General features: G+C 44.0%; 3 protein-coding genes and 1 pseudogene across 9 annotated transcripts; 2 read left to right on the top strand and 2 right to left on the bottom strand.

Annotated features, from left to right (window-relative positions):
* Positions 1 to 273: 273 nt before the first annotated feature.
* Positions 274 to 17,076, bottom strand: KCTD21 (potassium channel tetramerization domain containing 21). Of its 5 annotated transcripts, XM_074335710.2 has the most exons (3): positions 16,086 to 16,155; positions 14,983 to 15,134; positions 274 to 3,266 (listed from the first exon to the last, which is right to left on the bottom strand). In XM_074335710.2, exon 3 carries the CDS (start codon positions 3,234 to 3,236, stop codon positions 2,454 to 2,456), a length of 783 nt encoding a protein of 260 aa, XP_074191811.1. In that variant the 5' UTR covers positions 3,237 to 3,266; positions 14,983 to 15,134; positions 16,086 to 16,155; the 3' UTR covers positions 274 to 2,453. The 5 variants fall into 5 exon arrangements, with proteins under 5 accessions (XP_074191811.1, XP_019581945.1, XP_019581943.1 ...); XM_019726386.3 differs by lacking the exons at positions 14,983 to 15,134; positions 16,086 to 16,155 and adding an exon at positions 16,917 to 17,076; XM_019726384.3 differs by lacking the exon at positions 14,983 to 15,134 and having other exon boundaries at positions 16,086 to 16,218.
* Positions 16,419 to 44,883, top strand: USP35 (ubiquitin specific peptidase 35). Of its 3 annotated transcripts, XM_074335706.2 has the most exons (12): positions 16,419 to 16,643; positions 19,258 to 19,361; positions 22,996 to 23,678; positions 24,767 to 24,899; positions 26,428 to 26,557; positions 26,949 to 27,050; positions 28,590 to 28,748; positions 32,946 to 33,139; positions 39,878 to 39,971; positions 40,910 to 41,016; positions 41,480 to 42,746; positions 43,709 to 44,883. In XM_074335706.2, exons 3-12 carry the CDS (start codon positions 23,006 to 23,008, stop codon positions 43,874 to 43,876), a joined length of 3,027 nt encoding a protein of 1,008 aa, XP_074191807.2. In that variant the 5' UTR covers positions 16,419 to 16,643; positions 19,258 to 19,361; positions 22,996 to 23,005; the 3' UTR covers positions 43,877 to 44,883. The 3 variants fall into 3 exon arrangements, with proteins under 3 accessions (XP_074191807.2, XP_019581940.3, XP_074191809.2); XM_019726381.3 differs by lacking the exon at positions 19,258 to 19,361 and having other exon boundaries at positions 16,420 to 16,643; XM_074335708.2 differs by lacking the exons at positions 16,419 to 16,643; positions 19,258 to 19,361 and adding an exon at positions 20,581 to 21,776.
* A 999-nt stretch (positions 44,884 to 45,882) lies between these two features.
* GAB2 (GRB2 associated binding protein 2) lies at positions 45,883 to 229,091 on the bottom strand. Its single transcript, XM_019726383.3, has 10 exons — positions 228,629 to 229,091; positions 96,617 to 96,917; positions 69,181 to 69,424; positions 56,991 to 57,583; positions 55,665 to 55,759; positions 54,400 to 54,664; positions 53,032 to 53,122; positions 52,629 to 52,731; positions 50,892 to 51,017; positions 45,883 to 50,024 (listed from the first exon to the last, which is right to left on the bottom strand). Exons 1-10 carry the CDS (start codon positions 228,701 to 228,703, stop codon positions 49,881 to 49,883), a joined length of 2,037 nt encoding a protein of 678 aa, XP_019581942.3. The 5' UTR covers positions 228,704 to 229,091; the 3' UTR covers positions 45,883 to 49,880.
* LOC109444803 (large ribosomal subunit protein eL15 pseudogene) lies at positions 134,464 to 135,160 on the top strand (annotated as a pseudogene).
* Positions 229,092 to 238,662: the final 9,571 nt, after the last annotated feature.

The raw sequence follows: 238,662 nt of genomic DNA, 5'->3' as shown, positions 1-238,662 counted from the left end.
ATTCCCATCCCCGGGGCCCACCAAGTACTCTGCAGGGTTTGTGAAAGGGGACTTGTGGTGACCCCTGCATGACAGTCCGTCATTATCACCTCCTGTGTCCCAGGCCCAGTCAGGCATTTTCACACACACTTCATTTAAGTTGCGTAACACTGGGAGGTGGGCTTGTTTTCTGATGAGGAAACAAATCAGAGAGGTCTGTTATACACAGCAAGTGATGAAGCCAGAATTCAAACCCAGGCCAGGGTTTTTTTCCTTTATAAAGCAGACACAAAGTAGTAACAACTGTGTATCATGTATATGGTATTCTCACATACATTATTTCATTTGATCCTCACAACAGCCCTGTGAGGTAGGTAGGGTTATGTATTACTGTTATGCCCATTTCACAGATGAAGAAATGGAGGTGGCTCAGTGAGGTGAGTGACTTGCCTAAAGTCATACAGCACATTAGTGGCTTCATAGGTCCTGTAGTTTCTCTAAAGTCAAGCTGCTTGAATTAAGAAGCACCGAAAAGATGGAGAAAGGGAATTTTATGGAGAAGAAAGGGCAGTGGTAATTTACAAGATTTCTTCCTTAAACTGTTTGGTTGTGGTCACAGCTTCGAGTACCATTGGCCTGGTGGCCTGGGACAGCTGTCAGAGACTCCGGGGTCCCACTGTAGGCAGAACAGGCCTTTATTACCTAAGGGATGTGGCCTTGCCCACGGCCCAGCGTACAAGCTCCGTACTCACAGGGCACAACTATGGGGAGCCCCATCCTTGGCCCGTGTCCCATGGCGCCTGTGTCACCAGGCTTTCCTGGCTCTGTCTGAGGGTTCCTGCCCAGTGGGGAGGACCTGGAGACTCCCAAGACCGTTCCCACTCTAGGGATGAATCATACTGTACAAGTGTGTGGCCTGCACTGCTCATCACACCCTGGGAAGGAAGTGGTGGCTTGGGGTGTCTTGCCCTAGATCTCACCCCACATAGGTCCATGGTCTGCTTATGAGCAGAAACAGCACTCCAGGGGAAGGGCACCTCCTTCAGAGCAGTGTCTTAGCGTCTGGACACCTACGCCAAGGGCAGCGTTATGGTTTAGACCACTCCTGAGCTCCTTGCTGCATCTTGCCCTTTGAGACACTCGTCTGCTTCCTCTGGCAGCACTTCCTCGGGGGTGGCAAATCTTCATCCTCCAAAAGATGGTCATAGAGTTGTGACTGTTGAAGAAGGTGGGGGTCACAAAGGAGGTGAAGCCATAATAAAATGGGGTTGGAAGAGGGCCAACCTTGGTTCTGAAGACAGATCCCAAGGGGGAATCCTAATATTATTTTCAGGATGAGTGTGGTCTCTCAAGGTGACTATTTTGAAAGAGAAAATACACATTGGAGTGAGAAGAACCAGACCAGAAAATGGGAATGGAAGGACAGATTTTGGCTCAATATAAGAAAGAACTTTCTAACAGCTAACACCGGCCAACCACGGCAAGGGCTGCCTTGGGGGTGATGAGCTTCCCATCACTGGAGGTATGCAGGCAGGGATAGGTGATGCCCAGGAGGTACTGGGGACAGGCACTCATCCCCAGATGCACTGGGGTATGCTGGGGTGGGGGAGGACTAAGTGACCATTGAATTATTTTCCAACCCTGAGAATCCATAATGTTTAAAATGACTTGTTTCATGATACCTTAAATTCCTGGGGAAAGGATTATAAAAGTCAGGTAACAGGCCACCATATGAAGTGCCTTTCATTGCACTGGCTCCAGATTTTCAAACCTTCACAGGCACAGCAGCCATTTCTGAAGCCGGAAATTCCCAAATGCTTAAATTTGACCTACTCAAGAGGGATAGCCCCATCTTCTGAACCCTGCCTGGATGCTCACTCCCCTAGGCCATGCCGCAAGTCAAATCTGTCCCCCAAAGGGGGCCAGTAACACAGCTCTAGGACATACTCATTTCCAAGGCAGTCAAACATGGTCGCCCTCAGGCAAACAAGTCCAAGGTGCTGGCCACATCCTCTGGACAGAAGAGCAGGCGTGATGGAAATCTCTGGGTACCTTCTGTCCTGGGAAACTGAAGGGAGCATCTTGTTCTCACTCCATCCCCTCCACCAGTGCATCTTATTACAGATGGCTGAGTGAGGCACTGCCGAGTGGCACAGAGAGAGAAGGAGCCCACGACAAAACCGCTGCTCCTCTGTCCAGCCAGAAAAGTCCTCCTGTGGCCTCTTTTAGGACACAATGGCAGACTCTTCACTTGCCATACAGACTGCCCGTCTCTAGCTCAAAATGGCAAGAAAAAAGGTGGCTCTGTTGAGAGGACACATGGATTCCTACAGGTGGGCTGCATTGTGGGGGGTGGGGGTCAAGTCCTGCTGCGGTTCCTACAGGTTAGTCTCGTGCCCTGCCTGAGGCCACCGGTGAGACACGCTGACTTGGAGCTTCTTGGGAGCCCCCCTCCAATGTGGCGGGGGTTCTTTTTACCTGTACCGTATTAATCGAATAATCTTATTGTTCATAAAATCCAGAGCGTGGGGGTGAGAAGAATCAATGCAGAAGCCGTCGCTCAGCGCGATTTTCAGCACCTCCTCCACGAAGACCTGGAAGCTGTTGATCTGCTTGTTGGCTGGCACCACCCAGAGCCTCTTGAGGTTCTGCTTGGTGTACTCCTCCTCTGGGAGGCCCTCCACATTGGCCACCCAGTCCAGAGTCAGGTGGTTGGGGTCCTGCAAGTGGCTGGTGATGGAGGAGAGATTGCCGTTGGAGCAGTAGAAGAGCTTGGAGCCGAGGAGCTTGAGGAAGAGGCAGGAGGTGCTGAAGATATTGGCGTTGAAGACCTCCATGCTGGAGGAGGAGAGGCTGTAGATCTGCGGGGCCTCCCGCACGGTGAAGTGCACCGTCTGCACGCGCTGGTTCAGCGTGATGTTGAGCATGGCATTCTTCTCGGCCTTGGAGAGCTCCACCTCCTTCTCCTGCAGCGCCTCAATCAGGGGCTGCACCTGGTAGAAGTCGGCCTCCCTGCGGAGCAGGCCCATCTCCTGGAAGTCCTCGGGCAAGTCCAGGTGGGAGGTCCGCAGGAAGTTGAGGATGTAGCGAAACACTTTGCCGTCACGGTCGATGAAGCAGTTGCCCTGGCTGTCCCTCTTGGTGGGCATCTTCCCGCTGAACATGGCACCCAGCATGGAGTCGGGGAAGCTGGTCAGGGTTGCCAGTGAGGTAGTGTAGAGCTTTCCCCCGACATTCAGTGTGATGGGGTCGGACATGGCAGGGGGCTGGGGTGCTGGGCAGTAGTCCTACAGAGGGAGACAAATGAGAAACGACCGTCACTCAGCCATAGCCGGTGTTGGAGCTGCTAGAGCAGAATACCACAGACTGGACGGCTCAGTAACAAACGTGTTCTGGAGGCTGCGAAGTCCAAGATCACAGTGTGGGCAGATCTGGTGTCTGGCAGGGGCTGTCTTCCTGCTGTGTCCTGATACACTGTGATTCCCCGAAAATAAGACCTAGCTGGGCCATTAGCTCTAATGCGTCTTTTGGAGCAAAAATTAGTATAAGACTGGGTATAATATAATAAATACCAGGTCTTATATAAGACCGGGTCTTATATTAATTTTTGCTCCAAAAGACGCACTAGAGCTGATGGTTGGGCTAGGTCTTATTTTCGGGGAAACACGGTAGGAGGAGGCAAGAGAGCTCTGTGCAGTCTCTTTTATAAGGTCACTAATCCTGTTCATGACGGCTGTACACTAATGACCTACTCACCCCCCAAAGGCCCCACTTCCTTATACCATCACATTGGAGGTTAGGATTTCATCATGAATTCTGGGGGACAGACATTCAGTCCATACCATCTAGGTTGTCACAGTTCTTAACTTCTTATTGTGGGTAGGTCAAATCTATAGTCCTCGGGGTCAAAATGAATTAATATTTGATGAACAAATGGATGGGTGATAATTGCTACACTGTCTAACGTGTATTAGGTTCACTAGGGAGTTAAAAGAGAAAAGAAAAAGAAAACAAAGCCTGGGTCCCACCCTCCAGAAATTGTTTTAATTGGTCTGGAAGGTGGCCCCAGCATTGGTATTTTTAAAATGTGCTGTCAGTGATTCTAAATGTTCACTTGGGACAGAGAACCACTGGTCTAAGGAAAGAGAGGAAATGTGCCTGGATTGAATACTGTGTTACCTGCTGTTCCATAATGGTCATGTATCTTTTGACACAGACAATACCACCACCCATCTATCGTGTTCAGATGAGGAAAATTGTGCCTGGCTTCATTCCCCATGCTCAGAGAGGGGACGGGCCATGCCCGGATTCAAACCCAGGTCCCTTTATATGAGAGGGAAAAATGGGCACACTCTGGTACACTCAAAGGACCCAACAAATGCTCTGAGATTGCTCCAAGCCCAGTGTTACCTTCTTATTCATTTTTCCATCCCAAAGAATTTACAACAGTTGGCTGTGGTCAGTGCCATTTCCGTCTACGTGCCAGGCCCACAGTGGGTTCCTTAGTCCTCTGGATTTGAAAGGACACCTTTTCTGAACTCTCCTCCTCCTGTAACAACTTGCTTTGCCATGAAGATGCTCTTGGCTCCTGGTGGCCTTCCCGTTCCCACGCGATGGCAGCACGCCTCCTCTGGAACTTGCTTCAAGGTCAGTGCCAATGTGGAGTCTGCCACCGAGCACCCTTCACCCTCTCCTTAACAGAGCCTCTCCACCCCTCACCCCCCCTCCCCCCACAGACCTCACAGCCTCGTGTCTAGGGCTGGTGTGTCTCCTTTAATCTGAAGTCTTGCGTTCTAACTTCTCTTTAACATTCTAGAAAGCAGGAGATGTACCATCTCCGCTTCCAACATGGTACTTTCCCAACAGGCCACCTGTGGGATGGACTCAGCAGTCTTTCCTTGATGCTGGGTGTGGGTGGCACAAAGAACTGACCTCAGAGCTGCCCTTAAGAGCTCAGCTCAGCGCTTAGGGGGGACCAAGACAAGGGGAGTGGCGGGAGATGTCCCAGGCGCTGGGGTGGGGGGGGGAAGGACTGGGAGTGAGTCCTTGGCATGCTTACTGTCCATATGGGAAAACAGAGGTCCCAGGGGGGACACCCCCAAAACCACCCAGCAAGGGTGGCGAGCCAGCCAGAGTACTCTCAGCGCGTCTGCCTTCTGAGGAGGCTGCTGCACCGAGACCCTCTTCCTCCAGAGGCTGGAGGCCATGCTCAGCTGCCCCACCCCACTGTCTGGTGGGGGGGGGTCCCCTCGTGATTGCGTCCCTGTCTAATGGAGCACTTTGATACTGCAGAAGGGCATTAACCATCTGGAGTGTCTGAAGAGAAACAAGCTGATGATGAAGGTACAAAATCAGCAGCAGCCTGAAGCAGATGGGCTGCGAGACAGTGGGGAGGCCCAGCAGAGAAGGGGGGGAGGGGCCCACGGCAGGGGCAGCTGCCGGGTGGAGACCTGCGGCTGGGGGGGTGCGAGGCCTCGGGGCTCAGTCTGGCCAGATCTCTCTTTGGAGTAGGCCACACCTCCCTCACTTTAGAACCTTCTTTTCTGTCTAGATAGTATTGTGCCTATTCTAGTTTTCAGTCTCTCCCTCTCCATGATTTAAGGCCCAGGCTCAGATGTGGCTCAGCTCCATGGAAAGAGCGGGCTCAGGCGTCAGAGAGGCTGGGCTGTCTTTCCTGACAGTTCTGTGGGCTGCAGACCCTGTATCTCCTCTGTGCATTCGTGCTGAAGAGCTCAACACTGGGGCTCGAGGAGACAGGAGCCACAGGGCATACCTGGAGGCCCTTGAGTGGGCACCCCAATTATTTCTCTGCTTGTAAAAGCAGCAGAGCACCTGCCTTCCTGTCCCCAGACACCCCAGCTTGTGGCTCCTGGTCATCTGTCCGGGGAGAGCAGCAGAGAGAGCTGCACAGTCAGTAGGGGCAGAGGCAGGTCTCCTAGGGCGCCCTCCGTGGTAGTCTCCCCACACCCATGAGTCACAGAGCCCAGTCCTTCCAGCCCGTTTTCTAGTGGCAGCAGCATGGCGCCACCATCACAGATGCACAGGCCTTATTGTAAAAAGCACGATGACAGAAGGGGGCAGGAACTGGCACTTCTGGGGGGCTGAGGAGCTTTATGAATGTGGCAGAGGGTTTGTGGTCGGGGGGGATGAACTAACATCACTGAGCCCGTGGTGTACCCAGCTGCCTCTAGACACCTCCCCCTGGATATCCCGTGCGTACCAGGATCCCAACACAGAATTCCTCCTCCCCCAAACCTGCTGTGGACTCTTCTCAGCCGCCCAGCTGTCTGAGCCCGAGACCCAGGAGGCAGTCCTGACTCATCCCTAAGTTTTTTCTCAACTCCATCTCCCTGAAACCATCGCTTAGCTACTCCTGGCGCTCAGGCCTCAGCCACACTCCCCTTACATCCTCACTTGGCTCCTACCGTCTTTCTCTCTCCCTTCCATTGCAGCCTGCGGCTGTTCTTCCTGAAGCACTACTGCCAGCCCAAACCACCTTGCGTTTCCAATCTCACCTCCAACCTCTCCCCTCCCCACACTTTACACGCTGGCACTCTAGATGCACTGCACACACCCTCACAGTCACCTGTCCTGCCTCTGCTCTCCTTCTACCACATTCTCTACCTTTCCTGCCATCAGTCAGCCTTTCAGGCCCTGCCTCGGAGGCACTGCCTCTCCGTAAGGCTACCCCAAATCACTAGGTTAACAGCTCTTCTCCTGGGGCTTCCAGGTCCCTTGCACAGCCTTCTCCAGCCGTGTCCACCATTCCCTCATGTTATGACCTGCTTTGCACATGGCCCTCCTCTTGGATTTATCAACATGCAGATCACTGGACATCCATATGCAAAAAAAGAACCTTGACCCATACTTTGCACCATATGTCAACAGTTAAAACAGATCATGGACCTAAATGTAAAATCTTTTTAAAACTATAAAACTTCTAGGAGAAAATCTTTGTGACTTTGGGTTAGGCAGAGAGTTCTTGGACAGGTACAAACCATAAAAAATTTGACAGGGCCGGCCTGGTAGCTCAGGTGGTTGGAGGTCTGTTCTCCTAACTCCAAAGGCTGCCGGTTCAATTCCCACATCCAGTGGGCTCTCAACCACAAGGTTGCTGGTTTGACTCCCGCAAGGGATGGTGCCCCCTGCAACTAGCGATGGCAACTGGACCTGGGGCTGAGCTGCACCCTCCACAACTAAGACTGAAAGGACAACAACTTGAAGCTGAAGGGCACCCTCCACAACTAAGATTGAAAGGACAACAACTTGACTTGGAAAAAAGTCCTGGAAATACACACTGTTCCCCAATAAAGTCCTATTCCCCTTCCCCTAAAAAAAAAAAAAAAATTGACAAACTGGACTTCATCCAAACAAAAAAACCTCTTTGAAAGACACTTAAGAAAATGAAAATAAGACAAAGACTAGGAGAAAATACTTGCAAAACATATATCCAATAAAGGATGATTAACCAGAATATATAAAGAACTCTTAAAACTCAGTAAGAAGAAAATGCAACCCAATTAAAAAATCGGCAAAAGATCTGTCTGTTCACCAAAAAAGAGATGTGGATGACAATACATGAAAAGATACCTGACATCATTAGTCATTAGGGACATGAAAATGAAAACCACGATTAGATACCATTACACACCTATTAAAATGGCTCAAGTAAGAAATCTGATAACACCAAATGCTGATGAGGACACAGACCAACAGAAACTCTCTCATACATTGCCGGTGAGAATGCAAAATGGTACAACCGCTGTGGAAAACAGTTCGGCATGCAGCTTCCAAGTGACCCAGCAATCCCACTCGTTCTTTATCCCAGACAAATGAAAACATATGTCCTTGCAAAAACCTGTATGTGAATGATTACAGCAACTTTATTCATAATTGCCCAAACTTGGAGACAACTACGATACAAGTGGATAAACAAATGGTGGTACATCCATACAATGGAGTAAGACTCAGCAATATAAAGGAACTACTGACACATACTACGACATCGAAGAATCTCAAAAGCATTATGTTAAGTGTAAAAAGCCAGCCTCAAAAGGTTACATGGTGTGTGATTCTACTTATATGACATCCTGGAAAGGGCAAAACTAGAGAGACAGAAATCAGATCAGTGATTTCTAGGGGATGGGTTGGGGAGAAGACTGACTTTGTAAAGGCACTGTTACCGAACTCAAAGGGTTTGCCCCTTAGCTGCTTGGGGTGCTCTAGTCAACAACTAGACGGGGTTGTTGTGAGATAGTTTTATTTACTTGCAGCAAGTAAAGGAGATAGGATTCACATACAAAGCTCTGTCTCCCTGGAGGGAGGCGTAGCCATTACATATGTAGTGGTACCTCGGTTTTCAAACATCTCCGTTGACGAACATTTTGGTTTATGAATGCCATAAATTTTATGGTTCTATGATATTATTAGATAGTAAAATTCATACTAACTTTGCAGTTGTAAGGGTTGATTTTAAAGGTCTGGAATGGATTAATCCATTTTGCATTACTTTCTATGGGGAAACCATGCCTCGGGTTTCGAACGTTTCAGAACTTGAATGGTCTTCTGGAACGGATTAAGTTTGAAAACCAAAAACCGAGGTACCACTGTGTACACTACTTGGTTAATTACATGTTGATTTCTTCTTTGCAGTTAGCTAAACTTATCTGATTGGGTTCCCCTTCAAGCTCATCTGGTTACAGCTGCTTCTGCAAAATAGTGTGTTACATTTTAACGCTTAGCACGAATAGCATTTATCAATAGTAAGAACTGCCCATACCTTTTGATCCTTGCCCTAACAGCACAAGGGAATATCTTGGAGTGATAGAAATAGTCTGTCTTGATGTGGTGGTGGTCAAATGACTATATAAAGATTATAAAAAGCCATAACTGCAAACCTGAAAAAGGTGAATTTTACTGTATATAAATTATGCCTTCCTCAACTTGAAAAAAAATCAAGATTGTGATTGTGTCATGATATCCATACAGTGGTTTATGCACCAGTTATATACATATTATATTGTTGTGAAACTTTTGTTTCAGTGGTGTATGTGTGTACTGAATTGTGATACAAAGTGTATCTTCAGACTTTGGGCTGTGATAAAATTGTTTTTGCAAACCACTGCCTAGTTTGTGATCTCCTTGAGGGCAATGACACCATCTCCTGTCCCTGCATATTCACTGCCTAGCACACGCTGGGTGCTGGTGGCAGTGTGGTGGCAGAGGTGGGCAGCAGACCCTGGGAGGGAAGGGATGAACATTTCCTGAGGGTATTCCTGCATCCAAGGCCTTTCCACTTACCAGCCCTTTTAATTCTCACAGCACTCCTACAAAACAGGCACCATTCTCCCTGGTAGCAGATAGGAAGCTGAGACTCAGACAGACTGGTGACTTGCTCAGGACACACAGCCAGCGAGCCGAGAGCCAATTCTCTTCCTACTGCACAGGCCGCTAAGAGTGCTAATGGTGACAAAAGGCTGTGTCATAGCTTCGACCAGTTTGAGAATGCCCAAAGCAGCCTTTGGAAAACACTGCTCTACAGCCTGCTTGGCAAGGCAACAGCCACCACTTGCTGAATACACAACTCCTGTTTTTACAATGTGAGGAGGCTCACATAATAGTTGGTAGCATTTGATTTATTTTTAATAAAAATACACAGAAAAGTACAGAGCATGATACTGTTGTGCTAACTGCGTTACATACATCCCCTCATTCGATGTCTTTCTAAGCACCCGGTGAGATGGATACTGTCATTATCTCATTTTTACAGATGAGGAAACTGAGCTCAGAAAGCGGAAGAGCTGGGCTTTGAACGCAGTCCCACACCGCTGGTCATTTCCCCTCCCACCGCAAGGTCCCAGTGGAGTGAGATGCACAGTCCCACGCTCTGTCTAGACCAGACGAGGGTACAGTCCTGTGGCGGCTAGTCCACTGCCAGCTGTGGCTCTGCCCACTCACATCTGAGGACATGGGGACAGGATGGCGGATGGCTCCGAGCCCCTCCACAGCGGACACAGGAAAAGTCCACTGACGGATCTAAACCCTTCTGTTTCAATAGCAACTCGACGCCTAGTGATAAAGCAGCGAAACACAAAAAGCCATGTTTCTGAAAGCCAGATTAAAGACGATGAATGGAAACTCAAACTGAACCAGGAAGTAGGAGATGAAGCCACCTCACCACTGTGTCTGAAGGAGTAATTTTCTTAAGCAGGATTCTTTCCAAATCCGCCTCTCGACTTGAAAAGGACCAAAAAAAGACCAGCCGTGTCTCCCTCTCTGAGAAAACCACTGGTGTCAAACCAGGAAATCATGGCTATGCTGATCACCGGACCATCTGACGGGGCAGGAAAGGCCAGGGACCTGAGAACTTGGAGTTGCAGTGGGAATTCTGAGGTGGGTCTGCGGCCCAAATGAGAAGAGGTCTTAAGGCCCAGCCTTGCACACATAAAGGGCAATTCCAGCCTGAAAATCATCTGATTACAACCTCTAATTGTGACACAGGAAATAGAATTCTTTGAGAGATGTCCCATGAGGAAAGACAGCCAAGACATCGCTCTAGAGAGTCCTACTTCAGAACTCTGTCCTGGCACCCAGGTCCCCACAGGCCTCTCGCGGGACATAGCTTATGCTTGGTGAGTGCTCATCATGTACCATACCGGTGCTAAGTGCATTATACACGTTGACTCATTTAAGCCCCAAATGAGGAAAGTACTATCTCTACTTGACAAATGGGAACCTGTGGGTAACTTGCCCAAAGCAGTGGCAGAGCTTGGATTCATGCCTAGGGCTGCCTGACCGCAAAGTCTGTGCTCCGAGAGATAACACTTCTCCTTGGGCATTCGGCAGCCAAGACCCATGCAGAGGTCTGTCACTTGTCCCCCTACCACCTCTTACCAGGTCTTCTCACACTTGCCATCTCAATTTGATTCTGACCTACACAAAGACCAGGGCACAGAGAATCAACCTTTCCTGAGTACCTAGGACATAACCGGAGCTAAGTGAGACATTTTCCTCTAGGTTATTTCATTAAAGTATCACACTGATGCTGAGGTAGGTACAATTATCCCAATTGTTAGGATTTTAAAACTGAAGCATAGAGTAGTGAAGACAGCTGCTTACGATCACACAGCTACAGCCTGCAGAGCTAGAATTCTAAGTGAGGTCTCCCTCCAAAGCCTGTGCTACTTTAAGTACATAGGCTGGATGACATTTTACTAAGAAGCATAAATAGGATTTGAAGAAAGACCTGTAATGTTCCTGAGAGGGAGACAAAATATCTTAAAATTGTTCTTCTAAAATTAGTTATAGTTGTTATGCTATCCTAATCCAAATCCTAATAGTATTTTTTCAAAAGATTTAAAAAAGAAGATTAAAATCTTAGTTTGGAAAAATTGACGCATGATAAACTGAAAGAATATTTGAAAAAGGGTAGTGATGTTAGTCTAATGTATTAAAGTAGATTATAAAGCAACAGCATTTCTAACTGGTATTAAAACAAGGAAAAAGAGAAGGAATTTTGTAATACATGTGTCAAAAAGACTGGAGAGCAATCAAAACACACACGCGCGCGCGCACGATTCTGGGACCCTGGCAGGACAGGTCACATTATCTTTATTTCACAAACTTAGGATGAATTCTTGGCCCAGGGCGTTGTGTGCATTCTTGACCTCTGAGTCATGGCTTCTGGGAGATTCTGGGTTTGGACACTGCTCAGAGAGCAGTCCTTCGGAGACTGCCCGGGTGGGGGTCTTCTCTAATTCAGGTCTTGAGCAAGAGATTAACCCAGCCACAGAGATCCCAGCCAATAGCCTGTACACTCATGGCGCCCTAGAATAGGACCTGGAACAGGATTGGGTGCTTTCTGTGCAATTTCCTGCATTACTGCCCACTGAATTTCCATAATGAAACTACCTTCCATGAAATCTACTCTTTTTACACAGAGGACCAATTGTGACAACAATGACTCTGCTAAGCAATGTATCCATCCATCCATCCATTTCCATCATTTATTAGCTGTGTGGACTCAAAGAGCCTAGAAATGATATCCTAGTAATAATGAGCACACCTAACCGCAGATCTCAGTTTCTAAAAATGTTACCTCCTACGAAAAGAAGCCAGGGCTTTCGGGAGAGATTGATGATTCCAGAACTTTGACAGGAAAAGTTCAAGGTGAGCTTGGAACATCTTTTGCCAGGTTGCAAAGAGGCAATCAAAGATTAATGAATGAGCTCATGTCAAAAAAACAGACGAGATCTTAAAAGTTCCCATCAAAAGAAAAAAAATCTGGTAACTACCTTAGTGTGTTGATGGATGTTAATTAAATGTATTGTGGTAATCATTAGTCAAAACATACATATGTCAAATCATTATGTTGTACACCTAAAACTAATACAGCATTATATGGCCCAAAGGGACTCTTCACTGGCCAAATTTGGGATAGTTTGAGTATCAAAAATATTAATGATGATAATGGGTTATAACACATTGCATTCTTAAAAAATCATGAGTCTATGTTACTCCAAAAAGGAAAAAAGAGGAAAGGAGAGGGTGTGAGAAAGACACAGAGGAAAAAGTTTTTCTATAACAAAGAATACCAACTAATATAGAAAAAGAATGGCATAATTAGAAAATCACCATTTTGCGACCCCCAATGTTGCAATTCAGGCAAGGATCATCAACGGATATGGAATGAAAGGTTATTGCAAACACATAATTCCAACTGTCTTACAGAATCACTCCTCAAACTACTTATTAATTACAAAAAGGAGAAATTTACCCTTGTATGGCAAGATCAGGCTGTCATAACCTTAACCAATAACCGGATTTAGCAGTCATGGATAGTAGGACCCTGATAGCATATGCTTCCTCATGGGATGCAGTAAATACTGCATACAACATTATCAGAAAAAAACCTAATCATTGATAAAATAATCAAATTAAATAGGTAGAAGGGCTCTATCTAGATCAAGTGAGTTGCTTAAAAATATAACTAAATGCAGTGCATGAATCTTCACTGCATCTGATTAAAAAACTAAGGTTTGTTTTGGCAATTGGAGATATCTGAATATCAACAATATTGACTTCTTGCTAATTATCTTATGTCTGGTAATGGTATTATGGTTATGTAGGAAAATGATATAATTAGATACATGCTGAAGAATTTAGGGGTCAAGTGTCAAGAGGTCTATAACTTTTTAACAGTTTAGTGAAAAGTGTGTGTGAAAGCAAAACCATCAAAGTGAGTTAGTACATGTAGGTGAAAGGCTATTCTTTAAACCTTTCTGTAGGCTTGACAATTGTAAAAATATTTTGATTTTGGAAGAAGAGGGAATAAAAAACACTTCCCTCACAGAACAATAGATGTCAAGTTCCAGTCAGAGTGCCCTTTTGACCCCAATAAATAGGACATTTGTTATTACTAATACTAAGAAGCACTGATATCCTAATTTTCCTCTCCAGATGTGATTGTGGTTTGGAGGATGAGGAAGCCAACCAGGGCAAAGCTAAAATAGCCCACAGTTGGTGGAGGAGTTAGAATTTAAACCTGAGTGTTCTCCCTACATGGACCCACTACCCACAGAAACTGTAACACTAGCCCTGCCTGCCTCTCTGCTGGGATCCAGGCTGGGAGAAGATGGCTATTCAGGCCTTACTTCCCGTGTCCTGAACCCAGAGACTGCTACTACAGGAGGAAAGAAACTGCTGTCATGGCTCATGGAAAATGTTCACAAACGGGGGCCACTTCTGGGCATCACAAGTGTTGTGGATGGGCAGAAAGAACTGGAGGGGCTTTGTGGGGGAGACAAAAGTGCATGAGCTTGGCCATCACCTGGGTCTGCCTGTGAATCAAGACTCTGCCACTGAACTGGCTGTGTGGGCCGAGGCCAATTCCTGGACAGATGATGTCACCACCATCATAACAATAGCAGCAATAATAATGGGAGCTGACGTTTATTGGGCAGCTATTTCTGTGCTAGGCACTTTATGCACGTTGATATTGTAAATGAAGTAGATATAGACGTACGTTTTATGGAGCTTCATAGGTGTTGAGTTTTTTACAAAGGGAAGGCAAGACCCTCCACCTGCAAAAAGATGACTTACTTTACTGTGATACTCGCTTTACTGTGGTGGCCTGGAAGGGAACCTGCACTATGTCTGAGGCACGCTTGTACTATTATTATCCCTACTTTTATGCCAGGCCCTCTCCTACCTCTGTAATTTGGTACCTGCTATCCCCTCTGCTGGCACTCTGAAGGCAAATCCCATTCATCTGCTGGAATTCATTCCTTCCTCTGCCTCTCCAGGGGGTTGTACTCTCACCCCCTACCCAGGCCCATTTTACTTAAGTAGGTGGGTGCCTGGCCACCCTGTTGGCGCGGGGATCTCCCCTCTCTGTACCCACAGAAGCGGGTAGGGGGAGGGGAAGAAATTTCTTCCCCGGTTTAGTCAGATCCATTTTCCTCATCCCAGACTGATTGTCATGTACCAATAGGGAAGTTTATCACCCTCTCCTGAATTTTCAATTTGGAATCTAAGACAACAGGGCAAGGCCCAGGTGACCACCTGGAAATAAATGCAAGAACTCCCGTGGTGTAGAAGATGGACAGAACATGGTTGGGTAAATCTCAAGGATGACAGTGCTCAGAGTGAGCCGTGTCTCCCAGTAAAGCAGATGCGACTTCCCCACCTACTCAGCCCACCAGGATAAAGACTGGCTCACAGCCCTGGGGACTGGATGGGGGCACCACCCTTCACCTCCCCTTCCTGGCCTCCCTATACCCAACAGCTGCCTATCTTTAGCCATTTTGCCCAGTTTATCTCTAAGAAGTTCACAGGCTGCTCCACTGTCCCCACAGCCCACTCAGTAGGGGCAAAAGGTGTCACACATGGGCCCTGGAGTCAGCTGCCCAATAGTCCAAAGGACAGGGAAAGGTGGGCTGGAGGAGGGAAGCCACTGACCTGGCAACCTGACTTCCCCATTTGCACAGCAAAGTATTCGCTCACCTGTTACAGAGTCCCAACAACCATTTTCATCCCCCATCCTGTTCCAGAATGTTCTTTCATTCTCTCAGCTCACTCTCAGGCTTCATCTTGGAATTTTCCTCAGGCAGAAGCACCCTATTTCAACCACTCTCTTCCTTATGGTTTTCCTGCTCCTAACAATTATAATTATAAACAAAGGTCTTTTAAATCCATCTCATTTCATCCTTACAACAACCACAGAAGCACTGCCTTACAGGTTGGCATTCAGAAGGGCTGAGGAAGCTGGTCCAGTCACACAAACTGAGAAGGGCAGGGCATCAACTTCTTTTTCTTTCCTGCCACCCATTCCAGACTAAACCTCTGCCTCCCTGCAGTGCAGGAGAAAAAGCAGGGTCTTCGGAGCAAGGAGGCCTGGGTGGCTTTGGGCAAGTCACTTCACTTCTCTGAGCATTTTCCTCACCTGTAAACAGGTATGGTGCCGCCTTTACAGGGTGTAAGAGTTAAATGAGATCAACTCAGTGTGTGACGCATGGAGTTCAAGGGTTGGGCTCTTTATTTCTAGCCGGAAGGACAGGAAGGTGTTGTGCATCCCAAGGTATTTGCCCACTGTGGCACCCCCTTGCCCACATTATACCAGCGCGGCCGGCACTGGGCTTTCCAGGGCTGGGAGGCGTCCTTTTCATATTTTTGTCTCCGCCCCTCCGTCCTCAATGCTTTTCGGCCCATTCCACCCAGTCCAATCCAGGCCTGCCGCATCGGCTTTCTCAGCACCCACTCCCCACTCCGGGAGCGCCCCTCCGACCTCACGCACAGTCTCCCGTATTCACCTAGAGACTCCGCCTCTCCTTGCCCCACCTACCAAAGACTCCTCCCAACAGTTTCGACCCTCGTTATCCGGGCTTTTCCCTATCATCACCATCCATTTCAGCTCCTTCCACCAGCTCCGCCCTCTCTCCTCGATAAGCGCGCCCTCCCCTGCTGCTCACCATCCCCATCGCACAGATGAGAATGGCGAGGCTAGGGTAGGCTAGGTGACCTCTCATGGTAGGACAGGTACCCGGGTGGGCGCGCGCCCCCTCATCGGCTGTCCCTAAGCCCCGCGACCCCGGCCACGCCGCACCCACCTCCTGCCCTGGCTCTGCAGCCTCCCCTCCGCGGGCGGCCAGCGCAGCTTTAGCGAGGGGGGCGGAGGGCTGGAGCCCAGCTTAGGGGCGTGGCGGCGCGGGACCCGCGCGGGGCGCTCCCGGACTTGTAGTTCTCTCTGGGTTCTTTGTGGCTAGGTTCCCCGAGCGCGAACTCCATCTCCCAGGAGGCGTTGCGGTGGGCCGTCCAGCTCCCCACCCCGCCCTCGCCAGCGCTCACGCCGGCTGGCCTTAAAGTGGACGCGGCTTGAGTGGCGGTTCGCGGGGTGGCCCCCGCTCGGGCTCCGCCCTGTTTCCCGCAACTCGCCCCTCCCCCCCCGCTTCGTCCCGCAGCCCCGCGGCTGCGCCTGTGATACAGACTTGTGCAGAGAGGGGTGGGGAGGTTGGACTTCGCAGTGGAAGGAGCATCCCTGCGGTCTGGGACCTGGCGGAGGGCGTCCTCACTCCGGGGGGAGCTGAGGACCCGCCCTGACCTGGCCTGGCCTATTCCTGCCCTGCCCAGGAGCCGGGTCTGAGGCAGGGGCCACTGGGGTCCCAGAGGTAAGCGATCTGGGAGGCATGTGTGCGGATTGGGGGAAGGAGTATCTGCACCCTGGATGTTCGAGAGCTCCGGACACCGGCATAGGGCTCTGAGGGCTCGGGGTTGGGAAGCGAAAGGTCTGGGTGCATCCTGGGCCTCGCTGTGTGACCTTGGGTGAGTAGCTGCCCCTCTCTGGGCCTCAAACATCTTCATCAAGTGTGTATGGAGGTGATCCTGCCCCCGCTCCCCTCACGGCTGAGGGCACCAATGCCCAGTAATACCAAGAAGCTCACCTGCCTTTCTCGGGTCCCACAGCCTCAGCCTGGGTTAGGAGCAGGTGCACTGGTAAAACTGGAGGGAGGGGTGGCTTGGAGCCTGGACACAAACTGGGGGCCCAAGAGTCCTCCTCCGCTGGGAATGGGCTTCTGCTATTCTCAGCCTCCGGCTCAGGCGTACTCCTATCTATGAGAGCTTAGTGAACAGGAGACCCTGATGTGTCAGCCCGGTGCCCGCCCTTCCAGAAAATCAGGGGTGTGGGTGGGGACTCAGCCATCAGAAGTATGTGAGGGTGGCTCCCAGCGGAGATGCGTGAGTGGTGGGTTCCTGAAAAGGGCATATATGCTCCCATCCTCTTCCCCTCTCGCACCCCCCCCCCCCATACCTCTTCATTAAAAGAGCAGTTTTTTTGTTGTTGTTGTTTTTTAACCAGTAAAACCCCTTTTTACCTTTCTTTCCAGGAGATAGTTTGGTGGCTCAGATGAGGGCCTCACAGTAGTAGGGCAAGGGGCTCCTTCCCAGGGCTGCCTTGGGTAGAAGTTTGGTTAAAAAATACACAGAGAGATGCTGCTGCTCAGAGACTTGGGGGATCAGAGATGGAGGGACTTCTGGTTGTGGGGAGAGACAGCGTGGTGACCCACAGGGAGTCAAAGGAGGGAAAGTGGGTATGAGAGTCAGAGAGGGCTGAAATGGGCTACATGACTCCTAGGTGCTGAGCTGGGCTTGGAGGGGCTGCTGTGCTCTGGGGGAGGGAGAGGGTGAGTGAGACCTTGAAGCCCCCTTACCCGTCCCTTGAAATTCTGTGAGTTTCTGACCTGAGGGTTAACAGGGAAGTTTTTCTTTTCCTTTAGCTTTGGTTTGAGTCATTTCTAGAATGGCTAGAGCCTCACTCAGCCCCTCCCAGTGACCTCTGGAGGGGCGTTCTTGGCCCGTGTTTAGAAGTCTCAGAGTTGTGGATATACGAAATCAGACCTGGGCAGATGTGGGGGCGGTGACTGGACAAAGGGTTAGGCCAGTCCCTAGAAGGTGCTTTTTTGGTCATATTCTTGGTTTTATCTCATTTTACTATCACATGTCTCTTGTTGGTCATTTGGCACTCCTCTGCCTGTGCCTGGTCCTGTGTTGGGCACTGGGCACAGATAGGGCGATTGGACCTGTTTCCTACCAAAGGAAGGTGGGGGAGGTAGACATACAGTCCAATGACACTGCTGAGGGATGAGAGAAGAAGGCTTTGGGAAGCCAGAACTCAGAGACTTGGACTGCAAGGAGATTAAGCTAGGCTTCCCAGAGGAGGGGGCATGTGACCTGAGCATTGAAGGAGTCGGAATTAACCAGGAGAGAGGAGGGGGAAGCCCTCTCTCAGCAGAGAGGACATCACTAAAGTTGGCCAGCAGGAAAAGCCCAAATTCCTGTAGATTCATCACTGAACGGTGTTTGTCAAGTTCCTCTCCACCCCTGCCCCACATCAGCTAAGTGTCCCAGAAAGGGCTTGAATGCCAAGCTCCGGAGTTTGGACCTTTACCTGAAGGTGCTGGGAGCCTTGAGAGTTCCCAGCAGGGGCATGGCAAGATGAAGCTTACAGTCTAATGAGATTAGTCTGATGATATTTGCAGGGTGGGCCAGAGAGACCAGGAAAGGATGAGGAAGCTTAGGGCATGGGGGCAGGGCCAGGCGTTGTGTACACACACACACACACACACACACACACACACACACACACGATGCTTTGGGGGTGATGGAAATGAGTCATGCTCCACCACACAGAACAGAGACCAATCAATACTCAGCAGAAATGCAGAGGGTCATCTGAGAGGGACAGATAACGGGATCTGGGTGTCCAGGGGCGGGAGCGTAATTTTGCTGTGTGCGTACTGTGTGCCCTGTGGAGAACTGGGTGCTGCTGGGACTCGGAGGCCGTCACGCCAGCAGTGAGAGGTGTAAGCCTAGGGTTTGGGAAGGAGCAGCAACATTGGCTGGGAAAGGCTGGGGTGGGGGGTCATCTTCTGTTTTGGGGTTCAGAGGCTCAGAGAGGTGAAAGAGTACCAACCTTGTGTCTGGGGCCACCGTGGAGGGTAGTGGCTGGGCTCGAGGCAAAGCCTGGACTGTTCTCTTGCAGGAAACGTGCCTCTATTGGAGGAAGGATTATGGGAGGGAATGAGGAGACTGGTGTGGAGACTACTGCACTAGTCCAGGAAAGAAGTAAAGAGCAGCTGACCTTGGGTGGGACTGGGGCTCGGGGAGACGGTGGAAATGAAAATTGGCAATGAGGGCTAGTGGGTGAAATTCCTTATGGAACCAGCAAGATCAGGAGTGTGTCTCCTTGTCTTCTTCCCTGACAGTGTCTGTTTCACCCCTCAGTGCCAGATGACCCAGGAATAGCTTTGTGACTGCCCCAGCCTTCATCTTCTTTCTACCTTGTCCCAGCCCCATCAGTGGCAGGTGGAATGGTCCCCATTTTCCAGGTGAGAAGGCTGAGGAGCCTGGCAGGGACTCGCCCAAGGTCACCTGGTGATTCTGAAGCAGAGAACCTGGGTCTCATGCTTTTAAGTCAGGCTCAGCCGAGGGAGGACATGGCTGCCATTTGTTGCTGTGTTTGGCGTGGGGCAGCTGTCTCTTGGGTCAGAGCCAGCATCCACAGGCCACGTCTCCTGGTCCAGCGCCTAGAGGGGTAATCCAACCTCCCCTGAAGAACGCTGGGTGCCTGCTTCTCCTGCCCCAGGGAGGCCAAGTGCAGGTTCTAACCCCACTCTGCTGAGGCTGTGTTCTTCTCCCTCGGGGATGCTTGGCTTCCCCATTCATGCCACAGGGATAACAGGCCTAGTCCTGCCTCACTTCTGTGGCCCCTGATGACGTCAGGTGAGCTTTGGGCCTCTAAAACCCTTTTGCATGAATGCATGGAAGATATTATTGAGTGGGTTTGTTGGTAACTATGGTGACCGCTGACCTCAGACAGTCTGTGTGGGAGTGGGGGCAGGGAGGCAGGGCTTGCCTGGAGTGGCCAGGCCATGGACCCAGAGGCTGCAGGGGTGGCCTCGGAGATCAGAGCTTCACGGAATGGCTCTCCTGACTGAGCCCCCAGAGGCTGGCACAAGGCATCTTATATGATAGGAATCAGGTAGAACGATATGAAATCTGATCCTTCACTTTCATGTGGTTCAACCTGGGATCATTTATCCCCATTTTACAGAAAAGATTTGCTCAAGGACACACAATGAGCTACAGGACTAGAGTAAGATTTGCTCAAGGTCACAGTGAAATGCAGGATTCCTCGTTCTTCATCTTTCTTTCCACTTCCAGGATCTGCCCTCATCCCAGACCTCCGCTTCTACCTGCCCCATGTTTTCTTCCTCCAAATCTCTCTGATCAGGGTTTCTCCTTAGCTCCCTGAGTACAGACATACCTTGGAGATATTGTGGGTTTGGTTCCAGACTACCACAATAAAGCCAGTATTGCAGTAAAGCAAGTTGTAATCTTTTTGCTGGTGGAGGGTTTTGCCTTCAATTTGTAAAATACACAACATCTATGAAGTGCGATAAAGCAAAGTGCAACAAAACGGGTATGCCTGTACCTGGGTCACTTGGTTGAAAGCATATGAAATCCACTAGTACAGAGGGCAGGGGTAGGGGATTGGGCAGATGGTCTGCAGGGGAGGTTGAGCACTGCCTAGGAAAGAGAGGACCAGGGCTGAAGGGAGACGTTTTTAAAGGCACGTTGAAAGGCCTTCTGAGATTACGCGTTGCCTTGGCACTCTTTGCCAACACCTCTGCCTCCATGGTCAGACCGGAAGCTGCCTAGAGCAAGGGCTTTGCTTCTGATGTGAAGGACACTCATGTTTTCTGAGCACTTCCTGTGCCCAGCAGCATGGCAAGGACTTTGTATTTGTCTTCACAACAATCCTGCAGCGGGGAAACAGGCTCAGAAAACATAAGTAACCTGGATGGGAAGCAGAATGCATCCCAGGTGAATCTCATTCAGAGTAAAAAAGCAGAATCGAACACACGACTTCAGGAGGCTTGGAGTGGGCCCTGGGCCCATGAACTTGTGCTGAGTACCCAGGTGATTATCAGGCCAGTGCTGGGGCACCACTGACCTGTACCCTGGCTACACCTACAGTAATCTCTTCAGAGGCATTCAGGCTACAGTGATTGGCATAGGAGATGCCAGCCGCTGAGAAATAAGCCTCAATCCCCGCCCAGCGGAGCTCACAGCCTGTTAGGACAGAGACTGAAACCAATGGGCCCGTTGCATTGTAACACAGGCAGTGGTGGAAGGCTGGTCTTGGCCAAGAGCTAGGACAGAGGAGAGTGTCTGCATAGGGCACACAGCTGGGGTCCCACAGTATATCTGTGGTTCTGAATGAAAGTTTCTGGCCCCTCCTCTAGGAAAGTTCTTGTTTATGTTCCCACCAACTCCAGGTCTCAATCATAGTTCTTATTTTACTGAGTCAATAAGTTTAAATGCCTACTGTGTGTTGAGCCTTATATCTGGGCCTTGCCTAGAGTGGCATTGTACAGAGAAGCAAAGAAATGGCCCGGCCTTTTCGGAGCTGAAAGTTGGCTATTATGAGAGCAAGCTGTAGCCATGTGAACTAGCATGAGAATCAGGATTCAAGTGGGTCAGTGGAGGAAGGCTTCCAGCCCACAGGGAGGGGAGGGCGGAGGGAAAGCTGTTATGGCTCAGGAATAAGATGGCAGTAACTCACGCTGTAGTCTGCATTGGCTCATTTAACAAATGCCTACTGTGTGCCAGGCACTGGGCTAGGTGACGGGGACACCGTGGTGAGCAACACCTGATGTGGTGCCCGCCCTCAGGGATCTGGAGGCGTACCTCGGAGATACCTGCAGACTCGGCTCCAGACCACTGCAATAAAGCGAGTCGTAAGCTTTTTGCTGGTGGAGGGCTTCTTGCCTTCCGTTTGCAAAAGCCAGATCTGTGGAGCGCACTTAAGTGAAGCACAATGCAGGCACGCCTGCATACTCGTCTAGTAGAGGAGGAGGCCGACTCCAGTCAAGTCGTCATGATAAATGCTAGGAAGGGGGATGGGATGCTTTGAAGTTGTTAACAGGCATTGGACCCAGGCAGGAAGGTCAGGCCAGGCTTCCTGGAGGAAGTGAGTTTGAGCTGAGGTCTGCAGGGTGAGCCAAGCTAGGAGGGGATGGTAGAACACATGCAAAGGGTCCAGTGGCAGGGAGAACACAGTGAACGAAGCTAGAGGGGCTGGTGTGGGTTGAGGCTGGGGAGGCAGGCGGGGCCCTGCGTCTACGGAGCAGAGACCGGCTGCTGCTCCAAGGAGGGGATTTGGACCCATACGTCCCCGGCACTATGTGAGTCCAGCTATGAGGGAGGAAGAGACTGCAGGCGGCTCTAGGAATCCAGGGTGATGGATGAAGTGGTGCCTGCAGGTCCAAGGCTGTTCTCACTGAGGACAGCGTGTTTGGGGTGGGCTTTGAAGGAAAACAGTTTGCCTGGTTGTGTGTGTGGTGGTGGTGGAGGTCTTGGGAGAGAGGACGTTTCAGGCAAAGGCACAGCGTACGCACAGAAGGGCAGTCTTGGAAAGCTGTAGGTCATTTGAGAAAGAGCAAGAAGCCGATTGGGGGCAGAATAAAGTATGCAAGGGATCTTGGGAAAACCTGTTGGCCCTCCCTTGGCGCCCTAAGTCCTTCCCTGGAGGTGTGGGGGGTGTGTGTGTGTGTGTGTGTCCTATTTCATCTGTACCACAGGACATGACTTGGCCAAAACTCTGGACAGCAGCTTCTAGATCTAGCTCTTACCTGCCCCAAAAGTGGGTGAGGTCAGCAGGGAAGCCTGGGGAGAGAAGGGCAAAGGGGTGGGAGGTGGAGGAGAGCTCAAGTGTTGCCTTTGGGAGATTAAAGACGCACATCAGGCATAACTAAAACACACTAGGGCTTTTTATATGCCAGGCATTGTACTTTACCTCATTATGACACTTCCCAGCGAGGTAGGTATCCTTGCCACATCTCACAGATGAGGAAACGGAGGCCCAGAAAGGTTGAGTTGCTTGCCCAGCACGCAGGGGAACACATGGGGTATTGGAGCTGCCAGGCAGAGTGTGAACCTGCGCCCTGTTTCCCACAGCACGGCCGCCATGGACAAGATTCTGGAGGCGGTGGTGACGTCGTCATACCCGGCAAGCGTGAAGCAAGGGCTGGTACGGCGCGTGCTGGAGGCGGCGCGGCAGCCGCTGGAGCGGGAGCAGTGCCTGGCGCTCCTGGCCCTGGGCACGCGCCTCTACGTGGGCGGCGCCGACGAGCTGCCGCGCCGCGTGGGCTGCCAGCTGCTGCACGTGGCCGGACGGCACCATCCAGATGTCTTCGCTGAGTTCTTCAGTGCGCGCCGCGTGCTGCGCCTGCTGCAGAGTGGCGCCGGCCCGCCGGGGCCCCGCGCGCTCGCCTGCGTGCAGCTGGGTCTGCAGCTGTTGCCGGCGGGGCCCGCGGCGGAAGAGGTGTTCGCGCTGCTGCGGCGCGAGGTGCTGCGCACCGTCTGCGAGCGCCCGGGGCCCGCGGTCTGCGCGCAGGTGGCCCGGCTGCTGGCGCGGCACCCGCGCTGCGTGCCCGATGGCCCGCACCGCCTGCTCTTCTGCCAGCAGCTGGTGCGTTGCCTCGGCCGCTTCCGCTGTCCCGCCGAGGGCGAGGAGGGTGCAGTGGAGTTCCTGGAGCAGGCCCAGCAAGTGAGCGCGCTCCTGGCGCAGCTGTGGCGTGCGCAGCCTGCAGCCATCCTGCCCTGCCTCAAGGAGCTGTTCGCTGTCATCTCCTGCACAGGTGCGTGTGCTCTGGGGCTGGGGCGGGAGCTCGCGCGCGCCGAGGTCCTGGATGCACGCCTGGGCAGGTGGCTGCTCCTGCACATTCTTCTGCTTGGTGTGCTCGCGTAGGTGTGGTATGTGTGAGCCAGGGGCAAATGCACAGGTGGGAGAAGCTATGTTCCAACTTTTAGTTAGCAAGCCTGTGCGGAGCGCCTGCTGGGGGGCCTGTCCGGTGGCGGGTGCCGGGTATGTAGGGAGGAGCGGACTGCTTGATGTGGGATAAAGGACAAACCCGATTAATCTGGCCAGAAGGAGGACCTGGAGGCTGAGCGAGGCAACGGGAGGCGGGCCCGGGCGGTCATCATGCTCTGAGGCAGGTGGGTTTCTTAGCAGTGGTGACTTTTGAGCCAGATCTTGGAGAGCTGGGCAGCAGCGGGGGCAAGGTGCTCTGGGCAGGCAGACGGAAGGTCTGGAGACACAGTGGAGCCTGTCCTGTAGGTGTCACCTCTGCCGTGTAACATTTTGGTCCTCCATTGACAGCTGGAACTTGGACGATAGTATAAATAACTGAAGATAGTTCTGTGCCTTCCCTCATATGGGAAAGGAAGGTAATGGACCTGGTGGCAGGAAGAACCAAGGCCGAGTGTGTAAGGACCCGGGTCCTTAGACAAATGGACAACCAATTTTTATAACTAAATGCTCTTTCTCACCTTTAGGCCTTTGTCTTTGTGGTTGCACCTGGAATGTCCTCCCTCCCCCAAAGTCCACACGGGCCTCCTACCTGCTCATGTCAGCTCCAGTGTTACCCCTTCTAAAGGCCTTGCCTGTTCACCCGCAGTTGGGGGTCAGTGCATGGGTTTGTGTGTGTGTGTGTGTGTGTGTGCGCCTAGCACACGGCTAGGCCCAAAGCAGTGTCAGTGGAGGTTTGAAGAGTGAATGCGTTAGTTAAGATGGACTCAGAGGCTGTGATGCTGAGGGGGTGAGGACGTGGTCCTGATGTGCTCTTTGCAGAGGCCCAGCCGAGTTCGCTCCCATCAGGAGGAATGGGATGATGGGAGGTGGGGGGCACATGTGCCTTGCAAAGCTCAGCCCAGCCCTCTGTTCCAGAGGAGGAGCCCCCGTCCAGTGCGCTGGCCAGCATGGTCCAGCACCTCCCGCTGGAGCTCATGGATGGCGTCGTCCGGAACCTCAGCAATGATGACAGTGTGACGGACTCCCAGATGCTGACTGCCATCGGCAGGTGGGCTGAGGGCGGGGCGTTGGTCAGGTCCCTATCCCTTCTAGAAGCCCCGTCCTCTGGGTCGGTGCTGGGTTAGATTTAATGTCAGAGGGCCCAGGCCCTCATGCTTCTTCATTCATCCGTCCTTTCTTGAGCCTTGCTTTGTGCCTGGCCCAGGGCTGGATGTGGGAGACATAGAGCGCCCTGCCTTAGGATGCTGTCAGGCGGGGTATCAGCTGTGAGGCCCTGGACAGGTCAGTGAACTCTCTGAGCCTCAGTTTCCCATTCTGTAATAGCAAATGTGGGTGGTGGTGAAAGAAGTTGTCAGGCTGCCATGGGGTTATATTAGAAGGTGAAGGTACTTAGTAATTGCTTTCTGAGTTCGACAAGTATGACAAACAGTTTGGCTGCCTTTTAGCTCACAGAGCTCTCGCGCGTCCCCCATCTCATTTGGACATCATTGAGCCTGTGATCGAGCCACACTCGCCCATTCAGTGATCCCGGAATCTGCTGCCTCCCCTCCTGCCTGTCAGGCTTTTGGCTCTGCACACCCCCTTCACCTGGCATGCCTCCCCTTGCCATTTATTTCATACCCACGTGCAGATCCACTGTCTCTATTGGGCCGTCCTAGAGTCTTTGTCTAGTGGGTAACAGGGTGGCCTCTAGAGGTAAGCTGCCTGGGTTCAAATCCTGGCTCGACCACTTCTTGTCTGTGTGACTTTTGGGCAAGTTATTCAATTTCTGTAAGTTTCAGCTTCCTTACCTATAAGTTGTACTATGATCGAATCCATCTTATAAGATTGTTTTGAGGATTAAATTAGATAAAATCGGATAATACATGTAAAATGCCTAGAAGCTATTATATTATAGTTACTGTCACTTTGCTCTCCATTGTTTTGCCTCGTTAATAGCATGGTTTACCGAGTATAAAAATAATCGTGACATTTTCGTGAGCACCGACTAGGTGGCAGCTTCAAGCTCTGTGCATACCGATATTACGTGGTGGGGTCGGATGGGTTAATACGTGTAAGACAGTGCCTGGCACAGAGTGAATACTACAGAAGTGTTAGCTCTCGGTATCTCTTTTAATCCATACAACAACCCTGCTGTTGGTAGGCATTGTTCCCATGTTACACAGGAAGAAACGGGGGCTCAGAGAGTAAGCGACTTGTTCCAGGTCACAAGCCATGGTTTGGGGAGCCAGAGCTTTTGGCCCAGGGACAATGCTCCTCCTGCTATTGGGGTCTAGGCAGAGGCACCCCCCAAACCCCGTTCTTCTACTGCAGCCAGTGTATATGGGGGTGAGGTTTGGGGTGCTGAGAGGGCCTGGCTCCCCTCCTGCTGGACTTGGAGCGCTCGTCTCTGCCAGGTGCCTTACTGGGCTCAGTAAATATTCCGGAGGTGTCTTGTTCATTCCAGGGACCCCGGGCTGCCCTGTGCAGGTGTGAACAGTGTAGGGCCTCGGGACGTGGTGGCCAGTCCCCGGGCTGCCCCCTCCCAGGCATCGGGGCCTCGATGGCCCCTGTGTCACTGTCACTCGCTTCACCAGGATGATCGACTGGGTGTCCTGGCCCCTGGGGAGGAACATTGACCAGTGGATCATTGCACTGCTGAAGGGTCTGGCTGCTGTTAAGAAGTTCAGCATCTTGATCGAGGTTTCACTCGCCAAAATTGAGAAGGTTGGTGGGCCCCTGTCCTGGCCCCTGCTATGGCTTTGCCCACTAGCCTCTTGCCAGGGGCAGTGCAGGTCTGAGGGCAGCGCACTGGCACCCCCACCCAAGCGCACTGTGACCTGGGACAATTCACTGTCTCTCTTTGGGCCTCAGGTTCCCCCATTCATTCCTCTGACTACTCATTCAGGCATGTGTATGTTACTTTTGGTGTGTCTGTCCATCCCTTAGATATCTAAGTATAGTTGTCCATTTCACCATCTGTCTGTCCACCCAGGCCTCTGAGCACTTCTATTCTTGCTCAGGCCTGGGTCTGCTGCGTCAGCTCTAGCTGGTGGGGCTGCACGCGGCCTTGGGTGGGCCAGGCCTGGGGCACTCCTGACCAGGGATTCTCTTTCAGGTGTTTTCCAAGCTTCTGTACCCCATTGTCCGGGGATCTGCTTTGTCTGTCCTCAAGTACATGCTCCTGACTTTCCAGCACTCCCACGAGGCCTTCCACCTGGTAAGGGCCCATCCCGCTGCATCCCCACTGGTCTGGCTGGAGGCCAGACATGCTGTTTCTGTTGGGGGTTAAGGGGTTGGGGCTTGAAGGCCAAGCCTTCGAAGCCCTGGATGTTAGGACTGTAGGATACCTGGGACCCCGATTTACAGATAGGAAGCTGAGGCCAGAGAATTTGTATGGCCTCACCATGGGCTGGTAGTGGAGCGACAGGCCTCGAATGATGGCAGTGTATGGTTCCTGGGTGCTAGCTGTGTGCCAGTCACAATGCTAAAGGCAGTACATAGGTTCATTCATTCAACTCCTAGAGCAACTCCTCCCAAGGAGGTTCTGTCATTTTCTCCATTTTTCACTTGAGGAAACTGCAGGACGTTAAGTCACTTGTCCCGGACACATAGCTGGAGAGAAGTACAGGGAGGATTCTACCCATGTTGATCTAACTTCTGACCCAGTGCCCTTCCTGTACCCTGCTGCTTGCCAGCTCCCAGGTGGCCTGGCCTCCAGCTCAGGCCCCTTTCTGCTGGCTTCCGGGCCCTCCCTTGGGAAGGACAGACTGTGGCCCTGGGGGACTGCCTTCTGAGGACCTGAGATGGGGCCCTTGATTCTGATGGCCCCTGGTCAGGGCAGAAATCCCTGCTTCCCTTTTTGCTGCAGTGGGAGAAGCACAGACCCAGAGATTGAGGTACTTAGGGTTGAGTCCCAGCTCTGCTGTTTGCCAGATGTGGTGACCTTGGGCTGAGCCCTTATCTTTCAGAGCCCGAACAGGGGTGTAATCCATAGGATGGTGGGTGGGGGTCAGATGAAGTAATATTTGTCAAGAGCCTGCCACGTCCTAGGGACTTGACAGATAGGGGTTTCTTTCCATCCGTCTCCTGGGCACCCCTGCTCCCAGTTCCTGTGGCCTCTGTCCATCCCTGGGACGTTGTGGTGTGGCACCCCCATGGGTTTGAAACTTAACTCTCCATAGCTCAGAGGAAAGAAACAGGCTTTGGATTCAGACAGACCTCATTCATACCCCAGCTTCTCCCATAACCCACGGTGAACTTCTTGGCAGGTTACGGATCCTCACGAACTTTAACATCTTCATCTAGAAAATGGGGATAATAATCACTGCCCTGTAAAGTCGCTGTGAGGGTGACATGCTTGACATGCATGTTTGCTGAGAGAATGATGGTGTTTGCCCCCCGGGCGGCCACCCGTGCTCTATCAGGCTGCCCGCTGGCTGGCCACACTGCGACCCCAGCATGACTCCTGGGTGGGCAGGGGAGCCCTGCTCATTCAGGCCTTCGGGCAGGGCTGGTTGTGAAGCTTAGGCTTGGGCTCAGGCCTTCCCTGTGGTGAGGAGGGAATTATAGATCCCATTTTATGGGTGAAGAGACTGAGGCAGGGCATCCAAGATCACAGATCTTGTAAGGAGAGTCACCTGCCTGCAGAGCTCAGAGCCCCATGTGGTCAAGGGAGCAGACGTCTCAGGGAGCTCTGGGTGTCTTCAGCAGTGACCACCTTCCCATGTCTCAGCCTAACCCCACTCTGCTCTCACAGCTTCTCCCTCACATCCCCCCCATGGTGGCCTCTCTGCTCAAGGAGGACTCCAACTCTGGGACCAGCTGCCTGGAGCAGCTGGCAGAGCTGGTCCACTGCATGGTGTTCCGGTTCCCGGGCTTCCCGGACCTGTATGAGCCTGTCATGGAGGCCATCAAGGTGAGTGACAGCCCTCTACGGCTCCCTCGCCCCACTCTGACGAGAGAGAGTGTCTATTGGGGCCTTGCTCAGGGCCATGCCACAGGTTGGGGAGCCCCCATCATTTGGTCCCTGGCTATCTCTATCACTTCCCCTGGTCCATCCTGTGCTTCAGACACACTGAGCCATCTGCCGTTCCCTGCACGGCTCATCCTCTCTCATGACTGCTCTGAGCTTTTGCATATGCCATTCTCTCTAACTAAACCCTTGTTTTGCCTGGATCGTTCCTACAAATCCTTTAAGGCTCTGTTCAAGTGTTACCTCCCTCAGGAAGCCTTCCCGGGTAACTCTCAATACCTTCCTCCCACCAGCAGGCTGGGTCAAGGTCTCTCTGGGTTCCCACAGCCCTGGGGCCTTCCTCTGCCACATGTTGTCACTCACTGTGTGTCTGTCTCTCCCACCACGATGAGCACGCCACAGCAGGGATTGTTTATAATTAATTGTTCATGTGATTTTACTGATTCTGCTATGTGCCAGGCCCAGGCTAGGAACTGGGGACACAGGCATGAGTCACCTCCATTGAGGAGCTTTCAGCCGGGGGGGTGGGGGTGGGGTTAAACACTTGTATAAAAGTAACTGATCTAAGCAGTGTATGAATTGCCTGAGAGGGTTAGCCACAAGCAGTGAGGAACCAGAAGAGGGAAAGCTCGTCTCCAGTAAGAGGAGGAGGCTACAGGGAGAAAGGCTTCTGAATTAGGCGGCTGGGTTGCTAGGACAGTAACCAACCCGTCGATAGCGCCACATTTGGCAGCGTTTTCCCGTATATTTTCTCTTCTCATGCTCACAAGAAGCCTGTCGAGCAGATACTATGGTTACTTCAGTTTCATAGATGAGGAAAATGAGATTTGGAGAGATTTGGTGACTTGTACAAAATCATGGAGCTAGTGAGAGAGAGCAGGACGGGATTGCTTGATGCAGAGGGCAGGGCCAAGCGTGTGTGGAAGATGTGTGGGTAGGTAGAGGCCCTTTCAGAGTCTCTCCTGTGACTTCCATTTTTGTAGCAGGGCAGACAGGTCACCTGAAAAGTGTCCCACTTACAAAATACCAGAAATGGTTGTTAAGATATAACAAACATCTTTTTAAGTACATAGCTGAACTTGCAAGACAGTAAGGGGGAATCCCCAGGGGCCAAAAAGGAAAACTGAGTTCCAGAATGGTAAGTGAGAGGTGATGCTTTCGTCCTGGGATGTGGAGGGAGGGTGGGTACGACAGCCGACCTCAGTCACGGAGTGGCTTGAGCTGATGGGCACATGTGGTGAGGCTTAGGGCCCGCCCCTAGAAGGGGGTTAGCACTATGAGGCCACATAAGCCACGACCCAAGAAAGGCTTGCCCGTTCGCAGGAGTTGATCTAGAAAAAATATACACATGGTCCTCAATAGACATCAAGGAAACTTTTCTGGCTTGGTCTGGGCTCTGAATTGGAAAAAAAGAAATTTGCAATCAGTGGCCTGCTCTCATGTTGGTTTAAGGGTTCAAATTCATACCATCTTTGGGGTTGTGGGACCCCTAAGCTCAGAAACTAACATTAAAAGTGATCCTAAGCTTGTAATACCCAGGGTTGCCTAGTAGAAATGGAAATGAAACTGCTTTCAAGCCACAAAGATAAGATTCTACTGAAGATGAGTTTTCAATACAAAAATTACAAAACATACAAGGGAACAATCTACTGTGAGTGAAAGTTGGTGACAACACACAATACCTCTGGCATTGACTTGGATCGCCTCAGTGTTTTCAACTTAACATGAAAAAGTGTTTTTTAATAGTCAGTGTGCACCTACAAAAGCAGGGGCTTCCTTGCTAGGTAGTGAGTTCCCTGTCACGAGGTGGATGAGCAGAGGAGACAGGACTTCCACGTATTGGACGTGACTGTTACTGTTTCCTGCTAATTGTGAGCTTCTGGTGGGCAAGGGACCCCGTCATTTTGGTCTCTGTGCCCAGTAAATGTCAGTGAGTGCACGTGACTGTGGTGTGAAGCCTGCTGTCATGGAGGTGTGAACCGGAGGAGGGAGCAAGGCCCTCGGTGGGCCCTGAGGGAAACCCACGCTGAGTGAGGCCCAGGCTTTGCACACCAGGGGCTGTGGTCTAGTCCAGGGGACAAGGTGAGTCTGCCAATACCTGTACCACTCGGTGCGGGGGTTTAGGCTTTATAGCACAGGCACAGGTAGTGTGGGGACCCCATTTGAGAAGATCCCGGAAACCCTGCTAGAGAGAGGACAGTGGTTAGACCTTGAAGGCTGGGGACTGGCAGAGGGCTGGGTGGGGGTGGGAACATGGTGGAGCAGAGTGGAGATCAGTAAGATCAGCAGAGCAGAGGGCCTTGAAAACCAGAGCAGATCTGGGCTTTTCAAACGCTTCCGCTGAAGGACTTGACGTCAGAGGAAGGACGGGACTTACCCCCAGTAGCCTGACGCAAGCTTAGAGTTTCTCAAATATCTCATTTCATCTCAGAGACTGAAGGATGTAGTTCATAATTATATTTGTTTTAATATGAACATACATTTCTTCCTTGAATATTAGAGCATATATGTCCAGGAAGGGTTGCTACTTTTGCCCCAAGGCTTTGAATACCCGTTGGTACAAGGCAGTTTGAGAGGCAAGACAGCAAATTTTCTGCAGGATTTTGTTTATAAAATTTTCACATGTATTCTAGGAGTACAGAATACATATATTCTGTCTTTGTATACAGGCTCCTTTATAAGTTAATTCTGGAAAGTTCTCTTAAGTAGGCAGTTGTATCAGGTAATGGCAGTTTCTCTGGGAGCTGTGGTCCTTGCTAAGGGAGCCATTGTAAATTTCCAGTAACATTAGGAGCTTGAGAGTGATTTGGACGTTCTTGTTTTATGTTCCTAAGAGGACAAAGTTACCTGCTTTAGGAAGATGACATTTGATGTTTTTTTTTGAGTGTGGATATTTTTGGGTCTTCTGTGTGTGCGTGTGTGCATGTGTGTGGTTCTCTCTGCTTTTTCGTCCCTATTTGTTCATGTTGTGTGGAGTGGGGATTGGAGAGGGAACAATACGAAGATAAAAGAATGGTCTACGAGACATGACACTGAGCCATACCGTCTTATCTCCCCTCTGGCAGCTCCTACATTTTTTTTTATTATCTGTGAGAGCTGTCTAACTAATCTGATAAGTGATCCTGAGAAATGAATGAGGAGAAGGGTTAAACCACTGCTGGAGCCAGACCTGCAGTGGCCAGAGCATGTGTGCTGTCGGTGCTAATCTGGTTTGAAGCTCTGGAGCCTTGGACAAACGTAGGGACTGCTCAGGGTCTGGAAATAAGAGCAGGGCTAGAGGAACTGTCAAGAATGTTGCCTAAGTCTACGAAGTAACTCTAATCGTGCTTAGGTACATTTCTTTAAAATGTATCATCATTAGAACCAGTGCTAATATTCTTTTAGGTGCAGCTATTTAATGTGAAAAAGGATAACGAGTGGGAAAGCGTGTAGTCCCTGAGCCCGTGACTGGGGACCCGTACTTCAGACCCCTGGACCTCCCACCATTCTGACTGTAGGATTAAGTTCTGGGGTGTGGGTGGGGCGTGACTAATTCCAAAAGGCTGACTCTGTAAACCTGAAAGTAGGAGTGTCATTGTGTGCAAGTGTAGTGCGCCAAACGGACATCAGGTGGGCGTGTCCTCATTTGCCAAAGGAGGAAACTGAGGCCCAGGGAGGTTAACTGACTGAGTCACAGAGGCACATGGACCACCACAGTCAGACAGCTCATGAGGATGAGAATCGGACTAGGACTGAAATGTCGACACCACTGGATGTGGCCTGGGTGCCAGTGCTGTCATGGCTTAGAGTCTCTTAGACCCTGGGCTCTTCTAAGAACCTACAGATTCTTCTCTGACTGCCTGTATGTCCCTGCAAAATTCTTTATCTGAGTCTCAGTTTTTTTCATCTATCAAATGGGGATTTTACCACCTTCTTAAGGCAGTTCGACATTAATCATGTAGAAGGCCCACATGTCAAGGTGAGAACCTAGAATAAGTTTGAAAGCTCGTGGCTATTCATACCCATTTCTAGAACGTTTGTGGGGGAATGTGCTTGGGTGCGTGTGGGGTAGGCTGTAGTCCAGGAAGGCTTCCTGGAGGAGGTGACATTTTTAGAGCTGACCCTGGTGCCCACTCTCCTGCTGACTTGTTCTCTCCTCAGGACCTCCACGTTCCCAATGAGGACCGCATCAAGCAGCTGCTGGGGCAGGATGCCTGGACCTCACAGAAGAGTGAGCTGGCTGGCTTCTACCCCCGGCTCATGGCCAAGTCAGACACGGGCAAGATTGGTTTAATCAATCTGGGCAACACGTGCTACGTGAATAGCGTCCTTCAGGCTTTGTTCATGGCTTCTGAGTAGGTGCTGCTTTTGAATTCCCTGGGTGCCTCTGCTTCTCTCCTTTGGGCTCCCGGGCGTGTGAAGGTGGGGATGGGGGTTTGGAGAAACTGAATCATGCTTTGCATTGTTGGCATAATTCCCTGAGGACTGTGGGTACATGAAGGACAGGAGAGTGGCCCCAGAGGTCTCCAGCCTCCCGCCAAGGCAGTAGGTCAAGACTGGATGGGAACTCGTGAGGGGGCTGCAGGCGCTGGGCTGGTAAACATCACTGACTTCTGGAGTCTGTGGGGTGGGTCGTGTCTTCCAGAGTAGAACTCCCCCTCACTCTGGTATTAACCCCCCTCTGCCCTGCCCTTTTACTAAAACAAACAAAATCTTCATTGTCAATGGCTACCTAACTTATGGCTTACTTAAAAATCAGTCAGGGTTTCAGCCACAGAAGTAGACATCTTTTTCCCTTCCAATTGTGTGTGTGTTAAAATGCATATAACATAAAATTTACCATCTGAAACATTTGTAAGTGTACAATTCAGTGGTATTCAATACATTCACATTGTTGTGCAGCCATCACCACCATCTATCCCATAACTCTTCATCTTGTAAATCTGAAATTCTGTACCTATTAAACAATAATTTCCCAGATTTCCATTCTCCTCTCCCCACCAGCCTCTGGCAACCACCATTATACTTTCTGTCACTGATTCTGTCTCTATTCTAAGTACTTCATATAAGTGGAATCCTACAGTCTTGTGATTGGGTTTGTTCACTTAGTGGATGTCCTCCAGGTTCATCCATATTGTAGCACGTTGCAGAATTTCTTCTAAAGGCCGAATAATATTCTATTGTATATATAAACCACATTTTGGTAATCTGTTCATCCATTGATGGACACTTAAATGGCTTCCATGTTTTAACTGTTGTGAATAATGATGATCTGAACATGGGTGCACAAACATCTCTTCGAGACCCTGCTTTCGATTCTTTTGAGTGTATATCCAGAAATGGAATTGCTAGATCATATGGTAGTTCTATTTTTAACTTTTTCCTGAACCTCCATACTGTTTTCTACAGTGACTGCACCACTTTACATTCCCACCAACAATGCAATGTTCCAGTTTCTCCACATCCTCACCAACACTTACTTTCTGTGTTTTTTTTTTTGTTGTTGTTGATAGTAGCCATTCTAATGGGTGTGAGGTGGTATCATTGTAGTTTTAATTTGCATTTCCGATGATTAGTGATGTTGAACATCTTCTCATTTGTTTATTGGCCATTTGTATGTCTTCTTTGGGGAAATGTCTATTCAAGTCCACTGCCCAGTTTTGAATCAGGTTGTTTGTTTTTTTGTTGAATTTGAGTTCTCTATATAAAGAGAATCAATCCCTTATCAGATACACTATTTGCAAATATTTTTTCCCATTCTGTGGGTTGGGTTGGCTTTTTGTTCTCTGGATAGTCTTTTTTTTTTTTTTTTTGCTATTGAAAGAGGTTGCTTCTTATTTATTATTTTTTAATTGAGATATAATTGACAATGTATTAATTTCAAGTGTACAATATAGTGACATCCCCAGGACTTACGTATGTTATAACTGGAAGTTTGTACCTTTTGAGCACCTGTACTGATTTTGTCCACTTACCACCTTCCACTTCTGGCAACCAGCAATCTGTTTTCTATATAAGTTTGGTGGGTTTTTTGTTGTTGTTGTTGTTAGATTCAACATATAATTTGATCATACATTGTTTATCTTTTTCTGTCTGTCTGATTTCACTTCACATCATGTTTTCCAGGTTTACTCAGTTGTCACAAATGACAGGATTTCCTTTTTTCTCATGTCTGAATAATATTCCTCTCTCTCTCTCTCTCTCTCTCTCTCTCTCTCTCTCTCTCTCTCTCTCTCTCACACACACACACACACACACACACACACCACATTTTCTTTATCCATTTATCTCTCAGTGGACACTTAGGTTGTTTCCATATCTTGGCTGTTATAAATAATGCTGCAAAGAACATGGGGTACATATATCTTTTTTTTTTTTTTACATCTTTTCTTTGTTAAACTTTTATTTATTTAAGTGTGTTTTTCCAGGACCCATCAGCTCCAAGTCAAGTAGTTGTTTTAATCTAGGGGTGGAGGGCACAGCTCACAGTGGCCCATGTGGGGATTAAACCGGCAACCTTGCTGTTAAGAGCACCGCGCTCTAACCAACTGAGCTAACCTGCTGCCCCTATCTTTTCAAGTCAGTTTTTTGTTTTCTTTGGATAAATACCCAGAAGTGGAATTGCTGGGTCATAAGGTACTATTTTTAATTTTTTAAGGAACCTCCATACTATTTTCCATAGCGGCTGCACAGATTTGCAATCCTACAAACAGTACAGGATGGTTCCCTTTTCTCCATCTCCTCGCCAACACTTATTTCTTGTCTTTGTGATAAGAGCCATTCTAACAGGTATGAGGTGATAGCTCATTGTGGTTTTGATTTACATTTTCCCGATGTTATTGATCAACTTCTCATATACCTGTTGGCCATAGGTATGTCTTCTTTGGAAAAATGTGTATTTAGATCCCATGCCTATTTTTTAATTGGATTATTTTTTGCTATTGAGTTCTATACATTCTTTATATATTTTGGACATTAACCCCTTATAAGATACATGGCTTGGCAAATGTTTTCTCTTGTTCCATAGGTTGCCTTTTCATTTTGTTGGTGGTTTCTTTGCTCTGTAGAAGCTTTTTAGTTTAATGTAGTCCCACTTGTTTATTTTTGCTTTCGTTACCTCTGCTTTTGCTATTAAATTTAAAAAAATCATCACCAAGACTTATGTCAAGGAGCTTATAGCCTATGTTTTCTTATAGGAGTCAGATGGCTTCAGGTCTTACATTCAATCTTAATTCATTTTGAATTGATTCTTTTGTATGGTGTAAGAGTGTGGTCCAGTTTCATTCTCTAGCATGTGGCTGTCCAGTTTTTTTCAATACCATTTATTGAAGAGACTGCGCTTCCCCATTGAATATTCTTGGCTCTTTTGTTGTATGTTAATTGACCATATATGGGTAGGTTTATTTCTGGGCTCTCTATTCGGTTTCATTGATCTGTGTGTATGTTTCTATGCCAATACCATACTGTTTTGATTATGATAGCTCTGTAATATAGTTTGAAACCAGGAAGCATAATGTTCCTCTATTTTTGTTCTTCTTTCTCAAAGACCTTTCTCACAGGGTCTTTGTGGTTCCTTACAAATTTTAGGATTGTTTTTTCTATTTCTGTGAGAAATGACATTGGAATTTTGATAGGGATTTCATTGAATCTGTAGGTTGCTTTGGGTAGTATGGACATTTTCACAATGTTAATTCTTCCTATCCTTCCATTTTTTTTCTATCTTCTTCAGTTTCTTTCTTCAGTGTCTTAGAGTTTTCTGAGTAGGGGTCTTTTATCTCTTTGGTTAAATTTCCTCCTAGGTATTTTATTTTTTTGATGCAATTATAAATGGGATTATTCTTAATTTCTTTCTGAAAAAAATTAATATTCAGAAATCAGTGCATTTTTATATTGGTGTATAAAAATGCACTGATTTCTGAATATTAATTTTGTATCCTGCCACTTTACTGAAGTAGGTGTACTGTGGGGCCCAGTGGCACAGTCTTTCTGGTCTCCTTTACTGGGTGTCCCTTGTGTGGGTTGTGTGTGCCTTTCTGTTGTAGTTGAGCGTTGACTGCTGTTGGTACATCAGTGAGTGGGATTGACCCTCAGGCTGACTGGTTGTGAGGAATGGCCCCACTGAGCATGATTCGCTTTAGCAGGGCTCTAGTGCCTGCCAAGTTCACCCTTTGGGTATATTGTTTGTGGAACTGCTTGGGTGGTGCTCTGTTGTGATCTGAAGCTGGCCGCCATGTATATTGGTTCTGGGGCCTCTTGGCAGGGCTCTGGTGCAGGTCAAGTTCAGCTGCTGCCTGTGCCTGGCCTGGAGCCACTTTATAGGAGCTACAAAGTTATCTGCAGATGGTTGCTGCCTGTGCTGGGCTTGGAGATGCCTCAAAGAGGCTAAGCTGCAAACCAAGGCCAGCTGCCACTAGTGCCAGGCTTGGGGCTACTTAGCAGGAGGTATGTGGCATGCTGAGGCCAGATGCTGCTTTTTAGGGGTTTGTGGACCTTTGAGAGATTTTAGGTTAGTCTGCAGCGTGAGGTGAGACAGGCCATTTGTGTAGAAAACCCACTGGAAGAGGTTCTGGCCACATACTTGGGTTGGGTGAGGTGGGTTCTCAGGGGATCACCAGCGCAGGGTGAATGGTGTTAACTAGGTTGATGGAGAGCTCAGATTTGGCACCTGCTTGTGCCTGCTGGCTGGATGGGCAGAGAGCTCAACAAAGGAGCAGTGGCATCTGCTGGCACTTCTGTCCCTGGACTGAGCTGCCCTGACCCCTGCCCCTCCAGCCCTCATCCTCAGCCAGATAGTTCAGTTCCTCCTCCTATGTCCCTGGCACTTTTTGAGCTGCTGCCCCAGCACTCGAGCTCAGAGCAAGTGAGTCTGTCAGTGGGTAAGATCATGCATGGGCCCTTTAAGAGGACACCTGGGACTCCAATACCCCACCCCCCCTCACTCAGCCACAATCTCTATGGGCTTTCTGAGCCAGAAATTAGGGAGACTTCTCTTCCCAGCACTGGATCCCAGTGCTGGAGATCCTGGTGTGGGGCTGGGACCCCTTGCTCCTCCGGGGGAACCTCCACAGCTGAGATATCCCTTCTGTTTCTTAACCACCACATGTGGGTGTGGGGTCAGCCTGTTTCATGCTTCTGCTTCTCCTACCAGTCTCCATATGACTTCTTCTTTATATCCTTAGTTATAGGACTTCTGTTCAGCTAGTCTTCAGGAGGTTTTCCAGGGTATGTTTAGTTTTGTAAGAAACTGCTGAATTAACTTCTAAAGTGGCTGTACCATTTTGCATCTCCAATAACAATGAATTCGAGTTCCTTTTGCTCCACATCCTCGCTGGGCATTTGGTGTTGTCAGTGTTTTAGATTTTGGTCATTCTGATAGGTATGTAGTGGCATCTCGTTGTTTTGGTTTGCATTTTCCTGATGACATATGATGGTGGAATATCTTTTCATGTGCTTTGTCATCTGCATATATTCTTTGGTCAGGTATCTGTGAAGAGGTTTGGCCCATTTTTTAATTGGGTTGTTTACTTATTGTTGAGTTTTAAGAGTTCTTTGTATATTTTGGATAATAGTCCTTTTATCAGATGTGTCTTTTGCAAGTATTTTCTCCCAGTGTCTGGCTTGTCTTCTAATTCTCTTGATAGTATCTTTTGCAGAGCAGTTTTTAATTTTAATGAAATCCACCTTATGAATCATTTCTTTCATGGATTGTGTCTTTATTGTATCTAAAAAGGCATCACTATACCCAAGGTCATCTAAGTTTTCGTCTATATTTTCTTTTGGGAGTTTTGTTTTATATTTAGCTCTGTGATCCATTTTGAGTTTATTTTTGTGATTGGTGTAAGGTTTGTGTCTAGATTCATTTTGTGTATGCGTGCGTGCATGTGGATGACCAGTTATTCGAGCATCATTTGTTGATGAGACTAGCTTTGCTTCATTGTATGGCCTTTACTCCTTTGTCAATGATCAGATGAGTATACTATTTTGGGGCTCTATTTTGTTCTGTTGATTTATTTAATTATTCTTTCAATAGTACCATACTTAGAAATCTTTAATAAAAGTCAGTGAAAGTAAGCTTTGCTTCTGGCTTATGTAGTATGACCTCGCTTTCTTCTCCGAGGTTTTGGTCCAGTAGGAGGAGGTTGGAGCTGATCTCTAGGACTTGCTCATGTGTGGCTGCTGTGCTTCTCAAACTGCCTGCTGAACTAGTTTTAGTGTTTCTAATTTCCAGTCTGCTGCAGACTTACTTTTGCAAAATATAATAAAACGACTTACCAGAAAAATGATCTTATGCTTGTATGGTCATAGCAATGTCAAATTGCTACACAAGTTTCTAAATGCTCAATCTCTGAACTTCATCACAGTCTGCTAAGTGGAGCCCACTTTGGTAGCGCTGTTCTACACAGTGGGTTTAGGTGGGAGAGATGTCTTACCCGTCCGCCCAGAGCTTCTTGTGAGAACAGGAACTAAGCTGGGTCTGGAAATCTTCCTGTCCCGGGGAATGTGGGTGTCAGGAGGGGCTCCTTCCCATCTCCCAGAGGATCAGTTGTTCACCTGTCACTGGGAGCTAGTACCCCTGCAGCATCTTCTTTGAGCACATTCCTCACAGTGATGCCTGCTTCCCTCATTAGAAGGCAGGGAAACAACTTGGGGTGGGCCTAGGGGCAGGGGCAGGGGCCTTGAGAAGGGGCTGTCACTTGGAAGGTTGATGTCTGAACAAGGCCTGGTGCTCTAAAAGGGTCCAAAACCATTTCCGGGGGAAGTAGGGCAAAGGGTATGAGTGGCCAGTAATGACACTGGCATGGACTCTGGAGGATGCCAGAGAGTTCCAGCCTTAGAACCTTGGGAGCACAGGACCTAGGACATTCAACTGTTTGACTCTTGGATGGGCTGTCAGAAGTGGAAGGGGCCTCAGGGATCACCTCATTGGCCAAGCCCAGCTGTTCACCTCTTCCTCCTCCCTGGTCCCTGGCCCAGACTGGTGCTACAAGGGTCTGTTCAGCCTTTAGCCTGGAGGCCCCATTGCCTGCAGTACGGCTGAGTGGAGGCTCCCTGGGTGCCCTTCGCTCACACTGGACTCCTGCTTTATTTTGAAGCTTCAGACACTGTGTGCTCCGTTTGACGGAGAACAACTCGCAGCCCTTGATGACCAAACTGCAGTGGCTGTTCGCTTTCCTGGAGCACAGCCAGGTGAGTGCTTGGGTGTCGGGCGTGGTGAGGCGGAAGTTCCGGTGGACACCCTTTCCACAACCTGCCTGCATCTGGCTGTAAGCCCCCACTTCCTGGTGTAAGTGGTTAAAGTCCATTCCAGGCTGGCCTGGGTTCATGGCCGAAGCCCATGGGGCTGACTGAGTGCCCTTACCCGGCAGGAGAGAGGGTGCCTTCCGAAACCCTCTTCTGTGCTGTCTATCAGCACGTTCTCCCGTCAGCAGTTCAGTCCATTGCATTAGGTGTCGCTGTGTCATTTGCTGTCATTTTTGAGCAGTCACATTGCCAGGCACCCGGAGGGCCGTTTTGTTCTGTCCACTGTCTCTGCCCTCATGGCACCTAAATCCCTTGGTCAGGCATGAGGCAAGGCCGTGTGGGGGCATGGGATTGGTAAGCAGCAGTGCCTGCCCTCGTGGAGCTCAGTCTGGTGGGAGACGGGCCTGCAGATAACAATTATAGCTTGAACAGGGAAATGCAGTGTGTGGTACAAATGCAAGGGAGGGAACGCGATTCTGATGGGCAGGGGCCACTGGGAAGACATCACGGAACAGGGGACACTGTAGAACAGGAGCATCTGGGACTTGAACTCTATAGCTAAGCTTCTGATGGGGAGGAAGGGGGTGTTAGGTCCAGGGCAGGGCCGTGAGCAGGGGCCTGGAGAGAAAGCAGGAGGAGCGTCAGGGGGGAACACATGGCTAGAGGACCCTTCATCTCTGTGAGCCCTGCTCGTGGCTGTAGGGCTTAGTGAGATGGGTTGGGTCGAGGACAACTTGGCGGGGGTAGGACTTCTGTGAGGAGGCTGGAAAGTTTGGGGCACCCAGTTCCCAGGTAGACCCTCAGGCCTAGCACGCCACAGAGCTGGTTAGCGAGCGGCTCCTGCTCCTGCTCCTGACCCTGCTTTTCACTTGTCTTGGTCCTAGCGGCCTGCCATCTCTCCCGAGAACTTCCTGTCTGCATCCTGGACACCCTGGTTCAGCCCCGGCACCCAGCAGGACTGCTCAGAGTACCTGAAATACCTCCTGGATCGGTAAGGGAGGCGAGGCCCCGGGGAAGGCGCCGCCTCTTCAAGCTCTTTTGCCTCTTCCCGGAAATGAGGGTGCTGCATCGCAGTTGTAGAAGCTCGGAGGAGATGTGTGCCATGAGTGTGGGGGCAGGGGCTGAGTGTGAGGGAAGTGGGGGAGATGCTGACTGGGACCGTGACCTGGGAGGGGTAAGTGTGCGTGTATACATATTGCGCTGTGCATGCCTGAGTGGGCACATGTATTTTCGTCACAGTTCCGGGGGCATCTGCACACAGATATGTACGTGACAGGTTTGTGTGCCTGTATGCAGTATGTAGCATGTGCACAGATGCCATTTTGCACACATATGTATATTGCCTGTGAATACTCCTGCATGTGTGACTGTATGGCCAGCTGAGTAAGGTAGGTGGCATGAGTCACTGGAAATGGATCCATGTGTGTACGAAGACCCCGTGCTTCCTGCTCCAGGCTGCACGAAGAGGAGAAAACGGGGACACGGATCTGCCAGAAGCTGAAGCAGTCCAGCTCGCCGTCCCCACCTGAGGAGCCCCCCGGCCCGAGTTCAACCTCCGTGGAGAAGATGTTCGGAGGCAAGATTGTGACTCGGATATGCTGCCTCCGTTGCCTCAATGTCTCCTCCAGGGAGGAGGCCTTCACGGACCTCTCTCTCGCCTTCCCCCCGCCTGAGCGCAGTCGCCACCGCCGCCTGGGCTCAGTGATGCTCCCCGCAGAGGGCGTGGGGGCCCGGGAGCCCCCGCCACCATCCCCGGCCCACGTCCCAAGCAGGGTGGGTCTGCGGAGGCAGAGGAAACACTGCATCACAGGGGACGCCCCCCACCCTGTCCTGGACATTGAAGGCCTGAGCGCCCAGGGCCCCGGGGAGCAGAGCAGTCGTGAGGAGAAGGTGGAGAGAGATGAGGAAGCAAAGGAAGAGAGAGCAGAGCAGGAGGAAGTGCGAGAGGAGCAGAAGGAGGAAGTAAGGACCAGGGAGAAGGAAGAGAAGGAGAAAGAGGTGGAGGAGGAGAAGGGCGAGAAGGAGGCTGAGAAAGAGACTGAGGAGGAGGAGGACGGCCTGGGCCCAGGGACCCCCAGGGCCACCGGCGCCTCTGCGGAGGGCTCCCGCTCCGTCCTGGACCTGGTCAATTACTTCCTGTCCCCTGAGAAGCTGACAGCAGAGAACCGCTACTACTGCGAGTCGTGCGCCTCGCTGCAGGAGGCGGAGAAGGTGGTGGAGCTGAGCCAGGGCCCGCGCTACCTCATCCTGACCCTGCTGCGCTTTTCCTTCGACCTGCGCACCATGCGGCGCCGCAAGATCCTGGATGACGTCGCCATCCCCCTGCTGCTCCGCCTGCCGCTGGCTGGGGGCCAGGGCCAGGCCTACGACCTGTGCAGCGTCGTGGTGCACTCCGGAGTGTCCTCGGAGAGCGGTCACTACTACTGCTACGCCCGCGAGGGCGCCGCCCGCCCGGGCCCTTCCCTGGGAGCGGCCGACAGGCCTGAGCCCGAGCACCAGTGGTACTTGTTCAACGACACCAGGGTATCCTTCTCCTCCTTCGAGTCTGTCAGCAACATCACCTCCTTCTTCCCCAAGGACACGGCCTACGTGCTCTTCTACCGGCAGCGGCCAGGGGAGGGCGCTCAGGCTGAGCCAGCCTCCCCCCGAGGCCGGACGGAGCCCACGCTCCACAAAGAGTTGATGGAAGCTATTTCCAAAGACAACATCCTCTTCCTGCAGGTGAGCAGACCCGCCAGGACGCCATCCGAGCTCCCGGGGGGAGGGGCTTCCCAGCACCACTCCGGGCTCAGAGAAGGGGTTGCTCCTCTCTGAGTCTTTTCCTTTTTTTCTCGTCCTTTCATCGGCCACCGAATGCAGGGCTATATTGGTGAGCCAGACAGACAGAACCCCTTACTTCAGAGGAACAGACATTGAATAATTGTTATTTATCCAGTTTTCGAACGTGTGCTGAAGGCGCAGCGTGGGGTCTGTGAGTGAAGAATCTAGTGGGCGAGCAGAGTGAGTGGCACCCGGCAGACTGCCCTCGCCAGGGACCGCCTCTGTCACAGGGCCTTCGACTCTTCAGTGTCAAGGGTCGTGTCAAAATACTTAGCAACTGGAACAGCAAGGGCTCTGACCAGTGGGGGGGAGGGGGAGTAGCCACGCTGGGACTTACGGGCAGTCAGTGTCTCCGTCGGGAAGGCGGCACCCGGGGTGGGGACATTCCTGCCAGGCTGTCCAGGTGATGCAGGGCCAGGCTGAGGAGGAAGCGCTTTCTCACAGACGAGTGTGTTCCTAGCGCCCTGAGAGGCGCAGAGCTGGACAGCCGTGCTGGGAATCCAGTGGCGAGGTCCGCGTGTGCTGGGACGTGACCTCCTGCTGCCTGGTGCCCATCATGCCCTTGTCGGCTATTACAGCCTAGTATGAATGAGTTCCTTTCCTCCAAGGAGCTGGGATTTTAGTGGGAGGAGGAAGAGTGATTCTGTAGCCTGGATCTAGGCTGGAAGGACGGGTCCATCCCACTTAGTCTCCCATTCAGCTGGGCAGAAGCTGTGGCTCCTCTGCGCTTGGCCTTGGGGATGCAAGGCGACACTCAGAAGTGCTTTGCTGAGCCCGATGGCGTTGGGGGAGGGTTTGAAGGGAGGATACTCGCTTCAGAGCCTGAGCGTTAAGCTTCCTTTCCCACCTGCCTCTGTTTCCAGGAGCAGGAGAAGGAGGCACGGAGCAGGGCGGCCTACATCTCGGCACTCCCTGCATCTCCGCATTGGGGGAGGGGTTTTGACGAAGACAAGGATGAGGATGAAGGCTCTCCTGGGGGCTGCAGCCCTGCAGGTGGCAATGGCGGTGACTTCCACAGACTGGTCTTCTAATGCGACTCCATCCCTGGCCTGCTTCTACCTGTGGGTGTCACAGCCAACCTCACGGGAGGCCTTGACCCCTTTCTTCTGGCAGCTGGGTGGGGGCCCAGGTCCTGGGAGAGGCACCCTGCCAGATGGGCTACGAGGGAGGCAGGCCCAGTCCTGAAGGCAGGCCCTTCCAAGGACTAGAAAGAAGGGTGCAGAGGGAACTTCTGGGACACCAGTCCTCAGCCTGCAGGTGACATGGAGACTCAGACACAGAGGTGAGAGCCAAGCCCCTTAACCTGGGCCTCCGGTCCTGTCACTGGCATCAGCCCCCTTAGGATTTTACACCCAAGTGTCCTGGTCAACTTGAAGCAGCTTAGATGCACACTGGCCTTGCCCCCCGCACTCCCGACAGGGCTGAACGTCACAGCTCCAATGTTTTGCCATCAAGTAGCATTTCCCTTCCAGCTCCTGTTAGACAATCCTATTACTCTATAGTATGAAAAGCAGAGTGGGATCCACGCCCTTGCACAAAGAAGCGGGCTCAGCTCTGGCTACCTCCTTGTTTCTCTGAGGGGGTTTCAGAGGCGCGTGCGTGGGTGCCTGCACCGTTTGTCCTTGTTTTGAGAGTAGAGGTGGGAAGTACCCCGACACAGGAGCAGACACCAAGTGACAATGCATAGAGGTGCGGACAGCCCCCGTCACAGTGGGAGACCCTTAACCCCCTCTCCCTTCGCCTGCCTCAGTGCCTGAGATGCTGCCGTTTGCATCCCCCGTCTGGTTGAGATGGAGAATCCTCATTTTACTGGAAATACGTGTGTTTCTCATGAAGCCATTGTCCTGAGGAACGCTGGCTGGCTCGGCTCCTCGTCAGGTGGCCAGCAGAGCAGCGGCCTGGGGGCTGGTGGGGCGGGTCTGGTGACGAGTAGCCACTGACCTCATGTGCCCTGACACTGCTGTACCCCTTCTATGGAGAGAAGAGACCCGGGGTCTCAAACAGGAATAAAACTAGTTCTCTGAAGCCTTTCCCACCTTAGGGTTGTCCTGTCCTCCATACCCCCCGTTTCTTGATGTCTAGGCAATAAGGAGGGTACACCCCTGCGCACTGACCTGTGCAACGCACCATAGGAGGTGAAAGCACCCTCCACTGCCGTGCTCCGTAAATGCAAGGGGAGGGCCCAGAGGGCAGAGGCAGGCGCGAGCGGGCTCATTCTCCAGAGAAGCAGGAGCCCACTGCCTGTGCAGGGCTGGGCGGGTCCACAGGCTGCCCAATGGGGTGTGGGCAGGGGACTCACCGACAGTGGGGCGGAGCCTAGGACCTGGGGATGTTTTCAGACTATGGACTGTTGAGAAACAGCTACTGCTGATGCCCGGTTCCTCCTCCCTTCTCGCTGGGAACCTAGGGGTGGGTGGCCTCTCCTGGGCAGAGGCCAGGAGGAAAGCTGGGACGCAGGGCCTCCCCACTGGTGCTGTCCCGCTCTTGGAGCTGGAGAGGCATGCAGGAGCCCCTTTCTGCCCGTCCCTCTGGGAGAACAAAAGTGGGGAGGCAGGGGTAGAGGTGGTGGCGTGGCCAGGTCTGGGCTTCAAGGGCTGCCCGCCTGTGCTATAGGTGGAGTTGAATTTTGGTCCAAATGTCATCAACCCTTAAATGTCAGACCTCAGAGAACAGCGAAAGTGGCCGACAGTCTGTCAGAGACCAAGTCACACTCAGAATTCCGTCCCCATCCAGGGGTCTTTCTAAGAAAGACAAATTGGCAGGTGTTACTACAATTACCATTTTACACATCAGGAATACAGATTCTGAGGTAAGGAGGGTTCATTCTTGTTTCCAGCCAAGAAAAATACCAAATTCTTTACTGACTTCCTTCCTATTAAAATGAAAGTGGAGCAGACTGGCCCAGAGCCTTCCTGGGACCATGAGAGAAACCATTTTCTCATCAAGAACGTGTTGAAGCCGACACACCGCAGCCCCCTGGCTGGCGTATGCCATCCCCCAGCCCCTCAGATGAGGGAGACTTGGTAGCTCGCTCTGGTGACTTCTAATGGACTTTATTGTTGTCCTGTTCCAACACCACAGTAAAAAGGGACCCGCAAGCGCCAGGCCTGTACCATGTGTCACCACAGCAAAAACAGGACCCACAAGAACGCATGCCCACCCCCAACCCAGAGCTACTCACAGGATAAATACGTGTTACAAATTTTTAAAAAAGAAAACAGAATAAATTAATAACTTAAGTGATTAGGCACCAACAGTGATTTGAAAAATTAAATGTCAATTTTAAATGGTGACAGGACAAGAACCTAAGACTGGGCTTCCAGCCCATTTTTCCCTTCCCCACAAATAGCAACAATTCCTTGTGAAATGATTCTAAATTTCAAGACATATGTACCAACAAACACACAAGAACACGTATCACCAAATACCAGGACAGCCTGAATTTCCAGTGAGACCCCCTCAGCAGGGAGGGCCCATGCCTCAAAGAGCTCGGAGGGTCCCAGAATTAGGGCCCCATAAGAGGGGCTAGGGCTCCTGCGGCCAGACTCACTTCCCCCACAATGTGCAGACAAAGGCCCAGAGAGAGGAAGGATGAGCTTCTTTCCCTCCCGTCCTGCACTCGGCTTCCAGACCTCTGTCCAGGGTGTGCATGTCGGTGGGGGCAGAGTTGGTCAGCGTGGCCTGGGGCTGGGGCCTTAGCCCTGTGGCAGGTAACACGGCCACAGTGCATACCGAGTTGAGCCTGTGCTCCAATCACGTCAGAATGGTTGTGCTTCTGTCCTAGGAATGGGGCATACTTGAATGGTTTCAAATGTCGAAGTTGCCAAAATTAATCTAGGGAGGGGACCCTGTGTTCACTGGCAAATGCTCTGCGTGCTGTCCTTCCCTGGTGATCCACACCCTTGAGAGAGCAGTCACAGAGCTGGGAGTTCTCCCTTAAAACAGCTGCGTTATCAGCCATATCAGGGGCCCCAGAAACCATCCACCTGATCCAACCACCCATTTCACAGACAGGCAAACCAAGGTCCGAAAGAACCACAGCTCCCATAGCACTCACTCCCTCTTCTCACTGTCCCTGCTCTACTTCCATTAACCTTGCAGAGATAGAGCTGGAAGTGGGTAAGGACGGCTCCTTCTGTGGGGAGCCCCAGGCAGGGTGAATCCTATGAGCTAAGCTGACTGAGAAAGCATCTCCACTCTTGCCAGGCCACCAAGGGAGGTGGACTTTGAGCCACGGATAAGCCAAAGGACCCGTTTTTTAAACTGAGCTGACGGGTATGTATGAAACACCGGGCAGTCTGGAGCTTGTGAGTTCCTCTTGTTCTACTTTCCATCTCTACCCCTGCCTCCAGCCTAAGAGTTGGGGAGTTATAGGAACCAAGAACTGTGGGGAGGTCTCCTTGCAGATTAGATCTGAACACCTTAGTCTCTGAAGATGCCAGCCAGTTTCATTCACATCATGGCACGTTCAGAAAATGCTTCCATTATTAGGGCACCAGGGGTCCACAGGAGGCTGCTGGAGCGGGAACCGAGGGCATCAATACCTGAGACCACCTGTAGTCATTCAGAGCACTGCCCCAGGAGACCCTTCGTAGAAGGCCTTTAAGAGACACAGTCAGGGCTGCGCAGAGTGAACCAGCAAACCCCGCTCCTGCAGGCCACTGTGGCCATTGCCACTGCACCTGTGGGAACACTGGGGCATGGACACCCCGAGGTCTTTGTTCCCAAAGCACAAGGATTTGCAAGTCTCCCCTCCCTTCTGCTACTGGACCCAGCGCTGCTCTCTTTCCCTGTGAAAATCTGACCCACCTTCTTCTAAGGTCTATCTCAGGCACCTCTTTTTCTTAGAAACTACCTTCTCTGAACCCCACCCCCGTCCCACTTGTGCCCCCGGCACCAACCTGCCACAGAAGCAGTCTTGCTTCCTCTGCACATGCTCAGTCACGTCAGAATGGTGGTGCTTCTGTCTTGGGAATGGGGCATCAGCATTTTAAGTCTCAGGGCCATTACCAGTATCTTTTGTCTTTGTCCTTTTCTTTCCTCACCAACTGTGACCTTCTCAAGTTCACAGTCTGATTAATTCCTTGGTCCTCAGTGTCTAGCCCAGAGCTGGTCACAGCAGCCATGAATAAAGGCTGGTTGAGTTGATCTGAACTAATACTAAGAGGAAGAGGGTACTGTTGAGAAAATAATTTCTCCCAGGATGGGATTTCTCAGGGAATGGTCAGGCCATTGGGCTGGAGAGGGGTGTGTACACACACTCACGGACGCTACAAGGTGAGTGGTAGCCACCTCCATTCAACATGGTGGGAAGTTTTTTTTTTTTTTTTTTAGGAGGAAGAAGGGCTACTCATCTCAGGGTAGGATGACACGTCTGGTCTGCCCAGTTGCCTCTGAAACTCTAGAAAATTTGGCCAAGTGCTTTCCACATAAAAAATTTGGATCCCCTCTCTCCGGGCTCAGGAGCAAGCCTGGGGTGAAGCCCTGCCTACTGTCCGGGGCAGGGAGGGAGGAGCGGCCTGGCCTCTCCTGTTCCTGTAGCCTGGTTTCAGTCCACCATGGCACCTGACGCGAGGGGAGCAACAGAAGGTGATCTGAGCTGAGAAAACACTCTGAGCCTGGCACTAGGCCACACGTACCTGCCCTGGGACCTGGCACAAACCCTCGCCACACAAGGCACAAGCTGTCAGCGATTCCCACCTGTCACCCCCCAGGCTCCATTCTGCTCCGCTCTCTCCCTTGCACTGCTTTACCTGTCGTCCTCAATCCGGGTACCTGCCCTCGTGTCATGCCACCACGCACATGCTCTCCTGACACGACATCGCCCCGTCACTTTCTGCTCCACCTGGCATCCCCGTGGGACTGCCTCGGGCACACCAGGCCCTTTGGGTGTATCTCCCCGCTTGCTACGCTGTCCCCCCATAGCCTGCCCGCCTCTCTCATCCCATCAGTACCTGCGCCTGCCCCTGCTGCACCGCCCCCTGCAGTGGCCTGTGCAGGGCTCTGCCTGTGCCTCCGCTCTGCCCATTCCTGTCCCAAGGTGGCCCTCAGTCCTGGCAGCCCCTCTAGTGACCCCCTGTTCCCACATCCCACACTATGCGGTGCTTTCCCACAGCTCCACCAGCCTCCCTCACGTGCAGGCACTGCCACACCTCACGCTGCTCCGCCCGGCACACACTCCTCGGTTGTGGGGACTTGGGGACGTCCTGGGCAATCTCTGTCCTAGAGCAGACTGTGTGGCCTGTGGCTGCACAGTCCAGCAGCCACCCGCAGCGTCCTGTCTCCCCACCTCCTGGGCTCTGAGCCCTGCTCCTGGCTCTTGGTGGCCCATCATCCTCGTTCTCCCTCCCTTTTGTCCTCATCCTCCTGCCTCTCCCACCCGCAACAGCTGCACTGCCACTTGGCTGAACGTGGGGGGCCACTCCAGGTACCAACTGCCCCTCTGGATGTGGGGACCTAATTCCTTTGTCCCTCAAGACCACCTGTATGTAACCTTCCTTCTCGACTCCTGCACCTTTTGGTGGCCTTGCCTCCTCTGCCGAGATGGACAGGGATGAAGTTCGTTTTTGCTTTGGTGCTGGTCTCTGACTCCCTGGTCAGTGAGACGCGGCTCCTTCCAGGACGGAGGGACGTAGCCCAGGGGCTGGGGTAGGGGGCTGAGGGCGGGGCGGCACGTGAGGTGTGGGATCCAGCTCAAAGCCCCAGCCCTTCCGCCCACACGTCTGGTAGGTACTCAGGTCTAAAGGGCAGGAAGAGGCTGAAGGATGCTTTTTGGCAATAGCTCTAACTAAGGTAGGAGGAGGCATGGCCATTATTGATAAAAATCAAAGGTGGGGCCCGAGCGGGCAGACGAAGAGCCTCGATCAGGCTCTCACCTCCCAGGGGAAGGGTTCAGGGTCCCTGATGTCAAGTGCTTTGAAGGCCAGAGTGGCAGAGTGGAGAGAGGCGGGCGGGAGGGGGCAGCGGGAGAGGAGAAAGGGGAGCTGGAGGAAGCCGCTGTGGCGCCTGCAGGCCCCTCTCCGCGTGGGGCCCGGGTCACAGCTTGGCGCCCTTGGAAGGCTCCGAGGACTGCCGCACGTCCGTCCACTCCTGCATGGTGCTCTGCAGAGCCTGCGTCTTCTCCTTGTCCACCTGGACGTAGTCCACCTTCTCGTCAGACGTGATGGACGATGTGGATGGCTGAGGGACGGAGCGGGGAAGCACGCGTGGCTGTGAGTTCTCACGAGCTGGGGGCCAGGGCTGGGCTCTTCCTGAGCTGTTCCAGGGGAGAGGAGGCGGCCTCCGCCTGCCACCTGACTGGCCTTAAGAGCCTGTCTGCTTTTACCCAAAGTGGGCTTTAGAGCCTGAAGTCCAAACTGCATCCTCCTTCCTGGTGCCACAGCAGCTCCTGCCAGCCCTGCTGACTTCCCAGCCCCTAGGAGGACCCAGGCCCTTCCTTGGCCTAGTGGATGGGCCCATGCCTCCATTTCTGCCTTTACCCACTTATCTGTGGCCACTCATAAGGGGAAGGAATTTGCTGGGTGCAAACAAGCACCAGCCACAGGCCCTTGTGTGTATGCGCAGTGAGCACGCACGTCCACCCCGTGAGGGGACCGGTGCTGAGGCAGCGTGCCCACCCTGCTGTCTGGACTGGGCCGCTAAGTGGTCTTCCTGTGGAGAGCATTCCTAGGCCTGGGGGTCCCTCCAAGGCCCCTACATCAACAGCAGGGCTCTGGGACCCTCCAGACAGGGAGTCCTCCTCAAAGAAGAGCTTGGGACCAGGCCACGGGAGGCCTGAGTCTTGGATCTGTAGCCCTGAGCCGATCGTGTCTCTCCGTGTGCAGTTACCTGCCCATCTGTACACGGGGGATGGATGGGCTGAGGCCGTCCCATGGGCGTGGGGGGCCTGTGTGCTGAGAAGGGGGACGTGAGCCATGTGAGACCCAGACTAAAGCACAGTCAGGTCGCAAGCAGCTGAATGCTGCTGTTCAGGGGTGAAGGCGCCTCCCCAGAGCCCGGGGAGCACCAGCTGACACCCCGCCCTACTGCGCCCCTCCCGCCACGTACCTTGCGGTGGGGGCTTGGGGAGCTTGGCTGGAAGTCCAGGGCCAGGTAATCCACGCTGCCAGTGCTCTTCTTGGGGGCCGGGCTGTTGGTGCCACTGGGAATGGGGGACGCAGACACTGGGTTTTGCTGTCAGAAGGAGGAAAAAACTGTTAGTTAAGTTTAGGAAACAGACTAAGCCACCACCCAAAGAACAACACCTCTGAGAATAAGAGCTACGAGCTCCCTGAAGGCCTCCTCGGAGCCGTGCTCTGTGCTAGGGACACTTCTTGTTCTCATTTAAACCCTCACAACAATCCTGTGACATGCGTATTATTACTATTCTTATTCTTGTTATTTTTTTTAAAGATGAAACACTGGTTCAGAGACGTAAAGTGACTGGTTTATGGCTGTATGGCTGGTGAGCAGGGGTGGGAAACGCGTGTGCTTTCAGACCCCCGACCTGTGCTGACCCGGCTGTGCCATGTCCCCCCGCCAGGGCATTGGCCAAATCCCATCTGCTCTCCCTGACAAACCCAGCCTTTGCGTGCTGGGCTCTAAGGAGGGAGAGTATTTCCTTTACGTACTGGACATGGGAAAGTCTCCAATTGCAGCCAATCTGCTTCTCTGAAGCTCCTACCCACGGCCTAGAGCGGGGTTGTCACCCCAAAGCAGTTGCCCTCCCCCCAGCTCCCGCTCCTCAGAGACGTGAACCTCGTCCCCGGCTGCAGGGGCCCTGGTCCCTTCAGCAGCACTTCACACGACATGCCCTCGGATCCTGTCTCCATCCCCACACCAAGACTAACTTGTCTGGGATTTTCTGGACGTCTTAGTCTAATGAGGAAGGCAGTATCGTTCTATTTTGGGTTTTGGCTGCTCTATTGGGTAGTTGGTTTGTTCTTTCAATACGCAGCCACTACCAGGTGCGGGACAGCTTTTCTCTTTTCGATGACAGTCTCAGGGAGGACACTTGCCCTGCACTGCCCGTGTTTCTACCTCTACTATGGCCTTCCCTGCGGGGTGTCAGGGATGAGTTTCCCCACCGATCAGTAGATATTCAGCACGTGTTTACACTCACAGACATGCTCATGGGCATAGGTACAACAGGACAGGGTATGAAGGGAAGACCTTTTAAAAGGTTATTTTAACAGGATGGAAGAAGGAAGGTAACTTTGAAGGGTGCTCTTGTCCCCAGCGAGTGTTCTGAAACACCTCTCTAACGACTTGGCCTGCTCATCCTTCTGCGGCTCCCTCCTGCCCACAGGAAAAATCCAGACCCCAGACAGCATTTGAGGTCCTTCGTGATCTGGCTTCAGTCTAACCTCCCCTCGCCTATGTCTGCTTCAGCCACAGTTCATGACTGTCATTCTCCATGTTCCCTCCCTGCCTGGCCACCCCCACCTCAGGGTCTCTATTTCCCAGGCCGGTGTGATGACCTGCCCTGCAGGTGTACCCCCTGATGTCCTCTCCAGGGGCACTGACCATGCCACCTGTGTCAGAGCCACAAGAAAGCCAGGCCTTCTCTGCCCCTTATGGCTGTGGCCTCCTTGAGGGCAAGGACCACGTCTTTACTGCCTCTGACAACGACCCCACAGCGCTTGTCATATATTTGGCTCAAGACAGATGTGCAGCAGCAAATGAAATCACAAAGTGGGAGCCCCTGGGCCAAGGTGAGTTAGCCGCGCCAGGAAGCAGGGACCTGGGAGTCAGAGTCGAGGGGACTCCGCTGGGAGTCGCTCCTGCAGACCCCAGGGGACGCACCATAGGGACGTAGTTCTCTTCGCTGTCCCCCGAGTCCGTGCTGGTGATGCTTTGTGTGGAGATGGGACGGCAGTACTGGGAGGCGCTGGAGCTGAAGGTGTGGCTGCGGAGGGAAGACAGGAACCCGGGTCAGTTCCAGCGCCGGCTCGGCCTCTGACCCTCACACGCCCAGACCGCTGCCCTCAGAGCTTCACACCCCATTATTAGATGAGGCGCTGATACAGAGTGGGTACAATTATGTCCCCTTACAGATGCGGAAACCAAGCCCTGAAAGAGTTACTGACTGCCCCGCTACTGACAGCATTACCATCGTGCAGTTTTCCTGACGCACAGCCCAGCCCCTGGTCCCCTCACCAACCCTAATGGCCCTGCGCCAAGCTCCCATTTCCAAAAAGACACTCACATGGCCCTAGACCAAGACTTGGTGACAGGCGACTTGAAGGGGAGCTCATCGATGACAGCGTTGTTTCTCAGGTCGAGTGGTGTTGGCTTTGCTGGGGCAGGAACAGAAAGTCAAGAATCAGCCAGTGACGACGCCGCCACACACACGTGCTTACACAGGGCACACAGGTGTATTTATGAACGCTTTCATGTTCACCCGTTTTACAGAGGGAAACTGAGGCTCGGCAAGGCTATACACTCTTTGCCCACGTTGACAGGGCTTGAAGTCATGTCTTCAGGTTCCAAATTACATATTATTTGCCTTGTATCTATGGCAATTGTGTTTTCAGAATCCAGAGTGGGGACACGGGGTTTGACAACGGATTGTCCTCCCAGATTTGTGACTACACAAATGAGACATGATATTTGAATTGGAGAAGGCCACCATGAGGGCTCCTTGCTGCTCCTGGACCAGAGCTGGGGGACCTGAAGTGGGGGAAGGGGAAAGCCATGAGACCCGAAGGTTTCAGTTCAAGGGCTAAGATCTGAATTCCCTGTTGGCCAGAGCAACGGGGTTTATCTCTGCCGAAGGTGACTCTACTTTTCCTTTTGAATCCCTGCTACTGTTCCAAAGCCAGCAGCGTGAGGGAGAGGCAGGCCTGGAACCTGAACTCCAGCACTTCCTCCTGTCTAGACGCAGGGGGCACAGATCTACGTTTACTGAACACCTGCGATGGACCGAGTCAATGTCCTAGATGCTTTCCTTGGAAACAAACCCAGGAGGCAGAAATCACCACCCCCATTTCACAGATAAGAAAACTGAGGCTCAGAGAATTGGAATGATTTGCCCAAAGACACACGTAGGAAGTAATGGATAAGGATTCCAACCTACATCTACCTGGTTTGAATACTCAAGCCTTTTTATTACATTATAAGGTATCTTTATTTAATAGACTCCTTTGTCAGTTCTGCCCTACCCAGCCCCAGATCTAATACTAACCCTTTATCCTTGATAGATTTTATGTTACGAAGCACTTCCAGATAGATGACCTATGTCCCTCAGTGCCCCCAGGAAGTAGTATTGCAGTTCCCATCTCACCAGTGAAGAAACAAGGCTCAGAGATACAGAATGATTGGTCTGCAGTCACACGTGAGCAGGTGGCAGAGCTGACACCGAATCTGTCCTGTCCTGGTTCCTGCACTCCTCTGCCCATCAGGCGACTGGGCAGCCAGTCCCCAGGCTGCTGGACCACCAGGATGAGTGTGGAGCGTGTGTAGGTGGCCCAGAGGCTACCGCTTCCTTGCAAGCAAAGTTCAGGAGCCACCTGATCACTAAGTGAAAGCAAATGATCCCTGGCCTTTGTCCAGAGATGAAACAGAGCAGACTTACCTTTCCGGTCAGGCTTGAGGTTGCGGTTGACAGGGGGGGGCTGGATCTCACTCCCTCGGCTGGGGCCTCGGTGCATAGGAAGGGCTGCAGAAGGGTAGCTAAGCGGGTCCAAGTGATGGGGCCCCGGGCTCATGGGGATGTAGACACTCTGGGAGTTATCACCCGCGCGCTCCATGGCCAGCAGGCTGGAGGAACCTGGATTCATGGGCACGTAGTTGTCTTCGGAGTTGGTGCTGTCCGATCGGCCTATGAGCGTTTTCCCTGGCTAGGAGGGAAAAGAGATACAGCCGTCACTAGCAAGAAGAGACAGGAGGGAGTTGAGAATTTATATACGAGTGAAGACAAATCATGACGGAGTGAGCAGAACTGTGACGCTACGAGGCAGATCCTGGGAAAACCAAGTAAGAAACAAACTGGCAGACAGGAGGAAATGAGGTGTGTGGGGCCCTTCTAGCTGCCGTGAGCCCTTGGGACTCACTTAGTTCATGACAAATCTTAAGGGTGAAAAAGCCTTGGTGGCTGGGTGCACCAGGCTTTGTGGACGCCTCAGGCAGAAGGTGGGTAGCCCAGGCTGCTAGTTTGGTTCAGGACCCACCTTCTACCTCAGGTCCAGAATCACCACTGGGAGGTAGGCAGCTCAGGCCCCGAGCTGGGCAGGCAGCAGCCTAGAGGCCTGTGCTTCCTCCTGGGCCAGCTTTCATTGTGACCGCCGAGCTGCCATCAGACCCTGGCTATAGCCTTCCTCCAATTCGTGCCCTGTCTGTCCAGACGTACAACTAAGCTGTTTCTGCTTTGATTGCCTAATTTTCAGTCTTTTTCGTGGGACTGAAGTCAGGCCTCGTCTGCTTAGCTGGGGCTGACTCCTTGCAGGACTGTGCTCAGCCCCGTCTAGAAGCAGCCGGAGATCCTGTGCTCAAACCATAATTCTGCCCCCGAGCCTGACTCAGCAGCACCCGGGCCCGCTGACCTCGTGGGCAGGGATGCTTAGACCCACCCCCCCACAGCCTGGTCCTCTGGATTCTAGAGCCGTCCCGCTTACCTGCAGGGTTGGTGACCCCTGTCGTCTAGTATAACTAAGCACGCACATTTCTCTCAGAGCAGGACACCTGTCTCTGACTTTCTGAAAACTCAACCCAGGGTTCTGAACTGAGACAAAAAGCTTGGCAGGGTCCTAGATGGGAGATGCTGTCACCTTTTGGGCTGTGCTCTTAGTTCTGTGGGCGTGACTGTTAACGCACCTGCGCTGGCCTGAAGACCCCACTCACCAGGAAAGAACTGCCTCCATCCGTCGTGGACTCCGCAGACCGGCCTGCACTCTCCCCACCACGCTGCGGGCACTCGTACGACTCACAGGAAGCAGCTACGACACAGGAAGGAAAACCCAGATGGACTCAGTTGATCTGTGCGCTGACACTCACCCTCACCCTCACCAGTGTGACTGGAACTCCAGGAGATACTACTCTCAACCCCCAATGCTAAGGTATTACTCCTATCACATTGCTCCTCAGTCCCAAAAATTCCTCCCAGGCTTTAGCTCTAGCGCTGGTGCTGGCACCCACACTGAGCGTTTCCTGACCACTCTGCCCTCATCTATGCACCTGTTCTCTAACTCCTATAGCGCTGACCACGTCCCGCTCACCCTAGCTGTCACTCATACAAATACTACAGTAACACTGATACTCGAGTAATTTATAGATGTTGACTTTATTTCCCAACTAGATGTGAGCGCTCTGAAGTGCAGGGACATGATTTTTATATGTCTCTGTCACCTCAGTTCCAAAGCACAGGGTGATCGATCAAATAATTGATGGACTGAAAGACGACAATGAGTCCTGAGCCAGGAGTCAGGACCCTGGGTCCTGCCACTGACTGAATTTACAACCCTGAATAAGTCTCTTAACCACCAAGGGCCCTGCATGTGAAACAGAGATGAGGCCTTGCCCCCCCCGTTCCCCCCCCAACTCTCAGAATCATTACCTGGCTTAAAGAACAGAATGGATATAATAATAAGCTTTGCAAGCTCTAAAGTCAAGGCAGAATGAAAGGAATTAATATTATTGTACTTCTACATCAAACAGGAGATTATATGCAGAGTCGGAATACTCTAAGTGGAAACCAGTGACAACAGAATTTAGATACTTCAGATAGAAATGCAGACTTTAAAAAGAGATTCAACTGTGGCTTAGAAAACATTTTGAAGATCTAATTTTGTTTTACCAGTCTGTTAGTCCATATAGGTTTGGCTGCAGTTTGGACAGGTGCTATACATTTATTTTTGCAATCTTTGGTTTCATTTGTAAATGAAGAAAATACTATGGTTTGGCCTTCTAAACCCACAGTATGTTGTACTGTGGTTAACCACGAAGGTTCTAGCTCCCTTAGTAGAATATCAACTTCTCTGAGGGAGGGTCTTGCCATTGTGGGTGCCCACTGATGGCCTCCAGTGCAGGAGGACCAATTCGTAAGGGGTCTGCGTAGAAGCAGCCTTAACCGCCGCAGTGAGCTGGGCGTGGATGACCAAGGGCTAGCAAACCCCTGAGAATGTGGCACTGCCTCCCTCTCCCCTGGGCCTCAGCCAGGGCTCCTCTGACCTCGGTGAAGTCGGCTGTTGTCCATCGCAGGCAGGGTATTGCGCCTGGGGATGGTGGCGGTGGCCGGGACTGAGCGGCTGTTTTCGCCGACTGGAGGTCTCTGCTGAGGGCTTCCCCATCGAGGTGTTTCTGCCTGACTTGGCTTGGGGGGTCGGGGCGGGGGGGCTATGGCGGAGTCCCCGGGAGCGGCCACTGCCATGGCGTTGTGGTTCTTGTCCAGCGTGAACGTCCTGGGGATCTGGTAGGCCGAGAGCGGGGTGGCCGGGACGTCCATATTGTCCACCAGCAGCTCCCCAAACTCCCGGCACAGGGTGTTGCTGGGCGTCTTGAAGGTGTACACATCCTCGTTGTCTGTCTCCGAGCCTGTGAGGCTGCCCTTGGTGTGGCCCTGGGAGGCCAGGCTGCGCGGGAGGTCGTAGGTACTGTCTCTGAATTCCGCGTTGTGCCGGCTCGGCTTGGGGAGGCTGTAGAAGCCGTGGACTTGACCGCTGACCCCGTTCACACAGTGGCCGTTGCCCTGGGCCAGTTTCTGCACGGCTGTGTCACTCCTCATGAGGAACGAGGCCCTGGTGCCCTGAGAAAAGCTGGCACTCCTGAGAGAGAGAAAGAAGAGAAGGGGCAGAGGGGTTAGAGGCGGCCAGCATTGCCTGCCCAGGGCGCTGGCTGGCATGGTCAAAGCCCCCTGCACCTGGCTGGTGTGGAGAAAACACAGGCTGAGGGGGCGGGCAGGCCTGAGATGGATCTCAGTTTACCAGGTGTGTGACCTTGAGCAAGTCGCTTTCTCTTTCTGAGCTTCACTTGACACGTCTGTAATAATGGTGATTATACACATACTTTGAAGGTTATTCAGAAATGAGACTCTAGTATCCTAGTATACAGATGTTCAATCAGTGTGAGCCTTTATCCGTCCCCTACCCCCGAATAGCTGTGATTAGCAGGAGCTGGTCTCACCCACCCTCTCGCCCCCAACAGCTGTCAACAAGCCAGTTACACTGACCACTTGTTCATTGTTTTAAGTCAGAATACCGGGGGTGCCAAAAACATGTGTACAAGTGGACGCTTTGGTCAGCGTTGCTCAAGCAGTAGTTCATTGTGATCAGAAGTGTCTGGACGCTGATGGTAACCACTTTGAGCACCTCTTGTGATTGCGGAAGTCAAACGTGACTTGTATTCATCTTTTGTTATTGGTATATATTACTACCATTTTAATAGTGTTTTCCTTTCTTAAAATGTGTATACATTTTTTTAGCACCCTCTGTATATACATTTGGATACCAAGGCTGAGAGAGAGAAGAAAGAACCATCTTTCGTCTGTCAGACAACAGCAAGCAAGTCATTTTCTCTGAGTGTCAGTTTTCCCATCGTAAAATAAGTCAGCTAACGAATGTTGATATAAGTTATAAAGAACGATTCAAATGTTAAGCTATATTTTTATTTTATATCATGTTATGGTTTTCTGAGAGGCATTTAGAGGGAGAAATATCTCTTTCCAGAAGTCTAAATATCTGTGGGAAAAATTGTTTCCTGTGTGGGAACTCTATTCAGAATAGAAAAAGTGTAATTTTTTTTTTAAATTTAGGTTTTTGGGAAATAAGGCAAATCTGATCAGTTTAAAGATTCAGGAGTGGAGGGATTTGTGTTAGGTTTCAGTGCTGCCACTGCCATGCTCTGTGGGCTTCACCCAGCCCCCCGCCCCAGGTGTGAGCTAGTGGGTCGCAATGGCTCTTAGGGTCCATCCGGCTCTGAAGCTCTGTAAGTCTGTGGCTTTGTAAGTGTGGTTTGCAAAGTGAACTCTGTGCTGTGTGCAGGGTGAAGTTGTAAGCAAGTGCCAGGGATCCAGGTCTGCTCTTCTCTCTCTTATATTATGATTCTTCATAGGATTTCATATTTGGGGGGAAAAAGTGAAGAATCACTGTTTTAGGACAATCCTTTATAGTAGTGCTTCTCAGCCTTTTGGGGGCTATAAACCCCTAAGAATCGAATTAAAAGCTCTTGGCACTTCTCACCAGAATAAGGCAAATTTTGTATACATACACATTTGCACGCTGTGTCTGAGGGGGAGGGTGTCACAACCCTCTAGGCCCATCCAAGGAACCACCCTGCCCTGTACCAGCTGTATCAGCTCCCAGGGAGCTTGTGATTATGGATGTGGCCACCAGATGGTGGTAGAAAATAGGGCCCAGAATGAGGAAGGGAAACAGGTGTCTACGTCAGGCTCTTGCTTGTAGAAACTTGCATCCATCTCAGTCCCCAAACCTTCAGCAGCCGTCCTCCCTAGTTCTCTGTGCTCTTTTTCCCCCTTCTAGTCCATTCCACACACATAACCACACCACCAGCCGTAGGCCTGGAGCACCGAACATCAAGCCTTTAGACAATGCAGTGCTTGGGGTAGAGGACGTGGAAGGCAGTGGCCCGCATGAGGTGTTCATGTGGTTCACATTTGTCTTGGGTGCTTTTCATTTGTTTTCTTTGGAATTTCCAACTCTGCTGGATATCTCCACCTGGACTGGTTCACTGAACAAACATTTACTGACACCCCATTTTGCACAGGGGCACGACACAATGGAGACAGAGATGCTGCCTGCCCGGGGCAGGGCAGAGAGGCAGAGGTGCTGACACGCATACAAATCACTACAATTAAATGGGTGAGTGTGCACTGTGGACAGATTTATACTCACCCTCCCTGGGGGAGGTGTGTGGGGGGCTGGTACAGAATGTGAAGGATGCTTCTTCAAAGATGTTGCCTTTGAGCGAGTCTAGCAATTGGCCAGGCCAAAGGCAAGAAAAGGGAAAAGGTGTACTAGTTGGAGGCACAGAGAAGTAGAACACAACCTGGCAAGTTCAAGGAACTGCAAGCTGCTCAGGCTGGAGCAAGCGACTTAGGAGGAAGAGCTGACAGATGCCAATGGTGGAGGGGCCTGGCCAGGGTTGATGGGCCTGGGAGGTCCCCTGAGGGTGGGGGTGGGGATGGCTTTACAGGTATCCTGCAGTAGCCTTAAACATATTCAACGATGAAGTCACCCTCCACCTCCTGACGCTCCTGTCTTGAGAATGGCACCGGTCAGGCAGGCTTGAGAGTTACCCACATTATGATTTCTCATTCAGGAACCCCACGAGTCCTACTGAATCCACCCCAGTTTGGGTCCTCCTGATTTTTCTGATAAGAAAAGGCCTAAGAACAAGTCTCGCCACCATCTGCCCAGGACCTTTGTGATCCTCTGTGTATCCCACTGACATTTACTTTCCGAGCTTCCCAGCTTCAACATTTTCAAAACGGTTTCATTTCCTGCAGGACGAAGCCGCGTTCCAATTCCCACTCACCTTTGCAATCTCTTCTCCTTAGTCCCCCTCCCGCTCTGGGACCCACTCAGGCCAGTGTTCCCAGTCTGCCCTACACAGCCGAGTCTGTTGAAAAGTTCTTACTTCAATTTGGCAAGCTCCTGCTCCTATTTGTGCTTCAAACTTAGCTCAAATGGCACATCTTTGAAAGCTGTTTCTTACCATCCTCTACCCCTCAGCATAATCAATCACTCTCTCAACTCTGTTCTTGGAGCAGGAAGCAATTGTTATCTGTGTTATGTACTATTGTTACTTGGCTTCTCCACCAGACTGTGATTTCCTCAAGGAAAGAAACTGTCTTATTCATTTTCTCCCCCAGCACCTGGATTCATACTTGTTACACAGTATTATAAATAACGAATAAATGTTTGAATGAACAACAAATGAATGTATAAACAAACAAATGAATAAAGAAAAGTGTTGGTGCTACCACCCCCCTTTCTGAGCTTAGCCGAAGCCCTTTGGATCAGCAGATGGAAAACCTCCCCTTCAGTACCTACCAGCAATGGCCCAGCTGGCATCCTCCTCTCTAGCTCACAGAACTATGTCCCACACGATCTAAGCTCCAGCCCTGGGCTTTCATTATTCACCTTTCTCTGGAATGCTTCCTTAGTGCATGAAAATCTAATACCTAATGCAAAAGAAGCCTTTTGCTCCACAAAGGTATATGGGTCGTCTAATTCTCCTTTTTATTTCAATGACTCCTTCCTCTTTGCTCCCACAGCACTCCGTGCTTCCATCATAACACTCACTCTGCCTTGTGTTAAAGTTGTTCGGGTCTGTCTTTCCACTTCTACCAGATCCCATGCTCCTAGAAGGCAGGGGGTCATACCCTGCGCCGGCGTAGTGTCTGGGACGTGGTAGACAATACCAATGCATGTGGAGAGGGACTCTGTTACTTCAAGAATCAGGCAGAAGGAGTTGAACAAGGGAAACAAACTTGCTTTAAGTTCCAGACTCACATGGCAGCAGAACTGGTTCTAGCACCCAGGTCTCTGGATACCCTGCTCAAAGCCCATGCTGTTCCATGCGCTCCACTGGGGCAAGAATCGGAGGTGTGGGGGGGGGAACTCTGTGTACTGGGAAACCCGGTGGCCTTTACTACCTTCACGTGAACCTTTCCTGAGGCCTATGTCACCATGGTGTGCTGATGTGCTTTCCTGGAATGGATGGATATCTGGAAGCCGGGGATCTGGAGGGAGGCTTCTCTTCCAGGGCTGTGGGCTGACAGAGGCCTCATTAAATGGGCATTAAATGGGGCTGTGCCAGACACATCTCGTGTGACGTAGCTTTTAATCTTCCTAACAGTTATGAGAGACAGGTATTGCCCTCACATGCCAGATGAGGAAGACAGCGGAGTTGGTAGAGGAAGACACATTCGAAGGCAAATGTGTAGGGGAGCCCCCGGGGGGTCAGAGAGCAGTTTGGGAGAAAACCGCCCCTCAAGCCAGGAGCCCAGGGCCTTTCTTTGTCGTCTGCAGCGGCAGCTCCCGAGGCTGTGGGTGGGTGGGACTATCACACCACCTCAGGCCCACGCTTCCGTCTTATTATCAACCCCAAACCTTGCCCTTGGCTTTGAGGAATGGTTTCCTAGTTTTCCCAGCCACTTTATTTTATACTTGTTCTTTTGCATATTTTCATATCATTGTAGGTACCACACTACAGCACAATTTCACTCTTTTCCACCCTACTGGATAGACTCCCAGTACCTCAGTGAGGAAGGGCCTGGTTTGATTTTTAATGGGCACGTTCCTATTTAAGGAAACCGTGTACATGATTGGAAGTAAATTAACCACAATTTAGAGCTCCATAGCTATCCCTGGCGATCTTAAGAGGTCATTTGGACCATTCTTCTGCATCTGACCCGTCCCAAATGGATCCTTCCTGTGAGGGAAGAAAATTCACGAAGTTCTGTTTTGCAATCTCTAAGAGGTGAGGTGATCTTTGCATCTATAACCCTTCTGGCTACAATTTGAGTCCGCCTTCTCTCTGTGGTTATAGAGCAAATCTGTATATGTGAAACTAAATGAAACTGAAAGTTGTATATACTGTGTTTGGTCAGTCAAAGCCACCGGAGGAATGAGTCAAAGAAGCCTTAGAAATGATTAATCACGGCTAAGTTCTCCACTGACGTTTCCGAGTTTACTTTTCACCCAGCATCTCTCTGTAGAACATTGCTGCAGAGTCAGTGGTGCCTGCATCTGGCATCTCAGCACTTGAAATTTCACTTCCCTCAACCCTCACCAGAATCATGGCTTTCCACAGCATGTGACTCGCCACTGTGTGTCACCTGTTACAGGTGTAACAACCTCTTTGACATAAGAAGACAGAGACTGGCTCCAATCTGGAATGAGGCCCTTAGGGCTGGAGGGCAAAAATCAATCCAGTGGAATTAATCCATCTTCGGAAATAAAAAGGGCTTTGCTTGTTTTGATGGTGTCAGTTCAAAACTCCTTCCATTGTAAATAGTTACTATTCTTTGTTTTAACTAAAATATAGCTAATATACAATATTATATTAGTTTCAGGTATACGCAATAGTTATTCAACATTCAAATACCTAAAGAAGCGATCACCATGATATAAGTCCAGCAACTGTCTGACACAGTTCCACGCTATCCCAATATTATTGACCATATTTCCTATGCTGTACATCACATCCCCATGACTTATTTGTTTTATACCTGGAAATTTTAACCTTTTATTCCCCTTCACCTTTTCCCCTTGTTTTTTAATTTTTCAATTACAGCTGGCATTCAATATTACTTTATATTAATTTCAGGTGTATAGTAAAATGGTTAGACATTTATATAATTTAAGAAGTGATCCCCCTGACAAGTCTAGTACCCACATGGCACTATACACAGTTATTACCATATTGTTGACTACATTCGCTATGCTGTACTTTACATCCTTGTAACTATTTTGTAACCAGTTTGTACTTCTTAATCCCTTCACTTTATTCACCCTACTCCCCAAGCCCCCTCCCACCTATCACCCCAATAAATCTAGTACCCATCTGACAACATACATAGTTATTACAATATTACTGACTATATTCCTTATGCTATACCCTACATCCCCATGACTACTGTGTAATAACCAATTTGTATTTCTTAATCCCTTCCCTTTCTTCACCCATTCCCAACCTCCCTCCTGTCTAGCAACCATCAAAATGTTCTCTGTATCTATGAGTTTGCTTCTGTTTTATTTGTTTGTTTATTTTATTCTTTACTTTCCACATATAAGCTAAATCACATTGCACCTGTCTTTTGCTGTCTGATATAACTTCATTCAGCACAATACACTTCAGGTCCATCCATGCTGCCACTGATGGTGAGAATCCATTCCCTTCCCTGGCTGAGCAATATTCCATTATATGCTACTTTATCTTCTGATTTGATCCTCTGCTTCATCTTTTATACACACACACACACACACACACACATACACACACACACACACACACACACACACACACACACGACACCTCCTCTTTATCCATGCATCCATCGACGGACACCCAGGCTGCCTCTACATCTTGGCCACTGTAAACACTGCTGCAATGAACATATGGGTGCACATATCTCCTGGAAGTAGCATTTTGGATCTCTTTGGGTAAATACCCAGAAGTGAGGTTACTAGGTCCTTCTTTGTTACTTGTTATAGCCTTTGTTTGAAAGTCTATATTGTCTGGTATAAGTATTGCTACCTCAGCTTTTTGTTCGTTTGCTTGTTTCCATTTTCATGAAATATTTTTTTCCCAGTCCTTTACTTTCCGTCTGTGTGTGCCTTTCGATCTGAAATGAATCTCTTGTAGGCAGCATATGGTAAGGGTCTTATTTTCCTATCCATTCAGTCACCCTATCTTTTGACTGGAGCATTTAATTCTTTCACATGTAAAGTAACTGCTGACAGATATATGGTCATTGCCATTTTATTGTTCATATTTTTTATCCTTTTTTTCATGTTAAAGAATTTCCTCTAACATTCCTTGTAACACTGGTTTGGTCCTGATGAACTCCTTTGGCTTTTTCTTGTCTGGGAAGCTCTTTATCTGTCCTTCGATGCTAAATGATAGCTTTGCTGGTTAGAATAATCTTGGTTATAGGGCCTTGCTTTTCATCAATTTCAATATTTTGAGCCAATCTCTTCTGGCCTGTAAAGTTTCTTTTGAGAAATCAGCTGATAGTCTTATGGGAGCTCCCTTGTAGGTAACTAACTGCTTTTCTCTTGCTGTGTTTAGGATTCTTTCTTTAACTTTTGGCATTTTAATTATGATGTGTCTTGGTGTGGGCCTCTTTGTGTTCATCTTGTTTGGGACTCTCTGTGCTTTCTGGGCTTGTATGTCTATTTTCTTTGCGAGGTTGGGGAAGTTTTCCATCATTATTTCTTCAAATAGGTTTCAATTCTTTGCTGTTTCTCTTCTCCTTCTGGTACCCCTATGATGCAAATGTTGGTAAGCTTGATGTTGTCCCAGAGGCCCCTTAAACTCTCCTCATTTTTTGGATTATTTTTTCTTTCTACTGTTCTGATTAGGTGTTTTCTGCTAGTTTATCTTATGATTCGATCCTTTGCTTCATCTAATCTACTGTTGATTCCCTCTAATGTACTCTTTATTTCAGTTATTGTATTCTTTGTTTCTGACTGGTTCTTGTTTTGTTTTCTATCTCTGTTTTTATGTTTCCTATCTCTTTGTTGAAGTTCTCTGTGAGATCATTGAGCATCCTTATAACCAGTGTTTTGAACTCTGCGTCTGGTAGATTGCTTGTCTCCATTTTGTTTAGTTCTTTTTCTAGAGCTTTGTTCAGTTCTTTTATTTGGGACATGTTTCTTTGTCTCCCTATTTGGCTGCCTCCCTCTGTTTGTTTCTATGTATTAAATAGGGCTGCTATGTTTCCTGGTCTTAGTAGAGTGGTCTTGTGTAGTAGGTGTCCTGTGGGGCCCAATGGCACAGTCTCCCTGGTCACCTGAGCCATGCATTCCAGGTGTGTCCACTGTGTGGGTTGTGTGTGCCCTCCTGTTGTAGCTGAGCCTTGGTTGCTGTTTGCATGTCAGTGGGAGAGACTGACCCTTGGGCTGATTAATTGTGAGGACTGGCTGTGACTACAGTGGAGGAGCTGTGGTGCAGGGGCTGACCCTACAGAGCAGGATTTTTTTCAGCAGGGCTCTGGTGCCTGCCCAATCTGCCATTTGGGTGTGCTGTCCTTGGAGGTGGCTGGGTGATGCTCTGGCTTAGTCAGAAGCTGGCCACTGGGTGTGTCAGCCCTGGGGCCTCCTGGGAGGGGACCCACTGCAGGCCAAGTTCAACCCTGTCCAGGGCCACCTGGAAGGAGCCACAAAGCAATCTACAGATGGTCACTGTCCATGCTATGCTTGGAGTTCCGTTGGGAGGCCAAGCTGCAAACCAAGGCTGGTTGTTGCTAGTGCTGGGCCTAGGATTTCTCAGCCAGAGGTACGGGACATACTAAAGCCAGACACTACTTGTTTGGGTTTTATGAACCTTTGAGAAATTTTAGGGAAGTCTGCAGCATGAGCTAAGGCAGGTGGTTTGTACAGAAAAGCCACTGGAAACATCTTGGGCAGGCCCAAAAGTTGGGTTAGGTTGGGGTCTCAGAATCACCAGGGGAGGGCAAACAAATGGTGTTAGCCAGCTTGATATTCAGATATGGCCCCTGCCTGCCTCTGTGTGCCATGAAAAGGGAGGGCTCAACACAGAAACAATGGCTTCCACCAGCTGCTCCCTTGGGAGAAAACTGTCCCTCTAGCCCTCGCCCTGAAGCCAATTCTTCCCCATATGTCCCTAGTGCCTTTTGAACTGCTGCCCCAGTGTTGGAGCTGAGAGAGAGTAGGTACATCAGTGAGTAAGTCCTTGCACAGGCCCTTTAAGAAGAACTCCTGGAACTGCAGCCATCCTCATCTCACTCAGCCACAATCTCTGCTGGTTTTCACAGCCAGAAGTTAGACGTCTCTCCCTGGCACTGAAACCCTGGGCTGGGGAGTCTGGTGTGTCACTAGGACCCCTCCTTCTGGGGAGAGCTCTGTAGCCAATATACCCCTTCTGATTTCTAATGGTCATACATGGGTGTGGGACCAGTTCGTTCTGTGTCTCTGCCCCTCCTACCAGTCTTGAGGTGGCTTCTTCTGTATGTCCTTAGTTGTAGGGTTTCGATTCAGCTAGACTTCAGGTTATTCTCTATGATGGTTGTTCTGTAGTTTAGTTGTAATTTTGATGTGGTCATAAGAAGAGAGCACAGTTTCTACTTACTCTGCCATCTTGACTGGAAATGGGGTCCTTCCCTTTAAGAGTCAAATCTTTTCTGGTTTCTGCCTGCTTTTTGATTGCTTTTCAGTGCTTTCAAATAATTTTTTTAAATGTTTTGTCCAGAGTTTATAATTGTAACAGTATGTTTAGTATCATGCAAGCAAATCCACTACTACCAGAAACTATATCATCTTTCCAGACTGAACAATGCTTCCTTCCCACCCTCCATCCCCCTTTGGGATTCTGCAAATAATAATTGAACTTATTTTTTCCAAAAATCTCCCTGAGATCCTGCTCATCACCCTCTTGTTCCAACACCCACACAAGTGAAAACAAAGATCGAAGAAAGCAGTTTAGTCAAGGCCCCACAATAAATGTGCTTCCCAGCTGTAGATAAGTTGTATTTCCTCTATTATGTTATCTCTCCACAATATGGATTTGTTCAAATATTTATTATGTACCTACTAGGTGTCCTGGGTCTTCAAAGAGCAGTAACACATTAATATAAAAATCCATAATATGAGACAGAAAGTTCCAGGTGCTGTGAGAGAGATAATAAAAAAAACACTATGGGAATTCACAGAAGAAATGAATTCCAGCTAGGAAGACTAAGAGAGGTTTTACAGAGGAGGTGGGGGTGCAGAGAGTGGGCACTAACTTCTAATTCAAGCAGAGACATTTATATATTTGTTCTCTGTAGCTTTAGCAGTTATCATGGGGCTGGAGGTGGTGGCAGTTGTTAACATTACATAAGGTCTTCTACTTAAAGTGTGAACTGCACACAATCTAAACAAACATCATCTGCAGTTTAGCAGAAAGATAGGATCTCGGGACCCACCCCAGACCTACTCAATCGGAATCAGCATTTCAACAAGGTACGCGAGTATCTCATAGGCACATTGAAGTCCGAGAGGCATTAATATGAAGCACTTTGTCTTTCACTGGAACTAGGACTCTAAGAATTCACACACATTCTCTACTCCCGGACAATCATCTTTGTAGAACGGGATGGTGCATAGGACAACTGGTAATACAATATGTTCTAGGTTAACTAAGGGACCAAAGATCACAAGGAAAGTGGCAGAACCTGACTTTGAACCCGTATTTGAATGACTCCACAGCCTGCAATATGCTTTTCCTTGTAACGCACTGCCTATCTCTGGTCTGTGAGTCAGGAGGATCAGGTGCTCTGTATGGTTCTGCCACTAACTAGTTCAGTGATCTTGGCCAATTCATTCTACCTTTTTAGAACTCAGTTCTTCATGTATAAGTTGATGGAGGCTGAACTAGTGAAAGTCCACAATGAATCAGACAGCTTCAGGAAAATGGGTATTTGAGGTCTCCGAGGTATCAATAAAATTGAGAGCTGGGAGCCTCTGATGGCTGATGTAAATGACTCAGAAAACCAGAACCCACTTAGCACAGTGTAGAGAAAAGAGTACAGGACCGGAAATGAGAAGACCTGGGTTCTAGTCCTACCTCTGTCGTTTACTAGTTGTGAGCCTCAGTTTCTTCATCTATGAAATAGATGAGATAAATGATCTTTACTGGCTATTAGTGTGTTTGACTGGCTCAAGTGAGATTATGCATGAAAATATGCTGTGAAGTGATATATTGATACAGCCAGTCCTCTGTCTTAATTTTCATAACACAAATTAGATATTTCTAAATTAATTAATTAAGGAACATGATTTATAATCTGCTGGCGATGGTAGCAATTGGGAACTAGCTCTGGCCAAGCCCATCAGCTCTGTGCTTTTGTTTATCCTAACAATGGAAATAAAAGGTAATATTAATAACAATATGTACAAGCTCTGCACCTGGAGAGAGCTGGTGGTGTTAGAAAAACAAAGACCAAGACAAATACCATATGATCTCACTTATATGTGGAATCTAAAGAAAAGAATAAATGAATGAACTAATCAGAAAAAAAAAAAGAAAAACAAAGGCATTATCCTAGGGCAGGGAGTCCTAGCCCTAAGACTTTCAGTGATGATGCAACATTTCATATCTGTATTATCCAGCACGGTAGCCGCTCTCCACGTGCGGCTACTGAGCCCTGGAAATGTGGCGAGTGCAACCAATGAACTTCATTTTAAATTGTACTGAATTTTAATGAACTCGAATTCAAATAGCCACGTGTGGACAGTGGGTACTGTGCGGAATGGTGCAGCTCTAGAGCAAACGTGGGAGACGGATTTGTTCATTAATGTTAACGTTTTGTAACTGTACTCTTAAGGCCAACAAATAAACTGACTGATCTTTTTTTCAGTGCTGAAACTGTAGCTCCAAATGCCTGTTCTCCCAAATTAAACCAAAAAAATTTTATAGTGTGATTTTGGATAAGGGGAGGTCTCTCTGGAATCCAGTCATCACAATATAGCAACACAGATGACACTAATGAAATGTGATGGTTACCTGAACAACAACAATAATGATGTTTTGTTTTATAAACATATATTTACTCACCTTGATGTAATATAACATTTAACATTTTACCTGCTTGTCTTTAAAATGAAAAAACAGAGACTGAAAAGTATGAGGCCCTATGACAGGTCACGCACCCAACTACTGCTCCGTCTCCTACCTGGTGTTTTCTGCTCTCCGGCTGATGCACTGGTGCAAGTAGAGATACTCCTGAGGTGCGCTGGTGGACAAGGGGGGCTGCATGTGGTTCAACATGGGGGCTTCGAACGTGAACAGGGTGGGCTGGCTGGAGTGCGATGGGGCTGAGGATTTGCGTTCTCGAAGAAGGTGCTGATTGGAGCTGCTGAGCTCTGCTGGAGAGGAGCGGGGGCCGTGACTGGCTGAGGAAATGTTTCTCAGGGAGTCTGTGAAAAGGAGAAAGCGCTCTGTGAATGAAAAAGGAAAGGAAGGTGCCCTTGTCCCAAAGTGGGTTGCCAGAGGAAGAAGAAATATCAGGAGCAGAGGTGATGATCCAGCAGCTGCATCCTCCCTCTCTCACTGACCTGCTCCCTCTGTCCCCTGCCAAAAAGGAGGGCTGTGGCCTCGCGGCCATCTTGGTGAAAAGGAAATGCTCTGTACCTCGGTATTGTTCCTGGAGTCACCTGGAGGCCGCTCCCTGTCACAACCCCAGCAGCATCTGCCCCACTTTCAGGAGGTGTGGCTACCTGTGGTCCAGGAGTACGACTCTGGCCCTGAGGCAAGGCCAGCCTCTGGAGCAGTGACCACCACTGCCTTCCTTCTCTTTGGGGGCTCCTGCTGTCATCACCTCCTTCCAAGCTAAGGCTGGCTTTGTTAAATGAAGCTTTGCTTCCTGCAGGCTCATTAACTGAGACCCTTGGATGGTGCCTTATTGTATTAATGATAAAAGCACAAGTGCATTTGGAGCTGTTTCTTAAGACTGGTTCCAGCTCCTCCTGCCTGCCCTTCCAGGTCCGCTGTGGACAACAGTGCTCCCCATCTCCCAACTCTTGTACCCACCACTCTGTATTGGTCTTTTTTTCTCTCTTAACTCTAATCTTAAGTTCTTGTCTGTGATGTCAGAAAGGAAGCAGGTACTGAAGTCAGATAATAGCTTAGCGAGCTACACCCCAAGCCAATGGCATTATGCATTTGGCCAGCTCCCTAAGCTTGGTTCAGATTCTTAGCATAACATGCAAGGCCTTGCACCGTCTGACCTATTTCCTGCTTTTCTCCTCCCATACCCAAGGCATATGGAAGCTTCATCAGTCCTTGCACACAGCCCCTTTCATGATTCTTTGTTCTGGCTGATGCTGTTCCTTCCAACTCGATTTTACTTCTACTTTTCTGGCACTCATCCGCAGACTTGAAGACCCTACACGGATATCAAATTCTCTCTGAAACCTTCCTGGACTCTGTCATTTCTCTGGGTGTCAACAGCACTTGGCCTGTGCTTCATTACATCCACTGTCACTCTGCTTCCTTGGCTAGCGCACGGGTTTCTAAGAACGGTGACTGATGTCATTACCTCTCCAGTCTCCGCATTTACCTAATAAAGGCCAGGTACATTGGAAGTTCTCAGTCTGTGCTTGCAGAATAAGCAAACACATTCACTCAGCATATAATAATTCCAATAGTGAAACTTCTTGTACAAAAGAAATAAAGGTTAAAAGGTGAATTTCTGGCGATGGGATAACCAGTAGGGGATAATGTGTTAGTGGTGGTGACGGTGGCTGTCTAGGGTTATTCAGATCATTTCAGAGGGGACACAGTTCTGTTCCCACTCCCTGTTATCTGACCTATTTCAATCTGCACCGTTCGCAAGGCCCCAGGCAGGATCACCACCTCATTAAAGCTCCACAGCATTAATTACTCTCCAGTCTCTTCGGAAGCTGGGCGGCCAGCGTCTGCCAGTGCACAACACAAAAAGCCAGGGGCCTCTGGGGAAAAACGTTCCACTGACTGCTGTGTTGACCTCCAAAATGAATTCCCATTACAGGTCTCAGAGTGAACTGGACATGTGTTAACAGAATCAATGGCTTCATTACTCCATTAGGTTTGCAAAGTGAACTTTCTAATGGCAGAGGAGAGCAGGCTTATGCTAGGGGACGCAGTAGCCATGGAACCAGGGATGAACACAGCCGCTGCCTGAGATGACACAGGGAAGGTGCAAAGAGAAAGCATCTGGGGCAATTCTACATTCGCCATGGCCCTCCGCCCACGTCTTCAATGAGCCTCTTCATTCGTCAGGATTCTGCCCCCGACCTTGCCATAGCCTCACTCTCATTTAGGAGAATCTCCTGGGGTATCCTGTCCACTCTCACAGCTCCAGGCACCACCTACGTGATGACAACTCTCAAGTCTTAACGTCTAACTCAGTTCTCTCTCCAGGGCTCCCTCCACTTGCTGGGCATCTCCGTTCAGATGTTCCCCAAGCAGGTCAAGCTCAACGATCGAAACGGAAATTCTCAAGCTCTTCCCGTGTTCTCTACCTCAGCGAAGTGCATCAACATCACCATCTAACTCTCCAAGCCAGAAACCTGTGCATTATCTACGACTCTGCCCTGTTTCTCAACAACCACCTCCTGCCATTATGTCACTGCCCTGCTTAAAATTCTTCGGTGGATCTCTGTTATCCTCAAGATGACTTACAAAGCTCTCTCTCCTTTAAAAACCGTTTTCTTGTTTATTTCTTCAACCTTGTTTCTCATCAGTACCTTCTTATATTTCAAAGAGAATTTCAGGAAAAGTACCAACTTCTCTCTCGTCAGTCTATACGTGAGGCTGTAAACTCAGCAAGGGCAGAGATTCTGTCTAGTTTGTAACCCTTCATCCCTAACATCGAACACGTTAATTAAATAAGTGAAGTACATAACGTAATAAGTCCTACTCCCTCAGGAACAGTCACTGACTCCTCACTGTCCCGGTTTCTCCAGTGTGACAAGGCATTTTGTCACAATCGACTTATCCTGCCTTGTCAGCCAGTACGTCCTTCATGTCCTCCATGTTGAATGCTTATACTGCGGGTCTGTATAAAAGAGGAATGACCCGTCCTCACCTCTGGGGCCCGCCTCCTCCAGCTTAGGCTATGGAATCAAATCTGTGACCCAGTCTATTTACTTGCAGACCTGGAGAAGTCACTTCACCTCCGAGTCTTGGCTTCCTGATTTACAAATTGACACAGGGTGGTTGTAAGGATGAAATGAATTAAGGGTCCGGAAAACTCTGCACGTTGTAAGGGCTTAAAATGAATTCTAGTCACTTCTGTATCCCTGGTGCCTAGAACGGTTTCAGCACACAATGGGTATTCAATACGTATCTGTTGAATAAATAAAAGAATTTTCCCTGGCACAAAAATCCAAATGGGCTTGCTTGTTGTGGTCAAAGCCAGGGAGGTTTTAAGGTCAGTGAATAAGATGAGGCAGGATGAGTTGGGCCCACAGACGCTTGGAATTCCATCGGACCAGCGTGAAGCCATGTGTTTGAAACCAGTCAGCTCCACAATGGTTTGCAGCCCAAAAAAATTCTTTTGAAGCTGTTTCGGCACTACACTTGGCCAAAATGCTACTTCTGCTTATGACTTTAAAAGATTTCTACCTGAATTTATGTGATTATTCCTTGGTGCCTATACTGGGTTGAAAAGTGTCCCCCTAAATTCATGTCTACCTGGAATCTCAGAATGTGACCTTATTTGAAAATAGGGTCTTTGCGGATGTAATTAGTTAAGATGAGGCCCTAATGGAGTAGAGTGGGCCTTAATCCAATGACTCGTGTCCTTATAAGAAGAGAAAACGGACACAGGGACACATGGGGAGAACGCCATGTAATGACAGAGGCAGAGATTGGATAAACAAAATGCAATATAGCCATGGAGTGGAATACTATTCAGCGATAGAGATGAACGAAATACCGACCCCGCTACAACATGGATGAATCTTCAAAACACTCTGCTAAGTGAAACAAGCCAGTGATAAAAGACTGCAGATTGTATGATTTTATGTACGTGAAATATCTAGATTAGGCAAATTCACAAAGATAGAAAGTAGACTAGTGGTTGCCTGGGGGGTGGGGGAATGGGAGTGGATGGTGACTGCTAATTAAGTATAATGCTTCTTTTTGGGCTGATGAAAACTTTCTAAAATCAGATTGTAGTGATGGTTGCACAACCCCGTGAATATATTAAACCAGTGAAATGTATACTTTAAGTGAGTGAATTTCATGGTATGGGAAATTATCTCAGTAAATTTATAAACACACACACACACAGTTTGGCAGTTCCTAAAAAAATTAAATATAGAGTTACCATGTGACCCAGAAATTCTATTCTTAGGTATGAGGTGTGATAAAAAACTACAATGAATGTTTAAATTAAAAAAAAAATTATTACAGTAAAAGACACATTGCCATTAACCGCCTCAAAATGTCCCCCTTGCTTCGAACACTTATCCCATCGTTCTTGCCACTTTCTGAAGCAGTTCTGGAAGTCCTCTTTCGTGTCTTTAGTTGCATTGTCATGGCTGCCTCGACACCTTGAATCAGTTCAAAATGCTTACCTTTCATGGTCATTTTGACTTTGGGGAAGAGCCAGAAGTCGCAAGGTGCCAGATTCAGTGAATAAGGTGGATGAGGACACACTGTAATGTTTTTATTTGACAGAAATTGCTGTACCAGAAGCGATGTGTGACACAGAGCGTTGCTATGATGGAGGATGAAGTAAAGACACTCACGAAAGAGGACTTCCAGAACTGCTTCAGAAAGTGGCAAGAACGATGGGATAAGAGTGTTTGAAGCAAGGGGCAGTATTTTGAGGGGGATTAATGGCAATGTGTCTTTTACTGTAATAAATTTTTTTAATATATATTTTTTATTGGTGAATATTGGGGAACAGTGTGTTTCTCCAGGGCCCATCAGCTCCAAGTCATTGTCCCCCAATCTCGCTGTGGAGGGAGCAGCTCAGCCCCAATTCCAGTTGCTGTTTTCAATCTTTAGTTGGAGTGGGCACAACCTACCATCCCATGTGGGAATCGAACTGGCAAAGCTCGTGCTCTAACCAACTGAGCCACCCGGCCGCCCCTAATACATTTTTTAAAATTTAAACATTCACCATATCTTCTGATCACAGCTCCTAGTTATAAACCGAGGCAAAATGAAAACATATGTCCACACAAAAACGTGTACACTAATGTTCATAAAAGCATTATTCATGATAGCCCCAAGTGCAAACCCAAATGCCTACAAACTGACCAATAAATAAACAAAATGTGGCATATCTATACAATGGAATATTATTCAGCAATAAAAAGAATAAAGTATGAACACATGTTACAACGTGTGAACCTTGAAAACACTATGCTGAGTAAGAAGCAGCTAGATTTCATTTATATGAAACGTCTAGAATTGGTAAATACTTACAGACAGAAAAGTAGATTAGTGGTTGTCTAGGGTTGGCAATGGGAAGTGATTGGTAATGGGTATGAGATTTCTTTTGGGGATGATAAAAACATTCCAAAATTAGATTGTGGTAATGGTTGCACAACCCTGTGGATAATTAAAAAACATTGACTTGTATACTTTAAATGGGTGATATATGGTATGTGAATTTAAAAAACACACACATACGCACATTAGGCAGATGCCACAGATTGACAAAAGTCTAATTAAAGACATTTGTATCCTCTGAGAAAACTGCACACTCACTAAATACCAGGTCCTTACTAAAGTGCTCTGAGTAAGAGACATTCTCCCTCTCCTATCTTCGGTTCCCTGTACTTCCTCCAACCCCACTGTTCAGGGCTTCACCCCATAATCATAGCAAGGCAATGGGAATTTCAGCAAAACAAAATAGCAAGAATGCATGGTTTGGGGTCCAAGACGGAAGCAGTTTGAAATGCCACCTCTCAGAGATGGGACCTCATGCACATGACAGGAATCAGAGACGCCATTCACTAGCTGCGAGGTGGCAGACAGGTCTCTCTCCGAGCTCCTCGTTCCACACCCATCAAGCTGAGAGGATAAGATCTGGCCTGCCTATCTCACTGGGCTGTCATAAAAGATGAGTGAGATACGGGTGTGAAAACACTGCATAAACTATTCAAAGGGTTTGTTTTTGCTGTGTGGGTACCTCTGGAGGGAAGGACAGAATGGTACAGAGAGGGAAACATTGCATTATATGTGGCTGGGCTGTTTTGGGAGGTGGCTGCAATGATGTGTCTTAGGTCATCAGGAAGGGCAGTTGTGCAGCAAGAAGAAAATGGATGTTTCCAGACTCCTGGCCTGGGCTTCTATCTCCAAGTCTAGACTAAAGATAATGCCAGAAATGCCGGAGTCAATTTGTTTTCTTTTAAACAGGGTTTTTATTTTTTCCTCTTCTTCCTGGCTTCTTTTTAGGGCCCTACAAAATCACTCCCCTTCCTTTCCACAATCACTCCTGGGAAGCCTGCCCAGCATACAAACACTCCTCCCACCTTCTTGCAAAACTCTAGAACAGGAAAGCGCTGAAGGATTTCAGTCGAGGAGCCCAGCCCAGCCCAGCCCAGCCATCACTGGCTAGTGATAACAGGAGCAGGAAAGGGGTGGTTGGCTGGACTTTCTGGAAAAGATGACTGGCCAAATAATGACTGGTTCCCTTATCTCAGTGCCCTTTTTATCTTTATCCTTTCCCCCCAAATCCCCACCCCAAGCCTCAGTGGGTCTCAGAACCCATAAAGTGGGAGATGAGAGCTCATGCTGGAGCCAGGAAGGATTCAAAGCCTGGCTCTGCTAACCCCTCGTTCGGTGAGGAGTTACATAAACCTCTTTGATCCTAAGTTTTTCAACAGGGAGAATACGTACTTTGCAGGGCTGCTGCGAGGACTGGAGATCATTTACATAAAGCATTTAGCATCGCACCCCACCATTCTTCCTGCTATTCCTGGAGTACACACGGAAGTGGTTGAGGCCTTGAAACTGGCCAAGAGGAATGGAGCTTCTCTCCGAGGCAGCACGAGTGCTCGGAAGGTAATTGTTGTCCCAGTTTTAGTCACAGCTACAGCCTGTTATGGGTGTTATATGAAGAATGAATGAGAACAAAAAGGACAATATTGACTATGAGAATCACAGCGGCCATTGACTAAGCACCCACTGTGTGTCTCTATCCCAGGAGGTAGACATTATTACCTTCATTCCATTCATTTATTTATTTTTGCACGAAGAAAGTGAAGCTCAAAGAAAAGAACAGAAATCAAAGCTCAGAGAAGTTAATAATGAGCTCGGGGGTCACACAGCTAGCCAAGTGGCAGAGCCCAGATCTGAAACAGATCTCACGGTCTTTAAAGCCAATTCTTTTCACCCATGTGTAGAGAAAAGCATTCCCACGAGATCCCTAGGACGTGAATGGTATTAGCCTTTGGGAAAGCAGAGTCAAATAACAGAATGAGGGTCTAGGCCTCGTTCTGCTGCCCACTGGCCCAGTGACCGTGAGCATGCCATTCCCCCTTCCTGGGCCTCGTTCTCTCTGTTTATAAAAGGAAGAACTCGGATTAGAGCAGGGATACACATCAAAGTCATCTTTGGGAAACGTAAGAGAGCTGTTCCACATGAAACATACATAGTGTGCCGTGTTTACCCAGAGATTTAGATTAAGATCCACTGGTGTGGTTTGTAACAATCTCTGTCTCTTAATTCCAAGGAAGAGGTGGAAGGGTTAGGGTCAACTGAAAAATCAAGGGCAAAGCGAGCTCTGCAAGCCAAGTGAAAGAACAAATTCTTCCAAAAATCTTTCTTTGTATCATCAAAATTTGCAATTGGAAACCGTCCATGTTCCCACTGGCCCTTCGAATCATCTGACTACGGCCAACTCCACAGGAACAACGTGTAACAGAAAGGGCACTGCCATCAGTTCACAAACATGGGAGTCCAGGTTCTGAAACTATGTTACCCCAAGGCCTTGGGCAAAGCTTTTCTCTCTCTGCACCTCATTTCCATGCTGTGAAATGCCAAAGAGAACACCCATCTCACAGGGTGCTTCTGAGGAGTTGATGAGATGAAATATGGGTAAATGGTCATTATGAAGAAATGCTCAATAAATGGTTGTTGGCTTGACACCGACTGTTCATTCCACGGTTTATTTCTAGAAGTGGAATGGTGTAAAATTCTAAAGGTTCTAGTGGGGAGAAGAGGATTGATGACATAATATTTAAAACAGTATAGATACAGGATTCTATGGGGTGAGTGATCCCTGTAGAAAGCTAACTGGAAAACATGGATTGGATGGGTGGAGGGCTCTAAAAACAAAAGTATGCTGGCTGGGACTGAGGGTAAGATGGGATCAACAGCTCCAGATCATTTTAACTCATAGTCACAAGCCTGAAATTATTTCAGAAGAAAAATCCCCCCGAATCTTCTGATACGTATCATCATTAGAGGAGTTATTCATAAATTTAAGGCCAAACACAAAAATGGCTTCAGTCTACACAATAACTCACATAATATGGCAATTGGAAGGGACCCTGGAGTCCAACTGCTGATTTATCACCGCCACCCTCCCTACCCCCAAATCTCTCATTTACAGTTGGAGACACTGTGGCCCAGAAAGGAGAGGCTTCTTGTCCAAGGCCACACAGTAGGTCAGACGTGAACCTTGGAATTAGAATTCGGATCTCTTAGCCTGGGGGTCTTTCTACAGTACCAAGAGAAAGATGTATCAATGTGAATGAAGATGTATTCTCTACAATGCATAGCGGGGAGGGTGGGGGGGAGGGGGGAATCACGTCAGGAAATCTGATCACTGGGACCCTGGCTGGCAGGGCTGTTATTTTGTTATGAGTTTAAAATTTACTCACATTTGCATGGTAAGTGAACATTTGCTGGCTCAAACTACTAACGACTAGTATAAATAATTCCCCAAGTTCAAAAATATAAGTCTCCGAGTGTTTATAAAAGCTGAAAAACAGAGAAAGGAGAAAGGGGAGGCAGAGACAGGCAGTAGCATGAGACCCTGTGAGATCTTTCAGGGACTGTGCTCCCACCCCCCACGCCCGGCCTTTGCAGAAAGGAGCTGAGAAAGAACACCATCTCAGAGCTCGGAGAGCCATGTCAGAACGCCCTGACCTTGTGTATATGATCTCGCTCGCGGTATACTTGAGCAGAAATCGATTCTCTGAAGGGCACAGGGGAAAGAGAGTGAGTGGCTGTAGCTTAGAGGCATGTCACAGTCTCTGGCCACACATCCTCACATAACCTTCTTGGCCCCGGGGCATCTCATTTTAGAGATGGGAAGCTAAGGCCCAGAGCCAATGCCACAGGCTTTCCATAAGGTCTCTATCGCTAGAATGAATCATGCTTTCCTTTAAACCCTTTCCAGTACGTTGTTTTGCTGTTTATGTTGGGAATTCACAAACCTGTCACACAAAACCAGGCTGTGAGCTGTTAGAAGTCAGGATCCAGACCATCTCTGTTTCTCAGACAGGGTTTAGCACGGTGCTCGGGGCCTCGTCAACATCCAGACTAAAACAAGAAGGTGTTCAATAAACACCCCACGGCAGTACGTTTGGTCGGAATCAGCTATCCTCCTTAGGTTGGAAGAATAAATGAGTAGCTCCAGGATCCAAATGTAAACTGTTCTTTAGGGTGGAAGGAACTGTGGTCCCTTCACAAGGTTTTCTGGGCTGTGTTTCTGTTTTTGGACAGTGAGTCTATATTTAGCCATGCACGGTCCTGTTCATTTGAGAGAGATCAGGTTACAAGCTTTGCTTCTCACTTTATCTGCCACACCTACAGCACACCTCACTTGGGACAGACCTTATTCCTGCTCCTTCCAGTGGGGCGTGGGTTGACTGGGTGGTTCCCCTCAAAGGGTTGATTTATGTTTGGCAAGAAGCATGCCTGTCATTTACTGAGGGTCATGAACACTGGCTGGGTGCTATGCTACGTGCTGCTGGCCCATCAAACGGTGGATCTTGTACTTGCCCTCTGAGCTTGTACTGCAGTTGGAACGAGCACATTTATATTCAGGGCAGCACTTCTCCCTTCCCCCACCGGAGCTTTGGGAACCCATTAGCATTCCCATAGGAATCAATCCATCAAGTCGGCACCATAAGCTCACATGTAAATGATGCATTTGACCCTTGTGACCTTCCCACAAAAATACTAAAAATATATCACTGTACTTTCAAACTAAACTTCAATAAGAGGTAAGCTTACCCATCTTTCTTTTACAGTGATTTTCACTAAGAGATCACTGGAAATCAGTGTGAAACATGAGTGTTAGACATTACGATGGTGGCAGCTTATCAAGAATCATCAACAGTGGCAATAAGCACAAGACCACCACCTGAAACTGCTCTAGTCCGGATGGCGAGGCTGGGATCCACGAGTGCCAGCCCACGTAGGGAATTCTGAGATCCGCAGCGTACGCAGAATTGTGACTTCAGGAGAGGCCGTGTGGTATGGGGATAGTAAATGGATTTTGAAATCTGAATCTTAGCTTACCTGCTGTGGAGCCCAGGGATGCTATCAGAACCTAAACGTCCTAATCTATAAAGTAGCTACCTGTGCGGTTGTCCTAGGGAGTAAAGAAATGCCAGTCCCTGCACATCAGAGCTCCACAAATGGAAGTTCTTCCTCAGCGCTCCAGGGTGGGAGGCAACCTGGTGTGGGCGAACATCTTAAACTCTGCGCTCACAAACCTTCCGGGTTTGACCCAGAGGGTGCAAATGGACTTAACTGGCCTTTGTGTGGTGAGCAGAGGACTGCAGGGGCAGAGAGCCTGGCAGGACTCAACGTTCTAATTTGCTTTGGTATCAATTAATACCAAAAAAGCCTGCTGGGATTATGTCAGAGACTGGACTGAATCTATAGATCAATGTGGGGGGAACTGACACATTGATGTATCTCTCCATTTACTGGTTTTCTTTAATTTCTCCCACCAATGTTTGTCATTTTCTGTATAGCGCGATCTTGCATGCTTTTCATTAAATTGATTCCTTTTATTTTTTGATACTATTGTAAAAGAAATTTAAAAAATGTTTTCCAGTTGTAGGCAGCTCTCAATAACTTTCTCATTTATAATAGCCCTGAAAATTTGGCAAGGCGGCGATCTTCGCAAATTCATTTAATATATGAAGAGACTAAGACTCAGAGATAAAGTGACTTACTCAGTGTTACAGAGCTCTTAGGAAACGCCCACACCAGGATTCAAACTCAAGTCTTTTGCACGCAAAGTTGAGGGCGCATTCTAATATGCAGCTCTCTGTGAGGTAAATGAGAAGCACATACTTGAAAGTCATAAGTGCTACACAAATATCCAGTGGAATTAAAAAGGAAAACTATTTAAATATGACTGATAAAGAAACCAAGACCTAGAGAGGCCTAAATAGCTTTGTACTCACTCCTTGTCCCATTACTTTATCTTATTTTCAGCAAAGCACTTACTGTTAACCATTTAAATATTTTGTTTTTGGTCTGTCTCTTCCCACTTAATTAGAAGCTCCTTTAAGAGTTGGAACCTTAACTGTCCTGTGCATTACTGCTGCTTCAGCGTGGTGGCCATGAAAACAATGCCTCCCAGGTCTCCTGACGTGGGTAGCATAATGGCTGGCCTTTTGCATCTCCTCAACTCCCCATGTGCTGTTCTCTTCCACTGACAAAGACTGGCTGGAGTACTAATGCAGGTCTGCGCCTGTGAGACACGGGACTCCTTTAACAGGAGCTCTTGGCTTGAGAACTTCCACTGACCTGGCTGAAACGGTTTTACCATACACGGCAGTCTAATCCTCCTTCCTGCCTTCTCCCCTTCACAGGTGTCAGACGCACATCCCATGGGGGCTTTTCTGCTTTCTCCCACCCATTATCCCTCACAGGTGTTTCACCCAATAAATCTCTATCACGTCGAAACACATCTTGACAGCTGCTCCTCAGAGAACCTGAACTAACACACCCAGTGTCTAAAACAGTGCTTGATGAACAAATGGTTGGCCTAGGTTCATACTGCAGGTAAACCACAGATCCCAAATCAGAACCCAGGTCTCTGCTTCTTCAGTCCAAAGCCTTTTCCCCTCAGATCGCCAATCTGAGAATTAGGCCCCTGGTGCCTTAGTCCAGAGGGCCGCTGCTCTGATGAATGTGAGGGGAAATGTATCCACCAATGGCCAAGCCCCACAGCTGGACTCCCAGTTCTGCTTATAAGTATGTGGGCTCTAATGGGCGTGAAAACACCAATCCTAGAGTCAAAGAAAACTAAGGCTATGGCTTTGGTGAATGGAGAAAACCTGGCTTCGGTTGAAATTAAAGGCAGCAAGGATTGTGTGTGATGTCCTCTTAAAGGGATGTAGGGAGAACAGCCACTCTGGCAAAGCCAGAGGTCCTCACGAAAGAGTGGAGATGGCAGTGAGTCTTTCCCAGGTCTCTGTGCACAAACAGAATCTCCTGCGCAGGTGCCGTGGCAGCTAGAGGCAAGGAACTCCAGCTAGAATTTCAACGTATGGCTTAGCAATTAAGAGCATGCATTCTGGAGCCAGGCTGGGTTTGAATCTCAGCTCTGTTACTTATACTAGTTGTATGAACTAGGGAAAGTTACTGAACCTCTCTGTGCCTCAGTTTCCTCACCTGTAAAATGGGAATAATAATAATAGGTATCTACCTCATAGGATTATATGAGTGAAGATCTGTGAAATGCTTAGAACACTGCCTTGTAGATAGTAAGCTCTATGTAAATACTAGCTTTTAGTAGTAGTAGTACATTTATAAAGACACCTTTGTTTCTGAGCACCTTAACAACTTACGTACAATGCATCTCCAATCAGGAAAGTCAGCAAGGTTTACTTGATAAAATATTAATCACACACAGTAAATGTTTCTGAGTTTGGGTAAAATAGAGATAGAGTTATTTAAGATGTTTTAGTTTGGGGAGATAAGAATAGCACAGTATACACACTCAAAGGACTGTGTAGAGAAGGCAGCGACAATTTATTGGCCGTTACATTCAACAGGTACTTAATATGTGCTCATCATATATCAAACACTATGCTATATGCTTTAAGTGGAATCTTTTGCCATCCTCATAATAATCTTGTGAAAAATGTCTTGTGTCTAGCTTCTTTTTTTTTCTTCAGTTTTTGGAGTTAGTATCTTTAATATCATCATCATCATCATCATCGTCACACCAACAGCAATGCCAGTATCTTTTGGGTAGTTATCAAATCACTTATATGGCCTAAGTACTTTTCTAAATATTTCCCATTAATCCTCACCCATCTTTAAAACAAAAGGATGCCATTCATTATGCGCTAATTATGTGTCTGGCACTGGGCGTGGCTTTATTTATTTATTTATTTATTTATTTATTTAATTTATTGGGGTGACAAGTGTTAGTAAAATTACATAGATTTCAGGTGTACAATTCTGTATTACATCATCTATAAATCCCATTGTGTGTTCACCACCCAGAGTCAATTCTCCTTCCATCATCATATATTTGATCCCCCTTACCCTCATCTCCCACCCGCCTCTCCCCTTACCCTCTGGAAACCACTAAACTATTGGTGTCTATCTTATTGATGTAGAAATTGAGGCTCAGAAAAGTATATGAACTTACCAAGATGATGTTTACACTGAACTCATCAATGCTGTGGGGTCAAGTATTTATAGGATTCCAAGACCCATGCTCTTTGTACGAAATTAGCCTTTTAAAGGAGTATATACATATGGAAGCACTTTATAAATCATATGGCCTTATACAAATGCAGGGTGGTATCATTATCAACATCAACTGGAATACTAGCTAAAAGTAAACAAAACAAAACCAAACAAAACACCAAAAAAATGGGTTTCAATTCTAGTCTTGCTGTTAGCTAAATCCTCTTGAGCAATTTAGCTCCCCTCTCTTCACCTCCAAGTATTCTGTCATTGGAGGAGTTTGGAGCTAAACACTCTCTAAGGGCCCTTCATGATCTAATATTGTAGAATTTTCTCATGCTATGAGATCTACTCCCTCCTCTGCCTTGGCTGTTTGGCTAAAATGATTCACTAGCCACGATGAGCTGTGTTCATTGACCTCATCCACAAAAGGGGGAGAAGGTGGGGAATAAAAGCAAACAACAAATGACAGACATGTAACATACAGTTTAGGTTATTGACATACCCTGCCTCTTCAGCCTAGTTAGTTCATCATCCATTTTAAGTTTTCCTTCTTTTTTTGTTTTCATTATACTTTATACCATTGTTTCAACTGACAGAATTTTAGACCGTATGTCTTGTGAATAAGGTTAGAATATTTTTGAAACTTTTTCCCTTCCTGAACAGTGAATTTCTCAAAACGACAATCTTTGAAAATAAGTTGGAATTTTTTAAACTGTCATTTTGTATAACCATTTACAAAGTTACAACCAGACACTATAAGTACATCCTCATTTGAATAGTCACTGGGCAGTTACTATGTGTCCCTACTAACGTGGGAATGGAATGATGAAAGAGTCATATTCTCACGCTCAAGGTTCTCACACATCTCCTTCCCTCACCCAAACTCTGTGTTCTAGCCTCAGTGAACTGTTTCCAGTTCCCTACGCTCTGGGAATTCAAGGAGAACTCAAGAGAAAGCTGAATTTTCAGGTGATAAATATATTAATTGACCTGTTTGTGGTGATCATTTCACAATGTATAAATATATCATACCATCACTATGTGCACTTTAAATACATACAGTTTTTAAAATTATAATTTGACAAAGCTGGGGAAAAATATCTGGTGTATATATTTCCATTAAAGGGGGGAGAGAGAAGTCTGAATTAGCTGAGAAAATCCTATATTGACCAGTTTTATCCCAAGTTGATCAAAACTTCAATTTCTATCACTGGCCGGACGGGGGCTTGCTATTGACGTTAAATTCAGAAGTTAAAAAAACTTCTTTTCTTTTCACACTTGAAGTTAACCTCACATGTTTTATATGCTACCTATATCTTGGTGCAAAGCCAGGCACCGTCACTTAAAAGCAGGTGAATCTTGGTGTAAACTGAGGGGCCTAGGGCTTTGAACTAGACGCGGAGGGGGCAGCCAGTTCTAAGAAGAGCTCCAAGGGTAGTTTGGTGAAAAGACATCAACCAGAGAACGTCAAGGCTCAGAGCTCACGGAGAGCGCGTCCACGTCTTGTGCTGTTCTCTGGCACTTGTCCCTAGAACAGGACCCGGCAAAAAGAGGTACTTGGTGTGCTGAATGAGTGAACACAGAAACAGAAACTGGGCATCACCTAGACATGTGGGCAGGAGTGTCCATGAGGAAGAGGAAGCGTGTTGAGGAAAAGCAGAAGCAGATTTTCTTCGGAAACTCAGGCAGACAGGGCACCGACAACCCAGAAGTTTGCCACTGGATAGTGGGGTCCAGCCACTGGCTTAAGGGTTTGGGCAAGACTGTGGTCTCGGAGACGGGCCAAATAAAAGCAGGGTAAGGTCCAGTCCTAGATGGAATTTGAGACTACAGTCAGGTTAAAAGAGAAATGACTCAAGAACAGGAGAAGTAGGCAAAATCTCAGGGTTGACCCTAGCTTGCACACAAGATTAGGGCCAGAGTTGAGCAAAAGGGACAAAGGACCCCGGAGCACTGACTGTTTGCTGGAGTGCAGGGTGGGCCTGCACCCGGAGGGGGACTTGTACAGAACTCCAGGGTCTGAGGGTCAGGTGACCCTGACACCAACATAACCTTTAGGTCACTGTTTCCCAGACTTCTCCGTTTTATGGATGTGTTAAAACACGGCCTCCTTGTTATGTTCACACACTTTTTAAAATGACACACAGGGTTGACAATTTTAATTACATCAAACATGGAAAAGTTATGTTATATTTACTAGTATGACCGCCACTTCACACACACACACACACACACACACACACACACGAACACTTTAACGAACGCGCACACTTATACAAAGAGAAACTGAATAAAGGGAAGTTTTAAAATCTGACTACATTTAGCTTTATGAAAACTAACTACATCTTCTTCATGGTTTTCATTTTTGCTGTGGACTGAGGAAGATTTTCATAGCTCAGCACTGGTCTGTGGGTCCCTGTTTTGAAATGTCTGTCACAGGTCAATATTTTCCCAGGCTGCCACGGCAGAGAAGGCGGCGCCGGCCATTTGGGCCCAGCTCTTGCCGGTAGCACTCAGCTCTCTCCCTTGCAGTCTCCAAAGCAGCCTCCTCTCGCCTGTTTCATATATAGCATTCCACGTAAGACTTGGTTAACAAGCATTGCAAAAAGAGAAAACAGAAAAAAAAAGAAAAAGAAAGAAAAAAGAAGAAAACATTGAAAATTACTGTTTTGGGTCCCAAACTCCCTGTTTACTGTTGAAGAAACGGAGGTAGGTCTCCACAGTGAATCAGTACGAAGCTGAAATTCCCAGTTCAAATCCTAGAGCTGACCATACCTACTGATTTTGTAGAGCTCAGGATCCCACGCAGGGCTGGACATAACTGGATGTGTCAAGTCATAATCGAGATCTCCAGAGGTCCAAGGTAACCCTACCGCTACATGCAAAGTCCTTATTTAACCTCTAGCCAAAAATCAGAGTTACACTGGGCTTTGGAATCTGGTCTGGGATCCATCCCACAAGAAGTTTTCACCCTCCTTCACTAGAGCTAATCAGAAGCTCTCAAAGAACAAAAATAGGGGAGGGGCACCTCAAGAGGTGTTTGGGAGCCATCCAAGGCTGCTGGTGTGGAGGAGCTGGCATGAGACGCTTGCATCCCAACAGTCTGTGGGTGTTGGCAGGTAACACTAGACTCACTAGACTCATCTATGCTGGCTGGCTGGGGCGGGGCGGGGGAGTGTCTGGTGTAAAAGGGACAGCAGGAAAAAGGATCAAGGCGTAGGAAGAAGAGAAGAGGCTCAGGTTTCTCCCTGTCTCCTTTCCTCCTCCAGAGGCTCTGGACTTCCCTGCAGATCAGGGCTGCAGCCTGTTCCAGAACAATGCAGACATGTCTGTGGGGATTCTGTGGAGTTCATGTCCCAACTCACAGCCTACTCTCAGGGTGACCAGACACAGCTGCAGACAAAAAACAACAAACAAACAAAAGACTGAGGAGGAAAGCCTGATGTTCCAGGGTTATGGAGAACAGCATTATTTTTTTTAAAAGGCATGAGGATTTCAGATCTGGCTGGAAACTGGTCTGGATGTTTATTTTGCTCTTTGTCTCAGTGGAAAAACAGGGTGGGTGACTGAGACAACAGCCTCCGCCTCTGGGCTGGGGCCCAGGTCTGTCTCCACACTGCGCTCTGCTTCTCAAGGGACCTCTGTAAGCCTGGGGAGAAGCTGTATTTTACCTCCCACGTTTGCTCTAAGCTTCCAAACCAGGATCCCCCAGAGGAGTTGAGAGATCTGAGATTAGTTAAACAAAACAAAAGGTAGGGGAGGGACGGGGTGAGAGAGTCCTTCCAGGGATGGGGATGAGAAGAACGAAGGGTAAGGTCTCCAAGGAAGGCCCCTTTCCTCCCCACCCTCCTCCACGCCCAGTTTCTCCCTGGCTCTCCCACTCACTGCATCGGACGGCCAAGGTCACCAGAAGGCATCTGAGTGGGCTGCCTGGCTCCACCAAAGCCCTCTCTGCTCTCAGAAATCCAGCTGGAATAACGGGTCCCAATTTTTAATCACCAATCATTCTCTCTGGAGGAAAGGAGCTGTTTGAAGAGCCCCAATAATGTTCCTCCATTGGAGGCTGAGGATTTCCCCAAAAGTATTCCTATGGGTATTGCCTGATCTCAGATGGGGCCCAGGACTTAAAATAACTCCGCTGCTGAGTTACTCAGGAGACTCATGGATTTCTACAAGTGTAAATATTTACAAAATATTTAAGAGGGGAAGGACAGCCTCACCCAAAATTGTAACAGAGAAAAGGTGGGGAAGAGATAAAGAACAGTTGGTTGGAACTCTGAAAAGTCTTCATTCCATTGAGTTATACATGTGACTGCTGTGAAATTCCTGCCAAGGAGTTCGAGAAGAAGAGAAAAAGCTAAAATAATAGCCAGGATATGGAGGCGGCTCTGGCCTTATTTCAAAATCTTCACGAGTTACAAACTGGGCTCTGGTGACCTAACGTCCGTGAGCTCTAGTTCACAGCAGTTTGTGGCTGCTCTAAGATGGATCATGTTATCTTGCTAATTTAGCCCTCAGAGATTAATACTAATGTACAGACACACTTTACTTTCCAAATGGTCAGTTCTCAGTGATTTATAAGCTTGCTTCTCCTCCTTGCCGGCTATTTTGTGACTTACAAGCAGCCATGGTAAACAGGTTTGTGACAACGGGTTAGGATAAATGAGAGAGGTAGAGCACACAGCCTGACTGAGGATGGAGTTAAAAGCCTTGGATTCTGGACCCGGCCACTCTGCTTTCTGGCACTGTCACCGAGTGCCTTTAAACCATAGCTTCCTTACTTGTGCAGTAGGAATAAAGCTAGCAGCCCTGCCTGTCTTATTTTGTTTCTTTATACTCACAGGAGGCTGCCTAAGCATTTTGTAGATTACGGCAAAGTTCTCCGAAAACACCAGATACTTAAATCATATCCTGTTCATCTTGACCCACCGATATAAAAATCATTGTCACCACAACCACTACATGGAAAATGGTGCCACGGGCTGCTAATGCCCACAGTGGGCACCCACACAGGCTCCTAGCTTCCTCCCAACAACTCTGTGAGGGAGCATCATCTCCACCTTGCAGAGGATAAAACCTCAGACATAAAGTTACTTATTCAACAGCATAGAGCAAATGAATGGCAGGGCTGGGACTTCAGTGCAGCCAGCCTGCCTTTCAGAGTCCCTGTGAGAGGGGCTGGGCAGGCCCTGGAACAGCTACTGAGTAAATGAAGGAGGGAGGGGATGAAAGGGAAGCAGTCCTCAGCTGAGAGGATTCAAGGGGGGGGCGGGGGGGCGGGGCTTTCCCAACAGTGGATGACTCCTGATGCCATGAATAATTCATCAAAGCTCGGTGCTGAGAGCCAGTTCTTTTTGTGTGGGGTACATCTGGTCAGGGACAGCTGCCCGCGACTGTGCCACAAATGTGAGGACCAGGGCCCGCCTGCTTATAAACACAGCTCAGAGCAGCTTTCTGCTCCCTAACTCTGGGGGCTGGAGGCTATTTTGACTCCCAGAGAATGCTGGGGTGCTTATTTTTACTTGTGCGCACGCGCGCGCGCGCACACACACACACACACACACACACACACACACACACCCCCCAAAAGCCAAATTCCACACGTGTGATATGAAATCTTCTTGATATTCATTCTTGGAATTGCTTTTCCCTCCTGAGCATCATCCCTCCCTAGGTTCCTTTTGGAAAGAGTTCTCTCTCAGGGGGTTGTTTCCTCCACCCTTATGTCGATATTCAGACTCAGTTTCACTCCTGGTCTGGTCTTGATCTTAGGTTTTATCCTAGGCATTTTTGGCTGGAATATGTGAGGAATTTGAGGGTAGCAGCAGAAAGAAGCTGAGGGTGGCAAGGATTTAAAAAAAAACCCAAAAAAAAACAACCCTCCATCTGCCACAAAACCTCTTCCAGCTGAAAGTGAAAAGCAGAAATTTTTTTATGGGTCCTCTTGCAACTCTTTAAAAAAAAAAGAAAAAGAAAGAGAAACAAAGAAAAAGGAGTATTTGCTTGAAGGAGAGTCCCATAGGAAGCCATTTCTGCAGGACGAAGCAGCAAGCAGGGCAGGGCTACTGCAATGCACAGCTGCAGGGGTCCTCTCCTTAGAACACAATGCGAATAAACCTTTGGGAAACAGGAAACTTGAGGTGCTGCCCGTGGGCCTAAGGTGTCCTGAGGAACCAGAGAGAAGCAGGAACACTGGGTGAGAAGAGAATCTTATCCCTATTCGACAAAGGGAAACCAAGGCTTCAGTCAGGGACTTGTTCCCATAATCCCAGCGTTGTGATTTACACTCAGGCGTCCTCGCCCCCAGCCTACAGCCTCACCGATACAGCCTGATGAGAGGATTCAAGCCTGGGAAGTGACTAAATTAGTGGACTATTCTGGCCTTACCATTGGAGCAGTGTGGGTGGGTGAGGAGGGAAACTAGAGCCAGCTGCAGGACCCCTGGTGGAGGGGGTCAGGATCTGTTTCCCAGGGAAGTGTTCAAAGAGGCAAAAATGGCCGGGCTTGGTTCTGGCCGGCGGTCGTGTTTCAGGAGGTCAGCGAGAAAGAGACAGCGTATTATGGTGCAAAGTCAGATCTGGGTTACACTGGGATCCTGGCTCTGTCATTTTCTAGCTGTGTAACCTTGGGTCAAAAATCATTGCTACCTCTAAGTTTACTGTCAATTGTGAGTGGGAATTTATGTCAAGTCCCTACTTTACATAGGGTAGATGCTCAACACAGAGCTGCCATTTCTTTTTGTGGCCACTGGGTGTTGGGTATCAGTACAGGGTGCCCCACATACGGCAGTGATTGGACTGTTCTCAACAAGCCCCTGCAGAGGGACAGCCGTGCTGCAGGAAGAGTCTCAGGCAGATGAGGGTTGGACAGCCCATCTGCACCCAGCCAGGGCAGGGGTGTGGACAGAGAAGAGCTTTAGTCCCGGAGTACTAGGCAGGGAAGCAAAAGCACTCAGTTTCCTTATTTGGAAAAAAAGGAAACACAGTTGATAAAAGCAATTAAATGAAATAAGGTACATAAGTGAAAGTAGGCAGTCAAATACTAACTTCCTTTTTGCTTTTCCTCAGATCCTGACTCTCTACTGAAAAATCAGATTTGGGTGATTAAGCTCTAATTCCTTACCTGAGGGATGTATGGATATAATCCACTTTTAAGAAAACCTCTAAATGAAAACACAACCCATTATGTGGCCGAATCTTTTAACACACCAGAGTCTCCTATGAGAGGGAAGAAAAGCCTGTGGTCTTCATCAGAAAAGATCTTGTAAAGAATCCTAAAGCTCTACCATAGATAACTATTAGGTTGGTGCAAAAGTAACTGTGGTTTTTACAATTATTTTTAACCTTCTAAATCGCAATTACTTTTGCACCAATGTAATAACATTACTGGACAGCTAATAAAATAATCCACTTAAAAAAAGAAGTTAAAGGTTTAAGGGAAAATCTATCTATCTATTTATATCTATAGATATATCTATATCTATCTATATCTATATATAGATAGATATAGATATATAATAATATACATATTATTGGGGTGACAATGGTTAGTTAAGTTACATGGATTTCAGGGATACAATTCTGTAGTACATCATCTATACATCACACTGGGGAATATACCCTTTAATAGACAAAGCTGTTGAAAAAATATGGACTCAATTATTTGTCACCTTAATGTTCCCCCTGCTTCCTTTCCTCAAGGAGCTAGTGGTCCATGCCTCTGTGACAGCATTCCCCTGTGACTGTCTGGTTACATGTCAGCCCCTCCTCTGGACTATGATGTCTGAGTACTGGCACCCTCTCGCTCATCTCTGCACCCTCAGTAGTTACGACAGGGACATAGAACAAGTGTTCCGTAAAGGTTAGTGGAATGAATGAGTGAGTGAACAAGTGAGTCTTCCTACCAAAGAAAGCAAACTCAGATGATGTGGCTCTAGATATTGGTATTTGGATGGTATGTGACTCCTATATGGCAAAAGTAAGGATTCAAACAATAACTATTTTTCAAATGTGTGATTAAGAAAAGACATTTGCACCAAGATTAATTCTTGCTACATCTCAAGGATATAGTTTTCTTGGTAGAAACACCTCTAATCCCAAAAGGAAATAATTCAACTAAAAGCAATTTGCTTTCTGTTACTTCCCCACCCCCACCCCCAATCATACCTATTTCCTAAAAAGCTGTGGTATTCCTTGAATCTATTTCTCACATTTATGAAAGCTTTCAAACTAGGAGGTCTATGGGTCGGGGAAGGGGGGGGTTCTCCCTGCCTTTTTATTCTTATTTTCTCTCCCCCAACTTTTTGTTGTTGTTTTGTTCTTTCCAATGAGCACTTTATTTCTTTAACAGGAATAAAAGAAAAGAAAAAACAAAAACAAAATCCATGAAGCTTATAAATGATAAAGATTTGGGGAAAACAGGAAATTTCAAAGATTATACCAAAGAATTTAAGAGTAAAATGGGGGCTTATAATCCTTCCTTAAAGGAAGACAAACAAAATCACAGAATTCCTAGAGCAGAACAGCTAGTCCAGGCCCAACTGCATACATAATTTGCAAAGCCTGGTGCAAAGTGCAATCACGGGGCCCCTTATTCAAAAATTAAGAACTTCCGACACCAATAAATGGAACGCTATCTTGTGCTCATAAATTGGAAGAATTAACATTGTTAAAGTGTCTATACTACCCAAAGCCGTCTATAGATTCGGTACAATCCCTGTCATGATTCCAATGGCACTTTTTATAGAAAAAGTAATCCTAAAGTTCATATGGAACCACAAAAGATCCCAAATAGCCAAAGCAATCCTGAGAAAGAACAAAGTTGGAGGTATCACACTTCCTGATTTCAAATTATATTATAAAGTTATAGTAATCAAAACAGTATGGTACTGACATAAAAACAGACACAAACACCAATGGGACAGAACAGAGAGCCCCAGCATATATGGTCAATGAATATTTGACAAGATAGCCAATAATACTCAATGGGGAAAAGATAATCTCTTCAATAAATGGTGCTGGGATTTTTACACACAAAAAAATGAAACTGGATCCCTACCTTAACACCACTCACAAAGATTAACTCAAAGTGGATTAAAGACTTAAATGTAAGACCCCAAACTATAAAACTCCTAAAAGAAAACATAGAGAAAACGTTCCTTGACATTGGTTTTGGCAATGATTTATCTGGATGACACGAAAAGCACAAGCAAAGAAAGCAAAAATCAGTAAGTGGACTACATTAAACTAAACAGCTTCTGCATAGCAAAAGAAGCAATCAATAAAATGTAAAGACAACTAAAGAATGGGAGAAAATATTTGCAAATTACACAGCAGATAGGGGTTAATATCCAAAATACGTAAAAATTCATACAACTTAATAGCAACAAAAAAAAATTGATTAAAAAATGGGCAAAGGAACTTAGTAGCATTTTTCCAAAGATGATATTCAAATGGCCAACAGGTACCTGAAAAGATGCTCAACATCATTAATCATCAGGGAAATGCAAATCAAATCAAATCAAAACCACAATGAGACATCACCTGTTAAATGGCTGTTATAAAAAAGATAGGAGATAAACATTAGCAACGATGTGGAGAAAAGGGAATCCTTGTGCACTGTTGGTGGGGATATAAATTGGTACAGCCATTGCAGAAAACAGTATGTAAATGTTCCTCAAAAAGTTAAAAACAGAACTATCACATGATCCAGCAATTGCACATGTGGGTATATATCTGAAGAAATTGGAAGCACTATCACAAACAGATACCTGCACCCCCATGTTCACTGCAGCATTATTTACAATAGTCAAGAAATGGAAAAACCCACCGGCAAATAAAGAAAATGTGATATATCTATAGATATATAGTAAAATGGTATTCAGCCATAAAAAAGGAAATCCTGTCGATTTGGAACATGGATGAACCCTGAGGTCATTATACTAAGTGAAGTAAGTCAGAGAAAAACAAATCTAAAAAAGTTAAACTCACAGAAACAGAGAGTAGATTAGTGGTTTCCGGGGCGGGGGTGGGGGAAATGGGTGAAGGTCAAAGGATATAAACTTCTAGTTATAAGATGAGTAAGTCCTGGGGGTGTAATGTACAGTAGGGTGACTATAGTTAACAATACTGTATTGTATATTTGAAAGATGCTAAGAGAGTAGATCTTAAAAGTACTTATTACACACACACACACACACACACACACACACACACACCACAAATCGTAACTACGTGAGGTGACAGATGTGTTAACTAATCCTATTATGGCCATTTTGCAATATAAATATATGACAAATCATCACATTGTATACCTTAAATGTACACAATGTAAACAAAACTAAGAACTTTAAGACCACAACAGTAGAGTGTTCAACCAAGTGTAGGGTTAAGGGTGGGCCCTGTGAGACTGCGCAGGTCACGTGCCCATGAAGTTGGCCCTAACTCCAGGGGGTCCCAAACCTGGCTAGTTGTCAGAATCAACTGCAAAACTTGAGAAAAACACAACAAAACTGAGATATAATTCACAGACTGTATATTTTACCATTTTAAAGTGTAAAATCCAGCAGTTTTTAATATATTCACGAAATTCACAACCGTCACCAGTATCTAATTCCAGAACATTTTATCACCCAAAAGAAACCTACTCATCAGCAGTCACTCTCCTTTCTCCCAACTCTCAGCTACCAATCTACCTCCTGTCTCAATGGATTTGCCTATTCCGGACATTTCATATACACTCATCCCTTGGTATACACAGGGGATTGGTTCTAGGACCCCAAATCCACAGAGGCTCAAGTCCCTTATATAAAATTGCGTACATAGTACTTGCATTAACCTACACACATCCTCCGTATATGTTAAACAATCTCTAGATTACTTACAATACCTAATACAAGAAACGCTGTATAAATAGCTGTTATACATTATTGTTCAGGGAATAATGACAACGGAAAAAAGTCTGTACGTGTTCAGTACAGATGCAACCATCAACCATCACAGGCCTAACAACATAATACTCATCAGCAACACCGTAACATTTTTTCCGAATATTTTCTAATTTTAGTATATGTGCTGCCGAAGCGAGCACATTTTCCGAATATTTTCAATCCACAGTTCGTTGAATCTGTGAATGCAAACCAGTGAATTCAGAGGGCTGACTGTAAATGAAATCAAACTATGTGACTCTTTGTGTCTTCTTTCATTTAGCATAATGTTTTAAAGGTTCATCCATATTGTAGAATTCATCAGTATTGCATTCCTTTTTATGGCTAAATAACACACACACACACACACACACACACACACACACACACCACACATCACGTTTTATTTATTGATGAATGTTTGGGTATCTAGTTTTTGGTTATTATGAATAGTGCTGCTATGAATATTCATGCACAAGTTTTTGTATGAACATATGTTTTCATTTCTCTTGAGTATATGCCTAGGAGTGGGATTGCCGGGTCATAGGCTTAACTTTTTGAAAAACTGCCACACTATTTACTGCAGTAAGTGTGCCATTTTGCATTCCCACCAGCAATGTATGAGGTGGGATATACGAGCAATGTACCATATTTCCCTGAAAATAAGACCTAGCTGGACCATCAGCTCTAATGAGTCTTTTGGAGCAAAAATTAATAGAAGACCTGGTCTTATTTTACTATAAGACCAAGTCTTATAATATAATATAATGTAATACAATACAATACAATACAATACAATACAATACAATACAATACAATACAATACAATACAATACAATATAATACCGGGTCTTATATTAATTTTGTAGGAGGACCTTTAAAAAAACTACTAATTCCTCAATCCTCAGTCAAATCTATTGAATCAGACCTATAAGTTAAAAAAGTTTTCAGGTGATTTTGATGATCCACAAGGTTTTGGAATATTCAGACCAGTGCTCCTTAAACTTTAATATGCACACAAATCACCTGGGAATTTAGTAAAACGTGGATTCTGAAGGAAACAGAACATCACCCTTAGAATACCACAGTAGTAACTGTTGCAAACATGATCCATTGATGGATGCTAAAATTAGTGGGCAGCAACTTAAGGACAAATAGGATATTTGCACATCACTGAAGTATTTCTTCCAAATTATTAATTACAAAAGTAAAGACAGTAGCTTTACAGGGGAGAAATCTGGCAGATGCCACCTTAACCAAGGGATTAAGGTTAACAAGACTAGTAATAAGACAGATTGACATCATGTGCCCCCTGATACAACATACTTGGAAAGAAACATCACCTCTGGGGTACTGATGTCTCACCAAAATTGATAACTTCGATCTAATCATGAGAAAACACCAGAGAAACTCAAATGGAGGGACATTCTACAAAGCTTCTAAGCAGTGCTCTGTAAAAGTGTCAAGGTCAAAACAAGACAAGAAAGACTGGAAAACTGTTACAGATTGGAGGAGCCTCTGAGACATGACCACTAAATCTAATGCGGGATCCTGGATTGAATCCTGAACACAATAAAGACACTGGTGAGAAACAGGTGAAATCCAAATAAACCGTAGTTCAGTTAACAGTATCGAACCAACACGTTTTGATAATTGTCCCATGGTTAAATAAGAGGTTAACATTAGGGAAAGCTGAGGGAAAGGGACATGGGAACTTACTGTACAACTTTGCAATCCTTCTGCAAGTCTAAAATTATTTCAAAATCAGAAGTTTGAAATACATGAGATTCTGATTCTGCATGTCTGAGAGGAAGCCCTGTGTCTAACACGTTCCCAGGAGATGCTGCTGCTGCTGCTGATCCACAAACCCCGCTCTGAGCAGAAAGAGTCCAGACCAGTGGTTCTCAAGCTTCACTGTCACCTGGCGGGGGTGGGTAGGGGGGTTAAAAACACAGATTGCTGGGCCCTGCACCCAGAGTTTCTGACTCAGTAAGTCTGGGGTGGGTGCCCAATAATTTGCATTTCTAACAGGTTCTAGAGAATGATATTATTGATAAGCTAAGAATGGTTTTTATGCTTTTAAAGTGTAAAAATTAAAAAAAACCCAGGAATATATAAAAAACAGACTATATGTGGTGTTCAAGTATTTATGAAAAATGGTTCATGAACCCTGGACCTTAGCTACTTGGAATGAAGCTTTTAAAAGACACTAATGCCTCAGATTCTTAGCTGATTTGGCACGGGTCCTCAGCATCAATATTTTTTAAAGGCTTCTCTTTAATTCTGATATGCAACCAGGTTTAAGAACTACTGCTTTGGGCTCTCTGCCTACCTCAAAAAAAAAAAAAATTAATAAAATTCACACAAAAATTCCCTGTTCCTCAATCATCCCAGAGTTGGGGATGAATCCACACCAATGTCAAAGAGAATTTCTGCAATTTAAAACTCATTCAAAAAAGGTGAGCTATTCTTTTGTGAAGGTTAATGAAATCCAAACATACATCAGCATTTCCCCGTCTCACCTGTCCCCTCCCAAATGCACATACACAAACACTGGATTATACATCAATAATAATCCCAAAGAATCCCATCCCACACCTCACCCCACCCCAGAGTGGCACGTGTAACTGCGCAGGATGGTATGAAATCAATGGGCTGGAACAGACAGATGGAGCTGAAAAAAGGAGCCAGGTGAGAGCTGCCCTGTAGAATGGCTGACAGGTAACAGGCCAGAGGGCTAGAGAGCTGAGGGAAATGGAGAAATGGGGTGGTGCTGAGGTCCCGGAAGAAAGCACCTCTACCTTCATCTCAACCCCCTCCCCCCAACGTATGCTAGTTTCCCATGTGAGTGTAACTAGGGGTAGGGGCCCCTCTAATATTTGGCCAACCCCTTCACACTCTTACCCTTTGCCTACGACTCCTCTGCCAAAGAGGCAAGAAAGCTTTTAGCTACAGCCTGCTCTCCCGGCGCAAGGCATCTGAAGGCCTCACCGCAGCCCGTCGCTAAGCCTCCGCCAGGAGGCGCCTCGCCCCTCTGAGCCAGGCCCGCGTGTTTGCGTACCTGTGCTCTCCTCCGCCTGGTTGAAGCCACAGATCTGGCAGATGCTCTGGACCCACTTGTTCATGTCCTCCTCGGTCTCGGCCACCAGGTAGAAGGTGCGCTCGCTGGTCTTGATGTCAAACACAAAACTGTCCTGCAGCTCCTTCTTGTTGAAGGTCAGGCCCGCGTCCACCTGCTCACAGAAGTTGAGGTTGATGACCCTCAGGGGCTTCTTGGAGTGGTCATTCTTGTAGTATTCCAAAACGTCTGGATCACCGCTCATTCGGCCACTGCGCAGGATAAACCAGCGTTTCTTCCAGGCCTGAACGGGAAGGAGGAAGAAGAGGGGAAAGGTCATTAGTTATTTCAAAGCTTTTCACAGGTGCTCAGATATCATGAGGTTAAGGACGGGGGCTGTTGGACCTGCAGGCTGACCATGGCCTCTATCTCCCTTTCATATTGTCCCCGCGTTTCAGCAGGGAGGACAATTTTAGAATGTGCGTTAGTGAGCATTTCACTATGGAAACAGGGTCTCCTCACTATGAAATGAGCTGTGGCATTCCCATTTTTTAGATCAGGAAGTCAGTTTGGGACGAAAACACTTTAGAACAATTATCCATTAGGCTAGAATACAGACTCAAAGTCACTGTTCTTTTAATCAGGGTGGAACTTGCAAAACCATCACAGCTCAGTGTATAGATGGAATCCCCACTAAGACGCGGTGAATTGAAGCAACAATGTCACATACAGCACGTAACAGAAAAACAAGTTTCCCAACTTTCAGTACTTTGTGTTTTTTACCAAATCATGATGCCATGAAAGAATCACAGAGAAACCCTTCTAAAACTTCCCTGAAGCGCACAACTATAGGACTTTTCCCATCTCAGTCACCACTGTATCACCAGTACTTACAATAGATCCCTGCCCATACTGAGCTCTCAATATGGGTCACTGAGTAAACGTGCATCGTTCCACACTGTACAATTTAACATGTGATTACACATTCCCTATGTTGTCTTCCACATTCCATCTCTTCAACAAGACTGAGTAATCTGTGAGCAGACATCACAGAGTGGTGAAAAGACGTTACATATAACAGAGAGCCTTGGGTTGAGTCTACGTTTTACCACTTATTGGCTGTGTGATTTTAGATTGATTTACCTCGTTGGCTGTTGTCTCATTTATATAACGTGAATGAACATGACCACCTGGGTGGTGAACATATAATGTGATATATAGATGATGTATTACAGAATTGTACACCTGAAACCTATGTACTTTTACTAACCATTGTCACCCCAATAAATCTTAATTAAAAAAAGAAAAGAACATTCTGCCACCACTGACCTACCTTATAGGGTTTTTATTATGCAAACCCCGCGAAAGCACTTTGTACAAAACCCTAATGTACTTCAGGAGCCAAGGACTTGGTTATTATCATCATCACTTAGAGCCCATGGGGACATAATCCTACCATCTTTTCTCGCGCACCTTCTTTCCCTGTCCTCCCCTGTGTACCCGATTTCATTTCTGTGATCCTTCATTGTAATCATTCCCTTGCTTCTTCCTACACTGTGCTCATTTATCTGGGAAAAGCATCATCTCGGGATAACTCTAAGGGTCTGCTGTGCCCACACAGCTGTACGGAGCGGGAGGAAATCACACAGCTCCACTGACAGGTCTCCCTTTAAATTCAGGTGGGCGCTTGGGCTGCCCAACAAGTCGACTACATTCCTTAGTCCACATCTTCCTCCTGCTCTTTGGCAACAGTCTCTGAACTTCTCTCTCTTTAAACCTCCAACACCTCCACTCCTTTGTTTATTGTTTCTCAAGGAAACAGAAGCAATCCAAAGAGAATGTACGCATTCCGTCACCACAACCCGCCTAAATCCGCTCTCTGTTACCAGGAGCGTGGACAGCCTTCTTCCCTCTGTGCGTCCCTCTCACCTGCATGGGGACATCGCTTTCACAACTCTCTACCACTTTAGAATCACTGCATTTCCCCTCCCTACTAGGATCCTTCCCATCAGGATACCAACTTCTCCCATCTTAGAAAAAAAAAAAAAATTAAAAGCCTGACTTGATCCCACGTTTCCCTCCAACGATGGCCCAGTGTTTCTACTTTTTACAGTAAAACCTCGAAGAGTTTTCCACACTCCTCATCTTAGTCTCCCTTCCTCCCGTCCTCTTTGCATTGGAAAGCAATCTCATCAGGCCGCACCCCCATCCCTTCCACGAAACTAACTCAACAAAGGCCCCAAAGACTTCAGTGCTGCTAAATCAGCGCTTGGGCCTTACTCGACTTCTCAGCAACATCTGCTAACAGTTTATTATTCCATCCTCTTTGAAGCACTTTCCTGATCTGGCTTCAGTGTTAACGCTCGGTTTCCCTCCTAGCTCCCTGTCCTCTCTCTTTTCATCTCCAGGGCTGGTTCCTTGTCACCTCCCTGACCTCGAAACACTGGAAGACCCCAGCGCTCAGTTCTCAGACTTTCTCTTCTGCATCCACTTCCTAGATTATATTATTCAGTTTCACAGCTTTAAAAGCCACCCAGTTGCTGCAATTCCCAAGTGTATATCTCCAGCCCAGACCAATCTGTTGAACTCCAGAGTCTTGTATACAACTCTTCACTAACAGGCATTTCAAATTTAACGTACTCGAAACCGAGCTCTTGATATCCTCCAATCCTCTGCCTCCTGTGATCTTTCCCATCGCAGTTAATAGCAACTCCAGCCTTTTCAGTTGCTCAAATAAAAAAAACTGATGTCCTCCTCATCTTCCTTCTTCCACATTCCCCATCTAATCCCAACAGCAAATCCTGTTAGTTCACACAGTTCAAAATATACCTGCAATCTGGTCACTTGTCCACACCTCCACTGTTACTCACCTGATCTAGTCCACTGTTTTGCACTCTTCCTGCTTCCACCCTCTCAGCCTGTAATCTAGTCTTAACACAGAAGCTGATGTAAATTGGATGTACATCAGAACATTTCAATGTGCAAAGCCTCCAATGGCTTTCCATCTCATTCAGAGGAAAAGCCACGTCACAATGGCAAAGGGGCTGATGTGATGGTCCCCCCTCCCACATCTCCTGCCACTTTCCACCTTGCCCACTTGCTCTGGCCACACTGGCGTTCACCACTGGCCACACAATCCTGCCTCAGGCTCTTTGCTCTACTTGCTCCCTCTGCCTGGAATACTCCCCCCACAGACTTTCCCATTGTTTATTCTTTCCATCAAGTCTCTGTTCAGACGTCACGTTGTTGAAGAGGCTGTCCCTGACCACCCAGCCCTCACACTCTCTTTCCCCCTTACTTCACTATACTGGTCTCACTAGCACTTACACCTCCTAAAATACCATATTTCTGTTGGTTGTCTGCACCCACCTCCAGAATGTAAACTCCACGAGGGTAGGGGTTGGTTGTTTTTTATCCATGCTGCATCCTCAGTGGTTAGGACAGTGCCTGGCACACAGCTGGTTATCAGTGAATACATACTGAATTCATAAATGAACCATTTTCTTACATGAACTCCTTACAGCATCTAGTAGGTCCTGGGGATGGGACAGATGCCCAATAAGCCCTAGACTGAAATGAAGATTAGCGTACAGCCAGAAAGGACAGAGCTGAGGAGAAGAAACTTAAGTACTATTTATTTATAGTCACCCAAAGTCTTGCCCAGGCCACTGCTTACAACACTCTGGTGTGTGTGCGTGCAGGTACATGCATATACACGTACATGTGTAAGGTGCATTTTAAAAAAGTATTCTTAATAGCTTAGCTTGTGTTCAGTTGATGTATCCCCTTCAGTGCCAGTCTCTGTAGAAAGAGCTGTTTTCAAATCACTGGTGTGCAGGTGCAAGCACACACACACACACACACACACACACACACACTCACTCAAGAACAAGAAGAAGGTGTTTGCTGCAGGTAACATCAGCGCCTGTCAGATTTCTTCTCAAGTACACTAGGAACAACATCTCCTCCAATTCCTCTTTGAATCTCCATTGCAGCATTTGCTAGATGTAACTAAGCAAAACTCTTTATCACTGAACCTTTCTTATCTCTCTGGCCTCATTTGTTTTCCTCCTTCCCATCCTCCCATCCATCCATCCATCCAATATTGATTTATTGCCGACTATGCCACAGGCATTATTCTAGATGCTGAGGATACAACATAAATTCCTGGTCTTACAGAATTTACAGAAGCTTAACAAATTACTGATTATGTGCCACATAATTGCATGACTTCATGTCTTTGCACAAGCTGTTGCTTCTTCCTAGAATGCACCTCACTTCGTCTATCTGGAAAATTTCTATGTCCTCTCAGTACCTGCTCAAGTATCATTTTTCCTGGAAGGAAGGGCTTTACTAACTTTCCCAGGTAGATTGATGCTCCTGGTTTATGTTACCTTAACAACCTGTGCTTTCTTTGGCTATTCATTCCCTCAAATTTGGCATTTAATTGCTTATATGTTCTCCTTGCACCCCCTTCCCTTAAGCTCTGAGCATCTTGAGGCTAGGGTCCTATGTGGCCAATAGTTACTTGCAGAGTGCTTAGCCTATATGGAAACTCGTAAAGATCTTTGACTTTTTTCATTCAATTAATATATTAGTTTATTCAAACTAATAAATGCAATTTAAAAACATAAGTAAGTTGCCACAGTGGGAAGTCAGAAAGAGGATTACAGACAAGAGAATGAGAAAGAGACGCATGCTGTGGATTCTCTATGATGTGAGTTCTTTAGCATCTTGTTCCCTTCATTCTGGCAAGTGCAGTGACCATATAATAAATATTTATAAGGGAGTCTGGGAACTCTGACTTGAAAGTATCCCATGATACAGAAATGAAAAATTACTTTTGGATTACTGACACATAATGCAAAAAGAATATGGGAACATGAGTCCTGAATAAGTTATTAAGAAGAAAGCTTTTTCAGGACTGTTCTTAAATCTATACAAAATCTACAAAAATTAACTCAAAATGGATCATGTAATGTAAATGTAAAATACAAACAGAATTAAGCAAGATATAAAAAGTATTATATACCATGACCAAGTGGGGTTTATTCCAAAGATGAAAAACTGATTCAATATTCAAAAATCAATCACTGTAATCCACCATATTAATAAGGCTAAAGAAAAAAAACCCACATGGTCACATCAACACAGAAAAAACATTTGACAAAATTCAAAATCTATTCAGGATAAAAACTCTCAAAAAAAAAAAAAAATAGAAGAGCGGAGGAACTTCCTCAATTTGATAAAGAGTACCAACAAAAGACCAACACCAACATTCCTTAGTACTGAAACACTGAATGCTTTTCCCCTAAGATCAGGAACAAGGCAGGATGTCTACTCTCATCATTCGTATTTCACAGAGTGCTGAAAGTTCTAGTCAGGGCAATAAAGCAAGAAATCGATATAAAAGGAATTTTTATATCCTTAAAAATTGGAAAGGAAGAAAAAAATTGTCCCTATTTGCAGATGACATAATTATCCACATAAAAAAATTCCAACGAATTTAGACAAAACCTCCTGGGACTAACAAGTGAGTCCAGCAAGGTCACAGGATACAAGATAAACACAAAAATCAATTTTCTTCTATGATAGCAAATTAACATACGGGCATAAAAAATAAAAATACAATTTCATTTATAAACTATTTCTTAAAAGTGAAATAAATGTAAATCTAACAAAATATGTATACACATGTTTGCTGAAAACTATACAATGCTAACGAAAGAAAATTAAAAAAAGAAACCCTAAATGGAGAGGTATACCATGTTCATGGATTGAAAGATTCAACATAGTACATCGCCCTAAATTGATATTCAAGTTTAATATAATTCCTATCAAAATCCTAGCAAGCATTTTTACAGATGTAAACAAAATTATTCAAAAATGTATATGGAAAGGTAAGTATAATAGTTAAAACAATTTGAAAACATAAGAGGGGGGAATCAGTCCACCAGATTTCAATAATTAGTATACAGCTACAGTAATCAAGATTATATGGTATTGGCAGAAGGACACACATATAGACAATGGAATAGAACAGAAAACCCAGAAATAGACCCACACAAATATGCCCAACTGATTTCTGACAAAAGTAAAAAAGCATTCAGAAGGGGTAAAAAATGCACCTCAATCTACATCTCATAACTTATACAAAAACTAACTCAAAACGAATCAGGAACTTAAATGTAACACTATGAAACATTTAGGACAAAAATTAGGAAATCTTTGTGATCTAGGGCTAGGCAAAATGTTCTTAGACTTGACACCAAAGCATAATCCATAAAACGAAAAACTTACAAATTAAACTTCATTGAAATTTAAAACTTTTGCTCTGCAAAAGACTTTAAGAGGGTAAAAAGACAAGCTACAGAGGGGGAGAAAATATATGCAAATTATATATTCTACAAAATGTAGTATCTAGATCATATAAATAACTCTCAACACTCAACACTTAAAAAAGGAAACAATCCAATTAGGATGTGGGCAAAAACACATGAAGAGACATTTCACTGAAGAGGGCTTACAGATGGCAAGTAAGCACATGAAAAGATACTCAACATTAGCCATTTGGGAAACACAAATTAAAAACACAGTAAGGTATTATCACAGACCTTTCAAAATGGTTACAATAAAATTGTCTTTGTTTTGTTTTGTTTCTCTTGATTTTTTTAAAAAAATTTTTATTGGGGAAGATTGGGGAACAGTGTGTTTCTCCAGGTCCCATTAGCTCCAAGTCAAGTCGTTGTCCTTCAATCTACTTGTGAAGGGCTCAGCTCAGCTTCAAGTCCAGTCGCCGCCCTCAATCTTTAGTTGAAGGGGGCGCAGCCCACCATCCCAAGTGGGAATTGAACTGGCAACCTTGTTGAGAGCTCACACTCTGACCAACTGAGCCATCCGGTCGACCCTCCGGTAGCTCAGTGGCAGCTCGTTATCTTCAATCTAGTTGTGGAGGGTGCAGCTCACTGGCCCATGTGGGAATTGAACTGACAACCCCGTTGTTCAGAGTTCATGCTCTAACCAACTGAGCCATCTGGCCACCCATAAAATTGTTTTTAACAACACAAAATCCTGGCAATAAGGCAGAGAAAATAGATCACTCATATATTACATGTGAGAATCTAAAATGATAGCCGTTCTAAAAACAGTTTAGCAGTTTCTTACAAAACTAAACTACATGACCTAGCAATTGCACTCCTAGGCATTTATCCCAGAGAAATGAAGATTCATATTCATACAAAAACATGTACATGAAAGTTTATGTAAGTTTTATCTACAATAGCCCCAAACTGGAACAATCTACATGTCCTTCAATGGGTGAATGGTTACTTAAGCTATAGTATATCCATCTTATAGAATACTACTCAGCAATAAAAAAGGAAAAAAGTATTGACACATGCAAAATCCTCAACGAATCTCCAAAGAATTAAGCTGAGTGAACATGGTCAAATTCCCAAAGGTTGCAAACTGTATGATTCCACTTATATAACATTCTTGAAATGACAGAATTTAGGAATGGACAGATTAGTGGTTGTAGGTGTTAAGGAGGGGATTGGAACGGGGTAGACGTGGATGTGGCCATAAAAGGGCAGCGTGAGGGTGATGGAAATGTCCTGGATCTTGGCTGTATTAACCCCAACGTCCTTGCTGTGACAGTGCACTACAGTTTTGGAAGATGTTATCACTGGGGGAATCTGGTAAAGGGCACATGGGATCTCTGTATTATTTTTACAACTACACGTGAATCTAAAATTCTCTCAAAAGTTTAGTTTAAAAAAACGGATCTGCAAGCAAATTAGAATGATCATAGATAGGAAGTGTATTTAAAGAAAACCATAAGGACGAAATGCATATTTCTGTGAGAAGATCACAGAAAGGTTTTCAATAGTTGGCCAATGATTGTAGCCATATCCAGTTGTCCTCAATGTTTCCCACTCATGGATGGAGATGGGTTCTTAAGGAATCACTTTGTGAAAATATGAATAAACTTTTAGAATGCAGGCTCCTGAGCAGGAGGGTACAAATTGGAGTGAAGTAAGAGTCACTTGGTATTTCTGAACCTACCAAACTACATGTCAGTTCTAGGGAATCTTGGCTGTCAAGGCAGGCATGAGTCTCTATTTTGGGGACTTAAAGGTCCCAGAGGAAAAAAATATAAATAAGGTGCCAACCAGTTTCTTGTATTTTTCGTATAGTAGCCAGCCTCCAAGACAGCCCCCACTGAGTCTCATTTCCTAATACAGTACAGCCTTACGCAGTCCCCTTCCATTGTGAATAAGGATGACCAACAGAATACTGCATAAATGACAGTGTGTCATAACTTCCAAAGCTAAGTCCTAAAGGACAGTGCAGCTTTTTTCTTGCTCTCCTTTAGATCAGTTGCTACATTGCGAGGACACTCAAGCAGTACTGAGGAGTACTAAGTACACACAGTGAGCAGCTAAGGCCTTCTGCCAAGCGTGTACACGAGCCATTCTTAGAGCAGATCTTCAGCCCCAGTCAAGCCATCTGATGAATGCAGCTGTAGACAACCATTTGACTGCATTTTCATGAGAGACCCTGAGTCAAATCCACCAGCCTAAACTGCTCATAAATTCCTGACTCACAGAAACCATGTGAAATAATTAATATTTACTGTTGGTTTTAGCCAGTAAATTTTGGGGAAATCTGTTATGCTGCAATAAATAACTAAGATATTCTATTTTCTACTTCCAGTGCTGGGTGGGTGTAACCAATAGAAGGGAACGCCTTGTCTGTGTAGAAGACTAAAAGCAGAACCTAAAAGATAGACTCATAGGTCAATGGACTAAAAGAATCCAGAAACAGACCCATACATACATTGTCACTAGATTTATGAAAAACATAATACTGCAGTGCTGTGGAGAAAAGAACTGTCTTTTCAATAAGTGGCACCTGATCAATTCGATAACCACGGGAAAAGAAAGATTCTCGATCCTTATTTTTATGCCATCTGTGAAAATTACTTCCAGGTCATTATAAACCCAAACGTGAAAGATAAAACAATAAAGCATTTAAAGGAAAATAAAGAAAAAAATATCTTTGTGACTTTGGAGAAGCAAAGATTTCTTGAATACACTAAAGGTACAGATACAAGAGAACAATTGTATTGCATTAAACTTAATTTCTGGTTATCAAAAGATCCCATTAAAAGATGAAAAGCCAAGCTAAGAGAGTGAGAGGAGATATCCGCAATACATATATCCACTGATGGACTCATATTCCATAGATGAGTCCATATAAAAAAAAACAAACTCCTACAACTTTGCAAGAAAAAGACAGATCACTCAATAGAAAAATGGGCAAAAGACTTCATTAGGCACCACACAAGAGAAGACATCCAAATGGCAAACAGCATATAAAAAGATCTCAATTCATTACTCATTAGAGAAATGCAAATCTACACCACTACACAACCACAATAATGGTGATAAGGAAAAAGGCTGACAATAAGTACTGGGAAGGATATGGAGAAACTGAAACTTTCATATCCTGTTAGTAGGAGTGTAAATTGGCATAATCACTTTGAAAAACTAAGGCAATACCTACTAAAGCTGAACATACACTCTGGGGCCTTGCAGTTCTACTCCTAGGCACATGTCTAAAATAACTTTACCTATAGTCACCAAAATACATATATATATCGTCACAACACCATTTATAGTAGCCCTTTTCATGGCTGACTTTTGGTACTATTTCAAGTGCTTGTTACCTATTTACTGGACTGTTGTCATAGCTTCCTAGTCAGTTTTCCTAATTTAATACTTGTAAGTGCTTCCAGTTTAATCAGAGCAAAACTCTGATCATGTTACTCCCCCACAACTACTGAAATATTTAATGGCTCCCATCACCTGCATAGCAAAGTCTGAATTCTGTGGTTTAGGTTTTTTGTTTGTTTGTTTTTAGTTAAAAAAATTATTTATTTTCAATGTGGTAAAACATACGTAACATACAATTTACCATTTTAAGTGTGTAGTTCTGTGACATTAAGTACATTCACATTATGGTACAACCGTCAACATCATCCTTCTCCAGAACTTTTTTGTCTTCCCAAATAGACATTCTGTATCCACTAAACACTAACTCTCCATTTCTTCCATGTCCTATCCCTGAAAACCACCATTCTACTTTCTGTCTCTATGAATTTGACTACTCATATATGTGGATTCGTATAATATTTGTTCTTTGGTGACTGGTTTATTTCACTTAGCATGATGTCTTCAACATTAATTTATGTTGTAGCATAGGAGTCTGTCAGAATTTCATTCCCTTTTCAGGCTGAATAATATTCCATTGTATGTATATATCACATTTTGTCTATCCATTCCTTTGTGGATGGCCTCTTGGGTTCTATGACTCAGGTTTAAGGCTTTCACAGTCCAGTTCAAACCTACCTTCCCATCTCATTTCTTCTCTCTCTCTTTCTACACACACACACACACACACACACACACACACACACACACACACTTTGTTAAAATCAAGCAGAATTTCCAATGTTTCTTAAACATGCCTGATGCTTTTCCACCTTCACACTCTCAATCTACCTCTGTCTTAAAAGCCTCCCAATCTTCCATCTTTCTTCCTTCCTAAATTCTCCCAAGTTTTGCTTATACTTGAATGCTACCCTGTCATGTCACCATTTTTGATCGTCCTTCACCCAATGTTCCATCACTGAGCCCTCTCTCAGAACAGAGCTGTTCCTCTTCCCCAGAACCCTATACAGGGCCTCCCTTCGGCCCTAAACTAGGTAAATTAGCCAAATCTCATTAAAATACAAGTATTCTTATGCTTAAATCTCACATCATGAAAGTATTTTTTTTCTTGTTTCAGTAAACTATACTGTGTTTCCCTGAAAATAAGACCGGGTCTTACATTAATTTTTGCTCCAAAAGACGCATTAGGGTTTATGTTCATGGGATGTCATCCTAGAAAATCATGCTAGGGTACAGTATGCAGCAGGAAAAAGGATATCAGTTTTTGCCTAATTCCTGGTATAACCCAGCCAGGCAAAAGAAACACTAGTAATTCAGATCAACAAAAACTCAAACCTGGGAGCTAGAGAAATAAGGAGAGCAGAATGAGACAGGTGATGCAGAGTGTTATGAGAAGAGCTTGACATTAGAGTGAAAAGACCAAATTACAGTTCTGGTTCTTGCTCAACACCCTTGGATAAATTTCTTAACTTCGCTAAGCCTCAACAACCAAATATATAAAAGGAGAAATATAAAACTAACAATATTGCTTTGAGAATTAAGTAAAATTAATAAATGTGAAGGCACCTGGGACCACACTCTGAATGACAGGTGCCAAGTACAGTCATTGAGTCTAAAGTGGCCCAAGGACATTCTGAGATCATGTAATTGGCAAAAGAGGTACCGTTATAGAAGATTCCCAGAATTCCAATTTAGTGTTCTTTCTACTATATCATCACGATGGAGGCTTTTCTTGGTCCTCCCTCTTGCCCCAAACCTCACACATCAGCACTCCTCTGAGCTCCACCTCTTTTGGTTAATGGCATCACTATTCTTCCAGGCTCTCAGATTAAAAATCATTTATTGCCATTCAATTCTTCCTGCTACTTCACTGCTTATGCCAAATTAATGAGCTCCTTCTATAGTATTCAATAAGACAAGCACAAATTCTGTTCAATGCTTTGGAAGATAAAGAAAAGAGGCAAGGGGAGGCTGGTTAGCTCAGTTGGTTAGTGGGCAGTGCTCCTAACAACAAGGTTGCCGGTTCGATCCCCGCATGGGCCACTGTGAGCTGCGCCCTCCACAACTAGATTGAAACAACTACTTGACTTGGAGCTGATGGGTCCTGGAAAAACATACTTAAAAAAATTAAATTAAAATTTAAAAAAACAAACAAAAAAAAGAGGCAAGACCTAAACACTCCTTTCATGTAACTTACAATGTTTACAATGTTGCAAGAAGACATGAACACATATCCCTAAAATAAAAAGCAGATTTTTAGAAGTACCATAAAATATAATATGCTATTAGACTACTGAAGCAGGGAATCAAACCTCTGGGGGTGGGGTGAGGGAAGAGAGAGAGAGAGAGAGAGAGAGATGAATGAATATGAACAATGAAGGTAGGGTTTGACCCATGGTTTTGGGGAAGGAGAAAAGGACACTTCTTACAGAGCACACAGTACCAGCAAGGCCTGGGAATGAGAAAATATAAGACCGGTTCAGAGAACGTGGAATAGTCCTTTGAATGCGGAAAAGGATGGGGAAAGGGAAAGGTTGGTGGTCCTGGGAAGCCCTGGATGCCCCTCCAAGGAGCTTTCTCTTTCCGTGATTAGTAATGTGGAACCAATGAAGAGTACAGGTCAGCAGAGAAATGATCATGGTTGCTGTGCTCTTAATTGGCAGAATGAGGAAGACCAACCGGAGAAAGGAAAAATGTGAGGCAGGAAAACGACTTAGGAAGCTGTTGCAACAGTGAGAGAAGATGGCAAGGAGACAGAGGAAAAGACAATGCAAGTCATTTTACGCGGCAATGGGGCTAAAAGAAGTACACGGCATCGGGGCCTACTCTTAGTTAGAAGCTTCCATTCACGTGTGTGGTTGAGAACACCACCACCTCTGATGAAACAGAGAAGGTGGTGGTGTACCTTTTGTACCCGAATCCAGTCAAAAACAAACTATTTCACAATGACCCAGACCACAGACATGCACTGTGGGTACATACGGCCCGGAAGTTGCATCATTCCTAGCTGTTGAGCAGAGAGTGCGCGTCCCACGTGAACTTGTCTCTGTCATTTGGGTTCGATTACAGGCTCTCCAAGCATGGAGAATGAGGCCATGACTTCTTGCTGTTGCTCTTGGCACCTAGAAAACTCAGGTGTGCCCCAAGTAAACGTGACATGGGCCAGATCACGTGGGAGTGCTTGTGTGCGATTCTGGTGGTGATGAAGGCACTTGAAACCCTGTGGTACCAGGATTCAGTGAGCTTCTGCCTGGAATCATACTGCACTGTTCTAAGATGCCAGGGGCTGACACAGGAACAGCAGTTTGATGTATTTTGGGTGATCCCACATACTAAAGGTGAACTAGTGCCAGCGGGGGCATGTTACAGATGAGCAGATTTTGGCTCAGGATAAGAACTTTCTGAAAGCAGCGGTCTAAAGGAGCGCCCCCAGAAACTGAAGGATTATGCATCATTGGAGATACTTAAGAGGAGATAGCTTAGGCCAAGGGTCAGCCAACTTTCTCGGTAAAGGGTGGAGAGTAAATATTTTAGGCTTTGCAGGCCATATATATAGTCTGTCATAACTCCCCAAATCTATAGTGGCACAGAAGAAGCCACAGACAATTTGTAAGCAAACAAGAGTGGCTGTGTTCCAATAAAACCATTTAGAAAAAGAGGTGGCGGGTAAGACTGGCCCAGGCTAGGGGTGGGGAGGGGGATTGGAGGGGGCGCTCAAGCAGTGGATCAGCAGACAGACAAGGGACCAAGTAAGGTCTCTTCCAACCTTGAGAGCCTTACGCTTCTTTAACCAAGAAAATCTGATATGGTTAACACCTCATTTAATCAGATTTCTCAGATTCTTGGAACAGAGCGATGGGTTCTACTGAATAACAAAGTGTTAACTAGAACCCCCTTTTAGTTTCAGCCTTGACAGTTGAAATTATTTCTAAAACTCCAGAATCTTCTGCCCTGCCTTAGGTATTATACCAAAGATTAACAGAACTTTGATGACTAAGGACTTCTCAAAGCCTCAAATCATCTTTCCAGATACCAAATCTCACATGCCTTGCGGCTAAAGTTGTAGAAGGGTCAAGACACTTCTTGGAAGAGAGTTTTGTGTAACTCCTAGAATTGGGCGTGTCCTTTTAACTTCCCTCTTTCTTTTTTTTTTAAAGCTTATAAGAAGAGTTTATTTGAGCCAAACTGACAACAATTGCCAGGAAGCAAAATCTCAACGGATTGAGAAAATGCTCCCAACTTCCCTCTTTCTGATGAGGGTAATGCTAAAAACTGCCAGCAAACCAGGAAAATTCTGTCAACTAAGGATTACAGTTCATCAGAATCTAACTGAGCTCACTGGATGATATCAATAAACTGAACGTATTAGTCAGGGATACTAAAAACATAATATTTGCATCTTCAAAAGCTCTTTGCTTTATATAAAAAGAATTCACCAATAAAACATACACACACAAACACACACACACACACACACACACACACACACACACACACACTCACGTCTCTCTTAGTGAAACTCCCAGGTGGTGATGTGGTTTGAGTTCCAGCTCAAACAATCACAAAGACATAGAAAAATTTGATCTGACTTGTGAGTACACGATGTACAACTATATCTCAATACACCGCAACATGAAGTACAGGCCAATCTTATGCCCCATAAGAGTTAAGAGCAAATAACAAGGGAGTCCAGGGGGTCAAGTAACAGTCACACATTTCTGGAGGAACACTTTCTGAGTGAGGAAGGGCTTCTTGCTATCCTTCCTCTAGGAATCCTTCAACTACTCTGGACCATAGTGACTTTATACTCTGATGGAGGAAAGAAAATGGCACTTGTTGAGCTCCTGCTATGTGCCATGTGCTTTTTATTCATTAAAACATTTAGTCCTCAAACCAATGCTGCACGGCAAATCCAATCTCCTTTTTTACAGATGAGGAATATGAGGTTTATCAAGGTTAAACAATTTGCAGAGATCATTGCCCCAGATATTCTGTTTCAGTGGGTCAGGGTTAGGGTACAGAAAGAACTTGAGAAGATGCTAATACAGATGAACTATTGACTACTCTTTGAGAAAACACTGACCACAGAGTTTATACAAGGTCAAGTTCACAGTTATTGGTGATGGCAATAGACGGATTAGAATCTAGGTCTCAGCTCCTAGTCCAAAATTATTTCCATTCCTCAAATCCAAATCCCTAGGAGAGGGCAGCATAAATATATATATGCTCCTGACTCATTCTTCTGAGTAATAAAGTTTCTCTCTGACTTCAGTGAACCTTATTTGTTCCTAGGGCACAGAACGAGCTTTATTTTACCACAAGACTGCTACATTCTGAGATCAGGGGCTCTTTTATCTCCAGAATTTAGCACAGTGCTTGGTACATGTTACACACTACATAAATCAATACAAAGTATATAGAAAAACACACAAAAAATATCTATTTGCTTCTCTTTTGGTAAATACAAACAAACAAACAAAACCTCTTAGTCAGATGACCTGCTAAACACTTCCAGGATTCTTTTGCTGTTGTTTTTGCTTCATTTTATTGAGGTATAATTGAGATATAACATTATATTAGTTTTAGGTGTACAAGATAATGATTCAATATTTGTATATATTGCAAAATGATCAGAACAAGGTCTGGTTAACATCTGTCACCATAGAGTTACAACATTTTTAAAAATTCTGATGAGAACTTTTCAGATCTACTCTCTTAGCAACTTCCAAATATGCAATACAGTATTATTAATGATAGTCACGTCACCGTGCTGTGCATCACATTCCCAGAACTTATTTACTTTGATAACAGGAAGTTTGTACCTTTTGACCCCATTCATCCATTTTGCCCTCCCTCCATCCCTTCTCTGTAACTTGCTTTCTCAGGCAGTAACACCTGGTAGAATGTTCAAATAAACTAGTATCTCTGTCTCTAATTTGCTATCTCTAACTCTTTCAATGACTGGAAAACATTCCATGGTTGTAGATAAATCACGACTTATTGAACCAATTCCTCCATTGAGGTGCATTTACTCCCCCGGCCCCACCCCCCATTTGCCACTTCTATGCACAATGCTATAAAATAAGAGTCCTTGTACATGTATGTGCTGGTCCTTTATCTCAGTAAACTTACCAGCTAAGAGTGGGTCAAAAGTTTGTCTACATCTTATAATAATATGTCACCAAATTGCTTTTCTTTTACAATATCTTTTATTTTTCAATTACAGTTGACACAGGTGTACAACACAGTGATTAGACGTTTATATAACTATGAAGTGGTCACTTTGATAAATCCAATATCCATCTGACACCATACATAGTTATTACACTACTACTGACTATATTCCCCATGCTATACTCTATATCTTCATGACAGCTTTGTAACTACCAATTTGCACTTCTTTTTTTGTTTGTTTTAAAGATTTTGTTGGGGAAGGGGAGCAGGACTTTCTTGGGGAACAGTGTGTATTTCCGGGACTTTTCCAAGTCAAGTTGTTGTTCTTTCAGTCTTAGTTGTGGAGGGTGCAGCTCAGCTCCAGGTCCAGTTGCCGTTGTTAGTTGTAGGGAGTGCAGCCCACCATTCCTTGGGGGATAGAACCTGCAACCTTGTGGTTGAGAGCCTGCGCTCCAACCAACTGAGCCATCTGGCCACCAGGGAGCTGAGTGGCAGCTCATTCACTTCACTCTAGTTGTGGAGGGTGCAGCTCGCTGGCCCATCTGGGAATCAAACTGGCAGCCCCATTGCTCAGAGCTTGCGCTCTAACCAACTGAGCCACCTGTCCGCTCCCCCCAATTTATGCTTCTTAATCTCCTCCCCACTTCACCATCCCCAGCCCCTTCCCCAATCCAGCAACCATTAAAATGCTTTCTGTATCTATGAGTTGTTTCTGTTTTGTTTGTTCGTTTATCCTTTTCTCTAGATTCCACATGTAAGTGAAATCAAATGACATTTGTCTTTCTCTGTCTGACTTACTCCACTCAGCACAATACCCTCTAGGTCCATTCATATTGTTGCAGAGGGAAAGATTTCATTCTTTTTTATGGCTGAGTAATATACCATTGTACAAATGTACGACCTCTTCTTTATCCACTCACCCACTGATGGACAACCAGGTTGCTTCCATATCTTGGCTATTGTAAATGATGCTGCAATGAATATAGGGGTGCATATGTCCTTTCGAAGTAGTGTTTTGGGTTTCTTCGGATAAATATGCAGAAGTGGGATTACTGGGTCCTTCTTTGTCTCTTATTATAGCCTTTGTTTTAAAGTCTATTTTGCCTGATATAAGTATTGCTACCCCAGTTTTTCATTGTTTGTTTGTTTCCATTTTCATGAATGATCTTTTTCCATCCCTTTACTCTCAGTGTGTGAGTGTCTTTCGATCTGAAGTGAGTCTCTTATAGGCAGCATATGTAAAGGTTCTCTTTTCTCAATCAACCACCCTATGTCTTTTGATTGGAGCATTTAATCCATTTACATTTAAAGTAGCTGTTGATAGATATGTAGTTATTGCCATTTTATTATTCATATTTTTTATCTTTTTTTTTCATCTTAAAAAAAGTCCCTCTAACATTTCTTATAATACTGGTTTGGTGGTGATGAACTCCTTTAGCTTTTCTTGTCTCTGGAAAGCTCTTTATCTGTTCTTCGATTCTAAATGATAGCTTCGTTGGATAGAGTAATCTTGGTTGCAGGTCCTTGCTTTTCATAACTTTGAATATTTTCTGCCAATCCCTTCTGGCCTACAAAGTTTCTGTTGAGAAATCAGCTGACAGTCTTATGGGGGCTCCCTTGTAGGTAACCAACTGCGTTTCTCTTGCTACCTTTAAGATTCTCTTTTGTCTTTAACCTTTGGTGTTTTAATTAAGATGTTCCTTGGTGTGGGCCTCATTATTGTGTTTGGGACTCGCTGCCCTTCCTGGCCTTGTATGTCTATTTCCTTCACCAGCTTAGGGAAGTTTTCAGTCATTATTTCTTTAAATAGGTTTTCAATTCCTTGCTGTCTCTCTTTTCCTTCTGGTACTCCTATAATGTGAATGTTGGTACGCTTGATGTTGCCCCAGAGGCCCCTTAAACTCTCATTTTTTTTAATTCTTTTTTCTTTCTCCTGTTCTTATTGGGTGTTTTCTGCTGACTTATCTTCTAAATCACTGATTCGATCCTCTGCTTCATCTAACCTACTATTGATTACCTCTAATGTAGTTATTTCAGTTACTGTAGTCTTTGTTTCTGACTGGTTCTTTATGTTTTCTATCTTCACTTTTATGTTTCCTGTCTCTTTGTTGAAATTCTCTGTGACACCACTGAACATCATTATAACCAGTGTTTTGAACTCTGCATCTGGTAGATTGCTTGTCTGCATTTTGTTTAGTTCTTTTTTTGGAGCTTTGTTCAGTTCTTTCATTTGGGACACATTTCTTTGTCTCCCCATTTTGGCTGCTTTCTTGTATTCGTTTCTATATATTATGCAGGGCTGCTATGCCTCCTGGTCTTAGTAGAATGGCCTTGTGTAGTAGGTGTCCTGTGGGGCTCAGTGGGACAGTCCCCCTGATCACCAGAGACAGGTGTGTCCCTTGTGTGGGTTGTGTGTGCCCTCCTGTTGTAGCTGAACCTTAGTTACTGTTTGCATGTCAGTGGGAGGGATTGACCCTCAGGCTGATTGGTTGTGAGAACTGGCTGTGATCACAGCGGAGGAGCTGTTGTGCAGGGGCTGATCCTAAAGAGCAGGATTTGCTTCAGCCAGGCTCTGCTGCCTTCCCAGTCTGCCATTTGGGTGTGCCTTTTGTGGAGGTGGCTGGGTGGTGCTCTGGTGTGGCCTGAAGCTGTTCACCAGGTGTGCTGATTCTGGGGCCTCTTGGGAGGAGCTCTGTTGTAGGCCAAGGTAAGTTGCTGCCTGTGCCCTGCCTGGGGCCACTTGATATGAGCTACACAGTGATCTGCAGATGGTTACCTCTTGTACTGGGCTTGGAGGTACCTAGGAAAGGCCAAGCTACAAACCGAGGCTGGCTACCATTAGTGTCAGGCTTGGGGCTGCTTAGCAAGAAGTATGGGGCATGCGAGGCCAGATGCCCTTTCTTTGGGGTTTGAGAACTTTTGAGAGTATAAAAGTCCGCAGCATGAGCCACTGGTTTTCACAGCCAGAAGTTATGGAGACTTCTTTTCCTGGCACTGGAAGCCTGGGCTGCAGAGCTTGGTGTGGGGCTGGGACCCCTCGCTCTTCAGGGGGCCCTCTGCAGCCAAGAAATCCCTCCTGATTTTTAATTGCCACATGTGGGCGTGGGACCAGCCCACTCTGCTTCTCCACTCCTACCAGTCTCGATGTGGTTTCTTTAGTTATAGGACTTCTGTTCAGCTAGACTTCAGGCGATTCTTAATGATAGTTATTCAGTGAGTTAGTTGTAATTTTGATGAGATTATGAGAGGAGGTGGGTACAGCATTTACCTACTCGGCCATCTCAACTGGAGCTCCCAAACTTCCAGAATGCTTAACCATCTCTATCCTGGGCAAAATGGTAGACAGACATCATAAACACAAAAGATCACTTGGAAAGGCTCATGCCTTTTATGTGACACTGACTCCAACCCTGGGTTTCAGTGGGTAGATCATGGGAGCCCAGATGAAACCAATTAATGGATTTCATCCAGTGACTGGTTCAGCGATGGGCATGTGATCCAAACCAGCTCAGTCATTACGATTCAACTCTAGGCCTTTTGTTTGTGTTACTCAAAGTGAGTTCTCTCTTTTACTGGACAGAAGGCTATGATGATATGAGCCTGAAGTTGAAGGGACCACCATTTGGAGTCTGAGAACAGCCAACTTAGAGAAGTCTTGCCAAAAAAAAAAAAAGTGCTGGAGGGGGAACTTTTCAGGAAAAGAGAAAATATGAGAACAGTTGACTATAATAATTCATGGTTGTTATGGTCTCTAAAGTTACCCGGAACATGGAATTAGTGAACACTGAATCATTTTTCCTAGAAGAAATACAGGGTCAGGTTCTTACAAGCCTCTGGTCACAATATTTTTTGTCAACCGATCAATACATAATCCTGCTTCATGTTTGTTTCAGGGTAGCGACACCTTATTTAACACATATTTTGATTCATTAACATTGACTTGTAGCCAACAGCACTATAACGCAAGTCTGAACAACGCTTATCTAACACAAGTATTCTCTCCATAAGGCATATCATAATCTTCTTGCTCTTAGGAACACTGAACAGCACTTCAGCAGTATGCTCAGGGGGCCATTTTTAAACAGCAAAATCACCAACAAAAAGCATTAAAACGTGAAAAACATGGCATTAAATAGATGGAGAAAAGGACACTGGTTTACAGTGTGAGAGCTTAAACAAGAAGGCAGAGTGTGGCTTTGTTCTACCTTAGCTGGTAATGTGTGTGGGGGGGGGAGGGGGAACTCAAATTTTTCACTGCTCTGCACATATGCATGTCTGTGACTGACCATGAAAGTGCTGTATTAATTTGGGGTTACAAACAAATTTTAGCAAGTAGGTGAATTCACAAAAACAGAATCTGGAATCTATGAATAAGAGTATTGACCTTATAAGAAAAAGGTTGGTGTGTTCAAGTGAGAAAGCTAAGTTTGGTGACGCTGATGGGAGGATGAAAAATTGGAAAGAAAATCTCTGAAAAGAAGGATGGAAAAATGCCCTGGGGCTATTTTACAAAGGCCTTCACATGCTGAGTTTAATGTGTTTTCTGTAGGTCAATGATTCTTAATACAATTATTAATGTAAAATTGAAAATTGGAAAATTCCCCCATAAAACAAGAATATACTTTTTAGTATTTATTATCTAATAAATAAAAGACACTATAAATTCATTAAGGCAATTATTTTAAGGCAATTATTTTATTAATCACAATATCTATTTAAGTACGAGTACATTCAAAACACTTATTTGGAGTACAAGTAACGCTTGGGGTGTGTGTGTGTGTGTGTGTGTGTGTGTGTGTGTGTGTGTTTCAAGGACCAAGTCCACCATGTGGGAACCACTGTCATGACTATCATGTACCTCGGCGAGCAGCCCAGGCAGAGGCCATAGCATGTGCAAAGGCCCTGGGGAGGAATGAAGCTTGGCTCACGAGAGGACCTGAGAGGAGGTCATGGCTTGAGCATAGTGGGCAAAGGGAAAGGCAGGGAGAGATCATAATGCAACCTTGTCTGCCATTTTATGAAGTTTAGATTTTATCTTAAATAGAACAAGATCCTTCAGTGGGGCAAAAGTAAATAACTGGTATATCAGCAATTGAAGAAACAAGCTGGAGCACAGTGTAGTATGATCCTGTATTATATTAAAAACCTTGTAAGTTGATGAACACACATATATGTACACCACTACCCATTACATGTGTATATACAATATACATCATGTATACACACACGTACATGTGCACACAACCACACACACGTTTTGCAAATGTTAGGAAATCATTCAAAGCTGTTACCAGTGGTTCCTTGTGGACGGTGATGGGTATACAGAGAAATGAAACACAAGATTCTCACATTTTAATCTATACAGTTATGCATTTTTAGATAAATAGAACACAAAGCCACTGAATGATTTTATATTTTTTCATATTTACATGTCCTAACAATCATTCTGGCTAGTGGCAAATCCTATGAAGGGAACAGGCCATGAGTAGGGAGCCCAGAGAGACAGCTGCTCAGGAAAAAATGTTGATTTGGACCAGGACAGTGGCAAAGTACGTATATATATCCAAGGTATACTTCAGAGGCTGTAATGACTGACCTTGGTGATGGACTGAATATGGGCAGATGGGAGAATGAAGAAGAAAGAAAGACTCGCGATTCCCCGCTTGAGCAAGTAGGTGGGCAGTGTTATGACTTACGGTGGGGAAGAGAACCATAGCCACATCTCTCTGACAAACATATCACAGTGAACGCTGCCCATTCTTTGCCTCACTGTGTCAAAAACAAAGTGGTAAAATAAATTTGACATGTGTGAGAGGGAGAGGGTCACATCTGGAAGACCAAAGAGCCTTGTACCAGGGATTATACTGACTGAATTCTATGAGATTGATTCCCCAAAGATTAGATCAATCTTTCTGCTGAGGGCTCAGGGAATCCATTAGCAGAATTACCTCTCCCATCATCAAAACAACAAATGAGATGCTGCCAACGCTTTGCATTTTGGAGAAACAGAGGTCATTCCACCGAGGGACCTCCCTTTCATGTCCTTGAATGTTCTCATCTAAGTTGTCTTTAAAGCAGTGAATTAAGTAAAGGTTACCGGAGAAAACGAGGGAAAAGTTGGGGGAAGAGCAGACATAAGTAATGCCCATGAATATAGTAAAACTGTTTTCTTTCCTCTAGGACAAAGGAGGCTTCTCTCATCAGCCTCCCCTGCCCCAAGTAACGGGAGAAGAGCATGGGCTTTGGTTTCCCTAAAGATCTGGTTTCACACTTTCCAATTGATTGTGTGACTCGCTACAAGAAGCATTTAAATCTTTAGTACGCACCAGAGTCACTGAGACACCTGTTCTAACGCAGATATTCCCAGGTCCCCATGTCAAGAGATTCAGACTCAGGAGGTCTGGAGTGGGGTCCAGGGATACAACCCCCAAGTGAATCTACTACATCCGAGAACATCCAAGAACCCCATTCTGGAAAACACTGCACTACAATTTTAACAATAGTTGATAAAAGGTGGTTACAGTTTAGTGAGCTGTACTGGAGGAATAAGCGGACCGTAAAGATCTGGGTTGCACTTCCAGCTCTGTCTCTAGTTAGTTAGCTGGGCACGGGAACCCAGGCGGGGGGTGGGGGGAGGACACTTTTCTTCTCTGGGCCATGGTTTCTTCATTTATAAAGTACAAATGTTAAATTCATGGATTTCCAACTGCCCTTCAATTTCTGACATTTTAAGACACAGAAAAAGACAAAGGGTTGGAAGTGTCAGGTAGGGCTTCTTGTCCAACTTTATCAGACTGACTCTCCCTAAGGTACTCAGATTGTGGACATACATGAACAAGAGTACAAAATCTAGTGCTTTCTGGAATTTGCTGGTCATGAACAAATATTGTAAAAAGCTGCTTCTAAGGGACAGGATGAACTGGACATGAGGCCCTTCCAGAACCTGGCTTCTCTGGCCTAATCACACCACTCAATAAAAATGCAGGGAAGTAATTCAAAGGATGGAAGAAGAAACTGAACCTAATTCTGAAGATCAACTCAGATGCTCAAATAAATGCCCTGTCTGCTTCTTGGGTACCCTTATTTACATCAATCCAGCTGCCTTAAGTATGCATATCTGAAAAACATTCCCATATAGAGACTGTTCATCACCTCTATTTGATTTATTTAAAAGGGTTTTGTTTAGTTGATAAGAAGTCAGTATATAGCATTAGGAGAATGACCTTTGAGCTAATGCCTCCATTTTCCCTCGTTTTTAAAAGGTCAACATTATAGAGGTATAATTTACATATAATAAAATTCACCCACTTTAAGAGTTCAGGAAATGGGTTTTGACAAATGTGTATACCATATAACCACCACCACCACAAGACAGAACACTTTCAACACCCCAGAGGGTTCCCCGGTACCATTTCCAGGTTGCTCTCCATTCCCCACCTTTGCTGGCCCCAGGGAACCACTGATTTGCTTTCTATCACTATAAATTAGATCTGTCTTTTCTGGCATAGAAATGGAATATATATATATTCTTTTTGTGGCTGTGCTTTTACTGCCTGTGGTTTTGGTATTATATTAAAAAAAATCATTGCCAAGACCAATGTCAAGGAGCTTTTTCCCTGTTTTCTTCTAGTTAAAATTTTTTTTTTTTAAATTTTACAATTATAGTTGACATACAATATTACATTAGTTTCAGGTGTACAACAGTGATTAGACATTTATATAACTTACGAAGTGATTGTTATGAGAATTTCGGTTCTTTTTGCTGGTACAGTGAAGAATCAAAGGTCAGCAAGCTGATTAATATGCAAACAGGGTTTATTAGTGATACATTCTCAGGGAAGAGAATGGGCCTAGCAAGGTGGGAGGGAGGGGGGAGGGAGGAGAGAAGGGGAGGGAGTGAGGAAGGAAGGGAGGGAGGGAGGGAGGGAGGGAGGAGGGGGGGGAGAGAGAGAGAGAGAGAGAGAGAGAGAGAGAGAGAGAGAGAGAGAGAGAGAGAATGTGTGGGCGAGAGAGCTGGCTCAAAAAGGGCCGTTTTTTTTCCATTTTTTAAATGGTGTCTTTTAAAGAGTAAAATGTCTTTAATTTTCATGAAGTTCAATTTATCATTTTTTAAATAGTTCAGGCTTTTTTGTGTCATACGTTTCTTTTCTAAGAAATTCCTGTCTACTCCAAGGTCAAAAAGGTTTTCTGCTTTTTCTTCTAGAAGTTTTACAATTTGAGTTTTAATGTTTAGATCTATGATACATTTTGGTGCCCAGTATAAGGTAAGGACCCATGTTTTCCATATAGATATCCAGCTGTTCCAGCAGTGTTTGTTGAAAAGAAACATCCTCTCCTTATCAAATTATCTTGGGCTTTTTGTTGAAAATCAATGACCAAGTATATGTAGGTCTATTTCTGGACTTTCTATTATGTTCAATTGGTCTCTAGATATACTTATGCCAATACCACACTTTCTCTTACTGTAGTTTTGCAAGTCTTGAAATCAGATAATGTGAGTTCTCCTTTTTCAAAAATTTTTTGGCTAGTGTAGTTCCTTTGCATTTCCATCAAAATATTAGAATTAGCTTGTAAGTTTCTACCAAAAAAATAAAATTCTGGGATTTTGATTGGGATTGCATTGAATCTAGAGATCAATTTGGAGAGAAATGACATTGTATCATTCCTTCTTTAAATGTTTTGCTAGCATTTACCAGAGAAGCCATCAGGCCTGGAATTTTCTTTGTGAGATATTTTAAATTAGAATTTAATTTATTTAATAGATATGGGGCTATTTGAATTTTTACTTTCTTCTCTGTCAGCTTTGATAACATGTGTCTTTCACAGAATTTGTCCATTGAATGCTATCCAATTTATTCAGGTAAAGTTGTTCTTAATATTCTATTATCCTTTTTTAAAAAAATAAGATAATTACATGCCATAAAAGTCACCTTTTTGGAGTATACAATTCAACAGTTTTAAGTATATTCACAAAGGTTGTGCAATCATCAATGCTGTCTAATTCCTGGACATTTTCATCACTCCCAAAAGAAAGCCTGTACCCATCAGCAGTTACTAACCATTCCTCCTTCTTCCCAGACCCTGGAAATTGTTAATCTTCTATTATCTTTTAATGTCTGTAGGATCTGTAGTGATGGGCTGATCTATTTTTGGCACAGTCTGCCAAAATAGAGATCCAGTCCTAATGAAGGAATCTAAAGAGTTGAAGTCCCATGACAATCTGGGAGTCAGGGGAGATGGAAGAAGAAAGAATTTTCCTGAAGTTTGTTAACTAGGTTCATCATTGCCTAACAGTACTTTTCAACCAGGGAGTGTGTGCCAATTATTGAAAGTTTTTTATTACACCGGCCCTAAGGAAAATGGAAGTCCTTGGGCCAGTCACCTCTGGCCACAACTACGTGTAACCTGACATTAAAATACTTTTTAAAAATGGGGTACAATATGGAAAAGTTTGGGAAGCACTGGCCTACAGTACCAAGCCCAAATTAATAAGGATAGCATTCAAGGATCCTCTTTCATTTTGCCCCAAACTGCTTCTGATAATTGTTTTCTATACCCTTCTGCTTCTCCTGTCTTATCCTTACTCCTGCAAATATCCTAGACTCCAAGTAAAAGAAAGTGCTTTAATCCAAGAAGCCCTGCAATTGTGTATCTTTGAGATGTTCCCTGTCAAATACTACTACTAATCCTTCTAGATTCTGCTCAAATGTATTTGGGGAACTCTTTGGAATGGCAGGGACCACCCTCCCCTTCATGAAGCAACAGCTGAACTGAATGCTGGCTAAGGACCCAGTACTGACAGGCTCTCAGAGTACAAATCTCTCTTTTGTATTTTCAAATTGTCTTAGAATGAGGGCAAGAAAGGGATTATCATCATCATTTTGTAGATCAAGGAATATTCACCCAGAAAACAGTAATCACCTACTAAATTCGAACATGGAAGTTCCATTTAGAGCTGGAACAAGAGCCCAAGTCTCCTTTTGCCATGCCATGTATTGTTACACTAGTATGCGTGTGTGTGTTTTTTTTAATATTAGTGTTTTGTTTTGTTTTAACTCTAACATGAGTCCAATCTTTTTTTTTTAAATTTTGGGAAATGTATTTATTTTTCAGCTCTACTGAGGTATAAATGACATGCAAAATTGTAAAATATTTAAGGTGTACATTGTGGTAATTTGATATATGTATACATCCTACCTCTTAAATTGCAAAAGTTTCCTAGCAGTGGTCTATGCTAACCTGCATTTCCTTTAAGATGCCAGGCTGATAACAGATTGAAGATCAGGATTGAAGGCAGGAGTGAATCCTGAAAGCGTAGGCAGGGAACAGAGAGTTCCCCGGGGAAGGCGGGGTGGCACACGGACTCTGGGTCTCCTGAAGCCTCTTTATAACTTTACAGTCTAGTGTTGGCCCTTTAGCTGATTCAGAGTTGTCTGTGTGTGTGTGCAGGTAGGTGCTGACCACTTCAGGAAATAGAAGCACCAGGATTTTTTCATCTTAACAAGTAAAAACCACCTAATCCTTTTATTTCTAGGCACTCTCTCTACCTGTGTCTGAATGAACACTGCAGCTGAATAAATATCAGAGTTGAAACTCAGTTTTTAGATAATGTTTCCATCTTTAGGCATCTTTATTCTGCGACACAGGGGCCTCTGGGGGGCCTAGACACTTTCTCAAGGTCTCAGTTTCTTCCAAGACTTCAGAGCAAAAGTTCATAGATTCTAATTGGGGGCTATGGCTTCCTCTAGGAAAAGTCAAGTATCTCCCAGGCTCAACCCTGGTGACTATCTAAATAAAACTCTATGATTGAAACAAACCATTTCTGACCTTAACCCTTCTCTGAGCAAATAATGTTACACTGTACGTAGTACTGGAAAATGCAATCAAGTCCAACAGTTTGATATGCAGAATGCATACTCCCCCCTTAAAGCTCCTGTACTCATTCATCACGCCTGCCCCATACTTAGAAAATGGGAACTTTATTTTGTTAGCACTTTCAACTGTACTGTACTGTACTCCCAACTGAAATGAGCTTTTCATAAACCAGAATATAACATGATTTATTCATCTAAATAAATCAATTCCAACAAATTCAAGCCTAAACACTTTCTAAAACTATCAATGTAGAGTCAAAAATGATTAGAAATTATCTCCAAAAAGATTATAAGTAGAGATTTCATTTGTAAACAGTCCTTAGTTTATAGCTCCAAGTTCCATCATGATGTTATTTATATTATTTCAGACGCACAAGTATGCTATAAGCTTCTTGAAAGCAGAGACAGAAAATATGCATGGTACAGTAGAAAATAAACAGGATTTTGAATCTGAAGATGTGGGTTCAAATTCCAGGTATCACTTACTGGTGATGTGACCCAAAAGAGTCACTTAACCTCTGTGAGCCTTAGTTTCTTCATCTGTGAAATGGAACAAATTTCGTGTAGCTAACATTGTGATAGACAGGAAAAACGAAGGCACAGAACGTATCTTTTAAAAATGTGTGTGCATTAATATAAACTTTATCTTCTAATTGTTTTGAACATGTGTCTCATCACCCCTGTATTTGGGCATAACTCAGTGTCAGAGAGCATAGCAGGTCACTAAAAATACTTCCTGATATCTATGTAGGAGAGCATCTCTGTGGTCAATAAAACTACATACTCTAAACTAGGCACGGCACCAATATATAAACTCGTAAGTTTGGCAAAATTCACTTTCCAACTCAGTCACGACGAGCGGCCCCGGGCAAAGCACCACCTTCTCTTGTGCACCTGCAGTCGTGGGGGTGCGTCCTTAGCATTATTCTCCGCCAAAGGAATCAGAACTCTGTGGGTGGGAGCTGATTCCACGCCGTGGACCACACCGTGGAGTTAAAAAAAATATTGGAAAGGTCTGAATGTGCTGTTTACTCAATAACAAAAGCAAGGGTGCTTTAAAAATATACAGAGAACTGTCAAGGACTGCTGAAAGTCAAACGGATTAGGTTTAAAGGGGTTCCCAATGGCCACATTGTAACATTTTAAGTTTAAAAGTACATGGAGCCTGTGAAAATGAGTTCATAACATTCCAAGGAAAAAAGTATACAAAAGTTTTTAAATTTAAAATAAAAGTGACTAGGGGTAGCCGATTAGCTCAGTTAGTTAGAGCGTGGTGCTGATAACACCGAGGTTGCTGGTTCGATCCCCCTATGGCCACTGTGAGCTGCGCCCTCCTTAAAAAGAAATAAATAGATAGGTTTTGTTTGGTAATTTTATGATTTTAATAGGAAGGGGAGTCTTATTTAAATATTAGTTTCAGGTTTGTTTAAATTCTCTTAATATAATTGCAGTTACAAGTTAGTTTGGCTGATACCTCCTTTCTTCTATTAAAGCAATATATTCGATATAAAGTATATAGATGTTTACCTGTTTCTATCTGTATAAATAGAGAAAGAATCAACACAGGGACCTATGAGTGAGGAGACCAGGACCAAGCAGAAATTACACAAAGAACAGGAAGGACTGAACAGGACTGGCAGTCACACATAATAGCTAACACGAGGGGGGTCTAACAGTGAGAAAGCACTGGTGGTCATGTACACGGACCAAGGGGAACGCGGGTTCAACAGTATGTTCTCAGGTGATACGTCAGCTTGCAGAGGAGACCACACTGCCTGTGCTCCTATTCCTTCACCTTCTTCCTAGCGGTGTTCTCAAACTCGAGCACGCATCACAGTTCTCCAGAGGGCATGCAATGCAGAGTGCTGGGCCCCTTCCCCAGGGTTTCTGATTTAGAGGGTCTGAGAATCTGCATTTCCAGCAACTTTCCAGAAGACGTTGATGCCACTGGTCCTGGAACCACCTGTGGAGAACCACTGCCCTCCACGCATGACTAATTATAATGACATCAGGCCTAAGTTCTGAAAAACATTCAGGTCACTATATCATAACACCTGGACAGTGTTTTATAACCTTGGCCAAGTGAGGGACTAAAACGCTCCTCCTTTCACGGGAAGAAGCTAGATTATAAGAAAGGAAACCCTATGCGAAAGGCATGAACTGAATGTGTGGAGTTCATCTATATCAAGGAAGGTCAGCCTCAGCACCAGGGCAGGGGTCTGAAACACCCGAGAAAGCAGCCAAGACGTGCCCCGACCAAGGCTCAATTAGTTTATAACAAGGTGCCAGAACCTTGCCAATTTGAGAAGGTGTTCCTTTTACCTTCTGTTTTCGTTACATTATTCCCTCGTTTTTTTACCTGGGAAAGGTTATTTCCATGGGAAAGTCAAATCTATAACTTAAATCTTGGGAAGATATCAAAATAAACATTTTGTTTCATGCAAGGAGATTATGCAAATAAGTACCGAAATAATGAAGAAATTAATAAAACCTAAGGTGCTAATGTTTTACAATAAAATTAGGAATAAGTATACAGATAAGATTTGTAATCATTATATTTGTAAATGTCTTCTCTCCTATTTGAGGTTTTTGAAGTATTCGAGAGAACCAGCCAAATAAAATTTGTGGCTGCAGTTATATTAAGAGAATTTAAATCTGAAACCAATATTTAAATGCGCAATAAAAATTATTTTTCTGTTTTGAAGTTAAATGTTAAACAAAGTATAAACAGATGACGACATTCCTCGCTGGCACAAAAGCCTCTTGGTAGTTCCCGATACCTGACAGATTGCTCACATTGGCCAGAAATTTGACCATCAGGTGTGGAAAGGTGTGGAAAGATGCTCCAGAGTAGATCAAGTAACTCACAATCCCTTATACTGCTGCTTTAAAGGTGGGATGCTGTCATCCCCAAAGAATTCAACTACAGGATTGAATATCCACTATGGGAAGTGGGGAAGAAAGTAAGATTGATTGAGCACCTACTTAGTACCAATTCAGTCTTAGCACCTGGCTCACGGTACATGCTCAATAACTGTTATCTGTTATCCTAATACAAAATTATGTTAGAAAATGGGAAGGGCATAAAGAGTTATGGAACACAGGAAAAAGACTGACTTATTGTACCTTGAGAAGGGAGTCAAAGAATATGTCAGGATGAAAGGGTAGGAAGAGATTCCAGGTTTTAGGCACAAGGATGAACAGAAACACAAGGCATCTTCTGGAGATAGTGAGTTGTTTGGTGTGATTATGGAAAAGGATGGAAAGCCTTCAGTGCTGCCACACCAAGGAGCATGGACTCACCACCTAGGTGATTGGAAGAAACCAGATCAGACCCAGGTTTGAAGAAAATATAACTGAACTATACACAACATGCATGAATCTCACAAACATGAAGTTGAAAGAAGAAAGCAAAGCTGAAAATGTGATTTCTTGTATATAAAGTTGAAAACTAGACAAAAATAAGTGTTGTTTAAAGATGTGCACACTCAAGGGAAAGCTACAAACAAAAGCAAGGAAGCGATGACTACAAAAGTCACTGTACTTGGAAGAGGGACAGAATGGAGTAAGAAGGATACGATTGGGAAGGGACATACAGGGGTTTCTGAAATGCTTTCGATTTTTTGACCTGGGTGGTAGCAACATGGGTGTTTCCTTTACTGAATTGGATGTGATATAATTTTTTGTATGTGTATTATATTTCACAATAAAATGTTGAAGACATAATTGGAAGATTCCTGGGAGGATGATGAGAGTGGGCAGAGTCTGGAGACAGAGAGAGAAATTAAGAGCTGGTCACGATCATGCAGGCAAAGGAAGAGGGCTTGAGTACGGTCATAAGTGGTAGGGACACAGAGGAAAAAAGGGGACATCAGAATTACTTAGAAGTTAGGTCTCAGTGACCTATTAGAAACTGAGGGAAAGGAAAAAGTCAGAAGTGACTGTAAGATTTTTTAAGTTTCAAGCTTGGGAAAATGGATGATAGGCAAGGAGAATACTAAGAACAACAGACTCATACAATTTTTTTTAAAAAATTAATATGATTCTCATACCATAAAATTCACTCTTTAAAGTTTACAATTCCGTGGCTTTTAGCATATTTACAATGTTGTGCAACCATCATCACTACCTAATTCTAGAATATTTCCACCAACCAAAAAGAAACCCCACACTCATTTACTCATTAACAGTCACTCCCCATTCCCCGTATCCCCCATCCCCAGCCCTCATGTAATTTTATGAGAATAAAATCTCGTGGTTAAACCTGTCTTGACAGAATAACAATGCTATTCAGTTGTTCTCAGCAGCCTAATTCCCAAGGAGATCTTATTTCAGAGCCCTAATTTGTTTTTCTGCAAAGATGGGAGCTCTGGAGAAGCTGGAAAACCTTCTTTTTCCAAGATGTAGAGAGTAACATTCCCATTCCTAATTCCAACTTGGACAGGTACTCAAGCCAGTGGGGATCAACGTGGCAGAGACAGGCTTTCAACCAGTGGTTGTCCTGCCCACACTCTGGGGTACTGGAAGTGCCCGTGGTGGGGGGTAAGTTGTCACAATGATTGGGGAACAGCAGGGACAGAAATACTAACCTCAAACAATGCAGGCGACAATCTTGCATAACAAAACACTGACCCACCCCAAACTCCAACAGAACCCCCTCCCCTCTGAGAATCCTATTATTTCTGCAAGTACAGAAACCAAAACGTCCACCTTGACCACTAGTTTGATCCCATCTCTATTTTGGGTGACCTGTTTCACCAGCAGGCCTGTTATTCTCCATGACTAACTGTTTAAGCGCTTATAATGGAATAAATTGCTTTTCTACATTAAAAAACAAACAAACAGAAAAACAAACCCAAAATGGAGAGTTATGATTTGTAATTGGGAACCAGGCCCAGGCCCAAGAATGTGTGGTTAAGAATAGCTTAGAGAACAGAAGATTTAAATTAGCTCACAGTGAAAAGACAGTATTAATAGAAACCCAGATATTAATAGTGATGAGTCTCAGGACTTGCAGCGTTCCCATCTCTGCGCTTGAGTCTGTGCTGTGAGTTAGGCCTGTGGCTTTAGATGCGGGAAGGGGAAGGCTGTTCTCCGTGGCACAAACCATCAGAAAGTGGACGGCAGGGCTGTGCCCTCCAGTCCTACAGTGACGAAGGCCCACGAGGGAGCTCTATACAGGGGGAAAAGTTTCACTTGTCTTCCCCTTACAACTTTTGTTGTTTTCTCGACACTGATTTTGTAGGAAGTTCTGCCGTTGGCCACCCCTTTGATTCTGGCATCGAAGAACCTTGTTAAACGAGGCAATTTACTTTCAAACTCTTGTTTTTATGTGGGAAGCATAAGCAGCAGGATGAACCAGCTCTTAGGTTAAAAAGGTTTCCATTCTAGTGGGGAAGTTAAGACATGAACACCACTAAATGAAATACACATCGGCCTGTATAACACAATGCAACAGAAATAATGTAATAGCTGAAAGTACGTTTTTGGGTCAGTTTTGCTACTTACAAACTTCATGAACTTGGGATCTCTCATGTCACCTAAGTTTTAATCAGTTTCTTCAACTCTAAAATGAATATGATAATCTTGGCAAGGTTGTTTGTGAGACTCAGAAGTGAAAGGTTATTTTTTTTCTTTCCCTAAATAGAGACTATGAAAAATTATGTATATAATTATATACTTATATATAACATATATTTATATATGTATATAATATATTACATAAATAATATAAATTTATATAATAAATTATATAAATTATATAATAAAATATATAAATATATACCTATATAAATCTATATTTATATATAAAAATATATTTATACATATAACTATATATTACATACAATATAATGTATAGTTCTATATATATATATTATAAATATAAACTTTCCCATAAAATTCTATTAAAGAGGTAGGAGAGTTTATATTTGATATTAACAAAGGAGGAAGCATTCGAAGGCTTCAGACACATGGTTAGGATAGTAAATATGTTACACCAAAAGTAATAATTTATTCAAAAAATCTCCATTGAACCACTGTTTTGTGCCAGGCCCTGGGCCAGGCAGTAGGCGTTGGTGACTTGGTACAGCTTATTACATTGCCTTAACATTGCCTCAATACATTTGTTTATTCATTAATTCTTTCTACAAATACCTCAAATGCAATTAGTTTGCCAGAGTAGCTAGACACCTTCGAAAGCCTGAGGCCATTGGACTTAGGGCCAGATGGCCATCAGACGGGGCTGGCGGGTCCTGAGAGAAGTGCCTACTAGGAAGCTCAGTCGGCCAGTTAATGCAGAGACAGACACGTGAGACCCTGAGATGGGCTGGAGGACACAAGGACACAGGCACAGGAGAGTGCTACCAGCACGATTTTATCGCACGAATGATGCTGCCCAGTGCTGGATCTATTGACAGCAATCAGCTTCATGCCTTGCTGCAAATGACTAAGAAAACCAACCTCCCTCCCAATTCTAGGCTTGGAAACAATTCCTTTGCATGTCTATGCCACACTGCAGACCATTATATACGATGCCGGAACCAAATGAATGCCTTAATCAACTGAATGCCCCCTAGTGTTTACTGTAAGTCCAAGCCAGGCTGTCCTGTGGAGGAAGGTGGGGGTGGGGGTGGGATGGAGGGGACGGGGAGGAGAAAGCATAGATTATTTCCCTATAATTCTTCAAGAAGAAAGCATGGGGAAAGCAAGAGGGAGATTATTTTGGGGTTTTTCCATGCTGTGTGGTGTTTACCGTAAGAACAACTAAATACATTCATTCTGTGCCAGGCACTGAACTAAGCACTTCACATATATTAACTGCTTTCATCCTTATAACCATCCTATGAGTAGTTGCTATTATTGTAACTGTCCCAGTTTAAAGATGAAGAAAACAGCGTGTGGGGACAGAGTCCCAGAGAGCAGTTTCCAGGCTCTGAGCCTCACATGGAAAGGTGCTGGCTCGGGTAGTAGATGGCCATTAGAGTGACTAGTTGGCCATCAGCTGTTACCGATTAGCCATTAGCCACTGATATAACTGCCGTGGCTACGTTGGTTGGTTGGCAGAAAGGCAGACGGCAGGTTGCGGATAGTGTGGCTCCTGCTTCCTGTGTCTCCAACCCAGCCACCAGCGAGACTATAGTGGTATGACTCCCCTATCTGTGGCTCCGTGGGTGTTCTTTTTTGGCCTCACCATGTCCTGCGTTCTTGTGCGGGGAGCACCACAGATCCTGCATGACACAGGGGCACAAAGCAGCTTAGTAACTTAACTGTAGATGCAAAGCTATGAAGTGGCAAAGCAAGGACTTGTGACTGTCTCCTGAGTATCTCTTGCTAACCAAGGCTTCCTCTGTTAAACTCAGACCCGCCTTCACCTCTCAGCTAGGAATTTTGGCACCTTTCTAGGTCTGAAGTATTAAGACTCTCAACACGGGTGGTAGAAACAGGAACTGAAAATAAGACACGGTTAGGTATTGCATTATTTTATGTTGAATCTTAGAATTAGAGAATCTCTGAGTGCTGGTCTATTAGAAAACCTGGCTTCAAAGCTCAGTCTGCTATTTATTGTGTGATCCTGGGAAAGTTCCATGATCTCTCTGAGACGCATGAAGAAAGAATCACCTGCTCTAATTACGTTAAAAGGTTGTCATATGAGAATCAGATGTATCCAAGCTTTGTTGAGTGGGTTGGCTTTGGGACCAATCTGAAGATTGTCTTTTTCAGTACTTCAAGTGATGTGGAGCAGTGCACTGCCGGGTAAATAAATCGTTCCGTACTCCAATGAAGCAGATAGTTCTGAGGCTGGATCAGAGCCCTAGGTTGCTGGGAATATAAGAGCCATTCCTGCTTTACATGTGAGGCCTATTGAAGTACCTCATGCGATTCTGTCTGACTCAGGTGCTGAGTGCGTGGTTCGTTTACTTCCCTTCCCAGGCTGTGTGCATTACATGGGACTCGACACTCTACAGAGTAAGGAACAATCCAGTTAGAAACAGAATAAGAACTCTCTGGTATTCCGCCATCGCGGGATCATTGGGGATCATGAGCAAGACTCACAGCCTCGCTATGATTCAGTGTCACCAACCCCCAAATAGACTGATTCATTTGTTCAGCGCACACCATGGCATCCTGCCAAATGCAAATCAACTGTCTATGGGGCACATGCCAAACTATGCTGGGGGCGGGCTCATGACTGCCGCAGTCACTACAACAAATAACAACACAAGCCTCTAGGTGCAAATTACCACGGATAATAAACTGAATTCAAGAAACACTGAAGAGACCCTTCATTTCATTTTAATTTATATGGCGCCATTTATCACACAAGTGCCCTGGGGCCTCTATAAACCGAAAGGAAGACATCAGTACAGATTAGCTTCTCCTATGCCTCCGTGATCCTACCACTGTAAATCCACCGACCACAGAAAATGTGACAAGAACACAGGGAAGACGGCTGAGTAACTGAGAAGAACTCACAGTCTGGAAAGTATGAGTTCTGTGCCCCATTCCTAACTGGATTATTCCTTAGCCTGTGGACTTAGAAGTATCAAATCCCATGTAATGCACCCATAAAAGCACCACGCCAGGAGGGGAAGTAAAGGAACTATTCACTGAGCGCCTGAGTCAGACAGCAATCACATGAGGTGCTTTACATAGGACTCAGCAAGAGTGGCCGTTAGTATTCCCAACAACCCAAGGCAAAATCATTGTGACGGTACTTGCAAGCCTGTTTTCCCAAGTAATACACAGTGTGTTAAAACAGGGACAGAAACACCAGCTACCGAGACAAGTATTAATAGCCAGCATTTGCACACTGGAGTCGCTTACAGTGGTTAAGCATCTTGCCTGAAGTCAGTCAGCTGGGTTCCAGTCCCATCTCGATCCTCTAGCTACATGACCTCGGCCAAATCCCTCAACTCTGCTGTGCTTTAGTATCCTAGTAGTGAAATGATGATAAAGCCAGTCCTCCCTGCCATTCATGAATGTTGCAAGGACTACATGTAATAAAGAATTAGTAAAGTGTAAAGTATGTAAAAGTGTCTTGTCCTCTCCCACCTAGACTGCAATCGCTGGGGGGCACAGACCATGTCATAGGACTTTCTTTAATCCCTGAAAGTAGGACGACATTGCACTTGCTGAATGACCGTGCTTTCATCATCATGATGAATATATGATGTTAATATGAGTATAATACTAATGATTATGCATTCATCATTACAGATGAACAAAAACTGTCTAGTCGCCTTTTCAACACATTTGCTGAGCACCCATTTCTGTAACTGGCATTGTGCCATATGTCACAGAGACACAGAAATGAATATGTGCCCCCCACCCTCAGGAGGCCTTGGAGAAAGACAGTCATGCACTAAAGGCAGAGTGAGTAAGTGTCAAGACAGGGCTCATTCCTGGAGCAGTGGGAACAAACACAGCTCAAGTATAGGCTTATAGTGGGAGGAAGGGAGTGTCACACATAAGGCCGAGGAAACAGGTTGGGGACAGATTGTGTTAAAGCTTTAAATGACCCTCTTCTAAGAATTTCAAAAGAGAGCAAACTAAAGGAGCTACCTTGAGAGAGTCGGAGAAGCATAGTCAGAAGAGGAAGCAGAATAAAAGTGCAGACGGAGAAGGGCTCTCCAGGGAACGCTAAACACACTTCAAAGTTCTGCTCAGGGCAAGCTGCCCACGCAATTATTTTTTTCCCCCTTTCTCCATTCCTTTCTTTTTCTCACCTTACATTATAAATGGTCCGTTTTTCCTTTCTTTTATGCCTTTGGCCTGCCACATTTAAGAAGGGGCCTTTAGGGTGTCCTCAGGGATATTTCAACTTCTGTTTTCTCATCCATAAGACAGTTATAACACACCCCAGGATTATCATGCATATAAAATGAGGGAACATCTATCTTTTCAACAAATGGTTCTGGGAAAACTGGATATCCACATGCAAAAGAATGAAGCTAGATCTTTATACCATATACAAAAATTAAAAATGAATCAAAGACTTAAATGGAAGATCCCAAACTATACAACTATTAGAAGAAAACATAGAGGAAAAGCTTCATGGCTTTGGATTTGGCAATGATTTCTTGGATTTAACACCAAAAGCCCAAGTAACAAAAGAAAAAATAGATAAATTAGATTATATCAAAATTCAAAACTTTTGTGAATCATAGGATATAATCAACGAAGTGAAAAGACAACCCAGGGAATAGGAGAAAATATTTGCAAATCATATATATATAAGGGATTAACATCCAGTACATACAAAGAGCTCCCAAAACTCAACAACAACAAAAAAGAAAAACATAATTAAAAATTGGGGAAAAGACTTGAATAGACATTTCTGCAAAGAAGATATACAAATGGTCAATAAGCACAGGAAAATATGCTCACTTTCACTAACCATCAGGGAAATGCAAATGAAAACCACAACGAGATACCACCTCACATCTGTTACGATGGCTACTATCAGGAAAAAGGAAATAACAAGTGTTGTCAAGGATATGGAGAAACTGGAACCCTTGTGCACTGTTAGCGAGGATGTAAAATGGTACCGCTGCTATAGAAAACAGTTTGATGATTCCTCAAAAAATTACAAATAGAATTAACATGTGACCCAGCAATTCCACTTCTGGCGATACAGCAAAAAGATTTGAAAACAGAGTCTCAAACAGACACTTGTACACCAATGTACACAGCAGAATTATTCAAAATAGCCAAAATGTGGAAGCAATGCAGTGTCCATTAATGGATGAATGGAGAAACAAAATGCAGTATATACACACAATGGAATATTATTCAGCCTTTAACAGGAAGGAAACTCTGACACATGCAACCACATCGATGAACCTTGAGGACTTAATACTTAGTGGAGTAAGCCAATCGCAAAAAAGACAAATCCTATATGATTCAACTTATCTGAGGTACCTAACGTAGTCAAACTTATCAACATAGAAAGTAGAATGGTGGTGGCCGGGGGCTGGAGGGTGAGGGAACAGGGAGTTATTGTTTAATGGGTACAGAGTTTCAGTTTTATAAGATGAAAAGAGATCTGGAGATGCATGGTGGGGATTGTTGCACAACAATGTGAATGTACTTAACGCCTCTAAACTGTACACTTAAAAATGATCAAGACAGCCCTTTGCCTCTTGCCACACCATCAGGTAAGCCACGATGGGCACGTACAAGTCCATCCAGGAGCTATGGAGGAAGAAGCAGTCCGCTGCAATGCGGTTTCTTCTCAGGGTGCACTGCTGGTAGTACCACCAGCTCCCTGCGCTCCACAAGGCCCCCTAAGCCATCAGGCTCTATAAAGCTCGTAGGCGGGGCTACAAGGCCAAGCAAGGTTATGTCATATATCGGATTTGTAGCGACAAATGCCCAGTTCCTAAGGGTGCGACCTACGGCAAGCCTGTCCATCATGGGTTAACCAGCTAAAGTTTGCTGGAAGCCTTCAGTCTGTTGCTGAGGAGCGAGCTGGACGCCACTGTGGGGCTCTGAGAGTCCTGAATTCTTACTGGGTTGGTGAAGATTCTGCGGACAAATTCTTTGAGGTTATCCTCATTGATCCGTTCCATAAAGCTGTCAGATGGAATCCTGACACCCAAAGGATCACCAAACCAGTCCACACGCACAGGGAGATGTGAGGGCTGACATCTGCAGGCCACAAGAGCCGTGGCCTTGGAAAGGGCCACAAGTTCCACCATACAGAACCATACTATTGGTGGTTCTTGCCGTGCAGCACCCTCCAGCTCCACCGTTACAGCTAATATGAGTAATGTTTGTAAAATTCTTACCTAATAAACACTTTAGAACAGTCATGTCTGCTTAAAAAAAAAAAGGTCAAGATAGTAAATTTTATGTTATGTATATTTTACTACAATTTTTAAAAATGGAATGTTTCCAAAAATAAAAATAAGGTAACATATAGTATAAAGCATCTAGCCAAAAACTTGGCAAAGAACCTTAGTTCCTTCCTCTCTCCCTGATGCAATTCTGTATGTCAAGGTTCCTTTCAAGTTACCTAAGGAATTCAGTCCCAAACAGGTTCTCCAGCTCTGCCATTAAATCCAGCTAGCTGTGCATCGGAGGGGGAATTCCTTCCCTCACTGAGCTTTGATTTTGTTAACCATTGGGAAAAAAAAAAAAGATTAAAATACATTACATTCCCTTTCAGCTCTAAAAATAAGAACACATTGAGGATTAAATAGATTAAGAATAGGCTATCAGAAAGGAAGGAAAGGAAACATTTTTGAGCATTTATTATATAAATATTGTGGTAGGGGCTGGGGATTCACAAATACAGATATACAAAAGGAAGGTGATAATTCCTGATTTGGGGGAAACAAACACAGAAATCCCAATCTGTGTGTAGATGTGACTGCTAGGGGAAATCCAGGAAAAATCCATCAAAGAGGTGATAATTGAGGGGGTCCTGCTTTTAGAGAAGGGATGTGAGAGATTAGAAGGAGTTAATCAGGCAGAAGAGAGGCAGAAGGGCAAGCTGGCGGAAGGAGCACCTTACTCGGAATGAACGCACTAGTCAGGGCACAGAGCAGACAGAGGTGGAGGCCTGTCTGGAAAAGCAGTTTGGGATCTGATTGCAACATGCCCAAAAAGCTGGGAAAAGGAGCTTGGATTTCATCCTACAGGCAGCAGGGAACCCCTGACAGTTGAAACTGGGGAGTGACAAGATCCAAACGTGCGTGGTGGAAATATCACTCTGGCAAGAACATACAAGAGGATAGATTAAAGGAAACAGGAAGCTATTGCCATAGCCCAGACAAAACAGGATGAGGGCTTGAACCAAGGCAGTAGCGGTGGGAAAGGAAAGAAGCTCCCACAGATAAAGGCAGGAATGGTGCACAAACTCCAGAAGCTTGGCTCTTATACACTGTGGACCTTGAACCACGTTCTTATTTCTGAACAGTTTCTGACTAATTCTGAATGTCCCCAGGTCCAGGGCAATCACTCAAAGGGAGGAAACTGGCATAAAAGTTAATCTGTTTCAGCTGCAAGGCAACCCCCCACCCCACCCCCACCCCTTCTCACCAGAAATAATGGAAGGCAGCGCTGGAAAAAAGAGCATCTGGCTGCAGTGAAGACCCATCCCTTCCCGTGCTGGAGCTGTTGGCTCATCCTTGGAAATCACAACAATCGAGAATGGAGAATCGTTCTTTTCATCCTTTCTCCCAGCATTATCCCAGCGACCTCATCCCCTAACAATGGCATGGTTTGTGTTATGTTTTCCCTCCATCGCTGCCCCTCCCCGCGATGGAATTGCGTAGATGCTGTGGCCAGAGGCCGTGAAGTGGTGAGCCCCACCACCTCTGAGCTAGTCTTTCAGGGGCAGAATGCTCCTTCAGGAGGACGAGGCATGAAGAATCAGACCAAAAAGACCAAACATGAACTAAAAGGGATGGGGAAGACCATTTTCCTCCCTCTATTAAACTAGCAAAAAAAAGAGTTTAATTGGCATTTCCTAGGGGTGGTAAGAGTGTGATTAAACAGGCATCCCTGTCCATTGTTCAAAGCTGTTTGTTGTTATCATGCCTTTGGAAAACAATTTGGCAGCATTTTAAGAGCCTTAGAAACGTTCATCCTCTTTTATCCAACAATTGACTAAAGGAATGAAAATGATATACGCATGAAGCTACATATTATAGCACTAGAAGGAAAAAGAGGCAGTGAAGTTTCAGTTCTTTAGTTTGTTTTAATCCCTGCCTCCCCCTCTAACTTTCCCTTAGACTTTGTAAAGTTGGTCTCTATGGCTCTGGACAGCACCAGATAAAGTGACAGAAACTGGAATCTCTCACCTGTATATACAACCTGTAAGAAATTTTACTATGTGACTAATCAGACTTACCAATGAGTTACATTAGAGGGCGTCTATTCACTTTATAGGATAGCAAATTATTTAAAAATTTATTTAAAATAATGAACTCATTTACACATTCAGTAGTCTACTGTGTACCAGGCACTGTGCCAGGGGAGTAAACAATACAGACGTGGCCTGGATCTCAGAGCCTAGTATCTAGTAGAGATGCCAATAAGAAACAAACAATTACAATAGAGCATGATCGATATTAGGATAAAGGGAAACACGGTGTGCCAGGGGAATGGGTTATCCTTATTGAAGGGGTCAGAAAAAGCCAGTGCAAAGAACTTAAGGAATTTGGACTTCATTCTAAGGACAACAGAAAACACTAGAATTTTTAAAGGGGAAGTGCTCTGGCTGGCTTTGTATTCTGGAAAGAATACTCTGGCTGCTACGTGAAAAGTTGGAGAAGAGCAAGAGTAGGATTAGGCACGTCCCAGTGAGGAATGGTGGTGGCTTAGACCATAGTGAGGCAGTGGAGGGAAAGAGAAGGTAATGGAAAAGAGATTGAATAGCTAGAATCAACTTCTTAGTGACTGTTGGAATGTGAGGGATGCCCCAGAGAAGAATGACTTCTAGACTTCCGGCTTGAGTGAACTGTGACATCTGCTCCTGCAGGTTTCCTGGAGCACGAGGAATTTTAGTAGAAGGTGCATGATGGATAATGAGTTCGGTTTTAGACATTTAGAAATGGAGGGTCTTTAAGACATCCTTGCGCAGCTGAACTGTGGGTGAAGGATTTGGTCCTCAAAATGCACACAGGCTGGTGACAGAGATTTAGAAGTCATCGCATACTGGGATGGTAACTGAGGCAATGGGAGTGGATAGGATCACCCTTGCATCAAGGATTTATTGAGCTTAGCACAGCACTAAGTGCTGTGAGAGAGGAAACAAGGGGAAGAGAGTTTTCCCAGATCACTCCTTCCGGGATGCCTTCCCATAATCCTGGGCTAATGGAAATCACTATACCCACCGCTTACCTCTGTTACTATTTGCACTTACCATTTTGTGTTATACTTGTTGGCTAACTTATCTCTTGCTTGTAGATTGTAAGCTCCTTGACGGCAGTAAGCATGGCTCAGACCTTTCTACTCCCAGCCCACAGCAGTGTCTGCGGCCTAGTATAATATGTGTTTACTGTTTGAAGAACTGATGCTGTAATGAGGAGATACAGCACAGATTACACTGCATTTCCTCTAATACCTCTTGTTTTTTTAAACATTATACTGGAGGAGGGAGAAGCATAGATAAGGTGTGATTAAAAACCACGGTGAATGCTGCTGCAGAGTGCCATCCAACGGAAAGGCAGGGATCTTCAACACGGGAAGTAGGGCATCGAACCTTAGTAACAGAGTGTGACAAGTTTCAACTTGTTCGCTGCTGTCAGTCGGGTGTGAGCTACACTTGAGAGAAGGTGTGTTTTAAAGTGTGCTGTAAATCATCCTCTAACATGACAATGCCCCCGTCACACATCACTTCTGGTACAGCAATTTCTGTCAAATAAAAACATTACGGTGTGGGGCGGGCCTGGTGGCTCAGGCGGTTAGAGCTCCGTGCTCCTAACTCCGAAGGCTGCCGGTTCGATTCCCACATGGGCCAGTAGGCTCTCAACCACAAGGTTGCCAGTTCGACTCCTTGAGTCCCGCAAGGGAGGGTGGGCAGCGCCCCCTGCAACTAAGATTGAACACGGCACCTTGAGCTGAGCTGCCGCTGAGCTCCCGGATGGCTCAGTTGGTTGGGATGCATCCTCTCAACCACAAGGTTGCTGGTTCGACTCCCTCAAGGGATAGTTGACTGCGCCCCCCTGCAACTAGCAATGGCAACTGGACCTGGAGCTGAGCTGCGTCCTCCACAACTAAGACTGAAAGGACAACAACTTGAAACTGAGATTGAAAGGACAACTTGACTTGGAAAAAAGGCCTGGAAGTACATACTGTTCCCCAATAAAGTCCTGTTCCCCTTCCCCAATAAAAAAAACTTAAAAAAAAAAAAAAAACAAAAAAAAAAAAAAAACATTACGGTGTGTCCTCATCCACCGTATTCACTGGATCTGGCACCTTGCGACTTCCGGCTCTTCCCCAAAGTCAAAATGACCATGAAAGGAAAACATTTTGAATTGATTCAGGACATCGAGGCAGCCACGGCAGTACAACTAAAGACAGTCATGAAAGAGGACTTCCAGAACTGCTTCAGAAAGTGGCAAGAATGATGGCATAAATGTGCCTGGAATGAGGGAAAGTATTTTGAGGGGGATTAACGGCAATGTGTCTTTTACTGTAATGTATTTTTTTAAAATGTAAACATTCACCATATTTTTTTATCACACTGTGCATATAGGTTTTAACTGAACTTTAGTTTTTGGACAACTTTTCAAGAGTACTCCATTTGCAGGAAAAAAAGTCTTCTTAAATTGTGAAATTATTTCCAGATGCTGTCAGGTGTTTTGTCACGAGTACATACTAGGTGTCTACCGCTATGCTCTGGACGGACTGACTGCCCTTCAGCAGGCTTCTCTGGTATTCGTGTAAGAGGAGCTCCTGGCAACAGCTTTGATACAAGTTTGATCCCAAGAGCAGTGACTAATTAGCACTTAGTCGCACAGGCTGTTGTAAAGGAAGACAGTCCCAGAGGGTTAACACAGGGCTACTCCCTACCTACAAGCGTGCCTCTAATCTGACAGCACAGACTACCAAGAGAGGATCGGCTAGAGAGTAAGTACAGATAAAATGTTAGGAATAGGGAAGATTAAATATTTATATTCTATTCAGACGGAAGATTACGTACATTAGAGCAGAGAGACACAGAGGAAAAGAGAATGTAAAATGGTTATAAAAAGAGAAGGCCTAGAAGGAGAGCCATGACTAGCCTTTGTGAGTCTGGAAAAGATAAAGACACAATCTAACATGGCAGCCTCCCACACTGGTAAGGGAAGGGGAATATTCTAGAGGTGCAATGATTGTTAGGCCTGCTCGGAGTGATTAACACGCAGTCTCTCATTCCTGACTGTGGACCTACGGGGTAGGAATCCTTCGTGCCGTCTTACAGAGAGAGTAACTGAGGCTCAGGGAAGGAGAATACTTTCACCAAGGTCTCATGATATTCAAGTATTTCCAAAGTCCCAAAGACTGTAAGGTAAGAATGATGCCTCCGGGTAAAATTCCCTGGGGAGGATGGTCATTTTTCACTTATGGCTGTGGCCAGTTAATCCAAAGTCATCAATTTTACAGAGATGTGCTGGCATCAGCTTTTATCAGCTCATGAAAACAGACTGTTAAATTTTTAGGAATTTTGCAATCCACTTGATTTCACCTTAGTGATTTGAAATCAGCCATGGTGGGAGTATTTATATCATGGATATTGGCAGATACTACAAATCTGGACTTTTATTTTTCTTTTTTCTGAGACCGTGTTAAACATTTACCAGCACACTGCTGCCGCCTGAGAGCCTTAGAGCATACGTTAGGGAATGACTTCCCTCTCACTGCCAAGTCCTACCCAAGTCCCACCTGTTGGTTCTAGTTCCTGAGAAGGCAGCTGAGACTTCACTTGTGGTTATCTAGCATAAAGAACCTGCCAAAAATGTGAAGTGATGTCTGTCACGGGAAGGGAGAGAAAGTGGTAGCAGCTATGCCATGTACCTGCCATCCCTGGCACAGTCTAATGCTCTAATTTTAGAGCTGAAGGAAGAGAGCCAGAGGGGGAAGGTGATTTGCCCGAAGCCACATCGTGAATGAGAGGCAGAGCTGAGGCGAGAAGTCAAATAATCTGACTTCTAGTCTGTTGATCTTTCCAGGCCAGCACAGAAACCACAGAGTTGAGGACCTCTTGACTTCGCTAAAATCTCTATTAATACAAATATTAAGCAACATTGTAGTGACAATGACCACCACGCAGGAATACTGCCGACGGCATACAAACATATAATGAGGAGTGGACTAGAATGAACTGGTTCTTTCAGCCCTGGAAGTTTATGGTCCTAGGTTTCTCAGAACTCTATCTATGCTCAGATGTGCCTTCCACCTGACCACAGAAACTACTATCAACCTGAAGTGTGCGATTTCTAAGAATCTTATGTGACTTAGGCACACCCCGACAACCAACCACTACACTGTCAGCGGACAAAAGATACAGAGATTATCTTAGAGGGGGATTTTACCAGAAAACATGAAATGAATAATACCATGAGTGAAAAGGAAAAGTCACAATAGCCTATTCCCATGAACATCAGTACTCAGTTATCTGCAAACTATTTTTGTTCATTTCTTTTTAAATGCTGCATTTTTGAAAAAGTAATATGGCTTAAGAGTCAAGAGGTATAAAATGGCAAACAGTAAAAAGTCTCCTTTCACACTAACCCCAACCATCTTATTCTGCTCTGCAGAGATAATCATTGTTATAAGTTTCTTGTGTTTCATTTCAGAGATATTTTATGGGTGAAAGAGTAAATATATACAATACGTATTTTCCTTCTTATACAAATAGTCACATATTGATTTAATATCATTATAGATAATGTAACTGAGGCTCACTTTTTTCCATTCAAATTGTACCTTGGAGTTTATTCCATATCAGTATCTAAAGAACTTCTACATTAATTTTTATGGAAGATACTTCCAACCTTGTGAGAAAGTCAGAACAGGTATTATTTTCAGATAAATGTCTTATTAAAAATTATCACAACTTGATGCCAGAGAGCTAGCAAACACAAACACCATTCAGATGAGAAAATTACTTAAGCTCACGTTGATACACATTAGGGGATTTTCTTATTGCATTTATTTGGTTTTCCTTATAAAATGAAGTGACATATAGTAGTCACAGGTCAGTAAGAGTAGTAAACTCTATTGAACCAAATTTGTACTAATTTTTTTCCCTGTGGTTCAAAAAAAAAAGGCTAAATGAAGAACAAATAACTAAAATTATGGTCATGAAAGTGTTTTGAAGGGCTTTCCTATAGGAAAAGAAATTGTTCTTTAAATTAGTTCTGTCTTATTCCCAAAAAGATTCCAGTTATTTATTATGATTTGTGAAGCTGTCTACATTCTGCTAGGAGATCCTTGAGGGTAACAGTGTGTTCATCTTTATATGTCAGACACAGACAAAGTCACAGACATACGAGTAACTAGGACCCCAGGGACTGCCGAATAGATGAAATGATATTAGAGGGAATATTTAAATTACCTGAGAACTCAGTTTGCTACCCTTGAACATGTCCAAAGAATATACAGTTGAAACCCAGTGGAACGAAGGCTAAGGAGAAATTGAATAGAAATCTATTTGGGCAGAGACCCCTTGCACGCTCTTTAACCACAGCAGGGAAACCGCCGTTCCTGCCTATGCAGAAGATCATTTCAACTTAGCCCAGACGTATCATGTCTGTAATTCAATACAATTCTACAAATACGTACTGAGCAGCTTTACGGGTACACAGTGGCAACTCAATAAATCTATATCTGAGTCAATTTTTAAACCCTATGCTATATTATTCTCACTTCTGTACATGTCTAATTCTCCTAGTAGACTGTAAACAACTTCAAGGGATCTGTTTTAATCATCGCTGTATCTGAATGTGGAATGAGTATACCGGGCAGTCAAAGTCAAATATAGCAACAGAATAAAGACCCATGTAACTCATTCTGGGAGTCATCGGGGGCTGCAGGAGGAAATGGTGAGGGGAGGTAAGTGATCAAGGGACGCTTCATGTGAAAGTAATAACATCTGAAAAGAGTCTTAAAGGAGGAAAAATATTCCCAGAAGCAAATTCTGGGAACAAGAGATGCAAGACGGATGAAAGAAAAAATATTCTGAACGTAAAGGGGAAGACATCATCATTAAAATGCATGGCGGTAGGGATAGTCAAGAAGTGTTCAGGAAACGACACACAATTGAGTGTTTCTAGAGCCTCCAGGGTCCCAGGAAAAGATGAGAATGAAAAAGTAGGTTGAGTCCCAATCACAGACGGTCTTCACTAATGGCTTGAGTTTTGTCTTGAAAAAGGATGGGGCGGCTCGAAATTTGAGTAGAAAGAATATGATATAAAGAAAACATCAGGATTTAAAGAAAAAGGCAAAGGTGGATTTATATCCTAAACTCTTAATCACTAGCAGTGTGACTTCAGAGAAGTAATTCAATCGCTTCGAGCTTTAGCATTTCCTTTATAAGTGTAATATATACCTTACTAGATTGAAAATGAGAAGAAATGGATGTTAAAGGGTTCTATACACTGGGAAGAGCAACATAAATATTAATTGTTGTTATAATCATAAGCTGTGCTTTGGGAAAAAAGCCTTATTGAGGATTTGCTGGAGGTGACAGGAAAACCTAGAAGTGGAAAAGACAGGACGTGGTGGTGGTGGCGGGTGATTACTGGCTAGCGCAGATGAAGACATAAGTCCTATCACCTGTCCTCACCTGCAGACCCAAGGACCTACCTGTCCTTAACCCTTCCTTAAGCAAGATTCTCAGGAATGGACGTAGATACCAACCACGAGGCATTCATGACTCTAATTTATTTGCGAAAATAAATCCTGGGTCAATATCCTCAATGGGATGACAAAAATGACTTCCCATTACAGGGCATTTACTGGTAGTATTGTATCTGCAGCCTTCCCCAACAGCAATCCATTACGCAGCCAGCCAGCCAAAAACACTAAGCCAAAGGGGCCTTAAGAAAGACATTAAGTGTAAGATATTAATGACTGGGGAAAGAGGATGTGGGGTACATGGGAACTCTCTGTACTATCTTCTCAATTTTTCTGTAAATCTAAAATTGAAGAAATTAAAGTCGATGTTTCAAAAAGTACATTACAGGTCCAGAGTGGATTTATTTGTAATAGCCCAAAACTGGAAACAATCCAGGTATCCATCCATAGGAGCAGGATACACCACCTGTGGTACATTTATGCGATGGAATACTACTCAGCAATAGCAAATAATGGGCTATCAACACAATCAACAACATGGATGCATCTACAAAGTGTTACACTGCGTGAAAGAAGCCTTACATAGCAGAGCACATAATATAAAATTCCATGTATATGAAGTTCTAACAGGCAAACATAATGGATGGTGGAAAAAAGTCAGAACTGTGGCTGCTTCTGGAGGGTGGGGTGGGAACTGTCTAGAAAGGGGCATGAGGAAACTTTCTGGGATGATGTTAATGTTTCATAGCTTGACAGGGGCTTGAGTTGCACAGGTATATGCATTTGTCAAATCTCAGCGAATGCTCACTTAAGATTTAGGCATTTCACTTCATGTAAATTTTACCTCAAAGAAAAATACTAAACAAGTACTGGACTCTAGTTAATGAGTTAACGATATGCATGCATGCTGAAATATTTAGGGAGAAATATACTGATGTTTGCAATTTACCTAAAATGCTTTAAAAAAATAAGGTGGATAATGGATGAGGCAAGGGATGGATAAGTGGATAGGTATGTGATATGGCAAATACCATAAAATATTAATGGCAGAATATATAGATGGTAGGTATTTGGGTATACACTATAAAATTCTTTCAACTTTGCTGTATATTTGAAAATCATTTTTAAAATGTTGGGTAAAATAAAAAACATTTTGGGGTCCTGTGTCTAGGTTGGGTAATTAGGAGAAAGAGATTATATTTCAGCTTATAAGGCCAGGCTTGTAGGCTCTTAATATTAATAAAACATCTTAACATTTAACTCTTTACATGAATACAGACAGCCTTTTCATATTTTTCTTCATTTCATCTCCCTATCTGATTTATGTACCTCTCAACTGTGTTTTGAGGATACCTTCATTACAGCATTTATAACATACTTTTGTGACCACTTTCATCTTTGTATCATGCTACTGGACTACTGAGAACTTGAAGACAGGGCCTTGTCTTTCTTTTTTGACTTTGTGTTCCCTTTGCCTGGCACAATACCTGACATACATAGAGGGTACTCATTCAAGTATTTGCTGAGTACGCCCCATGGGTTACGAGGCAAGCAGGCTGGGGCCATCAGACTCTTCTCAAGGCCCTGGGGAAATAAGGAAGATTTCCCACAGAGACCTGTGATCCAAAACACATTCTATGGGAGAGATTCAGGACTTGGAAGGTAACAACTGGATGCAGAGAAACCTGTATTTCCTCATCTGCTTTTACCCTGTCATACTGCTGCCTGAAGTACTTGGTAGATGAAGCTGGTGTAGTATATACCGTAGGTTGGCTCATTCAGACTCCACACACTCACCTCTAGTTGGAAAAGCTGGAAAACTAAAAAATCACCCTTACTAGCTTGCTTGCAGTGAATCTGCCAATTATCTGCATTCACACAAGACTGGCAAATTGGAAGTGACAAAGACCATTTTCCTGCTCTGTTGGCTGTTTCTTGTTTCTTCTGGCAAGCAAGGGTGTAGACACAGAAGGGTTTTACGCTGCTGAGGCATTTTCCAGCTTCCTGAGTGTCATGGGGTAGTTGCAGCAGCTTTTCAAGTCTGATCTCCCAATTGCTAGATCACAGCGTCGGAGTGGGGATGGGGTGTCAGACTGATCGCTAGGGATATTCTGAGGGGGTGGGCACTGTTATTTGTGGACAACACCCAGCTTTAGTTCTTCCTCTTGGTAAGCATCTAATTCTTTGTATTAAATTCCTTCCTGTTCAAAGTATCTGGAGTAATTTCCATTTCTTACACTACTCTCTGGGTATCAAGAGATAAGCTTGAGTGACGAGGGGCCAGGCCCACATGGATGTGAAAGGGGTTGCATTCTGGAGTTGCTCACAATGAGTACCTATTCAATATTCAACTAATTGCTGAACCCTACTTTGTGTCACGCACTGGGCTAGGGGCTGGCCTCAAGAGACAAATGGGTGATTCATGCCAACGTGTGGAAGAAGAGCCCATAGCGATGGGCGTCTGAGAGAAGGGAGGAATGGCCAGGATAGGGGTGCAGGTGAAGAGGCAGCCTTAGAAGGAGATAAAATACTCACTCTCAGACCTCAAACCCAATAGTAACTAAAATGCTTAGCCTTTTATGTGCAGCATATTCATCTAAATTATCTCACTTAACACCCCTTCCTATCCCCCTTTTATTAGGGTTAACATGTGGCAGGCACTTTATACATTTTGTGCTTATTTAAACTTGGGAGCACCCTAGGAAGTAGAAACTGCCTGAGGTCCCACCGTTATTAAACAGCAGGACCAGCACTCAAACTCCTATCTTTTGATCCAAATCCTACCTTCTTCGGGATAACAAAACCAGAATTTCAGTTCCTCAAGAGATATGTTTAAAACCTAACATTGTACAGACATGAGGAATTGTTATCCTTCTCATGAAAAACCTCTTTCTCCAAGTTGGAAGTCTTCAAGGAAAGGGAAGAGTGCCCCTACTGCTCAGGCCCAGAAAGGGAAAACAGAGGTCCTAGGCTGGCTCCCCTCAGACCAGACTCACAATGAACAAAGGGGGTGGGGGGCAGAGAAGGAAAACCAGTTGCTGCCACCACAGCCTCCTCACTAAGGCAGCTCTTTATCTCCTGCACCATTGTTTCCAGCTCAGAGGACACCATCCGGACCTAAGAAATGAAAGTGTCCATTGGGAAGGGGAAGAACACACACATGCCCCCTCCACATACAAAAGGACATTTGTGTCAGGCTGCCTAAGAGGCTGACACACACCAAGGGCTTGCCCCTCCTCCCTTCACCCCTAGAAACAGACAAGAAAGGCAGCTTTCTGGTACCCCACAAAGGGGGGAGGCTGTGGCAGGGAAGAGAACACACACTCTCTAAATCTGCTGACTTGATTCATCCCCAAACTGACACAATGAGGAGAGGAAGACTTCAGGAAATGGGCAGATTATGTCCAAGAAAAGATTTCCTGCAAGCAGTGAACGGGAAACTTACATGAAAAGCGAGGACTAAAAATACACAGGCTGTTGGAAGCTCGTGGGGAGGCCCCTAGTTCTTCGCGAACTGTCTGAGGAAGCTACTGGGCTTGAATTCTCAGCGCCCACCAACCCAGTGAGCTCAATGCAGCACTGGCTTTATTCCCCAGGAAAGCTAATCAGGCACCTGAGGTGATTTACATTTCAATTTAACCTTCTCAAGTCCTCACTGTGTTCTAGGCTCCCTATTCTTTTAGTGGTTGCAGCACTTCAGAAGGTAAGAGCTCTAGTGCCGTAGACACATAGTAGCTTGACTCAAGTGATGAGAGAAGTGGATAGGTAGTACAAACGATATCCTGTTTAAGTGAATTTTGATTATCAAGGAATAGATCCCACAATTTAAGAGTTAGGAAGACTTAAAGGGTTAGCCAACCTGTGTAGAGGTGGCAGTGGAAGGCCAGAAATTTATTTGCGCATGAAGGCATGTGTAATGAATGACAACACCAGGAGACCAAAACGTAGCTATTAGTGAGTGTTAGTATCTGATTTTGAGAAAGAACCTTTCTGGAGGGGCTTCACAGCAGAAGCTGGCCTGTGGTGCTCCCTCCACGCTTTGGGCCTGGCCAGAAATGTGACGACGATGGAGTTTGTTTTCAGAGCCGCCTTCATCCCCTTCTCTGATACTTCCAGAAGCTTCATTTTGCCAAACATTTACTGAGCCCCAACATCAGGGGACTTCCTATAGCACACAATGCAACGGAGCAAGCACCTCACAGTCTAGCAGCAAATACTTGTCCTACAAATAACAGAAGGGAGGGAGCCGCGCTGGGCTGCCTGGGACCCTGGCATCACTTCTGAAGGGCTCATCACACTGCCGCCCAAACAGTTTCTCCTCCCAATCCAGCAATTTCCAGTCATCACACCCAGAAGCTTTGGGCCCTGATTACAAAGGAAAATCTTATCACCAATCTTCCTTCAAACACACAGACACATACCTCAAGTCCTTCCTCAAGATTTATAATAAACAATTTGAGGCCAAAGATCTTTCAGTGTCATATTTTTATACCCAATGGGAGCCAGATGTGAAGGTACATTGGAAAACAAAACGTAGGTGGTCCCATGTGATTAGAGTCTAGGGACGCTGGGCTAGGAGAACAGCAAGTTGTTTGTGTTTTTTTGTTTTGTTTTTTTTACACGGATGATCTAAGATTTCTTTTGTTGTAAAATCCCATGGATGTGTTTGTTGTTGCTACTCATACCTTCACTGATGTCTTGGCAGTGTTTGGGGCAGGCGAGCACTCCTTTCCTAAATGCTGCTCCCAAACCCTCTGGATTAGCTGACATCACAACTTCCTGCATTTCTGCTCCTTTTCTATCTTCACAGGGATCCCCTTAAGGTCTATGATCCCCAGAATTCCATCCTCAGCGTCTCCTTTTCTTACTCTGCGTATTCCTTGGTGATTTAGATTTCTCAGCGCACGGCGTACTCCTAGACTTACATCTCCAGACCAAACTTTAGGAGCTACTGCGCAGCTTTGAGTGGAGTCGATATCTTCACTTCCACTTGGCTCCTTCTTCCTATTCTACACATTAGAAGGAAGGGGGGATTATTAACTGGCATCCCAAATCTTCCAAACCTTGGTGAACTGTTTTATAATGTAAATAGAGAATAATTAGAATTGTGTGTTTTGTTTTATCTGTGGATGTCTGCACATTAAGTTTATTTTAGAACTCAGAAATATAGGTAACACAGCTGTCATTTCATATGCTATATCAAAACAATAAGCATTACGAAACCGTGAAAACTGGACAGGAATAAAAAGTGTGGGAAAATTAGGTGGCCAAAGAGTATGAGAAACATATTCGGAAATTCTTGGGTTTTGTGCAGTTAGAAATGAAACAAAACAAACAAACTGGATCAGTGACTTAAGAAGGGATATAAACTATACTAAAATGGGTTAGCAACTACTCTCATTTCTTTCTAAAATCGCAGAGTTATGGGAAAGAGAAGAGACTCACTGGATTCAGCTGCTCTGCAATCTGGCTGTGATTACTCGGGCATCTACATTTCACTATGGACTTCTGAAGACTGCCGCACTAGCAGAGAATGATGGTGAAAGAACCTTGGGCTGGGCAACAGGGTTCTCCAACTGGCTTTGCTACTGAATACTCCTTGATGAACATTCATCTAAGGTCTTCAAGTTCCCAAATCCATACATGTTCTTAGCATGTGGTCTCAGCAAAATATCAGACAATCGTTTACACCTCACGGTAGATTTCAGTCAATGGGTTTGATTTCTTTCTTTTTTTTTTTTTTAGGGTTTGATTTCCTTACCCAATAGTACTGGCCTCTTAAGCCAACCCTTCCAACAGACATAAGGACAGTGGCAGAGTGTCCAAAAGACACCAAAGAAGCTACACTGCAAGAGTTGCCTTTTGGCCGAAGTCTCACAGACGTGGTGAGAGGGTATGAGTTTTTGTCCTACTAGAAATCAGGGCAAAATTCCTCATAGCTAAGTCAAAGACTTAGTGAAAAAAAAAAGCTGGAGAGTAATAAAAAAGGAATGATAATACTTCATCCCTTGACATCCCAGTCTCTTAGAAGGAAAAGAACAAGAAGGGGGAAGTCAGAAAAAAAACCAGTGGAGGTTTAAGAAAATAAAATTCTCCCCCCATAGAAGAGCATCATTCTAATCACTCCCCACCCCTACATTACCTCGAATTCAGCTAAGGATGGGAAACAGAAAACATGCTGTCAATAAATGAATAGCAATTGAGTTCGCCCCTACATTCCAGAGGGCACATTCTATGGAGGCCCTGAAATTTAGGAACTCCAAACCTAGCTAAGAAGCCATGCATATCTTTAAAACATAAAGTAGTAAGTAAACATTGTAAGTCATAAGTGATAGTAGGAGTTTAGAGCAGTGAGCAATTGCTGCGGTTCTGGGTGGTCTAGAAAGACTTTGTAAGCAATAGACCTGGAGCTGGGCCAGTTCTCAATGGGAAGGCTTGGACTATGTGATCCTTTCTGGTTGACCTTTCTTTTTGGATTAATCATCAAGGAACTTCTAAAAATACAATAACAACCACCACGACAAAAACTTATCCATGTAAGTAAAAGTACTTCATAAAATAGAAAATGTTAAATATCGTATCACTTGAATCTTAAATATCATATCACTTATCTGTCACCATCATCATTACAATAGCACTGAACACTAACTGAATGTTGTGTCAAACACCACACTGTTGACTGGATAACATAAAACTCCTTCACAGTCTCCATCTTCCTTATTTGACTTTATTATACAGTCTAGAAAAGCAGAACATCTGCTTTGCTAGCTTTCCTTCTAACTGGAGTTATCCATGTGTCACGGTTCTGGACAATAAGACATAATCAGAGATCTGCTGGGGGCTCCTGGGAAAGCTTCTGATTGTCTTGCTGCCGTGAGGTGGAAAGCCGGCAGATTATGGATGCCTGAATGCGGAGCTGTGAAGAATAAGCATCCTCGATCACCACACTGAGTCTCTAAAACAAAGGCAGTTGCTGCTTATTCGAGACTTCTCATAATGTGACGTTATTTAAACCACTATCAGCTTAATAAACTGAAAATATTCCTGATATAAATGCCACATGCTTAACCAAGGTTATAAAGTAGGTAGGTGACCTAAATAGAATTCAAGCCCATGTCTGACAGATCCAAAACCCTGACTCTTAACCATTATCCTATCAAGGGTGCAATCCGTGCTATGAAAACTTGTTTCTTAATGACCAGTCCTGTGGTTGTTTTGGTTGTAGGGACTAGACATCCTATGATGATCACAGCCATTCTCATCATAAAACTTTATATTCTGGGTATATCTTAAAAATATGTTCCAAAAAGCAATGACACCCATTTCATTGGCTCTTGGTCTAGGAGCAAAGGTATTCAACCTATGGACTTATATCAATTATCTTCATTGATTCCCTTCTTGACAAGTCTATGACCCTCTTCTTTCATTTTAAATTTCTTGCACATTTGAAATCCAGAGAAATTGAACATTTGCCTACAGAAACTTTCCATTTCCCCTTTCTTTTTTCTGTACCCATTTGGATTTTCAAGATGGCCACAAATGAGTTCTGTCCTTGTTTTCCATACAATAGACAAGTGTCATTTAAACAAACTCAGCATCTGATAACACTTAAAAATAAACAGCTGACTGTTTCTGGAGGGTCACTTATCCCCTTACAATAGAGCAAATTGGAAGATCATTCAGAAATATTTCAAAGCCTAAAACAACACTGAGCTGATGGTGACAGTGATCAGCTGCTGGCAGCTGTTAGGGTTTTCATGGCTTTACTCTCAAGTGAAACGTACTCCTCATCTGTGGTGAGGACTGGCCATTACATAGGATTAATGGGGCTGCTTCTGGCTGTCATGGAAAGCGTAAGATATGTTCTTTATGTGGATCCCTCAGAGCACACATCCTCTCTGCAAAGCTGATAGGTCACCTCCCTCAACCAATTAGCTAATTGTCTGAAATCACTCCTCATAGATCAAGAAAAACTGTCTTGTGAATGAACTCTGTTCATGCTGTAAGCAAGAGCCTTTTGTTTCTTTTTGAAGACCCTATTCAACTCTAAGGCCCTTTCCATCAACAAAATTCTAAATTCTACAAATGTGAACAATCAGCTCCAATGAATGAATCCTTCCAGCTTTACAGCGAAAGAGTGCTTTTTTTTTTTTTTTACATGTTTTCTTTCTTTTCTTTTTTTTTAAGAGAAAATTGTTTTTTAAATGTAGCTTCCTGACTGCACCAGGTGTGAAATGGTAAATAAAAGAACAAACAGTTGTGCCGGTCATCTTTGGTTGTTTCCTTTAAAACTTGCCAGACTGATGTCACCGTGGGTGTGTTCTATTCTGCTGACCAAGGAAGGTCTTCCCAGAAAAACCTATAGACTGACTGCCCAATTCTAATCAAAACATAACATCATATTCTAAAAGTTCAGAGCTATCTGGAACACTGGTAGCTGGCTCTCACTGAATAAAGAGAAGCGAGTGGTCCCTTTTTTGTGGTTGATACTAGGTACTATAAAGAACCTTCGTATTTGGCCTACAGGGATAAGATGGGCTGAGAATCAATCACCTTGCATTCAGTGACAAGACACCTTGATTTACACCATTTGCACACTGTCACTCAATGACCTTTATTTTCTTGCTTCCTATTACAGCACTATTTTGTTCAGATTTCTACATTTTCCTGTGCCATTTCCCCTGCTACTTAGACCTCTTTCTTTAAAAGGTGACAATCCGAGAAATGAAACATACACAAAAGGGAAAACCCAAATCTCTTGCATCTGGGAATACTGGAAAAGATTTCCTGGAGATGATATAAAAGCTACATAAAAATGGACAGATTTTAATAAATAGAGAAGGGGGACGGCTTAAAAGGAAACTCTCCAGAAAAAGGAGAAACGAATGAGTACTTACTATGAGACAGATACCATGCTAAGTACTTTAGCATAAATTCTCATCTATACCTTATCGCAGGCTACGTTGGTATTATCATTATTCTTGCAAAATGTTTAACCAGCCTAAGAATTCTGTCCAAGGTAACAGACCAAATAAAAGGTGAACCTAGTTTTCAAACCCAGACCGAGCGTCCAATCATCTCTTTCCCACCACACTGCAGCAGTGGGATGGAGGCAGGGAAGCCAGTAGGGTAGGCGATTGTGTAGCAGCTGCCGAGTATCTACTGTCTTTGGGAATTGCCTTTTTTTTTTAAAGGGGGGCCCTAAGAGAAAGACTCCAGTAGTGCTATTAGGTAAAACCAGAGGGAAATTGTTGACCATTTCGATAAGTTGAATCAGAACAGGCAGTAAATCACATCTTTTAAGAAACCATCAGCAGCCCTGGCGCTGATCACGCCAGTTCAGGACCAGCATGGTTGCTTCTTTTATCAAATCCCCATTTGGCAACATATTTGAATTGAACTTAAATGCTTCCTGAGCCTTGACTGCAGTGTCTGTACCAGCCATCTAGCTCAGCACATCCGAAAGACAGTGATTATTTGAGGGGACTACATGGGCACTTCCTGTCACACCTACATTTAGTATGTTATCCATTTCCCCAAATAAGATCTCACGGTCTTTTCCCACTTACCAACATTATCCTCTTTCCTACTACTCTAGTTACAGGCTCTAAGATATATCATTTGCTTAATAAAAGTTGACTGAAGAAATGATATATAACAGGCATTCAGTAAGTGTTTGTTGAGTAAATAAATGAACCAGATGCCTCTATTGGAAGAAGTGGATGAGAGCTGGTAAGCCATAGATTGACTCAAGGTTAGAGGACTGGGGTACATTGTAAAGTGAGATGGTAAACACACACGAGAGCTGCTAGATGGGCTGAAGGGACCCTGCATGCTAGGCACAGGGATTTGACTTCATTTTGTAGGCAACAACAATAAAAAAGGAATCCTGAATGTTGCTGAGGATGAAAAAGATCTTTGGCACAGTGGTCCGGAGAAGGTGGGGGACCCCCAGAACGGCTCTAGGTTGTCAGAGAACAGCCTGCAGATACCAAACAACTGTGGAGAAGACAGTGAACTCCCAGAAGGAGAGGGCCAGTAAGATGGACAGAAAGCAGCATCCGTATCTTTGTTTCACAAAATTCCTCACTTTTTCATCATGACACCAAACGTCTAGTTCCCTCACTATTCTCTCTCTACTGCCAGCGTATCCTTTGTCTCAGTTATTCTTCTCCTCAGGAGTCTTCTTCCTCTGACGGCTCCTCAGTGTTTCTGATGCAAGTTATCATCATGTGTCACAGCCTCAGAACTATTTAAAATGCCTCAGAATTTCCAAACTCTGTGGGAGAGAAAAGCCAGTGTAAATTTTCTTTTTTGAAAGATTTATTGGGGAATATTGGGGAACAGTGTGTTTCTCCAGGGCCCATCAGCTCCAAGTCGTTGTCCTTCATTCTAGTTGTGGAGGGTACAGCTCAGCTCCAAGTCCAGTCGCCATTTTCAATCTTTAGTTGCAGCCCACCATCCTATGCAGGAATTGAACCGGCAACCTTGTTGTTGAGAGCTCCCACTCTAACCAACTGAGCCATCCGGCTGCCCCTCCAAAAGCTCAGCGGCAGCTCGTTGTCTTCAATCTAGTTGTGGAGGGTGCAGCTCTCTGGCCCATGTGGGAATCGAACCAACAACCCTGTTTGTTGGAGCTCGTGCTCTAACCAACTGAGCCATCCAGCGGCCCGCCAGTGTAAATTTATTGTGTTCTTGTCCCTATGGACAAGACAAACGTCACCTACTCAATGATGGCCAGAGCCAAAACTGAGTAAAATGATTTCTCTCTGCCTTCCCTACTGGAGTACAGCAGAAATGAATACAGAAAATACCTCATTTAGTAGCACATGAAAATAAGTATACTCAGAGAAACTGAAATGTCTACTCCCAATTTCTTTTCCTTACCTCTGTCAACACATTCTAGTGAAGTGCTATCAACTGATCTGCCTAGAACTCACCCCTGTGCCTTCGCTGAAGCTCATCTTCACACCTCATGCAGCCCCCCACCCCCAAATGCTCCCCAACTATGTTGAAATTATACTCCTCCCTCCAGGGCTACCCTCACATGCCGGCTCCCCTGGGCTGTCTTCTCTGATCTTTTAAATGGAACGCAAATCCTTCCTCATCTAAACCCCCTTAAGTCCTTTTCTGTACCTCTTCCTACAAATCACAGTAAGACAACAAGATCGTTTCCTCTGAGTATTTAGAACTGGGTTGGGGGCCGGGGTCCACATCACGTGGACGCCCTCCACAGTTCCTAGTGGGCACATGTACTTAGTACAAGCAGGAGGGTCGCAAACACTGGCTGAAATGAATTATTAATGAAAATGCTACCTCCCGTGAGCTTTCACATACACTACGTTAGGACCTGATTATCACGATTTTACAAATAACAAAATGGAGGCTCATAATAGTTCAGTGATTCAGAAAAGAGGGCATGCTTTCCACAGAAGTTGAGTTATAGGGCCCAATAAGAGGATTCAGATTGAATCTGGCACCTCTTGGATAACTGCTCTCATCTTTTATTGAATGGCCGACTGAGAACATAAACTGGTACTTTTCTTGGGAGTAAATTTGTCAATATGTATATCAAGAGCCAGAAAGAAATTCATATAATCTGAACCAGTATGTCTCCTTTCAGAAATTCATCTTAAGAAAATATCTAGAGACGCACACAGACTTATGCATAAAGATGACCATTGCACTGCTGTTCAAGATAAATTAATGCCTGTGCTTACGGTGGGGAGAGAGGAAAAAGGGGAGGAAAGGCACAGAGCAGAAATAGAAATACTTTTCAAAAGACGGGAAGTAGGTGAGATTACATTGGTAGTTGTGCTATACTATGGATGTACTACAAGGTAGATGTATCAACAGGTAACCCAAGTGATGGAAGCCAGGAAAAGAACACAGTGGATAGCTGGACGCAATAGCCAGTGCTGGTCCTTGATGAGCCTGGAACGGTGCCATGTTGGAGATTAGAGCAGCGCTGTCCAATAGAAATGTAATACATGCCACATATGCAATTTAAAATTTTCTTTTGACAGGTAAAATGTAAAAAAGAAACAGGTGAAATTAATTTTAATAACATGTCCAAAATATTATCATTTCAATATATAGTCAAACTAAAAATATTTTCTTTCTTTTTAAAAATCTGGTGTGTATTTTACACATCTCCATTTGAATGAGCCAGATTTCAAGTGCCCAACAGCTCACATGTGGCGCACAGGCTGTTATAATCGAGTGCAGAGTTAGAGGGTAAGGAGAGCAAGGTCAGGAAGAGAAGCAGAAATCAAGGTGATTAATTGAAGGACTCTCTAAAGGACAGCTGGGCTAGACATTGTAGATATGCAAGGACTTAGAAAGTTTAATTTCCATGCATGCTTTCTGAAAAAAATAACCAAGGATGCTTTACAGCAAAATTAAAAAAGATTTTAAGAAAGAGGGTAACATGGGGTGCAAGAAAGGAGATGTAAGCCAGGACTTCAATGAAATGGTAGCAGGCCTTGAAATTAGAACAGGAACTGTAAGGACTTAGAGAAGAATATGTCAAGATGAAAGTCATTTCCCTACAAGAAACAGTATGATTAGAAAGCTAAATGACGTTAGTCATAAGGTAAAGGCAGATGCTTCTTTCTTCAATCAGGAAAAAAATAGGCAATTAGAAATTCCAAGAAAAACAAAAAAGCAAAAACAAGCTATAAATATGAAGCAAAGAAGATGTGGCAAGACATAGAATTCAGAAAGAGAATTAATTCCCTATTTGATCTTAATGTTGGAACATTCTCCTTTAAATGTCACAGGTTTAATATTATACAACTTCATTTTCTTCCTGTGGGTCAAATTATGCAACTCAACTCTGCTGTCAATATTTACATAATTGTAATATTGCAAAGGATATTTATTGGTTTTTAATTCTTAGAATCAATCCACCACTTCTGTGGAAGGAAAAAGCCAGTGTAAAGTTACTGTTCGATATTTTATAGATCTGAATGTAAGATTTACTTATTTTATAGATCTGAACGTAAATGTTATTTAGCTATATAAAACATACCTTAAGATAGGAAGGGACTAATTTTCTTATCTTACTTGTTGGAGAGTCAAAATATTCTGTATACAGTTAGGGAGGGGAAAACAAAATCTTAGGCATATGTGGTAAGCTGCCTAAGACAAATCTGATTGAGGAGTTGTAATGAGTCAGGGATGCCCAATTCCTTACCTAGGAATGCTGAGGCTCCAAAGTTCTGGGGGTACAAAATGTTTCAATGAGAAACAGAAAATATCTAGAGATGCAGACAGACTTATGCATAAAGATGACCATCGTACTGTTATTCAAAACAGTGAGAAAAATCAGTCAGATCTCCTGTTTTGCACTGCAGCCATGAACTTTTCCTCCAAGTTTATAAAAAGCATTTTAAAATTTGCAACGTTAAGTGAAATAAACTGCATCCCAAAGTGTAGAGACAGTACGAAGCCTGGGCAAATGAAATAAAATTTGAGCTACATGTATGCATTAGGAGAACTTTAGGTCAGAGTTACATAATTACCAGACTTCTGAGGCAATCCTGAAGGGACTTGGGCATCTAGTTGAGGAGAGAAAACTGGTACACGGAACAGTCAAAGCTAAGGGCTAGCACTGGTCCTGCCTCCTGTCTGTCTCTGTCATCAGTCCCCCTCCTCCAGCACATGCAGTTTGTGCTCATTCAATAGTCACAGATTTAGGTTCTCATGGCTACTTGAATGACTCAGGATGGCCAAGGATCCATGAAACTGGGCAGAGTCGTCCAGGGAGCGTCTTGGAAGAGCGAAGCCCTGAACTGTACCTCAAACGATGTATAGGTTTGGACATGGTGAGCGGGGAGACCACAGGGTCCTTAGTGGGCAAAGGGGATGCGGTCCCCCCCGAGTGAAATGCAAAGATGCTCACATGGCAAAGAGGAAACTGAGGGCAGCCATGGGGCAGGGCATCCAGGAGGTACTTCCTGAGAGACACCAGCTCGTGCTCATCCCACCGCTGACAGAGACTGACATTTTTCAGGGCTGCATTTCAGAAGATGGAGGTATATACGCGGATACTCGTAACTCTATTAAATGTGAAAACTGGGTTCTCCGCTCCTTCCCTTCAACCTTACTTGATCCTCTCTGTATCAGATGGACAGACTGTCTTTTCTCCTCCATCTTTTTCCTAACTCACACTTCTGCCCATCAGATAAGCTTCTCACTAGCAAATGATCACATCATAGTGGAGTTTGCTTTCAGAGACCCAAGACAATCTACTTGGCAGCTACAAGGAAAACAACACGCAGCATGACCACAATGTTTCACCCTCTACGACTGGACTTGGAAAGCAGACTGCCCAGCGCCACTGAAGAGAACGCAGGGGATCTGTTACAGTACCTTAAGCAGCGCTCTGTATTCAAAAACCATCCTTTATAAGTCTCAAAAACTCCTTATTCAGACTTTTTATGAGTATCCCACATCCTTACTCCTCCGAAAGAGATCGAATAAAAGAAAACAGGAAGAGATAATATAAGCACACACAAGTCAGACACTGTACAGACATTTTACAACAAATCCATAAAGTCCATGTTCTTCCCATTTTACTGACAAGGAAAAGGAAGTTGAATTGATAGAGACTGAGTGATTTGCTGGCTATGTCAATACTGGAGCTGGAATTCAAACCTACAAACCTCTCACTCCAAAGCCCCAAGCTCTTCCTTCTATACCACACGCTGCATCACAAAAAGAAAGGAAGAGAGTGAATTTCCTAAAGCTACTTGGCCGAAAAGCAAGAACAGAGAGGTACAGCTGTTATCTCCACACTCCCTCCCACATTTTTTAAAAAGAAACAGAATAGCCCTGCTAAGTAAGACTCAGAGACTCTTCAAAGATGACAAAAGTGAATAGCCTTAAATAGACCGTTCTTTAAAAAGTGTGTGGGGGGGGTGCATCAGAGGACAGGGGACTTTTCCCACATTATTCTGTCATGGCACAAAGGAAGTTTTAGGGAAAAGATTATTTACCTAGTGTGACCACAGCATCTAAGAGAATCCAGCAGGAGTGGTGAGAGAGAGAAGGGAGGCTGACTCACTATTTGTTTTCCAAAAATAAAAACTTAAATCAAACACAGTGGGACTCAGCCATCCAGCCGGGTACTCTAAGGATTAACTGTCTGTGTGGCCAGGCACTTAACTTCGTATTTCTGATGGACCAGCTGTAAAATAGGAAAATAATTCAGAATAAGGCTCCTTGTCAAGAGAGTTGTATTTATAGCTTCTGACGTACAGCCCTAAGCAAATGGGCTGACATGGATCCCCAGCCCTATTAATAGTTCCCAGCATCCCTGTGGTTAAGGTCACAAGGTTGGTCTGGGATGTGAGCGTCCTCACAATGGCAGTACCGGCTCATATTTTTATATCCCCTTTGCAAGCTGCAGCTAGACATTTTTTATATGGATTCGAATTTAATGTTGAAAACACAGTGCCAGCATAATAGGTAGAAAGAATATGGGCTTCGGCTTCGGGAAATCATGGGCTTGAATCTTGGTTGTATGATTTGAGCAAGTTACTTAATCTTTCTGAGATTTCTTTTCCTCCTCATTAAAATGGTGGTATTTACCTATCGTAGAACATTTATTTACTGAGAATTAAATAAAGTTCCTGATACATCATAGACACTCAAAAAATAATTTCCATATTAACCCTTACCTCACACCGTATATAAAAATTAACTTGAAATGGATCATAAATCTAAGTATAAAAGCTAAAACTAAAAGCGTACAGAGGAAAATATATAAGAAAAGGCTTTGTGACTTTGAGGTAGGTAAACAGAAAGCATAACTCATAAAAGAAAAATAGACTTAATCAAAATTCAAAGTCTCTGCTCCTCAAATGGCACCGTTAAGAAAATAAAAAGTGAGCCAGACTGAGGGAAAACATTCACATGTTTTCACAGACTGAAAGAAAAATTTCATATATTTCTATCTTATGAAGAGCTGATATCCAGATCATGTAAAGAACTATAACTCTGTAACAAACTATACAATTTTTAAGATGGGTAAAAGGTTTGAACAGAGATTGCATGAAAGATACACAAAAGGCCACAAAAAGATGTTTAACATCATTAGACATCAGGAAAAACACAAACTGAAACCACAATGAAACACTAATACCTGTAAACCCATTAGAATGATTAAAATTAAAAAGACTGATTATACTAAGTGCTGGTGAGGACGTGAAGCCACCGAAAATTGCACACACTATTGGTGGGAATGTAAAATGGTACAGCCAGTTTGGAAAAGAGTTGGCAGTTTCTTCAAAAGTTTAACAAACAACTACCATATGACCCAGCCATTCAATTGCTGGATAGTTATCCAGGAGAAATGAAAACAGTTGCCCATACAAAGACGTGCAAATGAATGTGCATATCGGCTTTATTTAAAATAATCAGAAACTGGAAACAACCCACATGTCCATCAACAGATGGTATGTCCATATAATGGAATACTACTCAGCGATAAAAAGAACATATACAACATGGACCCACCTAAAAATCAGTATGCTGAGTGAAAGAAGATAAAAACATACATACTACATTGAGTCTATTCATGTAAAATGCAAATGAATTTATAGTGACAACAGGTGATTGCTTGCCTGGGACTAAGGGCACAGGAGAAGGGGCCACAGGAGTCTTTGGGGCTGGTTCCCAAAGTACATTCCGTACGTTGACTATGGCATTTCATGGGTACAGACAACTGTCAAACTCACTGAATTTGAACAGATGCAGGTTAGTGTGTGTCAATTTCCTTGAAAGTTGATAAGGAAAAAACACATTAATTCACTCTGCCACTTTGACTGCCACTAGAATCAAGTTAGGAAGCGACCATTCCCCATCTCATGGTCACAGGGAAAAGAGAAAGCTGTACCTAAGTTGCTAAGGAAAGGGGTGGTAGTGCAAAAATCTTTTAATTTATTGGGCATCTATCAGGTGTGTGGCAATGTAGTAGGCTCTTTATACACATCAGCTTATTTAATTGTAACAAATGTGATGAGGCAGGCACTGCCATCTTGGGCACAGAGGAGGAAACAGGCCCGGAAAGTTTCAGGAACTCAGTCCCAGCCTCCCAGATGGTCGATAGTTGATTTGGATTCAGTGGTGGATCTGGAATGGAACCCCGCCAGGTAAGCCTGACTTCACAGGCCATGCCTCGCTTCGCACAGTGCTGGGGGTGTCCTCAGGAAGGCAGCCCTGATGGCCTGTGCACCGGAAGAGCTCTTGGAGATTCCCCTCATCAGCACTGGGAAATCCGCTCAAGTAGGGGCGCTTCAGCAGTCTTTTTCAAAGGAGCCTTGGGTGGGAGGTGGAGTCTGCCTCTGCTTGGGAGGCTCCAGCATCTGCTGGTATTTTGTTAACTCTTGGCTCCTCCATATTCACCCACCCACTGGTTTCCCAGAGAAAAAAACGCCAAAATATCTTGGCTGAACAGGCGAATGGGTCACAGATGACAGAGGTAAAAAAAAAAAAAAAGTCAAGAAGTTCTGTAATATGTTGCTTTTTAAAAGCAAAAACAAATTGCCCACTTCCTTGTTCTGGGTTTTCCTTAGTCTCTTGGAGTTGTCTGTCTTGTGAAACATTCTGTTGTCTACATTTTCATTCATCACAGTGGAAAAAGTGAGGCAAATGGGTCATGCTAAAAGTTTAAACAAATTTATAGTCTTCCTATTTCAGACCAGCTGCCGCTCATCTCCCCTGAAGCCAGGCCAAGAGATCAAGGAGAAGGTGGCTTGAGCGGCAGAAAGTGGGTGGTAGGAGAAACCACGGGAAACTCGGACCTGAGGGCTAGTTCAGCATAGAGCCAACTCTGGGGACAGAGAGTAGAGAGACCTGGGTTCTGGGATTAACTTTGACCATCTGTGAAACTTTGGCAAATACTTTTCCTCTCTGAGCCTCAGAAGGTTGGATGGATCATGTTTTTAAACTTTTAACAAAGGCCCTCCGTTTATAATCAAAAAGAATCTTCCCCCTAAACCCTTCAGATTCTCGTGTACTTCCTCTTCGAGAACTGCTCTGCTGCCTGTTTATGTCCCAGCAGCCAAGCTTTACTTTCTGAAATCTGCACTATAAAAACAGGCAGCTTTTCACTGTATCAGTATAAACGACAATACCAAACAAAAACTTTTTAAAAGTATATACAAATATGCACTGAAATTCTGCCATAATCCTGCGTGTGTTGCCGAGAGCTGGGGATTAAATGCCCTGATGCACGCTGCAGTGTTTTTGCTTGTTCCTCATTTCCATTCCTGATTCAGCTGGAACAGCAGTTTTACGGTGGAGTTCCTCTGCCCCATCGCTCTTCACACACGTTCAGAAGTCACCACAGGGACCTGTGCTTTTGTGCTCATTTAACTTGAGCCTCCTCCCCCAAACTAGGCTCTGCCAAATGGTTTCTGGTAAGCAACTTTGGAAAATAAAAATTCCCTACATGTTCTGGACAAGGGTGTGAGGGGAGGACACAGAACCCGCAGGGGAACTGAAACATTCCCCCTTGTGTCCGCTTCTGTCCTGGGAGGATGGGGGAGGGAAGTTGCGGAAGAAGCATTTAGAGGAAACAGACGTGCAGGACTTTTGCTGCTTACAGCTGGCTACTGTATCCAGCTGCTGACCGAGACAAGTGTCAGCTCAAAACCAGGGGGGCGCCAGGGGGTCAGAGTTCTAGCTCTTAAAAAGGAGAGTACTGCGTTCCCTTACGTGTCACGTTACCTGCATTCTAGCTCCCAGCCCTTGAGCTCAATGCCAGTGTTGGAAGGCGCCTTTGACATCATTTAGCCACTGCCTGCCCCTGCTTTTTAAAGAAGTGGAACTCTTTATTTCTGCATACGTAATTTTGTCCATAATATACCCCCCAAAACCCCCCAAAACTAAAAGCAGAACTGCTCTGGGTGTAGGGGAACAGGCGGAGATCTCCGCCAGCTCAGCTGCCATCAGCCCTTTCATCAGGTATCTGCCTGGATTCCCAGGGCTGCAAAGAACACTATTAGGGCTTCTGATGTGCGGGTGTGCGTGTGATGGGTAGGTCTATTGATCTGTGGACTTGACAGATAAAAACATAGATGACCAGGCCCTTAATTCGATTCCATAGGCTGGGGTGGGAGCTCTCAGCTTTTTCTCTTACATCATCTCCTTCGATGATCTCATTAACTCGCAGTGCTTCACTTACTATTTCTACATGGAAGACTCAGTGGTATAATTTTAGACATGATCTCTCTACTTAGCAAAGCGGAGTATCAGACGCATACAGATGGGAGAAGACAAGCGGGGATCCAGGCCTGTAGACAGGGACCAGAAGCCTGGCAGCAGAATCCAAGCGCGGGGTCCCAAAAGTCAGGGCCCAGACTCTAGTTCTACGGGGACTAGTGAGAGAAAAAGAATAATGGGAATCCCTAAGGAATCCAAGTGCAAGGCAAGGGCTTGGCCAAAGGAACCAGGCAAGAGCCCTTTTGAGAACTGGGGCCAAAGTCGGAGGGTGCCAGCTCCAGGCTGCCTTAATGCCCACTCCAGGAGCCTGGATCCGGGTCCTAAGTTCCACCCCACCTCACCCCCACTAGGGGTCTGAGAGGACGGAGCCAAGTAAATCTTCACAGCTGAGCTTGTCCAGGCCCTACGTGTCTAGCAGGTTGAAAGCATGTGATGAGCTGAAAAGATGCAGACCACACGTTCCTAACGGTTTTTAGGTCACTTGTTGAGCTAGACAGAGATTCCTATCCACCCAATAGCCATTTCTCCCTTTATCCCTGTCACAGAATATTTTGTTTGGAGAACTAGTAGAGACCCCACGGGCACAGGAGGGGGACCCCTCAGCTCCGGGGATTGTATCACAGTCGGTCTAAAAGCAATTATGTAAATCCTATTGCCTTTTTGCCGGGACTGGTCTAGACGTGGGCACGTAACCCAGTTCTGACCAAAAAAACCTAAGGGGTTTCCTGGGGAGGTAAAGTGCCTGATGTTTTTGGTGACATGCTTGAGCCACTGGAGGATCCCTGGAACTTCCTGCCTCTTGCTTTGCTAAATGAACATCTACGTCCTGGGGATTTAAGTCACGATTAGTCAGATTTTCTGTTCAGTGCAGCTTAAAGGTCTCCTGACTGATCTGCTGACCCACTTGAGAATCCAGTTTAAACCATGGGCCCCATATCCCGTCACCTTTGTTATTTAGAGACGTACAATATTTTGCCTTTATTTTTAGAAGATTCACAGGTTTCAAGTCAAGAATCCTTACTGGTTCTCAAAATGTGCTCCCGGGACCACGAGCAAGCAGTGGCAGCCCCCGGGAACGTGTTATAAGTGTAAGTTCTTCAGCCCGACCCCAGACCCACTGAGTTAGAAACTCTTACGAGGGGCTTTGGGCTTTCGTAAGTTACATGTTCCCGAGTCCTCCAGGTGATCTGACTCATGCTGACGTGTGAGGACTGTTTCTTGGAGCCCAGCATTATTCAATTGCTGTGATGGTAAAAATGCTGATTTCTCTGCTGTCCAGTACGGTAGTCACTGGCCACATGTGTCTAGTGTAACTGAGAGGCTGAATTTTTCATTTTACTTAGTTCTAATTTCTTTAAATGTAAATAGCCACCCATGACAAGTGGCTGCTGTACTAGACATTGCAACTCTAGATGAACAAAAGGGATTTCTATTATCAAATGGTTCCTAGTAGTAACTCATAAAATAAACCAGTGGTTCTCAAACTTCTGCATCTGAATCACGAGAGGGCTTGGTAAAATGCAGACTGTAGGCACCCCCTAGAATGTGGGGTTCAGTAGGTGTGGCTTGGGGCCTGAGAATCCGCACATCTAATAGGTTCCTGTGTGATACTGAGGCTCAGCATTTGGAGACCCACTGAGGTAAGCAAAACATGCGCACGCCTTCTACAACCTGCGTCAAAGCACCTTTTCTACAGTCCTAACCAATGCTTCCCTTTGTGTGCATTAAATTAACAAATGGGTCAAGGTCCCCGACAGCAGGAGCTGACGGCTTCTGATTCTGTACATCCCACAGAACACACCAGCTCAGGACCTTGGGTCCAGCAGGTGCTTGATATTACAAACAGAGGAATGGCTCTCTCCCCAAGGAAGAAAACTTTCAGAAGGGTCTATCATGTCCCAGAGACCATGACTACCTCCTCCTCCTCACCATGTGGCCGGCTGGGCTGTATGTTGTGGAAGAGGTGCATAAAAAGCTTAACAGATGTGCCCAAGGCACTAGGTCCTATTCCTTATTTTTATGTATTTTAAAGTTATTACCTCATAAACCGTTTAGATGTAAGCTTATTTGTAGAGGTGTGCGTGCGTGTGTGTGTGTGTATGTAGATACGGAAATGTTGAAAACTAAAATATTCAAGAGTCAAAAAGATTTTTGACACTAAACGGTGGTATGAAAGGCAATAGGACTGAGAATCTGGATGGGGGCTAATCCTCCTCAAATAGCACCACATAGGAAACCACCTCTGCTAAACACCTGCCCTGGCCAGCAATACAGCTTGGAAGCATTAAGGAGAAAGGCAAGAATCAAGGACAAACACACAGGGGACTTTTCTGAAGGTCAAAAAAGCAACAATAAATACCATGCCCAGAAAAGCTTTTAAATCCGACCTTTTCCTTTGCTGAAGCCATTCGCCTTCCAGCATCTTCAATCTAATAGACTGAAGTGGGCTGAAATGGCTCTTAGGAGAGAACTGGGGCTAGTCTTTTCCTTAATGCTGCCTCTCCACCACTCCTCTAGCAGCAGCAGCATTACTGGTAATTACATCATTATACCATAATGGAACACATGCGGTGCAAGTGAAACAGCCCAGTGAGCTCCCCAGTTGAGGACAGGAGAAAAGGACGCCCACTTCACTGTTCAATTTCTATTAACCCTGCAGGCTCTGGCTTATTCTCCAAGGCAAACCACCCTTAGGACATTTCACAATCTTAACACACAGACCATGGAGGTGGAGCTTCGTTGCAGACCAAGAACGAAGTTAATGTGTTAGTACAACGGAATTCCTCCACTAGAATAGGAATTAGGCGACCTGGGTACAGCTCTGATTCTTCTATGGACACTTTACATGACCCTGGGGAAATCCTTTGCATCTTTTATGTGTCCATTTCCTCATCTATAAAGAACAGCAAAGCTCGAAGGCGGAGGTTCCCAAAATGTCCCTGCAGGCAATTTGGTACTGGACCAAATGATCACAAGAGTTCCCCCAGCTCTAACAACTGATTATCTACAAAGACTCCATGAATAGGAGAGATAGGAGTAAAATATGGAAGGCCAAGTCTATTTGGTCATCAAGCAGTTATTTAGATGAGGATTTTTGCCTCTGCTCTGACCCATGTATCAGTGTCAGGTCATCATCTTCAACATCCATAGCAACTTTTCAAAAGACCAAGTTCGGAACTCATTAATGGATCACAGAAAGTCACCCCAAAGAGAGAAAGGACATGGGAGCAGAAGTGAGGCAACCAAAGTTCTCGCTGTCAGACTCCTTCTGTGACCCTGAGTCAGTCATTTAACCTTGGCTAACTCATCTTTAAGACACAGTGATGGAGGGAAGAGGGGTTTGAATTAGACCCTTTCAGCTCAAGCAGTCTACAATTTTTACATTTCTGTACAAGTTTCAGATGCTACTACTAGATACTGGGGCATGTGGGGGTGGGTGGAGGCTGACACAAGCAACATGTTAAGAGGACCACATACTGCAAGACAGAGATGAGTTTTCTTATGATGTTCTACAGGTTTTCTCATAGATAAGGAAAAAAATCATCTAACAGACCTCAACGAAAGTATTAAAACATATAAAACTATATATTAATTGTTGCATATCTCAGAATCTTCCTACCCTAGTGCCCTAAAACAAAGAATGTAAAAATACATTCTCTGCAGTTGTCTTCTGGTCTTCATCATATAAAAAGTATGTGACTTTGGTTTTCAGAAGTAAGGTGGTTTAGATACTCTGAATGACCATCCCAAAGAAAACAATGAAAAAGCTAAATAAGTTATTCCTAAAAATTAATTTAAAAAATGTATCGTAATGAGCTGTCAAGAAAATAAGGACTCTGCAGAGAACAAAACTGAAATAAAATGAAAACCAGGTGGAAACAATTCAAATGTCCATGAACAATGAATGGATAAAACAAAACGTGGTTTATACATACAATAGAATATTATTCAGCTTTAAAAAGGAAGTTCTGATACGTGCTACAAGATGGATGAACCTTGAAAACTTTATACTAAGTGAAATGAGTCAGACATAAAAGGGCAAATTTTCTATGATTCCACTTATATGAGATACCTAGTGTTGTCAAAATCATAGAGACCAAAAAAAGAGAATGGTGGTTGCCAGGGGCTCGGGTAGGGGGCAATGGGGAGTTATTGTTTAATGGGGACAGAATTTCAATTTGGGACAGTTACACATTATACAACAAGTAAATGTACTTAATGCCACTGAATTATATACGTAAAGGTAGTTTAAATGGTAAATTTTATGTTCTGTATATTTTATCACAATAAAAAAGAATGAAGTGAAAGCAGAAATCTTGGAAAGAGAACATCAGAGTCAGCTTTTTCCCTGAGGCTATGTAACAAACATGAGTGACCCCTGTGATGACCGTCTGGGGTCTGGGCAACAGAAGGTGAAGCCTAGGGCCCACCCTAGGTGGACAGTCTTACATGAAACCCCCTTATAAACTTGGGATACCAATGGATTATACCCCTCAGGGTAGAGATGGACCATAAATAAGTCTTGAGCACTGAAACAGGCCACATAGAAACTGCCATCTTAACCAGTAGAGAAGGAAAAATGTCTCTCCCGAGAATCCGTAAGGAAAAGTTGGCTCTAGGGCAGGTTAACAAGGAACGAGAGTGTAAAAAAGGAACCAAATGCATTTGAAAACAAGCAAGGCAGAACTTCCAGGAACGAAAATTATAATTGAAATTTAAAAATTAATGGCTAGGTCAAACAGCAGATTAGATACAGTTAAAGAAATAATTAGTGAACTAGAAGAGTGATCCAAAGAAATTCCACAGAGTGTGACCAAGAAATAAACATATGAAAAATATGAGAGTTTAAGAGACATGGATGATAAAGTAGGAGGGTCTAACATATATCTAATATTTTAACTGAAGTTCAAGAATGAGATTAGAGAAGATGGAGAAAGTCATTATTCAAACAGCTAATGGCTAAGGATTTTTCCAGAATTATTGATAGAACACCATACCTTAGATCCAGGAAACTCAACAAATGTCAAGCAGGATACATAGAAATAAAGTGAACTATTGTAATGAAATTTAAGAACACCAAAGACAAAAAAGAAGATATTAAAAGCAGAAAGATTACCTACAGAGGATTAATAGCAATTAGATTACTATGCAACACAGACTTCTCAACAGCAACAGTAAGATTTACAAGATCACAGGATAATATTTTCAATGGGCTAGGAAAAAATAACTGTCAAGAGAATAAGAAGATAAGCCACAGACCAGGAGAAAATATTTGCAAAACACACATCTGATAAAGAAATGTTATACAAAATATACAAAGAACTCTTAAAGTTCCACGGTAAGTAAAAAACCCAATTAAAAATTAGGCCAAAGACCTTAAAAGATACCTCACCAAAGAGGATATACAGATGGCAAATAAGCATATGAAAACATGCTCAATATCATACGTATTCAGGGAAATGCAAATTAAAACAACAAGGAGATGCCGTTATACACCCACTACAATGGCCAAAACCCAGAACACAGACACCACCAAATGCTGGCGAGGTGGTGGTGCCAACAGGAACTATCATTCATTTTCTGGTGGGAATATAAAATGGTACAGCTATTTTGTAAAACAGTTTGGTATTTTCTTACAAAACTAAACGTACTCTTAATAGACAATGCCGCAATCTCACTCCTTGGTATTTACCTAAAGGAGCTGAAAACTTCTGTCCCCAAAAAAACTTGCACATGGATGTCTGTAGCAGCTTTATTCAGAATTGCCCAAACTTGGAAGCAACCAAGACATCCTTCAATAGGTGAATGAATAAATAAACTGTGGTACATTCAGACAACGAAATATTATTCAGCACTAAAAAGATATGAACTATTCCCAACACTAGGAACAAACAATGATTATGCAATGCAATAGAGGTGTTAGCTTATGCTACTACGGCAATCATATTGCAAATAAATGCATCAAATCAATATGCATACACCCTAAACTTACACAATAGGGTGTGTCAAATATAACTCAATTTTTAAAAAGCCAGGAAAAGACATGGAGGAAACTTAACTGCATGTAATTAAGTGAAAGACGCCAGTATGAAAGGCTACATAGTATATGATTCCAACTATATTACATCCTGGAAAAGGCAAAACTATGGAGACAGAAAAAAGAGTAATGGTTTCTACAGGTTGGGGAGCTGGGAGAAGGTAAGAAGAGGTGGAGCACACAGGATTTTTAGGGCAGTGAAAATACTCTGTATGATACTATGATAGACGCATGCTGTTACACATTTTGTTCAAAGCCACACAATGTACAACACAGGAGTGAACCATAACGTAAAGTATGGACTTTGGGTGATTCTGATGTCACTGTAGGTTTATTAATTTTCACAAATACACCACTCTGGTGGGGGATGCTGATAATGGGGAGGTTTGCGGGTCTGGGGCAGGAGGCATATGGGAAATCTCTGTGGCTTCCCCTCAATTTTGCTGTGAACCTAAAGCTGCTCTAAGAAAAATAAAATCTTAAAAATATGAACTACACAAGTCAATGCACACGTCTATAGCCAATGAAACTCTTTCAACAATGAAAGCAAAATAAAGCTTTTCAGACAAATACAGAGACGGCCACGGACAGATCCACAATGAAGACAGTTCTAAAGGATGTACTTTAGGAAGAAGAAAAATGATCCCAGATGGAAGGTCTGACATAAAAGGAAACAAGGATAAGCAAAGACATGGATAAATATGTGGGAAATAGGAACACTGACAGTGTAATACAAGAATACTACCTAATTTGTGTGGCTAGAAATAAACAAGATAGAACTAAAATATTGGACAACAAAATCATAAGTTGGGAGGAATAATCAGAATTTAAGTATTCTATGATTCATATATAATAATTCACAAGGAGGGTATAGTATATTGAGTGGTGGCTCTCTGAAAAACGCGTCCCCATTCTAATCCCTGGAACCTGTGAAAATTATATTTTTTGGCAAAAGATGTGATTGAGAGGAGGCACTTATCATGGATAATCCAGGTGAGCCCTAAATGCAATCACACGTTTCCTTTTGAAGGGGAGATGGAAGGAGAACAGACACACATAGTAGGAGATACAGAAAAGGAGGAGACATGTTGCCATGGAGGCGAGATCGCAATGGTACAGCCACAGCCAAGGCAAACATGGCGCTGGGAGACGCGAGGAAAAGGTTTTCCTCCAGAGTCTTCAGAGGGAGCATAGCCTTATGACACCTTGATTTTGGACTTCTGGCTGCCAGAACTGTGAGAGAATAAATTTCTGTTGTCTTCAGCCAACAATTTTGTAGTAATTTTATATAGTAACTACAGAAAACTAACATAGAAGGTAAAGATACTCCTTTAGGCCAAATTAAAATATATATGCTAATAAAGAGCTCAATTCTCCCTAAGTGGATTTATAAAATTTAACATGAACTCGGTAAAAAAACATGTTTGAATAGAAAAAGGTAATTGTAAGGTTCATGTAAAAAAATAAGAATAGCAGTAAGGGGAGACTTCGGAAGCCATATGGTAAAAACATACTATACAGCCTCACTAATTAAAACAAAGTGTGTTTCCTAATATATAGACAGACCGACCATTGAAATTTAATACGTTGTAAGTCCACAAATAGGTACCAATGCATAAAATACTTCGGGTATTGATATGGTAGAGGTGGCATCTCAAATCATGGGGAAAAGATTTGAGATGGTCTTTGAGATTTAATTGACTTTGTGACCAGCTTGAATCTGTTCCTGTAAGCATAGATCAAGATAAATTCCAAATGGACCAGAGATTTAAATGTAATCTAAAATGAAACTATAAAAGCAATAAAAATAAAATGTAATATATTCCTTTTACAACTTCTAAGTGGGAAAGTCTTTCTATTACATGATGTCTAGGAGCCATAAGAAAGAAAAGATCGCTACAGTGACTACCGAAAAAGCTACAAATCCTGCATGGTAACGCAAACAAATAAGCATGTGTGCAGCACACACACACACACACACACACACACACACGAAAGCAAGAAAACAATAAACTGTGTTAGAAATAAATATTGTGTTTAAGCTTGCAATTCCTATTATGAAAGGCTAATCTCTTAACTAAAGAGTTTCTACAAATCAATTAAAACCAACAAGGCCGCAGAAAATGAGCAAAACGTATAAACACATCTTTCGTGGAAAAAGAAATACAAATAATTTTCAAACATGTGAAAAGATGATCAGTGCTGACTTACAAAAGGAATGCAAATTAAAACTACAGAGAAATTCTATTTTCCACCCATTAGATTGGCAAAACCCCAGGAGTTTGATAACTGCGTTGGCAACACTGTGGGGAAATAGGTGCTCTCAAACGCTGCTGCTGGTGGGAGTAGTTACAAACTCTGGGGAGGGTACCACGGCAAAATGACATATATCAAAATTATAATAGTGTATGTCCTTTAACCAAACAATTCCTTTCTAGAAATTTATCCCAGAGACAAACTAATACATGTGCACAATGACACATGTACATTTTGCAGATCTGTTTAAAAGAGTAAGATTGAAAACAGTGTAAATGTTCTTCAGTAAAGTCATTTAGTTATGGTTCCATCACTTAATGGAAAACCGTATGTTGCTGTTGAAAAAAAAAATAAAAAGGAGTAGGGAATGAAACTCTTCATGTGTCAATATGGAAAGCGTATGAAAATATAATATTAAGCCAAAAAAGCTAATTATAGAGAAAGTTGTACTTTACGCTTCCATGTATGAAATAGTTAAATAGAATATCTATACATTTGTATCTGTATTGATAATCTATATTGGACTATATAGGCTAATATATATTATAGACATAGATATATTGGGGGATTGGAATTGAGCAAATTAGGGGCAGAAGGACAGAAGGGAGACTCTTCAATGTATATTTTTCAAATATTTAATATTGATACATGTGAATATCTTATCTATTACATTAAAATTTTTTAGTAAATATACATAATAGGACATCTAGGATAGCTTCTAACAAAGTAAACAGAGTATAACTTCCAAATCAATAGAGGAGTAAAAAAGAAATGAGAAAAATAAAAATAAAATACTCAATCCAAAAGACAGAAACACACTGAAGGCACAACACTAGGTAGTTGATATAAATCTAAATATTTCCATAATCACAATAAATGTAAATCAATTAAACTGACCAGTTAAAAGACAAAGATTGTCTCACTGTATAAATAAATATGAATTATCTAAATAAACCAAAATAGATATGAATTATCTAAACTCCTCAGTTAAAAGACAGACTGTCAGACTAAACAAAAATACAATCCAGCCATGTACTGTTTTTAAAAGACACAACTAAAATACAAGGGCACAGATAGGTTTTAAAAATTATACAAGGTATATACACACGTATGACTCAAAAGAATGATGCTGTATTAGGTTGGTGCAAAAGTAATGCAGTTTTTGCAATTATTTTTAACCTTTTAAACCGCAATTAACTTGTGCACCAACCTAAATAGCTATATGAGTATCAAGCAAACAGATATTAAGGCAAAAAAAGGTCACTTTACAAAGACAGGAGGTTCAAAGGTCCAGGAAGATATATCATTCTAAAATACAGTCTCAAAAGATACAAAGCAGGAATTTCTATTACTTCAAATAGAAACTGACAGGTCCATTGTCATAATGGAGATTTTCAACAACCTCTGAGTGACTGATACAGAAAGGATAAGGCTCCTCCTCCTCTAATTAACCTGATTTGGAACTGCTAGGTCACCATTATCAGAAACAAGGTTTCTCACTTCATTCCTGAGAAAATAAATCAAGATGGAAAGACATTCTTCCTGTCTGGTTTTGGTGACCAATATTCAAACACATTATCTACGTAGCAACCATATCGATAGACACTAACACTAATGGCTTTGTTAGCAACTCTGTGCTTACGCTTTAATTTCTTAATCTCTAAGCTCCTCAAGAAAAAAATACTGCTCTTTTACACTTATTTGTATCTATCCCAGCACCTACCACATGGCTGGTATATAGTAAGTATTCAATAAGGGTTTTATTGAATAATCTATTACATGTTCGTTTTAAAAATACTTGTTCCTTTCAACATTTATGGAGGACCTATTATTTCCCAGGCACTATGATAATTACTGGGAATCAAACAGTGTCTGTTCTCCAGTAGAAGAAAACCAGAAACATATATTTTAAAAAGCTATAAATAGAGGTTTGAGTGAAGAAGTAGGTATTAGAGCCCAGAGAAAGTACCTGGAGATTTGAGGGAAAGTTCTTATCTATTTAACATGTACTTATAAGTACCTACTGTATTCCAGAATCAGGTAGATGCTAGAGAAGGGACATTTGAGTTAAGTCTTACCAAGCAGATGAGGGGGTAAAGTCAGGCAAAGGGTATTCAGGGTAATGAGAGAATTGGAAAAATGAAGTTCCAGAGAAAATGTGATTTGCTAAAAGTCAAAGAACTTTGGTAAAGACGAGAACTGACATTCCCAGTGTCTTTTCCATGTTGCCTCTTGATATTCCTTCCCCCTCGGACCTGATTTACTCCAATACAGACCCCTGTCTAGATCATTGGCTTTTGACCACAATCCAATAATAAATTCTTTTAAAATTGCAGCATGGTACCCCTAAATTTAACCTAAAAGTTTCACGAGATACCCTTATTGGATACAACACATGCTACTCTCTATTCTATTTCACTTTTAAAGATGCTTCTTGTAATTCACTACCACTGACTTTCCACTCACTAATAGCTCTCAACCCCATTTTGTAAAATGCTTATTGCTTGTAATGGTTCATAATGTGCTTCTCTTTGCAAAAATTAATAAACAGAAACCTCATTTAAAATGGAGCCGGGAGGCTAGAAGAGAACTCTCATGCACGTGTCACTCATACACACTACTGACCCCAACAGGAAGAGACTTACCTTGTATCTCCGACAGGAAGTGATACTACCTTACTACCTGAGCAGGAGGAGAAAGATTCCTTCTTGCCCAGTAACATCTTAGTCTACGAGAGACTGCCATAACTCAGCCAATAAAAAGTCACCATACTTCCAACTTTCAGTGTCCTCCAATGGACTCTTTGTTTATAACAGCCCCTCTGAAGTCCATGAAAGAGTGGTCCTCCTCTTTGTTTCTTTGGATTTGCATATGGTTCACCATTAGGCCACATGTCCTGAATTGCAATTCTTTGTTATTCCAGAATAAACCTACTTTGCTGGAAAAAATATCTGTCTGTTTATTAAGGTTCCTGACAAGCCAGAGGCTGGTGAGTAAACCGCTGTGGTACCCACAAAGCCCAATGAACTCAATGCTTCCTCGCTGACCCTAGAGTTTGAGAGTAAGTTTTTCTCCTGGTTCCGAGCTTCCGTTCTGTTTGCATTTTTAAGTTCTCCAGGCTCTATATGGGTCTATTTTAATGCTTTGTCCTTTTCTGGTTAAGACTTCATCTTTTTCTGGTTAAGGCTTTGTTTGGTTTGCAAATACCTGGTTGGCACGTCTGCCCAACTCTTTTGAAATCACGCTGTTCCAATGGAACCACACTGGTCTTCAGTCTGATTCCTCTTGGAAATGGGCGGTTCCACCAGAACTGTGCTGTTCAGCCTTTGGTCTGAGTCCTTTTGGGACTGGACGGTTCCTACTGGAACCACGCTGGTAGTTGGCCAGCAGGTTGCTTAGGCTTTTGCTCTAGAGAAAAAGCTGCTGAAAAATGGGATCCAAATTATTATGTCAATACTTTGAGGGTGACTCCCTTCAGGTACCCTGACTGATTTTATGTTTAGAAATCATGGTTCTTCCTCACACACATTTCTAACTAAATGGAGTGATTTGACCAAAAGTAATTCAGAATATCAATGGCCATTATGGGAAACTTTGGAACTCCCCACACTTTTCTTAAGATCAAGTTGGACAACTGTAGTTCTGAAATTTCAAAACTGAATGGAATGCCTATTCTGAGTGGTATTTTGAGGCTTCCAAACATTACCAGGAGTCTAAAATTGCCTCTTTACAAAACAAAGTTGTAAGATTAACTGAGACAAACAGATGATTAAAGACAAAATGGCTTCTGAAGCCTCATGCTCTTTTCCCCTTGTCCTTTTGTCTCGGGATCTGTGTCTGGCACCATTTCCCTCCTCTTCCGAACCTCTCCCCACCTCCTTCTCTGAACCTATCAGAACCTGTCCCTTTAAAATTAAGCCTTCTGGGGCGGCCGGTTAGCTCAGTTGGTTAGAGCGCGGTGCTCTTAACAGCAAGGTTGCCAGTTCGATCCCCACATGGGCCCCTGTGAGCTGCACCCTCCACAACCAGATTGAAACAACTACTTGACTTGGAGCTGATGGGTCCTGGAAAAACACACTTAAATAAATAAAAGTTTAAAATAAATAAGTAAATACATAAATAAAATTAAGCCTTCTGACGATCGAAAGGCTAAACCCTTAATTTCTTATATTCCCTGCACTAAAACTGAACTGCATGCCATAGTCAAAGATTTTCCCAAAGTAACTAAGGATCCCTACAAATGTGTTCAGGAATTTAATATAGTCATTCAAACTCATCACTCCGGTTTCTCTGACTTACATCATCTAGTTCATACACTTGTGGGTGAAGGTCAGGATCAGCACTGGATGAAAACTCCTGACAGGGAAAATCCTGAAAGGTCTCTAGGATTACAATTGGGAGACCAACCTGCAGCTTAGTATATGACCAGGCTCGTGCAATCACCAGGCGACTTCACTGGGCAATTCCTAGGGCTTTCCTAAAGCCTGCTGATCGGAGCAACATTCAGAATCACTCATAAAAGCATGATGAACCTGTTCATGGCTGTTATAATTGACTTCAGATTGTTTTCAAAGAAAAGTCTGGTCTTCCTTCAAATGTTGATTCCACTTGGGTAGCTTTTAACTGTATGCTTATTTATCGGCGGAACTGAGACCTTTCTCTTTTAGTTAAAAAGACGAGGGTGGAATGGGAGATCACGTCCACTCCATATTTGGTCACTTTGGCAAATCAGCGTTCTCACACCCTGGAGGAGTCACCTGAAAGAAAAACTGCAAAAATTCTGAAAGAAAAACTGCAAAAATTCTGATTTTTAAAAATTCTGGCAAATGGAGGTCCCTATGCAAAATGAAAACCTCCCCCTACTTGCTGCCATCACTGCAAAGAACCAGGATATTGGGAGAAGACATTGTCACAACATATGCCCTTGAGGCGCCATCAGTCAGTCTTCTATCCAGCCCTTCCAATGTGCTCCTAATTCTCAATGATGGGGCTCTGAGGTGCCCTTCCCTTTCCTCCCTCTTCATCGGCTTGGAGAACCCACTTTTCAGATTGGGACTAAATCTCTCTCTGTCCTTATTGTCACCGGAACCACACTTCAGAGCTCAACTCCACTGCTTAACGCTGACAGCTCACCTCTTGACCCCTCATCATGATCCGCAGGAAACTCCTTTGAGTAACGCTGACTTCTCATGGTTTGCTGATGGTTCTTACTTAAAAGGTGACAACGGCAAATATTGTACAGGATGTGTGATACCAATGCCCTTTGATGTAACTGAAGCGGCTCCTTTGCCTTTAGCTACCATGGCCCAACAAGCCAAATTCTATCCACTCACACAGGTCTGCACCCTAGGCAAAGGCAAAACTGCCAACATTTATACAGATAGCAGATATGCGTTCGGAGTAGCTCACGATTTTGTAATGTTGTGGAAGCAAAGAGACTTCCTTACTTTCAGCAGAAATAAAATTAAGAATGGCCAGTATGCTCAGGAATTATTGGATGCTGTGTTTTTACCTGCTGCTTTAGCTATTATTCTGATATCAGGGCATTCGAAACTTGACTCTCCCTCTGAAAGCTGAAGAAAATCACCTTGCTGACACTTCTGCAAGGAATGGTGCCTTTAAACAGCAGTCAAACATCTGTCATGGTCCAAAAGGTTATTTCCCCAAATAACAACTTAGAAAAACTGGCTAGAGAAGCCCAACAATTGGCCCCAGAAAAGGAAAAACAAGATTGGAAATCCAACAATTGCTGGTTTGATAAAAAGAGAAAGCTCTGGCCTAGGCCAAATAGCAATCCAGTCCTACTGAAGACTCTAAAATTCCCAGTCCTAACTACTATACATACATCAAACCATTGGTACACTGAAAAGTAATAGCATTCATGAATCAGCATTTGTAGAGAAATATTAATAAGGCTGAAAAAGCACCTACCTCACTTGTCCCACTTGTCCAAAGTAGAACCAGGGAAGCCTGTTCCCACTGCTCCCAGGAATTTTTAATTCCCTAATGGACTATTTGAGGTTTGGCAAACGGATTTCATACTCGTACAGCTTCCCCTGCCTCATGGATATAAAGATGTTTTAGTCATGGTCTGTATGTTTTCTCACGGGACTGAAGCTTTCCCTTGTAGTGAGACTATTGCTTTTTTAGTGGCTAGAAGTCCCTTTGGAAAAGAGTATCCCGACCAAGGGAAAGGAAACCCTCTTGAACTCCATAGTGAGCAGGGAACCCATTTTACTGGTCAGGTGCTTTGAAAATTCTGTGCTGGTTTGACAACACTTTCACTGTTAATCCTCAGGTTCAGTCGAATACACTAACGGCATTATTAAGCATCAACTGGCAAAATTTGTGGAGCCCCTGTAAGTACCTTGGCCAAAAGCTGTTGGTCCTTCTAAGTCTCAGATCCACCCACTTTGAGACTCATAAACTCTCACCCTTTTAAATAGTTATAGGGCACCCAGGTCCCTGCCTTTTTTGATCTGCAGCTTATAGCAGAAGATATACTTCAATATAGGAAAGGCCTAATTTCTTCTATCAAAATTAACCATGTTCTGGAGGAGCAGTCTTTTCACAGTCCTTTCACTTAAAGGACCTTAAGCAACGTACTTTACAAATGGGAGATTTTGTCTATTGGGAAAGATACCTCCAGAAAGACTCTCTTGCACCTCACTGGAAAGGCCCACTAACCAACACTTGTGCTGCCAAACTCCAAGGAATAGACTTCTGAATTCATGCAACACACCTAAAGAAAACATCAAACCCTGACTGGACCTGCACACCAGCTGGTGACCTGAAGGTAAAGATTTCCCCAAACTGAAATAGACAATACTTGATGAGACAGCTTTCCCAAGATGTTCAGATCAGGACAGTTAGAAGGTTTAAAATTCACAGAAGACTCTCTTTCATTTAGACTATTAACTGACTGGATTCCCTGCCCCTCCAAATTCATAGCCTCTGAATTTTCAACCTACAGGCTATATTACTGATATTTTGTTCTAGTTTCTTTTGAAATAATACTGTTTAATTGCTTCATGTTTATTTCTGCATTGTCTTCCCAAAAGACTTGTTTAATTCTTCTAGTTCTGAGTCTATCTTTGCCATATTCACCATTCTAAGACACAGATAAGAAATGCCTGAGAGATCTCCCTCTTACCCCTCCTTGTGACCCCTCAAATGTGACCACAATAGGTTTCCAATCTGTGCAATTTCCCTCCAGCGTGGGACATGATACCCAGGAAAGGTCCTTCCTAGGATCCAGGGAGAAAAGACCACTAAAACCAGAAAACCTGACTCTTGATCCGCAATATTTTCAGGGAAAGATCTTGTTCAAAAAGGGTAAATGTGAAACTTAGTAAACAGAAACCTCATTTAAAAATTAGTAAACAGAAATCTCATTTAAAATGGAGCTGGGAGGTTAACAGAAAAGAGAACTCTCACACAGGTGTTATTCAACGCACATTACTGACCCCAACAGGAAAAAGTGTACCTTGAATCTCTGACAGGAAGTGACACTATTTTACCACCTCAGCAGGAGGAAGAAAAGATTCCTTCTAGCCTAGTAGCAGCTCAGCCAATGGGAGACTGCCATAACTCAGCCAATAAAAAGTTACTATACTGTAAACTTTGTTTCCTCCAATAGACTCTTCATTTACAACAGCCCCTCCCAAGTCCATAAAAAAGCATTCCTCTTCTTTGTCTGGACTTGCATGTGGTTCATCATTAGACTACGTGTCCTAAAATGCAATTCTTTATTGTTCCCAAATAAACCACTTTTGCTGGAGAAATATCTGGCTGTTTACTTATTTAAGGTCACCCTCTCTGTTGCTTCTCCCAAATGGAATTCCACTTCTAGCTTCTCACTTGGTGTCCAGGAAAAGCCGCCTCCAGGTAGATTACTGAGCAAATACTAAATGCAGAGGAAACATTGTGCCTTGAGTTTTGCTGTATGTGGCTAAGTTCTCCAAAAAGGCATAAATCAAGGATATTATCAAATTTTCTTGGGAAACTTTCCCCAGACTATATATGTTTACTACAAATATACTGCATCTCCTGAGATAGCTAGAGTGAGATTTGGATATGTGAACGTTCAGGAAAACTTACCAGGTGATTATGACTTGATGATCTGAGGCCCCTTCCACACTTACAAAATAAGTATTTGTTTAGGAAAGGAAGCTTAGCAAAGGAGTAGACACAGACAAGAAAAATGAAACCTCAGATAAGTAAAGGGACTTGCCAAGTGGCCAAAAAGCCATTAGTAGGGCAAGGATTAGAATCCAACTCATTTGATTCCCAGTCCATTTCGGAAAGCTGCCACTAGGAAAATTAAGCCTATCAGTGTTCCTTCTCCTTTGGCTCTGACCTTTTCCTTATCAGAAATTCCCCAAGGGGCTTTGGCTTACTAAGTGCTAATTAGATTTCCTCCACCTGCTCTGGGATTTAGAGGGCAGTGCTAATGCAGTGCCCTCCTGGCTAACAAAGCCACTGGCATTCCTGGTATGTAGGGGCTGGCCTCCTGTTCTTTAGTCAACAGCAATTAAAGAGCTCCCATCCAAAGCCCTAAGGAGGAAGACGGAGGAGGGAGGGGTACTCCTTGATCCAAAAAGTAAAGTACAGCCACTGATTGGGATTGATTGTTACTGAAGAGCTGGGTGGAAACAAAATTCTGGGAGGTAGGAATGGAATCTGGGTGAGGCAAGCAAACTAATGACGACTCATCCTTCTCACTCCCCCTTAGGAATGCTATTGTCGTCCAGATTGAGGGGATAAAGTCTTGGATGGCAAAGAGCCCTCATCCCAAAATAAATTATCAAGAAACATTTCCCTTCCTCTTCTTGTTTCAAGACACAGGTCCAAATTCTCAGCCAAGAATGACAAGCCCTCCAGAATTCTATCCCTCCCCATCGAGGCACCGTAATTTAGTGAATATTCAGCCACTGACTAGCAAAGTGCCTGGATGGCCAGTCATTAACTGCCACGTGACTTTACAAAAGACAGTTTCTATGGCTTTGATTTTCTTTTTTGTAGCTTTCAGAGTTGATTTGAAGATCAACTGAGACAATGAATATGAAAATGTTTTATAAATTACAAAGTGGTGTAAAGGCTGTAATACAACTCATACTACAGACTCAAATTTAGCCATTTAATGAGTTCCTAGAACAGTGCTTATGCAGAGCTGGTGCATGAATGTTGTAACATAAATATTAGCTGTTAGATACACAAAAACAAAAGAGAATCCTTAACTATGTGGAAATCACTGACTAGAACAGGAGATAAGGTCTCTAAAATAATGAGTATTAAGTAAAGTATGCCCAATATGAGGAATGGGGAGTAATTTATCCTGCTACTAAAGAACAGGGGTGATGTCAAAAACCTTCTGTGGTCTTGATGGTGAGGGTATAGAGAAAAAAGATGGAGAAGAAACTCAAATGGACCATTAACATAGTCATTATCATCTCCCTGCTTTTATTTACAACGTTATTTTTCATGAGAAATTAAAATTTCTGCCAATCATCCAAGGAATATTTAAGCATCTATTATGTGCAAAGTATTATTAAGGATACAAAACATTACAAGGCAGGTCTTTGAGCCCAATGAGTTTACCATCCAACAAGGGAGATAAGTCATAAATGAAAATTATAATGCTAGGCCATATACAATGCCTCAAGGGTAAAGGGGCACATTCTATTTCTGGAAGAGTTCAAAATTGAAAAGCTATCTCATTTCCCCCCATAAAGTCAGACTAAGAGTCACAGATTCATTCTTTCCATCACACAATATTCTTTAACCTACTAGATGCACTCTGGTCATGACAAAAAAAAAAAAGCAATGAACAAAACAGAAGAAGCCTGCCCTCAAAGGGCGTGTGTTCTAGAGGTATAAAGGGTCAAGCAGGTACAGCTATGTGTGATCCCACGGCAAGGAGGGGAGGCCATACAGAGAACTGGAAAGCACATGCTTTGGCTAAAGTGGGCAACTGCCACCCAGTTCCAGCGAATTGCTGCTAAGCAGAAATTTAGGACCAATGTTCCAAGATCTGTAAGCTGGAAATTTTATGTAAAATCTCTCAGCCTTTAATAATCTACAACTAATTAAAATTGCTTAAATCTCTGCAGGCAAAGCAAAGCACTCTGTGGATGGAATTCCGGCTGAAGCTCCTGTTTCTAACCTCTGTCTTAGAACATGGATCCTGATTTTTGGTTTAGAGACAGTCACTACATGTAAGTGTTATAAACTAGGTGCCACTGGGCTCGAGAGGAAAAGGAGAAACCAGTTCTAGCTAAGTAGGGCTGGGCAAGCATCAAGTAGGTAAAGACATTTAGCCTGAACCTTGAAGTTTCATGTCCTTCAGAAAATATCCCAGAATATTTTATAGTTCTTAATTCTCTCATTAGTTTTTCATTTCTCACAGCACTTGCCGGCTACACTGAAGTGTTGACACAAAATGGCAAGACCACTTTCTTAAACCAGAAAGTCTGGAAATAGCAATACTATCAAAGCAGCTGCCTCGCTGGTTTGTCTGGTCTATCAACAGATTAACACTGCTCATTAATATGATTAATTCTCATCCACTCTTTAGTAGACTTGCTATCTGGAAAGATATTCAGAAAAGTTCTGTCATCTCCAATTCTCAAAGCAGGGACTTTACGCATGTTATTCTAGGCCAAAAAAAAAAAAAAAAAAAAAAAATTACCTTAGAAATATATGGGGGAAAAAGTGAACCCAGTCAGCCCTCCTTTACGTCTGTCTCATCACTCCTTTCAAAGGCAATTTGACAATGTTTAAAATGCACATACTCTTTAACCCAGAAATTCTATTAGGATATGATCCTGTTGCTAAATCATGTTTGCCCAGAAGTCACTAAAATATGGTACTGGTGATTGAAAAGCACACTACAATCTAAAATAAATGTACACGAATTGCTATACAGGTAGTCACAGCACAACTACTTCAATAAAAACTGGAATAAGCATACTATAAAAAGCAAGAATTTCACTAATTAGTGGTACAAAGTTAAGAGAAGAAACAATGAACTCTAATAGAAGCTGGTAGTTCAACGAATACAATTATATACCTAGATAACAAACTATACAGCATAACAAACAGGAAAAAAAATAAGAAACATAAATAAATTGTATACGTTTTTATCTTCAATTTCAGACCCTGGAAAATCAAGGTCAGGTAAATCATCCCCAGTGCCAGGAAAGTCATTCTCCCTGCTAGTCACCAGTTGATTCTCTTAATTAGTGGCACTCACTGCAATTGAAACAGTCAACTTTGCCTTGGAAACAGGGTCCTGTTGCCCATCACCGACTGGGTTGGTTTGTAGTGTACAGTTGAGCTTTGAACAACGCAAGGGTTAAAGGCACCAATCTCTGCACAGTCAAAAATCCACGTAGAACTTTGATTCTATAGCCAACCCTCTGCATCCATGGATTCAAACAACTACCAACAGTGGATCGAAAACAGTATTTTTTTTTTCTACTTTTTGGGGTCCAGCATGTCATTTATTTAAAATGATAACTAGAAGCAGGGCACTCTTTTTTTATGCTTCTCCTTTCTTTTAATTTTATTAAATGTATTAGAGTGACATGCTTAATAAAATTACGTAGGTTTCAAGTGTACAATTCTGTAATATATCATCTCTATTGCATTGTGTGCTCACCACCCAGAGTCAATTCTCCTTTTGTCACCATATATTTGACCCCCCTTACCTTTTTCTATCCTCTCCCTCCCACTTTCCCTCTGGTAACCACCATACTGCTGTGTCTGTGAGTTTTTGTTTGTCTTGTTTGTTTGTTGCTTTCAGTTTCATATCCCACATATGAATGAAATCATACAGTTCTTGACTTTTTCAGTCAGACTTATGAAAACAGTACTTTTGAAACACCATTGGAAATGTGAAAATACTGTTTTTTATCCACAGTTGGTTGAAGCCACAGATTTGAAACCCAAAGATATGAAGGGCTGACTTATTTCTTGAAAAGACCCCGCGTAAAAATGGACCTGGGTAGTGCAAAACCGTGTTGTTCAACGGTCAGCTGTATATGAACTTAATGATAAATCAGCGCCTCTACTACTTTTGAGCTATTACTTAGTATAGCAAAATTTAAATCTAAAATGTAATGGGAAAATCCAAAGTGTACCTCTGATGGGCTGTGTGGCCTATGGCTTCTTCTGGTTGCTAAAACTCTACAATGGGACACTTGTATCTCTGTCATGTTTTGTGTGCCCATTCTCCTCCATCACAGGAGTCACATCAGGGCAGATTGCCTTGCTGTTAAATACCTTTTGCTTTGGCCCAGAGACTTTCATATGCAAAACAGGAGCATGTGACGCAAGAGAATATCTGGATAAAATATGGGGGGTGGGGGAGAAACATGTCTTACGTGACAGTCACAAATGACGGCAATAACAAAGGCATTTATCCTCCACAATACCACACAGTTGAGGTTTGTGAGAGCTGCATGGAATGTTATTTGCCTCATGATCATTTTCAGATGATGGAATTTGGGGGTGAATTTTTCTGAATTTTAAAAATTTGTAATGAACATGGTCCATTTTAACAAAAGCGATAACCATTTCTTTTAAAAAATAAAACAAATGCAATTGCTCGGTATATGCTAACATGGAACTATCTCCATGGTTGTTTTTTCTCCTACGTCTGTGCATGTTGATCATAAGGAGTTAGACAGTGTCTGGCACAAAGGCATCCAAATATTACCTCTTAGTGCGCTGTGAAGTGAAATATAAATAAGGTGCAAGACCAGGTAAACTGGGCAAGGATACGGGGTGGGAAAGATACTTATTTTCCACTGACTACTACTCTACCTCGGTTCCCTAGAAAACAACCAGGGCAAAACATACCTGCTTTTTATCAGGTGTTGAAATTTCAGAGCAGAGAGAGGGGAGAAAGATTAGTGAGTCAGGGTAGGAAGGGAAGCAAACACAAGATTGTGCATTAACAAACTGGCTACAGCTTAACATGAAAACAGCCATTTGCCTGATTATTCAGAATGTTTAAAAAAGACTGCAGAACTACTGTACCTAAGAATAAATAGTGTTATGTGAGGAATGGGGGTAGGGTTGGGGGCTGGGGAGAAAGCAGACAACAAGTAAGTTATCTGCTGGCTTCCTTCCTTCCTTCCGCAGCAGTAACTGCTCCCCCGCCCCTGCCCCCAGCCACCTCCCCACACCCAGGCTGTGTTATCCAGCCCCTCTGGACAGTCACTGGGGAATAACACACCCTACATTTGCATGTGGAAGAGGCAGGAGGAGCCAAAGCTTTCTTGGGTCTGGTCAGGTGGAGCTTGGGCCTCTGAACTGCTGTGGTTCTCTCCACGATGGGCACAACAGAGAACAAACCAGAGCCCAGCCCTTACCCGGACAAGAGGCTGACACAGCCATCAGTGTTAGGAAATAAGACAAAAGCAGCAGCATCTGGGACTGGCCACAGAGCAACCAACTAGGGCTTGGGGGACAGGTAGAACCAAGGGAATGTGAGTAGATATATTGAGTCCCATACAACCAATACACTTGTGTATAGAACGGAATTTTTACCATCATGTTTGTATTATTTTTATTTTTTTCTAATTCAGAGAATATATTGTTTTTTAAAAGCTTAATAAAAATAATTTTAATATTTGTATCTATTATGTTTTGACTAAAAATTCTTTTTAAAATAATTTTTCAATTACACTTGACATACAATATTAGTTTCCAGTGTACTACATAGTGATTAGACATTTATGTAACTTACAAAGTGATCACCCTGATAAATCTAGTACCCATCTGACACTATTGTTATTACAATATTATTGACTGTATTCGTTATGCTGTGTCTTACATCCCATGACTGTTTTTAATCCCCTACCCTTTTCACCGCCCAGCCACCCTCCCAGCTGGCAACCATCAAACTGTTCTCTATTTCTATGAGTTTATGTTTTGTTTATTTTGTTCTTTAGATTCCTCATATATGTGAAATCATGTGGTATTGTCTTTCTCTGTCTGACTTACTCCACTCAGCACAACACCCTTTAGGTCTACCCATGTTGTTGCAGACAGCAAGGTTTCTTTTTTATGGCTGAGTAATATTCCATTATACATATATCCCACCTCTTCTTTATTCATTCATCCATTGATGGACACCCAGGTTGCCTCCATATCTTGACCATTGTAAATAATGCTGCAATGAACATATGGATGCACATGTCCCATGGAAGTAGTGTTTTGGGTTTCTTCGGATAAATACCCAGCAGTGGGATTACTGGGCCCTTGTCTATTTTTATAGCCTTTGTTTTAAAGTCTATTTTGTCTGATGTAAGTAGTGCTACCCTAGCTTTTTTTCATTTTCATGAAATATCTTTTTTCATCCCTTTACTTTCAGTCTGTATCTTTCAATCTGAAGTGAGTCTCTTGCAGACAGCGTATTAAGGTCTTCTTTTCTCATCCATTTGGCCACCCTATGTCTTTTGATTGGAGCATTTAATCCATTTAAAATAATTCTTGATAGATATGTAGTTACTGCCATTTTATTACTCATATTTTTTATTTCTTCTTTCCCTTCCCTTTCCTCTTCTTAAAGAATTCTCTCTAACATTTCTTTTAATACTGGTTTGGTGTTGATGAACTGCTTTAGCTTTTTCTTGTCTGAAGAGTTCTTTATCTGTTCTTCAATTATAAATAATAGTTTTGCTGAGTAATCTTGGTTGTAGTTCCTTGTTTTTTAAATCACTTTGAATATTTGTGCCAGTCTCTTCTGGCCTGCAAACAGTTTCTGTCGAGAAATCAGCTGACAGTCTTATGGGAACCCACTTGTAGGTAACTAACTGCTTTTTTCCTTGCTGCTTTTAAGATTCTTTCTTTGTCTTTAACCTTTGGCAAATGTTTTAATTATGATGTGTTTCAGTGTGGGCTTCTTTGGGTTCATCTCGTTTGGGACTCTGCATTTTCTGGGCTTGTATGTCTATTTCCTTCAACAGGTTAGGGAAGTTTTCCATCATTATTTCTTCAAATAGGTTTTCAATTCCTTGCTCTCTCTCTTCTCCTGGTACCTGTATGATGTGAATGTTGGTATGCTTGATGTTGTCCTAGAGGCCCCTTAAACTCTTTTATTTTTTGATTTTTTTTCTTTTTACTGTTCTGTTTGGGTGTTTTCTACTGATTCAATCCTCTGCTTCATGTAATCTACTATTGATTCCCTCTAATGGGTTCTTTATTTCAGTTATTGTATTCTTTATTTCTGACAGTTTCTTTTTTATGTTTTCTATCTCCATTTTTATGTTTCCTGTCTCTTTGTTGAAATTCTCCCTGAGATCACTGAGCATCCTTATAACCAGTGTTTTGAACTCTGTCTCTGGTACATTGCTTGTCTGCATTTTGTTTAGTTCTTTTTCTGGAGTTCTTTGTTCTGTTCTTTTATTTGGGACATGTTTCTTTGTCTCCCCATTTTGGCTGCCTCCCTGTGTTTGTTTCTATGTATTAGGAAGGGCTGCTGTGTCTCCTGGTCTTGGTAGAGTGGCCTTATGTAGTAGGTGCTTGGAGGGGCCCAGTGGCACAGTCTCCATGGTCACCTGGTGTCACTGGGTGCTCCAGGTGTGTCCCTTGTGTGGGTTGTGTGTGCCCTCCTGTTGTAGTTGAGCCTTTGCACATCAGTGGAAGGACTGACCCTCAGGCTGATTGGTTGTGAGGACTGGCCGTGACTACAGTAGAGGAGCTGTTGCGCAGGGCCTGACCCTATGGAGCAGGATTTGCTTCAGCAGGGCTCTGGTGCCTGCCACGTATGCCCTTTGGATGTGTCATCCATGGAGGCAGATGGGTGGTGCTGAAGCCAGCCACCAGGTGTGCTGGCCCTACCACAAGCCAAGTTCAGCTGCAGCTTGTGCCCTGACCAGGGCAACCTGGCATAAGCCACAAAGCAATCCACAGATGGCAGCTATCCACACTGAGTTTAGAAGTGCCTAGAGGTGCTAAGCTACAAACTGAGGCCAGCTGCCCCTAGTGCTGGGCTTGGGTTGCTTAGTAAGAGGTACAGGGCATGCTGAGGCCAGATGCTGCTTGTTTGGGTTTTGTGAACATTTAAGAGATTTTAGGAAAGTCTGCAGCATGATCCAAGATAGGCCATTTGTATGGAGGAGCCACTGGAAGTGGCTTGGGTGGGTCTGCACGTTTTGTGGAGCAGGGTCTCAGGGACTCACTAGGGTGGGGGGAACAGTGTTAACCAGATGATGGAAACCCAAATGTGGCAGCTTGGGAAGGCCCAACAAAAGAACAATGGACTCTGCCAGTACCATTGTCTGGGATAAGGTCGCCCTTCCAGTCCTCACCCCAAAGTCAGATAATGCAGTTACTCTGGGCTGGAGCCCAGAGCAAGCAAGTCTGTCAGTGAGTAGGTCCATTCACAGGCCCTTTAAGAGGAATGCCTGGGACTCCAGATGCCCTCCATCTCATTCAACCATAATCTCCTCTGGTTTTCACAGCCAGAAGTTGTGGGGACTTCTCTTCCTGGCACTGGATCCCTGGGCTGAAAACCCTGACTCCTCTGAGGGGATCTCTGAAGCCAAGACCTGTATGTATTAGTTTTTAAAAGAGAAGAAACTGTATTTAGACTATACTCAGTAGCCTAATAGAAAGGGCAAGAACTTGGAGCCAGACCATTCTGAGTTTGAGAATCCTATTCACCTAGGATTTGCCGGGAAACCCTGGGTGGGTTGCTCATTCATATAATTAGGATATTACATGGTTATAGTGAAGATTAAATGAGCTTAGGTGGCTAAAAGAAATGTTAGGCTCTGAAAAACAATAAGAGAGGCTGATTCTTTTCCTTCCTTCATTCAATCCCTCCTCCATGCTCCCCCCAGGACTCCTCAGATTACACTACTAACATCCAATTTAACATTATTTATATTTATTTATTCATTTAAAAAACTTTTTAGCATTATTTATATTTATGATCACTCGCTACACTGGGAGCTCCTTGCGGAAAGGTTGTTATATTTGATTGTTTGGTATCTCCTTTTTGGTGCCTAGCACAGACATGCTCTTATCTGGGGCAGAGCACATGTTTGCTGAATGGACCAGAACTCCAAACACCAATTCTTAGGGGAGATAACTTTTCATATGACTATTAGTAAAGTCACTTGAAGGACCCATGAGACTTTCTAAACACCTCCTGGCATCTGTTCTGGCTAGAAAGGTAGGGGAAAAAAAATATCAAAGGCTTTGAAGTTAGACAGATTTACATTGGAATCCCAGTTCCATCTCTTATTACAAGAGTGAAATTTGGGCAAGTGACACAAACCCTCTAAAACTTTAGTGCCCTTGAACAGAAAATGGGGATCCCACTATATTTTATAGGACTATTGTAAGGACTAAAGTTAAATATAAACTACGAATGGCATGGTGTGAATCTATGTTGCAGGGCACTCTTATCCCCTGGTACAGTCTTACCCTGACCAAGGCTGATCAGTCCTACAGCTCCTGTGATTTTAAAGGTCTCATCCTTCTCCTAATCTCTAAGGATACTTTTCTGCAAAGGGAGACCCTGTGAACCCAGGTGAGGGTGTATATGAAGCCATATTAATGACAGCATTTCTTTCTACTGGCACAAAAGGTTCTTTCACTCCTTTGATGGACACTTACCGTCAGGGAGGCTCTAAGGGGAGGACACTTGAGCCCTGTGAGCAGCAACCTCTTGCTGGTTTCCTTCTTTTCTAACAATTTATAGCCAGAGAGAAAAAATGGCCTATTTTCCTTTCTAGGAGAAAGAAACTTTTTTGAAACACTACTGGATCTTCCAGATTTCCTTCATTGTTAGTACTGTCGTATAGATAACAGAAATAGAGCAGATTTAGCAACTACCCAGGCTGTGTTTTGGATCTTCTGGTCCACGTGGACTTCCGGAGCACTACTGTTATGTCTCCATTCCAGGTAGCAGCAGAAGGGAAAAGAGCGTTTCCAGCTGATTAAGAATGAAAGTCACCAGCAGCAAAGACAGAAGGAGCCTAAGTCCCTGAGGACTCCATGGACCCAAATCTCTGAACTTTTTTTTATGTTAGAGAACAATCCTTGTATATTTAAGCCACTTAGTGCTAGGTTTCTATGACTAGCAACCAAACACAATTCCTAACTTACTGAAGAGTGGTCCACAAATTGGGCATCATATACATAGGAAAATCACCAGTTATGGGTGATTTGGGGAACTTCTTGGCAAACGTCCCAAGTTGCAACATAATTTTTTTCCACCTTGGTGGTGGGGGGCCAAAAAAAGAAAAGATATTCTGGTATGAATAAAAGGTATCTGCTTCCCTCCCCACACACTCTCGTCTTTTCATTCAGCAGATTTTACATGAATATCAGCTCTGTGCCAGGCTTTGTACAAAATACCATCCTTTGTAGGTTTACATAGTGCTTTCACATTCGCCTCTCTTTCAGCTGATACCCTGCTGACTTTGCTTTTGACCTGCCAAGGATACCCACTACCGTGTATTTCTGAAAACAAGACCTAGCCGGACCATCAGCTCTAATGCGTCTTTTGGAGCAAAAATTAGTATAAGACCGGGTATAATATAATATAATATGACATAATATAAGAAATACCAGGTCTTATATAAGACTGGGTCTTATGTTAATTTTTGCTCCAAAAGACGCATTAGAGCTGATGGTCCGGCTAGGTCTTATTTTCGGGGAAACAGGGTAGAAGAGCATCCACGACCCCTGGAACAGATGTGGATTGCAGCTGCAACCACAAGGGCAATAAATAAGATGTACAAGTCTTAGTTGATGATATAATAAAAAAAAATAATAACAACAGTATTTCAAATAAATCTAACCAGCTCCTTAAGGTTCAACAGTGGGTACTTAAGGCTTTCATTATTCCCTAGGCCCACTCTACCCCTCGAAAAGTTTTCTTTCAGGAAAAACTCTTCAAAAAAAAATGCAAGAATTTCTCATTTATCAGTTACTTGCCTAAAGAGAAAAACTATTAAGCAAGGAAAGGGACAAAAAGCCAGCTAAAGTGGAGAGACATGATATGTGCAACCTGAATAAATCCCAGCAATCTAAGTGCCTTCGTCCTGGGCAGAATGGCATTTAAAGACATTTCAGCAGTCGAAGGCAAAGATGAGTAATTCTAGACTTTACTTGAATTTCTCGATGGGTATCAAAGGAATCCAAGTAATAACCCACAGTTTTCATCTTCTCCTCACCAATTCCTACAGTTGTTCAAGGGTCTCTCACTTACCAACCTACCCAGCCACCAACCTTCAAAGCCCAGTTTTAAATTTGCACTCGGCTCTCTCCCCATTATCTTTTAATTCTTTATTATGGAGATCCAATGTGTCTCACTGATTTTACATGTTCACTCCACTCAGCCTATTAGAACAAAGTAGAGTCCTGGGAGAAGACCCAGAATGCAAGGATCTGTTCAACTTAGAGGACAGGAAGAATATAGGGGGAAACAATGAATACTGATGTGAGTAACTTCTCTGTTATATACACTGGATAAATAAGAACTAGATCAAAAGCTGCCAGGTGTTGTAATGATGCCCTCTAATCAAATAAGGGATAAAACAAAAAAGGTCAAAGGTTCTAAGTATAGACATAAAAATCTTTTAATATAGTGAAGGGGCCCAAGACACCAAAAACTTCCAAAAACATAAACAAATATTATACTTAAATAATACATATAAGTTGCTTAGAATATTGACTGGCTTAGTACTCAATTAATGTAGCCATTATTATTATTATTATATTATTATTATTATTATTATTATTATTGCCCTGTCCACCCGTTCCTTTGCTGTTAGATTATCTACACATACCTCTATCACAGAACTTACAGACCAGCAATCACTAAATAGCTTAATGACATATGGAGGTACAGCTACCAATGTGGCCACTGATGTAGAGGCAAAAGCTTGAGATTTATCAGTTACAAATGAGTTTCGGATCCAATACTAGAATCAGGTACTAATCTGAATTAAGCTAGAGAGGCAGAGAAAGGGCCCCAGACCTGGGACCCCCCCCAAAACCTGTCAAGCTTACCTGTCAATGAGAGTAATAGGTCCCTCCACTTCCCTCTCTGACTCGGTGACTGATGTGTCACACACAGTGTTCAGATTCTCTCTGCCATGTTGTCCTAGCTCTTCACTGAGGAGATCTGATTCCATTTCATTCAAAAGCCACGCACGCAGACTCTGTGGGGTCCTGGTCCCTGCCCCCGGTGCCCAGGGCCGCCCACTCCTTATATCAACCTTCAGCCAAATCACCCTCAACACCTTGGAGGCAGTAAGTAACCCTGTGCGTCCCAGACTCATCTGTTTCCCACAGTCTGACAGATCTGATGGAGAGGAGTTTATTTAAACTCTTGTGTTTAAAAGATTAGTACAGAGGTATGCTAAGGGGACGTATGGGGGATATGTTAACTGCAGATGTGTGAATAGGGCCAGACAGACAAGGAGACTGTTTCCCCTTAGAACTGTGCTCCCTGGATCATAAGTAGTTTATTTCTGCCTTAGATTATAGTAAGATGGGTTTACTCCTTTGAGAGCTAAGTGCATACATCCCAGACGTGAACGCAAGCAGCAAAATGAAGATTCCTCAAGCAAGGAGTCTGCCTGTCTGGGCATTAACCAGAAGAGTCTGTTAATAATAACAAACTCTAAAAAAGAGAGCTAACACTGATGCAGTACTTGCTGTGTGCTAGACTCTGCTCTAAGCGCTTTCAGTATTAACTCATTTAATCCTCACAACAAACCCTATGAGCTAGGTTCTATCATTAACCTCACTTTATGGATGAATAAATTGGGGCACACAATATGCTGCCTACCTGGTAGGTAGTGGGATTCAAATACAGGCCATGCAGCTCTTGCCACAACTTTGCACTACTTTAAGTAAATGTGTCCCCCAGTTTTAGGTTAGCACACAAGCCCTTCTGTTGCTAAGATAGGGAACACATTCTGTCTATTATGGGATGAGGCAAGAATATCCTTGTATGTCTGAGAAGACGTAGGTTTCAAGTTCTAATGCAGGCTCATAATAGGGGAGAGACAGCAGGAGTGAAGAGGGGTGAAAGCGGGAATGGCACGTTGACCAGGTAAGTGCGGTTTACTTATTCTGAGGAGCATGATACACTTCGGAGACAAGTGTAAGCGGCTTTAGCTCTTGGGCCTATCGCTTGTATGCTTTCTGGTTCTGGGCTGGTTTCTTAGACTGAGCTTCTTTCTGGCTGAAATCATAGTATTGTAGTAAAGATTAAAGAAGATGAAATAGGCTAACATATGCAAAGGCTACTTACAACATAGTAAGTGAACAATAAAATTCATACTTACTACCGCCCCCCTCACCCCACACACACTCTTTCCCATTTCCCTCTCTCTGTCCCCATTACAGAGATAAAGGAAATAAATATGCTTGGAAGGAAAGCAATACTGAATCCCGATGGACACTTGTTTTACTACTCAGCAGCACCGTTTGGAGGAAACTGTTTTCCATGCAATGCAAACGCGGTTCTGGGTGGGGCTATCCTCATCCTCCTCCACACCTGCCAAGGGAGTGTCAGGAGGAGCACGTGACCCTGGTCTGACCTACCAGGCTCTCCAAGCCCTGGCCATAGCCACTGGCCCAAGGGTGGGAGCATGGCCCAAGCTGTCAGCATCCTTCCCAACACTTTTCAGCATGGAGTTCCAGGAGTAAGGACCTTGCCTTCTGGGTCCCAGAGACGGGAGGACTGGGGGCTGCTGGTAACCCTCTTTCCTGTCACCTGGAGAAAAGAAACCCAACCACAGACAGGCGGTGATGAGACACAAAGAGCACGTGGGGGTGAGTGAAATACAATTCTGGCGTCCAAAGCCCCCAGACTTTCCCAGATATCTAGAACATTTTCTTTAATTTTCTGAGCTTCCTTAGTATCATTCCAATACAGTTCTCATTTTGCTTAAGTTTGTCTGAGGCAGTTTCTATCATTCGTAGTTCAAAAAACCCTTAAAACATGAATTGATATTATGCCAGACTTTCCCCAAGGTGCTTTACAGACAAGGCCCCAGTCAATCCTCACTGCAGCCCTGATGGGAAGGCATTGGTTCTCTTCCCCCTTCACTCCAACTGCATAACTGTAATGGTGTGAACCCCTTTATATGCCTAGAGTCAGAGAACGGGAGCAACAATTCACTTCTTGTATTAACTAAAACACACCCACACACCATACCAACTAGGATTTCCTCAGATTGTATCTGCTTAGGTCACGTGCGCCATCCAACATGATGACGGTAGTGAGGTGGATGGAATGCGCTGACCAGCCAAATTTAAGGACAGATGGAGCCAGCTTCCCTAGGACCACACAGATTCTTCACAGAAATTAAGGCACTGCTAGGACGGAGAAACGGGGAAATAGATTCCGGGGAGGCAAGCAACAAGTGTTTACTACAGACTTCAAAGGAAAATTGCAATGAGCAGTTTTTAAGATTATCTAGATTTCAGAACCAATCGATCAATAATTCCTTTTGTTCACATTACTTTCTCCAGGGACCTCACACGTCTTCAGGCTAATTTAAGTCTGTCCTCCTCCAGGGGCTCAGCTAGTCTCCACAGGGAAGCTAGTTAGTTTATCAATGAATACCAAATTGAAATGCTGATTTGGCGAGGTGATTAAGAGATCTCAAGGCACAGTAAAGACCTGATTAAAAGCCTGTCCCACTTGACTCAATTACAATGTCCTTGGCTGTCTTCCTTATCTTGGCTTCCTCGTTAGTAAGCATAAACTCAAAATCATGAGAAAATAGGAGAGGTAAGGCTTTCCTTAGAAGAGGGCTTTATCACTCAGTTGAGCAACAAAACAGATTTCCCACTGTTGGGCTGACAACAGTAAGCAAATGGATTTTTTTACAGAAATTTGTTAGAATGTAATGAGAAGACAATATAAATTTCTAGCTCTAGACTGGGATTCAGGAGACTTGGCTTCTAGGGCCAATACTTAGTTACTCACTCTGAGCTCTTGAGTAGAAAGAATCCAAGTTTTCACGCTGAACAGATGTTCACTGTTTAGCTTCAGGGTGAGAGATGCCTCACCTCTCCTCATGGTTGCAGTCCTGAACAAGCCAATTTTCCTTGGAGCCTCACTTCCTGAGGACACCACAATCTACCTCATTAGACTGGTAAGATGATTACATAAAGTTTAGCTATGATTCAAACCTATGACCTGAACATATGTTATTTGAATATTGGAAAAGAATATGAATTCTGCAGTTGCGGAATACAGTACCCATTTGGGTGTTTCCCCTTTTTGACAGTTATGAATAAAGCTGCTATAAATATTCTTACAAAAGACTTTCATTTTTCCGTTTTTATAAAAAAAAATTGAGGGATACTACCATGTTTGCCCGAAAATAAGGCCTAGCCGGACCATCAGTTCTAATGCGTCTTTTGGAGCAAAAATTAATATAAGACTCAGTCTTATTATAAGACCGGGTATAATATAATACAATATAATACTGGGTTTTACATTAATTTTTGCTCCAAAAGACACATTAGAGCTGATGGTCCAGTTAGGTCTTATTTTCGGGGAAACATGGTATAGTTGAGTCTTGCATTTTTACCCAATGTGACAATCTGTAATTTAATTAGTGTTTAGTTCATTTATATGCAGTTTATTGATACACTTGGGTTTAAGTAGACTTTACTGCTGTTTGTTTCTTTCTATCTTCTTTAATCAAGTTTTAATTTTTAAAATTTTTAAATTTTTATTTTTTTTAGCTTTTTTCTCCTTTTCCCTCCCTCCTTCCCTTTCTCCCTCCCTTTTTCTCTCTTTCTTTAGTGCTTGCCCTGGGGAGTATAATATACATCCTGAATTCATCACATATCTTTAATTATTATTAATATCACTTTAAATTGTAATGCAAAAACCTTCAAATTCCATTTACATTCCATCCTTTATGCTATAATATATATATTATTTGCTTTCATACGTTTTACTTCTGTATATGTTATAAATACAACAATGCATTGTTATTATTTTTGGTTTAAAAGTCAATTGCCCTTTCAAAAACTGACTGAAAGAAAAGCAAATTTTTAGATTTAGCCACATATTTATCATTTCCTATGCTTACTCTTGCTCCCTTCCTTTAAAATTAACTTTCTATTTGGTATTTCCTACAGCCTGAATTATTTCTTTTAGCATTTCTTATATTAGGGTCATCTGGTAACAAATTTTCTGTTTTTCATTTTTTTTAATCTGACAATGTTTTCATTTTGCCCATATATGCAGAGGGTGCCAAAAAAATGTATATACATTTTAATAAAGGAGAACTGTATTAAATTGTAATAATATATACTGATAACAAAAGATGAATACAAGTCACGTTTGACTTCTGCAATTACAAGAGGTGCTCAAAGTGGTTACCATCAGCGTCCAGACCCTTCTGATGACGGCGAACTACTGCTTGAGCAACGTTGACCAAAGTGTCCACTTGTATACATTTTTTTGGCACCCCCGGTGTATTTATATATATTTCACTGGCTATAGAGTCTAGGATGATAGTTTTCTTCTTTCAGGGCTGTAGAGATGTCATTACATTATCTTCTGGCTTCCATTGTTTCTGATAAAAGTTGGCTGTCATTCTGGCAGGGTGTATGTATGTGTTTCCCTCCTTTGGGTGCTTTTAAGATTGTTTTAAAAAATATTTATCTTTTAGCAGTTTGACCATGATATATCTAGGTATGTTTTTCTTTTTGTTTATCCTGCTTGAATTTAGCTGCACTTTCAAAATATGTGGGTTTCTGTTTTTGGCCAAATTTGGCAAAATTTCAGCTAATATTCATTCAAATATTTTTTTCTGCCCTAGTCTCCCCCTTCTCCTTTTCCCTCTTCCCTTCCTCCTTTTTCTTCTGGAACTTCAACTATACATGTGTTAGATTTCTTGATACTATCCCACAAGTCAATGAGCTTCTATTCATTTTCTTTAAAAATTTTTTTTTTTTTTGTCCCTGTGCTTTGGTTTGAATAATTTCTTTTGACCTTATGTCATGTTCCCTAATCTTTTTTTTTTAAGAGTTTATTGGGGAAGGGGAACAGGACTTTATTGGGGAACAGTGTGTACTTCCAGGGCTTTTTTTCCAAGTCAAGTTGTCCTTTCAATCTTAGTTGTGGAGGGTGCCATTCAGCTTCAAGTTGTTGTCCTTTCAGTCTTAGTTGTGGAGGGTGCAGCTCAGCTCCAGGTCCAGTTGCCATTGTTAGTTGCAGGGGGCGCAGCCCACCATCCCTTGTGGGAGTCGAACCGGCAATCTTGTGGTTGAGAGGATGCGCTCCAACCAACTGAGCCATCCGGGAGGCAGCTCAGCTCAAGGTTCCGTGTTCAATCTTAGTTGCAGGAGGCGCTGCCCACCATCCCTTGCAGGACTCGAGGAATCGAATTGGCAACCTTGTGGTTGAGAGCCCACTGGCCCATGTGGGAATCGAACCGGCAGCCTTCGGAGTTAGGAGCATGGAGCTCTAACCACCTGAGCCACCAGGCCGGCCCCCTAACCTTTTTTTCTTCAATGTTCTGCTAATCCCACCAATTACTTTTTTAATTCATATTATATTTTTCATGTCTAGAATTTCCATTTGTTTTTTCCCCCCCTACAATTTCTAAATTTCTACCGAAATTCTCCATTTGTTCACTTACTATATCCATTTCTTGCTGTAGATACTAACATACCTATCATAGTTCCTTTAAGACTCTTGTCTGCTAATTCCAATATATGGGTTTTCTAAAAACTGATTCTTCTCGAGTATGGACATATTTTCCAGTTTTTTCATATATTGAATACCTTTTATAAGTTGTGGGTGATACATTGAGGAGATTCTGGATTCCATTATCGTTCTCTGAAGAGTGATTTTTATTCTAGCAGACAGTTAAATTACTGAAGGAAAACCTTGAATTTGTGGAGGCTTTATTTCGTGCTTTATTGAGACACATCTATTTTGGTATTGCCCTTAGACCTAGCGTGATTCCCTTTGTCTGGGGATATAATATTTAATCATAAGGTATAGCACTTCTAGGATTTCAGTGAAAAGCTTGAGGTGTTTACCAAGCCTCTCCAACCTGGCACTTCTCTAACTGTAAAATCTATCCTCCCCTATGTTGGGCAGCTGCTGAATCTCACATCAGCAATTTTAGCCTTCTAGTTAGTTTCCTCGGTGGATCCTGAAAGTCTCACTCATCCAAGTACTATTCAGACATCAACCAACTATTTGAGGGGTGTTATATATAGACTCTTGCTCTTCTTTACCAGGATTTTCTCTCAATTTCTAGTTCTGTCAATTCCAAACTCTTCAGCACAAGACTACAGCTTTGTATTTTCATTCGAGCCACTCTGCCTAATGCATACTGGGGGAATAAAACCTTCAAAACAAAACTCACGTAACTGTGGCTCTCACCTAATGTCATTCCCTTTAAGAGTCAAATCCTCTCTAGTTTTTGCTTACTCTGGTTGCTCTTCAGTGATTTCAAACAATTGTCTTTATATATTTTGTTTGGAACTTACAATTTTTTTTTCTGCAAGAGATTTAGTATGATACAAGCTACTTCACAATGATCAGAACTGGAACTTCTCCCACCTCAAAATGTAAGGATGAAAAACTCCAAAATCATACAAGACAAATCATCTTCAATCTAGACATACATAAAAACAGTATGAAAAAAAAGTGTTTGAGGCATTTAAACCATATTTTTCTCAATCATGTAACTGCTTAATGCCTTTACAGTGCTTATTTCACTAAGCTATTGTGAAATTCCTCACAAAGTTTCCTATTCCCTCATTACATCTTTGACTTCACCTCCTACCATACTCCCCCTTTCTGGGGCTTTCCAAATGCTCTTCTGACTCAGAGCCGTTGCCCATGCAGTTCCTTCTTCCGGAAATTCCTATTCTAGACAATGGCACGAGTCCTTCCTTCACCTCTTTTCAGTTTTTGTTCTAATGTCATTTTCTCAGTGAGAGGCCTTCTCTATCTGACTTACAACTGTACCTCACACACACACACTTCCTATTCCTCTGCTGTGCTGTTGTTTTCCTCCAAAGCATCTTTTGCTTTCTTATTGTCAGTTTCCCCCCCACTGAACTATAAACTCCATGAAGGAAAGGGTTTTCGTTTTCATTCTCTGGTGTGTTCTAGAACAGTAATTCATATAATACAAGCCAGGAAATCAATAAATAGCTTTTTGAATGAATCTTGTTCATTGATTTAGCTGCCTGCTCTCAACCTCGTTCTTGCCTCCACGTACCTTCCTTCTTCCTGACCGTAAGCAGCCTGTCAGGTACCTGATCTCTCGTAGTTAGCTTTACATTTAGTGTCTGAGATATGGCTTCCTATATAGTAGGTGCTTACTAGATATTTTTAACAAATAAGTGCTAATTTTTATTATTTATGCATAAAGTACAGCATTCTCCAAAGGTAGGAACCTTCATTTACCCTACTGAGGCTACTAAGTACAGTGGGGGCATAACTGTCTACTCAATTAATTTAGTATGATCGGATGGAAGACAGCACTTAACTACCAAGTGACAACCAGATATGTTTTTTGATGCTTCGGTCTTCATCAGTGGCATTTAATATAGACGTTTTGCTAAGATAGACTTGCATTCCTGGTGTGTACTCTTACCTTCCACTACTATGATCATTTTTCCTTCCAAGCAACCTGTACATTTAATGCAGCGAAAGAAATTGGTGAACATGGGTATCTACGGAACAGTGTAAAACACTAATGACAACTAATTTGGGGAGTGGAAAAAACACGTTGGAATCAAAAGACTAGACAACAACAATAAAGATGGACGTGAAGGGAGTGAGCAGAATGAAAGCAGAAATTCCTAAGGACCTTGAATTTGAAGGAAGGGATAGATGTTTTTCTTTAGACTTTAAGTAAGGAATTTGCATTAAAAAATACAAGGAAAATCATCAAAATAATAGAAATAGGATGTGTGCATTCCAAACCATGGGAGAAAGAAAATGAGAAATAAAGGAAACCAGATGAATCCAATGGAAGGGAGGGAAATAGAAGCAGGATGGGCGACATGAAATAAGATGACAGAAATATACCCAAATATGTCCGTGATCACAACAAATAATTACAGTGGTTTGGGGAAAACTCTAGATAAACTGGTCAAAGAAAGTATCTCTGAGATAATGACATTTTACAGTAATAGCAATCACTTCAACAGGGCTTTCCTCAATGCCAGGCACTATTCAAAGTGCTTTATATCTAGTTTTAATTGAATCCTTACAACCTAATGAAATCGATATTATTACTCTACTTTACAATGGAAGAAACTGGGATGCAGAGCAGTAAGTTGCCCAACGTCACAGAGCCAGTAAGTTAACTGGAATCCAGAGTCCATGCCATTAACCTTGCTATGCAGATACTCGCTGACACCAGAAGGATGAGAAGGAACCAGACACGAGGAAGGGGTTAGGGGCGGGTGAGATACTCTAGGCAGAAGGAAAAGCAAGTACAAGGGCCCTCAAAGTGGGGAAGAACTTGGCTCTTCCAAAGAAAAGAGGCCACTGTGGCTGAATAGCAATGAACAATGGGGCAGTGTGGTATATGAGACTGGATTTGGGAGGCAGTACAGGCCTGATCAAGTAGTCTCTTTGATTGCTTACTGTATGTCAGAGACTGAGCTAAATACCTTATATTGGCCTTATATTATGTGACTTTTAATACAATAGTCCTTCTCCGATCATTCCCAGTCAATTAGTTGTACCCTTCTCTGTGCGCTCATGGCACTTGGCTTATGTCTGTAGTGCGGCACTTTTCTCAGTGGAACTCAATTAACTATTGATTGATTGATAAATTTCCTTCAGGCTTCTGAAGGCCACGGACTGTATCATTTACATCCCCAGTGAGAGGCATTCTGTAGGCACTCAGTAAAAGCCTGCATTTCCTTAGTCTCTTCTGCTGGGGCCACCGTATTCCAAAACAAAGCTTTCCAGGATCCACAAATGGGAAAGGCTCAAGTTATGCTTTTTTTCTAACACAAACACAGAGATACTTATATTTTTGTACCTAATGGACCTTCCAAGCACAGCAATTATGTAAGTCGCTGTGTATTGCATAGTCCCCTACACAGAGCTCAGTCACCATGTATGGAAATCAACTCATTCCTCCCTTTTCACAGTCAGTTGTAACCACGAGTGCTTTTAGACTTAGTCACAAGAAAGCCTGTTTTTCTAACAGCTCAAAGCACTAGGAAATACTGTTCCTCCAATTTTAATAAAGTCCCTGTAGATTTGGGAGCAGAAAACATGTATTTTATTTGTGTCTACCAATAATAAGGAATTCCAATAAGATCAATGATTTGAGATCAAAACTTGTGGTTACGAGCCTTGATTCTTCTACTCATACTGAAAGTTTCATGCTTCTCAGATTCTCTAGAATAATGTTTCTTAAAAAATAAACTTAGCTCTGACTTTAGAAATAGCCTTCTAGAGGAGGCAGTGAGTCATGTAGGGAATACTAACATTTCCATGGGGAGTAGAAGTAAGATACAGAATTCATTAATTCAAACATTGGAGTACAAGAAGTATCACAGCTAGAAGAAAATAAATCTCCTTTCTGTTCTTTTCCTCACACCAAAAGGGCTCTGAGGTGCCCACTACTCCCTTTTTGACATGGTTCCCACATGATCCCCTGGTTGTCTTCTCTGGCAACACTATGAGCATTGGACAAGATTTTAAGACACATACTTTCTGAAATACGCATTCCAAAAGTCTGAGGTATAATCTTCTCTCTCTGTACTGACAGCAAACTAAATTGATCATCACATTTCCAAGCTCTCAATGAGTTCACATCACCAAAACATTTCCCACTGGGTCAGAATCGAGTCCATAGTTACAACTGTCTCTTGGTGAACTGAGAAAGCAAAGTTGTCAATATGGTCAGCAAAAGATGGGTTGAACAGCTTACTTGTTACACCACCAAACTCCAAAACACTTCAGTTGAAATCTGCTCTCACTCATATCCTGCTACTGTCAGGTTGTGTAATGTTAACAGAGACATAGCCACAAAGAAGTGGCAGAGGGAATTAAAATGGAATGAAGAACTTTAAACACAATCTACCAACTACCCCATGTAGTAAGTTGTCCAACGTCACGTTCTTACTAAATAATCGAGCCAGGATTCAAACCCAGATCTGTCTGACAAAAACAAATGTTTATTCTATATAGAGAGGCCAGCCAGGCACTGGGGGAAGACTGCTTGGGTTCAAAATTTATTTCCTTTCTTTTCGAATGGAGAAATCTTATCAAATTTCCTAAATTCTCTGTTCCTCAGTTCCTTATCCATAAAATAGAGAAAATAAAGGTGCCTCTCTCTTAGGGCTGCTGTGAAGATTAAATGAGATAATACACAAGAAGTACTCAGAACAGTACCCATATATATGAATAGTATCCCATATATATGAATGTTTGCTTATCTATTAATAGGCAAACGTATGTATACGTATGTATGTAATTTTTCTACATACAGGTGTACCTTGGAGATGCTGCAGGCTCGTTCGGTTCCAGACCACCACAATAAAACAAATATTGAAAAATTACACAATTTTCTTGGTTCCCAGTGCATATAAAAGTTATGCTTGGACACGTCATCAAAATGGCGGCATGAGGTGAGCCTCTGGAAATCTCATCAGGAATTTCCAACAAATTGAAAAACTATAACTCCACAAAGGACTCCCTGCACAGCAGAGAGGCAAGACGAAGAGTCTCACTACTGAATTCACCTAAAGGTGGGCAAATTGCGCGAGCAGGGGAGGAGGGGAGGGAGAAGTGCGGAGATGGAGCGGCGCAGGCACAGGACGCAGACCTAGCTCAGTGCTCCGAGCTCGCTGCATCCTGGAACTACCGCAGCTGCTGGAAAGGGAAGAACTCAGACTGCTAGGGCTCCGTTTATGGCCCACAGGGCTGAGGGGACAGCATATAACACGGCTGAACCCAACGCTCACGGCAGAGCCCTCAGAGCAAGGATTGAGGGAAGAAGGCTGAAAACGGTGGTTGAAGCCCTCACTGCCACAGAGAAAGGAAGCCTTAGGCACTAAGCCTTGCTGCCCCCTCCCAGAGCTCATCCTGCCCCCACCTGCCCAGTGCTAGAAGTGGAACAGTAGCAGTGTCAGATCAAAAGAACAGAATATTTGCAGTTCTGAGAACTATGGTCCACAGACACAGATTCACAGCCCAACTAGTTCTGGCAAAGGGGAGGGAGCTGTGAAAGCAGGACTGGCTGTGGTGGTGGTCACCGCCATTGCTCTGGGCCACCTCTCACAACCCACCCCACCCCTGTCCCCACTTATCTGGGTGGATCCCTGCAGGAGTAAACAGAACTGCTGAAACACGGGCTCTGAATCTGGTGAAGGAAGAGCTTTGGAACTTCAAAAGCTCTCCGCATCCCCACAGGGACGTGGTGTTCTATGAACCAGGTGAACTGTGAACAGAGGAGAAGCCCGCCTTCCAGGGAATCCCCCCATTGTGTGAGAAGCTGGAATAGAGCAGAGAAACATATACCACTACAGTGTGAGAGAGAAAAAAAGGCTGCAGTTGGAGAGAAAATAAAGCATTCTACAAACACGTACAGGAAAACAAAAGAAACACCTCTTCTTATCAACCTGTTGCAGAACCCACTCCTGTAGATGTCTAGGAAGAGAAATAATAAATCATTAATTGCCATGAATAACCAAGGCAACAAGACAGCTCAGAAAAAAAGTGAAAAGTCTCCAGAAAATGAACTTAAAGATACGGAAATATGTGACTTAAATGACAGAGAACTCAAGATTGCAGTTCTCAACGAGATGCAAGAAAACACAGAAAGGCACTTTAATGAACTCAGAAACACAATCAAAGAACAACATGAACATTTTACCAAAGAGATTGAAATTTTACCAAATAGAATTTCTGGAGATTAAGAACTCAATAGAAGAAATTAAGAATGAAATAACCAGCTTAGGTAGTAGAGTTGACCAGATGGAGGAAAGAATCAGTGACATCAAAGATAGAAACATGGAAATGACACGGATGGAAGAAGAAAGAGACTTGAGATTTAAAAGAAATGAAAGAATTCTACAAGAACTTTCTGACTCCATCAGAAAGAGCAATATAAGAATAATGGGCAGATCAGAAGGAGAAGAAAGGGAGAAGGGAACAGAGAGTAAGTATATTCAAACAAATAGTTGATGAGAACTTCCCAAATGTGTGGAAAGAACTGGATCCTTGAATCCAAGAAGCAAATAGAACACCTAATTACCTCAACCCCAACAGGTCTTCTTCAAGGGACATTGTATTGAAGTTGTCAAAAATCAACGACAAAAGAAAGAATCCTCAAGGCAGCCAGGGAAAAGAAGACGGTAACCTACAAAGGAAAGCCCATTACATTATCATCAGATTTCTCAGCAGAAGCTCTACAAGCCAGGAGGGAGTGGAACCAAATATTCAAACTATTGAAAGAGAGAAATTATGAGCCAAGAATAATATACCCAGCAAAGATATCCTTTAGATATGAAGGAGGAATAAAGACCTTTCCAGACATACAGAAGCTGAGGGAATTTTCTAATACATGACCTGCACTAAAATACATACAAAGGAGGCTATTCGACAACCATCAACAGGGACAATTTGTGGCAACCAAAACATAAAAAGAGGGAGAGTAAAGGCCTGAACCGGAATATAGAAGTGGAGAAAGTAGGCATGCTGAAGAAAATGGAATACTCTAAATATCAAACTTTCTTTTACATAAACTTAAGGTTAACTACTAAAAAAAAAAATCCAGGACTGAAATATATACTGTAATAAAAGAAGAAACAGAAGGAAACATCATAGAATACCACCACACAGAAATAATAGACAACAACAAAAAGGCAAAGAAACAATGGAGACACATTCTTACCAGAAAACTAAAGATAGAATGATAGTAAATCCTCACAAATCAATAATCACCCTAAATGTAAATGGATTGAACTCACCAATAAAAAGGCACAAAGTAGAAGATTGGATCAAAAAATTAAACCCAACCATATGCTGTCTCCAAGAGACACATCTCAGCTACAAGGACAAGCACAGACTCAAAGTGAAAGGGTGGAAATTGACACTCCAAGCAAATGGTATCCGGAGAAAATCAGGTGTAGCTATACTGATATCAGATGAAACAGGCTTCAGGGTGAAAAAGGTAACAAGAGACAAAGATGGACATTTCATAATGGTAAAGGGGACTATACAACAAAAAGACATAACAGTCATCAATATTTATGCCCCCAATCATGGAGCACCGAAATATACCAAGCAACTACTAACAGAACTAAAGGGAGAAATGGACCAAAACACAATTATACTAGGGGACCTAAATACATCATTGACAGCTATGGATAGACCATCCCAACAGAAAATAAATAGTGAAATAGCAGCCCTAAATGACACATTAGATGAAATGGACATAATTGACATTTATAGAGCACTTCATCCTAAAACATCAGACTACACATTTTTTTCTAGTGTACATGGAACATTCTCAAGGATAGACCATACATTGGGACATAAAATCAGCCTCAGCAAATTTAAGAAGATTGAAATCATACCAAGCATATTCTCTGATCACAAGGTTTTGAAATTGGATATCAACTGCAAAAAGAAAGCAGGAAAAACCACAAATATATGGAGATTAAAGAACATACATTTAAAGAACGACCGGGTCAAAGAAGAAATTAGAAGAGAGATCAAAAGATACATAGAAACTAATGACAATGAAAACACATCCTACCAAAATTTTTGGGATGCAGCAAAAGCAGTTTTAAGAGGGAAATTTATATCATTATAGGCCTATCTCAAGAAACAAGAACAATCCCAGATAAATAAATAAGTTACACCTTAAAGAACTAGAAAAAGAAGAACAAACAAAACCCAAAGTCAGCAGAAGAAAGGAAATAACAAAAATCAGAGCAGAACTAAATGAAATAGAGAACAAAAAGACAATAGAAAAAATTAATGTGACAAAGAACTGGTTCTTTGAAAAGATTAACAAAATTGACAAACCCTTGGCTAGGCTCACTAAGATAAAAAGAGAGAACACATTAATAAACAAAACCAGAAATGAAAAAGGGGAAGTTATCACGGATGCCACGTAAATACAAAGGATCATCCAAGAATACTATGAAGGACTATATGCCACCAAATTCAATAACCTAGAAGAAATGGACAAGGTCTTAGAAACATATAGCCTTCCTATGCTGAACCATGAAGAACTGGAAAACCTAAACAGACCGATCACCAGTAATGAAATTAAATCAGTCATCCAAAACCTTCCCAAAAGTAAAAGTCCGGGACCAGATGGCTTCACTAGTGAATTCTACCAAACCTTCAAAGAGGATCTAATACCAATCCTGCTCAAAGTCTTCCAAAAAAATTGAAGAAGAGACAGTACTCCCTAACTCATTTTATGAGGCCAACATTACCCTGTTTCCAAAACCTGGTAAGGACAACACAAAAAAAGAGAACTACAGACCAATATCTCTGACGAATACAGATGCAAAAATCCTAAACAAAATTCTAGCAAATTGAACGCAACAATGCATTAAAAAGATTATTCATAACGACCAAGTGGGGTTCATCCCCGGGGCACAAGGATGGTTCAACATCCGCAAATCCATCAATGTGATACATCACATAAACAAAATAAAGGACAAAAATCATATGATTATATCAATTGATGCAGTAAAAGCATTTGACCAGATACAACATCCATTTATGATTAAACACTTAATAAAATAGGTATAGAAGGAAAATACCTTAACATAATAAAGGCCATATATGACAAACCCTCAGCTAATCTCATAATTAATGGTGACAAACCGAAGCCCTTTGCTCTATGTTCAGGAACATGACAGGGCTGTCCCCTATCACCTCTGCTTTTCAACATAGTGTTGGAAGTCCTTTCCAGAGCAATCAAGCAAAAGAAAGAAATAAAAGGCATCCAAATTGGGAATGAATAAGTGAAATTGTCACTCTTTGCAGATGACATGATACTATATATAGAAAACCCTAAAGACTCCACCAAAACGCTATTAGAAACAATCAAAGAATACAGTAAAGTTGCTGGCTACAAAATCAACGTACAAAAGTCCATTGCATTCCTATATACTAACAATGAAATCTCAGAAAATGAAACAACCAAAAAAAAATTCCTTTTGCAATTGCAGCAAAAAGAATAAAATACCTAGGAATAAACTTAACCAAGGATGTGAAAGACCTATATGCTGAAAACTACAAGATGTTTTTAAAGAAATTGAAGAAGACACAAAGAAATGGAAAAACATCTGTCCTCATGGATTGGAAGAATCAACATAGTTAAAATGGCCATATTACACAAAGCAATATACAGATTTAATGCAATCCCCATCAAAATCCCAATGGCATTTTTTAAAGAAATAGAACGAAAGATCATCAGATTTGTTTGGAACCACAAAAGACCCCGAATAGCCAAAGCAATCTTAAGACAATAGAACAATGCTGAAGGTATCACACTCCCTGACTTTAGCTTGTACTACAGGGCAACAGTAATCAAAACAGCATGGTACTGGCAGAAAAACAGACACATAGACCAATGGAATAGAATTGAGAACCCAGAAAAAGAACCACATAAATATGGACAATTTTTGACAAAGAAGCAAAAAACATACAATGGAGAAAAGACAGCCTCTTCAATAAATGGTACTGGGAGAACTGGAAAGATACGGGCAAAAGAATGAAACTGGACTGCTATCTGTCACCATGTACCAAAATTGATTCAAAATGGATCAAAGACTTAAGCATAAGACCTAAAACAATAAACTGCATAGAAGAAAACACAGGTACTAAACTTATGGACCTTGTGTTCAAAAAGCCTTTTATGAATTTGATTCCAAAGGCAAGGGAAGTAAAAGCTAAAATAAATGAATGGGACTATATCAAACTTAAAAGCTTCTGCACAGCAAAAGAAACCATCGACAAAATAAAGAGGCAACCAACTGAATGGGAGTAGATTTTTGCAAACAGTACCTCCGATCAGGGGCTAATATCCAAAATATACAAGGAACTCATACAACTCAATAACAAAAAAAACAAACAACCCAATTGAAAAATGGGCAGAGGACCTGAAGAGACATTTCTCCAAAGAGGGCATACAAATTGCAAATGACATATGAAAAAATGCTCAACATCACTAATCATCAGAGAAATGCAAATAAAAACCACAATGAGATATCACCTCACCCCAGTCAGAATGGCTATCATCAACAAGACAAATAGTAACAAGTGTTGGAGAGGCTGTGGAGAAAAAGGAACCCTCATACATTCGGTGGAATGCAGACTGGTGCAGCCGCTATGGAAGGCGGTGTGGAGTTTCCTCAAAAAATTATGAATAGAATGACCCAGCAATCCCTCTCCTGGGTATCTCCCCCAAAAAATCTGAAAACATTTATCCATAAAGACACGTGTGCTCTAATGTTCATTGCAGCTTTATTTATGGTGGCCAAGGCATGGAAACAACCAAAATGTCCTTCGATAGATGAATGGATAAAGAAGTTGTGATATATGTACACAATGGAATACTATTCTGCAGTAAGAAAAGATGAAATAGGAAGCTTTGTGACAACATGGATGGATCTTGAGATTATAATGCTAAGCGAAATAAGTCAGACAGAAAAAGAGAACCATATTGATTTCACTGATATGTGGTATATAAACCGAAAACAATAAATAAACAAGACAAACAAATGAAAAACAAAAACTCAGAGACACAGACAATAGTTTAGTGATTACCAGAGGGTAAGAGGGGAGGAGGGTGGTAGATGATGGTAAATGGGATCAAGTATATGGTGATGGAAGGAGAACTGACTCTGGGTGGTGAACACACAATGGGATTTATAGATGATGTAATACAGAATTGTACACCTGAAATCGATGTAACTTTACTAACAATTGTCACCCCAATAACTTTAATTAAAAAAAGAAAGTTATGCTTACACTATACTGTAGTCTAGTAAGTGTGCAACAGCATTATATCTAAAAATGTACATACCTTAATTTTAAAATGCTTTATTGCTGAAAACTCCTAACCATCATCTGAGCCTGTTAGAAAAATGGTGCCGACAGACTTGCTCCATGCAGGGTTGCCATAAACTTTCACTTTATAAAAAATGTACTATCTGTGAAGTGCCTTAAAGTGAAGCACAATGAAATAAGGTTTGCCTTATACCTCTATAGATGTATGTGGGTGTATGTATACATCTGTATGGCTCACAATACAGTCTTAGAAAATAATTTTTCTTATCTTTACCCAAACGCTCTCTACCAACCTCTGACCTCAGAACCATGGAGATTCCTAAAGAACATAACTTCGTAATAAGTAATGCAATGATCCTACTCCCACATAGTCCTGTCTACTTTTGTTTCATTAAAAAAGAAAAGAAAGGGAAAAAGTTAACTCTTACCTTTCCTTAACCATACTTCTTTGGGTGGAAACATAATGAGAAACCTTAACACACAAGTGAACTAGGGGTGTCTTGGTCACAAAAGAATTTCCTCTTAGTATCATCTTGAAAAGTCTAAGGACGTTAATATAATTCAAATTAATATTTAGTGGGTAGATATTCAGCATAGGCTCTACAAGTGGTACAAACGTGAGCACAAGACTTCGTCTTTGCTCTTGAGGTCCTCATAACCCAGCAGGGAAGAGGTACAGACACTACTGGCTCCTTGGCACAGAGTGTAGTGTCAGGTCAGAGTGTCAATCAACGTGCTCTGAGATCAGAACAGGGAACACCACATTTTACTATGGGAGTAACTTCTGAGACTGACAGGAAGAACAAGTCCATGCTCTTCTCCCTTTTCTTTTAGAAACTCTGATAGAAGGAGAGTAGCTCCTCTACTGTTTTGATTCTTCCACTTTACCAAATATTAAGGGGCAACGGAACTTGGCAAATTCCAGAGAATACTATCAGAATTGGATAGACACTCTTCTTAGCATCATGTGTAATACTTTCTGTTCTGTTTTAAAAGCAATTTAAAAATTGATTTCATAAGTACAAAAATAGTACATGAATATATACTTATTATTAAAAACTTCAGACAATTTGGCAGCTCCTTAAAAAGTTAAACATAGTTACCATATGACCCAGTAATTCCACTGCATCCTTTAGAAAGAATGGGATGGTAAACTCATTTCCATGCAACGCATCCAAGCATTCATTTAACAATCAGATTAAACTTGTTAAACAGAATGTGATATATTCATACAATGGAGTATCATTCAGACTTAAAAAGGAATGAAATATATAAGTGCTACAACATGGATGAACCTAGAAAACATTATGCAAAGTGAAAGAAGCCAGACATAAAAGGCCATATATTACATGATTCCATTTATACGAAATATCCATAATAGGCAAATCAGTAGAGACAGAGTAGTTCCTACGTGCTTTGAGGGGGGGGACGGGAGTGAATGGGTAGTGAATGCTTAATGGGTACAGAGTTCCTTTACCAGTGAGAATATTCTAGAATTAGGTAATGGTGATGGTCGTACAACTTTGTAAATATACTGAAAACACTGAATTAATTGTACACTTTAAAAGAGTGAATTTTATGGTATATGAATTATATCTCAATAAAGCTGTTATTTAAGAAAAGAACTGAAATACTACAAAATTGAAGCCCCTTTGACCATCTCTCCCAATCAAATCCACACAGGTTACCAATATTAGCAGTTTAGTACGACTCCTGGTTATAATAACTCTTATCCCTCCCAATGCCTAGCAGTTTCTTGCACACAGCAAACATTTTAGGCATTTTTTTTTTTTTTTTTGCACAATAACTTTGTACAAGGATAAAATAATACTGCTTTGTTCTCTTCAGGATAATACAGATCCTTTTGTATCCACCGCCACGCAAATTCATTAGCGCAGGATCAGGCAGCTTTAGAGGTATGGTTTCCATCAACAGCACACACACCAAGTGCAGTAACAAAAGAGCATCGCACTTACTGGCTCAAAGCTCTGGTTCCTAGAAAACCCTGATGTGGACGTTCACGCAAATAAGGAGGCCCTTTGCATCTGCCCCTTTGGTTTACAGAGTTTGGAAGAAATGAAATTGGGCTTGGCAAGGCCGTTATTTCGGAGCCCACAAGAGCAAGCTGTAAATAAGTGATTTCTAACTTCACCAAGTCCAACTTAAACAGAAGCCATAGAAATCTCAAAAAAGACTTGCTCCAAGAACTCTACGATATTGTATTTCTAGTCTTTTTTTTGGCGGAAGTTTTTAAACCATAGTCGCACAAAGTCACATGAATTAACTTTTTAACATACATCTCTGGGTCCTCAGAGGTTCTGATTTACTTAGAGCAGGCTGGCATGTATATGTTTTAAAGCACCCCAGGTCATTCGGAAACAGTGTTAGGAACCTTTAGGACGACTAGGACGGAAAACTGGTTTCCATGCAAATCATGCTAAGTGTGTAATAGCTGCCAATCACAAGGCTGGCAGCATATCCTAATTTTACTGAAAAGAAAACTGAGGCTCCAGGAAACACTCCGTAAAGTCAGAAACAAGGCTGGGGCAGCACTTCAGAGTCCTGACGATGTCCCAACATCTTCCTGGTGAAAACTTTCCAAACTCTCTTACAGGACTGAAGTTGTGAAAATGTGGTTTGGCAGAAGAAAGCTAATCTATAATTAGTTTAGGTCGTTTTACTTCAGCCTCCGGTACAATGGGGAATAATTGTTATAGTATTTTTTAAATGCTTCCTAATTTGTATCCTCTTGTTGACAGAGAAGTTTCTCTTCACATACTTCATATATAAAGTACCTCCTTATTTGCAGCTAAGCTTGAGTGAAAGGAGGATGTGATGCAGGAGAAGCCCGAGCCATGGAAGGGGAAGTCGGCCCGGCCCTTCTGGCCCTATGCGGAAGGAAAGGGGCGGAACAGGTGAACAGAGACACAGCGCTCATTCACATCCACACTCCTTCGCACCAAGCTGCTTCAACTCAGGGAGCGATGGAGCTTTAGGAATATCGAGACGCCCTTTTCCTAGACATAACACGAGGGTGGGTTGCAGGCTACTAACGTTCACTCTTCAGCTCTGGGCCAGTGTGTGGGATGGGAGCAGGTGCTTGGAGGTAGTAGCGGGAGGCCGCCAGAAAGATGAACTTGGGCAGCACTGCTCACTCCCTAAAACCTGAGCATGACAAGCAGGCACCTGAAGCTGCAGAGGTCTGTGGTGGGAGCAAAGAATTCTCAGTGCACGGAGACCTGGAGACAAACGTCTAGCACCACCACCTCCATAGTGGGTTCCTACGTGACTCCCAAAGGACAGACAGAATTGTTTACAACGCAACAGACAATTCAAGGACACATTCCAAACTGAAGCAGAGGATACCACAGATAGCCTCTTCTCTCTGACTCACACGGAGACATAGCACACATTCTCGTGAAGCAGTTAGTAATAGGTATTAGGCATCCACTATTTGCCAGACACTGTTCTACATTGATGAGGATTTGGAGATAAATGATGCAGACGAAATCCCTCCCTGCCTTGACCAAACAAGACTTGGAGGTAGAGAAAGGGAAGTGGGTGTAACTCTGAAAGACGGAGTATTTACTCAAAGATCTCTGATTAGGAAGTTGAACTTTGAAAAGATTCAAAGGAGACTGTTTAGACTAAAGTTAAAATATTATTATGGCAGTTTAAAAAACATGGTCTAAAATTATTTGATGTTCTGTCTACTAAGACGTTGGGAGTAGGGTTTCCAGGTGGGAATTCCCACTCATTCTCAGGAATTATTTTTGCATTCCCGTTCCCGAATCCCGAGATATAAACTATTTTCTGTTCTCCACGATGAATCATTTCCACAAAGTGATGGCCGATACTACCAACCACCTGGGTTCAAGGAACGATTCTCCCGATTTCCTGACCAATTTTTCTTGGGATTTGGGAATGGAAAAGAGAAAAAAAATTCCCAAGAATGGGCGGAAATTCCCGCCTGGAAGCCCTAGTTGGGAGTCTATGTTCCCCTTCCTTGAATCTGAGTGGGCCTGTTTCTCCTTCGACCACTAGAGCCTGGCAAAAGAATGTGTGTGACTTCTAAAGCAAGAACATTAAAAAGGTCCATGAAGTTTCCATCTTCCACTACAACATTCAGTTTTGGAGACTCTGAGCCACCGTGTAAGAAGTCTGATTCCATAGATGCCACCATGTTGGGAGGAAGCCCCGGATGTGTGCACAGGCCACGTGGAGAAGCCCTAGTCAACAGCCCCTGCTGAGTGGGACCTGTGTGTCCTCCCAGCCCTGATGACAGTTATGTGAGTGAAGACGCTTTCAGACATTCCACTTCTTAGCCAATGAGGTACCCCTTGCTGTTTAAGTCTTCCCAGCTGAGGTCCCCGATATTGGGGAGCAGTGATAAGTCCCTGCCATGCACTGTCTGAGTTCCCACCCACAGAATCGGTGAGCAAAACAAAATGGTTGTCTTATGCCACTAAGTTTTGGGCATGCGTTCTCATGTCCAAAGATTTATCATGAAGCAAAAGTAACTGGAACAACAGATGGGAACTGTCACAAAAGAAGTAGCTCAGTTACAGAAAAAAAGATGAAGCTATATTTTCTGTGATTGTCTAAACCAGGGGTGAGAAAAACTGTTATCCTATCACAGGGAACTAAATAAATTTTAACACTCTTTTGATTGTTAAGAATATCTATTTTATCTACAACTGCTGTAATAGAAAAGGTCTCAGTTATTTGGAAGAAAAGAATTTGTCTAGATTTTCAATATGGGACAAACATTCCCAAGATGCCATCCAGAGTTGTCCACGAATGCATTTCTGCCTCTTTCCTTTGGTGCCTGGTACATAATAGGTATTTAGTAATTTTGCAGAGTAACTGATAGGGTCTGAGGAGTCAGGGGAGAGAGAATATACTCTAGACAAAGCAAAGGGATCATGGTGAGTGAGTAAAGGTTAATGATGATGGGATCCTGGGGAGAACAGAGGGGTCACTCGAACCTCATTCTTCATCCTTGCCCATCTGTACACTTTCCCTCGACATTTAAGTGCCCACATCTTTAGGTCTTTAGTTAAGCTGTTCTCATTACTTGAAATGTTCTTTTCCCATCTGCTTAATGAGCTCCTACATAGTCTTCACAGCCTACCTCCACTGTCACTTTCTCTTGCTCTCTCTGATACTGCCACACTCCAAGTAGAATTAATCACTCCGTTCCACTCTCCTGCAACGCTTTCCACAACTCTAGTATAGCAGAACACGCTGCGTTATATTTAATTAGTAAATTTAGATGTCTGTTTTCCTTGATAAACTGTGAGCTACCAAAGAGCGAGGCTGATTCCTATTCATCACCTGATCTCCTGCTTGTGTGCCTCTGTGCCAAACACTAGGTCAAAAAAGAAAAATAGCTGCCTTTGAGGAGCCCATGTAATTCAGGGGAGAGAGCTGAAAACACAGTCACATTGCAATGTCGTAAGCACGATACAGAGGTACGGTGGGATGACGTGGGAAGTCAAATCTCCTTCAGGAGGAAATCTGGAAGTGGCACAAAGTAGGTGACATTTGAGGTAGGCCTTGAAACCAAATTAAAATCAGAACGCTGCACAGGAGAAATCCATGGACTCAGAGCTGAAAAGGTCTCAGAAGGGAACTGTGAAATAAGAAGCACATCTGGTCAGGTTTGGTCAGTCCTTTCTCTCCCTACTCCTGGAGAGTTCCTGCTCAAGTTATTCCAAGTTTTCTTTTTACATTACCCACAGCCATTCAGTCTTCCCAACTCCATCAATTATTTATATCAAAAAGCACCTATTTGAACAAGCAAGTCATTAAAAAACACGAGTCAATTAATAATGGAAATGTATTCAAATCAGCAGCAATTATAGAAATCCAAATTAAAACAAGGAACTACTTTTGTACCTGTCAAATTGTCAGGTAGTTTTAAAGATTGTAATATCGGTATCAAAGAAGAATCAAGAAAACCAAAACTACCCTTTCTGAGAGGCAATATGGTACGGTGTATCAAAAGCCTTGCAAATAACTGCACCCTTTGAATTAGAAATTCCATTTACAGGGATTTGTCCTAAGGATAAAAGTCTTTGCTATAAAGATCACAGTGTTATTTAAAGTAGTGGAAAATAATCAACGATCTAAATGCCCAACAACAGAAGAGTCAAATAAATTTGGCCTTGCATTAATTGTAACAGTTATCACTTATAGAGTGCTTACAATGCATCTGACATTGTTATATTTAACACAACAGCAGCTTATAAAGTAATTGTAAGTGAACGTTGAGTGGGACTTTTCCAGTTGCACCAGAATTGGCAAATAGAAACCAAAGCTAAGAATAGAGAGGAGGGAAGTTCCCCGTAAGGTAAAGAGAGCCCTCCATAACTCGGGCTGCGTGGATTCAAGAATTTAGTAAGAAGCTACAGTGTGAGACCTTCTAACCCAACCATCACTGGTGTCCCTGCACTGCGTTCCCCCCACCCCTGCAGCCCCTCCACAACACACACACACAGAGTCCACAAAGAAGAGTAGAGATGGGAAGGGGAAACCTTGGATCCCCTGACCTAGTGGACAGTGCTGTAAGTTGGGGTGGCACTCTTCCTGCCTCTACAGTGGGCTCCTCTAAGAAAATCGGTTACAGAGAATAGGGATGGCACAAAACAAGGACTGGGACAAAAAGTGTTTTAAATTGCAGAGCCTGGTGAATACCTGCTCAGACAGCTGACCTACCGACGGGCCCTGTGTCATTCTGGACAAGGGAGGGGGAAATGGAGCGAGAAGGGACAGCAGTGCTGTTACCGTCCTGTTCAGCATGGATACGAGTCCCCTGCATCAAGCAGTCCCATGGGAACTGCAGGCCTTAGCCTTCTTGCCAGGTCCCCACCCAACAGGGTTGTCCGCTGTGCAAGTGGACCCCAGCCGTGGGGCTCTGGGATAGGGAGGGGCTGGCCTGAAAGAACTTAATACCAGTTTCGTCTCCAGGTCTGGAGACCAAGCAGTGGGAGAGCCTAAGCTCCAAAGAACTCACAAGTTTGGGGTGTGTACTCAGAGGCGGTGCTGGTCAGACAGCCAGTAAATGTCATCAAGGAGAACCCAACAAGAACTATTCAAGAGCCACCTGTCTCTGCCCCTCTCCCGCTTGCCCTTCCCTAGACACCGTAACAACAGGAGAAGTCCAGAGAGACTCCATGTCCCCCACCTCCACACTCTCCAAATAAACCAAGCCCACCTTTCCCCACTTCCATCCCCAGAGCCATAAGTCTGGTCAGCAACAGGAGTAGGAAAAGCTTCCAATTAGATATATTGAAATCTTAAAATGGTGGACTTTCTATAACCCAGAGTGATCAGAAGGTGTCAGGCTCTGCCCAAGGTCATCAAGGGATTTGTCCTCTAGAAGAGAAAGAGATTTTGACAAAGCACACTTGGGAGTTCTGACTGGAGAAAAATAAAAGCATTCGTATTTGCACCCCTCTGGGTTCAAACTGTTCAATTAACTGGTTAAAGTTACCATTATCTCCACTACACGGACTGAAATGAAAGCTCCAAACGATTAAGAGACTTGTTCAAACCACGTGGGAGGCTTAGTGTGGATTCCAACCCAGAGCTAACCCTCAGAGCCCATGCCGTGTACAGTGAAACCAGGACTTTTCAATACAGGGTCCAAAGACACATCCATAGGGATCTCCAAACCCACTTCAAAAATTTTTTTTCAATATTGAGTTTTCATCTCTCGAGGGTAAGGGTGATTTTAAAATACGTCATAAGCATAAGTCTCAATCATCTGAAAGATCATCTTACAAGTGAAAGGTGCTCCTTGATTACCAGCATTTGCATTTATAATCTTATTGATATCAAGAATTACGTTATTTAATATCCTACACTAATGACTAATGAGAAAGGACAAAGGTGAATGTATATGTAAATAATGTAGTCATACCAACTAAAGCCAAATGGCTCGCTATACAAACCAAAGCTTCGCTGTAGTTCAAACATAGAAAAGAATGGGACACAGAACAGACAGGCTCCATAAAAATAAGGGCCATATTTACATTTTAAGCAGCAATTTAGTTTCAGCAAAATGTCCACTGTTGTTAATACGAATTATATTGGTTCTGAAGTTTTTATTTAATTTGTAAATTTATTTTGGTTTTATAATTGTAGAAGAGCTATAGTATACAATTATATCTCATAGTTTTTGTTTATAGACATTTCGGTTACATAATAATAAAGATAATTTAATTCAACATCAAGAACTTGTACAAATGTTTGTTTAAAGTGTCCTTCTATTACACATGCTTGAGACGCTCTGTCTTATGTCATTCTGCCTAGGCAGCCATTAGAAATCCTGTCGTAGACGACTGTGACACAAGGAAATATTTTCAATACATTAGCTTAAAGCATACAAAAGGTGATACAGTCTTACTCTGATTTTAAAAAATATACAAAGCACATAGGAATACAGGAAAGGAAATACACTAAAATGTTAATATTTATGCCATGGTAAGAGTATTACAGGTGATCTTTTTGAATATTGTTATTTTTAATAGTCTGTTTACAGTAACATTATAAGAGTGAATTTTTAAGTATTACAAAAGAATTCAATTTTTAATAGCCTAGCCCATGAAAGTTCCCAAAACCTGTTTCTAAAAAAAAAAAAATTGCACTTTCAATCCAATTTTTCAGCTCAAGTTCTTTCTTTTCCAAAGAAACGTCATGAATCCTAACATAACCAATCCTATTTGTTCAAAACTTAAAAGCATATAAACTCCTCATCAACAATAACTTGTAGTGCTTTAGGTGCCAGGGCTACAAGGATGAATGAAGGTCAAGGTGCCATCTAGAAGCTGCCCGTCTGGGGGAAGCACAGCACAAACAACAGCAAGTCCGAGGTACTAAGGCCTATGACACAGGAGCGTAGAAAAGGGGTTCCCCAACTCTTTCTGATGGGGAGGGTGGGGTGGCACAGGCTGCCACAAGGTGACATGCAAACTGAGTCCTCAGAATGAATGAGGAACTGAGTACAGGAAGGTGAAATGGCAGATTCCCCAACACGTTAAGTCTAAACGTAGGCCTTGTGACACGGAACTTGGGGACCACACCAGGCCAGTCTCTCCTGGGCTCCGACAGCACTGATCTTTGCCACTCGTAGGGCCTGCCATTAGAAGCCGAAGCCCAGCTGACTCCCCAGCGAGCTCGTAAACCCGGAGGGGAACACGCACCCACTGCAGACGCTCACTATTTGTTAATGACCGCACCTGCAGTGAGACTACTAGTGGGCATTCAGCTCGGCACACTGTAGGTAGCCTCTGTCGGTATCCCAAAAAGTATGTGTGTGTAGCCTATACCCATTTTTTCCTCTAGAAAATTATGTCAGAAGATCAAAGCGACAGTCTCATTCCTATAATCCTTACAAGAAAATCTACTACATAGAAAAAGCTCTTGCAAGCCTGCAGAGCGCCCAATGGCACGTTCTTCCAGAGCAGCTAAGGAAAGATACACTGATTGCCTGTCCAAGAGAAGCTTCCCAGTAAACTGTGGGGATGCTACTGATATCTGTCTAAATGCTGTGTCTCATCAGCTGAGGTGAAACTCTCAGAGGTTCCACCTGTAGAAGAGAACAGGCCTGTGCGGCACGTAACAGTGAATAATGAAGTAACACAAATGTCTCAGCAGGGGAAACGTGCACGTAAGGTCTGGTACATTCTCTCACATGATATTATAAGACCTTGGTACACTTCTAGGATCTGCTTTAAAATATTCCAGCAAAGAAATAGTAAAAAGGATAGATGAAACACATAATGAAATCTTGTTAATATTGGAAACTGTGTGAACTGGTGTTTCATTAGACCATTTTCTCTACTGTTGTACAGGAAGGTGAAATGGCAGATTCCCCAGCACGTTAAGTCTAAACGCAATTTTTCATAATTAAAAACTGGAAAAAAATACTAGGTAGAAGTAAATAAAAGTATTCACAATGATGGTTTGTGGAAAAAAGCAGTACATGAAATGACAGCTCATGTTAATTATAACCATGTGAAAATTAAGTGTGACCAGCCCAACAGCAAGAAGCACCCCTGGGTATTACCATGTGGGTTTCTAGAGACCGTTTTTTGCTAAAAGAACTCTTTGAGGAAATGGCTAATTCTAGGCCTGGATCAGGAAATGTACGCGATAAGCCTGGAACACCTTGTCATACCAGACAACAAAGAAACTATCAAATACTGGTAAGGTCGTGTCCAAAGAACTCAGAAGACAAATTAAATAGGCTCCCACTGGCTAAAGATAGCACACACTGAGCATCGATAAGCATAACAACTAAAACAGATGCAAATTCATCAAATATGTATAAATATGTGAGCTCAGAACAATACTGAAAATACCCTAATTGATCACTTTGAAGCATACTAAGGAACCCACTCACTATTTTGACAACTGGTAGATACATGAAAAGAAGAAAGCATAAACCTGGGGGTGGGGGTCGTCGTAAGACATAAATGACAATGACTTTGACAGGTTCTGCCTGGCAAGTCGCACCGAGCGCTCCGAGCGATGCTTACACCACCATGTAAAGTGCACGTAACCTAGCAGAGCGAGACAGACACAAGCCCAACGTGAGAAAGCCGAACTAGAAGTGAAACAAGTGCCATGGAAACAAGCCAAGACACGGACTCACTGTGGAGGGGCGTGGAAGGTGTGAGCCACCAGCCTCAAAGGGTGACCACTTACTGGGAAGTGTCCGCATTGTAAACCGTTCTCAAACACGCGCTCCAGAATCCCACACATCGATCGTTAGGGCTCCTAGCACACACGTATTTCCCAGGGACTGGTCAAAGGGACAGCACCAGACAAATTCCCAGGGGGTTTCATTTCCCTTCCTGGACAACAATCAGGAGACCTCTGAGATGTTCCTTTCAGGAAAAATTAACTCCCTAGAACCTGATGTGGTATCTAGCTTGAGAATTCCACCTACATTCTGACCTTGTAAACTTCAGGTCTGGCCCCAACTTGAGAGGGATATGAAGACATCCACGCTCTGTTCAGCGTTCCTAGGAAAGGGTTAGAGCAAATATAAACAAACAGCCCCTCCTGTCACATCCCCCAATATTAACTACCTACTCTGGGCTAGACACTGGGCTACTCTGGGCTACCATTTCTTTCACCTGTTATCCCAGTAAATTCTCAAAGCCAGTGAAGTAAGACATATCACTCTAATTTCAGAGTCAAGGAAGTAGGCTCAGAGAATCAAGTCATTTGCTCAAGGACCCAAAGGCCCTTGAAACACTTAGACACTCTTCTGAAGGTAACCACTGTCCACACACCACTGACATTTCACACTGAAGGAGTGGCCGTCTGAGAGGCAAAGAGTTATTGAGTTAGATTGATGTTCTTAATTAATAAATGTCATCCTCCCATCTCAGGCCTGTTACGGACTAGCCCCCTCAGCTCTGCCTTTTCCAAACCTCTTTGGTTTCTACTATAGACTCTTCTACTCTGGCTGGATTTTCACTGCCCCCAAATCCCGTGTGCAGTGCCCCTTTCCCACTTGAATGGCCATTTTCCTTTCTAGGCCCTAATCTTTTAAGTCCAGCTCACATCCACACCTCCCACTCCAGGAAGCCCTTCCATTTTCCCCAGGCTCAGCGCTCTCGCCTCCATAAAACTTGCTGCCTGGACCACATAACACCATATAAGGGCATTGTTCTGTTTCACATGTATACTTCTGGTCTCCCTAGCCTGCAAATTCTTTGAAGGAAGGGAAAGGATACAAAATAAATGCTTGTCAACATGAATGTGGACGCAGGTAATAGCCTGGGCAGGAACCTATGTTTCTCAGCATATCTGCTGAGTCTGAGGTAACTACATTCCATTATCCCCTTCTCGCCAGAGAAAGGTCAGCTAAAGATGGAAAGCAACATGAAAGTCGTTTCATTAAGCAAAGCAGCGGGGATGGTCCTGCTTGGTGCAACGGCACTGCCCCTGGTCCTTTAGACAGCCCCGAGAGAACATTCTATTATCGTTCATGGCTGTGAAGGTTCCATCCTGTCCTTTTTCCTTGGATTACAAGTATTAGCAGGGCCAAGTACTAACCCTTAGCAAATGAGGAGTTTTGGTTTTTATTAAGATTATGCTAACATACATATCACAAAATTTACCATCGTAACCATTTTTACTAAGTGTACAGTTCAGTGGCATCAAGCGTTCATATTTTTGCGCTACCATCACTTGCACCTGCCTGGAGAACTCTTTTCATCTTGCAAAACTGAAACCTTGTACCCATTAAACAATAACTCTCCATTTCCTCTGCCCCCTCCCGCCAGGCCCAGGCAACCACCCTTCTCCTTTCTGTCTCTATGAATTTGACTCCTCTAGGGATCTCATATAAATGGAATCACATAGTACTTGTCCTTTTGTGATTGGCTTGTTTTACTTAGCATGATGTCATTTAGGTTCATTCATTTTGTAATATGAGCACGTGTCAAAATTTCCTTCCTTTGTAAGGTTGAATAATGTTCCACTGTACGCATATACCACCTTTTGTTTATTCATTCCTCTGTTGATAGACACGGATGTTGCTTCCAAATGAAGAATTTGACCCAATGCTGGTGAGAAGAAACTCAGGAGACTGGGCCTGGGTTAGAGCGGTCTCTTTGATGTTGTGAACACAATCAAAGAACCAAACCGGTGATCAGGACCACAGAACAGAAAGCTGCTAAAAGGAATTTCCATCAGGTCATCTGCCCCGGGAACTGGAACCAGATAGAACATTTATTTAAATACTCAAATAGGCTATTGGAGTAAAGCCCTGGCTGCTTAGGATGGTCTAGAAAGAAATCTTAAATTCACTCTAGTTTCTAAAGACCTCCCCTGTTCTTTTTTGTCCCCCAGCTTTAATGAGATGTAACTGAAATATAACATATTGAGACGTAATTGAAATACCACACTGTGTACGTTTAAGGTGTACAACATGCTGGTTTGATATATAATGCAATACGATTACCAACGTAGTGTTAGCTAACCGCTTCGTCATATTACATAATTACCATTTCTTTTTTTGTGGTGAGAACATTTAAGAGCTACTCTCTTAGCAATTTTCAGGTACACGATACAATATTATTACCTATAATCACAATGCTTTTCATTCGATTTCTAGAATTTATTCATCTTCTAACTGGAAGTTTGTACCCTTTGGCCAACATCTACTCATTTCCTCTACCCCCCAGCCTCTGGTAACCACCATGCCACTCTCTATTTCTGTAAGTTTGGCTTTTTCAGATTCCACATACAGGTGATATCATACAGTATTCGTCCATCTATCTGAATTATTTCACTTAGTACAATGCCCTCAAAGTCCATCTCTGTTGTCACAAATGGCAAGCTTTCCTTCATTCTCATGGCTGAAAAATATTGTTCTGTGTGTGTGTGTGTGCGCATGTGTGAGATCTTCTTTCTCCATTCATGCATTATTCGTAAATGGACAATATAATCCATGGTCCACCAATATAATCTTGGCTATTGTAAATAATGCTGCAGTCAACATAGGGATGCAGATATCTCTTGGATATCCTGTTTTCATTTTTTTTGGATATATAGCCAGAAGTGGAACTGCTGGATCATACGGTAGTTCCATTTTGAATTGTATGAAGGACCTCTATACTCTTTTCTCTCATGGCTGTAGCAATTTGTATTCCCACCAACAGTGCCCGGGCTTCCCTTTTCTCCACATCCTCCTCAACACTCATCTCTTGTCTTGTTGATGACAGCCATTCTGACAGGTGTGAGGCGATATCTCACTGTGGTTTTGATTTGCATTTCCCTGGTGATTAGGGACGTTGAGCATCTCTTCATGTACCAGGTAGCCATCAGTGTCTCTCCCCGGTTCTTACCAGCCCACCTGTTATCTCTTGCCTACCTTTCCAGCCTCACATCGCCCTGCAGACAGTCCAGCAACACCAAACAGTGTTTGGGGTCCCTGCATACTTAGGCAGGCCCCGCCATCTGGCCCCCCGCTGTCAGTGGTTTCTCTGGCTGGAAATCTTTCTTCTCTTGGCTTAATTCTAGTTATAGCCACCTCTCTAGGAAGCCTTTTCTTTTTCTTTTTTGTAGTCCCAGAACTTGAGTGCTTGGCACATTATGGCAGTTTTATAAATTATTGAACTAAAGTGTATTTGTTACACTTACATTCTCTGTTGAGAAAATAAGTTTAAAGAAAAAATTCAAGGTTAATGGGATTACAGGTAATTTTTATTTACACTTTAATACTTTTGAAATTTTCTGATGAGCTGACTTTTCAAAATTACCTTTAGGCAAATTTAAGAATAACTGGATCAAGAATAAAGTGGAGGAGTTGGTTTACCAGATTTCAAGACTTTTTGTACAGCTACAGTCATCAAGACTGTGTGGTATTGGCAGCGGGATAGTCACACGGAACAATGGACCAGAACAGATAACCCAGAAACAGGCCCATACAAACACGTCCATACAACTGATTCATGGTGAAGGTGCAAAAGCAATTCAATGAAGAAAGCATGGCCTTGTCAAAAAGGATGGTGCTAGAGTAATCGAGCATATGCTGCTAGAAAAACAAAACAAAACACTAAATCTAAGTGTCACCACAAAAATGAACTCAAAACAGATCATGGACTTAAATGAAAAATGTAAGACTATGAAGTGTTTAGGGGAAAAGGAGAAAAATCTCTGTAACATGGGGCGAGGCAAAGAGTTCTTAGACTTGAGGAAGTCAAATAACAAAAAATTAATAAACTGAACGTCATCCTAATAAAAAATTTTTGCTGTGAAAGAATATTGTGAAGTGAATGAAAAGAAAAGCTACCGACTGGAAGGAAATACCTTCAAACCACATATTTGACAAGGACTGGTATCTTGAACATATAAAGAACTCTCAAAACTCAATCGTTAAAGAAAGAAAAGCCATACAGAAAATGGACAGAAGACTTGGAGGGAGACAGCTGACCAAAGAGGATACACAGATGACAAAAAGTCACATGAAAAGATGTTCAATATCATTATCCATAAGGGAAAGTGTAAATTACAACCAGTGGGTCAGCTGTTAAACAAATGAATTGTGGTACATCCATACCTTGGAATACCAGGCAGCAGTAAAAAAGAAATGCATGCAACAACTTTGATGAATTTCCAGATGATGTTGAATGAAAAAAAACCCAATATTTAAAGTTCCACACTGCGTGAATCCATTTATGTAACACTCATGAAATGACAAAATTATAGAAATGGAGAACAAAATAGTGGTTGTCATGGGCTAAGGATGTGGTAGGGAGGGAAAGTGACTGGAAAATGGCAGCACCAATGGGAGGGATCGTGTGGTGATGGACGTGTCCTGTATCTTGACTATATCATTGTTAGGATGCGATCGTGACACTGTACTAGAGCTTTTGCAAGATGTTACTACTAGGAGAGACTGGGTAAAGGGTACATGGGATCTCTCTATACTATTTCTTACAACTAGATATGCATCTACAATTATCTCAAAAAGTTTAACTTAAACAAAGCTCAGGCTTTGGGACAAAGGTAGGTGATGCTGGGAAAGTCACTTCCTTTTTCCTAGGGCTAAAAGGATTAAATTAAGAGATCGGGGGTCTAAGCACAGTGCCTGGCACAGGGTGAGTGCTCAATGGACAGCTGTTAAAATGATAATCCTGAGTCATGGCAGGAGGGATGCAAAAGTGTATAATAAAAGATACCGGATGTTGGCACTAGTGGATTTTGGTGGAAGATTAGATGTAGAATAGCGGGTGACAGGGAGTCATGGATGATTCCCAAGTTTCCCACTTGAGCCACTGGGTAGTCAGCGGCACCATTTACTGAGCACACATGGGTAAAAAAGAGAGAGATAAAGAAGAGTTTGGTTTTGGGAGTGGTGAGTTTGTGCTGACGGGGAGACATTCAGCTACAGGGGTCCAGGTAACAACTGCATATGCAAGTCTGGAGTTCAGAACACAACCAGAGGGGTGGAAATTTAACTTGATAATGACCAGCAAATAATAACTCAAGCCAGGAAGGAGAATGGACGAGATCTCTGAGGAGGAGAAAAGAGCCTAGACCTTAGCCACTGTGACTAAACAGGAGCTTCAAACTTTAAGGACTGGGTAAAGAGGGTTGGTCTAGCAAAGGAGACATGGAATGGCCAGAAAAGGAGAAAAACCAGGCATATATGGTATCATTCAAGATAAGAGGAAGGTGTTTCAAGAAAGAGTGAGTGGTCCATTGTGACCAAGCAGTGACAAGAGAAATTAGAATGAGGAGTGAAAAATAAACCTCTGAATTTAGTGACCTGCGTGTCACTGGTGCTTTACTAAGAATAGCTTTGGTGAAATGACAAAGTAGGTTTCACATTGGAGCTGCCTGAGAGGAAGATGGGAGACGTGGAAACAATATAAAGCATTGTTAACGAGTTTAGCCCTAAAGAAAAAGAAAGCATGGTGAGAAGGAATGGGGGCGATATTGAGGGAGAATTTTTTAACAGCAAGTATGTTTAATGGAAAGGAATACGTACGTAGCTGGGAAAAAGTTGAAGATTCATGATAGAAAGAAGGAGCTGCACAGGTAGGAGAGGACATCATCAAGAGCACAGGGAGCGGGCTGGCTCAGGTAGAAGGGGTACCCCATCCACTCTAAGAAGAGGGCAAGAGGAAAGGAGCCACGCAGATACACATACACTTGGAAATTCCATCACACTATGTGCAGACAGCTGCTGCCTGATAGCTTCAATGTTCTTTGTGAAAGAGAGGCAAGGTCATCTGCTAAGCCTGAAGGGCTGGCTTAATTTTTATTCCCAGCATCTAATCCAGCGCTTGGGACACAGATACTTAATAAATAAACGTATTTAATAGATATAATAAAAACAATTAGTTTCCTTAATTCAGTTGTTCATGAGAATCAATACTCAACTTTCTCCAAATTAGCCACTAGGGGGCAGTGCTGCTGCCAATCTTTGCCCCTAAATCTTTTAACAGGTGAAATTAATACGTAAAAAATTACAGAGCAGGATATGTCATAAAGTATTTTTCCTCAAGAAAATCTGGTTTCAGCTTTACATACGTGTACACACACGCACACACACACACTCTCTGAAGCGGGATGGGAGGGCTGTTCCTTGTACCCGCCTCCCAAAGCACTCACATCGTGATGACCCAGAGGCAATACTCGCCATTTTGCAGAGGTCACTTTCTGTGATTCCTCCAGGGCACACAGAAAACACTGAATAGACTTTCACACTTTCTTATGATTAACAAATTAGAAAAAGCTGATAAGAAAAATCCCTAAAGCTAATTCTTGGTAACATTTGCCATAGCTTCTTTCAAGTTATTGTTTTCCCTTACACCTACCCCCTCCCCAAATTAAATAAGAGGTAGGTTTGTTAAATTAATTTTTAATAGTTGTGATCTAGTTTATCAACTGCTTTTTCCACTATCTCAGACACTTGATACATTCTTATAATGAAGATTTATTCATCTATAATATCACATGGCTACTATATACCATATATACCAGAATAAACAGCTATTTGAGAGTGTGTGTTTAGCAATAGGGCTGTAAAATACTTCTTCCCTAGGTGGGTTCTAGTGAACTTAGGCCTCTAGTGAACAGAGGGAACTGGCAGAATTCTAACTCAAAACTGGGTACAAAAATTCTCAGTACCTAAAAAGAATACAAGATATATAAGCAGACGGTTCCTCAAGAGTTTAGGGTTACACAGATCAGCTCAGTTTCAACTAAGAGAACTACACGTCCATAGTAAGGGAGACTTCCAGTCATACCAATGGAACACATCGCTCCTAAGCCTAAGAAAAGCTGTTAGTTTGGTCAGACGCCTTATGGGCTAGAGCTGTGGGGAAGATGGGAAGGAGGCTGAGGTCATCGCATGACTGCAGGGTGTCAAGTATGTACAGACATACCTCGGAGATAATGCAGGTTTGGTTCCAGACCACTGCAATAAAGCGAGTGTTGCAATAAAGTTAGTTTCTCATTAAAGCGAATTGTAATCTTTTTGCTGGTGGAAGCCTTGTCTTCCATTTGTAAAAACACAACACCTATGTAGAGCAATAAAGCAACGCGCAATAAAATGAGGTATGGATAAAAAAGGTGCCTGATCCAAAAGCCTCCAAGCTTGGTTATTTTGAGCTAAAGTTTTTTGTTTTTGGAAACAAAAATACCCAAGAAATGGGTCATACAGTCTGGGTGATAGAATTGAAGTAGTCATTGGTCAAATGTAGATACAATATCAAATTGTTTGCAAACTGTTTCAAAAATCAAGTTTCAAGGTTCTTGGGAATAGAGTTCTAATTTGACAGTTAACAGTCACATTTTTACTGGATACTTTATTTCTACTAGCTGGTATGGTCTTACACTTTTCATAGTTTTCAGAAGCTCTTTGAGGGCCAAAGATTTTTTTTTAAACTCTTTTTTAAAATTCATTAAATTTATTTATTTATTAGGGAATATTGGGGGACAGTGTGTTTCTCCAGGGCCCATCAGCTCCAAGTCGTTGTCCTTCAATCTAGTTGTGGAGGGCGCAGCTCAGCTCCAAGTCCAGTCGCGTTTTCAATCTTAGTTGCAGGGGGCACAGCCCACCATCCCATGTGGGAATTGAACCGGCAACCTTGTTAAGAGCTTGCGATCTAACCAACTGAGCCACCAGGCAGCCCGTTTTTGTTTTTTTATAGTTATAAAAATATTAGTAGTAAATTACTGTTCCTTAACCTAATATAAAAATTCACCTTTCCTAATGAACTGATACAACCCTGAAGAGTAGAAAAGTTTCTTAGTGATTATAATTCTTTGGCTACATGGACACCCCTGAAAATGAGCTTTAAAACTGAGATGAATACTTCATTGCCACATCCCTACTATATTTTAAATCTATGTCCACTTTCAAAAGTCCTGTGCTAAATCCTTAGAATGCTTTCCCAGCAAATGATATAAATAAGAGCCTGATTTCATGTACGTACATACACATACACTTGCACTCCCCAACAACAACACTTCCTTTGAAAAACAGAATGTCACTTCCTCAATCCAGAGGCCAAAAGTCCCTTGGTTCTGATCTGGGGAGCCAAGACAGGAAACTCTGGTAAGCTTCTGCCTCTCCCCCCATGGACAGCCACTGGTGCAGCTGACAGAGGGCAGGGTCTATTCAGAGCTCCCTTGATGCACTGCAGCTGGAATGCAACAGCTAGCTCACTTCCACGCTGTGGGAATGCTCCCAGAGCGTCGAGCACTACTAGTCAGTTTAACAAGGGCATTTCATAGGAAGTGAAGAAGGAAAGGATGGGAGACCTTGACACGTTTTAGCGACCTTACTTCTATTTCCAAACTCCTGCTCACAGCCCAGAGCTGATGTTAGCCAAATCTCAGTAATTGGCACCCGCTTGTACTTTGACCCCACCAAGCAAGGCGTCTTGTTTTTAGTTTTGGGTGGGGGGCAGGAGGGAACCAGACCTCCTGACCGCTCAGCACCAGACTGTACCACCTTTCCCATGATGCTGCCCGTTTTGCACCTAGCAGGGAGGGAGTGGCCGTCCCAGCAATTTCAGTAAACACTGTCGGTTAGCACCACCTGGCAACTGAGAACCTTGATCTCTCTCGACCCCAGACACCCAGGACTGCACAATACAAAAACCAGGGCCAATTATAGCAGACCAAACTGCAGTGTCACCATCGAGGAGTTGGGGGGGGGGGGGGCGGCGGCATGTATGTGAGACACATACAGAATAAAGGGAAAGAAGGGGGACAAACAAATGAGTCACTTAGTACAAGGGCTGCACATGCCGCTGACGCTGCCCCATGATGCAGAGACCGGACTGGAAGGAAGCAGGCGGCCACCGGGAGGGGCGAGCAGAGGCAGGGAAGGGGGAAAGGGTGTGAGGCGCCTCGCCCTTTGTGGGGCCGCGCGACACGGACCCACAGCCTACGCCCCCCTTTCCCGCCCACTCCCCCAACCTTGCAGGCGGAAGCCGCTCCGGGTTACTAGCGTCCCCCAGCTCCGGGAATCAACTCCGAGCTCTCCAAAAACAATCAATACAAACTTCAATACTGTATGTAGTTTACAGGGAGGCTGGCTAGGGAGGCGCTGCCGCCCCGCGGAGAGAGAGCCGCAGCCTCCACCTGCCCGCCCGCCCCGCCCCTCGGCGGCGCACCTGTGACAGGTGTGCAGGTGCCCCACACAGACCCGAGGCGCGAGGCGCGCCGGCCGATCATCGGCCCCCCGGAGGTCCCGGGGTTCGCCCTCCCCGTCCGCACGGTCCCTCCCGGAGCCCCCAGCCCCTCTGTAGGCCGCGGGGCGCCCCCCGCCCGCGCCCTCCGGGGCCGCGCCCGCTAACCGCCCGCACTCACATAGCGCCTCAACTTCTTCTCAGGGGGCGATTTCCTCAGCCAGCCGGTGCACACAACGTCGCCGCCGCCGCTCATGCTGTCGGTCGCCTGGAGCCCACCGCGGGGTCGGGAGCACAAGGGCGCGGGCGCCGGCGGCCGGGTCGGCGGGCAGGCGGTGCGCAGCTCGCGGGGGAGGGGAGGGGCCGGGGCGTCCCGCGGCCGCGGGGTGAGGATGAGGCGAGGCGGCGCGGCGCGGGCACGGCTGCCGCGCGCGCCCGCTCTCCCCGCGCGCTCCCGTGCGCACTCCCAGGTGGGGGCGCCACAGCAGGAAGGGTGGCGCGCGCTCGCCACGCCCACAGCCCGCCGCGCCCCCGGCCGGCAGGCTTCCTAGAGGAAAACACTGCCTCGCGTCTTTGGACTCGAGAGGCCCGAGGTTCGGGAGGGCGCCGAAGCCTGCAGCCGGCCAGGCTGCCCCACTCCGCCCGACCCCGTCTTGTTTTATTCCCGAAGCCTCCGGCAGCGTGCGGGGGAGGCGGCCGCGCCCCTAGTAGGAGTGGGGGTGGGGGTGGGGGTGGGGGTGGGGGTGGGGTGCAGGGAAGGGGCTGCGCGCCCTTCATCGCGAATCGATTTTTCACAGAGGGTCGTCAGGAAGGGACCCGAGGGCTGCTCGAGTTTCCTATCCATTCCCAGAGTTTCAGGTTTCAGTGGGTCAGGTTCTGGCTGAAATTAGTGATCCACTTCCCAGCAACAGTTTCTTTAACTCTCGCACCCCCTTGGCGGGAGAAGGAATGATAAAAACAGACTACTATACTGTGTGTTGGGTGCTTTTCATTCCTTGTTTACATGATTGTCTTGACGAGTCTACAAATTCGGCGGGCAGTATTCCCATTTTACAGATAGTTTAAAGTCCCAAAGCCTGTGCGACGCAGAGCGCAGTTTCGAATTCTGGGGGTATGGGGTGGTCCTGCTCATCTGCTTTTTAAAGTGGGGGAATGGCTTTAATGTATGCCGATCAACTTGGGGGCCTCTGTATCTACCAGGAAATAAAGTCCAGCTGGCTCCTTCACTGCCTCTGGGAAAAACAATTTAGTGAAAGAAAATTCATATTTGCAGAAACAAGGAAGTAAAAATAAGTCAGTGTATTTCATAGTGAATTGGAAGGCAAGGTGGTGTAGAATAACAAATTGGGTCAAAATTCCACAGCAATCCAACTCATTGACACAGGTTATGAGAAGGCTCTGGCGTTCATATGAAAATTGGGATATAATGGTACCTCTCTCACTGCATTGTGGTGAAGTTTATATATGAATGAAGTCTGTGGAAGCACACACTAGACAACCCCACATTTCAGGGGGAGTGTGGAGGGGGGAAACCTTTGGTAGGGGCTCTTTCCCACTCACAGGGTACCTTCACAAGCAATATTAAAAGGTAGGTCCTCCCCCAACTTCTTTGATAAGCGTAACCCACTATACAAACAAGGAACTGCTGTGGCCCAGGTGAGTGCGAGAAGCAGCATCTTGCACTCCCTGTACTTTAGACGAAGGCTGTTTTGTTCATTTCCTAACTGCAGCAAAGCTAGTTGTTTCAAGCAGTTGGACATCCTTCTGGCTTTACAGATCCTGGGAGGTTTTACTTTGGGAGGTTTAGAGACCTGCTCCCCTAGAGCCAACATTTCACTGACTTTCCTCACTATTAGTGTGCTGCTGGATTGAATGTAAAGCCAGAACTATCAGGCTATAGCTGGGACCAGAGCTCCCCTTACCTTCCAACTTAGGGATTCTTTAGTCACATACAAGGGCCACCACCAGAATTATGACCATTTTTAACCTCTGTCTTTAAAATCCTGTACTTTAAAACCCTGTGAGACATATCAAAATACTCAAGTCTGCCAAATCAATCAGGAGGCAGTGACTCCCAACCAAAATAAAGCAACTTCTGACTTCATTGACATCTGAGTCATGGTGCCAAGTCCCTGGGATTGCAGAGCCTGAGTAGTCTGCATGGTTTGTTTGCAGCTACCCTACCTTTCTCATTGCTAAGCTGCCAGTGCCCAGCTTAGGCTGCACATAGGAGGCAGGACTGCCGAGTGCTGAGGTCCCTGGCTGTACCCTGGTATGGCTCCCATCTTCTGAGCCTGAGGTACGTGCCAGGTCTGGAAACAGAACTTGGACAGAACGTTCCTGCCTCGGCCCTAACTAAGTCCTCTCCACTCCCTGATTTTTTTTTTTTTTTTTTTTTTTAATGCTCCCTGCCTTTCGCTGGGGAGAAATAGAAAACAAATTGAGTGGTTCATTTACATGAAACTAAGCGCCATCTATTGGAATCAATTGGGATGACAGCCCCCCAACCTGTGAGGACATGCACCACTAGTCTGTAATTGAGGCAATTTTGATTACAGACCACGGGTATTTCCTGGAGGAATTAATGACCGGCTGCAAGGGGTGCTCTGGGTCATTAATTCTATATTCTCATTAAATCCCCAGGAAATGACCATCTCGTGGGGAGGGTTTCTCTGGAGGGAACATCGAAGAGATGAGACAAATGCACACCTGGGAGGAAAGCATGGGCACCACGTTTGCTCCCCACCCCCCGCCAAATCCTGGGTTCTAAAGGGTGCACTGTGGCTTTGTGTGTCGTCAGCCACAGCCTGCATCCGTGCCTGTCTGGGCGTTGAGGGTTTGTGGCCAGCGGCAGGTGCATGGTTGGCAGAACGCTCCCAGAAACGGGTTGGAAGGACTGGAAGGAGAGCTGTCCTCAACTGCACACCAGGCTGGTGTGATTAATCCCACCCACGCCAGGGCTGACGTCAGTGATTGGACTGGGGGTGGGGATGGACGCTTGTGTCCTAGAGCTTCTGCCTTTTCTCCTCTTCAATTTAGTTGAAAGGTTAATTTCAGAGCTGAGTGCTGCTGGCCAAGGTCAATGTTGCCAGCTGAGCCACCTTGGCTGGTGACTTTGATGACACTTGTCTCTCAGGCATGTTGAGGTTTGCACTTCTTTAACCCCTGGGTGCTTTGAGCCCACTTGGTTCCCTCCACCAAGTTATTCTGACCTTCTCAGATCAACTTCTGGCATCTGGTTGGGACAGAGATCTGGAAGTGGGCTTGGGGTGTGGTTGAAGACCTAATTGGGTTCCCTCCCTGTCTGCGGCTGCCAAACAGTCTGTTACTTGCCATTACACCCAGTGGGAGACATTTTGGAAATAAACTTCTTAAAGAGAAAAGTTTGAGCAAGTCCAGCTTCCTAATTTTCCTTTGTCAAGAACCAGAACCTGTGTTAATTACTTTGGGGCAGTTAGACTCCTGGGACATTTCTACTGACACTGGTGGGGTGGCAACATCAGTGTTCACAGATCCTGCTGCAATATCAGTTATCATAGTCTCCCAACAGCAAAGTCTGTCAGGGTCCCTGGGGAGTGTGCCTTAATACCCCACACCATACTTGGCACGATGGCCCCTTGAATTAGATCTTGAACATAGGTCAAGACCTCATTCCCTAAAACTCAACATCCTCATTTCCCAGCATAGTTGTTCATTCTTTTCATAGATCCACACTGCACTTACATAAATTGAGTTGTCACACTGGACTGCAAATATCTGTTTCTTTAGAGCCTCCCAGCATGGTGCCAGGCACACAATAGATACTCATTAAATATTTGTTGTGAGAATAAAGGAACCAACCCTTGAAGGATAACGTGTGGGCACCGCGAACATCTGGAACTCTCTGATCCATGCAACCCAGGGAGGAGCACCTGTGGTCTTCATAAGCAGCGGAGCGTTTAAACCCACAGGGACTGGCCTGCTGGGAAGGGCTGAGCAGGTGGAGGTAAATCCTATGCACTTTCACTTTTAAAAGGTGGCTAAAACCCTTGGGTAGTGGCAAAAACAATGGCTCCTTAGACCTTTTGACTTCTACCCCCAGGCTCCAGAGAGCTAACTGTGTGAACTCTTGGTTCCCATCCCTGACCCTGTTGTACAGACTATCCATACACCCTCCTCTCTGGGACCAAGAATGAAGTCACTGATGGTTTATCTGGCTTCACTGTGACAGTCCTAGAGGAGCTCTAGCACTTAACCGCTTGTGCCCACACACAACACTAGCAAAGCTGGAAAAATCAAGTCCCCTGACTCAAAGTAGGTTTCATCCAACCGCTGACCAGAAATACTATTTTCTCTTGCACTGAGTGCAGCATAGTGACTGTGCAGATTTACTAGTCTTTGTTGGGCTGGGACTCCAAGGCCCACAGGACATCATCTCATCTGACACTCTAATTCTACCAGAGTCACCCAAGATGACTGTCTGACCCATACAGCTGGTAAATGTTTAAAAAGCGGCTGTCCAGTGGTGGTAGCTTTGATTTGTAATATGTGACTATTTTTGTGGAGAACATACTACACCCTCCACATACTACACAATTCCACTTTCAAGCTATCAACTTCATGTTTTTTTAATACAGAGTTAAGAGATACATAGTAATACACCATTATTTAGTATTTCCAAATATAAAAATACAACAGACATAAATAACACCAAGAGCAGAGATTATAGCATAATGTAGTAAAATAACTGATGAGTTTTTGTTTATTCCCTTTGTTTTTAATTTAATTGTAAGTTTATATGACTTATTTTAATTAAGATTATCATTTACCTACCACAAAAGTCACCCCTTTAAAGTGTACAGTTCAGTGGCTTTTAGTACAGTCACCAAGTTGTGCAACCATTATTGCTATCATCTAATTTCAGAACATTTTACCTCAAAAAGAAACTCCACATCCATTCGTAGTCACTCCTCATCCCCCCAGTCCTAACCCCTGGCGACCACTAATCCACTTTGTCTCTATGGATTTGCCAGTTGTGGACATTTTGTATAATCAGAATCATACAGTATGTGGCCTCTTGTGTTTGCCTTCTTTAATGTTTTCAAGGTTCATCCATGTTGTGGCATATGTCAGTTTTCCTTCATTCCTTCTTATGGCTGAATAATATTCCATTGTATAAACTCATTCATTCATCAATTGATGGACATTTCAGTTATTTCCACTTTGTGGCTATTACAATGTTGCTGTGAACATGCGTGTACAAGTCTTTGTGTGAACCTACGTTTTCAGTGTTCTTAAGATAAAATCAGGAATACTTAGGATAAACACAGGAATACTTAGGAATTGAATTGCTGGATCATACTCTTTGACTCTGTGTTTAACTTTTTATGGAACTGTTTCCCACAGTGTGTACACCATTTACATTTCTACCAGCAATGTGTGAGGGCTCCAATCTGTCCACATCTTCAATACTTATTTCCTATTTTTTAAATTATAATTTTAATAATGTTATTTTTTAACAACCAGCTTGCAAATTTTTTCATAATTTAACAATCCACTCTCAGAGGCTGGGAGGAGGCAGTGCTAGCACACCATTGCATGTAGCCAACCACAGAAAGCTCCACCGACCTTCTCTGTAGTCAGTTCCACTTCTTTCGGTTGACAAGATCATACTCAACAGATTTGAATTTCCTTCTTCTTACATTCTTCCTACTGAAACCAAAACAAGAGGTCTCAGGTTTTCTTCTCTCAGAATTAAGAGGATTCTTGATGCTGGGGAATTACAAAATTTTCAGCTCCCACCGAGCATTCTGGGAAGAACAGTGTTTTCGACCTAAATTTGTGTTGCGAAACCAAAATAAAAACCAAAATGTATCTTCCTGACACCCAGATGTATCTTCTGGATGAGCTCTCAAGCAGTTGCTTCAACAGGGCAAACAGCTGTGGTCGGCTTCAACATAATTTGATGTAATCAGGGTTAATTTTGATGATGCAGTAACTCTGAAGGCTGTTTTTTAACTGGATTATTGTTGGGTCAACAATCATGTGGCATTACATTTAGTGGCTGAAACAAAAGCCAGAATTAAAACAGCTTCCCCTCAACTCCTTTCTAAATGACAGCCCCACTGGGATTGGAAGTTATGAGGCACATCTAACACAATTAACTAAAAAAGGAAAGTAGTTGCAAGTCAAATTACATGCAGGCTTCTTCAAGGTCCATAATATTGACCCAGAAAAGCTGGAAACTTATTTGTTGTTTTCTTTTCCTAGAATGATTAGAAATAGGTTGGTAGCAATCATTACAACTTAACATTTTCTTAACATTCTAGGAAAAAGTCCTAAGATTTTCCTCTGAAATTTTCTTGAACCAAATAATTTTAGCAGTCCACACATTTCCCTCTATTTTCCATGTATGTTTTCAAGATGATTAGTTTAAGGGAGGACTAAATTCAGGGTGTGGCATGCCAGGGTTGAATGAATGTGGTCACAAAGCCCTACACACATTTGGGACTGTTTCTGAAGAGCAAAATCTTTTATCTTTGATAATTTTGGCCATCTTTGTTTATAGCCAGCCCAACAGCAGGGTGTGGGCTACTCTAAGCACACACACTTTTTTATTTAGTCTCTTCCAGTTTTCGGCTTTGGCTTGTCTGAAACACAGCTAAGGCCCATGACAAAAGCCATTCTTATACAGTTCTGGAAAGCAGAATCTTCAAAAATAGATGTCTTGGGAAGCTGCCAAATGTGTTGGTTCTCCAAAACCTCTCTAATCCAGTTTTGTAGTTCAAAAAAGGTCTGATATGTGTCCAATTCCCTCTGTAAACAAGCCTCCATGCATTTGTTTTCTGTTTTTGTGATTTAGGGGATCAAGAAACTTGAAAAGCAAAGAAGTCGCTTACCCTCCTATTGCATCTTATTTATCAGAAATTCCTCATCTAAATAATTTCCCGATCCACATTTTTTGGGATAATATGTGGGTGCAACTAAAAGGTAATCTGACAAGAAAAAAAAAAGTAGCGAATTCTTTCCAGAACTCAGATAGTGTATTAGTGTCTTTTTAGTTGCAAAAGGAGATATCCATTTTATATTCACTTAAGCCCCAATAGGGAAATTATTGGTAAGAAAATGAGGTATATCCCGTGTAACCAAAGAAAAAGTTGAATAATCTGGCCTCAGGAAGGGTAACAACCAAGTGATAAATGCTTCCCCTCTAGGCAGCCGGTTTGTATGCGCATGCCTAGCTCTCTGTCTGTCATGGGCCCTATAGTTTTTCATCTCTGAGCACTGTGCCTTCCTTCCTTTTTCTCTGCAGACTGCTTCCTCCACCTCGTCAGGTATGACTGCCTGGTACCTCCTAAGTTTACATGTTCCCGGTTCAGACTCTCTAGTGTTCTCAACCCCCGTTTTACAAGAGAAAATGAGACTGTTCCATTTTGGGTCTGGTGTCCACCTGTAGTCCAGTCAGTAAGGGAAGCTCATGTCCCAATATGTCTGCTGGGGATACGCTGGCTAGGATGGGGGTGGGGAAATTCTTAGAGGAGGGATGGGCTTGATAACTAAGCAGGCACCTTGAAGGGTATTTAATAGAGACATGAAAACCAGTCTTGTTTCTTTCAGGACATACTGAATATCATTTGGAACTCTGAAAACACTTAGAATGGCATATATTTCCATTCAAATACAAAACATACTTATATTCAAATACATTACTTAGGAAAGATTATTTATGTACTTGTTATTCGATTCTTTTTAAAAATTTTCTAAGAACCTACTACCCCAAGTTCAGTGTAGGAATACAAAGATGAGTAAGTCCACGGTCTTAAGTTCAGGGTTTTTCTGGGGAGAGAAATAGGTAGGCAGATATCTACATATCTACAGTAGTGTGTGGGCAATGTTATAATAGAGATACGTTCAAAGGATTGTGGGAGCACAGAGAAATTAGTAACCAACTGTAGGGGGACTGAAACTGGAAGTGCTTAGGTTTGACTTGTTTTTCGGTGCCCCAGAGAGCTAGGCACACAGTAGGCATCAATGAACATTTGCTGAATTAAATGACGTTAAGCAGTAGCTACTTCAATTTGGAGGCAAGAAACTTGTTTAGATTTAGAGAGTGAGGTGGAGAAAACCACTAACTGAAAATCCAAACTCTAAGTTCATCGGGGACTTGGCTTCTGAATTTCTTGTCAATCAAATACATTCACTCAACAAACATTTGCTGAACACCTGCTGTGTGCAAGGCACCTGGCTAGGTGCTGGGTATACAATGACAAACAGCAGAGTGAGGTTCTTCAGAAGTGGTCTACTAGGTCACGGCACTCCAGAAACAGCGCTGGGAGAGATGCCCTAGAAACTCACCTTTAGTAACAGATCATAAAGACAAATACAGTGACTTGCGATTCCTGATTTTTTGTTCTATGTTAGGCAATGGCTCGAGTCCTGGATTTATGCTGAAAGGGCTAGTTTAAAAATTTATGAAATATTTCAGACACATAAAGAGGGAAAAGCCAGCTTGGGAATTACTCTTTAAGGACTATTGCACTTTTGTCTGATGGACCTATTTCCTTTTTTTGGACACCTCAATGATACCTAATTCATTCCTGAGTTATTTAATGTGTACCTACTATGTGCTAGATACTCTCCAAAGGCACTGCAGATACCAAGATGAGTGCGCTTTCCTCTCTGTTTTCGTGGAGCTCTCGTTCTGGCAGAGAAGACAAATGACAGCAGAACGTGACCAGAATTTGCGTATGGTTGTGAGGGAGCAGAATGAAAGGAGTGAGTCTGGAAGTCATTGTCCAACACTTGGTATCTTCAAGTACAAGTAATATAAACACTAACATTAGTAACGCAAACATGTGAAAATGGAGAAATGCTAGCTGCATTTTGGAGTGTCACCACTCTTAAAATAAAGCCTCATAGCCTCAGACAGTGTGATTACAGTTGTAATATCTTAATTCTGGGTGACTAAGAAGTGACAGGTGTGGAGCCTGGGAAAGCCACCCAAGCCCATTCATAGGCATGTGCTGAGTCAGGGTGCAGGGCAGGGCAGGAACCTGCTGAGGGCTGCCCACACGCTGGAAGCAAGCGGATCGAGAGCCAAATGCCAGTCACACAGAAAACACACAAAAGTTTCCCCACATGGTATTTTTTGTGGTTGTTGATCATTGAATAGTCCATCCTAAGTTTTCTGAGAAACGTTACCATACGTGAGAGCCTTCAAGCACAAGCTAGTGAACTAGAGATAAGTTGGTTTGTTTTTTATTTCAATAAAGTTGATATGTCTGGTTGGGGGTGGGTGGAGAAAGGAAGGGGGAACATCTGGATAATGATATGTTACTAGGAATAGGAGGAATCAGAGTGGGAGAGAAGCACATGCACAGAGAAGAAAACAGGAGAGTTGGTGGAAGAGAAAGGGAGTGAGGAAGAGAGGTCACGGTTGCGAGGTGTGGTACGTTCTATGCTGCATAGTAACCTCCAGAGAGCTGTCACTCTGCAGGCTGGCTTTCCTGTCCTGGATATTCTAACATACAAACCAGCTCAAAGGTGCAGACAGAACAATCAGAGTATGAAGATTTGTGGAATTAGCACTTATCTTTTAATGTAAAAATATTAAAACCTCACTGAAGGTTTCTCACAGGGTGGAATTAAAGCACCTACATCAGAATCATTAGACTCACTCAGGGTAACTGTTTAAGAAGCACACATAGTAGGCTGTTCCATCCCAAACCTACTGAATCAGGCTTTCTAAGATGGGATCAGCATAATCTGATTTACTCAGGTGATTCTTTTACACAAGAAACTTGGCAAAGAATGAATGAAACGGGAGTTCCTGAGACATGGGAGCATGTCATATTTCTCTCTGTATCCGGAGTCCAGCACCGGACCCGGCAATACGTTTTCTGAACTGAACTGAATATACCAAAGAGATTTTTAAAGAAAAAGTGACTCAATTGCACAGCCCGAAAACAGCTGATTTCATTTTTCCCCATATGCTTCTAGTTCACGTACATAGCTTTTATACCGTTGTAACTGCGAACTACACTTACATTTTTCAACACATTTTCTCTTATAATTTTTAATGGCTGTAAAATATTTCATTTGACATGCAATAAAATAAATATCTTAGTTCACACAGATTTTGAGTTTTGAAAAGGTTTTGCTTAGAAGACCTTACATTTGTGTAGTGCTTTCCAGTTTATGAAATGCTTTCACACAGTCTTGACTGTTTCTCACAAT

The sequence above is a fragment of the Rhinolophus sinicus genome, chromosome 14 (genome assembly GCF_057876585.1).
Source record: "Rhinolophus sinicus isolate RSI-liver-muscle chromosome 14, RSI-T2T, whole genome shotgun sequence".
In the NCBI taxonomy this organism is placed as follows: domain Eukaryota; kingdom Metazoa; phylum Chordata; class Mammalia; order Chiroptera; family Rhinolophidae; genus Rhinolophus; species Rhinolophus sinicus.
The sequence above is the reverse complement of the archived record's forward strand: the minus strand, read 5'-3'. Positions and strand labels throughout refer to the sequence as shown.

Excerpts from the sequence above, each read along its gene's own strand:
- KCTD21 (XM_088791549.1), bottom strand. The coding sequence starts at position 15,880 with ATGGTGATGATAGGGAAAAGCCCGGATAACGAGGGTCGAAACTGTTGG. Across the intron at positions 3,267-15,820 it reads ACTGTTGGGAGGAGTCTTTG|GACTACTGCCCAGCACCCCA; the intron begins GTAGGTGGGGCA and ends CTCCCTCTGTAG.
- USP35 (XM_074335706.2), top strand. The coding sequence starts at position 23,006 with ATGGACAAGATTCTGGAGGCGGTGGTGACGTCGTCATACCCGGCAAGC. Across the intron at positions 24,900-26,427 it reads ATGCTGACTGCCATCGGCAG|GATGATCGACTGGGTGTCCT; the intron begins GTGGGCTGAGGG and ends TCGCTTCACCAG. Across the intron at positions 39,972-40,909 it reads CTTTCCTGGAGCACAGCCAG|CGGCCTGCCATCTCTCCCGA; the intron begins GTGAGTGCTTGG and ends TCTTGGTCCTAG.
- GAB2 (XM_019726383.3), bottom strand. The coding sequence starts at position 228,703 with ATGAGCGGCGGCGGCGACGTTGTGTGCACCGGCTGGCTGAGGAAATCG. Across the intron at positions 96,918-228,628 it reads AGAAGAAGTTGAGGCGCTAT|GCCTGGAAGAAACGCTGGTT; the intron begins GTGAGTGCGGGC and ends CTTCCCGTTCAG. Across the intron at positions 69,425-96,616 it reads CCAGGCGGAGGAGAGCACAG|ACTCCCTGAGAAACATTTCC; the intron begins GTACGCAAACAC and ends TCCTTTTCACAG.